The 213,551-nt window shown below is 38.9% G+C and overlaps 5 protein-coding genes and 5 long non-coding RNA genes across 22 annotated transcripts; 4 read left to right on the plus strand and 6 right to left on the minus strand.

Annotated features, from left to right (window-relative positions):
* Positions 1 to 1,365: 1,365 nt before the first annotated feature.
* Positions 1,366 to 34,783, minus strand: LOC103465767 (NT-3 growth factor receptor-like). 2 transcript variants are annotated; one of them, XM_008410902.3, is made up of 18 exons: positions 34,186 to 34,783; positions 28,863 to 28,937; positions 27,827 to 27,898; positions 27,298 to 27,369; positions 26,486 to 26,640; positions 23,767 to 23,909; positions 15,289 to 15,427; positions 14,408 to 14,520; positions 13,280 to 13,463; positions 11,689 to 11,700; positions 10,488 to 10,534; positions 9,317 to 9,419; positions 8,809 to 8,997; positions 5,872 to 6,002; positions 5,148 to 5,320; positions 3,365 to 3,608; positions 2,229 to 2,387; positions 1,366 to 2,123 (listed from the first exon to the last, which is right to left on the minus strand). In XM_008410902.3, the coding sequence occupies exons 1-18, from the start codon at positions 34,467 to 34,469 to the stop codon at positions 1,938 to 1,940; spliced, it is 2,481 nt and encodes an 826-aa protein (XP_008409124.1). In that variant the 5' UTR covers positions 34,470 to 34,783; the 3' UTR covers positions 1,366 to 1,937. The 2 variants fall into 2 exon arrangements, with proteins under 2 accessions (XP_008409124.1, XP_081463764.1); XM_081607638.1 differs by lacking the exon at positions 11,689 to 11,700.
* Positions 34,784 to 40,016: 5,233 nt separating this feature from the next.
* Positions 40,017 to 44,037, minus strand: LOC145551889 (uncharacterized). The gene is made up of 4 exons (XR_014087753.1): positions 43,805 to 44,037; positions 43,365 to 43,431; positions 43,045 to 43,182; positions 40,017 to 42,936 (listed from the first exon to the last, which is right to left on the minus strand). It is a non-coding gene; the product is annotated as an uncharacterized LOC145551889 (long non-coding RNA).
* Positions 44,038 to 57,541: 13,504 nt separating this feature from the next.
* Positions 57,542 to 58,878, plus strand: LOC145551858 (uncharacterized). The gene is made up of 4 exons (XR_014087717.1): positions 57,542 to 57,733; positions 58,244 to 58,381; positions 58,488 to 58,593; positions 58,682 to 58,878. It is a non-coding gene; the product is annotated as an uncharacterized LOC145551858 (long non-coding RNA).
* A 24,681-nt stretch (positions 58,879 to 83,559) lies between these two features.
* Positions 83,560 to 120,951, plus strand: pard6a (par-6 family cell polarity regulator alpha). Of its 4 annotated transcripts, none has more exons than XM_008410904.3 (7): positions 83,564 to 83,968; positions 84,037 to 84,193; positions 90,484 to 90,706; positions 101,725 to 102,014; positions 104,628 to 104,753; positions 119,324 to 119,523; positions 120,281 to 120,951. In XM_008410904.3, the coding sequence occupies exons 2-7, from the start codon at positions 84,071 to 84,073 to the stop codon at positions 120,579 to 120,581; spliced, it is 1,263 nt and encodes a 420-aa protein (XP_008409126.1). In that variant the 5' UTR covers positions 83,564 to 83,968; positions 84,037 to 84,070; the 3' UTR covers positions 120,582 to 120,951. The 4 variants fall into 4 exon arrangements, with proteins under 4 accessions (XP_017161010.1, XP_008409126.1, XP_008409127.1 ...); XM_008410905.3 differs by having other exon boundaries at positions 83,565 to 83,968; positions 84,087 to 84,193; XM_017305521.2 differs by having other exon boundaries at positions 83,560 to 84,193; positions 120,284 to 120,951.
* Positions 109,109 to 109,687, minus strand: LOC145551890 (uncharacterized). The gene is made up of 3 exons (XR_014087754.1): positions 109,638 to 109,687; positions 109,432 to 109,550; positions 109,109 to 109,295 (listed from the first exon to the last, which is right to left on the minus strand). It is a non-coding gene; the product is annotated as an uncharacterized LOC145551890 (long non-coding RNA).
* A 3,903-nt stretch (positions 120,952 to 124,854) lies between the features above and the next one.
* LOC108166342 (uncharacterized) lies at positions 124,855 to 131,204 on the minus strand. Its single transcript, XM_017305112.2, has 5 exons — positions 130,928 to 131,204; positions 128,672 to 128,746; positions 128,542 to 128,590; positions 127,605 to 127,682; positions 124,855 to 124,990 (listed from the first exon to the last, which is right to left on the minus strand). The coding sequence occupies exons 1-5, from the start codon at positions 131,150 to 131,152 to the stop codon at positions 124,899 to 124,901; spliced, it is 519 nt and encodes a 172-aa protein (XP_017160601.2). The 5' UTR covers positions 131,153 to 131,204; the 3' UTR covers positions 124,855 to 124,898.
* A 4,953-nt stretch (positions 131,205 to 136,157) lies between these two features.
* Positions 136,158 to 163,099, minus strand: tesmin (testis expressed metallothionein like protein). 6 transcript variants are annotated; one of them, XM_081607641.1, is made up of 14 exons: positions 162,954 to 163,081; positions 162,101 to 162,142; positions 161,733 to 161,992; positions 160,580 to 160,672; positions 160,269 to 160,350; positions 160,080 to 160,163; positions 159,327 to 159,450; positions 158,625 to 158,653; positions 156,521 to 156,606; positions 154,981 to 155,052; positions 148,964 to 149,066; positions 148,202 to 148,330; positions 137,370 to 137,473; positions 136,158 to 136,803 (listed from the first exon to the last, which is right to left on the minus strand). In XM_081607641.1, exons 2-14 carry the CDS (start codon positions 162,122 to 162,124, stop codon positions 136,620 to 136,622), a joined length of 1,374 nt encoding a protein of 457 aa, XP_081463767.1. In that variant the 5' UTR covers positions 162,125 to 162,142; positions 162,954 to 163,081; the 3' UTR covers positions 136,158 to 136,619. The 6 variants fall into 6 exon arrangements, with proteins under 6 accessions (XP_081463767.1, XP_081463771.1, XP_081463768.1 ...); XM_081607645.1 differs by having other exon boundaries at positions 162,106 to 162,142; positions 162,954 to 163,080; XM_081607642.1 differs by having other exon boundaries at positions 160,275 to 160,350; positions 162,954 to 163,080.
* Positions 162,426 to 213,123, plus strand: LOC145551893 (uncharacterized). 2 transcript variants are annotated; one of them, XR_014087757.1, is made up of 5 exons: positions 162,426 to 162,776; positions 168,401 to 168,452; positions 172,231 to 172,418; positions 211,924 to 212,099; positions 212,171 to 213,123. It is a non-coding gene; the product is annotated as an uncharacterized LOC145551893 (long non-coding RNA). The 2 variants fall into 2 exon arrangements; XR_014087758.1 differs by lacking the exon at positions 162,426 to 162,776 and adding an exon at positions 163,198 to 164,392.
* Positions 173,797 to 180,350, minus strand: gal (galanin/GMAP prepropeptide). Of its 2 annotated transcripts, XM_008410906.2 has the most exons (7): positions 180,203 to 180,350; positions 180,044 to 180,124; positions 178,760 to 178,814; positions 178,272 to 178,343; positions 174,478 to 174,564; positions 174,250 to 174,321; positions 173,797 to 174,023 (listed from the first exon to the last, which is right to left on the minus strand). In XM_008410906.2, the coding sequence occupies exons 2-7, from the start codon at positions 180,122 to 180,124 to the stop codon at positions 173,962 to 173,964; spliced, it is 429 nt and encodes a 142-aa protein (XP_008409128.2). In that variant the 5' UTR covers positions 180,203 to 180,350; the 3' UTR covers positions 173,797 to 173,961. The 2 variants fall into 2 exon arrangements, with proteins under 2 accessions (XP_008409128.2, XP_008409129.2); XM_008410907.2 differs by lacking the exon at positions 178,272 to 178,343.
* Positions 200,248 to 205,340, plus strand: LOC145551892 (uncharacterized). Of its 2 annotated transcripts, none has more exons than XR_014087755.1 (2): positions 200,248 to 201,134; positions 203,104 to 205,340. It is a non-coding gene; the product is annotated as an uncharacterized LOC145551892 (long non-coding RNA). The 2 variants fall into 2 exon arrangements; XR_014087756.1 differs by having other exon boundaries at positions 203,113 to 205,340.
* Positions 213,124 to 213,551: the final 428 nt, after the last annotated feature.

A 213,551-nucleotide genomic window follows, 5' to 3' on the forward strand; every position in this document is an offset into this window, starting at 1 on the left:
AGTAAAACAATATTGTTCTTGTGATCTGTTTTTGTGACAGAAGAATCTAAATGTTCAGTCTGCTTCATCAAAAGTACCTTATTTTCAAAAGATCCTTTCAGTCTGATAAATTAGCCTCCTTGGAATGTACCAGCTGTATTTATGTTCATATGTGCACTTGCTACATTGCTGGTCAGGACACACTAAGAAAAAAGCTGGCTGGGTCTGAATGATTGGGTCAGTACTCCGTCTGTGGTTCCAGGTAAGCTTGTTAATGGTAACAAGCTGCAGGAAGACGGTATGTGGTCAGTGCTACTAGTTGCACAAAATCCTGGTCTCTGGTTTGGGTATGAAGTTCTTCGAAGAGGCGTAAGGTATTCACTTGGTCAGAGCGTTCAGGTCGGTTTTGGGAATACAGTGCTCTGTACTTTTTAAAGTAAAATATAAAGTGTAACGTGCAATGACTTGTGGGATTTGGTGTCACACACAGTGCTTTGCACTGAGTCAGGCATGCCAAGCTGCACACATTCATAATGTGGTTATTTCCTGACACTAAACAGAACAACATGCAAGCAGTCTATCATATCAGTGATATGGCCAAAAGGTTTCTTACATTTGGACCATGTGTACGCATTACGTTTATTCATAATGTGTGCAACATTATATATATACAGATTATATGCATATTTTTACTTCATGTGTATAATGTAAAAAAGATTACTTCAAATTATAGTAATATCATGATAAAGGCCCTTTCCTGAACATCTCCGATGCCACGTTGCCAAAATGCTATGCAATTGTAGAGCCCTGAAAATATGTTAAGAATGTGATATTGTTTAATAGGTATATTGATCATATTGGGCAAACATTTATTTGATTTAGTATTTATTTAGAACAATTCAATTGGTTTATGGCTAAATATGTGCTCAAACTATTTTATTTTTTTATTTCATAAATTTTTGTCATAATACCCCTTTCAGAATGTCGCAATGCATGATGGGAGATGGAAGTTCATGACCTGTGATTATTACGGGAAGAGAGAGAAAACTACACCCGTTGTATGCTCAAACCGTGGATTTTGTTTAATAAAGTTGTACAAAATCTAAAATATATGAGTTTTTAAGTTCTTTTTAAGGGTCCAACACAATCAGCAAAGTTTATATTTACTAATGTTTTCTCAGTTTTAACATACACATTGAGACTTTTCTGTATGAAGGTAAAATATTGAGTTCACCACAGTCTCACTTTCATTTTTAAAATAAAATGTTTATACTGAACGTGTAAGTTTTTATTTTAAGATATTGCATTAGCCATATTTAAGAACTTCATGAAGGACATAGCTTCATGTCCTTCATGATGCTGTAGAATCACCAGACTGAAGACAAATGTTATTTTAGTTTAGTGCATGTAATCTTTTTATTATTAGGCATATAAAATGACAAAATACTGGAATATTGAGTACTGAACACAACAGTGAGTGGAAAAATTAATTCTGATTAACATGTATGCACACACAGTGACATCTATGACGGTATATCTCACATATCACCAAACTACAAAAATGACTAGGACTGTAGGTCAGGACTGAAAAAGCAATGCTGCAATAATCTATGCATGTGGGTGGAGCAATTTATTCAAAATTATTTTAAAAAATCAGACTAGGGCAATATTGTTGACAAACTTACCTTCAGTTTGATACAATGTGTAGTTCTAAATGAGTCGTATGCTTTGAGTTCATATAAAAGAAGATCTACAATATCTTTTGTATGAGTCTTAGGTTCTTTTTTGGTCTACCTAATTTCCAGGATTATTTAAGGTAGTTTGATTCATGGCTTCTATTAAGTAAAGCAGATGTAGAGCAGATGTGAGTCTTTATCCTACTGCACATGTTGATTTGATTGGGGTCTGGTATGAGAGTTTTGTTCCTTTGCCTCCAAGGTTACATATTAACCTTTTTCTCATCCCAATATGTCCAGATAAACTGGTGTGGATTTCATTAGGGCCAAAAGCTTCTTCTGAATGTCTTTAATGATGAGGCGCTGCTGTGGCTCCCTTTGCCAGCAACCCAGCATGATGTCATAAACTTCCTTTGGACAGACTCTTGGGCGCTCTAGTACCCTGCCCTGTGTAATGCATTCAATGACCTGAAAAGGACAGAAAGGTGTTTGAAAAACAAAGAAAAAATGCAAAAAAAACCCCCAAAAAACAAACTAAACCAAATGTATCTAATATAACTGTGTGTACTGTACCTCATTGTTGGCGAGTTGAAACCACGGCTGTTTGCCATATGTGAAGATCTCCCACAGAATAACTCCAAAGCTCCAGACATCGCTCTCTGTGGTGAATTTCCTGTACATAATGCTCTCTGGGGGCATCCAGCGAATGGGAAGCATGGTGTGACCTCCAACCTAAACAAGAAGTAGGATTGTGAACATGAAAAATATTTTTTAGATGAGTGTATTTTCAAATGCAACTCTAATGTAAGCATGAGCACAGATTAACACCAATGAGCAGTCCGCAGCGCATATTTAAAGTGCTCCATCAGTCTGACTTGGCTACACATTATGTCATACATTCATTGGCTATAAGATAAAAAGCATAAAAGAAATGCCTCTTTTTCCTATTTTAAAAGCTAAAGTAGGAGAAAGGTAAAGACTTGAACAGGTAAAGACTTGAACTGAAATTTGGAACAGCAGGTTGTTTTATTTCAAGAAGCTTCAGTTCACTTTATGGTTCAGTTTTAAGTTTCAATTTTCCTTTTCAGGAAACAAAATTGGCCACAGTGAAAAAAACAATGCTAATCATCTCTAGCAAAAGAAAAACATAAATCAATTTTTGTCCAATTCGTCAAACGGTCTTTCGGCAGTTGAATTTTCCTATGGGTTGCAGTGGAACAGCTTGGTACAACTTTGTCACAACCCCGGTTCAGTTATCTAAACAATAAACTGCTCCCACATCCAATTTTATGTTTCCTTAATCAACAGCCTGAATGTGGATCCCTGTCAGGTTTGGCAGGATGCCTGGTTCAGTCTAACAGGCATCTATTACAGGTTTGTGCTACACCATACATTAAAAAAAACATAATGCTATTCATTATTCAGCATCAGAAAGGGTCAGAAGTTACATTTTTGGACTCTGAATTTGGGCTTCCAACATAAGCAGAGTTGGGAGCAGTTTTCAACAAAATTTTCAAATGTCACATTTTGAATGTAAAGCAAAAATTACTTTTTGATTTGAATTAACTTACATGAGGTGTGTTAAAAAAGACCAGTTAAAAAAAACAAACAAAATAAAACACTATTTATAGGTTCTTTCATTTTAGGTTATTTAATTAATTATATCAAAGTGACTAAGAGTTGTGGAGCATATTCAGATGTGTTCTTACCCTGTAGTAATCTGTGCTGTAAATGTCTCTGGACATGCCAAAATCTCCTATTTTCACCAGAAGGCCATTCCCCACCAAACAGTTTCTTGTTGCAAGATCACGATGGACAAAGTGCTGGGATGCCAGGTAGATCATCCCCCCTGCAATCTGACTTGCTATGTGAAGCATCTGGGACAGACCCAGCTCCCCGTTGGTCTGAAGAGGCTGCCCATCTACTAGGATTGTGGCATCAGGTCCATGGGCTCTGAGAAGACAGTTTCACCATTATGAATCTTTTCATTGTTATTCAGGCTTAAAATAACTTTTTTCTTTTCTTCACTGAACAGTTAAAGCACTGATTCATTTTTTGGGGGGTTGACTTATAGTGCCTCTTATACAATTTGAAGTATTTTTAGAATGTAATGCAAATCTAAAAGCACCAGATACTATAAAAATGATTTATACCAGCAACAGAAACTTGTTTATACAATAATCAAATAACAATAATGATACTAATATTAATAACAGCAATAATAATGTTTTTAATTAATTTACATTATAATATTTAAAACATCATTACATTGTAATGTAGCTAAACAGCTTCAAATAGGAACATTTAGTTTTCCAAATGTTTCACTTTCTTTCAGAATCAGGAAAAATAAAATGTTTCTTCTTATAATTTATTTGTTTTAGTTAAAGCTGCAGTATATAGTTTTTATAAAAAAAATGGTAACACTTTATTTGAAGGGGCATGCATAAGACTGACATGACACTGTCAAAAACATGACATGACACTTTGCATTAAATTATCATAATTTACAAAATCATGCAAAGTTGCCACTTGTAATGGACTTTTAATGCAATTTTTAGAGCAACTTTGCATTAAAAGTGTCATTATTTACCAAATGAAACTTCATGACAACTGACATAAACATTCATAAAGACTTCTTTATGTTCATGACAGGTGTTATGTCATGTTTTTGACAGTAACATGTCAGTCTTATGTACACCCCTTCAAATAAAGTGTTGCCAAAAAAATGTTTTTTTTTACAGATATGTTAAAAGTGTCACTATGACCTGTCAATATAATATGCAACAGGTAATTTGTGAAAAAAAGACCTCTCCCTCTCTCAATGCTTGGCAGTAAAACACTGCATGGTCAGAAACAAACAATCAGAGCCAGGAGGAGGATCTTAGCGCTGTCAATAAAGCTTGTGTACACAAAGTCCGCCGTGCTCTCTGTTATGCTACAGCTAGTCCCCAACAACGTAGCATGCTTTGAAAACTCAAGCTAGTTAGCATGGCCACTGATAACAACAGATAAACAGTTTTCTTGTAAGCTGTTTCTCAGTCATTAAGCAGTGCATATGCAAGCATGATAGACAGCTTATTTAGCATTATTGGACCTAAAGCTGCTGACTGTTACCCTGTTTAGAGCTGTGGTGAGGGTAAATGATTTGCTATTGAATGTAACAAAGTAAAAAATAATAATATTGATATGGTCTTGTTTTTTTTAATAGTTAAACTATGATGTAATCTGGTATATTATGATTAAATTTAATTTTAGACTCTAGGTTCAGGAAAAGGCCTCACTTGCAATGCTAACACCTCAGTAAATAGCCTAAATGATCAATATATACAATATAGTACTGAAACCACGTGAAATTGCAATACATTGTAAGGACCATATAAAATCACCAAAATAATGTTTGGTATAGTAGCATAAACAACTTCTATAAACTACATAATTATGTTCACAAGAATTCTCATTATAGCTCAGAGTTTAGTGGACTGCATCACTGACCTGAGAAACTTGTTGAGATCTCCGTGCTTCATGTATTCAAAAACCATGATAAGAGGGTCTCCATCCACACACACTCCATAGAACTTGACTATGTGTTCGTGCTGGAGGTTGGTCAGCAGCTCTGCCTCATGCTGGAAATCCTTTCTAGCTGCAAGTGTGGGGTCCTTTAGAGTCTGAAAACAATGAGAGATGTAGCATTTCCAAAATATTTAGTGTGAGTTTTACCAGAGTGTTGACTAGGAGCAGACTTAGCATTGAAAAATAAATATATAGTCATTGATTACAGCAGAATGCTCTGGAGAGCAAGAAAATCAGAAATGAGACAAAAAGCTGTGGAAATAAAGCAATGGACAGAGTTCTTGTTGGCACATCAACAACCCACCACACAAAGAATAGACATATTAACCAGGTCAAAGAAAAAAAAAGTCTAATCACAATGCTTTATACATTTAATGTACAAGAACTTAAAAAACAACAGTAAATTTAAAGTTCACCTAGATAATTTTTTATCCAAAACATTCTCAATATATAATAACTGTCAGTTAAAAACAATTAGAGTTGTCTAATTGTGACCATGGAGCTCACATGTCAGTTGTAATCTTGACTAGGTTTGCTAATTGTTCAGAGAGCAAACATCTGTAGGTTTGTTTCTAAAACACTCCAGACTGTCCTGGTTTCAAGCGGCTAAACTCCCCTGATGTTTCAACACACACACCGGTCTTACCTTCACAGCTACCAGCATTTTATCCTTGGTTGGACTTAAGTTGTAACATTCAGCCAGGAAGACCTTTCCAAAGGCACCTTCACCGAGCTCCCTCTTCAAAATGATATCCCGACGTTTAATATGTTGAACATCTGAGAATGACAGAAGGTAACTGAGTATACACTCCCTATAAAATCTCAAAGCTTCTTTGGTTTTTGACACATTAAATGCATGTTTTTAGCTGTGTATTCTTATTTGAGCACTGGCAAAAAATCCATGCATCTCATTTTGAAATGTAAACACTCATCTCTCAAGATGAAATGCTAAATAATATAGAATAACTCAGTCCACATGTCTGTCTGTCTTTTGGTGATATTTGGTGTATACAGCACACTTGACATTTGAACCACTAAATGGTATTTTGAACTTAACTTAAGCGCACATTCATTTAAGAAAAAATTATGTTTGCATCAGTTTCCCCTTTACAGTCAGTAAAGATAATTTTGATTATTTGGGTGTCTGTGTAACATATGACTACAATTGCTTGTTTAACAAAAATTTCACTAAGGCATTGAATAAGGCTAGATTGGATATGGAGAAATGGTCAAAACTCCCTCTGTCTCTTGTAGGAAGAATAAACTCAATCAAGATGACTATCATGCCAAGGTTCTTATACCTGTTTCAAACCATACCAGTCTTTATTCCTAAGAAGTTCTTCAAAGAATTAAACAAACATATATCTGTGTTTATCTGGAATAAAAACATCCCACGAATTAGAAAGGAATATCTGGAGAGACAGAGGGAGGATGGTGGATTATCCCTACCTAATTTTCTTTACTATTACTGGGCAACCAATATCCATAAGTTTTTGTACTGGTTTAAGGATCAGTCAGATGCCGAATCTCCAGTTTGGGTCCACCTGGAACAACATTCCAGCAATCCAGTTTTGCTTGGCTCATTAATATGTAGCCCTTTACCATTGAGTAAATGCCATCGGACAAACAATCCTGTTGTTGGGGGCTCTCTAAAAATATGGTCCCAATTTAGGACTCATTTTCAAAGTAGAAATGCATTAACTGCATCTCCTGTGCGATGCAATGTTCAGTTCATCCCATCCTTGATAGACCCATCCTTTCAGAAGTGGCATGAAAGAGGCATAACTTGCATAAAGGACCTCTTTGAAAGAGACCAATTTATTTCTTTTGAACAGCTAAAAAGGGACTTTGGCATACCTCAGGCTGACTTCTTCAGGTATCTCCAAGTACGTAGTTATGTGAAAGCTAATTTCTCATTAACGTTGCCTCGAACAACATGGATTGATGAATGTTTGGATATGAATCTGACAGATAAGAGCTTAGTATCAGCTATATATGGCATAATTCTGAGTGCTGCATCCCCATCACTTAGACATCTGAAAGAATCATAGGAAGAAGAGTTAGGGGAATCATTTACTGATGCAGGCTGGCAGGCCGCAATTTCTAGAATCCACTCTTCTTCAATTTGCATTAGACATAACCTGCTACAGTTTAAGGTATTGCACAGACTATACTTGTCCCCTAATAAACTATCTAAAATGTATCTCGATGTAGAGTCATCTTGTGCTAGGTGTGGACACAGCCCTGCTGACCTCAGTCATATGTTCTGGCTTTGCCCCAGGCTCTTCCCCTTTTGGGAGTCAATCTTTAACACGTTTACATTTGTATGTAAGAGGAATATTGATCGAAGTGCTCTAACTGCTCTATTTGGGGTTGTCCCTCCGGCAACACCAGTAACAACGCAGCAGGCCAATGCCATAGCTTTCGCCACATTACTTGCCAGACGCTTAATACTATTTAACTGGAAGAGAACCGCTCCTCCGACTCATAGGCAATGGATGGAGGATGTAATGTTCCATCTGAAGCTTGAGCATCTGAAACATACAGTCAACGACTCCATTCAACAATACAACGTTACCTGGCAGCCATTTCTTTTGTATTTTGAGACGGTCTTCATGAGTACGTAGTCCTTTCACCCCCCCCTCCCCCTTCTTCCCTTCCTCTTCTCCTCCTCCCTTTTTACTAAATATGTGATGTTAGCACCTGTTATTTTATTTTTGTTTAACTGTTGTTATTACATGTCTAAAACAAATAAAAAGATTTAAATATGTTTGCATCAGTGGTTTAAGTGGAAAATATTTCGTGCTTAATAGCCAAAGGTCCAGATTCGTTGAACAAGGGGCTGGTTTTTCCAGACTACTATTTACTTCACTGCATATGTTTTGAAGAGTTTTCTTTTTACTCCAAGTAGGATTTTTTATGAGATTAAAACTGTCATTAATCCATATTTAAAATATTGGCTGCCAAGTCTAAACAGTAAGCATGTTTGCTATAAATGTACATTATGAGCCAGAAACAATGGTGTAAAATAATGTCAAACTTCTGAACAAAACAAGAATTGCAGCCAAAGGTGGATTCACAAAGTATTGACTCAGTGCAGGGGGACTGAATACTTTTACACTCAGCACTTTTCAGTGTTTTATTTGTAAAAAAAAAAAAAACGTTTTGAATTATTTATAAAAAAAAATCTGCTTCACAATTGCATACGACTTTGTGTTGGTCTTTAACATAAAATTCCAATGAAATATATTTGTTTTTGGTGGTAATATTACAAAATATGGAAAAGTCACTGTAAATTATGCTTATTTTGCCCTTAAGCTAAAGTTATCAGTAAAAGGTTGTTAGTGAAGTAGTAGCTTCCTTTCACTCCTGATAACATGAGATAAAGATTGGCAACAAGATACAAATCCCAGAACAAGTCCTAGTTAAGTCTCCAGTCTTTAAGGCACAAATCTGAATCAAGTGCGAAGATTATATGACAGTATGACCCCAAGTCCAAATTTTCAACTCTAATCTCAAGATCATTTTCTTGTTCAGGTTGCATGTGTTCTGTTTAAAGATGCTTTGAGCGGCCTTTACTCACATGTGGTTGGTTTGGTGCCGTTGTGTCCGTGTCTGAAGTACTGTGGATTCTCTATAATGGGGATCCTGGACATGCCAATCACCACGGAATCTAACCCAACATCCAGAGCGCAGGGGCTTATAACGCCATGATTTACATGATGGAGCGGACTGGCAGAGTTTTCTTCCCCACTCATCACTGCTCCTGGGCCTGGAGAGAGATAGAGAGGAAGGATTTCATTTGGTAAGTATGTTCATACAGTGCAGGTAAATATCAGATTTGAGCTGTTTCTTCATTGGATAGGCTCTTTACGATGACAGAAAACATTTCCAAAGAAACACTTAAATATTAAAACAACTAAATAAATACTAAATAAAATTTATATTTATGTAGTATTAATTTAATTCAGAATGTTTAATAGTGAAGTTACAATAAAAGCAATATTTTATTAACAGTTCAAAACCAGTTTTTTATTTTTTCTGTTAACACACATTATTGATGACTTCATCGTGAAATGGACAATATTCACCTTTAATGATAAATTTGGAACGTCGTCCATACTTGTTGATCAGAACAAAGAGAACCACAAGGATTACACAGGCAAACACCGCCAAACCTACGGCCATGGAAACCTGCAGGTCAGGAAACATGTTGGTGAACCAAATCTGGAATTAATGTAGATACAGTATGTTTAACATGTTGTCCATGTTCTGCACTGACATGTTCAAGCAGAGCCACTTGATGGTATCTTGAACCTAAGGGCACATTCATTTAGAAAAAAATAAAACTAACATTCATCAGTGTTTTTAGACACGTCCACAAGAACAAAATGGCCATCATTCTGCTAAACCAAAATGTTCGCATCAGTGCGTTAAGTGGCGAAGAATAAGTGACAGTAGTCCTCTTAATGTCAAAAAATATGGACAAAAATATAGGTGATATTTTTATATTGATCTGTCCATCAATCTATAACTCAGTAGTTTTATGTTACAGAAATTATGAATACCACAGGAACAATGCTAGCTCTAAATCCACGAGTCAAATTCATGTGGATTTGAGTCAGGCCCATGTAATGGATGAGCTTTGTGAGCATGAAAAATAATACTGAAAAGCAAAAACAAAATTTTAAATATAACAGCAATTACTTTTAATCAGTTGCATTTATTTGAGTAACTTTTTGGAAAAAGATACTTTTAGGAGTATTACTTCATCGCACTTTTTGAAAAATACTTCTATGAAGTATCACTGCTCTTTTTGAGCAGAATTTCTTCGTACTCTAGTCACTGAACTTCATTGAATGAAAAACAAACATTTTTCAAAATTGCATCAAATACACACACTAACATACAGTTTATGGTAAAGTGAGAATTCAGTTATGAACACAAACTTTGCTGTTCTGAAGTGAGTGTCCTGGGTCTAAAGTGTGGGTCTGCACTGCCTTTTAGTCATTTCTCCCAAATCCATTTGTTTGAGCAGCTATATTAATACAGCAACTTGGCCAAACTGAGTTATAACTTATGAGATGACAGGTAGCATTAAAGAAACTGATACCTAGCATCTAAATTTTATGTTTTGAAAAACTGCCTTGATCAATATATTTTACAATGTCAAAATTTTGAAGTCTTGACTCTTTCCCTAGTGGAGGTTATTTAAAACACATTCAAAGTTTGAGGTGATGACATTTTACTTCTGTAACTAACCCCAAAAGGATCTTCCAAAGGTTTGTGAGTCTCTGCAGTTGGAGTTCCTGGAAAGAAAGGCAAAGTATTTCTGCTCAGAACTTCTGCAAGAATACTAATAAACTATCTTTATCTTTATACATTCAAATGCAATGAAAACTACCTATTTTTACTATCTAATTTTACAGAAACCTCAGAGGTTGTTTCTGGAATCTGCTACAGCTGATTTGTCAGTGGAGAATTTATGCCAATTCTCCACTGACAAAACAGAGGTCTTGACTCTTCACAAATCCTCTAGCTGTTTGAGCAATTGGCATTTCTTGGGCTTCTTTTGTTCTTTATTCTTGATGGCGCTGTGTCTTTGGTGGTTATAACCTTGCCTCTCTTGGATAACATTCAACCACATTTTGATACCTTTTCTGTTTATCCTGGTTAGGTTGATGAGTGAGTCTAAATAGTACTTCTTCTGGATATCATACAGCCAGATGTCTATAGACCCAGCTAAATGTCATACAGCCACACATGGCTGATGGCTGCTTCATTTTCAAAATTAAGCAATGGTATGACCGAGGGGCTCAGGCCTATATACTGATATGTATAAAAGACAGAATTAAAACATCCTCCCTTAGCAACTTTGTTCAATAAACTAGGGACAATCTTGTAATGACCTGTATTTTCCAGTATGACATATCATTGTGCCACAAGGCAAAAGTGAGAACAGTGACTTAGTAATCAGAACATTAATATTTTGAACCTGTGGCTGGAAATCAATGAGATTTTAATCTGCTAAACTGTCAAAACTAAAAAGTCCTGCAGAGGTTCATCCTAAGTTGCATATTCAATAGGCCAGAAAGAATAGCAACAGCAAGAGGAAAAAGAGCCAAAAATAGACAAACCGACTGTTCACCAGTCAGTTTCACAGCCCTGGTACAATTAGATGTTTTTTTTTTCCATTTAATAAATATCTTAGTGTCTGACATAAAATGAGACAGGTATTCTTAATCAGAAATATCAGCAAACAATTTAAAAGAAGAGCCAGTTTTGAAAATAATTCATCTGTCATGTCAAGATGATGGCATGCAGAACAGTTGGGGAAATAAACTTACTACGTCCACCACTACACCACTGAAACTACCTGACATGCAGTCCCTTAGCTTTGACATGGCTTAGAAATTTGTGCCAAAAACATAATATAGTAAGATTGACATTAGAAGGTACTTACCATAATCATAATCTGAATCCATTGAAGAAGCAAATAGATAAGACAATGCAAACTATAAGGCAATGTACAGACTCTACAAATATTTATATCAAGACAACAAAATGAGCTCTAAGTCATACCACCGTGATCAGTGAACGTACATGCAATTATATGTTATATAGTCTTTAAGGAGGTGAATGATCCCAGATTGGTTATTAATTTTAATTTTCTTTTAAAGAGAGCGATAGCACTGCTTGTAATGGGAACTGTAAAGTTGACAGGTGACTAAAGTGAAGTAACCTGCAGAAGTAACAAAAACTTAAGTAGTCTTCTATAATAAAAGGATCAGATCCCGTCAGCTGGGTTGACTGGTCGGACATATTAGTGTTTCTGAAGGTGGGAGTAATACACCATATGCTTTTTCTTAGGTTCAATACATTTTATGAAGTACTACTTTTCTAACGGTTTAGTATTAGTTATATCAATTACAATGAAATCAGACATTTCCATTCATGCACACATTCACAAATTGATGATGGCAAGCTACTGGATTGTAGCTATGTCTGCCCTGGTACACTTTGACAATGGTGAGGTTGTAATTTCATACCATTCTGACCACCAGCAGGCAAGGTGGGTCAGGTGTCTTGCCCAAGGACACAACGACAGAGGCGGGAGGAGTGGTAATTGAACCAGCAACCCACCGACTGCAAGGCAAACTCCTGCTGCCGTTGCCCCCGTTGTCCACCATTTCGTATACGCACAAAATGTGTGTATTCCTTTAAAATTCAGTTGTGTTAGTAACTATGGTAACACTTTATTTGAAGGGGGTGAATAAGACTGTCATAACACTTTCATAAACATGACATAACACCTGTCATGAACATGAATAAGCCTTCATGAATATTTATGACTGTTGTCATAAAGTGTCATTCGGTAAATTATGACACTTTTAATACAAAGTTGACATTATTCAAAATGTCTTTGTTATGACAACTTGACATCAACCAAGAAAACTTTACCTTAATAACATAAAGATACCTAATTTTTAAAGTGCAATCAGTAATACTTTTATAACAAATTTATATCAGTAATCATTTCTTGGTTAATGTCAAGTTGTCATAAAGACATTTTGAATAATGTCAACTTTGTATTAAAAGTGTCATAATTTACCGAATGATGCCTTATGACAACAGTCATAAATATTCATGAAGGCTTATTCATGTTCATGACAGGTGTTATGTCATGTTTATGACAGTGTCATGTCAGTCTCATTCACCCCCCTTCAAATAAAGTGTTACAGTAACTATACATTTACATAACATTTACATAACAAATTGATGTTACATACATCCATCCATTTTTTATACACCCTTGTCCCTTAGCAGGGTCGGGAGGGTTGCTGGTGCCTATCTCCAGCTAAAGTTCTGGGCGAGAGGCGGAGTACACCCTGAACAGGTCGCCAGTCTGTCACATACAACTTGATTGTATGTTACATACAATCAAGTTGATTGATTGTATGTTTCTCAATGTTAAAGGAATACAAATATATAAACTGTATTAAGTTTCCTGCCATAAAAACAACAGGCATAAGCTCTGGATGTTACCAGCTTACCAGGAGGGGGCATTTCGAGGAAGTGTCCATACACTGTCCTGTTGACCTCACCCAGATAGTTGGTTGCTTTCAAAGTGTAGTTGCCATTATTGTAGTGCGTTGGGTTTTTAAAAAGAAGGCACCCCTCCAAGTCATCATTGTAAATATCCATATCTTGGCGGATGTACTCATTGTGGGAAATTTCCTGAAAGAATAGAATAGAATAGAATAGAATAGAATAGAATAGAATAGAATAGAATAGAATTACTTCAGAGAAGACCACATCCACCGTAAAGACACCGGTGGAGAGAAAACATCCCAGAAGCTCAAACTCCTCACAGGCAAAAGCCTCAAACTTTTTCCTGTGAGAACCACATAACTTTTCCCTTCTCTGGTGGGGGGCCGGAGTCAGTTTGTAACAGAAAAAGTGTTACACGTTTATCACCTGCGCTGCTAGAAATTGTTGACGGGGGTGGGGTTTTTAAGGTTAAAATTGTTTAGCGAGGGGGGGGGGGGGACTGTGCGCGATTCTCAATTGATTTTTACCCAGAAAGCACATGGGCAAAAACCGTTAGTGAAACGGTCACTGGGACTGACTAGTATATTCCATTGACTAGTATATTCATATGTTAACATAAAGGCTTGTTTTGAAGTATAAGTTGCTACTTACAGGCATTGCTTCGAAGAATTCGACCTGGAATGCGGCGTTCATAACAAACACGTGTGTTCATCTGCTCTACCGCTAGCAAACAACCGTACTGATTAAATAACATAAAAGTCAAGCAGTTCCCTAAAAGTCCAACAGATGGCAGCAATGCGCCATGCAAAACAAAACACCCACAGTTTACAGGACACACTTCCTGCTAAAGAGCCCCCTGGTGGTTGAAGAAAAATCCACATATAAACCGGAAAATACAATATATGAAAAAAAATCTGAATGCTCTCTGGTATTGTTCAGGGGGCCGGACCAAATGTGGCGGCGGGCCGGATCCGGCCCGCGGGCCGTAGTTTGGGGACCACTGCCTTAGAGCATTCCCATACTAGAAGGGAAACACCACACAGAGTCACCACACAGTGTACTTCCTTAGTAAGATCAGCCCAGTGGTCTAATAGATAGATGATAACTCTTGACAATAAAATCTGTCATACCTTATCTTCATGAAACCATCTTAAGCTTGGATGAGGTGAACCCCGAACAGTGAACTCTATACATGTGTCATGGCGGCGTTCTGGCTCCTTAAGCTTCTCAATGGACGGAGGAACTGAAGAGACAGGAAAAGAAGACCAGTGTTGAATTTAATTCACACAAATCTTTTGAAGTCATTTACACTCATAATAAAACATTCACTTGCCTTTATTTCTTAATTTATTTACGAATTTAAAGAATGATTTGAACAGGGATCATATGCTGGACACCACAGTTCTTGTTATTGATTTGAAAGGTTCCTGTTCTGGTCACTGTTTTGGACAGTGTGTCCTGAAAACCTTGTCAAGACAACAGTGAAAAACACATGCTTCCTGTCTACACAATGAGAGCTTGCTTAATGAGGATAACAAAACTTTGAACCACTGAAAATCTCAACTTTTTGACATTTAGCCACTCAAGAAAATTCAAAATAAATTATGGTACTTTCCAAATGTTTTTCACTGCAAACATTTCACTGATATAAATCCAAGCTGTTGAGGCAAATGTCTTCATTCATTTTCAGGAATAGGCTACAGAAATTATTTCTGGAATCTTTGAATTTGCTCAGAAAAATTTCTATAAAGTACTATGACTTGGAACATTTTCTGGTCAAAATGTGATATACTAATTCAAACATGAGTTTTGAATGCAAACTAATAAATAAATTATACTATAAACATATTTTTATCAGTCTATCCCATGTGGCAATTCAAACTTCTAATTCTACTTAGCAGTACAGTTTGTCCCCGTTCAACTCTGATACATATCAACTTAGTCACACAACTCTGAACACTGTTGGATCCTCAATGTGATCTCTGTGTCTGTCTTACATGTGTCAACTTACAGTGAACGATTAGGTGAACAGAAGCATTAGCAAAGCCTACGATGTTGTTGGCGGTGCAATTTAGCCAGAAACTGTTGTCCTCCCTTTTCACATTGGCCAGTGTTATGGTGATGGAGTGAATACTGTTGTATACTTTATCCTGAAGCAGAAAACAAGCACACCAGCAGGTTGATAAAAGCAACAAACCTCTGAAATATTCAGGATACACATCAAAGCTATACATTTAGCCCGATAACATTTATCTGGGTAAATGTTATCAAAGTGCAAATGTTCTGAGAGGTTTATGTCATGATCTGTGGTTGGTCGTGGTGAGGATAAATGCAACAATCCCAGGTTTACATAATAAAGATGATTTAATGAAGAATTCACAGACAAACTAAATCAAGCAACACGGGGAGAACAGACAGCAGACAGCAACAGACTTTAACAAACACACAACGTTTGACGAGGACCCGACAAGAGACAAAGACAACAGGTGGGTTTAAATACACAGGGAGGGTAATCAGGTAACTAGACACAACTGGGACTAAACACAGAAAACCTCAAAAATAACTACACAGAAAACACAAAACCTAACAGAAAACACAGAACCTAACAGTACCCACTCTCCCCATCTCAAGGGCGGCTATCAGATGCCCAAACAACAACAACGAAAAAAAATAAAAAATTCAAAAACAACAAGGGCGGGTGGAGGGGTGCTGAACGGGGGGGGCCAGAGTCCACTAGGGAACAAAACCAAAAACTCAGTCCAACAGAAAAAAAACCCACATGGCCAGGGCAGGACCTGCCGTGGAAAGTCTGGAGGCTGGCCACGGAGCAGCAGGCGGATTCCAGAAGGCGGGTCCAGGGGCCCCGGTGGGGCAGAAATCCACCTGCCGGGGCGGGCCATGCCACCAGTCGTGCTGCCTGACGACCCAGGGCCAGCCTGGCCACCTGAACTCCATTACCATGGGGACTGTGGCGGTCGGAGACGGACGGGCTGTGGCGGCCGGAGAGAATGATGTTGGAGGCGTGACTGGAGCTGAGGTGGTGGAGCGGAAGAACGGAGCTGGAACAGGAGTAATGAATCTTTGCCTCTGTAGAAACTCCTCATGGAGCTCTTGAACCATTTCCAGCATGATGGGGTCTTCTCTGAACAGATTGAAAAAAATAACAAAAATCCTCCTCAAACTCGATGTTATAAATGTCCTTAGACCTGAGGAATGGGTAGACCGGTGGAGCCGCAGGGGTGGTTACTGGGGGCTGGGGTATGGGGGTTGATGCCAGTCTCTTTGCCCGGTCATAGTCCGACTCGAGTTCCAGTTCCTCCAGCAGCAGCGAAGAAGGCAGGATCTCTACATCCCTGTAGAGAACATCCCTGTAGAGATCCCTTTGTGCCAACTCCAGCTGCTGCTGGAGCCACGCCTCGTGTGCCCTTGTTACGTCCTCACCTCTCTGGTCGGGTCCTGCTGTCATGATCTGTGGTTGGTGGTGGTGAGGATAAATGAAACGAGCCCAGGTTGACATAATAAAGATGATTTAATGAAGAATTCACGGACAAACGAAAGTCAAGCAGCACGGGGAGAACGGACAGCAGACGGACAGCAGACGGAAACAGACGCTGACAAACACACAATGTTTGACGAGGACCCGACAAGAGACAAAGACAAAAGAGTTTATATGAGTATTTTCTTAAAAGGGAAAAAAAACTGAACAGACAAGCATTCGGTTGCCGTCTGAAAGCATAAGTGGGGCCCGAAGAAAGATAGTCAGAAACAGTTTTTTAAACTGGTATATTATGTTATTAACCTGATCTTAGAGCATACAGGCGCTGTGCTTAGTTAGAATGTGTCTTTTTTTAACCAAGTTTCTCAGAATGCACCAGAAAACATGTCCAGCATCTTACTTATACAGTCATCTCATCATCTCTGTCTTTTGTCTTTGCATGTATGTATCACATGCAGGGAGTGGATTAATGATGGTCACAAGAAGTGACTCATCATTTTCAGAGAACAGCAAATTACCTAAGCCAATATTCTAAGTAAACCTGTAATGTTAAGAAAACTTAGAACCCAATAGAAATTATTTCAAGAGAGCTAAGTAAAGCGCCATGTTGCCTAGCAACAGCATTGAAAATTGAAAGTTCAGGAGATCTGAAAGGTAGAGTGGACCAAAATCTCTTCTGCATGTGTATGCAGGGGCACTGCCAGGAATCTTGGGCCCCATGACAAAAAATTAGAGTGGGCCCTCCCGCCCCCTGCGCAGCTGCTGTTACAATTTCTTGAGTCAATAATGTGACCCATAAAAAGTGTCACAATTGTAAAGGCTTGCAACTGCCTTGCTTTCTTTGGTTCCAATACTGATAAAATATTTACTGCTCATGAATTTTACATGCAACAGTCGACATACAGTATGCAAGTAGATTGTTTAATTTTTTTCTTAGTTTTAGATTACTGAAATATCTCTCCCCACGAGCAACAGTCAAAAACAATGTGCAAAATACACATAAAACATTCCATACTTCTCAAAAAAGGCTATGTAGTTGCATTTTATGCAAGCTGCAGTATGTAACTTTAATTAAAAAAAAAATGTTTTCTCCATATTTGTTAAAGCTGTCACCATGTCGTGACAGTTTGTTATGAGACAGATGAGAGCACTGGGAGAAAGCAGAGGAAATACAATTTTCACAGATTTCCTCACATACCATACTGTTACAACATAATGACAGTTTTAACAAATATGTGGAAAAAAAATATTTATCTAAAAGTTACATACTGCAGCTTTAATTTCACTCAGGAGAGGACGGGTCAGGAGGGACGTGAGTTATAACTGCTGCTGACTGACTCACCTGTTGTTGAGTGGTAAAAGGTACAGGGAACAAGTTAAATATACGAATATGTTGGTAATTTATTTCCTTAATTCATTAAATACTAGTGAAATGGAGGCAAACAGTAGTTTGTAGCTAAGCTAACTATGCTAAATGGTTGATAATCTCACACAGTCTACCCACCTCTCTTGGAGAAAAACTGGGTTATAAATTGACACTCTTGCCTTTTTCTCTCTCCCCCCCTCTCTAATTTGTTTTTGAAAACCTGATTTTATAACTTTTCTTAGCAGCATAGTAACTGGCACAGGTATTCGTGGCTGCAGCTTCTTACTGACTGCAGCTGCATACAGCTTCACTCTCAAGCCCAAGCAGCAATGAACCATTTTATGCAGACCGAGGGGGGAGTTCAGGGCAACAACGGACATGTGTTTTTTGGTCTGGGAGCAGTAACATTAAATTTTTACTACTAAAAACAATCTTTGATAATACAATATGATTAATTTTGTATTTGACAGGACCCCGACTTTTTAAATTCTATTTCTATGAACAAAATATAGATAATTAAATTGTGGAGGGCCCCCTGCTGGTCAGGGCACCTAGAATGGGGTATATGCCACGAGAGGTGGTGACGTATTTCCGTTTAAATTTATGCCACATAGATTGGTTCCGGGTCCTGCTTTCTCCTATTGTTTTTACCCAAAGCTGCAAGATCTGTACCATGAACAAGACACAAAACTTATAATATCTGCGAGCTACTGGTACAACAACTGAGTTTTGTGGTGTGCCGTTGTGTCCAGTAATTAGCCGGTACCATCCAGCGCTTAGTTTTTTTATTTTTCTGTCGATATCAAGGCGGCAGCGGACTGTAGCCAAAACTTAGCCACTACAGCTAACACACGGTTTGTAGCTGCCTGCTATTTCAAAGCTTGAGGATATTTAAGATCCAGCGTCAGAAACGGGAAGACGGAGGTTAAAAGGGAGCTGTACGAGCTTCGTTCACTGGAATAATTTGTTGGAGAAAAATAATGCGGAAGGAAATCTACAGCTACGGGAACAGGCTGAGAACAGAGGCAGCGATTCGGCACAAGGTAAGTCAATATGTGTGTGTTGATGTATGGGTTTGTGTTATACGGAGTCCATCCATCCATCCATCCATCCATCCATCCATCCATCCATCCATCCATTTTCTTCCGCTTATCCGGGGTCGGGTCGCGGGGGCAGCAGCTTCAGAAGGGAGGCCCAGACTTCCCTCTCCCCAGCCACTTCTTCCAGCTCCTCCAGGGGAATCCCAAGGCGTTCCCAGGCCAGCCGAGAGACATAGTCCCTCCAGCATGTCCTGGGTCTTCCCCGAGGCCTCCTCCCGGTTATACGGAGTATGAAATTATTTTTAGGCAACCCCCTAGCTTTTGTTTATATGACAATTATTTAAAGACTTTGTTGGCTACCCTGACACTGCAGTCATCCTGGACGGGGCTGAGCCGGTCTTCCTCTCCTCCAGAGTGACGAGTTTTCATCACCAGTAAAGGCAAAACAAGTCTGATGTCTGATTAGCTGCTAGGAAGTATATTACAGGTCCTTCTCAAAAAATTTGCATATTGTGATAAAGTTCATTATTTTCCATAATGTAATGATAAAAATTAAACTGTCATATATTTTAGATTCATTGCACACCAACTGAAATATTTCAGGTCTTTTATTGTTTTAATACTGATAATTTTGGCATACAGCTCATGAAAGCCCCAAATTTTCTGTCTCAAAAAATTAGCATATTTCATCCAACCAATAAAAGAAATGTATTTTAATACCAAAAAAGTCAACTAATTATGTTCAGTTATGCACTCAATACTTGGTCAGGAATCCTTTTGCAACCTTCAATGCAGCATGGCATGGAGGCAATCAGCCTGTGGCTCTGCTGAGGTGTTATGGAGGCCCAAGATGCTTCGATAGGGGCCTTAAGCTCATCCAGAGCGTTAGGTCTTGCGTCTTTCAACTTTCTCTTCATAATATCCAACAGATTCTCTATGGGGTTCAGGTCAGGAGAGTTGGCAGGCCAACTGAGCACAGTAATACCATGGTCAGTGGTTTTGGCACTATGAGCAGGTGCCAGGTTGTGCTGAAAAATGAAATATTCATCTCCATAAAGTTTTTCAGCAGATGGAAGCATGAAGTGCTCCAAAATCTCCTGACAGCTGCTGCATTGACCTGCCCTTGATAAAACACAGTGGACCAACACCAGTAGCTGACATGGCTCCCCAGACCATCACTGACTGTGGGTACTTGACACTGGACTTCTGGCCTTTTGGCATTTCCTTCTCCCCAGTCTTCCTCCAGACTCTGGTACCTTGATTTCCGAATGATATGCAAAATTTGCTTTCATCCGAAAAAAGTACTTTGGACCACTGAGCAACAGTCCAGTGCTGCTTCTCTATAGCCCAGGTCAGGCGCTTCTGCCGCTGTTTCTGGTTCAAAAGTGACTTGACCTGGGGAATGCAGCACCTGTAGCCCATTTCCTGCACACGCCTGTGCACAGTGGCTATGGATGTTTCTACTCCAGACTCAGTCCACTGCTTCCGCAGGTCCCCCAAAGTCTGGAATCGTTCCTTCTCCACAATCTTCCTCAGGGTCCGGTCACTTCTTCTCGTTGTGCAGCATTTTCTGCCACACTTTTACCTTCCCACAGAGTTGCCTTGATACATCACTCTGCGAACAGCCTATTCATTCAGAAATTTCTTTCTGTGTCTTACACTCTTCCTTGTCAATGATGACCATCTGGACAGCAGTCAGGTCGGCAGTCTTACCCATGATTGCGGTTTTGAGTAATGAATCAGGCTGGGAGTTTTTAAAAGCCTCAGGAATCTTTTGCAGGTGTTTAGAGTTACTTTGTTAATTCAGATGATGAGGTCAATTACTCGTTCAGAGAACCTTTTCATGATATGCTAATTTTTTGAGACAGGGATTTTGGGTTTTCATAAGCTGTATGCCGAAATCATCAGTATTAAAACAATAAAAGACCTGAAATATTTCAGTTGGTGTGCAATGAATCTAAAATATATGACATTTTAATTTTTATCATTACATTATGGAAAATAATGAACTTTATCATAATATGCTATTTTTTTTAGAAGGACCTGTATATATTCACTGTTCATTTTCCTATGCTGTTTGTGCCTACAATATAATTGAATCTCATTTGCAATACTCTACATTTCACAAACCTTTTTTTCCCCATTTCTCGGTGTTTACGTTATATCAAGTATTTGCATGTAGATCAGGAATTCAAGTGAGATGTTAAAATGCAACACTTTTAGGTAATACCAGCCAAGAAATGTGAATATTAAGTATTCACATTTCTTAGTCAGGGCTGCACAGTGGCGCAGTTGGTAGAACCTTGCAGCAAGAAGGTTCTGGGTTCGATTCCCGGTCCCGGTCTTTCTGCATGGAGTTTGCATGTTCTCCCTGTGCATGGTGGGTTTTCTCCGGGTACTCCGGTTTCCTCCCACAGTCCAAAAACATGACTGTCAGGTTAATTGGCCTCTCCAAATTGCCCCTAGGTGTGAGTGTGTGTGTGCATGGTTGTGTGTCCTGTGTGTCTCTGTGTTGCCCTGTGACAGACTGGCGACCTGTCCAGGGTGACCCCGCCTCTCGCCCGGCACGCTAGCTGGAGATGGGCACCAGCAACCCTCCCGACCCCACTGAGGGACAAGGGTGAAAGAAAATGGATGGATGGATGTAGTTAGTCATATAATTTAATATGCTGAATAAGGCTAGATGATATGACTTACAAGATTCTTTTCATACCAGATTTGATTTTAATCGATTCTTCCCGTCCTCAATTTCTATAATAAAATCACAGAAAATATTTTCAAAAAGTGCCTTTATTTCAATCATCTGTTCTGTGAGTTGTATAAGGGAGCATTACGGTCAGGATACAGGATTTTTCAAATGCAAGAATGCAGTCATTCCATTAGAATAAAGATGCAATTTTATAACAATGTCTTAAAATTACAAGATGTTTTAATGAGAAATAAAGATTCAGATCTGATGTAACCAGCTCAGTCCATGTGGTTCTGACATTTGTCAGTAATCAAGAGGATGTACATTTCCACCTCAACTGACCAGGTAAGCATTAAGGTAAAAATAAAAATAAAATACTGTATAGACAAATACAGTATACAAAATGGAAAAAGAGCAACTGATAGAAATACTTTCTATATAAAGAAAAGCAAAAAAGTTAATAGCAGGAGAAAAGTTGATGGCAATATTAGCTCAGCCAATCTCTCCCTCCAGGAAGCCATCAAACAGAACTCCTGTCCAACTCCAGCTATAATAAAGTTTTAAAAAAGAGAGAAAGAAAACAGAAAGTTAAAATAACAAATAATGCCAAATTAATAATTCAGATCTAATGCGTTCTGGAATCTATTATTGACATTTTACAAATTTCACAAATCAGTTGGAAGGTTTCACAAATGTTCTATTTATTCTGCTGTTGGTACAGAATAATCTAGTTAAGTTTGAAATGTCTAGGTGTTGTATTTAAAGTACAACACATTAAAAAAGCTCAAGATAGTGAAAAATTAAGTGTAATCGCCCTTTAGCTATTTTCCGAATTAGATGCTACATTCTGTTGCTAACTTCAGCTTCGACTGATAGCTTGGGCACAATATAGATAGATCTATATGTTTATATATCTATATGTTTATATGGATATATATTTATATATCTATCTATAAAGCATAGATATGTAGATTGCACACTGCACAGATAATCAAAACACTTAACGTTTACGTAGCATCTTTGTAAGCTTGTCCCTGTTAGCTACGTCAGACATGAGGTATTATGGTGAATACAAATGATTCATTAACTTACCTTCAAAGTTATTGTGAAGTTTGACACACCCAGCTTAAATCCTTTGTTGTTGTTGGAGTATTTCAGGACGTCTTAATAATTCTATAAGCATCATTAATAGTCCTGCAGCGACGGAGGAGCCACTGTTAACATACTGTTGCCTGTGCACCGGAAGCAGGTTATGTGGCAAAAAAATGCGGAAGTGCTAAAACGGAAGTCCGTGGCATATACCCTATTGTCATCACTTTTCACCCCTTTAGGGTCTACATGAAACCTGAGAAACAAAGATTTATGAACCAAATAAGTTTTATTTATTACCAAATTTATTAGTGCCCCTTATAAAACACATCACTGTCTGTTGTACTCTCAGGTTAATTGGCCTCCATTGGAGTCTCGTCTTAACATCCACTGGCTCTTGTTCACATGTAAAACCCTGCTGTTTCTTTCACCTCCTTATTTAGTCCAGTTACTAAAATCCTCAAGATACAATACTCACAATGTACCCGCGACCCGACCCCGGATAAGCGGAAGAAAATGGATGGATGGATGGATGAAAATCCCTAAAGTCAAATATTCTTCAGGTCTTATGTCTTTCTGTTTTGCTGCTGCAAATGAATTTTCATCAAAATAACATCTCAACACTCATTTCATTTCTTGCTTTTTTAAGAAGTCATGTAATTGCTTTTGCAGAATGAACACTTTGCTCAATGTATGTAAATGTTATCTTTCCATTTTTACGTGTTTTAAAACTTTCATTATGAAATTGCCCTTAATGTTTTACTTAGTAAAAAGAAATATTAACTCTCTGGTGGTTGCATACTGCTTACCTGTTGTGTGGTGATGGAGTGTAAGCCATTAACAGCCCAGTCCACCTCAGGTATTGGCAGTGCGGAGCCATTGCAGATCACTGTTACTTCATCACCTTCCACAACTGTCAGGTTGCTGTGACTGACACTGACCACTGGCAGGTCTGGAACAGAGAAGCAGAGGCTGAGTTCACAAATGATGAAACACCTGATCTGGATAAAACGGGGACTTCTTGCTCAAGTGCACAGAGCAAACTTACCTTCACATTTTTAAGTCTTTTCAAGACTACAATCATGGACATGGAAATTCATTATAATTGTGTTATTCAGTCATTTATATGAAACTCTCAATTTCTTAAGTGGAGTGATTAAACAGCGTACAAGTTTAGAAATAAAAAAGAGCAATCAAGAAACCAGATTAACTATGTGTAAATATGACTGGCTACAACAAAACCAGGTGTATTTTGAGTTATTTACAAAGTCAGAAAGTTGGATTCTAAGCTTTCTATGTTGTCAAAGATGCAGAAATCATAAAAAAGTTGTTTGTGTGCATTAATAACGCTTCAGGGCTATATGTAATTTCGAAGCTGTCGTGACACCTGGTTGGGACTGATTGAGATCTTTCCAGGACACAGAGGAAACAGGTCACAAAAACTCGGAGGCAATAAGTAATCTTAAATTATGATTTAATGATGATTGAAATTTATATAACCCTTATTGTAACAGAAATCTAGAAGCGACAAGTAATCTTGTATTATGAATTAATGTGATTAAAACTTATGTAATCCTTATTTTAAAATGTACTACTAATTAATGTTATAAATTAAGTGAACTTGATTGAAAAGTAAATGGAAAAAATCATAAAGGAATAAGAAGTAATGACTGCAAGTTAGATGAAAATGTCTCATACTGTGTCGCAAACTCGAGGCTGAGTGGGAGGACAAACTGTGAGCACGGAAGAAACAGGAAGTGGTGTTGTGAAATGCATAGAGGACCAGATGTTGAGTACAGATAAGAACTTCAGCAGGAGTAAAAGAGGAAGTTCAAGAGTCGAGTAGGAAAGAAGTCAACGGTTAACCAAGGCGCTTGACGTCAAGGAAAATGGTGCAAGGAGAATTGTGCAAGCAGCTGGTACATGCACAACTGAAATGCAGAAGTATAGAGAATTGTGTAAGCCGCAGATGCGCACACAACCGAAATACAGAGAGTATAAAAATACATGAGAGGAAAGAATCGGGGTTCTTTGTTCCGCAGTGTTCAAGTCAAGACCACACGAAGATGCAGGATCAGATAATGGCAACGCTTTGAAACCACGGGAAGGTGAAGACTTTGCACTGCTCGAGAAGGGAACAAGATCCGTCTACCCACAGTCCGGGTTCTGATTTGACAACCGCCCTACACTCCACCCAAGAATATCTCAACGATGCTGCAGTAGACATGGGGGATAGACAAAGATCGCCTATGGGTAAAGAACTGTGCTCATGGAGGATACTCACCAGTTTGACTTTGGATTTATTCTAAAAAGGACTCTGCCATGACAAGACAAGTCCCTGCATGGATATTAAAGTTTTCTGCTGCCAAGATCAACTCAGCATCTGGGGACGAGTGGAACTGCATCCCAAAGCCTCTCCTATAGTTCAGTGACACAGTATAGGGACTGGAGGGAAGTGTGATTTCCAAATTTCTTACATATAATAATCTCTTGATTTTTGATTGAAGAAGCTGTATGTCATTTTCCCCTGCTAAAGCTTGCTAATAAAGTATTAAAGTCTAATTGATGCTGTGGACAGTTAAATTAATTAAGTCATAGGAAAATTAATTCTTCTGGTTGATATAAAATCAATGTTCATGATCCTAGTAAATTAGGGGGCTTCAGACATTTCTTTGGTTATGATAAATAATGACCTTGGGACTCATGCCGGGTCTCTAAAGTTATCTAGACTGTAACAAGTGCACGTTATTAATAGAGAAAGAGCTACCGTTAACAGGAGGGGTTTTTGAAACCAGGCAACGGCAGGCTACTCCGGTGACTGGTTCATTAACTGTAAAAGGTCATAGCTTCTGGATCTGAAGGTAGTTAGAGTCTAGACGCATCTTTCTCGCTCCCAGCTTAAACAGAATGTCCTGTATATTCTCATCTGTAGTAATACTCAGAGGTTAGAGGCTTCTCTGACCCGTTAGGTGGAGAGCTGGTCAGTAGTCAGTCTGCTGGAGTCTGAGAGGAGGTATGGGCGTGGCTGACTATTGTGTAATAACAAAGCATAATGAAAGAAAAACAGACTTGAGTTGCTTTGGCAGAAACGGGCCGTAAATAAAAATAAAAATTATGGTCATAATTTTACTGACACACGTGTCTTCTGGTCAGTTTATCAATCTGCTATAACATAACATCGTTAATCATTTTTAGGCCATATTTTTGGTAAATCTTTTAAGCTAACATACCTGCACATCACAATATATATAAAATTAGAAGAAGAGGTTTATGATACTGGAAAGTTTTTGGTAATGTGAGTCATCAGAGTATCAAAAAGTGAGTTTTTCTTATTTATGCAACAAAAAGCTTCATCCACAAATTAAAATAGTTGTGTATTCTTTAAAGAAAAGGACATCTCGAAACATTTCTTAAACCATTACTTTTACCAACAAAGAACTACATTTATTTACAATCAATATGAATGGAAAACTTAGAATTTATTACATTATTTAAATTTTACTCTATTTGATTTGAGTCTTTTCTCACCACAGTTGGTGACATTCATGTCCAGCAGCAGAATCTGTGTGTGTTCGGTGGAGCAGGTCAGTTGCTGGCTGCTCAGGCCCGCCTCTCCTCTCTGCTGCCACAGCTGCAGCCAGCGGATCTCACACCCACAGGAAAACACCACTCCCTCCAGATACCTGCAGAAAAAACAGTCAGTTTTGTAATAAGGTGCTCACAGAAGAGGGCAAGAAGGTTAAAATAAAGAAAGACTTTATCAAGCTTTCTTAAAACGGAGAAACACATTGCACATTGAATTTAACCATTTATAGCTGAATGGTTTCAGCTATAAATGGAAGAACTGTCTCTGAAATATTTTTTCAAGGATAAGTCAGCAGTCTGTCTGAAATAAAATGGGAAAAGATTTTTTCTGGTTACATTTTTGTATGCCTGTGAGGGATTCATCCACCTACTAACAGGTTCTGTCTTTACTTTCTATGCATAACATTCATTTAATAAAATATATTTGTTTTTATTTGTGTTGATCTACTTGGGGAAGTTTAATGCTGGTATTCTTGATACCATATTCTTCAGGTACTGCTCAGTGTTATTTTTGTGTGAAACGCATATTCTGGAAATGTGAGCCCAAAATGCTAGCTTGGTTTCATCCTGATCCTGACTGAATAAATATCTTTTGTGTTTGGATTAGGACTTGACATCAGTCCATCTTAGATCTATGTTAACATATAAGGCAGGAGGATTGAATCAGAGTAAGAGAGGAACTATTATCATGCAGATTCACCTAGAGGTGTACTGACAGCAGGTCAGTGAAAAAAAACAATCCAGGGCTGACTTACAGTGCTGTGAGCTGCAGATGTTCAAAGACATGCCAGGACAGAGTCTTCAACATGGGGTTCATAGACAGGTTTCTAAGGGAGAAATCGATAAAAAGGCAGAGACTGAAAAGGTGCATATGGCAGAAATTTGAAAGTTAATATTTAGAGAACAAAAAGAGAAAAATATCATAAATAAAAACAGAATATTGCTTTTATCTCTGATAATTATTTCCACTGGATTGTTCAGTAATTTACTGTTTACTGATCAGGGGACGTCTGGAGGCAAATGGTTGGACTGAATGTTATATAAGGGTTTCACAGAAAGGGGGCAGAAATTTTAGATGTTGCTCATTCACTTTTTTTCCACTTTACAATTGCGCACTTGTTATGTTGGTCTGGCTCATAAGTTTGTGGAGGAAATTTTACAAATGCGGACAAGTTTGAGGAGATGAAATACATTTGCAAAGCTCAGAAATACTGACGCATCATTGAAACGAAGCATTATGTTGCTCCAAAGTTCAGAAGACACAGTAGGACTTTGTGGACTCACATGTAGCGCAAGTTAAGGTTCTTGGAGAAAACCCGAGGATGGAGTGTGTGCAGGCTGCTTCGGGTGATAGTTCTGTTAAACACACATTTGAAAAAAGAGAGAAGACAGATCACACACGTGTTAATACAATAAACACTCCAAAGGGTTTATGTTAGGCTTGATTGGCCTCAGTTATCATGTTAAATGTTAGAAAATATGAAGTAATGTTAAAAACCTAAACTATCATGGCTTCTTTAGGCTCCCAGGAGAACGACTCTTCTGTCTAAACAGAAACACCAGCACAGGTTCAGCTTTCGGAGGTTCATCTGAATGAACCTCAGGACGTCTGGAACACGAGCAGATAGCCAAGTTACTTCAATTCAATTCAAATTCATATTGAAAAATACTTTATTCATCCCAAAGAGAAATTAAATGTTGTTGTAACTCATTAATTTAGATTCTTCAGAGTTATCGAAGATGCTGATGGCTGTTGGCAGAAAAAAAATTCTTAACATCACGTTTGGTGAATTTGGCAGGCTGGATGGAATGTAACCATGAGATTACATCCAATCATGGAATATTGGATATCTGATATCTGAGATATCATCTGATATCTCTGGTGAATATCTTTCTTCAGAGATATAAGATTTATATTAATAATAAATACTTTTGACTTGGTCCTAAAAGGCTAATTTTAGTTTGCCCTGAAAGGTAAAGCCCTCCTACTGAAAAAGGACACCATGGCTGTAATTTACCATCACTGACATCTCAACAATTTTCAAACTTTATAATTTTTTAAAAGGAGTAATTTGTCACATAGTTTAACATTTAATGAAAATCTTCTAAAGACAATATTTGAGGTTTATTTTTCATGTGTTTATACTTTTTTGGGAGGCCTTTTCATCAAGCTCACTTTAAAAAAATGCACTGCAACTGCTGCTGGCAATGAACCAGATGAATGGAGGCAAAAATATTTTTATGGCCAGCTGGGGATTTATTTAAAACACAAACAATGTTATTCTGAATACGGAAACATGTGTACAAATACTTTACTCACAGTCTCTGTAGGCCAGGGTACAGCTCCATGTCCACATCTTTCAGTGCTTTCAGACCTGTCCAGTTATCAAGGTATCTGCAGGGAAAAAACACAAAATTTAACTAAGAGAAAGTAAAAACTTTCTGTCATTCACTTATTTAGGTTATTTAACCATCATATTGGTGCATAGTGCTATTATATTTCTTTTAAATGTTGCAGGAACCCCTGATTCATCTTTCTTTTTTTTTTTACTTTTTTGAAAAAAATAAAACTTCTTCAAATATGGGGACTGTGGATGCGGAATATCTGTGCTGCTGTTTAGAGTTGAGATGCTATTTTATACTAGAATAGCTTTGCTGATAGGCTAAGTCCTTTTTGATTAACTTTAACACAGACACTTGTGTGTCAGCTTTAGAGGTATGAATACAAAGGTTATGGCTCAGGATTTTGTATGTAAAAAAAAAGTTTTAAATTGTGTTAGGACACATTGAAATCATAATTAAATAATTGCAATGAACAAGTTAAAGTCCAGGCCCTGATACGTAAATAAATGCAACATAAATTCATACTACATACAAGATAAGATAGACAAAACATTAATAATATTAAAAACTGCTAAAACTGACACTAAGGAGAAGGAGAAACAAATAGGTATCATTCCCAAACATGGTGTGTAACAGATTACAGAATCCTAAGGACTAATATACTGTAGTTAATTATGCTAACCGTTCATCAGTTTTAAAATAAACTTGCTGATAATTGTTAAATGAAATAAGATTATTAAATGCTCCACCACCCAAATCAGAGAAATGATCATTTTTTGCCCTGATTCAAGTTTGTTTCTGTGATAAAGGAGGTACAACATTAAAAGCTAACAGTGCTGTGGGCCTCAAGCACTGATACATTAAACAGCCCAGATTTATCTGGAATCTATGAGTTCATATATGACTGAAGTTCTCTGACATAATTAATGCATTAAAGACAGGACATATTGATTTTTTCTTCATTTTTATAATAGATAGCATTTTAAATTTGACATTAGGAAAGGATTGATCCACATATATTGATTTCTTGTCATAATGTCTTTGGTTGAAAGCTGTTAGAAACGCATTAACAGGAGTTATACTGTATGTTCACACGCAGACAGACTTGCTTACAAAAAGCATGGTAATAAGGTTAGTCAAACTGGTTCCAAAAATACTAGCAAAATAAACATGAAGTAATTAAGTTTTTTTTGCAGCAACTAGCAGCACAGCCATGTTAAGGTCATAAGGTCAGAGGGCAGCATTGACTTTGGGTTGGACTAACCTGTTCAGCAGAATCACACATGACTTTAGACTGGGAGCAAAACCAAAATCACAGCTGAACTACTTCAGTTCCATCCAGTTTTCTTAATGCCAAAGATAAAGTATATGTAAAACTTAACTAGGGTTTCTCCGATAATCATTATGGCCATCAGGAATGTAGGATTTGTACATTATGTGTGGAATTAATAATGTGTTTCAGTTACACAGTAAAATTCAGTAAAGTGTCAAATAAACAGTGTCGGAGCATGTGGACCCTATAAGGGATAATTCAACAACAGTAAGAGTAAAATGCCTCCCTATGATTTGCAGTGTTGGTGTAAAAATCAACCTCAGAAATAGAGAAAGAGAGAGATGGAGCATGAGAGACAGATACTCAACTCTCCAGGAAACCTGCATTAATGTTCAATAAATTTATAACTGTAAACAGTCATTAAATTAACCATACATATAACTGAGCTCTACTGAAACTAATGTTCTTCATGTGAAATGACATAACAAGACTAATTACTAATAACATTATATGGTAAATGAAGCTTTGGCCCAAATTCAATCTGGAAGACTCTTTAGCCTCACCTGCCTCATCAATCAGCACCTCCCTCTCATCACCCTGGACCTATCAGAGCTGGATCAAGCCACGCCATGGCCAATCATTGATCAAGCTCCAGTTGATAAAGACCTTCATCCATGGCCTCCTCCACTTACCAGCTACGATCAACCCACCTCCGCCCCATCTCCATCGTCAGTTCCCGGCTCTTCAGCCCACATCCTTCTTCGACCTCCGCCACCACTATAGGCCCCGGGGGGTCTACATTCCTATGCAGCATCAGGAATGTTTATCGAGCTTATCGAAGCTCCAGCTTGACGTCCTCGGCCGGGGCCTGAACGCCAAAGGACTTTAATGTTTATCTGTCATTAAACTTTTTTAAATCGCTTTCTTTCTCTGTCTGAGTCTCTCCAGATTGAACTTCATTTAGAAGGTGGCAGAATTAGTCATGGTTATTGGTATTTATTCTTCACATTTGATCAACAATAGTTAAAGCTTTACTTGATAATTATCTTTAGCAGCTAATTTATTAATAAAAAAAATAATTATTTATTTCAAGGAGAGGTTCTGTGAAAATACAAAAGTGGACTGCTGACCCTACACTAAGATATGGAATCTCTTAAATATGATGTCTTAAATCTGCTGCCAACCTACTGATGTATTAGAGAAATCTATTATACCGACAAATAACATTACAGTTCCTACTTAACCTTCAACCAAAAGCAGCCAGCCTGATTATTAATTTATATACTTGCGAACTGGAGAAACATCTTTACCTCTTTGACTGCAGGACCATACACATCAGTAATGAATATGATGTCTAAAAGAAAGGCTGTTTATAAGTTATCTGTTCCCCACATCATGTGTCCATTATGAAAACTTTTTCTGATAAGTACATCCTCTAATATATTTTTTCCAAATTAACAATAACCTATAAATCACTGAAGTATGCATCCAGTACAGAAGCACCGTTCTCATACTGCAGGTGACAATGGTCCTTTAGCAGTATATGAACAGCAGTGGTGAGTTTGACATGTTTTAATCTATGATGTATTATTTCTGTATTAATTACAGTATGTGAGCATTAAAATAACATAACTGTTGGTGTGTGTCCGGCATTGTAATCAGCTCATTATGGGTCACAGCAATGACGGTATGTCGACGTATACTGCACACATTATCTGTGGTAGACCTGGACATTTTACAGCCACCATCCATCCAAAGGTTGTCAGCCCACAGACAACCTTTGGCATGAGTTTGTAAGAAAAGTGTAAATCCTAATAATCTGATAAAGGTGTGAGAAGTACTTTTATTTTGAAGGCTACTACTGCTTTCTTGATGTCATCAATGGATTTATGTGGCCCAGCAAATGTGCTGAATTGCTTTCAAGAAGTTAGCTTAACCCTGACATATGTCAGCTAAAAACTTTAGACATGGAATGCAGCGTTTTGTACAGAAGAGGATTTTTAAGTGGACCTGATCCATAGCAAGGCCTAGACCAGGGCTGGTGTCCTGCAACTCTTAGATGTCTCCCTGGTCCAACACACTTGAATCCAACAGCTGAATCACCTCCTAAGTGCAGTCAAGTTCTACAGAGTGACGGGGACAAATCCTGGACTTTAGATCGATTAATTTAAGTCAATTTAAATGTATCAAGAACATAACCTATTGCAATGAATAATTCATCAAGAGATGTTGTGCAGGTGAGTCTTTAAATGAACCATGCTGTTGATGCGTTAACTAAAATGTTATTTCATCAGGGTAAAAGATCTGAATCGCAGACAGTTTGTTTCACTGTTGGAGGAGACTGATGGAGAACAGAGGCTACCCGAAAATCCAAACCGGCTTATTGGCTCTGCGATTCAGAGACGGCTCTGGCTGACAAAGTTACTAAAACACTTTGGGGCTTGGATGCAGAGACTCAGGAGTTTTGTGAAAAGAAGTGCAAGAACGACAGCAGATCTGGCTTTTGCTGTCGATGTGAGTCATTAATGAATGAATGAAGGAAAGTGGTTCTCAATAAACAAACACACAATCCAGTCATTGCTTTTTTTGCATGAAATAAGTGTGATGTTGGATTTTGAACATCACAAATGCTTGAAACAAGCATTAATAAAGCTCGATTCACTTTATTAATGTCAATAATGTAAATAGAAATGAACATTTTACATTAAATGAATTTTTTAAAAAAAGAACATTTAAATTTCAAAATGCCTTTTGGGACTTTACATTAAGTACTATATACATATAAGAAAATAATTTCCTAGAATTTATAATTGCCTACCCCAGATCTGTTGCAATAGAATAAAATTCTCTACATTTTCAGCTGTCACCACAGTCTGATTCAACACTTCCTCTGTAGCGTCCTTTTGGTCTGCTTTATTATTGGTAGCATAACCTCTTTGAATTTTTTTACTGTTTTTAATTAATAAAAAAGTCAAAGTGAGTGTCCAATGCAATAGAAAACAGCAACCCAGAGGTCAGATTCAAGTAAGGTTGAGAGGTTGCATCTGAGCAGAACTCTTCATCGGCCCGACCCGGTTCTATGGTCTGTGGTTCCTGCAAAGCTAGAAAGAACATGCACGGATAGAGAAAACCAAAATATTTTGACAGTAAAATAATTCCTTCAATTATATATTTTAAATGTACCTTGTTTCTTTTTATATTACATGAAGGACATTTTAAAAATAAACTTTAAAAGTTTTTTAATATAAAAGCAAAATATAGTTTCCTGTGTAATAATCATTTAGTGATGACTCTTCAACAAAAAGTTAAAAAGTCTGATTGTTTGGTGCTATATTAGACTGGTAATGGTTTCCTTCGTGAGATTCTTTAATAGCAGCCTTAAGAAAAAACAGAATATATCTTTCCCAGTGAATAAGATGCAGTTATAGAAAGTAATATTCCGTATTAAAAAGGCCAAAGAAATATAGGTGGGCATACCAGTACAGTGAAACGGAGAGTTTTGTGGAAAACATGGAGGTCAAAACTGGGAAATAATCCTTTGACTATCTGCACAGCTGAAAGACTTGGTGTCCTTTTCTTTTAACTGTTGTGATAATAAATTGCAACATAGGAGTTACTTTAGTTTCTTTTTATGCTTTTCATGAAAAGAAATATAAGCCTAAAAATGTTTCTCCAAATGAAATGAGAGACTGGCAAACTAGCAGCAGCCATGTTAGGCTAATACTAAGATTCCTTTAAAAGCAGAGAAGACATTAGATAGCATCCTGGCTTTTGTTTCCTTTAGTTGGTGTTTTTCTCACCGTCAGCAGAGTAATTAAAAAATGTAGTGATAATTGAAAATAAAAGATTTCTCAACATTAACCTTTTATTTCACCCTAATGAGATCAAATTGATTTAATGTGAAAACATTTTATGTGATTTAGTAAACTCCTACAAACTCAACTTTTCTTTGTCCTATTTATGAAGATGTAAATAAACACAGAGTTACGATCTGTTGCTGGTGAATTGGGTCTAAAAGAACTCTTACATGCTGGAGATGTTCTGGAAAAGGTCCACAATGCTCTCGCTCATATTCTCCGCGCCTGCCATGTGGAAAGACAGCAGCTGAGAAATGCTGCTGTTGTCCGACTTGTTGCAGTAGATCTCGGTGGAAGAGCAGGTGCAGGTAGGCGGGCAGTCCAGCAGGGAGCTCAGGCTGCTGTGGAACAAACAGACCAGCAGAAGGAAAACCTTCCAGCAGCTGCTCCTCACAGTCTGGTCAAAGGAACATGTTCTCCGGACCCCCTTGTCGGGATCACTAACATCCTTCATCTTCCTGCACTGCTTCTTTCTGTGGAAACAATAAAAATAGCTTTTCCTCAGTTTATCTGGTAGAAGCGGTACTTTCCTCTCTCAACACAGTCCAAACGCCAGCAGAGAGAACCTCTCCTCGTCCATATGTCCTGTGTGGATCATGTCTGTAGGAGCGCAAAGACACTGAAGAAAAAACATGAACAGTCTTCCAGGTTGGCTACATGGCTGAAAGGGATCTCAGGGTTCAGGCCCCATCCGTCTGCTTTTCTCTTCTGTCATTCATCCTGGCATCTCCATTTCTCCCCTCCCTCTCTGCCTCAGTTGATATTCCCACTGTGGGTCCCTGTTGTCACCATATGGTGAACTTTAAGCTCCACCTACACACCGAGGACCATGGCTTTCCAACCAATGACGCACAGAGGACAGAAATGAACAGAAATAAAAATAAAAGCAGAACTATATAAATATCCTAATAAATAATTCAATACACTTAAAATACACAAATGAACTTACTTTACCTCATATTTTATCATTTAATTGACCCTCATATATACATATTTAATATGTATATTATATATATATGTGTTTTTTAATTATCATTATTTTTATGTTTTTCCTTTTACTTAGAGATGCATTTACAGTTGGCACCAGATATTTACATACACAAACACATTTTGTTCTGAAGTTAAATCAGACAAAGCTTTTGTTATTTTTGCTGAGTTAGAATTACTGAAATTATTTCTGCTTACTAAAAGCCAGAAAACGTGGCGAGAAAATTTTTTAGAAATATTTTTGTGCCATTGTATTTGTCATTGTTTCAGAAATAAGTTTCTCTTCTTTTTTTGTATTTCTACTTATCCATCGGAAACATAGAATTCAAAAATTTACATACATTTGATAAGTATCAAATGTATACTGATGTATACTAAAAGACTTTGATGGAAGTCTTTCAAAATGTAGGACTTGCATCAAACCTTTTGGGTTTCCATCCACAAGCTTGTCACAGTAGCTTCTTGGAATTCTGGCCCATTCCTCCTGACTGAACTGCTGGAACTATGCGTATATTTTGTAGGCAGGCCTTTTCAGGTCTTCCCACAAACTCTCCTTATGATTGAGATCAGGGCTTTGTGATGGCCTCAGACCACAAAGCCCTAAAAAGGAAAATCTTTGTCCTTGTGTCCAATTGCAAACTGCAGTCTGTTGTTTTATGTTTCTTTTGAAGTAAAGGCTTCTTCCTTGCTGAGTGGCCATTAGCTCATGATGGTACCTGTCATGTTTCACTCTTTTCCCAACTTTAGCTTAATTTTGTTGGGATCTGGGGTTTCAGTTTTTTGGGGGGATTCTTATTTTTGCCAATTTTGGTGTTCCTTCAGTCTCTCTATTTAGTTTGCCCTGTTTTCCACTTTTGTTCTTCCTTAGTGATTCTAGTTATGTTTTTCTTGTTTCTAGTTTTTTGTTCTTGTGCATCACTTTTCTTTAGTCCAAGTTAGTGTTTGAATTGTTTCCTGTTCCCCTGTGCCTCCTTCTCTCTCCCTTCTCCCCCTCAGTTAGATCCTACTCTCACAACTGTTCTCAATTTACTCATCAGTCAAGCCACTGCTTCCACCCCCTCCCTCCCAGTATTTAGACTCCTCTCTTTCTATTAGTAGTCACCAGTTCATTTTGTTACCCAGCCACAGCTCAGCACTCTCCTTGTGTCCTCCTGAAATTCCTTTATGTCTTTTGTTTTTGTATTTGCTTGGATTTTTTTCTTCCACTGGATGTCCCGTTTTGTAAATTGGTTTTGTCTTTGTTACAATAAATTCTCATGTTTTTTGCCTGCTGTTCTTTGGTCCTCTTCAACCACTACCATGACAAATTAATTTTATATTTCTTATATGATTTCATTGTATTACTGTGAAGCTCTTTCTTGAATGACCTTGTTTCTGAGTGTTACTGTACAAATAAAGTTGACTCATCTTTAGTAAAAACAAAGATCCTACGAAGAAGAAATTGTGGCACTCATCTAAACTGCGGTTCAAGTTCTCTTTAATGCATTACAATAAAAATAACAAAAGACAACGAAATCCTATTACATGACAGTGGGTATATTTTTCTCTTGTAGTAAATTATTGGAAATAACTACAGTGCTGGGGCCAGAGAGCTTATCATGCTCTCGATAAAGGGGTTTGGCCCTCTGTCATTCAGAGGATATTAATCAGATGGCATGACTTCATAATGTACCCATGACAGTAATGCATTATGGGAGAATTATTGATTCATAGTGACCAGTTAATGCACTGCTTGTCGACTAGGCTATGTTTTTGAGGCATAGATAAGAGTAACCTATTTCTATCCCTACACACATGCACACGCACACACATGCTATCCCTTTGTATTTAATCACTGATCAATAATTGTGACCAATTAACTTGCTTAGGTATTCATTGATGATTTTATATGCCTAGTTTTCTGTTATTTTGTATGCAGAGTATTATAGAAAATGCTCCATATGAATGCTGAGATGAATTATTATTTTTTGGGGAGATTGTATGAAATTCTGTAGGTCTGACCAGATCACAGGTCTGTTTCTGTCTTTAGGACTTGTATGTTCTCGATCAACTCCTAGTACAGTCTAGAGCCAGAATCTCCCTTTGTTTATCTCAGACGTTATAAATCAAAATAAATATTAACCATTTCTGATCCATCTTTTTCATGTTTGGTTCTTATCTTTGTTTAGAGGTTTGACCTGAATCCAAAAATAACAAGATCAAGGTTTTAAGATCCTAAAGTTTTGATATTCTAACAGAGATTTAGCTTTAACACAGTGTAATTTTCACATCACTGTATTTTGGTCATTTTTATTCAGTGAATGTCTACACTAAAATAAAAAGACTTAATTCTTTTTTTCAGAATACAAGCTCATGGCTTATTACATCTAGTGCTGCAAAACTAACACAGAGGTACAAAAACCACAGTTACACACCCTAATGGAGCCTTATTTCCTATTAAAGGTGGAGAAAGAGGTTTTCCTGCCTGTCTGGGGCCTTTCATTTGTCCCCAGGGCCTCCTGTGGGTCTGTGTAGATGAGTTGTGGCCTTCTAAACAGCTAAGCACATCAGGACACAGCCTGAAACCACATGCATCTAAAACCACCAAGAGCAACTCAGAAACATTACTGGATTTAATGTATGACTGGTTTAATACGCAGTACATCATGTAAGACACACAAGCACTCTGCTGGTTTGTTATTTTATAACCAGCAAAACAAAAGCATGGAAATGGTAGCTAAAAGAAAAACAGAGACTTTCTATTGTCATTGCAGTTCTTAAATAGTTTTTAAAAAATTGTCAGAGAATCCATCCATCCATCGTCTATATCTGCTCATCCACAGGGTTGTAGAGGGCCTGGTGCCTTTCTCCAGCGGTCACTGGGTAAGAGGTACTGTACTGGACAGGTTACTAGTCCATCTCAGAAGAAAAATTAGTGAAACTTTTTTTTTTTCTAACGGACGCATTTTACTATCTGCCTAATTGATAGTAAAATCAATTAGTCAGTACCAGTAAGTCATTACTGGTGCAAAATAATGATTGTAAAATGTTTGTATACCACTAAGATCAGTGGTATACCACTACGATCAATGGTATACAATCAGTGGTATACATCAGTCTGCAGAAATGTTTTTGCAGCTGTCAATAAAATGGAAGGGCAACACAATGTGCATGTGCTACTGTCTGTACAATTAAGATGTGTCTCACCTAATGTAAGCCAATCAGTTGAGGCATGTGCGCTGCTTTCCAGAAATCAGAACACGAGTGGTCCATTGTATATTTGTGTAAGTTGTATGAAAATGAATTTAGAGAATTGGGCATGTGTAAGAAATCTTTCAAATTTTTGGTTGTGGATATTTAAAGGTAAGCCTTCAGAATTAGAGCAGACTGTAAACAAAGTTTTCTTGTCCAGCAGAGTCTGACCTCACAACGGTGTTTCTAAAAGAATGACTTAAAATGTCAATAAACACACTCCTAAATCTTGTGGAAAGTCTTTCTAGAAGAGCTGAAACTTGTATAGCTGCAAATGGTGAACCCATGTCATACTAAACACTAAGAATGAAGTGTCACTCATATGTGTGTGAAGACATAAACAAGTAGAATAGAACAGAAACAGCCTTCATCGTTCCTCAAAGGGAAAAGTCATAGTTTTGACATGATAGCATATCACTGCTTTATTGAAGCTTTGCACCTTTATTTTTAGAACATGTGCAAACAAATTCAGAAAGCAGAAATGTATGCTGGTGTCTTGTGTAACCCTGTGATGATTGGTCTTTGGCATTTCCATGTCAACAATAAGGATGCATGGTGGAACACATCTTTTAGTCAAACTCACCTACAATCACTAACCATACAAAAATATATTCAGATTGCAGTCTGTAAAGATCTTCTCTCCAGTCATAGTCTAAAGGCAAGATTGGAGTTAGGCAAAGCATAGAATTTTCTCTGCTATCTGCTGATCTTTCTTCATACTTTTAGCTCAAACAAACTTATTTATATCTCAGTGATTGGATTAGCTCACTTGCTATCTGATGCCCCTGGGAGCTGGAAAGACAGATGAGTGCATTTAGGACATAATGTTTAAATGCTTATATAAAAAGAAAACACAACCATGTAGAACAATACACTCTCCCACATACACACATTTAACAGCATTACTGACTGTGTTATGCCTCTGGCGGTAAAAGCCATCAACTTGTAGCCATTAAAATGGTTTTAATGGACCAGACCAACAATCAACCATTTCTGAAAATCAAAACATACCCATGTTTCTGTTATTCCTGATATAACATTTCCTCATGTGCAATGCATAGATTGGTTCATTGACCACCAATGGTTCCTCGTTCAGCTGAAATCCAAAGATGATGTTCTATTCTCATTTCATTTAGTAACTTCACATTGGCTAGAAAATAGTCTTGAATGTTTTCTGCTTTTGTAGTTACTGTAATCATGATCTGATTCAAAGCAAACAAAAAGGAAATTATCCCCCGATTTCACATTACTTACTCAGCCACATCCTCTCCCAGCCTTTCCTCTTCCTCCTAAGAACTTGGTTATCATGACTTTTACTATCGAAATCTCTTAGTATGTTTCCTCTCCTCCTTAAACACCACACTGCCCACTGCTTTGGACCCATGTCTGTTTTTTATCCTTTCATGTACTTTATCTGCTGATGCTTAGCTTGATCAATTTATCTCCCTCTTTACTCTTTCCTGTTCCTTGTTTTGCTCTTCTGCTTCAGGCTTTCTCAAGCAATTACCACCAAAAAATTACATTCACACAATTACCTGACAGAGCACACACTACACCACACAATCACAATACACAAAATATGCATATTTTGTATATATATATATATATATATATATATATATAGTGTATTGTTGTGCAAACTGGCATACTGAGATCTTTCCAGGTTGATGTAGAATTTGCATTAATGAGAGTTGGTATTTGATAATTGAAAAGAAATAATAATTTGATTGATGATTAAAAATGGAGTATTTTGTGAAATAAACATGGTTTCCTTTTTTCCATAAGTGAAATGGGCCCAGTAAAATATGAGTGATTTAAAGGTAACAAATAATGGTAATAAAGACAGAGTCAATAACATTAATTTGATTGTCCACAACTTCTCTTAGAATTGTTAATGATGCTTTATTTAGCAAGCTTTTAGCAGGGTCAAGCAACAGTAATAATTTAACAATCAAATATTATACTTTTAGAAATCACATACTAATCAACTCCCTATTCCTAACTGGGAGTCTTTGGGAGACTTTAGGAAACGGTTCACTCATATACCAGATGATAGGCAGATCCCGGCAACAGGTGACCTTGCAGTCCTTGGTGGAAGGTTTGCTTTGTCGTTGTCTGAATAAGCCCCTTTTTCCTGTTTCCAAGGGTCTTTATACTCCCTCATCCCATGGTTGTGTACTGCAGATACTGTGTGACTCCTTACTCATGTGGTCACATGCTAAGTGACCTTTCACTCCTACTGCTCACCGTCCCTTGTTGACTTACTTTTTCTTTTCAACAGCTATCTGAAGCATTTCCCTCAGATTTGCTCTTGCTCAAGTTTTCAGTTCTTTTTTTACTGCTGTGCTGGGATTAAAATACAAAAGTTACAGGGCCTCCCAGTACATCTTATAATCACATCTAATACATTTACAATCACTTTTCATTTTATTACAACCAAAGCAATCAACATTCAATCATTATTTAATCAGTACACTAATCATAACATTGGCTATATCAATTTTGAGTTCTTTTAGTGATTAGTAAAATATGTAATACCCAGTGGTGGAGAAAGTACTCAAAAAATGTACTTAAGTAAAAGTACAAATACACAGACAAAAATGTACTCAAGTAAAAGTCAAAGTACCACATTAGCATTTTACTTAAGTAAAAGTAAAAAAGTACTGGTTTTTAAAAATACTTAAGTATTAAAAGTAAAAGTACTTGCTGAATGCATTACCTAATCACTAATATCATTAAGTGTACTGATATGCCACAGATAAAGCATGTTTTTATTGCGTTTATTCTGTAACATAGTTTAGACTTAGATATATGATTCCATGCATCATAATTTCAGGGATGGAAACATCTCGTCTCCTGTCCTAACATAACATGAACTTCACTTTTTTTGCCACACATTTATTTTGAAAGAAATCCAACTGGCAGAGGAGGACATGGAACCAAGGAGCCACGTAGCAGAGTTGTAGTCTAGACCACCGAACCCAAGACCAAATCAAAACCAGCACCCCGTGCTACATGACAATAAAATTAAGTGCACCTATCAAAACTGCTTCTCAAATTGATCTGAAAGATTCACTTTCCCATAAAAACACCTAGATATTAAATACTTAGAGCTGAAATAAATTTAACCAGTGACAATTCAAACTCTTCTTCATTCTGTTTTGCTTTCATCTCTGTGCCACAATACACAGAGGTCTCCTGCCATCCCTAAAAAAATAACGCCCTGTGCGGTTGCCCATATTGCCAATGTCAGAAATAATAATTGTCTGCACCATTAAACATAGCAATTAACAACACTCAACTATGAACACTATCCAAGGCCCAATAAGCAAGAAGTAGGAGCAGGAGGAAGTAGAACCAAGCAGGAGGAGCACCTTGACTGTTCTCATCCTCCCTCCTGCTGCAACGTCTGCCACCATGACAGGTGACGAAAACAAAGAGCAATGAGCATGCTCTGTGTTCCTACGTTCTTGTTTTATTTATTCACCAATTAAATATAAATATATTTTAATGAAATAAAATAGCTACTGCAGTGTACGCAGAGCATTACAAGAACAAAGAACGGCTCTCAGTGAGGCTTCAGTACTATAGGACTTAGTCAAGATCCGTCCAGAAGAATCGGATTGTCCATGAATGTCATATTACAATATTGCACTTTGGTCACAGCGTTGTCCCATATATGCGACATGTCAGTCATCGCAGATGCAACTTGTGTCTCAGTCAATACAGCTAACTTTGCTAGCATCACGTCCACAGATCTTACCTTTCTTAAAGCTTTCCTTCCAAGTGACGTTAAAAATTGGACAAAGTCCCCACCGTCTGTGAAAGCGAAGCGCTGCTGATTTTACATGTCGCCATATCTTATTATTTATGCAGCGCTTCTGTACTATTATATTACTGACGCTCAGAGGAAACCACTGCGCATGTCTTGGAGCTCCGCGTGCGAGTAAAGGTGGAGGCGATGGGTGACAACAGACACTAAGTCACGCTATTGCTGGGATTTTACGGCACCACCTTAAATCCCTGAACTTCACATTTTAACGGGAAAAAAAACACACAATGCGACTTGGATGTAACGAGTAACGCGACACTTTTGTAGAAATGTAGTGAAGTAGAAAGTACAGATACTTACTGTAAAATGTAGTGGAGTAAAAGTAGAAAGTACCCATTATTAAATCTACTTAAGTAAAGTACAGATACACGAAAATTGTACTTAAGTACAGTAACGACGTACTTGTACTTCGTTACTTCCCACCACTGGTAATACCACATGATTCTAGAGATTTGAAGGTATTTTAGCCGTTACCTTATAGATGATTAAAAATAACACCCTTGGAGCTTATGTCTAGCTACTAAAGTTAATCTAGCCCAACAACAAGTGCTCGTTGTTAAATAGAGAAAGAGCGTCCGTTAACAGGTGTGGTTTTTGGAGTTATGCAGCTGCAAGGCTATTCAGCTGATTGCTCCACTAACTGAAAAAGGTTGTAACATCTGGATTGTAGGTAGAGAACTGGCTAGATGAGTCTCTCTCGATACCTTTTTAAATAGATTGTTCCAGTAATTCTAGTCAGAGTAAGACTCGATAGGTTTAGGAACTTTCCGGACCTGTTACATGGAGACCATGCAATAGTCAGTTCTGATTCGTAAGTGATGATTGGGACCGGATGCCTGGGGGTAAAAACATTTCTGAATGTCTTCTTTGCCTGTTTATGTTAGAAGTAGAAAAAGATAGTCAGCTATGTCATAGAATCAGTTGATGTTGGCAATAACTGTGAAGATGTTTTAAGTGTGGACTTAAGGAGACAAACTACCTTAAAATCTTTCCATCCATGATCTGAACACACTGATCCTTGCAGGGTAGCGAGGGGGGCTGGTGGTGCCCATCTCTAGCAGTCATCAGATGAGAGGCATGGTTCCCCCTGGACAGGTCACCAGTCCATCACAGGGCCCTGAAAGCCAACAACAAATAAAATGTATGAAGGAGAAATGTTAGATTAACAAGGGGAAAAATTTTGTCCAGTTATCTTTAAATCAAATCATGTTTATTAAGCACTTGGTGTTGGTAACACACCAGTTTTTGTTGTTGAAATGTAGCTAGCTCCTCATAAAAAAAAACTCCCCAAAAACTTACATTATTAAGACGATGTGAAGGTTCATCCTCAAAGCTGGTTGGTGATCTGGTGAAGCCAGAGCTTCATCTAAGATAGGAAAGTATTTAGTTTCCCAAAACCTGATGTCTCTGGCTTCCTCTTTCATCTTCATTTGCTTAGACCGTAAACATATGTTGAAGATAAAAACATTGATGAACAAGTTATAACAACAACCTCACAATATCAAAGTCTCTTTGTCATATGGAGCTTAATTAAAACAAAGTTAAGTTTATGAATAAAAGTATAAGTCGCAAGAAACAGAGCCTTTATGCAGTCATAACATGAAGCTGAATGATTGTTATAGTAATAATCATAAGTCACAATAAAATTGATAAAATAATTATTTCTGAAACCAACGTAAGTTATACATCTTTACTGCACTGTTTATAATTAAACGAAAATAATTAATAAGCAAACTTACCACTAGGTAGCAACAATTAGCAGCCTTCGTCCCTCCGCACTCCTTTTGTGACCCACATTTCATTTCCATCGGTTGTTGTCCAGTTGTGTTGTCTAACTTGGACTAGGACGTCACCAGCTTGAATTTACCAAAATTACTAACTATTGTCAAGGCCCTCCCTACTTTTAAGGCAATATTATGCGAGTAAAAATGGCGAATTTGAACAGCGTCTGTTATCTTCCCTGCCTTCAAGTTTTTTCTTTTTATGGCGTTTTTTTTAAAAAAAATTTTAATGAAAGTGTGCAATACCGCCACCATCTGGTCTGGAGTGTGAACTGGCACTAATCCTGTTGATTATAATCAGAAAATGGATTGGGTTAGGTACTTTCTTAAACAACATTACATCATACCATTTTTTTTATTCTTTGCGATTTTAACAAAAATAGTAAAAGATTATTAAGGCACCTAAAAAGGCATACTTTTTAGGTGTTTAAAAAGTATGCCTAAAAATAACATGAAAAGCACTTTATAGGTGCCTAAAATACATACTTCTGCATATGTATTAATTACTTTTATTTTGTAATTAAGTTGCTGCGTGTTGCAGATTTCTGCCCAGGTCCCTCTTGAAAATGAGATCTGGATCTCAACGGGGTTCATCTGGTTAAATAAATAAAGTAAAGAAAAGGCATACTTTTTTACCCTAAAATTTACACTGAGATGTAATTTAAAACATAGTTAAATTAATAATTTAAAGTAGTGTTAAGTGAATTTAAAAAATGTCTCTTTTGAGCATATATTTTAAAATATACACAAAATATATTTTAAATGTACTTGAGCAAGTGTATATTTACACTTGGGCAACAATATATTTTGTTCACTTAAAGTATACTTTTATTTAGTATATTAAAAGTGTATTTTGGTACAATTATTTTAAAGTGTGTTTAAAGTTATAATTTTGAAATTGGTACAAGCATACTTTTAGTATACTTCAGATATATTCAGGGGTGAAAGTAAGGGGGTACGGTAGGGTACTGCGTACCCCTAAAAGATTTAGCGGTGGTACGCAGTACCTGCAAGAGAGGGGAGCGGTTGTCTGCTGTAAAAAAATCAACGGGTACACTAATCAGCCGTGACTGATTAGTTTTTCAAGAACAATCTAAAACACAACTTAATCAGTTAATAAATAACTTTTTTTCCCCATTTCATATTGTTTTTGTACTGTTCGTGCTTTAGCAGGGGCTCGAAAAAGAATGGTTCTCCACTGTCAGTGGGGTATCTGCACAGGCGATGTCAGGTATCCTGATCGTATTTGTGGAACTAAAATTCACAGATTTCCAAAATCTGAAACGGAATGCCTTGCTTGGATCAAAGCTTGTGCACGACCGCATAAGAACAAAGGAGTGTCTGCTGGTGTAAGTATTGCTTTGCTTTCTTTGTATTTAGTGAATGAAAAAAAGCAAGTCAATAATAAACACATCCATTATGAAAACCTTTTGGCAAACTACACCATAATGGCAGTACCAATACAACTTCTACACCTTGAAACCCGTCTGTTACAGTCTCATGTTAGCTGAACAGATCAATATGCAATGTGTACCGTATCTGACATACATTACAGATTTTATTTTACCTGAAGAGGCTTTTTACTAAACTGTAATCGTGTTAGCCACGCTAATTGTATTAGCCTCCGAGTACCGTTTATCAGGCCTAGGCACATACGAACATTTGCCAGCAGAAATCACCCTCAAAATCATGAATGTCTGACTTACCCAGCCTTGCAAGAACAATAGGCGTCAGTGATCTTGTCCACAGCTATATTTATGCTGAGGGTCTGAGGATCTGCTGTGTTCCTCATGGACTGGTAGCATTTAGCTGTGACGCGCACAATCTTGGAGGCATCGCGTGGCTCAAACACATTGATGTCGTCCAAAAAAGATGACATGAACTTGTTGGTTCCCCTGTCCATTGTTGTGGCTGATATTTTTTGAAAATCCAGCAGAAATGCTACACTAATCGACTCAGAAATACTCTGCACGGAGTCAGTCGAAATTAAATTACACATAGAAACTAAGCACAGCAAGGCTTTGTTTGTGAGACATGCAGTCACGTGACACCTTAGCCGACAGAAATCCTAGGTATAACAGTTCGATCGGGTTCGTCGTGCCGTGTGATGTCCATCCACATGGGCACAAAATAATGGCTACAAGTCCAGTTAACCAATTTTAAAATCAGGCATTAATCAGTGCTTCACTAGAATCTACCTGTGATGCATGTGGCTAGAGTCAGCATAAAGTCCTGACTGAATGAAAATCATTATAACCTTTTTATATCACGTTAACGAAGAACAGCTGAAAACTTACCGGGTTTATCAACTGAGGTAGCAATTTGGCTCCAACTCCTCCGCTTGTCATTTCTATATTCTTTGCACAAAATGTTGAATAGATATTAATGTTTCCATATATCATTTGCCATATCAGCTGTTTGGGATTCCCTTCTGTAATTTCCCCTCAGAAAGCACAGAGGAGAATCCGCGCTTTCTGATTGGCTACCGGTCACATTTAGAGCATTTAATGCTCGGGGAAAACCCCTGATTTAGATCGGAGCGTCCACGAAGATCTACGGTAACACACCACACACTACAGAATGATCGGTTACGAAATCACCAGCGAGAATCTTAGATCGGCCAACTTTCTAAGATTGTCATAAGGGGAAAATAGGGGCAAAAAATCGTTTCAATTTGTATATTGTATAGTTAATAATTTTTATGTCTTTCATGCTCCTGCTAATTGATATGCATTACTGGATTGGACAGCATCTATTAGTCGCTATGTGATTCATTGAGTTATGTCCAGAAAACCATTTTATCCCAATGCAGGACAAGCAGAAATCTGTCACAAAAATATTCATAGCGCCATCATTTGTTATCAGAGAAAACTGATGTTTGATAAATTCTCTGTGATACAAAAATCTATAAACAATTTTGTTTCTGGTTGGATGAAATATTATAATTTTTTGAGACAGGGATTTTGGATTTTCATGAGCTGTATGCCAAAATCATCAGTATTAAAACAATAAAAGACCTGAAATATTTCAGTTGGTGGGCAATGAATCTAAAATATATGACAGTTTAATTTTTGAGAAGGAACCTTATATATATATATATATATATATATATATATATATATATATATATATATATATATATATATATATATATATATATATATAATTTTTTTTTTTTTTTGTCATAGTACCCCCAAGAATTTAAAACTACTTTCACTCCTGGACATATTTATAGGAAGTACACTTAATACTTAGTATACTTAAAGTGTACTTTCACAAATGTAAGTATGTTTGAAATATACTTAAGTGTACTTTTTTCTCACCTGTGCTGTCAAAGATATTTTGCATATATTTTAAAATATATGCTCAAAAAAGAATTTTTAAAAATTCACTTAACGCTTTACATAATTAATTTCAGTATGTTTTAAATTACATCTCAGTGTATACTTTAGGCTAATAAAATATGCCTTTTTTAAAATTTACTTTATTTAAGCAGATGAACCCCGTTGAAATCCATATCTCATTTTCAAGAGGGACCTGGGCAGAAGTCTGTAACACGCAGCAACTTGGTTACAAAATAAAACTAATTAATACATGTGCACACGTATGCGTGGACCGGCAGGCCCAAACGTGTGGTGAGGGTCTGCTGGGAACATCTGGCGGAGTCCCCTGTGAGACTGAGCTTTAACTCCCATCTCCGGCAGAACTTCGAACATGTTCCGGGGGAGGTTGGGGACATTGAGTCTGAGTGGACCATGTTCTGTGCCTCCATTGCCGAGGCGGCCTATCGGAGCTGCGGCCGCAAGGTTGTTGGTGCCTGTCGCGGCGGCAACCCTCGAACCCGTTGGTGGATACCTTCGGTGAGGGATGCTGTCAAGCTGAAGGAGTCCTATTGGACCTTTTTGGCCTGTGGGACTCCAGACGCAGCTGATGGGTACCGGCAGGCGAAGCGGCATGCGACTCGGGTTGTCGCTGAGGCACAAACTCGGGCGTGGGAGGAGTTTGGAGAGGCCATGGAGAAAGACTTCCGTACGGCTTTGAGGCGATTCTGGTCCACCATCTGGCGTCTCAGGAGGGGGAAGCAGTGCAGCACCAACATGGTTTATAGTGGGGATGGTGTGCTGCTGACCTCAACTCGGGACGTTGTGGGCTGGTGGGCGGAATACATCGAAGCCCTCCTCAATCCCACCAACACGCCTTCTGTTGAGGAAGCTGAGCCTGGGTACTCTAGGTTGGGCTCTCCAATCTCTGGGGACGAGGTCACCGTCCCCAGGGTTGCAACATCCAGAGATGTTGCAACCCTGCAACATCTCTGGTTGTTGCAGGGTTGTGTTGGCTCATGCGACTCTGCAATATCGCATGGACATCGGGGGCAGTTCACCTGGATTGGCAGACTGGGGTGGTGGTCCCCCTGTTCAAAAAGGGGGACCGGAGGGTGTGCTCCAATTACATGGGGGTCACACTCTTAAGCCTCCCTGGTAAGGTCTATTCAGGGGTCCTGGAGAGAAGGGTCCATCGGATAGTCGATCCTCAGATTCAGGAAGAGCAGTGTGGTTTTCGTCCTGGTCGTGGAACACTGGACCAGCTCTACTCCCTCAGCAGGGTCCTGGACAATGGTGGGAAGTAACGAAGTACAAGTACGTCGTTACTGTACTTAAGTACATTTTTCGTGTATCTGTACTTTACTGAAGTAGATTTAATAATGGATACTTTATACTTTTACTCCACTACATTTTACAGTAAGTATCTGTACTTTCTACTTCACTACATTTCTACAAAAGTGTCGCGTTACTCGTTACATCCAAGTCGCATTGTGTTTTTTTTCCGTTAAAATGTGAAGTTCAGGGACTGAAGGTGGCGCCGTAAATTCCGAGCAATAACGTGACTTACATGTCTGTTGTCACCCATCGGCTCCCCCTTTACTCGCACGCGGAGCTCCAAGACATGCCCAGTGGTTTCCTCTGAGCGTCAGTAATATAATAGTATGGAAGCGCTGCATAAATCATAAGATATGGCGACATGTAAAATCAACAGCGCTTCACTTTCACAGACGGTGGGGACTTCGTCCAACTTTTAACGTCCCTTGGAAGGAAAGCTTAAAGAAAGGTAAGCTCCGTTGACGTGATGCTAGCAAAGCTAGCTGGATTGACTGGGACACATGTTGCATCTGCGATGACTGACATGTCACAGATATGGGACAATGCTGTGACCAAAGTGCAATAAAGTAATATGACATTCATGGACGATCCGATTCTTCTGGACGGATCTTGACTAAGTCCTATAGTACTGAAGCCTCAGTGAGAGCCGTTCTTTGTTCTTGTAATGCTCTGCGTACACTGCAGTAGCTATTTTATTTCATTAAAATATTTTTATATTTAATTGGTGAATAAATAAAACAAGAACGTAGGCACGCAGAGCATGCTCATTGCTCTTTGTTTTCGTCACCTGTTATGGTGGCAGACATTGCAGGAGGAGGGAGAGAGAACAGTCCCGGTGCTCCTCCTGCTTGGTTACTTCTTGCTTATTGGGCCTTGGACAGTGTTCATAGTTGAGCATTGTTAATTGCTATATTTAATGGTGCAGACAATTATCATTTCTGACATTGGCAATATGGGCAACTGCACAGGGCCTTATTTTTTTAGGGATGGCAGGAGACCTGTGTATTGTGGCACAGAGATGAAAGCAAAACAGAATGAAGAAAAGTTTGAATTGATACTGGTTAAAATTATTTCAGCTCTAATTATTTAATAACTAGGTGGGAAAGTGAATCTTTCAGATCAATTTGAGAAGCATTTTTGATAGGTGCACTTAATTTTATTGTCATGTAACATGGGGTGCTGGTTTTGATTTGGTCTTGGGTTCGGTGGTCTAGACTACAACTCTGCTACGTGGCTCCTTGGTTCCATATCCTCCTCTGCCAGTTGGATTTCTTTCAAAATAAATGTGTGGCAAAAAAAGTGAAGTTCATGTTATGTTAGGACAGGAGACAAGATGTTTCCATCCCTGAAATTATGATGCATAGAATCATATATCTAAGTCTAAACTATGTTACAGAATAAACGCAATAAAAACATGCTTTATATGTGGCATATGATCATACGATCGGTACACTTAATGATATTAGTGATTAGGCAATGCATTAGCAAGTACTTTTGCTTTTAATACTTAAGTATTTTTAAAAACCAGTACTTTTTTACTTTTATTTAAGTAAAATGTTAATGTGGTACTTTGACTTTTACTTGAGTACATTTTTGTCTGTGTATTTGTACTTTTACTTAAGTAAATTTTTTGAGTACTTTCTCCACCACTGGTCCTGGAGGGTGCATGGGAGTTCGTCCAACCAGTCTGCATGTGTTTTGTGGACTTGGAGAAGGCGTTCGACTGTGTCCCTCGGGGGGGCCTGTGGGGGGTACTCCGGGAGTATGAGGTACCGGGCCCTTTGATACGGGCTGTCAGGTCCCTGTATGACCGGTGTCAGAGTCTGGTCCGCATCGCCGGCAGTAAGTCGGGCTCGTTTCCAGTGAGAGTTGGACTCCGCCAAGGCTGCCCTTTGTCACCGATTCTGTTCATTACCTTCATGGACAGAATTTCTAGGTGCAGCCAAGGTGTTGAGGGGATTCGTTTTGGTGGCCTTAGGATCGCATCTCTGCTTTTTGCGGATGATGTGGTCCTGTTGGCTTCATCAAGTTGTGATCTGCAGCTCTCGCTGGAACGGCTTGCAGCAGAGTGTGAAGCGGCCGAGATGAGGCTCAGTGCCTCCAAATCCGAGGCCATGGTCTTGAGCCGGAAAAGGGTAGAGTGCCTTCTCCGGGTCAGGGGGGTCGTCCTGCCTCAAGTGGAGGAGTTTAAGTATCTGGGGATCTTGTTCACAAATGAGGGAAGAAGGGAGCGGGAGATCGACAGGCGGATTGGGGCAGCATCTGCCATGAAGCGGGCACTGTACCGGTTCGTCATGGTGAAGAGAGAGCTGAGTCAAAAAGCGAAGCTCTCGATTTACCGGTCGATCTACGTTCCCACCCTCATCTATGGTCATGAGCTTTGGGTCATGACCGAAAGAACGAGATCACGGATACAAGCGGCCGAAATGGGTTTCCTCCGCAGGGTCGCTGGGCTCTCCCTTAGAGATAGGGTGAGAAGCTCGGTCATCCGAGAGGAACTCGGAGTAGAGCCGCTGCTCCTCCACATCGAGAGGTGCCAGTTGAGGTGGCTCGGGCATCTGGTCAGGATGCCTCCTGGACGCCTCCCTGGTGAGGTGTTCCGGGCACGTCCCACCGGGAGGAGGCCTCGGGGAAGACCCAGGACATGCTGGAGGCATTATGTCTCTTGGCTGACCTGGGAACGCCTTGGGATTCTCCCCTAGAGGAGCTGGAAGAAGTGGCTGGGGAGAGGGAAGTCTGGGCCTCCCTTCTGAAGCTGCTGCCCCCGCGACCCGACCCCAAATAAGCGGCAGAAAATGGATGGATGGCACACGTATGCCTTTTAGGCACCTAGAAAGTTCTTTTTAGGTACTTTTTAGGCACCTAAAAAGTGTGCCTCTTACTATTTTTGTTAAAATTGCAAAGAATAAAAATTGATCATTCTGATTAACTGCACAAACGGAGCACTAACGAACTAGCCCACTTTGGTTTGTTTTGGAGCAATATGGGGTGATGGTGAACTCTGGATGACCTAAAAAATAATTTTTAATATCTCAGAAACCAAAACTGCACAAACGAAAATTTTAACTGCACAATCCTGCACAAACGGAGCACTAACCATTCAGACTATTTGCTGAATTTTTTGACGTGGGTGGGGTGCCAGCTTCACACAGCTCACAGTCGCCCCTAAAGTGTTCTTTTTTGTAGGTTTCTGTAAGGTGCAGTGATGCAATGAATGGGAATGTTCTGTTCTTGATCCTCACTGTTCTTAGGAAAGAGAAATGTCAGTTTGTCTAGAATACTGTGACATTGTATCAAAACAATACTCTGTCCTTGGTGAAACATTTTTCACATTTCCTCTAAAGTGTACCTATTGTTTTATTGTGCTAATTTTCATAAGCATGTTGGTTGTAAACTTTGAATGCATTTGTACAATTCTGATATAGTATATTGGCTCCTGAAAAAATGTGACTAACATTTTATTTGACGGGGTGTGCATAAGACTGATATACTGTCATAAACATGATATAACTCCTGTTAGGAATATACCAACAGTGTCATGAAGTGTCATTCAGTAAACAATGACAATTTTAATGAGAAGTTTATTCAAAAGTTTAATGAAAGGTTTTATGTTATGTTTATGACAGTGTCATGTCAGTCTTATGCACACCCCATCAAATAAAGTGTTACCAAAATGGTAATATATTGAAAGCACAATGTAATTAGTTTCACCTGTAAAGTGTGTTGTAATGGATCCTTCTGTGTTCTGGTAACCTGATGTGTTGGCACTACTGATGTGTGTATGAAGCATGTAATGTACAAAGTGGCAAAGAAGAATAATAAAAGACATTAAGTAACAAAAAAGTGTACTTCATTAGCAATTATAATCTCCTTCTTCTGTTCCCTGAGAAGAGTAATCAAATGTTAAAGCACTTATATAAAGACCAAAAACACAGACTTACTAATGTGGAAAAGTTAACACCCACAAAAAATTATTTAAATAAACAGGAACATTTACAGTCATACACTATAATAACTGAAACTATATATATACATTCTGCTTTTATCTTTAATTATGTCAGTTTTGGTTCCCCATAAAACATCTTTGAGCGTACAAACAAAGCATTATATGAATCTGACGTGATTGGCTTTAATTTCATTACACTAGTTCGCCCATATTCCTTTGTACACTGGGAGAATTCAGAATGCAATCACTCAAACTCACACATATTCTCTGTATGACCTTAACAAACTATATAAAGCACAAGCTCTGCCATCATTTCTGCTCTTGGTGCACCCTGCAGAGTCATCAGCTTTGATGACATCATTACGCATACCCATCCCTGTTCTGCCTGTGTAGAAATTACATGAAAGCAAGACCATTCCTTTTTGGTTCCATTGTCTTAAAATGTCTTCCCAACACTCATTGAGTGCTTTTTCTCCTCATCAGCTCTACCTTTACAGGCTTAATCTTAAATTTTAAACTTGTTTTATAGATTTTTTTATATTTCTTGGACAATTTCTACCACATTATTTCAGATAAATAAACTAGGAATTAATTTCTTTTTCTTTTTTGCATATTTCATATACTCTACTTGCTAGTCTCTCCTAAGAGTCATTGATCGTTTTGTTTAGCCTTCTTTTTCTTTTGCCTAAATAGATCAAAGTGCAGATAAAGGTGTAAACCAATCCTGGGTCCTGGTAATCTGTGGTCTGCGATTGATTTTATTTTTTAATACATCAATATGAGATATTTTGTGCCTATACATATTGTTCTGAGAAAAACAACAATTCATGTCATTAAACTGATGCTTGCAGACTTCCTTAAATGTACACAGACACATTTCATGTGATGTCATTTCATGTACAGCAACACCCTAAACACAATCCTCAAACCAGCTTACTAACTCATCTCTGTCCATTCTGCCATGTTAATGGAAGCAGACCGCATATCCAGCCTGCTTTAAATCCCCCTATTCAGTTCTAACTGTTCACTAATGCTTTCCATCAATTTACTAATGTTCCTTTGCCACAAAAGGCCACAAGTCAGCAGCCCCTAAAGGGCTCCTGACCTCACACATTTTCACAACCTCAATAACCCATTAGGTTGCATTAGAGCCTCTTCTGGTGGGATATCCTGACTTCATGGCATAAAAGTAGACTTCCTCAGTTACCTTTTAAGACTCTGCATATTACCACACATTTTACATTACAAACCATCTCTAATGCACCCATCACATTGTTACCACATCTTACTACAAGAAACTTTGCAACTCATTGAATGTATGGCAGGCTGCTTTGTATGGTTCTTGCCCCCTGGCACCAAGAGTGTTTGAAGGTTTTAGCTTTCAAGAAAATATTTGTTGAGATTTTCCATATGCTTCTAAGAGTTGGTCCTTGTTAATAATCTGAACTGTAAAACATTACAGTTCAGATTTACTAACAAGGACCAATTCTTGGAAGCATATGGAAAATTAAATCACATGAAATCACGTGGAGATTTTGTTTTGAGGTAGTCAAAATGAGTCAGCTCATTTTGACTCATTGTATTTGGGCATCAAATATACTTTGGACCAGGGGCGTGGTATAGAGGGGAAAAGTGATGACATTTCTAGGGGCCCTGACCAACAAGGGGCCCTCCACAATTTATTTATTGTTCATAGATATTAAAAAAAAATTGGGGCCTTGTCAATTACAAAATTAATCATATTGTATTTTTGAAGATTGTATTTAGCAGTAAAAATGTAATGTTCCCACTCCCAGACCAAAAAACACACATCCTTATTTGCCCTAACCCCCCTTGCATGGAATGGTTCGTTCCTACTTGGAGCGCTTGAGAGTGATGCTGTTCAGCAGCAGACAGTAGGAAACAAGAACGACTGTGACAGTCTATGCTGCTAAGAAAAGTTAGAAAATCAGGTTTTCAAAAGTAAATAGAGGGAGAGAGAAAAAGGCGAGTGTCAATTTACAACCCAGTTTTTGTCCAAGAGAGGTGAGTAGATTGTCTGAGATTATCAACCATTTAGCATAGTTAGCATAGCTACAGACTACTGTTTGCCTCCATTTCACTAGCATTTAACGAATTAAGGAAAAAGTTACCAACGTATTCATATATTTAACTTGTCCCTTGTACCTTTTACCTCACTTAACAGATGAGTCAGTTAGCAGCAGCTGACCACCGTCCCTCCTGATCTGTCCTCTCCTGAGTGAAATTAAAGCTGTAGTATGTAACTTTTATAAAAAAAATATTTTTTCCCACATATTTGTTAAAACTGTTATGTTGTGACAGTATGGTATGAGAGGAAATCTGTGAAAAATCTATTTCCTCTGCCTTCTCCCCAGGGGCGACGCCAGAAATCTTGGGCTCCCTGACAAAAAATTAAATTGGCCCCCCCCCTCGCAGCTGCTGTTAGAATTTTTTGAGTCTATTTGATCCATAAAAAGTGTCACAATTTTAAAGGCTTGCATCTGCCTCGCTTTCTTTGGTCCAATACTGATAATTAGCACAATATTTACTGCTCATGAATTTTACATGCAACAGTCGACATCCAGTATGCAAGTAGGTTGCTTAAATTTTTTTCTATTAGTTTTAGATTACTGAAATGTCTCCCCATGAGCAACAGTCAAAAGCAACGTGCAACTACATGTAAAGCAACCCAGACTTCTCAAAAATGCTATGTAGTTGCATTTTATTCAAGCTGCAGTACAAAACTAATAAAAAATATGTTTTCTCCATGTTTTTAAAGCTGTCATGATGTTGTAGCAGTTTGTTATGAGACAGATAATCTGTGAAAACAATCTCCTCCACCTCCTCCCTGAATTACTATTACTGGTTAAAGTAATAAACCATTCTGACCAAAACAACCAATCAGAACCAGTAGGACGCTCTTTGCGCTGTCAATTAGCCTCATTCACTCACTGCTAAATGTGCTAATGGTGGAGAAACAACTTATTACAAGAAACCGTCTATCTGCTGTCATTGGTAGCTATGCTAACTAAACGGAGCATTCAGTTTGAATCTGCACAGCTCTGTGCTATGCTAACTGCAGCACGGCACAAATCAAGGGGGAGGAAGGATGAGCAGCACCACATGAGATTGTGCACTGAAACTCTCCTGCCACTGACTGGTTGTTTTTAGAGAACCCTGGGAGAAAGCAGAGGACATATATTTTTCACAGATTACCTCTCATACCATACTGTCCCAACATAATGACAGTTTTAAAAATATGTGAAAAAAAATATTTATATAAAAGTTACATACTGCAGCTTTGATTTCACTCAGGAGAGAACGGGTCAGTAGGGACATGTTTTAGAGCAGGGGTGCTCAATACGTCGATCGCGATCGAAAGGTTTTGAGTCGATCTCGGCAGCAGGTGACAAACTGAACGCCGCCAGGACGCTGAGTCCAGCACTTCCTCTTCTGATAGGCTTATCAAAAATATTCACTAAGATCCTAAACGTTTCATTAAAAAAGAATAATTATAAAAAGTCAACGAAACATGTCAAAATTAATAATCTCAGTAATTATTGTTTCAACAAGGTGTTGCGCAATTCAGTGCGTTTCGGTTCCATTAACAAAAAAAAAGGGGAAAAAAAGCGACTCAAAGACCGACTGACGAGCAGAGCAGGAGTTAAATGAGCTATTTAACCACCGCTGTGTTCATGAGAGGCTTATTAATAATCGAGAAATAAATATCAAGCCTGGAAACCTGATATGTAACGGACTGAATGTTGTGTTTTTAAATATAATCTTTGCTCGGCTTAAGCGCAGGTGGTTGCCACGGCAACGGGTGTGCTTAAACGACAAAAAGAGAGGGGGGGGGATAAAGAGGGTAGGAGTGGTTTTGAGTTGATCGTCTTTTCGGATTGTTTTACCTTTTTTTACCTTTGCTGTGGCTCATCACACCGGCTGTAGTTTCTGAACGTTCAATAAACGACAAACTTGGACTAATTACCTCGTTCGTTTGTGAGCATACGTCACAACATCAAATAGGACAAATATATTTCATTAAGTTATAACAAATTCTACCGCGATAATTATGTGAAATTAAATTAATAATATCCCGACTTCAGAAGATTTGCCTTCACCTTTATTGGGCTCTTTGGTTCCTCCTGTCAGTCTGTAGTTTCTCATATTGAGAAAAATCAAATTTCAGATCCACCATGACTGACTGACACCTGCTGGCGTCAGGTTTGCAACCAGCTTCTGACTGAGAAACCAGTAAGGTGCTCCCAGTGTCAGAATCTCACTGAGGAAGAAACTGGATTAGGTTTTCTGTCACTTTATTATTTTTGCTGTAACTGATGTATATTCACATATAAAATAAGTCAATAGAGTTTAATTTGCTATTTTTATGTCTTTGTGTCATGAGGTAGATCTCAGGCAGCTGGTGAGAGAAAAAGTAGATCTTGCTCTCAAAAAGTTTGGGCACCCCTGTTTTAGAGCTGCTCACTCATCTGTTAAGTGGTAAAAGGCACAGGGAACAAGTTAAATATATGAATATGTTGGTAATTCTTTTTCCTTAATTCATTAAATGCTAGTGAAATGGAGGCAAACAGTAGTTTGTAGGTAAGCTAATTATACTAAATGATTGATCATCTCAGTCTACCCACCTCTCTTGGAGAAAAACTGGGTTGTAAATTAACACTCTTGCCTTTTTATCTCTCTCCCTCTTTCTATTTTACTTTTGAAAACCTGATTTTATAAGTTTTCTTAGCAGCATAGTAACTGCCACAGTCGCCGCTGTACCTCTACTGACCGTAGCTGCATACGTCACAGTCAAGCGATCCAAGCAGGAACAAACCATTTCATGCATATTCAGGGGGAGTTCAGGGCAAAAACGGATGTGTGTTTTTTAGTCTGGGAGAGGTAACATTAAATTTTTACTGTTAAAAGCAATCTTTGATAATACAATATTATTAATTTTGTATTTGAAAGGACCCCGATTTTTTATTTTATGTCTATGAACAAAATATAAATAATTCAATTGTGGAGGGTCCCTGCTGGTCAGTATTATGTCTATGGCCTTGACAATAGACCCTTTTCACATGACGTCAGACAACATCCGTTTTGACTCGATGCAGTATATCTTTAGTTCCGGTGTGTGTAGTTAACGCTGTTTCTGGACTCTAAAACAGCTGCCACAAATATGATTTGAAGATATATCACTATTTGCAAACACTTTTTCTTCATCAACATAATCTAAACTGGACAAATTCCTCGCTGATTGATACCAGTTTGACTACGAAGGTACGTTTTTTGTTTTTTTTCTAGCTGTTAGTTGATATGCTAGGATAGCAACAGTAATTAGTTAGCTGGCTAACATTACGTAGTCGTTCTGTTTTGGAAATAGAACGTATTTAGGCTCTAATCTTAATCAGATTTTTATAGTATAGACCGGAGTAAATGCATGATCGTATTAACCCCTCCTCACTAGTTTCACCTCCCGCTCAGTAGCGACATTACCTGTAGCCACAAGTCCAAAACTTGACAGTTATGCCAAACACCCGCTACTCCATCACGTCCTGAGAAGTTAAACTCTTACTACGATCGAGACATGAGGAAGAAGATAGATGGATAAACGTTTCATTGGAGAAAATGTGATGAGCTATCTACCTGTATCCATGTATATATATATATATATATATATATATATATGCTTAAAGATAACTGGGCAGAATTTATTCCCCTTGTTAATCTAACATTTCTCTTTCATCTAACATTTCTCTTTCATACATTTTATTTGTTGTTGGCTTTCAGGGCCCTGTGATGGACTGGTGACCTTTCCAGGGTGAACCCTGCCTCTCATCTGATGGCTGCTGGAGATGGGCACCACCAGCCCCCCTTGCTACCCTGCAAGGATCAGTGCGTTCAGATCATGGATGGAAAGATTTTAAGGTCGTTTGTCTCCTTAAGTCCACACTTAAAACAGCTCCTTATTAATGCCAACATCAACTGATTCTATGACATTGCTGACTATTTTTTCTACTTCTAACATAAACAGACAAAGAAGACACCCAAAAAAATTTTTCCACCCCAGGCACCCGGTCCCAATCATCATCAGTTCTTATGATGTCGCATACATGGCGAGTCCACAATGTCTTAAAATTGTAAGTATTATTTTTTTATTTGCCATTTTTCTTCTTCTTTAAAATACAAATGCTTTCTGTTTAATTCCTTTATTGTTCTTTTTTGTAGGTTTCTGTAAGATGCAGTGAACGGGAATGTTCTGTCGTTGATCCTCACTGTAATTTTTTTATTGTCCCACTTAAATTTTCATGTTCATTGTGTTCACTTTAGATGTGTAAACTGATAATTTATATAAAGTTCATAAAGTTGTGAGTAAAATTTGACCATTTTAAAATGTTGGTAATAAAACAAAATATTTGAATTACCTTGGGCATCTTGTGTAATTAATCTTTCCATGTAATTTTAGCCTAAAACAATGTAAGTGCTGTAGTGTAGTTATGCATGTCATGTACAAAGACTTATGAGTAATTAAAATTACTCAAATAGTACTTTATTAGCTTAAAAGTACTTTATTAGCAATAGCAGTAAAATAAAAAATAAAAATTAGGTGTAATTTAAATACCTTACTTATACACTGCTCAAAAAAAATAAAGGGAACACTTAAACAACACAATATAACTCCAAGTAAATCAAACTTCTGTGAAATCAAACTGTCCACTTAGGAAGCAACACTGATTGACAACGGGGACCCTCGTCGGGTCAATCAGTGTTGCTTCCTAAGTGGACAGTTTGATTTACTTGGAGTTACATTGTGTTGTTTAAGTGTTCCCTTTATTTTTTGAGCAGTATATATTAGTAGTATATTTAAAATATATTAAAAGTATATTTTTAATATAATTCTATGACAGAATTAGTACACTCAATATAAAAATGAAGCTGTTGAATATTACATTTAAAAGTATACTTTAAGTATACTAAGTACAACTTGAAGTTGTTCCAAAAAAGTATGGTGAAGTATACTAAGTATACTAAAAGTTGTAATTTTATACAACTTAAGTACTACTAAAGCATACTTTTTTTTTTTACTTGGGTCACTATCATAATATCAGGAAGATAACATGAATAGCACTGAGCTACTTTCACTCTGGAACATTTCGGCCCTTTGACCTTCATCATCTGTCAAGAAGTTCTTACTTTCAACTATCCTGTTTCAACAATCACTGACAAAAAGAATTGAATTCATCATGGTACTTTGTTTTTGACGTCCCCAAACCCTTAATCTTTTCTTGTTCAGAAAATATTCACTGAATTTTCCAGAGCGCTGTCGATAATGTGTCTTAAGGGCTCCTGTTATTAAATTTCAGCTTTTTAACAGTTGGCCCACAATGTGTTTAAGCACAACTTCAAGCTGCTGAAGCAAACCCACTCCTCGTCTCCAAACTTGTGCCACAGCATATGGATTGAACCTTTGCTTGGTCAAACCTTTACTTTGACCAAGCACAATAACCATCTGTTAATGATCTGCTTCTGGTATTTAATTTTGCTGAACCAATCAGCACTGATAGATAAATAACAGAAACAGACAAAAAAAATTACTTCATTTATGAGAGGATGACCATACAAATACAACACAGTAACATCAATACAGTTTTTTTATGTGTGTGTGTGGGTGCGTGTGTACACTTTTGAGAGTGCAATTTTTAGTCAAATCCATGTACACTTTTCCAAAGTGCAAATCTCAATTAATTTCACTTAATTCTCAAAAGTGTACACTAGAGTGCACTCTAAATTGGATAAACTGTGGTGTTCCATCATTTAACGCCATGATGAATGAAATGTTATTGCTAAAAAAATGTAATTTATTTAAATCATGCCCTAATAGAAAGGTTAACATATTTAACAGTTGAACCAACATAATTGAATTGCAGCAATTGGTAACAAGTAATTCAATTGAGTTCATCCAACTTAATTATCTCTATCCAATTCAATTGATCATCCATCTCAATTCATCAAGTCTATCCAACTCAAGTTATGTGTATCCAATTCAATTTATTATGTCTACTAAGTTTATCCAAATCAATATATTGAGTTTTTTTTAATTGAATTCATTAAGTGTGTTTAAAATGACTAATTTAAATCAGTGTTACTCAAATCATTTAATTTACTTCAAATAAAGAAGTAAACTCGTAAAGAATCTCTCTTTTATATGTCTGACTCAGACAGCCTTTATTTGAGAGTAGTTAGACAGGCAAGTGGGTAATGAAGGAGAGGGAAGACATGCAGCAAAGGTCATCTTGCCGGGATTCGAACCAACGATGGCCACATCAAGGACTAAGGCCTCGTCTCGTTTGTTGTGCTCTGCCCCTGCCCACCACAGCACTCTGGCTGATACAGGATCTGTTCCTAGTGAAGTTTGCGTCATGACGTCAGGCGTAGGATACGAACGCAGCATTGAACTTAAATGTTTCAAATAAAGTCAAAGTAAAAAGTTCCTTTAAGTTAACAAATGTGTAAAGATCCTGTTTACTGTAAAAGTTGCATACTCATACCAACTCAATAACAGACAAGAGGGGATTGTCATTTTATTACATGCAATGTAGATCATTATGAATACATGTAAGTCAAAATTTCAAATACATGAATTTCGCTGGTTGCTTTGCTGGAGGAGGGCAGGGGATTGTTACCTCCTTGTCGGACCACATTGCCTGCTGTGTGACAGGCTCATTATGGTACTTACACTCTGAGGCTCAGCTGTGCTAAATGAGCCATCCTCTTGTTTCCTGTCTTTCAGCATATCGTTGTCAGCCATCAGAGCAAAGGAGACTCATTCCACTCCATGACCACATTGCACATGAAACACGTAAACATGTAAAGCTGAGTTACGCTATCAATCGATGCTTGATAGTCTAACTCCCAACTCACCCAGGCAAGGCAGAGTCAGATGGTTTTATACCCGAACTCAGGGCTGTGATGAAAGACTGTATTGTTTGAACAGGAGCACTGAGCTTCTTACACATCGTTTGACAGAAGGAGGGTTGGGACAACATTAGGACAATTTAAGGAAAAATGGTGCAGAACTAAACCAATTTACACAAAAATGTAAAAATTTGCACAAAGAACACTGAACAGCAGGGCCGTGCAGAGACCACTAACGGGGCATGTGCTCAAAAAAAAAGGGCACATCTAACCGCCTTCTAGGACACAATATTAAGCCACACAGCTTTCAGAGTTTAATAAACAAAATTGAGAAATACAATCAAAGCTAAGGAAAATCTATATTTAGAGCATACAACTATGCATATGTAAGATATTTTATTAGTAATTTCTTTCTGCAGGTCTATTTTCCTATAGGAATGTATTGCAATGTTCAAACCCGCAATTTAGCAAGATATGTAAATCAGAGCTGGACCCCCAGACAAATTTTGTCACCCCTAGCCACCCTCCCCCCTCTGCACATTACTGCTAAACAACCTATATAGATTGTTTAGCAGCAAGAAAAGGAAATTGATTTTAGTTACACTTTAATTAGTTTAAACAAAATGATATTCTTGGTGTGTATTCCAAGCAACATTTCACAATGCAAAGACAAACATTATTTTTGGGAAGTAATGCCTTTGGGTTTTGGCTGAAACAGAAATCAATTATGTTTGAAAAACGTATTCTCAATTTACTTATTGATCTTGCACTAATAGATCAGTTAATAATTTTGGAAAAGGAAGACATGATGTGGAGATGAGACAAAGCTTTTGCAGAACATTGGGAAGAAGAGTTGCTGTTAGCCACTCAGCCAGCAGCTGCAGGAATGTCGACTCGGCTTTGAGTAAAAGGGCAATAGAGTCAGTTCAGTGATGGGATCAAAGTCTAATTATCTAGATTCTTCTCAAATTCAATTCAAAAATCAAATTGACAGAAAATATACATTTCAGAGGAGTTTAAATTCACTTGACTAATACAGGAGTCTGTAAATCCTCTGGAAGGCCAAGCACCTTCCAGCTTTATGTGTCCTACAGGGTACTTTCACTTCTCTTCCTGGACTGGTTTCTGGCACAGATTTTATCCTTTCAAACTCTTATATTTTCTCCGTCTTGCAGTTAAAACAAGAGCAGCATCAACCGTACCTGGAAAAGATTTCTGAAATTTTATCTACACCTCATGATTAGAACATTTTAACCTGCTCCTTTTAGTCTCTGTGACGTCAGAATCTGAATGATAAAGTAAAACTTGCATGGTGTGCTGCTGACCCCTAGTGATTGCCTTCAAACCACAGATGAAGATGGTTTTACAGCAATAAATCGGATGTAAATGAATAAACTAATACATGCTATCTGTTAGATTCAGGCTCTCACATTTCACCTGCCCTAGCCTGTGCCTATTTGGTCTGGGGGGAGGGGGGGGTTACATTCACCCACCCACCATCACAAATCAAATACAGACACACACCAACACAAATGGATGAAAGTCATACAACAATAGAAAAAAAAAATTATATATATATATATATATATATATATATATATATATATATATATATATATATATATATATAGGGGTGAAAGTAAGGGGGTACGGCAGGGTACCCCCTTACTTTCAATGCGTACCCCCTTAAAAGATTTAGTGGGGGTACGCAGTACCTGCAAGAGAGGAGAACGGCTGTCTGCTGTAAAACATGAATGGGTTCACTGTGCAGCCGTGAGTGCACCCACTAATCAGCCGTGACTGATTAGTTTTTCAAGAACAATCTAAAACACGACTTAATCAGTTAATGAATACCTTTTTTCTCATTTCATATTGTTTCTGAGCTGTTCGTGCTTTGCAGCGGTGCAACACGACGATCGCGGAAGGTTTTGAGTCGATCTCGGCATCAGATGACAAACTGAACGCCGCCACCCTGCCAGCATGCCTAGGTGGGCCCCATGTGGGGGAAAGGAGGGCTGACATATGGGTCCCATATGGGTTTGTCCGCGGGTTCCACGGTGGCCATGGACAAACCCATGTGGGGCCACCGTGGAACCCGTGGACAAACCCGTATGGGACCCATCTGGTCTGCCCTCTTTTTCCCCACATGGGGCCCCACCTAGGCATGCTGGCAGGGCAGGACCCTGAGACCAGCACGTCCTCCTCTGACTCACTTAAAACGTTCGTAACTTTATGAAAGAACAGCAACAAAAAAATCAACAAAACATGTTCAAGTTAATGACCCAACAACAATAATAATCTCAGTAATTATTGTTTCAACAAGGTGTCGCGCAATTCTGTGCGTTTCGGTTCCATTACCAAAATTACTAGCAGAGCAGGAGTTTAAAATTAACTAATCAACCACCGCTGTGTTCATGAGAGACTTACAAATAATCGGAAAATAAATATTAAGCCTGCAAACCTAATATCGTAACGGATTGAATGTTATGTTTTTAACATAACCTCTTGTCGGCTTGTGGAGCGCAGGTTGCCATGGCAACGGGTGTGCTTAAATGACAGAGAGAGGCGGAGAGTAAAAGGGTGTGAGTGATTTAGTGTTGATCACCTGTTCGGGTTGTTTTACCTTTGTCTTGGTGCATCACAGCCGCTGTAGTTTCTGAATGTTCAATAAACGACAAACTTGGACTAATTATCTCGTTCTTTGTGAGTATAAGTCATTTACAACAAACATCAAACACGGTATATATTTTTCATTAAGTATTTAACAAACAAATGGCTTCTACCACAATAATTATGTCAAATTAAATTAATTGTCTAATATAAAAAAATAGTTTGGTGCTGTCGGGCTCAGAGTCTGAGAGGCTTGTCCTTTATTAAACAAATTTGTTTTTGCCTCTTATTTAGTGGAAATATTGATGATTAGATTTTCTCCAAAATAATAACCTTTTTCAACTTTTATAGCTCCACTGTTGAAAATGAGAATCTAACATTCACAAATGACATTGAAATAAAATCCAGTCCAACATCTGGTTTGAGGTGATTCTCTGAAACCTGTTGGAGGAAAAATATCCCAACTTCAGAAGATGAGCTTTAACCTAACAGAGCTCTGTGGTTCCTCCTGTCAGTATGAGAGTCAGGGTGAGGAGGCGCCATGTTAGGAAGAGAAGTGGAAGCTGCAGGATCTTCAGAACAAACAGGTCATGATGCTAGGCTACTGATTATCCCTCTGTCTGGACACAGGTTCAATATAACCAGTTTAAAAGCTAAAATGAATGGTTATATGCCAGAGATGGAAAACTGGGATGACTCCATGCCATGATGTTCAGAGTTTAGGTATCATGGCATCTCAAGGTGTCAACATTGCAGCCAGTGGGTTGAGGGAAATAGTTTTATTTTGTAGCAATTCCAAGAGCTACCAGCTTTTATCGTTTCGCAAAAAAATTAATTAGCACAGAAACTATATATATATATATTTTTGTCATAGTACCCCCAAGAATTTAAAACTACTTTCACCCCTGTATATATATATATACACACTGCTAAAAAAGAAAAAGGGAACACTCAAATAACGCATCCTAGATCTGAATGAAAGAAATATTCTCATTGAATACTTTATTCTGTACAAAGTTGAATGTGCTGACAACAAAATCACACAAAAATCATCAATGGATATCAAATTTATTAACCAATGGAGGCCTGGATTTGGAGCCACACACAAAATTAAAGTGAAAAAACACACTACAGGCTGATCCAACTTTAATGTAATGTCCTTAAAACAAGTCAAAATGAGGCTCAGTATTGTGTGTGGCCTCCACTTGCCTGTATGACCTCCCTACAACGAATGGGCATGCTCCTGATGAGGTGGCGGATGGTCTCCTGAGGGATCTCCTCCCAGACCTGGACTAAAGCATCCGCCAACTCCTGGACAGTCTGTGGTGCAACGTGACGTTGGTGGATGGAGCGAGACATGATGTCCCAGATGTGCTCAATCGGATTCAGGTCTGGGGAACGGGCGGGCCAGTCCATAGCTTCAATGCCTTCATCTTGCAGGAACTACTGACACACACCAGCCACATGAGGTCTAGCATTGTCCTGCATTAGGAGGAACCCAGGGCCAACCGCACCAGCATATGGTCTCACAAGGGGTCTGAGGATCTCATCTCGGTACCTAATGGCAGTCAGGCTACCTCTGGTGAACACATGGAGAGCTGTGCGGCCCTCCAAAGAAATGCCACCCCACACCATTACTGACCCACTGCCAAACCGGTCATGCTGAAGGATGTTGCAGGCAGCAGACCGCTCTCCACGGCGTCTCCAGACTCTGTCACATCTGTCACATGTGCTCAGTGTGAACCCGCTTTCATCTGTGAAGAGCACAAGGCGCCAGTGGCGAATTTGCCAATCCTGGTGTTCTCTGGCTAATGCCAAGCGTCCTGCACGCTGTTGGGCTGTGAGCACAACCCCCATCTGTGGACGTCGGGCCCTCATACCATCCTCATGGAGTCGGTTTCTAACCGTTTGTGCAGACACATGCACATTTGTGGCCTGCTGGAGGTCATTTTGCAGGGCTCTGGCAGTGCTCCTCCTGTTCCTTCTTGCACAAAGGCGGAGGTAGCGGTCCTGCTGCTGGGTTGTTGCCCTCCTACGGCCTCCTTCGCGTCTCCTGGTGTACTGGCCTGCCTCCTGGTAGCGCCTCCAGCCTCTGGACACTACGCTGACAGACATAGCAAACCTTCTTGCCACAGCTCGCATTGATATGCCATCCTGGATGAGCTTCGCTACCTGAGCCACTTGTGTGGGTTGTAGAGTCCGTCTCATGCTACCACGAGTGTGAAAGCACCACCAATATTCAAAACTGACCAAAACATCAGCCAGACAGCAAAGGTACTGAGAAGTGGTCTGTGGTCCCCACCTGCAGAACCACTCCTTTATTGAGTGTCTTGCTAATTGCCAATAATTTTCATCTGTTGTCTATTCCATTTGCACAACAGCAGGGGAAATTGATTGTCAATCAGTGTTGCTTCCTAAGTGGACAGTTTGATTTCACAGAAGTTTGATTTACTTGGAGTTATATTGTGTTGTTTAAGTGTTCCCTTTATTTTTATAAATATATATATATACAGTATATATGTATGTTTTATGATCCATTATATTTTTCTGGCTCAGTATTTGGTGTTTTATGTGTTCTGAAGCCCCCAGACTGTCATGTCAGTGACACTCTACTCAAAGAGTTCTACCAATTTCTACTTGTTTCAGTGTACTTCAGCAAAGAGCATAAGATGGCCTTCCACTGCATGTGAGGGTTCACTCATTCTGTCTGGTTTCATTTTGAGGGGTGGTAGATAAAAGACAAGACTCCTCAACACAAATCAAATGAGGTACATGAGGCATACATTTTTGACATTGAGTGACACTCACCAGCGTTCACATTAAACGTATCCAAATCTGAGTATTTCCTCGTAGATTTGCGTTCCTTGTAGATTTGTGTATGTGTAATGTAAGCACAGAGGAGAGATGAGCAGAGAGATAATGAATAGCAGCTGTTTCCAGCAGCATGTTGGCCTTCAGTGTCAATAAGTGATGCCCCTGCTGGCTAGCACTTAGCCATTCTGGAGTCACTTAATACTGAGGTTACTGACCCTGCGATTGCATAATGTCTGCTTACATAATGTGCTTGAATTACAAACCGGGATGTTGGTGGATCTTCTTACTTTTCTTCCACATCTTTTTGAAAGACTATTGACCAAGACCTGCAGTGAAAGGAGAAACACTCAGAGCTTGGAGTTTATTACCTGATCTGGCCTGTGAGCTACGTTATTGATTATTGAAGGGTGGTCCTTCTGGACAGTGTCATCTCTCTCTCAAACACAGACTAATATACAATTATTGGTAAGCAGGTTTTCCAACAAAGTATCTTTTAACCTCCATTCATAAACTATTTGAATATTTGATGTACAAATTAACAGGATGCTTGTAATGAAAGTACTATGTGTGCATGTATGTGCCTGCGCGTGTGGGTGTGTTTGTGTCTGTGTATGCATGTGCGTGTGTTCTGGCAGATACATTTTCATAAAAAGTCACAAAGGAGACATATTTTGGAGCATGGTAAAAGACCAGTGATTGTTGAGGCACGGATGAACTGAGTCTCTGTTACATTGGTTTTTTGATAATAAGAGAGAGTAGTGAGCACTACAGATGATCTGCCTTAGTGGGACTACAACCAGAAAGTGTTTGTCATGGATTAGCTCATATTTCAATACATGAGAAAAAATTACAACAATAACACAGAGGTTTTTAAAAAAACAAGTTGTGTTTATAGTTGTCAGTTTAATGTGACATTCATGTAATGTTTCTTCTATTTTTATTACACCAATTAATTTCTTTTTTGTTTTTCTCAATCAGCTGAGCGTTTGAACTCTGTTAGCCCAGAGTTCAAACACTCTTTTATTTTAATTTTAACCTATCTTTAAATTATATTTGCATTTATTAAGGAGTTTTCTTTTGTAGAAAAAAATATAACTGAACTGTGAAATAAAGCAAAGTGTAGTTTATTTTGGCTTGCATGTAAAAACAAAAAGTTCACACTACAATGTTATATCCCGAAAGTAGGACATTCAAGTAGAATTACAGAGCTGTAATATCCTTATAAAAACAATCTACTGAAAGAAAAGCTAAAGGCAGTGAACATATCAGTGTCTCAATAACGTGCCATGTGCCGTAGCACTGATTACTAATTCTCACTTCCTAAGTGAGAATTAGGGGCTTCCCTCAGGTCAGTGGCAAAATTAAAGTCAGATTTTCAGGGACTGAGAAAATTGTAGATGAAAAGTATCCACCAGAAACCATCTTTTGTTTTGCCTTAAACCCGTTCACTTACTGTTTTTTCCAGCAGATGTCACAGGAACACAATACATCACATATTGAAGTGTCACAAAAAAGGTGGTTTTACAGTAAGGTCAGATTCATACCATTTTCCAACTCAAAAAGAACTGAAAATGTTTGGATTTTTACACCATTTATATCTTAAGATAAAAGTACAACTTTTCTTCTCTTGCTTGAACTTAAACAGACAAGAAAGTATATCTTTCTTGTTATACTTGGCAGATGTGACAGGAATAAAATATTGCATCTGAGGAGGAAAAAATTCTTGCCATTTCACAAGGACTTCTTTGAAAATAGTATGGAAATGGCAGGTCAGGACCACACCTATGAATGTATGTGCTTGGTTGGGTTCTAATGAAGCTTCAAACATCCAAACCATGTAGTACAAATGCTTTCTGTCATTCTTTTGTCTTCATAAAAACATTTTAAAAAGCCATCAATAGCATTTATAGCTGCTTCGCTCTAACACTGGGATGGCCTGAAGTTCATATGTAAATTCATCTTACATCTTACAGTCATTAAAGAAAACAGACACATTTCCCCTCACTTTTGTAAGGATGCAGGACAGAAGTCAAAACAGTTTGATAAAGCTAAGGTCAGAAGTATTCACAGCTTGTTGACATTCAACAAGCTACAGAGAAAGCTGCATGTTTCTCTTCAACCTTGTTTCAGACCTCCAGATATATGAGATTCAAAGTAAAAAGGGGGAGAAGATGCATGTGTGTGCGTGCGTGTGTGTGTGTGTGCATATCACATCTACTCCTACAAAATGTGTAATCAAACCAAAATTATTTAAACAGTTTTTTTCTTTTTTCATAAAATTGTTACTTTTAGCATTTGTGGCTTTACTGTTTCAATCACTGGAATTGCAGTCATTCCTAAAATCACATAATGTTCAAAGCAATAAGGCACAAAGATAAAGGTATAAAAAAATCATTTCCATTTAATTTTTTCCAAAAAATTATTTTAAGAAATCCATCCTAAAGCAAATATCTCAAATTGTACTAAAAGGGAACCAAAAGAAAATCTCAGCTAAGGCAAATCTAATTAATATAAACAAAAAACTGATCTCCAGCAATGAACACACCGGGGAACTTTACACAAAGGCTAGCTTACAAGGCAAATGTTACAAGGGGAGCAGATGAGGGCAAACACTAAATAGGGAACTAATTCAAGTCAGCAAATGAAAAGTACAACACAAATGTTAAAACACAACAGTTTAAAATTCACAGAATTTAGAAATCCCAATTACTCATAAAAAGTCCCGTCCTCCAGCCATTTCTTTCAGGCTCAGCAAAAAATCAAGAAAGTTAATGATCTAACAGTCGAGCTGATTATCAAATGTGTACAGCCATATTATCAAACATCAGAAAAAAATGAAATAAATGTGCTGTTGTGACAGAAAACATATTACAGTTATAGAATAAATCCTAGCTCTAAGAAACGGCTGGAGGAACCTCTACAGTTCTCATTCAGGTTCAGATTGTACATCTAGATTCTAGAAAGAATATTTTGACCTCTTGGAGGGGAACGATGTCTTTCTGCTTCCATTTTTATCTGACAATTAAAATATCTGGTTGGGTGTGTAACTTTTTGAATCTCTTAAGAAAATTAAGGTGTGGATGTGGATGTGCACATGTGTCAGTTATTTGTGACACTGTGTGGTCAGGTCTAAGGTCTTGGCAGTCTGATAATCAGACATGTTTGTCAGCATTCCAGAGTGCAGTGTTTTGACTGCATGGAATGTTGAAGCTGATGTTGTTCCGTTTTCATTGCAAACACAAAACCTGGCTAAGTTCCAATAACTTTTTAGTCACGACTTGATCCTCTACTCATTTTCTTTCAAATGATTAAGAAAAAAAAACCATGTGACACAGAAGACGCAGAAGGCTTTATGAAGTCAACAAGTGGAATATTAACAAAGTCCTCCCAACTTTCAAAAAAGTCTTAAAATTATATTTGATTTTAGAGTATCTTTTGAATAGACATAGACTTTATTGTCATTCAATTTAAATTTCACTCAGACTCCAATAATAATAAAGTAAAAAAGTAGTAATGTAATGAAGGTCTTCATTACTTGGCTGTACAACACTTAAAATGTGTGTTAAATGATAAAAGAAATGCATGTTAAATGATCAAAGAAACAGATACAAACAGATTGAAGTATTTTATTGATTGTGTGTTTTTATGCAGTGCCATCTCAGCTGGAACTTATGGTGTCCTGTTAAAATACAACAAACAAAGGGATAATATAAGTATTGTGATTGTTTGAAATACACTGAAATGTTTGAAGGCTTTGTGTGGGTGTGGCTTACCTCTGTCTCTTCCTCTGCAGGGTGTTCAGGCTAAAAGATTCCCTGGGGGCCTGAGCACCTTTTAAAGGTTCCAGAAGAGACCAAAGCAGATGGAAGAGGGGGAGCAATGGAGCTATGCACTTTATAAATTTAATGTTGGATTTATATTTTTATTGATAGAGATGTGTTTTTAGAGATGCTTAAAATGAATGGCATTTGGTAATGTATATTATTCTGAAGATTTGGTTATTTTGTCAAAGTTTGTTTGTGTATATGTATTTTGTTTTACCCTGTTTCTTGGTGGGTTTGTTAATTGGAACAGCCAGGGACTATAAAAGGCTACATATTGGCCACATTGATTGTTGTTGCTGCTGCTGAGACAGTAGGCTGTTGTAAGCAGGGTTGTTTGTCTGTTAAATGTTGGTGTTTACCCAGTGGTAGTGATGGGCAAATGAAGCCTCGTGGAGCAATGAAGCTTTCCAGCCTTTTGCTTTGCAAAAAGGTTCATTACTCAATGCTTCATTCATCACTCACTAGTGACATCTGCTGGTGAAACTAACAGCCTAGTCACTCAGTTGGATCATACTTCCAAAAATTAGTAAAAAAAATAGTAAATGCAATATTGTCACAAAGTTCTCATCAAACTCATATTTAGTAACAGGAGAATCAATGAAACCATATTTAATTGTCTTATGTTTTAACTATTAAAATGATTTGTAGCCAATCTAATCCTGGTTTATGTTGAACGTCAGTGGTTGTGTTGGGTTTTCTTTTATGTCAGATTTGACAATAAAGACATTTGATGTTTTAGTGTCTTGGGAGTGCAGTGCCTGTTGGGGCATTCACTTTTTCTTGAATTTATAATTGGCTCTGATCCCTTATATTTGATGTTGAATTTTAGTTCTGCAACACCATTAAATCTGTTTCTGCTATGCAATACTGATATATCTTTGCTAATCAAACTACAAATAATAGTGGAACTTTGCAGAAGGTGAGAAATTGGGAGATGGAGAGTTAATTATTATCTAAGAAGAATTTTATTGTGAGCATAATCTCAAAGTATTCCCAGATGTCCGAGATTTTCCTCTTACTGGCTCCATTTCTGACAATTAATCAAGTTTACTTCTGTAGCACATTTCAGCAACAATGCAGTTCATAAAATCACAAAAATATAAAGTCATAAAAAAAACATAATCTACAATTGAGAAAACCAGTAACAAACATTAAATTTTGATGAGTGCCATCATCAATACACACCAAATATGTTGGTCAATGTTCATTTTATTTTGGCCACTGAAGACAAATATTCTCCTCTGATGCGAGACCTAAAGGACAACAACCCATGATGCAGCACGGCTCATTGCGCTTTTATTTTGAAAACCAACACGCAAAATGAAGCAGTCACGTGACCCATGCAATGCGAGGCCTCGTTTGTTGCCAGTCACGTGGTTTTCAGCAAGATGACACAAGCCTCGAAGCAGGGCTTCATCAGACGCGCCCCCTTTTTACTCGGTACAAGCCTCGAAGCCTGGATTCAGATAGCCCATCACTATCTCCTACTTCCTCCAGCCGCTAAGGGCCATTCTAACAAGTGGTGTCAGAAGCTGGGGCCGAAGTCACAAGGTGGAGTTGAGGTTGACAAAAGACAGAGAAAAGAGGAAACAAGACCAACAGGTGGATCCTGATGATGGAGCAAAGTCATCTGCTGATCAGGTGGGCATGGCACCCAGCAGCCCTGACAAGACTGAGGAGCTTGCAGATTTGGTGAAAACCCTCATTCAGTCTCAATCAGTAAGAGACCAACAGGCTTGCAAAAGAAGCTTCCCGTCAAGAACATAGATGGAAGAGTATGCAGCACCAGTTTCACAAAATACAGCAGCAAGTGAATAATCTGACACAAGACTCTGGAGGTGACCAGCTACAGCCTGGAGCAGCACAGCCTCAAGATGACATGGACGATCCAGGAGAAGGGCCAAGTCAACCGTCTTGGTGTGTTGGGCGTGAGAGGGGTCATGCACAGAGAACCTAAGCTACATCCTCTACTGCCTAATGATGACATTGAACATTTTTTGACCACTTTCGAAAGAATGGCCCAAGTCTGTCGATGGCCAAAAGAGGAATGGGCTATCCAGCTAATTCCACTACTGATGGGCAAGGCACAAATGCTTATGTCTTGATAGATCTTGCAGACTCAGACGACTATGAAAGAGTGAAGGTGGCCATATTGCAAAAGTATGAAATTACAGCTGAAACCTATCGTCGACGTTTCCGTTTCTTGGACATTCTTCCTGGAGAGACTCCACAAGAGCTGTATGTGCGCCTGAAAGAAATGTTTTTCAAGTGGGTTAAACCGGACAAGGCAACAGTAAAAGAAATTCCAGAGACAATGATTCTGGAACAGTTCCTGAGAATGGTTAACCCTGAACTAGAGGTGTGGCTTTGTGAACATGACCCAAAGACAGCAGAGAAAGCAGCACAACTGGCTGAGGTCTACATGGCAGCTAGACGAGGGACAAAACGCAGTACTTTTGACCGAGACTCCAACTTTGCCCACAAAAGTAAGTCCAATGGGGATGAACGGGTGGTCAGTTGGAGAACAGGACATTTTCTAGTGGTAGGCAACTTTCCTCTAGTAAGTAGAAACCTGATTCTGTTAAGAATTCCCCTTTTCGTTCTGTCAAGCATGATATAAGATGCTATTTATGTAATGGACTGGGCCACACTCAGTACTTCTGCCCCTTTACTAATCAGTCTAAGCCATCCCTGTTTTGCACTGTACCCAGACCCTCTACATATGCTTTTCATGATGCTGCTCATAGTGCACCAGTCCTGATGGGCAGCATGAAACAGCCTTGCTAGATATAGGAGGATTTCAGACTGTGGTTGTGTCTTACTTAATACCTAGAGAGAAGTGGTCTGAGGAGAAATATCACATAAGCTGCATACATGGGGATAAAGCATGAATATCCAATGGCTGACATATATCTGACTGTGGGAGTGGATGGATTTTTTATGTCAGTAGCTCTTGCAGCAAAGCTGCCTTATGCTGTTATTCTGGGTAATGATGTCCCCTTTAGTGCAGATCATTCAGCAAGCAGAACTACAGGTCCTTCTAAAAAAATTAGCATATTGTGATAAAGTTCATTATTTTCCATAATGTAATGATTACAATTAAACTGTCATATATTTTAGATTCATTGCACACCAATTGAAATATTTCAGGTCTTTTATTGCTTTAATACTGATGATTTTGGCATATAGCTCATGAAAACCCAAAATCCCTGTCTCAAAAAATTAGCATATGTCATCTGACCAATAAAAGAAAAGTGTTTTAATACCAAAAATGTCAACCTTCAAATAATTATGTTCAGTTATGCACTCAATACTTGGTCAGGAATCCTTTTGCAGCCTTCAATGCGGCATGGAGGCAATCAGCCTGTGGCTCTGCTGAGGTGTTACGGAGGCCCAGGATGCTTTGATGGCCTTAAGCTCATCCAGAGTTTTGGGTCTTGCGTCTCTCAACTTTCTCTTCACAATATTCCACAGATTCTCTATGGGGTTCAGGTCAGGAGAGTTGGCAGGCCAACTGAGCACAGTAACACCATGGTCAGTAATACCAGTGGTTTTGGCCCTGTGAGCAGGTGCCAGGTCGTGCTGAAAAATGAAATTTTCATCTCCATAAAGCTTTTCAGCAGATGGAAGCATGAAGTGCTCCAAAATCTCCTTATAGCTGCTGCATTGACCTGCCCTTGATAAAACACAGTGGACGAACACCAACAGCTGACATGGCTCCCCAGACCATCACTGACTGTGGGTACTTGACACTGGACTTCTGGCCTTTTGGCATTTCCTTCTCCCCAGTCTTCCTCCAGACTCTGGCACTTTGATTTCCGAATGACATGCAAAATTTGCTTTCATCCGAAAAAAGTACTTTGGACCACTGAGCAACAGTCCAGTGCTGCTTCTCTAGCCCAGGTCAGGCGCTTCTGCCGTTGTTCCTGGTTCAAAAGTGGCTTGACCTGGGGAATGCAGCACCTGTAGCCCATATCCTGCACACACCTGTGCACGGTGGCTCTAGATGTTGTCGTGAAAACTGGTATGAGAATGTGAGATCTGTCCAGGTGCACGCAGAAAACGGAATAAAGGCCTGAGAAATAACAGTAAATCTTGTATATTGATTTAATGATGATTAAAGGAAACAAGTATAAAATATAATACACATGTGAAAGTAAGAATGTCTGTAATGTATAATCACAACACATGTTCGGTATGGTTGATTAGTTAAAATGATATAATGCATTATGGAAATTTGTGTTGTACCTTTTGAGTTAACAGTAACAACTTGATCGTTTTAAAAAGATAATTAATTATTAAAAGATTAGATAATGAGTGAGGAAGAATTATACTGAAGTAATAAGTTGATAAAGTAACACATTGATTATGTTTTGTGATGAATTACATTGATTATGTTTTGTGAGGAATTACAAAAATGAAATGAAGAAAGACTTAAGAATGGAGAAACAGAATAAACTGTGTTGCGTTGAGTACACTGAGCAGGACGAGGGTGCGGCATAAACAGATGGCCAGAAACAGATGACCAGTGGAAAAAGGGAAGTACCGGAGATTTGCTGTAATGAGGCATAAGTGAGTCATAAGGGAGTTGGGGAAGGTTGGGACTTTCCACACGCAGTGGGACGGTTCTAAAGTCACGTAGACAGCCCTGGGTTGAGAGGGCATAAAAACCAGAGGATAGGGGAGGAAAGAGGTTCTTTGTCCGCGGCGCAGAAGAGGAGCCATCAAGAGGACACAGGCTAAAGACCAGCAGAGGACTACACCCCGGGACCAAGGGAAGCTCAAAGACTTCACGCCGCCAAGAAGGGGCGAGTTCCACCAGCCCCGACCCTGGTTCCTGATCCGACCAACTCCTCTGCCTCAACCCAACTCTCTCCACTCTACTGCAGCCGATTTGGAGAAGAGACGGAGGTCATTTAATGACAAAGATTCTGCACGTTAGAAGGACAACGAACAGTTCTGCTCCGCTTCTCTTCCGAAAGAGGACTTTAGTCCGGCTGGTCAAAGACTTTGACCAAGGATATCTGAAGATTACAGCTGCCGAGACCAAGTGCCATCGGGTATGAGTTGACCTGCTTCCCCCAAAAGCCTCGCTCAGTAGACTTGGTGACACAGGTTAGGGATAGGAATGAAGACAGGATGTGATTGATTTTAAATTGATTTTATTATATTCTTACCAGTTTCATAATCTTTGGGAAACTAACCTGCTTCTCATATGCCCCTGCTAAAGCTTGCTTAATAAAATTATATTCTAAAATATTAATGAGAATTGTGGACAGTGAGTTTAATTGTGTCAGTCTTAATTATTATTGGTTCTCCCGATTGTAGTAAAGTTAACATACATGATTCTAGAGATGTGGTGGCTTTGTGTTTTCCTCTGGTGAGTGTTAGAATAATGACCCTGGGATTTAAGTCTAAGTCACTAAACCCAATCTAGCCGTTAACAAGTGCCGTTATTTTAGGAAAGGAGCTACCGTTAACAGGAGTGGTTGTAGGGGTTACGCAGCTGTGAGGGCTACTCAGCTGACTGCTCCTCAACTGAAAAGGGTCATAACTTCGGGATTGAAGGTAGTTAGGGGTTGACGAGTCCTTTCCGTCCCCAGTTTAACTAGATAATCCTCCATAAACTACCTCTAGGGTAAGACCCAAGTTTTGGGGATTTTCCGGACCTGTTAGACAGAGAACTGGGCAGCAGTGAGTCAGAGGGGTTGTGAGACGTAGGCGGGGCTTACTACTGCGAAGTAACAAACAATGTTTCTACTCCAGCTCAGTCCACTGCTTCCGCAGGTCCCCAAAGTCTGGAATCGGTCCTTCTCCACAATCTTCCTCAGGGTCCGGTCACCTCTTCTCATTGTGCAGTGTTTTCTGCCACACTTTTTCCTTCCCCCAGACTTCCCACTGAGGTGCCTTGATACAGTACTCTGGGAACAGCCTATTCATTCAGAAATTTCTTTCTGTGTCTTACCCTCTTGCTTGAGGGTGTCAAAAATGGCCTTCTGGACAGCAGTCAGGTCAGCAGTCTTACCCATGATTGAGGTTTTGAGTAATGAACCAGGCTGGGAGTTTTTAAAAGCCTTAGGAATCTTTTGCAGGTGTTTAGAGTTACTTTGTTGATTCAGATGATTAGGTTAACTGCTCGTTCAGAGAACCTTTTCATGATATGCTACTTTTTTGAGACAGGGATTTTGGGTTTTCATGAGCTGTATGCCAAAATCATCAGTATTAAAACAATAAAAGACCTGAAATATTTCAGTTGGTGTGCAATGAATCTAAAATATGACAGTTTAATTTTTATCATTACATTATGGAAAATAATGAACTTTATCACAATATGCTAATTTTTTGAGAGGGACCTGTATATCTTTCCAAAGTACTGATGCCCACACACCCAGAAAACTTTCCCCCCCAGAAAGTGACTGATACTCTTTTAGCCTAAATCATAGAGTTCCCATGTAAAGTAGCAGCTGGCGGGTACAACATGGTCACCACAAGAGCACAAAGTGCACAAAACACCTTGAGAGAGTTGCCATTTTTTGAGGAAGTATGGGAAATGGGGCCAGTTAAACCTTATAAAACCAAGGCTGAGAGAAGGAGGGTCAAGATAAGAGGTTCAGCCAGGCAAACAGCCAATACTTTTAAACCATTCCAGCTTCTAGATTAGCGGTTCTCAATGTGGGCGGTATCACCCACATTGAGAACATGGGTTTGTTGAGACCACATCTAGTACTGAGAATAAATATATCTTACAGACCATAACAGTAAAGAACTGATCACTTATTTATGTTTTTAATTAGATTTGATATATTTATTTCTTCAATATTATTTTTCATGTCAGTGTTAATGTCATGAGGCTGATGACTCCATGACACTTTCAATTTGACTCATTAGGATTTTATTAAGAACCAGATTTGTTCTTTGTAATTTCTGTCCAGTAAAACTGTTAATCTATAAACAGTTCTATCCATGTTTTAATGTTGCAGAGCTCAGTCGTTTTGCAAATAGTTCAAAGTTTAAACTGGCATTGCTGTACATCTTTAATCTGGTCATTTTGTGGAATATTTAACAACTAGAAAATGGCACAAAACAAGATTTCTTTTCCACTCTGATTGGCTGCTGTTAGGCCTACCGATTTTAACTTGAATGTTCATTGCATTTTCCGTAAACACCTGTGAAAATAATTTCTATTCCCATGACTTTTTTGTTCTCTGGGAAATTATTTTTGATGATAAATACAGAAACAAGCATAAAAATCAAAACATCTACAATAGTGATAGTAATATTAATAATACAATAATGGTCAGTGCAAAGTAGTCTACAAATTCTTTGGTGGGGGTCGGTGAGGGACCTGGATAAAGGCTAGGGGGGCGCTGGCCCAAAAAAGGTTGAGAAACACTGTTCTAGATGTTAATCTTACAGCTAATGTAGGTGAGCTTCAGAGACAGGATCCAACTTTAAAATGTTGGTTTGATAAAGTCATAGAGGTGGACGGAAACACACAGGGCACTGCAGGGTTTCTTGATGAAGCTACTTATGTAGTAAAAAGGGAAATTTTGTATCAGTGTAAATGGGATGTGGAGTCCTTAGCATTACCACAACAGTTCAGAGAGAGAGTAATGGATCTGGAACACAGTTCCATGGGCTGAACAAATGGGATTTCAGAAAACGCTGTGTAGGAGTGCCAGAAGATTTGTGTGGCCAGGAATGTATACTCATATATCACTCTTCTGTAAGTCCTGTGTTAAATGTCAACTCACTTCAGGAAAGACGATTCCTCAGGCCCATCTTCAGCCCATACCAATTATTGGTACTCCTTTTGAGAGAATAGGGATGGATGTAGTAGGTCCCTTAGAGAGAAGCTCAGCAGGCAACAAGTACATTCTAGTTACATGCGATTATGCAACTCGATATCCTGAATCTTTTTCCCTGAGGTGTGTGAAAGCCAGAAATGTTGTCAACTGTCTAATACAACTGTTCTCCAGAGTAGGAATACCGAAAGAGGTTTTGACTGACTGTGGGACAAACTTCATGTCTAAGCTGTTACAAGTCTACCAGTTGCTCGGAGTGAAGGGAATTAAGACCACCCCCTATCATCCTCAAACGGACGGGCTTGTTGAGAGATACAACCAGACTCTAAAGAACATGCTACGCAAGTTTGTTTCCACTACAGGAGCAGATTGGGAATAAGTGGTTGCCTTATTTGTTGTTTGCCTACAGAGAGGTCCCACAGGCTTCAACTGGATTTTCGCCATTTGAACTGCTCTATGGACACCAAGTGAGAGAACCATTGGACCTCCTGAAAGACTACTGGGAACATCCTGAATCAGCGGAGGAAAACATTGTGGCGTATGTGGTCAAGATGCGACAGAGGTTGGAGGAGATGACAGCTCTGGCACAGGAGAGCATGAAGACGGCACAACAGAACCAGAAAAGATGGTATGACCAGAAATCTAAAGAGATGGTCCTGAAACCAGGTCAGCAGGTCCTATTGCTGTTACCAACCTCGGATAACAAACTGCTTGCCAAGTGGCATGGTCCATATGAAGTGACTCGGCAAGTGGGTAAGGTCACATATGAACTGTTTAAGCCTGGCAGAGTGAAAAAACATCAAACATTTCATGTGAATTTGCTGAAAGAATTCCAGGTGTGTCAGAGACCAGTGCAGCAGCTCTTGATTTGTGATGTTCAAGATGAGGAGGTGAAGGAGAAGTTTCTGCCCTCCAATGAAACACAGATCGGTGTGGTTGATCTGTCTCATCTGTTAGTAGCCCAGCAGGAGGAGGTTGCAGCTCTACTGGATTCTGAACTCTTTTGCACCGTTTTCTGCCTCAAGTCTCCTACTTCCTCCAGCCGCTAAGGGCCATTCTAACAAATGACAAAGGAATCAATATAAATGTATACAATAAAGAGTTTAAAGGGAGTTTAGTAGTCTAATGACATGATTGATGAAGCTGTTGTGGAATCTAGTTGTTCTGCATTTGAAGCTGCTGAACCTTTTTCCAGATGACAGCACAGAGAACAAACCATAGTGAGTGTGGAAGGGTCTTTGATTGGCCGAGCCCTGGACTGGTAGCTGTGTCAAGGATGGAAGGAAACTCATTCCTGATTATCTCAGCTGTCCTCACCACTTTCTCCACATGTTGCCAGTCAGAGGTGTTACATACTCCAAACCAGACAGAGATGCTGCTGGTCAGTTTGTTCTCTATTGTCCCTTTGTAGAAAGTGGCGAGGATGGAAGGAGGGAGGTTTGCTCTTATCCAAAATAAAGAGTGTAAGATGTTGCTGAGCTTTCTTCACCAGACCAGAGGTTTGGAGGGACCAGGTCGAAGTGTCAGTGATCTGTATCCCCAGGAATTTAATGTTCCTGACCTGTTCCATTGCAGCATCATTGATGAGGAGGGGTGTGTGATTTGGCTGATTTTTCCTGAAGTCAACAACAATTTCTGTTGACATTCAGGATTAGATGGTTTGCATGTCCACCAGATGTTTCACCTCCTCTCTGTAGGCTAGAACGCTGTTGTCCCTGATGAGACCCACCACTGTCGTATCGTCCACATACTTAATGACGTGGTTTGTACTGAACCTGGCTTGGCAGTAAAGGGTCATCAGGGTGAAGAGCAGTGGGCTCAGTACACAGCCCTGGAGGGAGCCAGTGCTGAGGGAGATGACCCATAATGTATTTTCACCAACCCTTACAGATTGAGGTCTGTCTGTAAAAATTCAGCAGTTTGACAGACACAATTTAACCCCCCCCCCCCCCCCGCCCCTCAAAAAAAAAAACAGACATGCGATGAGTAGATGAGTATGGATGTAAGTGTAAAAACTCATTCTGAAGCATTTAGCATGATATACTCTGTTCAGAGAACTGTGGAGGCAGTCCTGTCAATCTTAGTATTTCCTAATCTTCAGTTTCAACAGGAGTAGCTTTAATGTATCTGGGTTTTTTATGCAGGCTGCATAAGGATTCATCCTGTTGGGATAATTTCTTCCTAGAATTTAAATAGTCTGTTTTTGACTGGCCAGATTAAACCTCTTAGCTAAGCTGTGTGGTTTAATGTGTTTATCTAATAGAGGCAGGATTGTAACTATTAACTACGTGTAAATAAATTCTCTTCATTAAAAATTCAAATAATTCCTTTAAGTTGGTTTTTACAGGCTTTTATTCCCTCTTGTTCTTCTAAATACAAATAGGTAAAGTGCAACAGAAAGCCAACCGGATTTGGGTAAAGTTGTGTCATACATAAAAACCAGTCCTTCCACAGATCCACACCCACTCAGATGGGTATGACCTGCCCAGTAGCTGGGACATTCCACACATAGTAGATCCACATCGGATGAACCTGATGTCACACACCTCACAGAAAAGGACATCTGGCTTAAAAACTGCATTCCTTTTTAACCTTTCAGTCATTTGGAAGCTTTTTGATTAATGTTCTTCAGCAATTTATGTCATGAAATTTAAAGGGGAAATGACAACGAGACAGAATTATTGGCTCAAAATCATAAGGTTTGTACTAAGCTGGTTTTGGCCATGATACCATTTCCTCTTTCAGTTAGTGGAGACTTATACAAATATCACACTAGCCCCACCCACACCTCCATCATTCAGATGATACTCCACTGTCCTGTTCCTGCTATGTGACCATTTTGAAAACAGCATTTAGATCACAAGAACCATTTTTAATTACTTATTTTTGAGAGACTTGGTTCCCTGTATGTGTTTTGTTTTAGAGGAAGTATGGTTGGCTTTTAAATTCCTGCTTTTGTAGGATTCCTACACAGTTGTTTTCAACTTTCAAATAGAATCCAGCAATTGGCAAATGTTGAATGGTCAAGTAAGTTAAACACTCTTCAATTGACTAGCATATTTAAAATGTATTTGCTATTCAGAATAGCGTCTTGCTGCAGAGGAATATTTGCTCTCTACATAAAACACTGGAAGTCAGTGAGAACTGGCAGAGGAGTGAGTAGATAAGTAATGGACTGGATTTACATTACACTTTTCTAGCTAAACTTGTGATTAAAAGTGCTTTACACGAGAGCCATATTTTTTACATCACTAACACAGGGCCACATTGACATTTGTGAGCAGCTGGAATCAAACCCACAACTTTTTGGACTGCATGACGACTGCTTTTTTTATTTTATTTTTTTACAGTGCAAGGAAAATACTCTCTAAACAAGTCAGAAATTAAAATCTAGACAGGACAGTTCTAATAGCCCATGTTAGTGGTGCTCCTTTTTTAAAGCCTAACAGATTTCAATTTCTACTTATTGTAAAAACCCAAAAAAAAAATAACCAAAAAGAAAAACACTTGGGAAGATGAGTGGACTGACCATTTATTAAATGGACTAAATAGCAGAATATGTTGTACATGATCTAACCTTCATCATTTGTTAAATAAAGCGCACTTCAGATAAAGTTCTGAATTTCAGTTTTTTTATTCAATTATAAGAACTGAAGATAAGATCAGAAAACAACACAGGATGGTTTACACAGATGGAAGTGAATTTATTGTGCAGGACATTACCAGCTGACTTGAAGATAAAAGTGTTAAAGTGGGCTACAACAAAGTAAATGGACTGGAAATGATTAATCGCCCAGAATAGTTTATGGCGAAAACTGAAAATATACATATACTGAAGCATTATCCTATTAAATTCTTCTGAGAAATGTTTTAGAAAATCTTCAGTAGCAAAATGAAAGTTAACAAAATGTCTTTTAAACATCTATTATTCAGTTCAATTCAGTTTTTTGACATTGAGCCAATTCACAACAAATGCCATCTTGAGGCATTTACAAAAAATATGTTCCTGTTGATCCTAGTTATCAAACAGTACAGTACAATTAGTTATTCAAAGTAGCTTTAAAAGTTTCTATCTAAGTAAACCCAGTAGATTGCATTGAGTCATTGACTTGCAGAACTCTGTAACATACTTTTTGGTAAAGCATTTATTAAATAAATGAAAGGTATTTAATGTATCACAAACTACAACTGAGCAGTTGTAATTTATGATACACCTTTCTGTTTTTCTGCTACGAATGAAGTAAAACCTGTGTCTTAAGCCTGTGGAGCTCCTTTCAAGGTACACACGAACCCGGGCCCTGGTACTGACTGGTACTGAGATGATTAGGACTAAGAGCCTGGAGGAGAAAGCAAACTGAGTAAAAAGAGAAAAAGAGGGGGGCAAACAGCTTACACACAAACACACTTCGTGATGTGGTATGCAACCATTTGAAAATGTCACTGTGAACCAGTTGTTACTCCTGTCTTCATGACAATTAAGTTAATATTTCTTAAGTAACAAAAACTAAAACGTGACATTTGTGAGCAGCTGGAATCAAACCCACAACTTTTTGGACTGCATGACAACTGCTTTTTTTTTTTTTTTTTTTTTTTTTTTTTTTTTTTTACAGTGCAAGGAAAATACTCTCTAAACAAGTCAGAAATTAAAATCTAGACAGGATAGTGGATAGTGTCACTGCATGTTTTCTGATTTTCCAACCATGCGCTGAAAAGCCAACAGATTATTGTAACATCACTCAAATTCTCTTTCCCCTTCTTCCTCCTTATGGCTCAATAAAATGAGTTCAGTTTAAAAAAAATGGTTGAACTTTTCTTCTAAGTATGTATTATTATGTCTTTCTTGTTGCTAGGATTGGCCCAAACAGTTCAAACTCTCAGACATGACCCTGGTGAAACAGGGTGGAAACTCAGGTTTTTCAGGTATGTTCAGCAACAGGCTCCAGCTGGTTTTAATTCTTGTCATACCTGAGGTGAATGACCAAACGTCACTGGATAACAAAGAGAATGACAACTGTGCAGCTGAACTATCAATCTGATATTTGTAACTTCACCTTGTATTCACTATGATAGTGGGGTAGAGGGGTTTGGGGGTTGTGGTGGGGGGGAGTGTTTTAGTAATCTGGAAGCCAAGAAATTTAGGCTAAAATTAGTTATGACGTGTGCAGAAATGCAGTCAGTACTGCAGCTGACAGTAGTGGATATCAGTGGGCCAGTAGGGCTGGCTGGTGTTGCGTTATTACCCTTATGCCATGTCCCGCCCCCTTTTGCTGCGTCCTTCTGTCTGGCCCTGGGTGGGGGTTGGGGGTGTGGGGCAACTGGCACCTCACGTCCCATACCGGATCTACTAGACTCCACCTGTCAGGATGGCTGCTCTCTTTCTTTTTTGCATGCGCACGCGCGTGCGTGTGTGTGTGTGTGTGTATGTTGTGGGGGAATAACGCTGTCGCGTGCTGACTCAGGACGAAATGCGACGCAGCAGCTAATCGCGGTTGATTTGTGCTTCTGATTTTAACCTAGACTAACAGGAACACGGAACACTTCCTCAGGTGAAAGAGGACTGCTTTTTTCACGGAGTCAACTTTATGCTTAGCATTCCGCTTTCTTCTATTCGCAGTCACACAGGAGGAAACATATCCCAGCTCTAGTGGATGTTTTTATCTGCAGTGCCTCAGCCGAACGGAGAACCGAGGAGCAGAATGTCAAGACAGTCACAGCAGCAGCACCGGACCCCCACAAGACACACTGATAACACGGTGGAGGTCAAGAGCAAAGTGAGTGTTTTGTTTCATCGTTTATATTTTACTGTAATGAAATAAGAGGATAGAAGGTGCCGTTCGTGTTGTGGCTCGGGCAGCAACAGAACCTTTTGCTGTAGCTCAGGTGAGATTCATGATGTCTCCCTGGAGTGTGGGGGTGAAACTGGCTGATTTTTGTTAAACGGGGCGGCAGAAATTTTCGGACACTGCAGTTTCCCGAGGTAAACATGTCAAATGTCACGACAGAGTAGTAGATAGATGGCGCATTCAGGCACCAGGCCGACCTGGTAGCCTGTCTTTTTAAAGCTGCATTTACCCCATTGTCGCCGCTTGATGCACACAATTGTTAATGTCACTCCAGTTTCCCGCTGATCCTCAAAGTATAAACCTGACCTAAAACAACACAATAGTTCTTTGCTCCTGTGAAACTGGCAAATAGCTGAAATGTACCGTAACCTTTACCTAAACTGTAATAGGGTGGGTTGAGATAGGAAATATTTCTGGTTTTTAGTTGAAGCTTTCGCTTCTTTTGACTCTAATTAAAGGTGTAGCAATTACTCAGATTATTACTTTGAACATACATTTTGTGTCTCACTGTGTGTTACAAAAGCAAACTAAACTATTCCTGTTTTAGGTCTCAAAATTAACCACATAACAGAACTATATTTATCCTGATAATTATAATTTCTTTAATTCTGGAGTTTATATAGGCCTACTCGTACGTTTTTCTTGTAGCTTAATTAACAACATATCAACAGGCACCACATTTGTCTGAATGAAAATGCGCCATATTTACCTGAAGCTGTGTGATTTCAGCCTGAACAGTATGAGATCCGAGTTAACTGTGAACTCTAGGTGTTAGATTTGGACATCTTTTGGAAAGTAGCATTGTCCTCCAGAAGATTTAGGATAAGGGCGACTCGTTAAATAATAACATTCAAACAACCCTAACAAATGTGCTTTCTTGTTTTCATAACAATTTAACAATGTTTATTAGAATCAAAAATAGTATTTGTGACATTTTAAGAGCCTTAACACTTCTGACAACAGAAGTGTTAAGGCTTTGATTTAACTAGTTTCATAAGGTACTCTGCTCTGGTCCAGACACTGACTGGTCTCTGCTTGTTCTACTTAACTACTTGGTTGAAAATATATGTTGAAAATATAGATTTTATGTTTTGTTATTTTGGCTGAAATCATATGCCATGGGGATGGCCCAGCATCCCTGGACAAGTTTTCATTCCAGAAAACAGAAAAACAGGTTAAAGTGACTATGGCCTGATATTAACCAAATACGGTAGTAGACTGAGTAACCCTCCTCCCATTTCATCCTGTGGAAGAAGCAGAGCAAGGCTCTTGCAGTCTGTTCTCAAATGCAACTAAATGGGATAAAATTGGTCCAATCTTTAGGCAAAACTCTTAACCTCAGGTCCTTACAGATACTGTTCTGTTTCTCAAGCAGAAATGTTAACACAATTTTTGTCTTTCTCAGTCTACGTATAGCTACTCTGATATCCAAGATTTTGTTTAGTTTTTTCTTGAGCAGGTATAATGTCCGCCAGGGAGTTTCAAACATTGAGACAATACATCACCATTACATTACATAAATACATTAAAGAGAGAATATAAAGAATATAAAGTTTTAACTTATAACTTTGGGAAACTTACCTTGTTATGATAAGCTCCAGACAAGATGCCATACTGCTGTTTCCCGGGCAAACACGTGACGTCACAGATAAGTTGCGATTCTGGGAGCAACTCTTTATCAAACACCATCTCTTTAGGGAAACTGACAAACCTATCTTTGAATTTGACTAAACAAGTGTTTAATTAACATTGTATTTTTAACATACAACACCAACACTGATAATATAACACTTTTGATTATCCTCTGTAGATTTTGATTCATTCCCTAAAAGATTTATTATGGAAAGTTTTTTTTTCTTTCCATTTAATATTGTCTTTAAATGCTGGTTCTCTAAGATGCAAATACAAGTAAAATGCCTTACCTAGGAAAAAAACTGTATTGTACAATTATTTTGCAGTAGTTTACTGCCAGTCGTCAGTCTTGATTGTGACAAGAGAAGACATCAAATTGACAATATCCTACCGTATTTTGGAATAACAGTATGTTACTGCTGGAATTCCGCTGTAAATTTACAGCCATTTCTAAGAGTGCAGGAGGAAGTGCGTTCAGACCCCAGCGGGTGAAGTGCTGGTAATTTAAGTGAGTAATTTAATTTATTATAAGTTATTGGGGCCACAGTCAGTGGTTTTTGTCACTACAGAGAAAAATGTAGATGCATTTATCTGCTTAATTTGTGATGGGATCTGGATTCACGGTGAATATTATCTAAACCGCATAAAATGCAGCTAAATAGCCGATGTTAATATGATTGTAATTTCACGGATAAAAATAGTACATGACCGATTTTTTTTATGTTGTCGGTCAAGATAACGGATAACAAAAAAAGTCTAGCGCGACCTGCTGCCCCTGACACCAACTCACACACATCTTCATTCACAGTCTTACTTGTAAATTGATTTTTCTTTTCTTGGACATTTTGATGTTAACTTGTCGATGTCTCAGTGCTGGTAAAATCAATAAGCAGTTTGACATGCAAGTGCAGGGGGGGGAGGAGCTGGGGGTGCTTGAGCACCTGCCCTTTTTGCTCCTTGCCCCCAAGTGCCCTTTTAGTCAATTTTTTTATTTATTTTTTGGTATTATTATTTCCTAAGCCCTGTTTTGACACATAAAAAAATTTGCTAAAATTCTTTGCTTTTTTGTTTCTTTTTTGTACAACATAATAAGCCGGTCACCTTGTTACCTTTGACCTTTTGCCCGTGACGCATGACGCAATTGCCTCTCGCGCAGTGAGATAAGGCGGCTAACTGGAGCTCAACGTAGCGAACGTTCCAGATTGCAGAACAGTTTTTGGTAAATTATAAAAAAAAAAACGTTTTTGGTGAATAAAGTGGAGTAGACCTTCTACTTGTCAGATGACGGAAAACGTTGAAGTATCGTTTCTGCTTCAGCACGGAGTCTCGGTTTAAGCAGAAAGGTAATGAAATACAACAGACACTGACAGGCCTCTGCATCTGCCTTTCTCTGATGAACTACTGAGCGGGAGGAGACAACCAGGTGAGGAAAAACTGTTCTTATCTATCGATTTAGTATTTTTATCATACAAACATTAGGCTGTTGTTGATGTGCTATTAGCTAGCTGCTAGCTAACGACTTTGCTAGCAACGCTAGATAACAAAAAAGCTTCTTCCCTGTATCTTTAATGATATCAGTCATTCTTTAGTATTGCTTATGCAATAGGGGAGCATCGCCCGTCCAAAACCGATCATCTCCATAATGGATATATGTCCGATCTTCTAATTTCCTTTGCTGCATAATGTACATTGCATTTATTCAGACGTTAGGTAAATGTATCTTGAAGGCTTAAATAATAGTACAACAAGGATATTCATTTAGAATTAAAAATAACTCGCCCTGAATTACCAAGATAGATATAATGTATGTAATAAACGTGTGTCATTAATGAAGGGGAAAAATCTCAACCCAGACTTTAAGTTTAGGGTCTGGTTTGCAGAGTATGAAGTTAAATTTGTTTCCCAATTATCCAATGGCAAATAAAAAAACTAACCTCAGTTAAGTAAAATAAAATTGTAATCAAAACTTTTGGAATTGTAATGATTCCTTTAAAAAAAAGTTTTGTTTAAAAGAATTTTTTTTAATTAACTAATTTTTACCAAACATAAACATTTATTTGCACACATCATAAATCTTTTGTTGTGATTTTAGGCCCTGCTCAAGACGTCATGTGAAAATCACAAGCAAAACTTTGAGTCACAAACAAAAACTTAGAATAGCAAGAAAATATTTCTGACAAGCGCAAATAAGTTTGTTTTGCAAAAAAGAAAATTCACTTCATGAGTCAAAAATGTGTGATTTAAATTTTTTTAAGTTTTTTTTAAGCAAAACTCAGTAGGCTTTTCTCATGGTGGCATGCATTAACAATTCAATTTTTTTTTTTTCTGCAGTTCCACGTTAAAGTTTGATGCAGCTCTGCTTTCCTGAATGGACCATCTTCATCTCCACTGCAAGTGTAGCAAACAGGCAGCTCTTTGTTTTATAGATTACAGTACACTAAAAGGTTGCATTGTGCCCTTGTTTATATTTTTAATAGTGTAAGTCTGTAAAGACAAATTATGTAAATTAGAGCTAGACCACCAGCTCTGATTTACATATCTTGCCAAATTGCGGGTTTGAATATTGCAATACTTTCCTATAACAAAATAAACCTGCAGAAAGAAACTAATAATAAAATATCTTACATAGGCATAGTGTTATGCTCTATATGGAGATGTTTGTTAGCTTTTTTTTATTGTATATCTCACAATTTTGTAATTTATCATTGTTTATTAAACTCTAAAAGCTGAGAGACTGTTAATATTCTGTCCTAGAATGCGGTTAGATGGGCCCTTTTTTGTTGTTGAGCATCTGCCCCTTTAGTGGTCTCTGCACGGCCCTGCAGCTTGAAGTGACTCTGCTGCTCTCTCGTGGCGAGAAACCGTAATGTTGGCTGGCAACAATCGGAATGCATTATGGGAGATGTAGTTTGAAGTCATTTCGTGCCGAAAATATATTTTAAGTCAGTCATGGGCCTATAAAATGACATGGCGGGCCACATGTGGCCCGCGGGCCTTGAGTTTGACACATGTGGTTTAGAGGATGAAAACACTAGACTCAGAGCAAAACTCAGATGACCCAGCTTTACCTAACATGTAAACGAACCATCTGCACGATTCTGGGAGCTCACCCGAAGCATCAAATGAGCCTCAAAAATACATGTGCACTCGTAACTGGATCTGTGTGTAAATGCAGTTTTGTGTGTGTGTACCAGGTGACTTGTGCGTACTTTTTCAACATTTATAGGCGTAGGAGAAGGTTTATTTTATTTTTAAGGATTACAAATCCAGTATTACATATGCGCAGATATTTTTACACACACACAAATCTTTTTACGCACGCACAAATCCTTTTACGCACGCACAAATCTTTTTACACACGCACAAATCTTTTTACACACAGAGAAATCTTTTTACACACGCACAGATATTTTTGTCAGACTGTTTTCACTCCATAGGAGGGTTTTGATTTGAAATGTGTAGATAAACTCCAAAACAAAGGCCAAAGATCTGGTCAAGATGCTGCTGAAGCTGGTAAGATGGAGTCATTATCCACATTGAAACGTGTCGGTACCAACTTGAGCTAAATGGCCATCAAGCGAGGAATAAGTCTTTAATTGAAAATACACAGACAGATTACAGTTTGCAAAGGCACACATGGACAAAGATCTTCATTTTTGGGCACACTTTTGGGTTTGAACTGAAGTAACTTAAAGACAGCAAAATCAATGTTGTAATGTGGCCATCACAAAACCCCGATATTAATCCTATGGAGAATTTCTGGGGAGATCTGAAAAGGTGTGTGTGATTGAGGCTGCGTTGACCTGCTAATCTGACTGAGTTACACTGGTTCTGTGAGGAGGAATGGACCAGAACTCCAGCAAACTATCACGAGAAGCTTGTGGAAATCCAAAATCTGCCATACATTTTAGAAGACAATTATCCCTTCCTGACCAAATGTTTGTAAACTTCTGAATGAAACAAAAGTTATAAAAAATGTTCTAACAAAAATATTCAGACATTTAGCAAATATAAATAATTTTGATAATTTTAGCTATCCTAAAAAGAAGAAGTTTGGTCTGATTTAATTTTAGATAGTGAGGAAAAAAAATTTGTATTTTCTTTGGTGTATGTAAATATTTAGTTTCAAATGTACTTAGGTTATTCATCCATGACAAAGGGGTCCAGGGTTTGACTCCCAAGCAGGTTTCCCCCCTTTTTCTTTCTGCCCCTCTTTTTAGTGTGAAAAAAATATCAGTAGTTCAACTAATTACAATGAGACTGTTTCAGTGAGTTGTATTAATTCAGTCTAACTAGTCATATTAACCTGCGACAGACTGGCGACCTGTCCAGGGTGTACCCTGCCTCTCGCCTGGAACGTTAGCTGGAGATGGACACCAGCAACCCTCCTGACCCCACTAGGGACAAGGGTGTATAGAAAATGGATGGATGGATAGTCATATTAACTGTAAGAAGTTAGGGTACATTGCTAAGATACTTATATCTTAGCAATGTAAGGGGTTTGAAGCTTAAACTAAAACAGAGGTGTATAGTTTGTGAACAGTTTGTAAGAATTATTTCTGATGGTTACTTTTTGACTTCTGCAGTTTGAGGCAGAGTACCGTCGCTTTGGTCTGAAGAGGAATGGATTTGGTGGCTTCCAAGAGTTCTACCACCTCCTCCAAAACATCCATCACATCCACGGTGTGGAGGTGCTGCTGGAATATGCTGATATCCATGGAGATCTCCTCCCAATCAACAATGATGAAAACTTCCACAAAGCTGTTTCTTCAGCCAATCCAGTGTTGCGGATTATTATAACAAAGAAAGGTAAGAGTCATAAAGGTGAGATGATTTAGGGCAGTGTTCCGCAACCTTCTTTGGGCCAGCGCCCCCCTAGCCTTTATCCAGGTCCCTCTCTGCCCCCCACCAAAGAATTTGCAGGCTACTTTGCACTGACCATTATTTTATCATTAATATTACTATCACTATTGTAGATGTTTTGATTTTTATGCTTGTTTCTGTATTTATCATGAAAAATAATTTCCCAGAGAACAAAAAAGTCATGGGAATAGAAATTATTTTCTATGAAAAATGCAATTGACCTTCAAGTTAAAATCGGTAGGCCTAACATCAGCCAATCATAGTGAAAAAATATTCTTATTTTGTGCCATTTTCTAGTTGTTAAATATTGCACACAATGACCAGATAAAAGATGAACAACATGCCAGTTTAAACTTTGAACTATTTGCAAAACGACTAAGCTCTGCAACATTAAAACATGGATAGAACTGTAACTACATTAATCATAACTCTTCTTCTCTTCAGTGTTTGTCAGTTTCTGGTGGTGCAGCTCTGTGCTGCCTTCAGGAGAATGGGACATCAGAGCATCATTCATAAAACTTCACCCACATGGCATTTATTGTGCAAACCAGAGCTTTCAGTGGAAAAACTAAAGTTTCAGGTCCTTTTAATGCCATACAAATATGAGACAGAAACATGGATTATATCTTTATATAGACCTGTCTATTGATTTATAGATTAATAGTTTTACTGGACAGAAATTACAAAGAACAAATCTGGTTCTTAATCAAATCCTAATGAGTCAAATTGAAAGTGTCATGGAGTCATCAGCCTCATGACATTAACACTGACATGAAAAATAATATTGAAGAAATATATAAATTCTAATTAAAAACAAATAAGTGATCAGTTCTTTACTGTTATGGTCTGTAAGATATATTTATTCTCAGTACTAGATGTGGTCTCAACAAACCCATGACATTTCAACATTATTTTACTTTTTATGTGGAAATAGTGTCTATTCTTGCCATACAGTCCTCTGTATTAAGTATTGCTAAAAAAGGTCTTGCCATACCAGTTTATTCCTCTGTATTTACTTTGGTTTCTTAGTTTATTCTTGCATTTTGTTCTTTATTCATTTCCATTTAGTTTCATTTGATTAGTATTATCCTCTCTTGGTTTATTGCTATGTCCACTTTAGTTTCTTTCCTGTTGCTACATTTATTTGATCGTTTATTGACCATCAGTAATCTTCACTCATCACCTACTGCGCCGCCTAATCGTCATGATGTGTTTCACATCATGTGTTGATTTTTTCACTGTTCAGCGTCGGATTCTCTGTTTTTATGCCATAATTCACATCTAGTTCGTCGCTCCGTTTTATGTCCCGCTTCTCCTGTTTCAGAGTTTTGCGCAATGTGCTCGTCTTTTTTTTAACCCCTAAGGTGCAGGGCGGTCGGGAAGCGTATCGATGGGAAAAGGCAGTCTGACATAAACCTTTTAAAACAACGGAAACAATTTCTGCATTCTGATTATTGAAATTTAAAAGTTCTGTGTTGTTCTATCACCCCCGTTTCATACCGGACCACTTACAGCACTGGTGTTAACGCTATAAAATGAACGCGCTCTATCGTGGTATCACCCATGGAGGGATTTCTTTATTTCTTTATTTAAATGGGTTCATTTTTCAGAGGGATACACAGTGAGGGTGTCGTGATTTTAGCTACCAGTAGCAGGAGAACGGAGCTGCGCCAAGAAGCTAACAGAAGCTAACAAACACCAAATAGAAGAAGAGCTGCCATCGATACAGTTGCAGTCAAACATGGTTTAATGTTACACAATACAGTTTTACCAAGTTTCTCAAAGTCTAAACCAGGCATTGTTGTGCATTTAAGGTGTAAAGTTTACCTTCGACCAAACGCCCCCCAAAGGCATCCCAGCGCCCCCCTTTTGTAAAAATGTCCGCCAACGCTCCTGGCTGTCCTCTGAACGCCTCCTGGGGGGCGGTACCGCCCACGTTGAGAACCGCTATTCTAGAGTGATCACTCTGAGACCTGACTCACTTCCTCATGTTTTACTGGGTAATCCTGAAGCAAAGTTTGCCAAGTGTGTATTCTGTTTTCACTTGTTCTTTTTGTCTTGACCCTCCATTTTACATTCCCTTTAATCCTTCCTCTACCAGACCTCAGAGTAAATCTGATTAAGCTGGCAGCTGAGTGTAATTTGAAACAATACCATCTGCTGAGCAGCAGATTAGCATCATTACATCATGAATTATGACAGAGGCAAGGGCACAGCAGCAAAATGAAGTTAAATGAAATACTGCAGTGCTTTTAAAAACTGAATCCAAATGCAGCTGATATAAATGAGAGTAAAATGTTAACCCTAAATTAGCGGTTCTCAACGTGGGCGGTACTGCCCCCCCAGGGGGCGTTCAGAGGATGGCAGGGGGCACTGGCGGACATTTTTACAAAAGGGGGGCGCTGGGATGCCTTTGGGGGGAGTTTGGTCGAAGGTTGAGAAATTGTTCGGCTGCACAGTGGTGCAGTTGGTAGAGCTGTTGCCTTGCTCTGGGTTTGATTCCTGACCCCGGTCTTTCTGCATGGAGTTTGCATGTTCTCCCTGTGCATGCGTGGGTTTTCTCCGGGTACTCCGGTTTCCTCCCACAGTCCAAAAACATGACTGTTAGGCTAATTGGTCTGTCTAAATTTTCCCTGTGAGTGTGTGTGTGCATGGTTGTTTGTCCTGTGTCTCTCTGTTGCCCTGCGATAGACTGGCGACCTGTCCAGGGTGACCCAGCCTCTCGCACGGAACATTAGCTTCAAGTAGGCACCAGCAACATCACATAAAGAAGGGGACAAGGGTGTAAAGAAAATGAATGGAGAAATTGTTCATACTTTTATTGCAACCCTTTTTTATTACAACTGTAGCTCTATTATATAAGGGTTTAGATAACAATAATTTTCACCGTCTTCAGATGCTTCTAAATGCAGCAGTGAGACTTCTAACCAGGGCTAAGAAACAAGAGCACATTTCACCAGTGTTGGCTTCTGAAAGAACATAACATACCGATGCTGAAAAGAGTTGTAGAAACAGCATTCTAAAGGCTCTGATAGTAGGTCATAACCCCACTGATCTGATTTATGACATGCTGTTGGGGAAACATTTCATATTTCAGGTTAATGCCTTTTACATATTAAGCTCCTTCACTCAATAAATACAATCCTGTAACAGCTGATTACACACTGACATCTGAACCTTGTACAAATGTATGTATGAAAGAGCTAAAAGTAAAACTGATGGTATTTGGCTACTGATTATATTACCACTGTCAGGCCTCTATTGGGCATGGAAATGTCATTATAGGTTATCTTTGTATTTTGGAAAAAGAAATGGTCTGTATTTGAAAAATAAAAATTCCTGTCTGAGGAATACAGCATGTCAAATGTTTTTCTCCAGTAGTGGAGCTGTCTAATATTTCACTGATAGTTTTCAGTGTTTTCATGGTTCCAGCAACCATGAAGAAAGATACTTTTAAAGAAAAACCTACAAGTTTAAGTGATGTGTTTGTGTTTTAAGCATATCTGAGTGACTTTTCTTATGGTGGCTACAGCTTTTGCTCCTGCCTCTGCATCCTTATCCATAGGAGCTAGACAGGTTATCTGTTAATAACATCTAAATCAGTGTTTCTCAACCCTGGTCCTCACCGCCCCTCTGTTCTGCATGTTTTAGGTATTTCCCTTCTGCCACACACCTGAATTGTATCTCTGGGTGATTAACAGGCTTCAGCAGCACTTGATGGTCATGCAATCATTTGAATCAGCTGTTCTGGAATAGAGGGACATCTAAAACATGCAGAGCAGGGGGGTGTTGAGGACCAGGGTTGAGAAACACTGACCTAAATCTATTTGAGCTGATTCAGGACAGTTCCAGGGGGCAATAATAAAGACCTGAAGTGGTGGTCTTCATGTATCATTTTGAGTGTGAATCTTATATAGTCTCTGTTATTTTTACTGGCATATGGTCATAGAGAAAACACACTGAATGATGATGTGGATTAATTTTTCTTTCTAAATTGCTCTTGATAGTTGTGTGATCTAGTGACAACAGATGTAGGGTTTACCCTCCCTATAAACTCCCCAGGACCCTGCCAGGATTAAGTGGATGAATGGGTTGATATATGGAAATGGGTAAACAATAATAACATTGTCAGAAATGCTGCAGAACAGTGTTTCTGAACCTTTTTCGGGCCAGCGCCCCCCTAGCCTTTATCCAGGTCCTTCACCGCCCCCCACCAAATAATTTGTAGGCTACTTTGCTCTGACTATTATTTTATTATTAATATTACTGTCACTATTGTAGATGTTTTGATTTGATGCTTGTTTTATGTATTTGTCATCAAAAATAATTTCCCAGAGAACAAAAAAGCCATGTGAATAGAAATTATCTTCACAGGCGTCTATGAAAAATGCAATGAACATTCAAGTTAAAATCAGTAGGCCTAACAATCATAGTGGAAAAAAAATTATTATTCTTTGCCATTTTCAAGTTGTTAAATATTCCACAAAATGAGCAGATAAAAGATGTACAACATGCCAGTTTAAACTTTTAACTATTTGCAAAACGACTGAGCTCTGCAACATTAAAACATGGATAGAACTGTAACTACATTAATCATAACTCTTCTTCTCTTCAGTGTTTCTGTCAGTTTCTGGTGGTGCAGCTCTGTGCTGCCTTCAGGAGAATGGGACATCAGAGCATCATTCATAAAACTTCACCCACATGGCATTGTTTTGCGCAAACCAGAGCTTTCAGTGGAAAAACTAAAGTTTCAGGTCCTTTTAATGCCATACAAATTTGAGACAGAAACATGGATTATATCTTTATATAGACTTGTCTATTGATCATAGATTAATAGTTTTACTGGACAGAAATGACAAAGAAAAAATCTGGTTCTTAAATCCTAATGAGTCATATTGAAAGTGTCATGGAGTCATCAGCCTCATGACATTAACACTGACATAAAAAATAATATTGAAGAAATAAATATATCAAATCTAATTAAAAACATAAATAAGTGATCAGTTCTTTACTGTTATGGTCTGTAAGATATATTTATTCTCAGTACTAGATGTGGTTTCCTTTGATTAGTTTTATCCTCTCTTGGTTTATTGCTATGTCCACTTTAGTTTCTTTCCTGTTGCTAGATATATTTGATCGTTTATTGACCATCAGTAATATTCACTCATCACCCGCTGCGCCGCCTAATTGTCATTTGTTTCACATCATGTGTTGATTTTTCACTGTTCAGCATCGGATTCTGTTTTTATGCCATAATTCACATATAGTTCGTCGCTCCGTTTTATGTCCCGCTTCTCCTGTTTCAGAGTTTTTGCGCAATGTGCGCGTCGTTTTTAAAAATTTTTTTAAATTATCTTTACCCCCTGTGGTGCGCAGCGGTTGGGAAGCGTATCGATGGGGAAAAGGCAAACTGACATTAAACCTTTTAAAACAACGGAAACAATTTCGGTATTCCTATTATTGAAATTTAAAAGTGTTGTGGTACCGTTGTTCTATCACACCCGTTTCATACCGGACCACTTACAGCTCCAGTGTTAACGCTATAAAATGAACACTCTCTATCGTGGTATCACCCATGGAGGGATTTCTTTATTTAAATGGGTTCATTTTTCAGAGGGATACAAAGTGAAGGTATCGTGATTTTAATAATTACATGTTTATAAGTGCGATTTTCTGTTGTCCTTCCATGGAAGAGGGAAGCTCTCAAACGGAAATAAAACACTTTTTAATATAAGTTGCTGCTTTGAGATGATCACAGAATTGCCAAAACATATGTACAGAAATACCAGACAAAGTGAATCACAGCACCGTCACTTCTGGAACTGATGCGGTGAGCTACCAGTAGCAGGAGAGGAGCTGCGCCAAGAAGCTAACAGAAGCTAACAAACACTGAATTAGAAGAAGAGCTGCCATCGATATAGTTGCAGCCAAGTATGATTTAATGTTACACAATACAGTTTTACCAAGTTGCTCAAAGTCTAAACTGGTATTGTTGTGGATTTAAGGTGTAAAGTTTACCGTCCACCAAACGCCCCCCAAAGGAATCTCACCGCCCCCCTTTTGTAAAAATGTCCGCCAGTGCCCCTTGCCGTCTTCTGAACGCGGTACCGCCCACGTTGAGAACCGCTACTGTAGAACATAGATCACATCTGGTATTAACTTTGGAGTTTTATTGCAGGGCAGCTGACGGTTATTTTCTCGAACCTCCATTAAAAGAACCACAGACAACGTATATGGATTTTATGACCAAGCTTTTGCAAAAGGAGAAGACTCAGCAAGCTGCTCCTCCAAGCCGTTCACTGAGCGTTCTAAAGACCTTTGGTTACAGCTTGTCTTTTATTATCAAGCAGAAATAGGGAGAATAGGTAAAGAAGACAGCAGAGATAAATTATTACTGCACAGGCAGTTTCTAAGATAGGGGGTATTCCGGTTGATAAGAAGGCACCTGTGGAAACGTAATTTAAGGTCTGGGAAGCACACGGTTAACTGTTTCACATGAAGACAAACAGGCAGATGGGGCCTCCAGGTCAGTTTATACACACAGAAGAAAGAACACTTTAAATTGAACATTACACTGAATATGAACTAAAGTAATAGCAAAATGATAATACCAAAAAATCTCTAACAGCAGCAATCATGTGCTTCTGACTGACCTACACAACCTCCTGCTCAGCAAGACTTTCACATTTTGTGTTGCAGGTCCAGTGTTCAGAGAAATATAAATATCTAAATTTAAATGTCAATATTATAATATAGATTATATTATATCTAATAATATAATTATTAGATATAATAATAAGTATTATTATATCTAATAATATAATAATTATATTATCTAATATAATAGATTATATTATAATCTATATAATATATATATATCTTATATCTATATAATATAGATATCTTATATCTATATTATATTATTGATAATATAATATAGATATTTTATATCTATATTATATTATTGAATGAGGGAAGAAGGGAGCGGGAGATCGACAGGCGGATTGGGGCAGCGTCTGCTGTGAAGCGGGCGTTGTACCGGTCCGTCGTGGTGAAGAGAGAGCTGAGCCAAAAAGCGAAGCTCTCGATTTACCGGTCGATCTACGTTCCCACCCTCATCTATGGTCATGAGCTTTGGGTCATGACCGAAAGAACGAGATCATGGTACAAGCGGCCGAAATGGGTTTCCTCCGCAGGGTGGCTGGGCTCTCCCTTAGAGATAGGGTGAGAAGCTTGGTCATCCGGGAGGGACTCAGAGTAGAGCCGCTGCTCCTCCACGTCGAGAGGAGCCAGTTGAGGCTCGGGCATCTGGTAAGGATGCCTCCTGGACGCCTCCCTGGTGAGGTGTTCCGGGCACGTCCCACCGGGAGGAGGCCTCGGGGAAGACCCAGGACACGCTGGAGGGACTGTGTCTCTCGGCTGGCCTGGGAACGCCTTGGGATTCCCCCGGAGGAGCTGGAAGAAGTGGCTGGGGAGAGGGAAGTCTGGACCACCCTTCTGAAGCTGCTGCCTCTGCGAGCCGACCCCGGATAAGCAGAAGAAAATGGATGGATGGATATCTATATATTAGTAATATAGATATTTCCCTGAACACTGGAATTGCAACACAGCACATTTGACAACTCTTGCTTTCTGAGGAAGTATTACTATACTGATTTTCTTGCCCTTCTGTGCTATATTTGTGACTAAGATATGTGAGAACAGGAAAGCTTCTGGTTTTGTTAAGTGCCAGAGGCCACAGTTGCCTGTCACAGATTATCATCTACGACTGTACATGCCATTCATCACTACCGCTAAATCTCAAGGCTAAAATTTAGTGTTAGCTTAGCCATAGTTCATCCTTGTTACCTTTCTAGAATAAAGATAGAAATGAACAGCTAGGTGCTATTTATCAAATGATCTTCACTAACTGACCGTCAACAACACTCTGAAAAGAAATTAGTTGAACTAACTTAATTGAATTGCTTCAATTTATAACAAGCAATTCAATGAAGTTTATCCAACTAAAGATTTTTAGATTAACCAATTCAATATATTATAATCATCCAACTCAATTTGTTAATTTTCTTTTTTTTTTTATTTATTAAGTATGTTTAAGATTACAAATATAAGTCAGTCTTACTCAAATCATTTAGTTTACTTCAAATAAAAAAGTAAATTAATAAAGGATATTTTTTTTCAAAGGGTTTTTGGCTGAGGCAGCCTTCATTTGAGCGTAGTTATTCAGGAAAGTGGTCAATGACAGAGAGGAAGACTTGCATCTAAGGTCATCAGGTTGGGCATCAAACCTGCGAAGACTGCGTCAAGGACTAAGTCCTCCTTATGTGGATTGTGCTCTACTCCTGCGCCACCACAGCACCCTGGTTGGCACATAATCTGTCCCTGGTAAGCTTGAGTCATGGTGTCAGACATAGGATACAAATATGGTATTGAACTTAATTATTTCAAGTAAAGTTAAAGTAAAAAGATCCTTTAAGGACAAGAGTTTTAACTTTTAAGTTAGAGTGTATTTAGAGGACACTGTAAAAAGAGTATTAGGCTGTAAACTAAGAAGTTATAAAATATTTAGTTTGGAACTACTTAAAAGTTTGAGTTGACTTTTTGTAGAATTAAGTCAAAGAGATTTTAAATGTTTATTAGAACAAAATAAATGATTTGAGTAAGAGTGACTTAAATTTATGTTAAACCCCCTTATGAATTAAGTTATAAAAACTTAGCAAATTGAGATGGAAGGACTTAATGAATTGAGTTGGATGATCATAATAAATTCAATTGGTCAGACATAGGATATGAAACTGGCATTGAATTCAATGTGAAAAGTTTCTTTAGGTTAAAGATTTGTAAGTTTTGAGTTAATTGAACACAAAAAAATAAGTTGTCATAGCAAAAGCAAAAGAATTAAGTGAAATTAATGTAAAGGAGTCCATAAGATGAACTGCAACCCAAATACACTTTTTAGAGTGAAGTATAACCACTTCTGAAGAACCTACTGGTCTCCTGAGCAGACAGGTGTCACAAAACAATTCTAAGTACAAAATACTTTAGCAAGGACGATAGAGAAACTCTTTAAAACAATGTGATGACCAATCAGAAAAAAATGTCAAATTATCTATTTTCACCAGATCTATTTCCATAGATCAGGGGAGACTGAAGTTCCAACTGTCAGGATAATTATAAAACAAACAAGATTCTCAGACTCTACAAGCCTCAATTATCATTTTAATTGTTACACTACTTCACTGTGTAATTGTTACAGTTTAGACAAAAAAACCTGATGAAAGTGTGTTTTGTAAGAAGAGTTGGTAAAGAATGGATCTTCTTAAAAAAAAATAGATATGGTTACATCTCAGATAACCAAGCGATTCAGCACAGATAAGAGCTGTGCCTTTTTTGAGAAATCTAAACACGGTATAGAAGAAATGTCTCAAAGTAGCTGCCAAACACAGAGGTGGAGGTGGAGGTGTAGTGATTTAGGGTTGGTTCTACAGCCCCTGGCCTGTGGTGCCTTGCAGTTCACTGTCATCTGGGGTGCATGCGCACATACTCTGTAGCAGAATGTGAGATCAACTGCATGACAGATGGTCTCACATGGAACTGGGTCATAAACAGGACAATGATTCCAAACAGCAGAAAATCTGCAACAGAATGTCTGAAAAACCTGATTGAAATGTTGTGTTGGGGCCTTAAGAAATCAATACAGAAACAAAGACCTGCTCAGCTCAACAGATTAAAACGGCATTGTTCAGAAAAGTGGGCCAAGATTCCTCTAATGTCAACACATTAGAGGAATATATACAGAATATATATTTTCGTGTATAGGACTGATAAACCTATACAGAAAAAAAACACACTTGGAGCTACTGACGTTTGTACAAGTTGTTTTATCATGGAGTGTATTTAGTTTTTTTTCTATGACTTCAGCGAATACATAGTTTTTTTTCTCCATTACTGTACATGAAGACTTAATTTGAGAATGACATAACTTGGGGTTAGCACTATTTTTCTCTGAAACTGATGATTCAGAACACCATTCTTTAACTGTGGTTAGTGAAGTCACTGACAGAATTTAAACTTCAACCATTACTTTCAAATCAGCTGATATTATATTGGAATACTAAAAAGATACGATACTCAAATTCTGCAGTTATTTTGTTTCAATTAAAGTGATTTCTTACAAAACCTCAGAACAGAAACTAACAACAAACAGATATGTCCATCCACACTAAAAAGGAGACAAAGAATAATCTGGTTCTACTGAACAAAAACAAACAGATTATAGACTGATTAAATCTGTCTGTGTTTAATCTGTGCCAAAGTTTTATTTTTCCATTCCATGGATTCAAATGTGTCCAGATCTAAAGCGTTATTATAATACCCCACAAGTCATTGTCTTCACACATTGTTTTTCATTGTTGGTTATGCAGTAATGGAAAATGTGTGTTAGCTTGACCTAATTGTGAGGAATTGAAAGAGCTTTTTTTTTTGGAACATCAAACTTCACACCTTTGGTGTGTGCTGGTTCTGAATAGGGCCTGTGTGTTGGGATCAGGGTTGTGAAATTTCAAAAGGTTCTGTTGCATCAGGACAGGGTAGGTTGTTTTTTTTGACATCACAGTTCAAGTTTATTAATTTGTTATATCTAAGTATCAACCTGAACTCAGCTTTTTTAAAATGTGGCTTCTCACAGTTTGTGATTCAACACGGTTTTCCAGTAGTAACAGGTTGAATATGATAGCTTCCTCTCTTTAATAAATTAAGCAATTATTAATTTTTTATTTGCCCAGATAATTTTGGTCCTAACACAAAGTTTGTTTGATGATCTTCTGCATTTCAGTTCGACAAAAGGCAAATCAGATGAACGCTGTAAAGGAGCAAATATATTTTCAAGGCCCTGTTAAAATAGCTCAACATGTAGTTGTCATCTAATCCTAGCTCTCCCCTTTCTTATTCATGTTTTCATACAGAGGGTGACTCCATTGTTTACACCACCAACTCTCTCCAGAGACGCCGGAAAGGACTGGGCTTAACAGGCCTGCGCCCAGCTGGCTCCGGCTCCATCCACTCAAAGAACAAATCGGGCCTCATGATTGGCCCACCACAGGACTTCAGACAGATCTCATCCATTATTGACGTGGACATTTTACCTGAGTCATATAGGCGAGTTCGACTGCACAAGTACGGCTCCAAAAAGCCTCTGGGATTCTACATCCGGGACGGGGTGAGCGTGCGGGTGACACCGCAGGGTGTAGAGAAGGTGAGGTTCTTATTTTCTTTTAGCATAATGACTGAGCATCCTGTTGAAATGAATCCAGTTTAGGAGTAATGGCTGTAATTTGTATTTGTTCTGGTTTTTATTGCCTAAATACTAACAGCAAGGATGGCATTAGTATTTTACCAATAGAATTTTTCCTAAACTGATGATTATTTTCTTTGTTTAAAAGTGGGAGTTCCTTATAATAATTGAATATGAGTGTGATGGACCGAGCAGTTAAGGAACAGCCAGGCATCAGTTTTAAGTCAAAAATAATTGTTTTTTATTTAACCCAAACAAAACTTGGGTAAATAATAGAAAAAAATGACAAAAATTGGGCCCATAAAAGAGGTCAAAGCAACAGACATCAACTCAATAACTCAAACAAACAGACCTCACTAACACAGACAAAAGGGGAAACTTAAATACTGGCTGATCAGGCCACATACAAAACACCAAGGGGAAAATACACAAAAACCTAATTGAAACTAACATAGAACCCCCCCCACCCCCCGGGTGATGAGTAGTGGTATGAACCAATTTGCAGTCTCAGCTGGCTTGCTCCACCCCATCTCCACCTCTCTGCTCTCCTAAAGGATTGGAGCAGCCAGCACTAAGGAAACTCAAAAACAAACAAAGGTTAAATCAAGCAAAACACAACAATGTAGACTAAAATGTGCGCACTTATTCTAGAATACAATGCAATGTGTTGCCTTCTAAACAAAACCAGTTATTCTGCAAATTAAATCCTAGACTTAAAGAAACCCAAATATAAGTGAGGTGAACCCATTTGTAGTGAGAGTGAATGTGAACCCGTTGCGTGTGGTGAAAGTGAATGTTACCACATTTGTGTGGCTGTAATTGCAGCCATCACAATGAGACTAAAGATTGTGCCAAAATGTTTGTAGCTTGTTTTTTATTTCCTCACAGACATTAACCCACAACGGACTGGAAACATTTGTAGGATTCATGCAGTGGGGTTCTGTCCATTAGTTTTGATTTATCAAACTGACATTCAGCAAAACGTTTTTTTTTTTTTAAATCTCCACTTTGAAAAGGAAAAGCATTTTTTTTTCTCATTAGAAACCAATGCGCAAGAAACAGTCTGTTGACTTACCAGCATAGGTGTAGGAAGCGGGGGGGGGGGACATGCCCCGCCCCCAATATTGGAGAGAGCCACATTCGTGCCCCCCCCCCAATGATTTCACCGCAGTTGCGAAGAATTTTAAAATCTTCCACTCACATGCTTTTCATGTAGAGAGTTGTTCAAGAAGAACAAAACTTGTTTTTTATATTTTATTTTTGTTAGTCAAATTGCTGTATTGAGTTTAAAACTGCTAAGTCCTATTTTATGAGCTGTTTTCTACTTTGGTTTTAGAAAGAGGTAGAACCAGTTCAATTACCAGTCAATTTACATCAATGCATTTTGACCAATAATCTAATGTCTTTTGACCAATAATCTGGTAGCCTGTTTGTGCTACCAGAGTATTTAGCTTGCTAGTTGTGAGGCTAAAGTGAGTGTTCATCCTGGAATGACGGTCATTGTACTATGCATAACTTTATCTGATTATTGGATTGTAAATAGTAACATGTTAGAATACTTGTTAATGAAACAAGGGTCAGATTAGAGTAAAGCATTACTGATGTGTTGATGGCATAATTGTTTGACATTTCTGCTCAAGCTATTTACTGATCTGTCAGGTTTCCGATATGCGTTCCCCCCAATGACAGACTCGTTCCTACGCCCTTGCTGACCAGAGTTACTACTTAACAAGGCACGCAAACAAATCTAACCAAATCTACTGATCATAGATGTTTGTATATATTAGTGAGACTGGGTAAATGTGACTCCAGTGAAAAGTGCCTTAAGAAGTCAAAATGAGAAGAAAAGATCCACATCCAAAAGTCCACATTCAGTGATTTAATGAGTTACAAACTGGCAGAAGTGCATTACCAGTTGTCACTATGTAAGGTTTTTATCAGGTTTGAGGCTTCAGAAAGAGAAATACTAGAGAAAACTCCTTAAACATTGATTCTGTATGTAAAGGCTCATCAGCATATGCACATTTATCACAAGGATATCAGGGATATTCTCATCTTTTCGAATTTGTGTCTTTTTTTTACTGGCTCTGGGCAGTTTTTGCTGAACACAAAACATATATGAAGGGCATTATGAGCTCAATGAAGAGAGCACTCACTACCGTACTCAGGCCATAAATAAAAACATCTCTTCTGTGATAGAAGAAAATGGTTTAAAAAAAAGACTTACTGCTCTTCACAGCATCTAACAACAAACAGATATGTCCATCCAAACTAAGAAGGAGACAAAGAATAATCTGGTTCTACTGAACAAATACAAACAGATTATAGACTGATTAAATCTGTCTATAATATGCATCTAGTATTGCATATCAAATTTTATGGTGTCACTGTTGGCTGCAATAACACTGCCCACCTGTGGAAGCAAAGATATGTTGAGCATAAGATTGTTTTTTACAATCAACCAATACTGGCAGTTTCATACAACAGATATTTTGTTGTTGATGATGTATTAAAAACTTAGAGCAAATAAGATATGTCCTATCTGTTTGTTTACTTTTTTCCGTATTCTTGCAGGTTCCAGGGGTCTTCATATCTCGCTTGGTGCGGGGTGGGCTCGCAGAGAGCACAGGCCTACTGGCTGTTAATGATGAAATCCTCGAAGTCAATGGCATCGATTTAGCGGGAAAATCTTTAGATCAGGTAAGCTCAGTGAAAATTAAAGTTTTAAAACTCATACTTAAAAAGAATTGCTAACATGTTCCCGAAAGGACTGAGTGTATGAGATGTGAATAAAAAGGTGTATGGTTTTAAATATTTTACACTCCATTTCTATTTTATTGTAGAAAAGTAGAAAATGTGCAAATATAATATTAACAGCATAGCTCAGTGTAAAGGTGCCCCACAGAGTTCAGGCAGAGCAACATAATAAGAACTACCTTCCTGTTTCTGGGTTTAGGAGAAAAAAGTCTGTAGTTTTTGTTCAGTTTTGGTTGAACAAAAACTACAGACTACAGGAAAATGCAACATGAGAATTTAAAACACAATGTAAAGGTCCTCTTTTTGTTTTGCGTAGTAAGATAAATCTCCTTCATGTTGATCCACCATAATTTTATGACCACTTTAAGTGAATTCTTACTTTGTTGGAAATGAAAAACTGTAGCGTAGAAAACCTGCATCCTGACATTAACACAGATGTTGCTTAGACAGTTGCCACCAATTAGTTTGCTGGACTGATGTGAGCCAAGCCAAATCCACAGAGACAATCAGACTGCTCAAATGTTTTCAGAAAATTCTTTTTCAAAAATTCAGTGCAGATGAAAACAAGTTAAACTTTACCTCAGTTCATCTACTCATAGAACATCGAGTGGCAAAGTGAGCTAAATAAAGTCCGTAATTGTTGTGTAAAATCTCTCTTCTTGAATAGCATCAAAAATAGTTTGTAGCATAATATGCATAAACTACTGACCTCTAAAATCCATTTTTGTATAGAGAACATAACAACATTTTTTCATTTTTTTTTAAAACTGCAGCTTTTAAGAACTATTGCTATAACTTAATGCTGTTTAGAAGCCCATGTCTGATCTGGTAAGAACCAGACCTTGTTCGACGCTATTTGCTTCATCCAGAGGATCTGGGCTCTCAGCTGCTGAGAAATGATTGATCATCCAATCACCCATCACCCAATCGCTAACATTTGCGATTGGGGTTAGTGATGGGGTTAACCCCAGGGGTGGAAGTAGGCGGGTACGGTAGGGTACCAAGTACCCCTAAAAGATTTAGCGGGGGTAAGCAGTACCTGCAAGAAAGGGGAGTGGCTGTCTGCTGTAAAAAATCAATGGGTTCACTGTGCAGCTGTGAGTGCACCACTAATCAGCCGTGACTGATTAGTTTTTCAAGAACAATCTAAAACACGACTTAATCAGTTAATAAATAGCTTTTTTCCTATTTCATATTGTTTCTGAACTGTTCATGCGTTGCTAGAGAAGCGGTGCAATATGTCGATCACAGAAGGTTTTTAGTCGATCTCGACATTAGGTGACAAACTGAACGCCGCCAGGGGGCTGAAACCAGCACGTCCTCCTCTGGCTCCTTATCAAAACATTCGTAACTTTATTAAAGAACAACAACAAAAATCAACAAAACAATTAATGATAAACAAAAATAATAATCTTAGTAATTATTGTTTCAACAAGGTGTTGCACAATTCTGTGCGTTTCGCTTCCATTACCAAAATTACTAGCAGAGCAGGAGTTTAAAATGAACTAATCAACCACCGCTGTGTTCAGGGAGCGCTTATTAATAATCGCTAAATAAATATCAAGCCTGAAAACCTAATATTGTAACAGACTGTTTTTAAAGTAATCTCTGCTCGGCTTGCGGAGCGCAGGTGGTTGCCATGGCAGCGGGTGCGCTTAAATGACAAAGAGAGACGGAGAATAAAAAGGTGCGAGTGGTTTTGAGTTGATCACCTGTTTGGGTTGTTTTACCTTTGTTTACCTTTGCTGTGGCTCATCACAGCTGCTGTAGTTTCTGAATGTTCAATAAACGACAAACTTTTACTAATTATCTCGTTCGTCTGTGAGTATTATGTTATTCACAACAAACATCAAACACGGTAAATATGTTTCATTAAGTATTTAACAAATAAATGCGTGATACTACCGCAATAATTATGTGAAATTAAATTAATTGTCTAATATTTAAAAAAATGTAGTTTGGGCATCTTGCTTTGAGCTCAGTCTGAGAGACTTTTCCTCTATCAAACTAATTTTTTACCTCTTATTTAGTGGAAATGTTGATGACACTTTCTCCAAAATAATAACCTTTTTCAACTTTGTAGCTAAACTGTTGAAAATGAGGTTCTAACATTCACAAATAACATTGAAATAAAATTCAGTCCAACATCTGGTTTGAGGTGATTCCTCTGGAACCTGTTGGAGGAAAAACATCCCAACTTCAGAAGATGTGCTTTTAATTTATCAGTGCTCTGTGGTTCTTCCCAGAGGTGTGACCAAGTCACTGTTGCAAGTCTCAAGTAAGTCTCAAGTCTCTGTCCCCAAGTCCAAGTCAAGTCTCAAGTAAAGACGGTCAAGTCAAGTCAAGTCTCAAGTCAAGACAGGCAAAAGTCGAGTCAAGTCTAAAGTCAGGAACCTTTAATTTCAAGTAATTTCGAGTCGTTTTTATTTTATTTTTTTATATAATTTGCAATTATACATAAAATTCAAATAATAGACCATTTGTTCTTTTTAAAATCTGTATTCATCTCAAATGATAGAACATGTCATTTGAGATAATGACATCTCAAATGACATGAGAACACAAAGTATGAAAAACATTTTTAAATTGGACCTCTTTATTGCGCAGTTCTGTTAAACTTGATATTCAATGAAAAAAGTTTTCAAAAAATTAAATAAGTATATATGAAGTTATCACACGTAAACTCAGGAAGGTCTGGTGCATTTATTTTTCTGCTTTTATTTCTAAGTATGTTAGTTTCAGTCCTCCGTAAATATGGGCCAGATATTCTAAACACAACATTTATTTGGGACAGTCACTGTATTTGGTCTGTTTTAACAAATAAACCACATGAAAAAATCAAAATCATTGCAAATAAAGTGGAGTGGTTTTGAATTTGGATGTGATGGTAAAATAAATATCTGTCAGGCCAAGTGGGTTAAATCTACAGCCAATTTCACATCTCAATATTGATAAAAACATGTTGTGTGAATCAAGCTGGTCAGAATCACTAAACACAAAATAATGAGCTCATTATTTTATGTCCTACTCAGTTAACTATCCCACTTAGTGTTATATTCAGGGTCAGTGAGATTGTATAATTTTTGTTTTTACAGAAATTTTTGAAAGATGGCCAAAAGAAAACGGGATTTTTTTTTTATTTGTTTTTCCAGCAAAGCTATAATACTTGGAAATGGGTTCTGTGCGACATGTGACAGTCATGCCGGTCAGTGCATCAAGTCAAAAACAGTTGACTTAATGCACTGACTGCAGTAAACAATATATTGTCAATATAATTTCCCAACGTAGATGTCTTCAAATACACCAACCATCCTTAGACGATACGTCGTCATAATGGGACAGAGAGACTCTGTTCCCTGAGTTCAGCTCCAGAATCTGCTTTCTGTTCCGGAGCCCCGCTCACTATCCACCGGCTTCCTGAGCTAACACGGTGCACATTATTTGTGGAGGCATTTGAAGGACCGGATTTATGGTAAATCATCACCAATTTCACCCGGAGTTAGCTAAAGTCAACTATCTTACAGCAAAAGAAAAGTGCCACCTACCGATCTTTGTGAAGCTTCAAATGCCGGACAAAGTTGGACGGCGTGGCATCTCCATCCGGTATTCTCTTCTTGCATGTTTTACAAGTTGCAGTTCATTCATGTCACTTTTTCTTTTGAATGGTCTTACCAGTCTTTTTGGATACCATCTTCCCATGACCGGCTTTTGTGCCCCTTTCTGGGTTAATCCCAACAAAGCGACTAAAAAACAAAATAAAAAATGGGAAAATTCCTGAGAATATAAATAGTGTGGCATTCTGAATACAGCTGGTACAATATATAAATAAAGCCGTTTTTAATAACCTAAAGAGAAAACATCACCACCTTTGTCAAATGTCAATCATAACTTGCTTTAAAACTTTTAAACCATGTCATTGTATTTTGCTCATTGTAAAAAAATCATAGGAGTGGTTTTACCGTTGAATGAACTCCAAAGTCTTGGCTGCCTCATGATGATATTGGAGATTGAAGATGTAGAAGATGGACAACGCTGTCCTGTCTGGAATGTCAGCTGGACCCTCTCAAAGACAATATGGCCTTCAATGCTGACCATGCAGAAAACTACTTGCCACAGGGACTGTGATAAATCAAGTCCTTAATTGGAAGAACATAAAACAAATCCTCTCATTGATACAGTATACATTTAAATGATCATCATAATAAAGAGTGTCCACGCTGCCAGGTAAAGTAAAAGCAAGGATCTTAAACTCCTCAATTGTTGTGCAAGTCACATCAATGTTGAAAACCGTAGGCTGTATTAATTTACAGAAGTTTGCACTGAAGATGAAGTGTGCTTTGAAAGTTCATTAAAAGCTACTTTGGATGATCTTGTGATCACTGATGATGAAGTGTCTTTGGTGCTGCTCTTGTTTTCACCAACATGCAGGAGGAAGGGCTGTCCTGGTTGCACGGCAATGAGGAAGGCTTCAACACTGGCTTGCATCTTTGACATAATGATAAGACGACGCATAATAAAAATTATTAAATATATTTAGCAGCACAGCTACATTCAGATAGCAAACAAAGCCAATGAGAAAGTGGTTCTACAAAGAAATATGATAATTAGAATAACCACATACCTGCACATATCTGAAAACATGGTCCACAGTTTGACATGAGCTGTTTTGGATTCTTCTTGTGGCCTTTGGATGTAGGACGAAGCACATGAACCAACAGAAGAATGCCTGGTTTTCCCAGCCTGGAGGGACAACAGGATAAATAGCAGACACATTAGGATAATAAATAAACATTTTGAAGAGAAGTGAGCAAAACTAACCAGACCCACCAAAATACTTTGTCCACCCGGTTTACCCTGTAGAGCATTTTTCACCACCTACAACAGGGGTGCCCAAACTTTTTGAGAGCAAGAACTACTTTTTCTCTCACCAGCCGCCTTAGATCTACCTCATTACACAAAGACATAAAAATTGCAAATTAAACTCTATTGACTTATTTTATATGCGAATATACATCAGTAATGGCAGAAATAATAAAGTGACAGAAAACCTAATCCAGTTTCTTCCTCAGTGAGATTCTGACACTGGTAGCAGCTTACTGGTTTTTCAGTCAGAAGCTGGTTGCAAACCTGACGAGAGCAGGTGTCAGTCAGTCATGGTAGATCTGAAATTTGGTTTGATGACCTCAATATGAGAAACTACAGAATGATAGGAGGAACCAAAGAGCCCAGTAAAGGTAAAGGCAAATCTTCTGAAGTTACTTAGGAAACAACACTGATTGACCCGACGAGGGTCCCCATTGTCAATCAGTGTTGCTTCCTAAGTGGACAGTTTGATTTCACAGAAGTTTGATTTACTTGGAGTTATATTGTGTTGTTTAAGTGTTCCCTTTATTTTTTTGAGCAGTGTATATTTGTCCTATTTGATGTTTGTTGTGACGTATGCTCACAAACGAATGAGGTAATTAGTCCAAGTTTGTCGTTTATTGAACGTTCAGAAACTACAGCCGGTGTAATGAGCCACAGCAAAGGTAAACAAAGGTAAAACAATCCGAAAAGACAATCAACTCAAAACCACTCCTACCTTTTTACTATCTCTCTCTCTTTGTTGTTTAAGCACATCCGTTGCCGTGGCAACTGCCTGCGCCCCGCAAGCCGAGCAAAGATTACATTAAAATCACATAATTCAGTCGTTACGATATCAGGTTTCCAGACTTGATATTTATTATTATTATTAATAAGCCTCTCATGAACACAGCGGTGGTTGAGTAGCTAATTTAAACTCCTGCTCTGCTCATCAGTCGGTCTTTGAGTTGCCTTTTTTTCCCCTCTTTCTTTTTGTTAATGGAACCGAAACGCACTGAATTGCGCAACACCTTGTTCAAACAATAATTACTGAGATTATTAATTTTAACATGTTTTGTTGACTTTTTATAATTATTCTTTTTTAATGAAGCTACAAACGTTTAGAATCTTAGTGAATATTTTTATAAGCCTATCAGAAGAGGAAGTGCTGGCCTCAGCGTCCTGGCGGCGTTCAGTTTGTCACCTGTCATGATCGACTCAAAACCTTTCCGCGATCGCTATCGACGTATTGGGCACCCCTGACCTACATCATAAAGCATAAAAATGTCAGAAATAATTACCATGAACACAACTCAGACATTAGGCATAATAAAAATTAATCAGCTTATAGAAACATTCTGGACAGCATTTCTTCTGCCAACCTGTCAGAAGAAATGTGCTGAAGTCATCATGACAGGCCTCAGTCACCAACATGACATACTAATGAAGAAAAAAAGAGTCAGCCAATATGTAATTATATATTATCATTATTATTTATAAAGATAAAAACATTTTTGGCTTAGCTTTAATCGCATATATCAAACCACCGGCCAAGCACAACCACTCTCCGCATTATGCCATCTATAGCCGAAAACTTCAAGGAAACGACTCCGCAGCTAAATAACTCAAATGGCCTTTCTGACAATTTTAATGTTCGTTTAACCACCCGACACCCCGTGCTACATCTGCTTGGCTAGCTTTAGCTGCTAACAAAAATAATAATCCATGGGTGCTCACTAGTGATGTGTCCAGCAACACCGATGCGTCGGCGCATGCATCAAGCCCATAGACCAACACCCGTGTCGGAGAATATAAATAGTGTTGGTTTCAGCAAGTCACGTGAGCAATACAGGAACTGTTTCGAAATGACACTGGATGCCAAACTGTGTTTATAAGGAAGCGAATCTGTCAAAAGCATTTGCCAAACAAATTCTTGATCTTTTACATTGTCATCTATGGAGCAGCTTCAAAGAAAATCTTTCCGCAGCATGTGACCATTTTGATCTTATATTGGAAAATAAATTTGTTTTCATTTTTGTCGTTTCATCCGGTTCTTGTCAGTTTCTACTTAATCTATCTGAACCCAAATTCAGCTGAAACTGACTTTTAGTTAATTTCATATCATGTTCTGCAGGTTAAGTGTCGCATATGTTTAACTAAACTGTCTTATTTAAATAAATCCACCTTTTCAATGCTGAGGATAAACTCAGATATGCAGCCATTCTACAAATTACTCGGTTGCTTTTTATAAATTATTTCATATACAGTGAACCCTTGATGTTCACTTTTCACGGTATCGCTGCTTCGCAGATTTTTTTGTGCAGTTTTTTCGTGCAGTTTTTTTCCTCCACAGTGTTCTTCATCCTAATTGACCATATGATTGGTAAAAACAGTCTCCCCGCTACCTGAGTGCCAATAACGTTACGGTGTTTAATACAGATTGGCCATTCAGGAGATGGAAACTGAAACTTTCAATCTCTGCTGGAAAAAAAAACTGTGGCCAGAGGCAGCAGAACCTGACCGGAGGCTCGTTTGATGAGATCCATCGCTCTGCCGTAGGTACAGCTGTGAATCTCGCAAAGCAGCTTGGAGGAGACGCTGTAATGCCATGACTGCGGATCACATTAAGGCCCGATTGATGCACACGCACAACCGCTGACCTGAAAACAGGTTTTGTTCTTTGGTTTCAATGTAGAGTATTTATTTATGCTGTGTAATAATTGTAAAAAATAAAGGTAACTACTTCACGGATTTCGCCTATCACGGGTTATTTTCGGAACGCAACCCTTAAGAAAAACAAGGGTTCGCTGTGTTTACTTAATTTTTTTCTATAGCAGAAGTTTTGTCAAAAAAGCTTAACACGCTTAATTTCAAAAGGTTGTAAAAACTTTTTTTTTTATAAAAATATGTGGGGAAAAAACAGTCCATGCATCCTCATTCCAAACACATTCACTTAAATTTTTACTTTAAGGTACATGTTCACATTCTTTATTGACTGTATATCAAATATATTTTAAATGTAACTGAAGATATGACATAATACAACATATAATATTCAATAAAATACAAAGACTTAAATTTTATTGTATAGACTTGGTCATCCAATCACTACGTTGCCTGTAGGAATTTTTAATGTCCAGCAGGTGTCAGTGTTGAGTGACACAGTATCGACACAGTATCAATACAGTGTTGCTATGAGTCAAAACGCCTCATGACGCCTCATTTACCCATCACTAGTGCTCACATCCAGTCCTCGAGAGCTACCGTCCTGCAACTTTTCGATGTATCTTTACTCCAACAGACCAGGATCAGCTCTGAACAGACCTGCTAACCAGCCTTTCATTTGATTCAGGTGTGCTAATTGGCGCAGGGAAGCATTTGAAAGTTGCAGGATAGCAGCTCTCAAGGACTGGACTTGAGCACCTCTGTACTGAACAGTCGTACCGCGACATCCAAAAAAATAAACTTACGTTAAGCATAAGTTGATACTCTTGCGCAAACAGAAAGTTAATGCATTCATAAAAAATAATCAAAATCAAAAACATGACGATCTTAACATGAAACTTACTTTTTTTAATAGATCTTTATTGAGATACAGAATACATAACAGTATGAACGCAGCATACATTGTGGTATAATGTTTGCCAGGGAGTTACAAACATTGAGACAATACATTACCATTACATTACATAAATACATTAAAAAGAGAACAAAAAGAGCATGTTTTAATAGATTTGGGGAACCTACCTTGTTATGATAAGCTCCAGACAAGATGCCATACTGCTGTTTCCTGGGCAAACACGTGACGTCACAGATACGTTGCGATTGTGGGGGCAACTCTTTATCAAACGCCATCTTTTTAAGAAAACTGACAAACCTATCTTTAAATTTGACTAAATAAGTGTTTAATTAACATTGTATTTTTAACATACAACACCAACACTGGTAATCTAACACTTTTGATTATGCTCTGTAGATTTTGATTCATTCCCTAAAAGATTGATTATGGAAAGTGTTATATTCGTGCTTGATAAAGACAGACGAAGTGTTAGGTACAGATGCTTTTATTAAAGCATCTTTCGTCAAGGTCTGCTCACCAATCTGCTCACAGGTGTATCGGCCTCGACTCACTAAGACTCTCTGCTTCTATTGTCGTGTTCCTTACATTTATACATTCTCATGAACTCATGCTCGCCACCTGGTGGACATAAACATAATTCATTCAATCATGACATCCTCCTTTCTTTAAAGTAAGAACGTTACAAAAAGAATCCTATCAAAGAACAACATACATTGCATGAGACAGTTACCACATCAATTACAAAACATAGACATAACTTCTTTTTTTCCTTTTTTTTTTTTTTTTTTTGTTATAAGTTCAGTCTGTCAGGTTTTTTCACCACTCTGGTAGATCTTCTCAACACAGGTAGATTATCCCCAAGACTGTCACAGGGTGTTCCAGTGATAGGTGATTCAGTCATAGGAATAATCTGGGACTCCTTAGAAACTTCACTCGACTCCACTAATGGAGTTAACAAACTGCGCCAATTTCGTCTCAAAACTTGTCCATCTTCAGTTTTCACTTCAAATGAACGTGGTGCTACTTCTTGCAGAATAGTTGCTTTAGTTTTCCATCCCTCATCATCCCAAATCCTAACTGGATCTTTGTATGACAGTGGAGGTAGAATCTTAGTTGATCTGTCATAATATGACTTTTGTTTTACTTTCTGCTTTCTTAACTTGTACTCCAACTTTGATGAGTTCTTTGCATTTTGTTCATTACTAACATAACTTGGCAAAGTTGTACGAATCTTCCGATTCATCAAGAGTTCAGCAGGTGAAAATCCACATTGTAACGGTGAAGATCTGTAGCTCAATAAAGCTAGATACGGGTCAGAGTTACTATGTGCAGCTTTCTTCAGAGGTTGCTTAAGAATATGAACTCCTTTCTCCGCTTTTCCATTCGACTGTGGATAATGTGGACTTGATGTTACATGTTTGAAGTCATACTGTTCTATAAACTCTTGCCATTCTCTGCCTCTAAAACATGGTCCATTATCACTCACCACAATATGTGGAATGCCATGTCTTGCAAAGATTGATTTAGCATGTATTATGACACAGTTTGATGACATATTAGCTAATAGAGCCATTTCCGGATAGTTTGAAAAGTAATCAATGATCACTAAGTAGTTTTTTCCTTTAAAATGAAACAAATCCAGTCCTACTTTCAGCCATGGTGATGTTGGAATGTCACTTATTATCATAGGTTCTTTACTCTGTTTATTTCTAAATGTCTGACATGCATCACATTTACTGATTAGCGTCTCAATGTCCTTATTCAGTCCAGGCCAGAAGACAGATTCTCTAGCTCTTCTTTTACATTTTTCAATGCCTAGGTGACCCTCATGTATCCGTTGCAGAATATCCTGTCTTAATACTTGTGGAATCACAATTCTGTTGTTTTTCAATAACAGTCCATTCACAACACTTAGATCAGCTTTAACTTTGAAAAACTGTGAACATGAGCCTATTGGCCATCCTTCATCCATATTCTGCATGACCAGCTGTAACTCTGTGTCTTTAGCTGTTACCTCAACTATTTCCTTTAACTTGCTGTCTGACACAGGCAACACAGTGGACACCATGTTCACATGATGCTGAATATCCTCTTCTGTTGAACTTACACCATTGTCTGTAGGAGCTCTGGATAGAGCATCAGCAAGAATCAGATGTTTCCCTGGAGTGTAAATCAGTGTAAAATCATACCTTTGCATCTTCATCATAAGCCTCTGAATCCTTGGTGACATCTCATTCAGGTGTTTTTTGATGATTGCAACCAAGGGTCGGTGATCTGTTTCAGCTACAAAAGATGGTAGACCATACACATAGTTATGAAACCGTTCTAGTCCATAAGCCAGCCCCACGCATTCTTTTTCTATTTGTGCTTATTTGCACTCAGCTTTGGTCATGGCTCTGGACGCATAAGCCACTGGCTTCCATTGTTCATCTTCAGCTTGAAGAAGAACTGCTCCAAGTCCATCTTTTGAGGCATCTGTAGACAGTTTAATCTTTTTAGTCGGATCGTAAAAGGTAAGTACTGGTTCTGTAGTCAAATAGTTTTTTAGTTCCCTCCACTCTTGTTCATGAAGTTCTGTCCACTGGAATTGACTATCATTGTTTAAGAGTCTGCGAATGTTTGTCATCTTTGCACTCAGATTGGGAATGAATTTTCCTATAAAATTGATCATACCCATGATGCGCAAAACACCTGTTTTGTCCACAGGCTGTGGCATCTTCAAGATGGCTTTTATTTTGTTGTCATCTGGTTGAACACCTTGGGCAGACAGTTTGTCACAGAGAAACATAATTTCTTTGACAACTCACATTTATTTTTATTGAGCTTCAGTCCATTTTCCCGTATGCGCTCCATGACGCGTCTCAATCTGTCATTGTGTTCTTGAGCTGTTGATCCCCAGATGATGATGTCATCAATGTAGACTCTCACTCCTTCCAGTCCTTCAATGATCCGCTCCATCGCTCTATGGAATGTTTCTGGTGCAGATTTTATTCCAAAAGGAAGTCTTAGAAAACAGTATCTTCCAAAAGGTGTGTTAAATGTACAATACTTGGTACTGCTTTCATCCAACTTCACTTGCCAAAACCCTTGTGCTGCATCTAACTTGGTGAAATAACTTGCTCCCGCAATTTCACTGATTATTTCCTCTCGAATGGGTATTTGATAATATTCTCTCCTGATGTTCTCATTCAGATCTTTTGGATCCATACACACTCTTAATTCTCCATTCTTTTTCTTGGTAACCACAATGGAATTAACCCAATCAGTGGGCTCTTCCACTTTCTGAATGACTCTCAACCTGGTCATTCTCTCCAACTCTTTTTTCAACCCCTCTCGTAAAGGTACTGGAATACGACGTGCAGCATGAACTACAGGCTGAGCATTCTCTCTCAGCTGAATCTTGTATGTGTAGGGTACAGCACCTAATCCTTGAAAAACATCCTCATATTCTTGAATCATGGCATCAACAGAGTTATTAGGTTCAGTCAATTCAGTGTTTATGTGATAAACTCTTTTCACTAGTCCAAGTTCTTCACAGGATTTATCACCTAAAAGTGACTCACGATCCTCCTTTACAACTGAGAAGAACACAAGATGTTTTGTTCCTTTAACTGTCACATTAAGCTCACATGTGCCAATGCACTCAATTAATTGTCCATTATAGTCTCTTAGGCCCGATTTTACTTCTTTTATGTGAGGTTTTACTTGCATTTCTTTTATATCAGACATGCTTATGAGATTAGCCTTAGCACCTGTGTCCAATCTGAACTTGATTGTAATTCCATTTATCAACAAAAGAATTGTCCATTTATCATCTCTGTCCACATACTGCACTTTTTGTGACTCATTTTCACAATTCACAACACCAATAAAGAATTTGTCACTTAAGTCAGTTTCATCTACTAAGTTTACACGATTCCTCTTTTCTTCTTTTCTCTTCATAAAGCATTGCTTTGCGAAATGATTCTTTCCACGGCAATTCAAACACTGCTTACCATAAGCAGGACATTGTCTCACTTTATGCCGTGACCCGCAGCGCTTACAGTTGATAATGGCTTCCTCTTGCAGCTGCCTCATCTGAGCATGGCGTTTCTTCTGGCAGGACACCGCTCCCACTGCCACTGCTCCGTCACTGTACTGTGAAGTAGTTCCTGAAGAAAGTTCAGAAAATGTCCTCACTTGCTGTAGAGACAGTTCGCTTGCCCGGCACATCTTTACAGCTGTTTCCAGGGTCAGATCCACTTCTCTCAGCAGTCTCTCTCTGAGCTTCCCATCACGCACTCCAAAGACGATCTGATCTCTGACCATCGAGTCCTTCAGCAGGCCAAAATTGCATGACTGAGCTTTTACTTTCAAATCTGTCAGAAAGTTATCGAAATGTTCATGCTGGGTCTGCATCCGGGAACGAAACACGTATCTCTCATAGCATTCATTCTTCTTGGGTGAACAGTGAGCGTCAAATTTACTCAGCACAACATCCAACTTTTCTTTGTCTTCCGCTTCATCAAACACAAATACAAAGCCTGCGCTCCCGCTATGGTCAGCAACATCGCTACCTTTCTTGGCTCCGGCTTTGTCTCCAATCCCATCGCGGCGACATACAGTTGAAAGCGTTGTTTGAAAGCACGCCAGTTCTCATCCACGTTTCCCGTCAGCTTCAAGCTCTCCGGTGGTTTCAGCTCCATAGTCGGCTTCTTAGTTTACTCCTGACACCATGTTATATTCGTGCTTGATAAAGACAGACGAAGTGTTAGGTACAGATGCTTTTATTAAAGCATCTTTCGTCAAGGTCTGCTCACCAATCTGCTCACAGGTGTATCGGCCTCGACTCACTAAGACTCTCTGCTTCTGTTGTCGTGTTCCTTACATTTATACATTCTCATGAACTCATGCTCGCCACCTGGTGGACATAAACATAATTCATTCAATCATGACAGAAAGTATTTTTTTTTCTTCCAGTTTAATATTGTCTTTAAATGCTGGTTCTCTAAGATGCAAATACAAATAAAATGTCTTGCCTAGGAAAAAACTGTATTGTACAATTATTTTGCGGTAGTTTACTGCCAGTCGTTAGTCTTGATTGTGACAAGAGAAGACATCAAATTGACAATATCCTACCGTATTTTGGAATAACAGTATGTTACTGCTGGAATTCCGCTGTAAATTTACAGCCATTTCTAAGAGTGCAGTTTAAAAGCTAAAATGAATGGTTATATGCCAGACATGGAAAACTGGGATGCATGGTGTTCAGAATTTAGGTCTCATTGCTTCTCAAGCACAGTGGTGCAGTTGGTAGAGCTGTTGCCTTGCAGCAAGAAGGTTCTGGGTTCGATTCCCGGCCCCGGTCTTTCTGCGTGGAGTTTGCATGTTCTCCCTGTGCATGCGTGGATTTTTTCCAGTTACTCCGGTTTCCTCCCACAGTCCAAAAACGTGACTGTCGGGTTAATTGGCCTCTCCAAATTGTCCCTAGGTGTGAGTGTGTGTGCATGGTTGTGTGTCTCTGTGTTGCCCTGCGACAGACTGGCGACCTGTCCAGGGTGTACCCTGCCTCTCGCCCGGAACGTTAGCTGGAGATAGGCACCAGCAAACCCTCCCGACCCCACTAAGGGACAAGGGTGTAAAGATAATGGATGGATGGATGGCTTCTCCGAGCTGTTAATATTAATTGGAAGCGTGACCAACATGGACTGAACGGCGTCCTTCACTTCCTCCTCTTCCATCACTACAATTCTAAAACAGCGCACAAAATCAGCATAATCGCTCACATCTTCTCCTTCTGTTCACTGATTGGCAAACAGAAGGAGAATTGGAGGGAATCCAACCAAAGGGGAGAAAGCCCAGACTTTTAGCATATTGTACAGGAAGGTTATAGCCAGGCTAGCTCATGCCTAGTATGAGATGGTTTGTATACAAGTGCTTGGGTAGAAGACAGGGGAACAGATTGACATCTAACTGATTCAGTTCAGTTAGCTTAGAAGAGCTTTTTTTGTTGGTGTTTGTCAGTAAAAACAAAGAGAATTCTTAGTCTTCACAGATCCTTTCACTGTTGTAGTGTATTTGTACTTTTTGAGCAGTCTTTCTGTCATTTCAGGTCACAGACATGATGGTGGCTAACAGTCACAACTTGATTGTGACTGTGAAACCAGCTAACCAGAGAAACAATGTTCCACCTCGTGGGAGTAAAAACTTGATGGGTCACTCTGGTTCTGTGGGCTCGGGTGGATCCGTAGGCTCTGCACTATCACATGACTCCCCAAGTCCTGCCTCTCAGAGCAACCCTATCACTGCAAGGTAGGACCTCACCACCATCTATACATCTGAGATTATATATTTAACTATACTGTTTGTTTACTGGAGCCATTAAGTAAGTCTTCCAGCAGCATCCACATTAAGGCCGCACAATATACAGTGGATATATTGTTACAAGTGTGTGCACAGTAGTTGGAGTGCAATAATTGTTGGCTAATATATTCTAGATGTCATGAACTTTTCATGTTTCATGCTAATTTAATATTTAAACAGTTCAATAGTCTTGGTCGATACTTACATGTGAAGCCAATGTTATCCACCACTCTTTTCTACTGTAGCAAAGGTCTAAAAATCAGTCACTGTCCTCTGTGGCTCTGCAGTGAGGTTTGACTGACACACTGGCCCACTAGGTTATGTCTGCATGTTTTTAGTTAGTAATAATCACCTCATTTTTGCCAACTCGGCTACGTTCTTGCTATATTTAGCAACATTTCAGACAAAAAAAAAATTGGTATCAACCAAACTCTGAATCAACAAGTCGGGCTTTTTAAAGATCAGTGATCAGCGATCGGCCAAAAATTGCAATTGTTGCAGAGGATGCTAGATTTTTCTTTATAGTAGAGTTTTTCCCAATATTTTTATATCATAACATCGAACACTCTTACCATGTAGAAAGAAATGTGTAAAATAATAAAGTGAAACATTTGAGGAAACGAAAGATGAGATTTACTTTTTTTTCTTTTTTTAAAATTACATACTGGTTCTCAGTATTTTCCCACGTTGTGTGTTCTTACCACAGCAGCAGCATCGCCGAGGGAGACAGTTACGAGGAAGATGATGACGGTGACGTCATTCTGGAGAATGACTGCCTGTCGCACAATAAATACTTCCCAATCACTAACAGCAGCACCCTGAACAGGGACTCTCCCCATAAAGGGCAACACAGCGCGATCCCACTGAGTGTGTCCATGCCAAACAGCCTCGGCGCCTCGCTGAGCCACAGCTCCACCATGATGTCCCATCACAACGGCGGCTCCGCACACTCAGTCAGCAGCAGCCAGGAGAGCATGAAAGAAGATGGCAACGTAATAACACTGTGACACATGTAACCATGGCAACAACTTCTGACTGTGGAACAATTAAGACATGATTTTGTAAACTTGACATCTGATAAGCAGATCAGTTGCACCTTTACTTTTAAAGGTTTTCCTTTTGACCACAGACATTGTTGAGAACAGCGCCAGCGTTCTGGACTCTCCATCGCTTTCCAGAGAGCAGAACCAGAATGACGGGTTACATGGAGCTGGGCTTCTATAGGTAGCTTCATTATCAGGTTCTGTAAGCAGAGAGTAATTATGTATTCTTTTATTATAGTGAAGTAATTATGGAAATTATTTGATTGATATTTTGAACTGCTGACTGTGAATGAGAACAGAAGAACTGCAAACAATAAACCAGTTTAGCACCTACTATGTGATCTCTAAGGGAGTCAGTGACCTTTGTAACACTCTGTTTTCACCATTTTTATGGTAATAACTTAATAACTTAGTTCTGGGCAAATCAGAGTCATTTTCATAGCTATATAACTCAATGCTTTCAATGTTGTCTTGACATTTTATGTTTTGTTTTCATTTGTGATGCCTACATTTTATGGATTCTACAGCACACATGACGGAAGTGGCCAGTTCTGCTGTATTAATCTTTGACCAGAAGCTTGTAATTCTCAATGCTCAATTACATCTATTACTGACCCAGTGACCAGAATGATCAGCTGAGATTTTTTTCAAAAGTGGGTTTCTTTGTAGAGGTTATGAGTAGTCAGTATCTAACTTGCATTTGTTAACTCGTTAAACAGCCTCTATCTAGACAACCAGAAGGTTCAGTGGTGAAAATGAAAGTGGTTTAAATTATGGCTGTCATTACTCAGTGAATATGTTTACAATGGTATTTATTCAAACAGTTCTGTCATTTTAATTATTATTTTACCTCGAAATGCCATGCTTAATATGCGTTAGGCAACACATCCAGTTTGACAAAAATAAATTAAATGAAGTCATTATTTATGAAAACTATAAAATAAAAAGTGGCCAGAAATAATGTCTAGTGGTTTGAATGTCAAATAAGAGGAGAAAGTTAGGCCTATATTCGGCATGAGTGCAACTCTAAAGGGAGTGCAACTCTAATGTTCACACATTCTAAATCAAATGTGTGAACATTAAATAGGGAAACGGACAGACTGGAACCAAGCGCGGCTGACATACACAGACTGAACACACACACACATACACGCACACACACTGCAGACTTGGTACACTAAGTTTGCAGTGTGCAATATGTAATATGAAAAAGAAAGTTGTGTTGCCTTCCCTCCTGACATCAAGATCACTGAAAACTCATCTGTTCAGACCAGCATTGATTGATCAACATGTCGCATCATTATGTAGTCAAGTTTTCCGGAGTCCTGCTAACGACCTCAGTATTTAGCACAGGTGTGTTGAAAAGGAGATGCATCTAAAGGTTGGAAGGACGCTGGCCATCGAGGATTAGATTTGACAACTGAAGAGAATTTATGATGTTTTAACCATGACTCTCACAAGCTCTGGTTTGGATGCTGTTCCCAATGAAGTTGCCTACTCGGCCACGGGGCCAGGGGCTTCTCTGTATGGAAACACAGAAACACTGGTGCTCAGGAAGATCTAGCTCTTCCTGAGCACCAGTGGTTTTGGCTGGTCCTCTGGAAGTGGTTTGATTGAAAATATTCTTGAGAGTTACCAACTGCAAGTAAGATATTGACAGCTCAACATAAGAAAAAAATATTCTGAACATCTAAATATTAACTATAAGTGATGGTTAGTAGAAGGAAGCAGATGTAACACAGCACATTAAGACACTGCTCTCACCATGTCATGTTCAATAGACAGGTTTTTTGTTTTGTGAAAACTGTCCCAAAATATTTGATTGTTTGACTTACAACTCAATATGCAGAGCGGAAGAGCCTTGAGTGATGCCAGTCTTGCCAAAACTACAACTAGTGTGTTTGCTGCTTTACTATTTTTCATACATCAGAAAATTCAAATTCAATTCAGAATTCAACACAGATACACAGGTGGTATATTTTAAGCTTTTGTTTTTGTTGGTTATTATGGGTTACAGTAAAATGGTATAGTTAAAGAAGCTGGTTGTTCAAAGGTTGCTCTGTCAAAAAGTTAGATGAAAGAGAAAAGTACATCCATTATGTGGCCTAAACCAAGCACCCAGGATGCTGCACCATACTGTGTGGTTTATGATGAGCTTTGCGTCGCTTCAATTGCATCTTGAAGAAATAAATTCTTTGAGAAATAAATAACGCACAAAACACCGAACTCGCTATAAATAGCACCATTGAGGCCAAACTTATTCTGGTTACGGTTCCTAGCCTTAACTACATTGTGTGTACAATTATTTAAAAAGTGAGTATGTTAAGCATATTCTAATTTCTAGTAGGTCAGCCATTACTTATATGTGAAAAACAACCTTATCCACTGTCCAGTTCTGCTCTGCTGTGATAAAGACCCACCAGGTCATATCTCTGTGTGTGTGGTTAGTAATAGTCACCCCACTGTTGCCAACATTTTATAATTTTTTTCTTCTTCTTTCTGTCTTTGTAGACTTTGGCAAGAGTATGAGCCACAAAATTAGCAGATTGGGATTTTTAGAGATGGGTGATCAGAAAACTGCAATTGTTGCATACCAAACCTTTAGGTATATTTTATGACTCCAATCTGGATAAACTTGAATCTTAATGGACTTAGGCAGAGCAGGTGATGTGTGTAATGAAAAAGAGTTTGATCTAGGTATGTCAGCTCCTGCTGTTAAAGTGAGCATAATTACTAGGCAGCTACCTGTATTGCATTTATTCAACATGGGATAAAAATTTGATTTAACTGACTGAAAAAAGTAAAATAAATAAATAAAAGCCTCAGAAGGATGCAACACTTAAGCTTTGTGAGATATAGAGATACTGTTTTGCTGCAGTCAACAGGGTCACAGGAAACGAGAAAAAAAAAGCAAAGTAACCTCTGGGATGTAAGAATCAAGTGTGAAGCTACCAGGAACCCGTTATCTTCTAGTTCTGTTATAGTTCATAACTGCAAACTACCAGGACTATCTAGAACAGTGGTTCTTAACCTGGGTTTGATCGAACCCCATGGCTTCAATGAGTCGGTCTCAGGGGTTCGGTGGAGCCTCTGCCGCGGAGGTAAAGACACACTTGTGTAAAGTCGTGATGACGCCCCGCTTTGCCATCACTTGCTGCAGAGGATCACGTTACATTGCTTAGCCAATCAGTGCTGCGGAGGAGCCCTGATTGAAGGAGCTCCACTCTCAGCATGGATTTGAACCCAACTAGATTCTAGTTGGGTCAGCCTTATGTCTTGAATTTGGGGGAAAAAAAATCATATTTTATTTATCACTACAGAAGGGTTCAGTGAATGCGCATATGAAACTGGTGGGTTCGGTACCTCAAAAAAGGTTAAGAACCACTGATCTAGAAGTACCTGATGTACTTCTAGATCAGTACATCGGTTAGGCCGAGGTTAGCATGGCCTAACCTCGGCCATGCTAAGAGGCATGGCCGAGGTTAGGAAGGATGAGACCAGGGACCCACTGGACTGAACCAAGAGACACCTGCTGACAGATCCTTCAGAGGTTTTCTGGACTGATGAACTGAGTGACTCTGGGTGGACCAGGTGGATGGTCCTGTGGTGGATCAGTAAGATGCACAGAGTTCCACCTTGAGTCTGATGCCAGCAAGGTGGAGGTGGGTACTAGTAGGGCTGGTGTTATGAACCATAAGCTGGTTGGACCTTTTAAGGTTGAAGATGGATTTATAATCTGCTGAACTCCTTCTGGACTTTAGAAGACAGGAAGATGTCTGCATCTTTCAAAAATAATTTTATGTTCCATCACTTGCATCCAAATACCCCTCTGTGTAGTAAAGGCATTAATTAAAGATGAATAACCCGTGGCATGACCCTTCTTACTTCTTGCATATAAAAATAAAAAAGTGAGAATGGAAAATGTGTGTTTCATATATTTGCAAACTAATTATGCAACTAATAATTCAATAATAATTTTAATTGTTATATATAATAATAATTATTCATTCATAGCCAAACCAAACAGATTGCTTCACCACAGCAGACAATAAAGCAGATGGAAAAAATATCAATACCATTCTCTAATTTTTATTAACAGTTTTTCATTTTACAACAAGATAAAATTAAATCTGATACATGAAAAACAACAGGAATCACACAACTGGTTACTGACAAACCCAAAGCTTTCATTTAAGAAGGCTAATGAAGAACCTCTTTATTATAAGGTTTAGTGCTGGGATGTAAAGTTGGTGATATTCACTCAGAAGTAGGCAGAGTGACTCATCTCTCCTCGAGATTCTGGATGAAAATTTTCTCCAAAATCAGAATTTTTGGGTTTTCTTTCAGTTCCAATGACTGGAGCATCTGGATACCTGCAAAATACAACACATATCTGATATGGACAATGTTCTAGTATAGCTGTGACTAGAAACATAGCTTGAAAGAACTTGACACTCAGGTTTACCTGAAACGTTTAATGTGTTGTCATCCTGGATAAGATTTTAAAAAGTTTGATGCCTTTCATACACTTTTACAAAACCAAAGAACAGAATAAAAACCAAACCAGCTAACCTATGGTTTAAATAACCCCAAAAAACCCTACAGGCACTCTTTAATGCTGCAACTATCAAATAATGGAAGCAGGGATCTAATGAGTGCATTTTTAAAAACAGTTCATAAAAGCAGTAAAATAGCCTGGATTTACATGAAAAATCCAGTTTCTTTCTCAAAATCTATCAAAAGTAAAAATCTGTCAGTGAGCATGTCTCAGAATGACAAGTCATTGTTTCATTGTCATCAAATTGATTAGTTATGTTGTCATATAACAGTGTGCTTTGGATGGATGTTCTGTTGTAAACCATGGCTAAAGTTTTGATGACAGGTACTGGAGATAGTGGGAGAGCAATAGTAAGAGAATGGACAAGATTTACATTAATGCTGTTACTGTGAATTGTTGACAGACCATGTCATTGTGATACAGAAAAGAAATAAAAGCACTGCAGAGCACAAAGAAAAAAAAGAGAAAAAAGGAAAACTCATTCTCAGTTACTACTTACTTATTAATCCCATTATTTTCCCAGTTTTTCACAGTTTACCACGTGTATTCCCCATGTCTCCTTTCTGGTTCTTTCTCTGTTGATTATGGTTTTTGTTCTCCTCTGGCTCTCTGTGGTTTTTGTAAGTTTGTATTTTCATAATTTTCATTAAAATCTTCAAATTCACTTGATGCCTCAGCCTCCCTGCATGTGGATCCACTACAATCCTCACACATCATGACAAAATGAAAACAGTAAATGTGGTGTTTAACTCCTACAGCACATCTGTTGTTTTTCTTACAGTGCAGTCTTAATTTACTTTCCATCTCCATGCTGAGAAAAATGTCTCAACAGGGTTCAGGAATGAGGTGAGAGGAACTTCATCTGCATCATGTTGTGGGTCACAAACTCTTGTCTGATGATGTAGGAGTGATGAAAACTGACATTATGTCTTCATCTTCACTCCTCTTCCTCTTCTTCTCTCTGGCTGTTGACCCCATCCTGATCCTTGTCCTTCACTCCTTGTCAGAAATGTAACATCTTGTTGTGCTCTGGCTATAAGCACTATGTACGTGCAAGTTGAGGGGAAGCACATTTGAGTTATTTCAGAAAACTGGATGATCATTGGTTGATCTAATGCTTCACACATTTACCTTCATTAGAGAAACTCAGGATTCATCTAGGAGAAAGTTACCACTTCAGAACAGATTCAGAAAAAAGGTCTAGAAATGCATAGAATCACAACTTATTCAGGCATTTTGCATGTTAACACTTAAAAATTAAATTTTTAAGTCTTAAAAAATTAAGACTTAAAATTTTTAAAGTCTTAATTAAAAAGACTTAAAATCTGGACCTCCACAATCCAGATATTGTGGAAGTCGAGACTATTTAACAAGGACCTGCATAATATTTTGATCAGCATGATAATGGCAATTGAAAAAGCAGGAAACAGCAGAGAAGACAGCTTCCTCCTGATGAAGAAGAAGCTTTTCTTCTTCATCATTACTTTGACAATTTGCAACTTGCTTAAAGGAACAGGGAAATGCTTTTTGATGTGCAGAAAGACACAATGATTTGAAACAGTAATATCATTTGGTCTGTTGGAATTAATAAACATATAACACACTCCTGTCCTTGAGTATTACTTCAGTTTATCTTCAAATAATGTTTCAATCTGAAGTGAATTGGATACTAAATATAGTAATCTACAACATCTATTAATAAACATATTCATGTGGTGTCTTTGTATACAGTTATACAATTCAAACTATTCCTTTTAGTATGTATTGATACTGATGGTTATTAATTAATTATCAGACATATATTACTTTAGGCTGGGCATAGTTATTGTCTGAATCAAATGGAACATTCCATAACCTGGAGCAAAGAAATATTTAAATTATAGCAGTTTGAACAACTTTAAAGAAGTTTCCTAGCTTACGAATAGTCAGAATGAAGACAAAGGAGAATCTCCCAATCTTTGGACTGCATGATCATATTTGCATTATTTGTTTACTGACTGTCTGGAGGGGAAGAGTAGTTTCTCTTGGTCTCTCCTGTTAGTTTTTGCCTTAGATTGTTGTTGGCTTGCCGTAGTTGTTTTAATATTTTATGTTCTTTATTACAATATGACTATATTTTTTTTAAAAATCTTCTCAGTGTAAAACTTGCTACAAGTAAGCTTAGATTAGATCTGCCCACAGCCTGGATCATTTTAAATTGCTTCTGAAAACTCATTTTTATTCTTTGGCATTTATTTGAAGTAGTGTTTTGATACTCTGTTTTTATCAATTTGTGTTATTGTATTCTTGTACAGCACTTTGGTGCAGTTTTATACATGTTTTTAAAGTGGTATATAAATACATTTGACATTGACATTGGCTAATAACTTTGAGCTGTCTATTCATAATACAAGAAGTTACCAAATGAGGCAGTGGAGGTGTTACTGTACCTTGGAGCAGTCCACTGAAACCCTGAAGACTCTGCTTCAACACACTGGTTCCGTCCTCCGAAACAAACCTTTTCCCATCTAAGAACGAAAATAATATATATTACATTAGATTTTGCAGACTTTCTCTTATAATAGATGTTAGACAAGAAATTGTCAAGCAAGTTCCTTTTTAATGCTGTTTCATGCTTACTCAGTCTGAGGAATTGCTGCTGAGACATTGACTAAATGCAATCAAATGGGCTTCCAATGACAACTTTAGAAACTGAGAATATGAACAGAATTTGCACTATACGTTAGCTATCAAAGAAGCATGTTTGTACTTCGGATGAATGGATTGAGTTAATTATATATGTCTGAAAAAACTAGATATTTGTTTTGTGAAGTGCCTTTTGGTGATAAGAAGTTGCCTTTAAATTTGTTACATTACTAAATGGACCTAAATTGACCTTCAGGAACTAATGCTCCAGTAAGTTCACACGGGAACACAGCAATGGTCCAAAGGGTGAAGTACCAAGTGAAAGATACCTTTCTCTAGTTAGAAAATGCCTAAGTAGTATGTAGTTCGCTATGCATAAAAAGCAGTAATGGTAATATGAATGAGGGTATTTAATTTGAAGTCCCTTTTACATGGATCTAGGACCAGAGAGTCTAAAAGTTGTGCAGCCAAAGCGGTGAGTGAAGATCAGCAGAGAAACAGGATGTTTTGAAGACACAGCAGCATGTCTGAGCAGAACTTGATGGTGGTCACATGGTTGGTATGTGTGATGCTTGTTGGTGGCATGGGTGATAGAGCCTGAAGATGTTATACTGTCCTAAACGTGGAACATTAAACATTCAAAACACATTTGTTCTGTGTTGTTAGGACAACCATATTTAATTTAAAATAATTATGCCTGTGGTATTAGTGTGTAAGGAATGTTAGTTTATCTGCACTCACACTTGCCCTTCAAGTACATCATGGACTGAGGACCCCAGTGAATACTGAGCTGAAACGATAATATTTTACTGGTAAGAGAGGATGGCATTACAGAAACCTGCCAGTAGGTGTCACAGCTGGAGAGTTTTACCTTCTGAGCATGGTAGGACTCTACAATCAGAGAGATCAGCAAGCTGCATGTCCAGATAACTGTGGCTTTTGTCTTCTGAAACAAGAGTAAACAAAAGCAAAAAAAGCTAGTTTGGATAGTAAATGTGCCAATTCAATCTTTTTAATTAAAGATTTAATTGTTTCAGATATAAAGTAAATGAGGAGGTCCTTGATTCCTCTTGCAAGACTCTTCACTCAACTTGTCTGCTGGTGGTGGTGCCATCCACTGGCCAGGTGGTGCCAGTGCATAGCAGGCTCTCTTCTGTCACTCTGCCCCAGGGCAGCAGTAGCTCAAAACATTGGCTTGTGAATGTGTGTTTGAATGGGTGAATGGAGTGTGAAGCACTTTGTGACCTGTTTAAGTCCTCCCATTTACCATTCTTCTCACACCATATCTCTGTCCTCACCATATCTGTAATCCTCCTTGGTCTTTGATTTGAACTGTACAAAAATTCCCAGGAAACGTCACCACAAACTGCCACCAAACTGGGTAGGGTTTAGTTTTGTGGTATTTTATATTGTACAATTCCATATCATAACAAAATGTCTCTGTTTGGCAGATCTGTTCAGAAACAATGTTATATTAAACATTATGACAAAAAACTTTTTTTTTGTTGCAAAATCAGTCTCATGAAGTTCTACTCAGTTGTGTCCAGCATGAGTTTGTCTGGTGAAATTAAAACTGGAACATGGCCACTCCACTTTTCTACTGTGTGGCAACAGTTTTGGTACCTAGCAGGAAATTAAAGGGTTTACATATAATAATAGACCTTATTTGAGAAATATTAATTTTACATGTAAAAACAATACAGTGATAACACTGTAGGCTATGTGGTTTTTATATATTTAAATAAAATATGTCGCAATTTTTGCGACATTTTTACGACAGATGTCGCAATGTTATTAAATTAGCACTGCAATATGGCTAAATTACGTATGGTTGGTCTGATTGCACTGGCTCCATCCAGTTTATGAGATAAGCCTTTTCAATTTGACGTCATTCATATCTGACGTCATCTACGATCAGTGCCATTGAGACTAGGTTATTTGCTAGATTATGGGTCTGGAACCTGGAAGTTCTTGAATGGGTTGTTTCATTCTTTTGTTACTTTATTTTATGTCATTTTATTTAAGTCTAAGTCTAAACTACACCTCCATTAAAAAAAACACTGACCCCACTCTGATCCCTCTGGTAAATTTGGTTTAAAAGCACTGTAAGAAATATATATTGTGAATTGCTCTGTAGAGGAACAAGAATTAATAACAAGAGTATAAAAACAGGGAATTAACAGATGATTCACCAAATTCACTTGGTTCTGAAAGGAAAGCACCATGAAGATCTTGCTAAATAAGTGACTCGGTACAAAAGACAACTACAAAACAAATATAAACTTTGCATGTAAAATATGTCCAGATGACTGATGGGTGGAATTCAAGGTAATTTCCCAAACATGTTATTGTTCTATTTAATTCGACCACATAACATCTTTCACTTTTTCTACTGAAAGATTTAAATTGGCATATTACCACAATCAAAGTGCAAAAATGTTTATATTAAAAACATGCTGAAACAAAATGAGAAAAAATGGTAATTGTAAAAACATGTAATGGATTCTTTGGTGAGAAAACATTTGATGGATTTTTGAAACTTTTATTCTGCTTTTGAATTCACAAATAAATGCCTTCTTCATGATGGTTTTATTAGCCAAAGAATCCGTATTGATTTGAGAATCTGTAAAATACAATTAGTTATCACCACCTAGTCAATAAACAGTTTCTAGTTGGTGGACTAATTATCATAGCCTTTCACCATTTCACACACTTGCATTGATGATATTAGAGTAGCACACGAACAATACAGTCCATAAATATTTTTTCTTATCATACTACTGATATGACTTTCATCCTTGTCAAAGCATAGCAAATTGTAGACATTTTTAGTTTTCATTTTTTTAAAGTGTCTTAAAAGTATGAGTTTGAATAAATTAATAAATAAAATTTCAACAAATCTATAGTCAAACTACAAAAAAATACTTTATTTTTTAATTAATATTGAAGAATGAAGATTAATTATTTATAAGAGTACAAAGTCAATTTTAACACGGTTTCTTTGATTACATTGTCAATTTTACATACTGTGAAATAAAGTCACTTGCAGACACTTAAAATATTCAGATTTACATATTTTTACTTTTCGAAAAAGCTTTGCAATAAAGAAACACTCAACTGCACTCACCATATCTGCTGTAGCGAGAAGAAGTGGCCAGGTCACAGCATGTGTTTGTGGATCACAGCAATGTTCCAGGCTACTTATATCCTCCATAAGGAGCGCTGGAAGCAGGAACGGATTCGATCTTGCTCCCCATGGGACCTGGCAGGACTCCTGTTTACTCAAAGGTAAAAAAGCAGCACAAAAACAAGTTGACGTCATGGCAATAATCTGCACGTCGATGGTCTTCATCTGTTTGAGTTCTGCAAGTGTAAGTGATATTGTCCTACGAAGATAATAGGTTTTTAGTTTGCACTCTTTTTATTACTGTTTGTGTTCATATTTACATAACTATTTGATCCCACAGACTTCAGTCACTTTTAAATTATATTTTACATTGGCTTATCAAGGTGAGTCAGAACCAGTAAGAACCAGTTCTCATTTTAGAGGACCAGGTCAGACATAAAGATTTTACTGTTGTCATAGCAACATTTACATGGGAAACTGAAATTGGCTTAGCTTTGAAAAGTTTCAAAGATACAAAAGGTTATACACAAAGAAATATTTTCCCTTGAATGGGGGTACCCCAAGGTTCTATCCTAGAACCCCTCCTATTTAATATCTATATGCTCCCACTGGTTCAGATCATAACAGGAAATAAGATCAGCTACCATAACTATGTAGATGATACACAGCTCTACATCACGATGTCACCAGGTGACTCTGAACCAATCCAATCACTGAACAGATGCTTAGAACAGATAAATGTGTGGATGTGCCAAAACTTTCTCCAGCTGAACAGAAACAAAACTGAAGTTATTATTTTTGGACCTAAAGATGAGCGAACTAGAATCAATGCACAGCCTCAGTTATAACTAAAACATAGCGATCAGCCCAAAACCTAGGAGTAGTGATGGACTCTTACCTGAACCAAGGTTCATTGGAATCTAGGTGGCTCTAAAGTTTAGAGCCACATTAAGACAGTCACAAAGTCGGCCTTCTACCACGTGAAGAACATCTCCAGGATTAGAGGACTTATGTCTCAACGAGATCTAGAGAAACTCATGCGTTTATCTTTACTTGCACTTATTACTGCAACAGTGTCTTCACAGGTCTGACTAACAAAATCAAACAGCTGCAGCTGATCCAGAACTGCTACATTCCCACTAAAACCAGGAAGATAGAGCACATAACACCAGTTTTAAAGTCCCTACACTGGCTCCCTGTAGCTCAGAGAATAGACTTTAAAATACTGTTGTTTATAAATCACTGAACGGTTTAGCACCACAATACATTAAAGATCTGCTGTTGTTCTACCAACCGTCTAGACCCCTCAGATCTTCTGGTTCTGGTTCTGCTCTGCATCCCCAGAACCAGAACCAAACGAGGAGAAGCAGCATTCAGCTTCTATGCACCACAAATTTGGAACAAACTTCCAGAAAACTGTAAAACAGCTGAAACACTGAGTGCCTTTAAATCTCGACTAAAAACTCATCTGTTTAGAGTTGAATTTAAAACGTTGTCATGTTCTGGTTTAGCTTTCTGACCCACATGCAAGAATTCTGCACAGAGAACAGATATCAGTAAAATATATTTATTACAATTACAAACAGACAATAATCAAAAGTTCAGGAGTCTTCAGGGGATCGGCAACCAGGGGAGTATGAGGAGACAAAGAGGATGTAAGTGGAGCTTGGGCAACTGGCGGGTAACTTCCACCGGCGTAACAAGGAGAGGGTTCACAGAGGGAAAACGCCAGGAGCTTGAGAGCTTCGTGTGGATGGATCCAAATATGTCACAAGGAAGCTCCTAAAAAGGTACAGAACAATTACTAAGGGTTCACAAGAAAACAGGTTGTCACCAGATTGTTAGCTAGTAATGGTACTGCAGGTTTACTGGTGGCCTGCAATCTGGCGTTGAAGTCTTCTTCTTCTTAAGGTTTTAACGGCAGCTTGCATCCATTAATGTTGCACTACTGCCATCTTTTGGATCCTAATATCTATATAAATATCTATATAAATGTCTTCCATTTATTTTATTATCCCACCTAATTTTCCATATCTTCTTGCTTTCTCTCCAAACTATACTTTTGCCTTCAGATTTAGATGACTTCATTAGCATATCATTATCTTCTTTTTAACAGCCTCCTTAGCCAACCTATCTGGTCTTTCATTGCCCCTAATACCTACATGAGCAGGAGTCCAGAATAATATAAAATTTTTATTTTGTTCACATATCCTATGGTGAACAACCATAATCTCATATATTTTGATGATTTGTATGTCCCTTTTCAATACTCAACTATGCAGATAACGAATCACTACAAACTATTATTTTATTTATATTAGTATCCTCCACCTATTCTAAAGCTAATAAAATAGTACACAATTTTACTGCAGACAGTGGGGCAAAAAAGTATTTATTCAGCCACCAATTGTGCAAGTTCTCCCACTTAAAAAGATGAGAGAGGCCTGTAGTTTTCATCATAGATGTACCTCAACTATGACAGACAAAAGGAGAAAAAAAAATCCAGAAAATCACATTTTCTGATTTTTAAAGAATTTATTGGCAATATATGGTGAAAAATAAGTATTTGGTCAGCTACAAACAAGCAAGATTTCAGGCTCTCACAGCCGTGTAACTTCTTCTGTAAGAGGCTCCTCTGTCCTCCACTTGTTACCTGTATTAATGGCACCTATTTGAACTCGTTATCAGTATAAAACACACCTGTCCACAACCTCAAACAATCACACTCTAAACTCCACCATGGCCAAAACTAGAGAGCTGTCAAAGGACACCCGAAACAAAATTATAAACCTGCACCTAGCTGGGAATACTGAATCTGCAATAGGTAAACAGCTTGGTGTAAAGAAATCAACTGTGAGATCAATTATTAGAAAATGGAACACTTACAAGACCACTGATAATCTCCCTCCATCTGGGGCTCCACGCAAGATCACACCCATGCAGATCTAGAGAAGATCTGCATGGAGGAATGGGCCAAAATACCACCAACAGTGTGTGAAAACCTTGTGAAGACTTACAGAAAACGTTTGATCTCTGTCATTGCCAACAAAGGATATATAGCAAAGTATTGAGATGAACTTTTGTTATTGACCAAATACTTATTTTTCACCATATTTTGCAAATAAATTCTTAAAAAATCAGAAAATGTGATTTTCTGGATTTTTTTCTCTCCTTTTGTCTGTCATAGTTGAGGTACATCTATGATGAAAATTACAGGCCTCTCTCATCTTTTTAAGTGGGAGAACTTTTGGTGGCTGAATAAATACTTTTTTGCCCCACTGTATATACTCAAATAATTAGATGTTCTTTTTGAAATATTAATCTTTAACTCTGGAATCACTACTGCTATACTGGTTGTTTCATTTTTGGGGTCTTTCAAACCATCAGTATACATTTGCAAATACTCATATTTATTCTGTACTTGATTATAAAATTCTATTGTATTTCTTTTCTTAATATTTGATAATGATCCGTCTACATTGATATATTTCTATGTCCATGTGTCTAAAAGGCCACAATACTGTTGGACTAAATTCTTCATAATATACATTAAATATTTTTGCTCTGTCATCCCCAACCCACCCAAAACTGTTAATTTGTTTCTTTCCTCTTTCCCAACACTTTTCTAATACTTTATTAACTGGGTGATCTTCATTATGTCCTTTTAAATTTATCCAATAATTAACCATTAGCTGTTGTCTTCTGATACATAATTTTTCCTCCTTCTACTTGTAAATCACTAGAGTTGATTTAACTGAAGCTAAACAAATTCGCAGTGCTCTGGCTTGAATAACTTCTAATTTTTTTTTAATCTAGTTTTAGCTGCTGAACCATACACCACACTCCCACTGGCGTTGAAGTATAGACTGCTCCCTCCTTTTAAAGCTCCTCTGATGAAGTAATGAGCTGCAGGTGAACAGGTATCCAGCGGCAGACAGTCCACGCCCTCCAAACACCAATCTACCAGCGGCCTCTGGTGGACAAAGGAAGGACAAACAGCAATCCCAACCACCCAGGATCCCAACAAACGTAATCAATTACGAATTTAATGATGGCACTTGACTTAATGTAATGTTTTAATTGTTGATTTTATGTTGCATGACTTTGTATTTTTATTTTTGTTATTTTTATGTAAAGCACTTTGAAATGCCTTGCTGCTGAAATATGCTATACAAATAAAATTTGATTTGATTGATTTGAATGTGTCAACCACAGTTTTGCCACCAATGGGTCTGCATATGGAAGGTATTTCAAGATCCCTGTATGTGTAGGTGGAACCCTGTACAACCCCACTTGGAAAAGAACTCTTTCTTACGGCACAGTCTAGGCTTTCTCCACTTCACTCCGATTCTTTTTAGATTTCCTACCAGGCTAATCAGTAGATAGAACGAGAAGTTGTGAACGATGACATCGACTTTCTTTGCTGTTATAGTCTGCCTGTAGTTTTAACAATGGCAGCAAAGTCTTTCAGCCTGTGTATTTGTCACACTTCCAAATATTCAATTAACATCAACAGCTGCCTCATTTAGAGCTGCACTTTTCAGTGGAGGTTGTTTGTTTACAGCGCAAGCAATTTTCAGTGTGATTCCTAGTGTTGAAATGGTGCATTACATACGTCACGAGCAAATGTTAGAAATTGGGTAAAATTTAAAACCTCAACACAGTCCACATCTTCATGAATCAATCATTTCTCAACAGCCAAGAACCCATATGCTCTGGATGAAACAAATAGCGTAGGACAAGGTCTGGTTTTGATAATGGCAGTTATATGAAATGGGTGCAAGTCAAAAGAAAACCTAGAGAAATGACCTCAGAGCTGTTTCACAAAAGTAGGATTATGAAATCCAGGATCAGAGATAAAGCCAGGCTGACATAGAGATAAAGCCATCAGTTCATCCTGGCTTTATCCTTTTCACCAAGACGAAACCAGGCTCAGGTGCAGCTATGTCAAGCCAGGCTAAAGTAATCCAGGTAAATAAGCATCCACTAATTTCTTCAGCAGACCATGAGATCTATTGAAGAGAGATCTCATGGTCCATCCTCATGTTGAAAGCCCTTAGGAGCAGCTTTGACTCTCACAGCACCACTGGCCTGGACCTTCGCATTTGTCTGGCAGGTGAAGGGTTAAGACTGTGACTATACGTCTCTATATAGAAATTGTGTTTTATATGAAGATATACAATTGTTTTAAAAATAGCAGTCCCAAAGACTTTAGAAAATACTCAATTGATTTCAAATGGTCGAAAAGCAATGTGTAGTATTTTATTTAATTTGCCTGATATTGTCAATTATTAAGACAAAACTAAAAATAGAATTTAAAAATTCAAAAAGTTGCAGTGTTTACATGACAAAAGTGAACTGAACAATTAAGATTAGTACAATGCTACATTGGTTAACTGTGTTATGCTAATAAATGCTAAGTGCTGCTCCATTAAATGGAACCATACATATTGTTTTTGTTATAAATACAACTACGACAAATTACAAATAAATGGGAAAGAAACTATATTGGGTTATGTAACAAACTAAAGAATTCATAAAAGTTTCACAAAATGCCAGGAAACATTTTAAAACAACAGAACAGTCTGTAGAACATTCAAACATGCTAATTGTGTAGCTAGTGCAGATGTTGTCCAGCTTTTCAGTTCACCACAGAGCTCCAGAGATTTTCTGGTCCTTCATGGGGAAAGTGTTACTGTGGGCAGTAGTTGAACATGGCTTTGACAGTTTCTGAGAGATGATGTCCGAACTCCACCAGGACCAAATGCTGAGCCATGGTGTGTGACTTGTTCTCCATCTCAGCCTCCCTTGCCTTAGTCAGCAAACATCCACATACAGTCTCCACCCGTTCAGAGGTCAACACCAACTGAGAACATCTGAGAACACAGAACACATACAGACGAGGGGCTATGCACATCAGTTAAAATAAAGATTTACTTTTACGTTTCATTTATTGGTAGTAGACATGGGTAACTATCACCAATATCATAAAGAAGTGGTACATTTTCCATTCATTTGTTTAAATGCAGTGTGTTCCTGATGGGCTGTCAAACAACAAATAAACACACCGTACATCATGCAGATTATTTGTTTGTGATAAACAAAATAAAATCAGTATGAAAGAATCATTTCTACTGGTTTATTTGACCAAAAAATAAGTCATTTATTTTGTAAACTTGAGTGTGATTGGCTAATAGAGGAAACATCCATGACATAATGTGCATGTTTCCATTGTTGCATTGCAGAAAGCTGTTTATCCAATCAGAATGACCAAACATTATTAAAGGTCTATTGTAAAGTGCTCCAAAAATAACTGTTAAATTTCAAACAGGAGTTAAATTAGGTGATTTCTGTCTTTAAAGAAGTAGCTTAAAACACAAAAAATACTTTGGAAATTTCAATCTTGCCACAAAATGTTCCAAGTTAAACTTGACAGACCCACCTGTTCTTCACTTTGCCCCCGTCCCCCTTGGCATCCACTTGAGAGTTGTTTGTATGGTTCAAACAGCCAATACATTTACAGCTGGAAGTACACTGGATGTTAGCCTGCAAATGAAATAAGAATGTGATACGTCAGTTTCACTCCACAATTAGCATGCTTAAATATATCATGCTTTTCAGTGTTATCAAGGTTTGTTAAAACTGTGGAAAATAAGCAAAACCACAGATCCAACAGAAATTGTTCATCAAGGTTAATTAGGAGTCGATGCCCGCTCTGGAGCGGGCAAGCACGTGACGCATTTATAAGGCTTCGTAATAACACGGACGGTATACCGAGTGTTCATTTCAACTCTGTTGGACAGCACGGACTTCAAACTTTATAAAAGTGGTGTTTTTATATTGGTTTTATTGTTATTTACTTCAAAATAATGCCAGAAATATGATCGATCATTTCCGCATTATTTTGTGGGGTCTAAATGCATAGACATTAATATGTAGACCCCTCATGGAGCGCTGAGTCGTACGTAAAAGCGTCCGCCATCTTCTATGTGGCAGCAGGGCGATCGGAGTTCCTTAATTCCTGTGCTATGTGGACTTATTTCAACCGTTTTACGAAACAAACTGGATTCATTAGGATTACCTTCCCCAGGTGAGGATGAAAGATCAGAACTAGAAAATCCCTGCAGAAATTTTACGGGGCATGCCAAAGTGTGCCCGTTGGCTTTGACCCAGCGTTATGATGCTAAAAATTTGCATTGATGCTAAAGAAAGCTGCAATGTAGTCAATAACCTGTGGAGAGGCAGAAGCATGTTGACTAAGCTGTACTTGTACCATTCATTATGTTAAAATTAATGCATAAGCTAAAATTAGCCAATATGCTAATGTTAGCCTAAATGATGGCAGTAGCATGTAGAGCAACAGGACCATGTTGTTTTAATTTTATTTGCTCCATTCAGTATACTAAACATGTATAATTAATGAGAAAATTAGCTAATAGCTAACTTTAGGTAAAAGCCTAGTGCTAACACTAGTCAAGGGCAGTAAAATGCTAATGTTTGTGCTAATGTTAATGTTGAGAAAAAAAGAACATAAAAAAGGCTGATATTATTGAGGGGAATATGCAGACTTTTATTTTGAAACCATCAGTAAGCTTCATTTTAACTACCTCACCAATTCAATGTGTTATAGTAGTTTGTTTAAACCAGTCACATAAAGTCCAAACATTTTTCACATTACCTGATGTGAAAAATGTCAAGGCTTTTATTTTGAAATTTTCAGTAAGCTTCATTATTGTTACACATTGGATTAATGGCCACATTAATCCAATGTGTAACAGTCCAGCTATATAATGCCCAAAACAGCAAGCTAAATGCCAGCTCAGCCCTAATGTGTGGTATCTGAGAGTTCCGCCATGTTGTAGTTCTGACCTTCAGTCATTGTAGTTCTAAAGAGCAGCTCAACTGTCATGTGAGTTAGACACATAGGGAGAGATTGAATTCTAACTGTTTGAAGCAGTTAGTTTTTCTGAACAAAGCAGTCCAAACAGCTACTTCCTGTTCAGGATCCGCAAGAGTGATCCGAAAACCGTTTGAAGCATATAAGAGGGCAATTTCTTGTCTCCGATAGTACTGCAATTTATATCTGTAGCTCTCTCTGCATTAACCTGAGAGAAAAACATAATAAAGACCTGAGAGAAGTATACAGGCTTTTATTTTAAAATTTTCAGTAAGCTTAATTTTAAATGGCCACAGTGGTAACACTGTTCTGAACAGTGTAACAGTGGTTGGATTAAACCAGTTATATAATGCCTAGAAAATTCTGCCCCGTCTGTAGTTATAACATTCTGTTCACCCTCCTTCTCAGGGGTGAAAGTAGTTTTAAATTCTTGAGGGTACTATGACCAAAAAAAATAAAAATAAAATATATATATATATATATATATATATATATATATATATATATTAGAGATGTGCCGATCAAGTTTTTTTCTGCCGATACCGATCACCCATGAGGGCCGATCAATGATACCGATCACATAATCATTATTTTTTTTTTTTTTTTTTAATCATAAACACTACCGGTTACATTATGTGGAAAAAGGAACCATGAATTCACCTTAATTTAGACAAAAACTTGTTTTTAATAACTTTTTCCAAGAAGAAAACTAAACAAAACAGGCATTCTGCAAATTGTACTGCTATCGGTAATACTATCTTTAACAGACTGATAACATATGAAGGCTCTGAAGAGGCTAAATAATGCAAAGAGCCAAAATAAAACCTCTCAACATTGCCAAAAAATTCAAGTATAAAACTTAACATTCAAAGGCAAATACAGGATCCATTACAATAAACAATCCAGAGTTACTGAATGAAAACTTCCTGATAGCATGGCGGCTAGCTGATTACTGCTAGTTCTGAGTGGCTGTTTCTGACTGAGCGGAGTAATTATGCAGAACAGGGAGGAGATCGATTATTTTTTTAGCTTTTATCTGTCTCATGTTAGGACAGCGAAAGTTTTAATACGTATGTAAAATGTATTTTTTTAGGTTAGATGCTGCAGCTTTAAACAGAGGGAATTTCCAGACATGGTAGTGAACTCTCCACCTGGTGTGAGAGTCACTACCAGGTGGAGCAGAAGCGGCGCTCCGTCTGTGAAATATTACTACCTGTAGCGTAGCAGCGGTTCAACAGCGAGAGCAGAACCAGCATCTTACATCGCAGCTCGAAGACTTAAATAATTTTGCGGATTATTTGTTTAGCTTTCTGACCGACATGCTAATCCGTGTGAGTGTTTGTAGCTGTGCGCTGCTTTACCTGCTATCTGATCCTCCGTATGTCTTTTTTACTGCAGTGAGCCTCGATGTAGCCAAACTCCATGAAGTATGGAATTGTTTTTATGCTGTACTAGCTTCGTGGTGTTGATGCCTTTTGACGTGCTTCAATTTCCCGCCGCAACACGCAAACGTCCCCAGTCACTCAGTGCGTTATAGTTCCACATCGCTTAGGATTTGTTGCTGTGCGTTTGCGCAGTGTGAAGGAAAGAGGAGACCAGCACAGGCAGGCTGCGAAATGAGATGCAGGTGATCGGTATCGGCAACAAGAGCCGATCATGTCTTCGAGCTGCGATGTAAGACGATCATGCACTTTTTCACGAAAATCGGCCAATTATGATCGGTGACCAGGCCCGTGCAGAGACCACTAAAGGGGCAGGTGCTCAAAAAAAAAAAAGGGCACATCTTACCGCATTCTAGGACAGAATATTAATAAAGCCACTCAGCGTTCAGAGTTTAATAAACAATGATAAATTACAAAATTGTGAGATGCATTAAAAGCTAAAGGAAATCTCGATACAGAGCATACAACTATACATATGTAAAATATTTTATTAGTAACTTCTTTCTGCAGGTCTATTTTGTTACAGGAAAGTATTGCAATATTCAAACCCACAATTTAGCAAGATATGTAAATCAGAGCTAGACCACCAGACATATTTTGTCTTTACAGAATTACACATTAAAAATATAAATAAGGGCACAATGCAACCTTTTAGTGGACTGTAATCTATAAAAAAGATCTGCCTGTTTGCTGCAGTGGAGATGAAGATGGTCCATTCAGGAAAGCAGAGCTGCATCAAACTTTAACGTGGAACTGCAGAAAAAAGAAAAAAACAAAAGCAAATATTGAATTATTAATGCATGTCACCATGAGAAAAGCCTACTGAGTTTTGCTTAAAAAAAAAACTTTTTTAAGCATTTAAATCACACATTTGTCTCATGAAGTGAATTTGTTTTGCAAAACAAACTTATTTGTGCATGTCAGAAATATGTTCATGCTATTCTAAGTTTTTGTTTGACTCAAAGTTTTACTTGTGATTCTCACATGACATCGTTTGCAGATTTCTGATGTGTGCAAATAAATGTTTGTTTGGCAAATAACCTTTTAAGTTCACAAGACAAAAATTTCATTTAAAAAAAGTTTTTTAAACAAAACGACTTGCTTTTAAAAAAGAAATCATTACAATGATTTACAATGAAATCAAAACAATTCTTGTCTTTTTTTTTTCCCCCATTGAATAATAGGGAAAAAAATTTAACTGCATACTCTGCGAACCAGACCCTAAACGTAAAGTCTAGATTGAGTTTTTTTCCCTTCATTAATTACACACTTTATATCTATCATGGTAATTCAGGGCAAGTTATTTTTAATTCTAAATAAATATCCTTGTTTAGGGTTAGGGTTAGAGAATAACACTTATTTAAGTGTTATTCTCCTTCAAGATACATTTACCTAATGCCAGAATAAATTAAATGTACATTATGCAGCAAAGGAAATTAGAAGATTGGACATATATCCATTATGGAGATGATCGGTTTTGGACGGGCGATGTGCCCTTATTGCATAATAAATACTAAAGAATGACTGATATTAAAGATACAGGGGAGAAGCTTTTTAGTCATCTTGCTTTGCTAGCAAAGTCGTTAGCTAGCAGCTAGCTAATAGCACACCAACAACAACCTAATGTTTGTATGATAAAAATACTGAATCGGTAGATAAGAACAGTTTTTCCTCACCTGGCTGTCTCCTCCCGCTCAGTAGTTCCTCAGAGAAAGGCAGATGCAGAGGCCTGTCAGTGTCTGTTGTATTTCATTACCTCTCTGCTTAAACCGCGACTCCGAGCTGAAGCAGAAATTATACTTCAACGTTTTCCGTCATCTGACAAGCAGTCTACTCCACATTATTCACCAAAAACATTTTTTTTTTTATTCATCAAAAACTGTTTTGTAATCTGGAACGTTCGCTATGTTTAGCTCCAGTTAGCCGCCTTATCTCACTGCGCGAAAGGCAACTGCGTCATGCGTCAAGGGCAAAAGGTCAAAGGTAACAAGGTGACCGGAGGGCTTATTATGTTGTACAAAAAATAATAAAAATAATTTTAGTACATGTTATGTGTCAGAAGAGGGCTTAGAAAATAATACAAAAAATAAAATAAAATAAAAATAAAAAAATTGACCAAAAGGGCACTTTGCGGCAAGGAGCAAAAAGGGCAGGTGCTCAAGCACCCCCAGCTCCCCCCTCTGCATGTGCCTGTCGGTGACCGATCTATCGGCACACCTCTAATATATATATATATATATATATATATATATATATATATATATATATATATATATATATATATGAGAGAGCCACTGTCCAGGATGAAACATCCAAGATCCATAAATACATCAAGGACAAAGCCTCAACGGACGATGTGCTCAGCGAATGTCTCAGGCAATGGGGAACAGAAGACAAGGTGCTGGAAGTGCCATCATGGGAGGACAAGCCCCTACATGGGATGTACCACCGACAAATAACTGAAGTGGCTAATGTCAGGAAAACCTACCAATGGCTGGAGAAAGCTGGACTCAAGGACAGCACAGAGGCTCTCATCCTGGCCGCCCAGGAACAGGCCCTAAACACCAGAGCAATAGAGGCTCAGATCTACCACACCAGACAAGACCCAAGGTGTAGGTTGTGCAAGGAGGCCCCTGAGACAGTCCAGCACATAATAGCAGGGTGCAAGATGCTGGCAGGGAAAGCGTACATGGAACGACATAACCAAGTGGTGGGCATAGTGTACAGGAACATCTGTGCAGAATATGGAGTGGAAGCCCCGAGATCAAAGTGGGGAACACCCCCAAAGGTGGTGGAGAATGACCGAGCTAAGATGCGGTGGGACTTCCAGATCCAGACAGACAAGATGGTAATGGCGAACCAACCGGACATTGTGGTGGTGGATAAAGAACAGAGGAAAGCCGTTGTGGTGGATGTAGCAATACCAAGTGACTACAACATCAGGAAAAAGGAGCATGAGAAATTGGAGAAATACCAGGGCCTCAGGGAGGAACTGGAAAAGACCTGGAAGGTGAAGACCACAGTGGTGCCTGTGGTCATCGGGGCCCTCGGGGCAGTCACCCCCAAACTGGAGCAGTGGCTCAAACAGATCCCAGGAACAACATCACACATCTCAGTCCAGAAATGTGCAGTTCTAGGCACAGCCAAGATACTGCGCAGAACCGTCAAGCTCCCAGGCCTCTGGTAGAGGACCCGAGCTCAGAGGATGAAACAGACCACCCGCGGAGGGTGAGAAGGGAATTTTTTTTTTTTTTATATATATATAACTCACGGCTGCAGAGTGAACCCATAGACCTTACCAAGCTCCGCCCAGAAACGCCCCTCGACAGTCCCATGTGACTGCATTGCTCACAAACAAAGCCTCGCGGGACTTAGTTTCTATGTCTAAACATGGCATATTTTGTTTTAACTGACTCTACAGAGTATTTATAAATTAGTGTTGGATTTCTGCCGGATTTTCAAAAAATATCAGCCATGACAATGGACAGAGGAACCAACAAGTTCATATCATCTTTTTTGGACGACATCAAGGTGTTTGAGCCACGGGATGCCTCCAACATTTTGCGTGTCACAGCTAAATGCTACCGATCGATGAGGAAAACAGCAGATCCTCACATCCTCAGCATAAATATAGCTGTGGACAAGATCACTGACACCTACTGTTCTTGTAAGGTAAGTCGGGCATTCATGGTTTAGAGTAGCGGTTCTCAACATGGGCGGTACCGCCCCCCGGGGGGCGTTCAGAGGACGGCAGGGGCCGCTGGCGGACATTTTTACAAAAGGGTGGCGGTGGGATTCCTTTGGGGGGCGTTTGGTCGAAGGTAAACTTTACACCTTAAATCCACAACAATACCAGTTTAGACTTTGAGCAACTTGGTAAAACTGTATTGTGTAACATTAAATCATGCTTGGCTGCAACTGTATCGATGGCAGCTCTTCTTCTATTCAGTGTTTGTTAGCTTCTGTTAGCTTCTTGGCGCAGCTCCTCTCCTGCTACTGGTAGCTCACCGCATCAGTTCCAGAAGTGAAGGTGCTGTGATTCACTTTGTCTGGTATTTCTGTACATATGTTTTGGCAATTCTGAAGCGGTACATAAAACGGAGCGACGAACTAGATGTGAATTATGGCATAAAAACAGAGAATCCGATGCTGAACAGTGACAAATCAACACATGATGTGAAACAAATGACAATTAGGCGGCGCAGCAGGTGATGAGTGAAGATCACTGATGGTCAATAAACGATCAAATAAATCTAGCAACAAGAAAGAAACTAAAGTGGACATAGCAATAAACCAAGAGAGGATAAAACTAATCAAATGAAACTAAACTGAAATGGATGAATAACAAAATGCAAGAATAAACTAAAAAACTAAAGTAAATACAGAGGAATAAACTGGTATGGCAAGACCTTCCGAGCAATAATTAATACAGAGGACTGTATGGCAAGAATAAACGGACACTATTTCCACATAAAAGGTAAAATAATATTGTTGAAGTGTCATGGGTTTGTTGAGACCATATCTAGTACTGAGAATAAATATATCTTACAGACCATAACAGTAAAGAACTGATCACTTATTAATGTTTTTAATTAGATTTGATATATTTATTTCTTCAATATTATTTTTCATGTCAGTGTTAATGTCATGAGGCTGATGACTCCATGACACTTTCAATTTGACTTAAGAAACAAATTTGTTCTTTGTCATTTCTGTCCAGTAAAACTATTAATCTATAAAACAATAGTCAGGTCTATATAAAGATATAATCCATGTTTCTGTCTCATATTTGTATGGCATTAAAAGGACCTGGAACTTTAGTTTTTCCACTGAAAGCTCTGGTTTGCACAATAAATGCCATGTGGGTGAAGTTTTATGGATGATGCTCTGATGTTCTATTCTCCTGAAGGCAGCACAGAGCTGCACCACCAGAAACTAACAGAAACACTGAAGAGAAGAAGAGTTATGATTAATGTAGTTACAGTTCTATCCATGTTTTAATGTTGCAGAGCTCAGTCTTTTTGCAAATAGTTAAAATGTTAAACTGGCATGTTGTTCATCTTTTATCTGCTCATTTTGTGGAATATTTAACAACTTGAAAATGGCAAAGAATAATAATTTTTTTTCCACTATGATTGTTAGGCCTACCCCACCCCCCCCCGGAGTCCTGACGCGAAAACTTTCTGTCAGTCTGGTAGTCCACAATGTATATTAGCATGAGTCTGTGAGACGGTAAGGCACGTGATAGCTGCGCTGTGACGTAAAATGGGCATTAGCCAATGAAACGCAGATCCTGTGGTAAGGTCCATTGATTTTTTACAGCAGACACCCGCTCCTCTCTCTTGCAGGTACTGCGTACCCCCGCTAAATCTTTTAGGGGTACGCAGTAACCTGCCATACCCCCTTACTTTCACCCCTGCTCCTTCTGTAGTTCCATCATTATGTAGTTCTTAAATGCCAACTCAGCCCTCCTCTGTATTAATTGAGTGTTCCACCATGTTGTAGTTCTGACCTTCTGGTCTACGTATTAATGTCTATGTCTAAATGTACCACATTTCGAAACAACCAATGAAAAGGTGTTGACGGTCTGTTGCTAGGTAGAACGGAGACACGTGGTGCGAGACGCTGTGGAGAATTTTGGAGACGGGAAGAGACTAGAGCGCAGTGATGATGTGGATTTTACTAGGAGTGTTTCAGATGGGTTTTTTAGACTATAAGTGTGTTAGAGTTTGTGGTGTGTGTAGTGTTTGTAGTAGTTTTGCTAGCTATCGCTACATTGCTGCAGAGCAAGCTCTGACGCAATAAGAAGAGAAAGACTGCGCGCCGGGGTGGCCATTTAGATCCCAGACTCCTAATTAAATGTTGAAAACCACAAACTAAAAGAACATGCTTTTCTTTCTGGCAACAACTTTTCCTACAGAAATACTTGAAATGAAACATTTTCATTGAAATCTCTTAACCAGATTCTCACGATTGCCTGCTTTTTCAACTGCCTTGATTTTTGTTGATTTGAAATGGCATAATTTAAATGTTGGCCAAAACATGGAAATCACACAGCTCACAAGTCATCAAGTAATTTAATAATTTCTGTAGATCACCCAGTACTCCAGGAAATCTGGAATGTGCAATAGATAATAATTATAATCAGAATATTACTTAAAGATAAAGTAGTAGTCCTTAAGTAATATTGTTCAATTTAGTCCGTTTTCAATCTCATATAATTATTAGAGCGAGTGAGCGTCGCTCCTTCACCCTCAAGCTCCTTCTCTTGGGGGGTTGGGGAGTTATGAATTTAACTATACACAATGTTTTTATCCTGAAAACTGGTAACCATTCCATGCCTACAAAAAATACTATTACACTACAAAAATATTCATCATACATGTTCATTAGTCCAGCATGGTGTAGCAATACCATGTTTATTGACCTGAACAATCACCTTACTGAGTGATATGCTGTTTGATTTCAGAACTTAAGAGTCAGAGTCTACTTTTAGGTTAATTTGACACAAAATTCTAACATTTTTGGATTATTTTGATGCAGCACTTTGAACAAAACCAACAAAGCAATGAACAGAGCCACAAACTAAAAGCTATTATCAAAAATTAGCGTTTATTTGAATATAAGAAAAAACATTTTTCTTCAGTTTGCCTTTGCTTATCATATTTTATTAAATTGTATTCTGTTGAATTGCACTTTGATTCCCCTCCCCCCCACTATCAAGTTGTGGAATTTCTGGCATCTTATGCTAGTTCAGTGGTTCCCAAACTTTTTCTCCTGCGCCCTCCCCAGTGATTTCCAAACATTTTCTGGGCCCCCCTATGGATTAGAAATGGCTGTCTGGTTGAACGACGCGGGTGGGGGGGCGGGGGAGTCGTCAACTTTTTTGGGGGCAAAATGAATGTACGTAGCTGAGCATAGACAACAACATCAGTAGCCTACAGGCTACTTGTTAAGCTTAAGGTGATGTATTGATATTAGCTAGTCATCTTTTAGCTAACGTTACCTGCATCCAAGAGCTTTACTCAACTCAGTCGGTTAGTTTGGCGGAAAAACTGCAAAGTTCTTTGCGTTTTGCTGGTTTGCTGCCATGACTAACACACACCTGCGTAGCTCTGCACAGCAGCAGGAGGTTTCCTTCACTGCGGCACAGGTGTAAATCCAGCGCGAGTGTCGTAGCGCTCATGTCGCGTTTAAAGGTGGCTCGGAAAAACAGGTTACCACGTTAACAACGGATTAAACAGTTTTAACTGCTGATAAAAGTGACAGAGGACACAGATATGGGAAGTGTGAAAGCCTCTACTGTATCAAATTGACATAGGAATAAGAGAGTTGGCCATTCTAAGGTAAAAACCCAGCGCATACAGCGCTGGATGTTTTTTTCATCCAGCTTCCCGCGCCCCCCCTGCAATGGCAGGGGGGGCCATTGCAGGGGGGGCGCAATGGCCCCCCCTGCCATTGCGCCCCCCCTGTGCTGTGGGAACCTAGCACAGAGGTTCCCACAGTTTGGGAACCTCTGTGCTAGTTGACTACTTGTGACAAAGCAGTTTGTCTCCAAGAAAAGAGGCGTTTGTGATATAATTGCTTAGTTAATCAAAGTAGACAAGACTTTGTGAGAAAATGTGAAATAGACAAATACAAATAGAAAAGCAACACAGGAATGTGGACAAAAAAAGTTGATTCCATTAATAACTTTTAATGGAGTTATTAAAAGTTATTAACTCCATTAAAAGTTATTAATGGAGTTAATAACTCCATTAATAAGTTAATGGAGTTAACTTATTAACTCCATTAACTAAAACATAGACTGGTTTGACCCTAAGATGTGTTGTGTGTGTGTGTGTGTGTGTGTGTGTGTGTGTGTGTGTGTGTGTGTGTGTGTGTGTGTGTGTGTGTGTGTGTGTGTGTGTGCGTGCCTGTGTGTGCTGGAGTTACCTCATAGCATTCACAGTAGTTCTTCAGGCACCCTGAGCGTTTACAGTTGCAGCCTTTGTTGTTCCAACTTTTGGCCTTTCCTGTCTTCCAGTCAACAAGCTTAGACTTGAAGGCATTGGGGTTACGTAACTGCAAAACCAGAAAACAAGACAAGATTCAAGAGAAAAATGTTTAAGTTTCAAACATTTCCAATCAGAATGACCGGTGGTTGCCTCCCAAGATCAATAGCAGCTCATCTCAGGCCAGTCTGCTGCTTTTTCTCTGACCTTTGACATAAACAAGATATTGTTGTCCAGACAGCTGCTGCTTACTGAAATTTTCTCTTTGTCTAACCATCTTGTGTAAATTTCAGAGATTGTTCTTCACAATTCAGGTAGTCTAGTCTTCCCATATCTTCACATCTGCTAGTCTGTTAGACCAGTAATTGTATTCAAAATTTAAATCAGTGCATCCAGCAATCATCTCAGAGTCAGAGTTATGTAAACCTTGTTTTTTCCCCAGCTTGATGCTCACTTTGAAATTCAGCAAGACATCTTTATGACAACTAGATGTTTAAATGCATTGAGCAGTTGCCATTGTATTGACTGATTAACTAATTGTGTTAACAAGCCATAAGCAAAAACTAGGATGATATTTTACATCACCAGCAATATGCAATTAGCACATAGGTGTTTAAATACTTTGACACTACTGATGTAGCATACTCTAGTTACTCTAGTCTTACAAATAAATTCATGATTCAGAGAACTTGGGTTGTTAAACCTTGATTGCTTCACGGCGCTTCAGTTCATGCTCTTCATTGTTGTGGCAGTTAGAGCAGTCACAGTTGCTGCACATCACTCCATTGGCGAAACACTCGCAATAGCTGAAAGATACAAAAACATCAAATAAATAACACTGAATCCCTTTATGCTCTACATATGTGTGTGTGGCCTTGTATTTGATACATTGTAAGGATAATTTTTCTGCTCCTTTCTGCAGGGGGGTAAAAAGACTCTTACAGACTCTAGGGGTGTAGTGATACAATAATTTCACGATATGAAACGATATACTATATTCTGGTCACGATACAATATGTATCACAATATTTGTTGAGCGATACAATTCGATACGATTCCGTGCATTTTTACAATTTTCTGAAAGATTTTAGAAGGACAGTGATTTTAGTGACATTTTGTGTTCCATAGACTTGAATTTAGTTAACTGAAAACTGATTAAAAGCACCAACTACACCAGGGGTCTCCAAAACTTTTTCCTGTGAGGGCCACATAACGTTTTCCTTCTCTGGTCGGGGGCCGGAGTCAGTTTGTAACAGAAAAAGTGAGACGATTGCTTGTATTGTATTGTAATGTATTGTTTTCCAGAAAGCACAATCAAATAACCCTCTCTGGGTTCTTCACAGAAAAAATCCAGGATGGATTATAGTCCGTATTTTCCTAACTATGAGCCGCACCGGACTATAAACCACAACCCCAAAGTTTTTTTTTAACCAGTAAACATACACATATAAACCGCAGATATCTCTGCCGCCCCAGGTTTTCCACAATGATGCAGCAGAAGCAGAGGGGGGCGGACAGTCAAAATTTGAGTCATAACAGGTCAATTGAATATCACATTTATTACTTTGAAAAAAGAAAAAGTTGCCAAGTTTAGATTTAACTGAACTGATTACGGTCGTTTCCGGACAGTAACTGTAACAGTAAAAGTGCTCATCCTTCGTGTCTGCTACTAGCATGTGCTAAAAGAAAATGGGCGCCTTCTTCTTTAGATTTCAACAGCAGCTTGTATCCATTATTGTTGCACTACTGCCATCTACTGGATCCTAATATCTACACCTCATATTCTCATAATGATCCCAGTATTATTTAAAAACTGTTAAATAGCATTTCCCCTCAATGCTATTTAACTGATCAACAACATTTTCAAATTTCAATTCCCTATTAAAACCTAATTCCGTTTTAATGGGCGCTTTCTTCTTTTATTTCCAATTTTGATTCACTTTGTAATGGTCTCGCTATGGTGTCTTGTACCAAAACTAACCATCAGCCAAACTCCTTTCACACGAGTCTGGATTAATTAGTTCTTCCTTTATTTCCATGTAGAATGGAGTGAAACTGTCAAAACACAAACAACTCAGGATGAGCTCAGAGCAGCTTACAGAAGTGTTTTACATTCAGTTACACACATTAGAAGTACAACTGATAAAACAGCTACCTCTGAATGCTATGAGCGGCAATGCTATGTAACGACCTGAGAAATCTTAGCAGCCTGCTAGTTAGCAATGACGTAGCACATAATCAAATCGCCCGCAGGTATTTCCAAAACTATTTCAATAAACAAGTTACTTATTTTATCATATGTTAACATAAAGGCTCATTTTGAAGTATAAACTGCTACTTGCAGGCATTGCTTGAAGAACCCGGCCGGAATGCCGTGTTCATAACAGATACTGTGTTCATCTGCTCTACCGCTACCAACCGTACTGATTACATAACATAAAAGTCCAGCAGTTCCCTAAAAGTCCAACAGATGGCAGCAATGCGCCATGCAAAACAAAACACCCACACAAAAATCCAGGAGCAGAGTGGGGAGATTATCAGCCTCTGTAGACTCTCAATATGCAAATGATTGCACTTATGCTTTGTCTTTTGGACACTGTGGCTGCATTTTGGAGTAAAAATGCAGCCACAAATGCAGTCTTTTGGACTATGGGGGAAAAGGCGTTTCCACCTTGGCTCCCGGAGTTAGCCGTGCCTGTAAGCTGCTTTCTTCTAACTGCTAAAGTAGTGGCTCCGTCTCACCCCGTAGTGATCGACTCCCTGCAGTTACGCAGCGCCGCTATTCCCCTGCTTGGATCTCTGAGTAGCTGCCTCTCAGACTGCCAGGATCTCATAGTTCTCTCAGTCTCTGATACTCTTTGTCTGTTGCCAATAAAAATGATCGATCAGCCATTGTTACCAGGGAAATCCTCACTGCGCCGCGGATTCCGGCAGGGGTTTTTTCCTCTTCGTCTTCCTGCTCAAAACACAGCGCCGCTGCGCGCCCGCTCCGGATGTTATCAACCCATGTTCATTCTTCAGGTAATCCTTTATATACAGAACAGAAACCGCTAAGCTAAAAACTAATTATGAAGTGAATGCTACCAGTCGAAATGTGCATTAATTTCGCGATCTCACTGCTTTTGCAGCTGCTCCGTTCGCGCCGCTACTACTTTCCGCTTCTCTTTCACGGTTACTTGCGCAACTTTACTTTGTTTCTCAGCAACAAAATACAGCCCGTCGTTATTTATTGAAGATTTCACATTTCCAAAAACACAGGAATCTAATGTTTCGTTTCGTTTTGTATGTTTGGAAGCTCATTCCCTCTCACATAATCGGAAAAGCCGGAGAATGGCGGCACTTTTGACATTTCTCTGACATTCGGAAAAATATGGTTTACTAATTTTAGCATAACTCCAGTTATACTTGGCCTATCAACACAATTAACACAATTTAAAAACTGGTGTGTAGTTTATAATGTGCACTTTAAGCTCAAGTTGAAAGTGAGACTGAGGGAGGCGGAGTCTTCCTGCTACGCCGTAACAAACTAGACGTTAAAAAGAACTATAAGGCTATGGACCCCTATGGTTTAACCGATCGATACTAGCGGATGAAAAATCGATACTTTGAGGGCGGAAAATATTGATATATATCGCCAAATCGATTTATTTATACAGCCCTAACAGACTCCCTGTTATACTCTTCCATCCACACCCCCAACCCCAGCACATACAGCGTTCATCGTTGCTTTTTTTAATTCATCCATCCCGCGCCCCCCCCCCTGCAATGGCATGCCCCCTACCCCCAGGAGAAGGCACTCTACCCTTTTCCGGCTCAAGACCATGGCCTCGGATTTGGAGGCACTGAGCCTCATCCCGGCCGCTTCACACTCGGCTGCGAACCGCTCCAGTGAGAGCTGCAGATCACGTTCCGATGAAGCCAACAGGACCACATCATCCGCAAAAAGCAGAGATGCGATCCTAAGGCCACCAAAACGGATCCCCTCAACACCTCGGCTGCGCCTAGAAATTCTGTCCATAAAAGTAATGAACAGAATCAGTGACAAAGGGCAGCCTTGGCGGAGTCCAACTCTCACCAGAAACGAGCCCGACTTACTGCCGGCAATGCGGACCAGACTGACACCGGTCATACAGGGACCTGACAGCCCGTATCAAAGGGCCCGGTACCCCATACTCCCGGAGTACCCCCCACAAGGCCTCCCAAGGGACACGGTCGAACGCCTTCTCTAAGTCCACAAAACACATGTAGACTGGTTGGGCGAACTCCCATGCACCCTCCAGGACCATGCTGAGGGTGTAGAGATGGTCCAGTGTTCCACGACCAGGACGAAAACCACACTGCTCTTCCTGAATCCGAGGTTCGACTATCCAACGGACCCTCCTCTCCAGGACCCCTGAATAGACCTTACCAGGGAGGCTTAAGAGTGTGACCCCCTTGTAATTGGAGCACACCCTCCGGTCCCCCTTTTTAAACAGGGGGACCACCACCCAAGTCTGCCAATCCAGGGGAACTGCCCCTGATGTCCATGCGATATTGCAGTCGCGTGAGCCAACACAACCCTTCAACATCCAGAGCCTTAAGGAACTCCGGGCGGATCTCATCCACCCCCGGGGCCCTGCCACCGAGGAGCTTTTTGACCACCTCGGCAACCTCGTCCCCAGAGATTGGAGAGCCCAACCCAGAGTCCCCATGCTCAGCTTCCTCAACAGAAGGCATGTTGGTGGGATTGAGGAGGTCTTCGAAGTATTCCGCCCACCGGCCCACAACGTCCCGAGTTGAGGGCAGCAGCGCACCATCCCCACTATAAACAGTGTTGGTGCTGCACTACTTCCCCCTCCTGAGACGACGGATGGTGGACCAGAATCGCCTCGAAGCCGTACAGAAGTCTGTCTCCATGGCCTCTCCAAACTCCTCCCACGCCCGAATTTTTGCCTCAGCAACAACCCGAGCCGCATGCCGTTTCGCCCGCCGGTACCCATCAGCTGCTTCTGGAGTCCCACAGGCCAAAAAGGCCCGGTAGGACTCCTTCTTCAGCTTGACAGCATCCCTCACCGAAGGTGTCCACCAACGGGCTCGAGGGTTGCCGTCGTGACAGGCACCAACAACCTTGCGGCCGCAGCTCCGATAGGCCGCCTCGGCAATGGAGGTACGGAACATGGTCCACTCAGACTCAATGTCCCCCATGTCCCCCGGAACGTGTTCGAAGTTCTGCCGGAGATGAGAGTTGAAGCTCCGTCTCACAGGGGACTCCGCCAGACGTTCACAGCAGACCCTCACTACACGTTTGGGCCTGCCAGGTCTGATCGGCTTCCTCCCCCACCACCGGAGCCAACTCGTCACCAGGTAGTGGTCAGTGGACAGCTCCGCACCTCTCTTCACCCGAGTGTCCAAGACATACGGCCGCAAATCCGATGAGACAATGACAAAGTCAATCATCGAACTGCGGCCTAGGGCGTCCTGGTGCCAAGTGCACATATGGACGCCCTTATGCCTGAACATGGTGTTCGTGATGGACAATCCGTGACGAGCACAGAAGTCCAACAACAGAACACCACTTGGGTTCAGATCGGGGGGGCCGTTCCTCTCAATCACGCCTCTCCAGGTCTCACCGTCATTGCCCAGATGAGCATTGAAGTCCCCCTGTAGAACAAGGGAGTCCCCAGGAGGGGCACTCTCCAGTACCCCCTCTAAGGACTCCAAGAAGGGTGGGTAATCTGAACTGCCGTTTGGCCCATAAGCACAAACAACAGTCAGAACCCGTCCCCCCACCCGTAGGCGGAGGGAGGCTACCCTCTCGTTCACCGGGGTGAACCCCAACGTACAGGCGCCCAAATGGGGGGCAACAAGTATGCCCACTCCAGCCCGGCGCCTCTCACCGTGGGCAACTCCAGAGTGGAAGTATGTCCAGCCCCTCTCAAGGAGACTGGTTCCAGAACCAGAGCCATGTGTCGAGGTGAGGCCAACTATTTCTAGCCGGAACCTCTCAGCCTCACACACTAGCTCCGGTTCCTTCCCCACCAGAGAGGTGACGTTCCACGCCCCAAGAGCCAGCTTCTGCAGCCGAGGATCAGACCGCCAGGGTCCCCTCCCTCAGCTGCCGCCGATAGCACAATGCACCCGACCCCTTTGGCCCCTCTGACAGGTGGTGAGCCCATCGGAAGGGGGACCCACGTCTCCTCTTTGGGCTGAGCCCGGCCGGACTCCGTGGGTAAAAGCCCGGCCACCAGGCGCTCGCCATCGTGCCCCACCTCCAGGCCTGGCTCCAGAGTGGGGCCCCGGTGACCCGCGTCCGGGCGAGGGAAAACGATGTCCAAAGTTTGTGTTCATCATAAGGGGTCTTCGGACTGCGCTTTGTCTGGTTCCTCACTTAGGACCTGTCTGCCTTGGGTGACCCTACCAGGGGCATAAAGCCCCAGACAGCATAGCTCCTAGGATCATTGGGACACTCAAACCCCTCCATCACGATAAGATGGCAGCCCAAGGAGAGGGGTTTAAATATAATACTAATGTAAATTTCCGATGTAGCCTGACACAACGAGAAGAAAATATTTGTCACACCTGAATAATAATTAAGAATAATTGTTTAAGACATGCATCACAAACAACATCTTCAGCTCAAACAAAGAGAGTGGGGGTAAGTGATTAGGTAAAAGCTAGCTTTCAGCTATTTTAGAGGTGAACACAATTAAAAGCAAGCTAGATGTAAGATGGTTGACTCACAGTTTGAGGCACCTTGATCTGGTACAGTGGCAGGGCTTCTTGGATCTCAACTCCATCAAAGCTCCAACAGGTCTACAAGGGTAAAGGATGAAAGTCAACTTAAGTCAGTTTTAAATCGGCATCAATGTAGATACAGGCCAGACTCAGTCCTCTGATAAAAATGAACATTTGTGTTTTTTAAAGCACAAAGTCTCTTTTCAATGTAGGTGAGATTCAAATCTATCTCACCTACATTTGTCAGCCAGCAAACTGGCTGACAAATATCAGCCAGTTTGCTGTTTGTGCAGGATTGTCTTAGGGATGTACAGGCATGGCTGAAAGCAAATTTATTTAAAACCTAAATAAGGAAAAAATTGAGATCCTGGTGTTCGGTCAATGCAATTCGATGGTTGGACATGACAGTGAAAAAGCTGGGTGTGATGGTTGACTGCATGTTTAAATTTGATAAGCATGTTAGCATTATTATCAAAGCCAGTGTCTTTCAGAAACTGGCTTTAATCCTCTGCCTGATTTTGAGAGGGCATTTATGCATTCCATGTATTTACTACATCATGGTTAGATTAATGTAACTCTTTGTATTTATTGTTGGACCAGAGCTCCTTGCAGCAACCGCAGAGCATACAAAATGCTGCAGCCCGTCTGTTGACGAAAACAAGGAGGCGTAAATCTATTACCTCATTTTGCAGACCCTTTCTTGTCTCCCTATTGCTCTTCAGGTCAAATTTTTTTTAGGTTTTGTTGGTTCTAATGGTCTTTATTTGAAAGTAGTTTGACAAGAAAGAGGGTAATGAGAGAGGGGGAAGACATGCGGCAAATGTCACCAGGCCGGGAATCGAACCTGTGACCACCACCACGAGGACCAAGGCCTTAATGCGTGGGTTGTGCTTTGCCCCTGCACCACCCCTATCAGGTATAACTTAAGGTTTTATTGATTGTTTTACGTGTCTAAACTCTATGGGCCTATCTGAAGTGAACTCTTGTAGTCCTACAGTCCACCCAGAACCCTGAGATCAACCGATCAGCTTTTATTGCCTGTCCCTATGGCCCAGTAAAGACTAGAGGGGACAGAGTCTTCTCTGTGGCGTCACCCAGCCTGTGGAACAGTCTCCCTTTGTCTGCTAACATCTCAGTCAGTTGATCAGTTTAAGTCCAGACTGAAAACGCAATTACTGTCCCTGGCCTTCAACACCAGTTAAACAAACAAACAAACAAAACAAAAAAATAGTACTTCACTGATTCAAGTTTTTCTTTTTGAGAAATTAAGTATGCATTGGCTTTTATTCATATTTGTATTTTTTACATTTTATAATTTTCTTTTCTAACCAAACTTAATACAATTGTTTTGTTTCATCACTTTGGTCAACTGAGGTTGTTGTAAATGTGCTGCATAAATAAACTTTCATTTTAGGCATGCATAAAAAATGCATACTTTTTTATAAGAATGTCTATATATAATATAGCAAAAATAGTTATAGAAAAACAGTAATTTTATTGTCATTTTCATGATTATTATTTTTAAAAAAAAGCTTTAACATCTTACCTCTGCAGAGAGGTCTGAGGCTGGATATTGGTTGTCTGAACTCTGCACTCATACAGAGAACAAGCTGTCTGATGGTTTTCAGGATGCTGAGGATAAATACATCACTAAATAAATGGATATGATAAATATCTAACCAAAGGTGTGACCAAGTCACTGTGTTGCAAGTCTCAAGTCTCTGTCCTCAAGTCAAGTCAAGTCTCAAGTCAAGACAGGCAAAAGTCGAGTCAAGTCTAAAGTCAGGAACCTTTAATTTCGAGTAATTTCGAGTCGTTTTTATTTTATTTTTTTATATAATTTGCAATTATACATAGAATTCAAATATTTGACCATTTGTTCTTTTTAAAATCTGTATTCATCTCAAATGATAGAACATGTGCAGCTGATCACAAAGTATAAAAAACATTTTTTAAATTGGACCTCTTTAGTGCGCAGTTCTGTCAAACTTAATATTCAATAAAAAGTTTTCAAAAAATGAAATTAGTATATATGAAGTTATCACACGTAAACTCAGGAAGGTCTGGTGCATTTATTTTTCTGCTTTTATTTCTAAGTATGTTAGTTTCAGTCCTCCGTAAATATGGGCCAGATCTTCTAAACACAAAATTTATTTGGGACAGTCACTGTATTTGGTCTGTTTTAAACGTATAAACCACATGAAAAAATCAAAATCATTGCAAATAAAGTGGAGTGGTTTTGAATTTGGATGTGATGGTAAAATATCTGTCAGGCCAAGTGGGTTAAATCTACAGCCAATTTCACATCTCAATATTGATAAAAACATGTTGTGTGAATCAAGCTGGTCAAAATCACTAAACACAAAATAATGAGCTCATTATTTTATGTCTTACTCAGTTAACTATCCCACTTAGTGTTATATTCAGGGTCAGTGAGATTGTATAATTTTTATTTTTACAGACATTTTTGAATGATGGCCAAAAAAAACGAGATGTTTTTAAATTTGTTTTTCCAGCAAAGCTATAATACTTGGAAATGGGTTCTGTGCGACATGTGACAGTCATGCCGGTCAGTGCATCAAGTCAAAAACAGTTGACTTAATGCACTGACTGCAGTAAACGATATATTGTCAATATAATTTCCCAACGTAGATGTCTTCAAATACACCAACCATCCTTAGACGATACATCGTCATAATGGGACAGAGAGACTCTGTTCCCTGAGTTCAGCTCCAGAATCTGCTTTCTGTTCCGGAGCCCCGCTCACTATCCACCGGCTTCCTGAGCTAATAACACGGTGCACATTATTTGTGGAGGCATTTGAAGGACCGGATTTATTGTAAATCATCACCAATTTCACCCGGAGTACACATGCTAACACGAAGATAGTCAACTATCTTACAGCAAAAGAAAAGCGCCACCTACCGATCTTTGTGAAGCTTCAAATGCCGGACAAAGTTGGACGTCGGTGCATCTCCATACGATATTCTCTTCTTGCATGTTTTACAAGTTGCAGTTCGTTTTTTATTCGAAAGTTCATAACCTACGTAGCCAAAAGAAATTACTCGCGGAAGCATATTCGAGCCGTTATTTCGTCTTTCGTTCCCTGAGCTCTGCAGCGTCGCCGCGTTTTTTTAAATGTCCAAATCCTGTTAATTTGATTGGTTGAGCTGCAGCTACGCACACATACATACATACATACATACATACATACATACATACATACATACATACATACATACATACATACATACATACATACATACATACATACATACATACATACATACATACATTAGGAGAGAGGAAAAACAGAGGGACGGTCTGCGCATATTGATACGGAATGAGTGAAATTAATTAATGACGCCACTTTATAAATAATGTGTTTTAAATTTTAAGACTTTGAGTAAAAAATATCAAGTCTTTTCAAGTAAACAGCTTCAAGTCGAGTCAAGTCCCAAGTCAATGGCATGAAAGTCGAAGTCAAGTCCGAGTCTTTGAGCATTTTTTCAAGTCAAGTCTCAAGTCGTGATTTTAACGACTCGAGTCCAAGTCATGTGACTCCAGTACCCACCTCTGTATCTAACTATTAAAGACTAACAAGTTTAAAATGGCACAGTTGGAGATGCAATACAGAAATCTTCTCTTACTTGTTTGGGAGTCTCCAACACACTGGCAACTGTTAAAAACAATGAAGAGTTATGAGACTATCTACTTCAAAATTCATGACATTGTTTTTAGTTAACACTTTTAATGAAATTAAGAATTTAAGAGATTAAAGGTCCCCCTTTAATATGTATATGTAGGTGCACCTGCCTAAGTTTCACCTTATGCACCTTTGAAATGACTGAGTCTGGCCCTTTTTCTCTGCCTCACCCAAACTACAATCCTGACTTGCAATCCAAATCCAAAGGAACAGAGTTCCTTCATCTCTGAAGAAAGAAGAGTTCCTTCATCTCTGATCCTCCATTCAGAACCAATACGGGCACTAATATGATTCTTTTCTTCTAAAAGTTGCTCTTTGCTATATTATAAACTATATTAATTATTGGTTGTATAATTGATACTATCTGACTTGGATCGTTCCAGCCTGTATGTTTTGCAGTAAAAACCTTATCACAAAGGAAAGATGAAGGAAGCTATGTGAAGGAAAGCAAATCAAGTACAGCTGCTAGAAATGATGTTTTATTATGTTTAACTGCATGATGATTGGTATGGCAGCATTAGTCCATAATGTCAGGCCAGTTCTAGCATGTTAAAAAAAGTCTGAGTGTTGTAGTACTGCTGGTGAGAGCTTGTGGGAAGAAGCCGGAAACAGTTTTATAATCTCTGTTGTTTCAGTTCATCCTAACCTTCACCTGGGGTCATTTTATTGTGTTGATGTGTTTCTGCAGAATCCAGGGACAGATATGTGGGTCCTGCATCGGGGGGAGTAACTAGCACTACTTGTCCACCTCCAACGACGTCATACATCACCTGACAATTAAAAAGAGGTTATCTTTACTACTTTAATCCTGACCCCTGGCTCTAACATGTGGGAATATTGTACAGTCTAAAAAGTCTATTTGGGCTGTGTAGTTCAAGTTACGGACTTATTTACATTAATCTCACTTAATCCTTTTGGTTTAGTAATGACAACTTACATTTTGTGTAGAATTAATTTAAAAGTTAAACATTTTTAACTTAAAGGAACTTTTACTTTGACTTTTACATTGAGATAAGACTGCAGGAGGGTTACGTTTATATATATTTTAAATGAATCTGAAAATAAAAGTATCATGACCTTAGTAAACCCATGGCTGAGCTCTACATGATACCATTCACAGCTGTGGAAACACTGGTACAGTTGTCTGTTATTACCTTTTCTGGCATTTTATATTAAATTTGATCTAATCTTTAGATGACAGCAGATGTCAATTTATTTGGTTGTTTATTTTGTTCTTTTTGTTTTAGTTTGACCTGGGGTCTGAAATAAAGTTTCTATCTGTCTGTTATAATTTTAAATTGTACATGCATACTCTTACACACAGAACTCTAAAGATCTGTGTGTGATGTTTGCAGATGCATTTTTACCTACCGAATTGAAAAAAACTAGCTGCACTTACAGTCTGAGTGATGTGAGATGCAACTTCAGTAGGTTGATGCTGAAACTGCAGATTTTCCATGGGTACAGGGTTGTACAAGTCCACCTGAATAAGCACAGGGAAACCTCACACTCTTGGAAACAAAAACAGATGTATGCAATCTGCTTTAATCTGTTAAACCATTACTTGATTCTGAATGTTTGAACTAACCCTTACATTGGAGAAAACTGGTTCCTTATTCGACCAAATGGCAGAGGCTGAGTCGAGGTGGCTGCTGTAGGAAGGACTAGGACTGGAGAAATCAGAGTAACTTAAGTCACCAACCACAGCACTACACAATCTTTTAACTATGATATATTAAGGTTGCGGAGCCCCACGTCACAATAGTGTATTGTTCCAATGCCCACAACCAGGTTTGTTAAATATACACTAAAAATAAACTGAAGTTCAAGTTGGACAGTTGTAGGACTGCATGTCTTTAGAGAAGCTGTGTTTGTAGTGAGGGGTGAATGAAGACATACTCAGCAGTGAGTTGGTTCTGGCTCATCTGGGTTTCCATGTGGTAGTTTTGGTAGGTCAGCTGACACGGCATGGCCTGATATGGGTACTCAAATCTGAGATGAATACAACTTGGGCAGTTTAGAAGTATATTCAGAGATTCTTATACAGTAGATCTTAAAACCAAACACACCCATGGTAAAAAGCAAAGTCCTTGTAAAGTAATTAGACCATAAGGAATAATCTCCCTTTTTTTTCCATCTGTAATGTGATGTTTATACTGTCACTAAAAAACAAAACAGTAAGCATCAGTTTTTACAAAATGTGGCCGCCCTTAATTAATACTTGGTTTGAGCAACTTTGATTGAACTTCAGCATTTAATTTCCTGTGGTCTATACTCAATAAATCTCATAGAAGTTCTCCAAATCTGCTACAATGCATGACATCTCTCATTAAAGTCTTGTCCAAGTGACTAACTTATTAGTGACCTAATTTATTTGCCTTTTGGTCTTTCCAAATCTTCAATTTTCTTCTGATGAAGCAATGTCTATTTATTTTTTATATATGATTAGACGCATTGCAAGACTTACTAGTTGAAACCTGAAAGTTTTATTTCCAAACTGATTTTGAAATGTTCATTATTTCATCTACCTTAAAAAAACAGTTTCAATTAAAAATAAACACACACAACCTTATCATGATGCTGCCACCAGTATCATTATGCTCATGTAAATAAGCAATAGACAGACATTTTTTCCTTGATGGTTGTTCTACCCCAAATGCCATGGTGGCCTGGGCAGAGTGCCATATTGCCCATGACAAGAACCACCACTGACCCTGACCATTATGGCTCTAAAAGCCAGAACTTAAGTTGGACTAATTTGCTTTTGACTTGTTTGTATGTCTGCATGACTTCATTTGCTGTCAAGAATTGGTATAACATTTATGTCAGTGACTCCATTGGAAATCAATACTTATTCTACTCACTGTATCACACTGGAAGGTCGAAAATGCTTTCAAATGATCTTGACAGTGGTCTAATTTGTTAACAGTGTAATACTGTGTTAAAAAAAAGTAGAAATAAATGGTGTGAATATTTTTTAAATCCACTGTACTGGTACAACAGTGCAGCAAAATTACTTTATCAGGAGATAAAACATAATAAATCACATTACCTAAAGCTGAATGGGTCCAGAATCTCTGGTGAGATGATTTGTTGATAAGTATGGGGAATGATCCATGATAAACTGCTATCACCCCAAGTTCCTGCTCCAACAGGAATCACAGTAGAACAGGTTTCATGGACATTCTCTTTTTCATAGCAGGGATCTTTCTGAGGAGGCTTTTCATCTTCAGTATAGACCTGTGTGGACTGTCCAGCATTCGGTTCAGTCAAAGCCTGGTTCATCATGCCCACACAGAAACCTGTTTTGTCCTGAAATCAGAAGAATGATTCTTTAGCTGATTCTGGTTTCTGTCTTTTGTAAAGTGTACATTTATCAGCTCATTTTAACAGAGTCTCTGTAGTGATATAAAAACTCACATAACCTTTGGTGACGTGACACATGACTTGTATTGAGAACCACTGCAATAAATCAATTATGAGGAATTTTATTAACTTATTTATTAACATTTGAATCTTAGTTTGACTTCTATGGGTCTCAGCAGGTTATTTATTGAGAAAAACACTTATGTTATTCATTGCCACTTGCTAGTCATTTTTGATGGTGTAGCTTGAACCAAAAAAAGTAAACCACATTTTACTGTAGTTTTGCCGACCCCCAAAAATTGCTCTTAAAACATTTCCCTTGTTTATGGTTCTCCCCCCCCCCCCCCCCAAATAATGAGATGGGATCTACGCCCTTGGGTACAACATAGAGCTTGAAAAGTATCTCAATAACGTAAAACCAGTTATTCAAAAGCGAGTCTGCTACATGCGGCTGACTTCGTCTGAAATGTAGTCATTTCCCACAGTAGCCACCTCTCTCCAGGTGGTGGCAGTATAATGTGCACACAAAATTATAACATTATGTCAAAGAAGAAAAGGCTGGATAACTGTTACAGAAGAACTATCAGGGGGGCGAAGTAAACTGAGTCAGGGTGTGTGGAAATCCGTGTTGATAACCGCTTCCAGCAGAGCCAGAGGGATATGACTGCAGCTGGTTAAAGAGCTGGCTAATAGCGACATAGCGACAGCCCGCAACCCTGCTGCTTCCACGGTAACGACCCGAGCTGCTCATTTAGTTTCACTGTCTTTTTTATGTTGTCACTGATAACACTAACTGAATTCATAGTCTGAACCCAACGGCTCAGTAAGCAATAAAGTCTGGCTGTTTCCTATCTATACTGTACACAAAGGTCCTGTAACAAGCTGTGGCTCGTTAAGTTATGCTTACCTTATTTATTTCTTGAGCCAATCTTAAACCAATGTCAGATAGTCTGATTTCAGAAGGATACGAGAGTAAAATGTAGTTCTGACTGTCACAAAGCTGATTCCTTTTTTTTTATTCGTGTTATCACCATGGCAACTGATACTGGTACCCTAACTGACGGATGGAATGTGATAGCAAGAACACATCCGGGAACTTTGGCCAGCACCACGTCCCACTTTGGTGGAATAATTGGGTTTAGTTGGTTTTAATTGCATGAATATGACGGCAGACAATTTGAATGATAGAATTATGTTGCATTTGTTGAGTGGCAATGTTTCTTTCAATAAAACATTGAAATAATTGGAAATAAAGTCTGTCACTTAAGTCTGCCTCCACTGGACAAACAACCCCAACAAGACGACCAAACCGTATGTGAAACCCTATTCTAAATAAATACTGTATTTGTTATTTTTTCTTCAGTATGACCATAACTTGTGAAAAGTGCAGTTTTCCAACATTGTTAGTTTGCGATGAAAAAGAAACCAGACTGGAACCAGCAGTTTTAAAGCTCTCAATATTTTTCTTTTAACTTCAGCTTCACACACTTCAGTTCAGTTTACAGCATATCGTGTCAGTCAAAACAAGAAGAGGGAGAATCTCCCTCTCATCTGAACCACCTGGCTTTTAAGGGTTTGGCTTCCACCAAGACTAATTAGAGGGGTGGAGACATTGACATTTCCAGAAAGAAAGAACAAACATTTGTACTAAACTATATTCTTAACATTTTTTTTACACAGTTACAATTAAAGCAGTTTCTAACAAAGCTAGAAACAAAAACAATCTGGATCCAAACAAAATCAAAAATACTGCTCATGGGTGCGCTTCCATGGCAACACATGACCCGATGACCTGTTAGGGAGAGGGTAAATTCCTCACAACAGGCACGTGCAGAGGGAGGGGCTAGGGGTGCTTGAGTACCTGCCCTTTTTGCTCCTTCCCCCAAAGTGCCCTTTTGGTAAATTTTTATTTTTATTTTTATTTTTTATTTTTTTTGTATTATTATTTTCTAAGCCCTCTTCTGACACATAACATGTACTAAAATTATTTTTATTATTTTTTGTACAACATAATAAGCCCTCCGGTCACCTTGTTACCTTTGACCTTTTGCCCGTGACGCTTGACGCAGTTGCCGCTCGCGCAGTGCTATAAGGCGGCTAACTGGAGCTAAACGTAGCGAACGTTCCAGATTACAGAACAGTTTTTGGTGAATAAAAAAAAACGTTTTCGGTGAATAAAGTGGAGTAGACTTGCTACTTGTCAGATGACGGAAAACGTTGAAGTATCGTTTCTGCTTCAGCACAGCAGAGAGGTTTAAGCAGAGAGGTAATGAAATACAACAGACACTGACAGGCCTCTGCATCTACCTTTCTCTGAAGAACTACTGAGTGGGAGGAGACAGCCAGGTGAGGAAAAACTGTTCTTATCTACCGATTCAGTATTTTTATCATACAGCAAACAGGCAGCTCTTTTTTTTATAGATTACAGTCCACTAAAAGGTTGCATTGTGCCCTTATTTATATTTTTAATAATGTAATTCTGTAAAGACAAAATATGTCTGGTGGTCCAGCTCTGATTTACATATCTTGCTAAATTGCTGGTTTGAATATTTCAATACTTTCCTATAACAAAATAGACCTGCAGAAAAAAATTACTAATAAAATATCTTACATAGGCATAGTGTTATGCTCTATATGGAGATGTTCGTTAGTTTTGATTGTACACTGCTCAAAAAAATAAAGGGAACACTTAAACAACACAATATAACTCCAAGTAAATCAAACTTCTGTGAAATCAAACTGTCCACTTAGGAAGCAACACTGATTGACAATCAATTTCCCCTGCTGTTGTGCAAATGGAATAGACAACAGATGGAAATTATTGGCAATTAGCAAGACACTCAATAAAGGAGTGGTTCTGCAGGTGGGGACCACAGACCACTTCTCAGTACCTTTGCTGTCTGGCTGATGTTTTGGTCAGTTTTGAATATTGGTGGTGCTTTCACACTCGTGGTAGCATGAGACGGACTCTACAACCCACACAAGTGGCTCAGGTAGTGCAGCTCATCCAGGATGGCATATCAATGCGAGCTGTGGCAAGAAGGTTTGCTGTGTCTGTCAGCGTAGTGTCCAGAGGCTGGAGGCGCTACCAGGAGGCAGGCCAGTACACCAGGAGACGTGGAGGAGGCCGTAGGAGGGCAACAACCCAGCAGCAGGACCGCTACCTCCGCCTTTGTGCAAGAAGGAACAGGAGTAGCACTGCCAGAGCCCTGCAAAATGACCTCCAGCAGGCCACAAATGTGCATGTGTCTGCACAAACGGTTAGAAACCGACTCCATGAGGATGGTATGAGGGCCTGAAGTCCACAGATGGGGGTTGTGCTCACAACCCAACACTGTGCAGGACGTTTGGCATTTGCCAGAGAACACCAGGATTGGCAAATTCGCCACTGGCGCCTTGTGCTCTTCACAGATGAAAGCGGGTTCACACTGAGCACATGTGACAGATGTGACAGAGTCTGGAGACGCCGTGGAGAGCGGTCTGCTGCCTGCAACATCGGTTTGGCAGTGGGTCAGTAATGGTGTGGGGTGGCATTTCTTTGGAGGGCCGCAAAGCCCTCCATGTGCTCACCAGAGGTAGCCTGACTGCCATTAGGTACCGAGATGAGATCCTCAGACCCCTTGTGAGACCATATGCTGGTGCGGTTGGCCCTGGGTTCCTCCTAATGCAGGACAATGCTAGACCTCATGTGGCTGGTGTGTGTCAGTAGTTCCTGCAAGATTGAAGCTATGGACTGGCCCGCCCGTTCCCCAGACCTGAATCCGATTGAGCACATCTGGGACATCATGTCTCGCTCCATCCACCAACGTCACGTTGCACCACAGACTGTCCAGGAGTTGGCGGATGCTTTAGTCCAGGTCTGGGAGGAGATCCCTCAGGAGACCATCCGCCACCTCATCAGGAGCATGCCCAGGCGTTGTAGGGAGGTCATACAGGCAAGTGGAGGCCACACACAATACTGAGCCTCATTTTGACTTGTTTTAAGGACATTACATTAAAGTTGGATCAGCCTGTAGTGTGTTTTTTCACTTTAATTTTGTGTGTGGCTCCAAATCCAAGCCTCCATTGGTTAATAAATTTGATTTCCATTGATGATTTTTGTGTGATTTTGTTGTCGGCACATTCAACTTTGTACAGAACAAAGTATTCAATGAGAATATTTCATTCATTCAGATCTAGGATGTGTTATTTGAGTGTTCCCTTTATTTTTTTTGAGCAGTGCATATGTCACATTTTTTAATTTATCATTGTTTTTTAAACTCTAAAAGCTGAGTGGCTTTGTTAATATTCTGTCCTAGAATGCAGTTAGATGTGCCCTTTTTTTTAGCACCTGCCCCTTTAGTGGTCTCTGCACAGGCCTGCCTCACAAACATATTTCCCATAGTATTGCTATGGATAAATGATTCTGTGATTTTTCTCAATTTTTTTTAGCTGCTGCACGCTCAGATGCACACACATACATACATAAGGTTAAAGAAGTGACTTCAAAGGGGAACGCTATTTAGGGCATAGCTTAGGTAGAAGCGTAGAAAAGGAACCAGAAACTTTTGTTCAGGGCCATTTCAGTGTTTCCCATAGGAAGCATGGCAATGGACCAGCGCTGAAACGATACATTTCTCTGTTGTTCCAATCAATGTTATCACTTATTTGGCCTTAATAAATTGGACTGATGATTCTGGTTCCCTCTGTGTTAAAGGGGGGAACGGTATCTGATGGCCATATTTCCCTGATTAGATACCGCTCCCCCTTTGTGAAAGGGGTGGGTGGTATCTGATGGCCATATTTCACTCATCAGATACCGTTTCCCCTGTGTTAAAGGCGGGAATGGTATCTGATGTTTATTAAATGACTCATCAGATACCATTCCCCTGACTTAGCACCAGTTGACCAGGGTAGAACATAAGACCCAGGAAGAGAGCAATACGGGATATTTACAGAAAAATGGTTTTACAAAATTACAAGAAAAGGGTGTTAAAAAACGTTAGAACATGGTGCGCCAAATAATAAAACATTAATTAACAAAGCTTCGAGGCAGATCAATTTTCCTCGAATAATTTTAATAATCAAGGTACTCGAATCATTCGAGGAATCGTTTCAGCCCTAATACTGACAAGAACTAAACTGCCAAAAAGAAGTTAATCTGTAGAAAGTCTTGCTGTACCCCTGAGACTCCTGAACTAGAGGCCTCACTGTCCTATATTGTGGCTTGAGGTTCAAAACACCACAGACAGAATTGGGGACAAAAGGGTTCTGGTGTTGTCTCATTTAGATGTGGAACAAGGCTGACTTTGTTCTGAGAATGCAAACACAGTGCTAGCTTGTTGCTGATATTGTCATCAGCATGAATGCACTGCTCCTGGTGAGAAGCATCCAATCAGAGCCAGGAGGAAGGTCTTAACACTGTCAATCATGCTCGTGTATTTGCTGCTCAATGGTGAAGAAACAACTTATCGTTACAGGAAAACTGTTTATTTGCTGTCACCCGTTTTTATCTGGTGCATAGCAACAGATAAAACAAGTGTAGTTTCTGTTTACTGGGTGTTAAGTTGATACATTAGAATTTGGTGAAGAGCAGCTCATTTCTTTTATATCCTGATTCACAAAACCCTACATTTAAAAAACAGTTTTTCTTTTTATCATGACCTTATGATAGCTATGTGAAAAGAGCTGGTTGTTAATGTGGTTATGGAGACACATTTTCTGTAGTTTACCCATGTGACTTACCAAGTCATGGGCCGTGCTACAGAAGTAAATAGTTTATCCAAAGCGATGCTAGCTCCTTGTCCCGTCCATATGACATAAGATTAGCTACACATAAAATACCAACCATTAGTCTGTATAAATAGGCTTGTTTACATTAACTTTCCTCACAGCTTTATTGGACATTTCCTCAGGTGGTAGCGAGATTTAAGTTAAAGATGTTAAACACTGTGTTTAGTGCCTTATCACTCTGATTACTTAGTCCAAATATAACTGCTCTATATGTCAAAGCTTGTTGATCATGGTTGTTGTGTTGAAGAGTTTGTACTGGCTTCAAGGGTTTTATTGCATTTTGTAGCAACAAGGAGGGTTGCTATGCAGGGCAGCCAGCTTTGTTACCTTCATAAAAAGTGGCAGATGATGCTGCAAATGTTAAAAAATTGAGAGATTTTTTTTCCTTCATATAAAAGCAGACTTTGTCCTTGCAGTTATAGCGTTCTACAAACAACGTACTCAGTGGTGTGAAAATGTTTTTACTTGTTCAGAAAACAATTTTATGCCATACAAAAATAACTGTTGTGAGTGTAAGTTACTACAATACATGCAGTATATACAATACACACTAAATGCTAAACTTGACTTTCCTTTCCCTAGGCTTTGCACGAGCTGTCAAAAACACACTCAGATCTTCACATTGTTACACTTGGTAAGTCTGTCTGTACTTTGTTCGTCCCTTATATTTCATCAACAACATTGAAATCCCTGTCTTGTTAGAACCCACCAGTTAGAATAACATAATTTTTTGTTTCATATTTGATGGCTTAATGTTATATCCTTCATGAAGTCCTCTGTGCAGTGCTTAGATAAATGTGAACAAATAAGTTTCAGTGTGAAAACACAAAGCAAATGAATAAATAAATAATGATTATAAAATAATGAGATAATTCCAGTGCCCAACCCCACTTGAATCCACATTTCATTTATGATTGTGGGTCAAAGTTGTTTGAATAGAACAGATTGAGGGGTCTGCTTTAAATACTGAGGCTAATTGGTATGTATAATGGGCACATTCTATAATAATATATAAGAACTGGTGAAAAGTTAGTTTAAAAAAATGAGAGAGCCAGAGAGTTCTCTGCAGTAAATGTGGAAATAAACATTGCTGCTGAAAGCTATTCCACAGTAAGAAGTCGTGTGTTGAGCCAGACCAGCATGGCGCTTTTTGTTAGGCAGTTGCACAAGGACATTGTGTACACACCTTGTCCTCCTTAAGGTTCTTCAAACCTGTTTGGACCTGTGCTGATCTGACTCCGTTTTCTTTTTTAGTGAGAATGAAAGTGCCCTCAAATAACATGCATTTTGATGCTCGTTGGTGCCCAAACTGATGGACATTTACATCTACATTGGACAAACACTGAGAAAATATTCTGTTTACTTTGTAATCATTTATTGAGGGTTCTCATAAATGTGAGAACCCTCATAAATGGGGTCAGTTTCGTAATTTAGTTTAAAATAATAAAATATTAAAATGGTGAAAAAATATTGGTTCCAATGCCCCTTGAATAAATAACACTGAATGCAGTCACATTTCAGTGTATTATAGGCAGGGGTGAAAGTAGTTTTAAATTCTTGGGGGTACTATGACAAAAAGTTTCTGTGCTGATAAATTTTTTTGCGAAGCGATAAAAGCTGGTAGCTCTTGAATTGCTACAAAATAAAGCTGCATTTCCTTCAGCCCACTGGCTGCAATGTTGACACCTTGAGATGCCATGAGACCTAAATCGTGAACATCATGGCATGGAGTGCATCACAGTTTTCCATGTCTGGCATATAACCTTTCATTTTATCTTTTAAACTGGTTCTATTGATCCTCTGTCCAGAGGGCAGAGGGATCAGCCAAGCTGATCAGTAGCCAATCAGCTTGGCCACTGATTATAATCAGTAGCCCAGCATCATGACCTGTTTGTTCAGAAGATCCTGCAGCTTCCACTTCTCTTCCTAACATGATGCCTCCTCACCCTGACTCTCATACTGACAGGAGGAACCACAGAGCTCTGTTAGGTTAAAGCTCATCTTCTGAAGTTGGGATATTTTTCCTCCAACAGGTTCCAGAGGAATCACCTCAAACCAGATGTTGGACTGGATTTTATTTCACTGTCATTTGTTAGCTTCTCATTTTCAACAGTGGAGCTATAAAGGTTGAAAAAGGTTAGCATTTTGGATAAAGTCTCATCAACATAAATATTTCCACTAAATAAGAAGCAAAAAAAATTGATAGAGGAAAAACCTCTCAGACTCTGAGCTCAAAGCAAGATGTCAGAGAGCAAGGAAACTATTATTTTTGAATTAGACAATTTAATTTCACATAATTATCGCGGTAGAAGCCATTTGTTTGTTAAATAAAATGAAACATATTTACCGTGTTTGATGTTTGTTGTGTCGTATAGTCACAAAGAACAAGGTAATTAGTCCAAGTTTGTTGTTTATTGAACGTTCAGAAATTACAGCGGCTGTGATGAGCCACAGCAAAGCTAAATTAACCCGAACAGGTGATCAACTCAAAACCACTCGCACCTTTTTACTCTCCGTATCTCTTTGTCATTTAAGCACACCCGTTGCGGCGGCAACCACCTGCGCTCCTGGAGCCGAGAACATATTACGTTAAAAACATCAAGTCCGTTACGATATCAGGTTTTCAGGCTTGATATTTATTTTGCGTTCAATAATATGCCTCCCTGAACACAGTGGTGGTTGATTAGTTAATTTTAAACTCCTGCTCTGCTCGTTATTTTGGTAATGGAACCGAAACGCACAGAATTGCACACCTTGTCGAAATTATAATGATTGTTGCTGTTGTTGTTGTTGTTGGGTCATTAATTTGAACACGTTTTGTTGATTTTGTTGTTGTTCTTTAATAAAGTTATGAACGCTTTAAGCCAATCAGAGGACGTGCTGGTCTCAGCCTCCTGGCAGCGTTCAGTTTGTCACCTGATGCCGAGATCAACTCAAAACCTCTCGCAATCGACGTGTTGCAGCCCTGCTCTAGCAAAGCACAAACTAGCAAAGCAGAAACCATATGAAATGAGAAACAAGCTATTTTTTAACGGATTAATTGTGTTTTAGATTGTTCTTGAAAAATTAATCAGTCACGGCTGATTAGTGGGCGCACTCACAGCTGCACAGTGAACCCATTTTTTTTTTTTTTACTGCTGCAGCCGCTCTCCTCTCTCTTGCAGGTACTGCGTACCCCCGCTAAATCTCTTAGGGGTACGCAGTACCCTACCGTACCCCCCTACTTTCACCCCTGATTATAGGTTAAGGCAGAGGTTCCCAAACTGTGGGGCGCGCCCCCATTGCAGGGGGGGCGCGGGAAGCCATCTGGATGAAAAAACAAAAAAAAAATAAAAAAAGAACACATACCTGCTGCTGTTGTGCAGAGCTATATAGGTGTGTTAGAATCATGGCAGCAAACCAGCAAAATGCAAAGAACTTTTAACAGTTTTCCCCCCAAACTAAACCGACTGAGTTGAGTAAAGCTGTTGGATGAAGGTAATGTTAGCTAAAAGATCACTAGCTAATATCAATACAGCACCTTAAGCTTGTTAACAAGCAGCTTGAACATAGACAACAACAGTCTGAACATAGACTGTTGTTGTCTATGTTCAGCTATGATTCATTTTGCCCCCCAAAAAGTTGATTCCCCCCCTTGTTCGTCTGGAGCCGGGGCTGTGCACACACATCATTCATCCAGACAGTTATTTGTAATCCATAGGGGGGGGCCCAGAAATAGTTTGGAAACACCTGGGGGGGTCCAGGAGAAAGAGTTTGGGAACCACTGGGATAAGGTAAGTTTTGGGTTTTGTAGTTTGTAATTGACAATACGTTTGTTTGACTGCCACACATTTTCAGGTAAAAAGTTTATGGATTTACACAAACTTTCATGTAACATTAATTTTTTTGCATACTTTTTACATAGCCACAGTCGCCCCACTGTGTTTGTGCATCAAACACTGTGCCGCAACAGTTTTTGAGTTATGCACGCTGTATACCCGAGGCCCCAGGTCATACAGGGTGAACCCAACACATAGGACTCAATACCAACAGCAGTGACGACAAGTTGACATTTTTCAGCTTTCTTGTCTCGCAGAGCTTGCACATCTGTGTGTACAAGCTCAAAATTTCACAAGCACAAATTTTGTAGGAGGAGGGCAAGTGATTGTTGCCTCATCACTCACATTTCACAGGAAATTAATGGACAAGGAGCGATGTTGCCTGCTGTGTGTCAAACAGTCAGTCATGGATGTATATTTAAACACTTTAGAGACTGAATGTATTGATGCTGGGTGGCCACCCATGTGTAAACACTATAGTCTTGACATGGTTGTCCTTCTTCAGGCTCCTCTCTCTCTAACCTTCTTTCCTGTCAGTTCAATACAGGCTACTAGTGATTGTAAATTGCACATTCATGTTTCTGTTCATTCCAGATGTGAGCAGTGAGCAGAACACAAGTTCAGCCTCTGAACAGGTTCAGTCTATTGTGGGAAATTCAGGACTCAACTGCTTGATTAATAATGCTGCCATTGGATTCTCCACTAACATCAGCACTGTGACCCCAGAGGCAATGATGACGATGTTCCAGGTCAACACTGTTGCACCACTCTTTGTAACAAAGGTATGGAAGATCCAAATGCTATTTCCCCCATGCCAACATAGGATTAGTGTTATAGTATGTATGTTATGTATTTGAATGCAATAAAATGCATGGATTTTATTTTTAAAAAGCATCCTTTCTTATATGCAGTCCTTTTTATATCATATTTAACTTTTAGGGAAATATTTTGTGGCACTGCAGTTTGTCCTCTTATTTTAGATGTTGAGACCCATTTATACATGCTATAACATCTTCAGGTCTAAAGTTGACAAATTATCCTAAATGTGCAGATGTTGCACTGTGTATGAAACCAACAAATACATAAACTCTACATTATATTTTCCCTCTGACTTATACAATTCATTTTATAAGGAGAACTGGAGAATTTGGTGGGTCAGCTCAACATTAAAATGTATGCTTAACAAGACTACATTGTCTGACAGAGAAAAGTGTCACAAAAAGGCATAATGACCTGAGAAAAGCCATGTGTGAGGACAACATTAACAGTCTGAAAGCTGATTTACTCCTCTGCCAGACCATAATGTTCCTGTATGCCTTAAAAGCAATCTAGCTCTGTTATCCACTGTTGCTCCCCATTTATTTTGTGTGATAGTGTGGACTAAAATACAGTACTTGTTTTGTAAATGAGTCAACCTTTTACCCACCAAGTCAGTGTGTTTTAACGGGACAGAAAACATTTCATGGATGGAATATGAGGTGCCTTGGTGACATTTTCTTGTTTCACTGTAAGTGAGACGAGCAAAATACGAGCTGTGTTTATATTCTGTTGTTAAACTCAACATAGATTGTACATGAACATCATATACAGGTTCAGTGGCAAGGAGTCCAGCTCTCACTAGGATGAAGCTTGAGTTTAACAACAGGCTTAATGTGAGGCATCATGAACACGTCGTCGTGCCCCTGACATATACTCTCACAAAATGTGTCAAGTACTTTCAGTTTTCTTTTCCTTTTTTATTCTTTTTTTTCTGGATTCACTGTTTATGAGTTGAATAAATAAAAAAAAACTTGAGGGAAGATGACTGTGTGGTTTAATAAATGTTAACAGATTAACAAAACTTTTCACTTTGCATTAAATTATTTCATTTTCATCAAATAAAGTTCCAGTATGTAAAATATGGTTGTATTTGCTCACCAGGTGTGCGCTGCCTTTCCTGGGGAAAAAGAAGGCAAAACTCAACCACTCACTACTTTTTGCTTTTTAAAATAAGAGCTGTGTAGTTTTTAGGATTAATTGTTGTTTCAAATTGTAAAGAAGGATATAAAATAAGGCATATCATGAATCTATTTTAATTTGCTCATTTCACTGTATTCTTGCAGTCCTGTGACAGAACGAACATAATTAATAATTGCACCCATCTACAGCCGACAAACAGAGTGAGCTTCAGTAGATAAAAGATTTATTTACACAGGAACAGAAATAGCCAAGATGTATAGTTGGGGAATATAAGTTTGCCCATGGAGTTAAGATAATTGGACATTTAAAGAACTAGGAGGTCAAATATCTGAAACACTGCTGGAGGACACAGGTGGAAGAGAGATGTTAGGGATTGGCCAGTTCATCTGATGACACAGGAGAAGACATGCTGTCCAGGGCTCCCATCTCTGAAATCACACACAAGACAAACATAAACAGCATTCAGAAAAACTTGTCCTGCTTCTTCTAGAGCCACATGTTAATCAGCACCTTTGAGGTATTTGGACAGGATGTGTAACTGTAACCTTCTTGCATAGATTTGATATGTGGGGAAAATATTTACATGCTTAAACACTTTCATATTCCTTCATATTTCAAAATTAGGTCATCAGTTTCACTTTAACTCAAAAATACCTTTAAGTTTGAGGTACGACAGGAAATCGATGACAGTGTGGATGACATCTTCATCTCCTATTCGCAAGGAACCTACAGAGGCACAGAAGCAAAATGTATAAACCTTAGAGTTGACTTTTTTTTCTTCTTGGAAAAAAAAACGTTTTTCTGGAAGGCAGTTTTTCTGACTTCCAGGTTTTTCTTCAAGCAACTTTCAGCAGAATATGGTATAAAATCTGAGTGACAGACCTGTTCTGAAGTCTTCGTCCTGGCCCATGTCTCTCTTGCCAGCCAGACCCGCCTTGTCTCCTAGTGTCCTGTGTCCATCTATTCCGTCTGGACAGTGAGGAGTGACCACAGTCAAATGTAATCATACAAGCAGTGAAGCGGTCAAATTAGTTTTTTAACCAGTGCAGCGTTAACTCTGATAATTCATTTGTTTTCTACAACTTAATGGAAGAATGATTTCCAAGCTAGCTTAGCTAAAAATGTCATTTGACAGTTAAAAGCTTAACTATTTTGAGGATAAGCACCCCACTGTTTCAGAGGCATCATGCAGACACACATACATACATACATGCTCTCTAAAGAGTTCAAGGACAGTATTAACAGTTGGATAACTCAGCACTGCATTTGGTTTGTTAATGTTTTCTTCAGTTTTAGAACTTGTACAGACCAGCTGCAGGGCTTGGCTCATGGAATTGCAATGAAGCTGAAAACAGGACATTCAAAATATGACTTTTAATGCAAACACACAAAATGTCCTATATAAATTTAAAAATAACAGAAAAGCAAAGTGGTTTTCTAGGTGGTAGCAGTTGTCATTAACACTGACTAACAGAGCTTTAGATTGTACTGAAAAGGCAACATATTCTCACGCCTTATCCAAGAAGCTGTTTTGATTTATTTTTGTTTTTTTCTTTTATTAATTCAGTAACTGGGGCTGTTTGTCTTAAGTTATTTATATTTATGTACAGGGTTCAGGGTTTCCCCCAGAAAACCTGCTACGCCTGGTGGTCAGTCTACCATGTTTTTATATTAAAACATGTTAAGTTGACAGGAAATGTAAAATATTACTGGGTAATATTTTACCCAGTAAAATATTACCCAGACAACATTACACTGGCAATGTTGTCTTCCAGTAACATTGCCAGTGTATTGGCAATGTTACTGGAAGACATTGCCAATACACAGCTATATAGGTGTAAAACGACAAACCAAAAACAAAATACAATCAAAACGAATAGAAACAATTTTCACTTCTGTTAAATCTAAATTAAAGTTATCAGTTAGTGGAAAATACTTTTAATGCATTTAGAGCTGGCCCATGGCCTAAATGAACTAAGCATCTCAATGGCCCCATAAATGCAAACATTTTAACACAGACCACCAATACAGAAATGTAACATTTGTTTACTGAGAATCAGTTCTGTTAAATCAAATGCTTTCAAACAAAATAAAAGATTTTAAATTGTTTAACATTGACTTTGTAAAAGTTCAAAGAGCAATCTTCACAGTTAAGAATGAGAATACTTCAGCTACAATCTGAAGTATTCTCCAAAGAAACACGACTACTCAGGGAGTTGATATAATTGCAGGTGAAGCTTCTCCAAAAGAACACCTGGCAAATCGTCTAGTTTGGTGAGAGGTGGAGAGCCAGCTGCACTGGGGTAAACTTGAGAAATGCGGCTGCGGTGATGCACTTGGCGATAACATGTAGAGATGCCAGCTGATTGCTATGCTCCCAGCTTCATGCTATGTTCAATACATTAAATATAAACCCCTTTTCTCAGTAATAAGTCTGCTCTGCCGGCTCAATACTCAGCGCAGCAAAGACGCTTGCAGTTCCAGGTTACTGGTGAAACCCTGTACATCTAACAGTGAGTAGAAATTTATAAATGGTTATGCTTTTAAAAAAAAAATGAAAACATTTTTTTAAAAATATTATTGGAACCAATTGAAACAATCCCAGTGAACCTGTTTGCCTGAGGCAGATCACACTTAGAGACAGTTGATGTATTGTGCTGTGGTCATTATAGAAGCCAGTGATACCAGTGTCTGCCATCCAGACATAGGTAACTCTTAGTTCATGTGGAACCAGTGTCTGCACACCCACATAACAATGTGGAATGACTACAGTAACGTAGACATGAACTGCTGATGGACATAATCTACAGAGACCACAAACCTCCTGCAGAGAATGACTGAACTCCAAACATGTTCCCTTCACATCATCTCAAGAGCAGGGCAGACAGATCTTCATGGAAAGGGTTGCTATGTCTGAGCTGCTGCGTTTGGACGCTTTAAGGCTTGGGCCTTAAATCACCAAAAGCCGAGTAAAGCGAAGCGATGTAAGGTGATGCAGTGGTGTAAGGCTAGCCAACGATGGACACTAAAGAAGTGGAGCTACGTTCTCAACTGTGACAAAACACACTTCTGTCTAGCTAGCCAATGGACAAGTCTGGGTTTGGCAGTTACCAGGACAACAGAACTTACACTGACTGCGTTGAGTCTAGTATAAAGTTTGATCCAAAGAGATGGTGATATGAAACAGTTTTTCAGCAGATGGTCTCAGCCCCTTAGTTTCAGTGAGGAGAGCATCCAATGCTTCTGCATGCCAAACATTTTGGACAACTAGATACAACTAACTGTGTGATGTAACATTACTGAGCACCAGTGAGGTCCATAAAAACATGAGTGATTAAGTTTGGTGTGAAAGAACTTTAGTCCGGTTCCAAATCCTGACTTCAACCACCAGAACACATTTTGGATAAATCTTGGTGGAGACTGTGAGCCAAAAACAGACAGCAGAAATACCCTTTTTATAGAGTGGTGCCATAAAGTCATAAAGCTTCTGGAAGTGGAAAGATATCCCATAATAGTTTAAGTTGTTATACCTACAAAAGGTGGGTAGAAATCATATAAAACCAGATGGATTAAGAATAAGATTTAACTTGAGTTAATTTGAGTGTACAGTTAGATGAGTGAATACTTTTGGCAGGACAGTGTTTCCTGGTCTACGTGTGGGTCAAGTTACATCCAAAACAGGTCATTCTTTATAGATACTTAAATTCATGTTTAAATTAGTTTTGTCTGTGGATGAATTTACTTAGTTTAACTAAAAAAAACATTTATGTGTGTCAATAAAAATATGCAAGAAGTTACAATGAGAAAAGTTTTGCTTTAGGAGACAGACTGCTGTTTGGTATCTTATTTTTTGTTACTACAAAAAATACTGATAGACATAAATGTAAAAAAGAAAAACACAATAACAAAAAAACAAACATAATGTAAGGTATGTATTTATGGTTATAGAGATTTTATGTCTGGGTATAGAATATTTTGCAGAATTTTGCAAGAAAATATAAGGACAATCAGAAGACGGTGTCATGATTTTTGTGTGTTGGGTTTTGCTGGGAGTCAGATGATGATTTATTGCTATTATTATTTCCATGGGAATGGTGATGTTGCACTTCCATTCTTCCTGTTTATAAATGATGTATTTTTATTTAATCCAGGTCTCTTTTTTTGAAAAGATTTTTCAATTCTCATTTTCTGCAGTATTTTTCAGGATGTTTCCAACATCACTGGTCTGGGTTTTACTCAGTTTTGCTGTAAGCAACATGAGCCCCAATCTGAAGTGACATCAATGGAAAATAATCACTGCCATTCAAATTTACCTGCTTCGTCCTCTCCAAAATGATGTTATTACTTAATTATTGCTTTTTTCAAATCTGAAACCACTTGTTAAAACAGTCTAGAAGAACATATAATCAGACTTATAATCAGACTATGAGATTTACAGGAGGTTTTATAGATTTTTTTTTGTGATTCAAACTTATTCATGTTGCACTCAATTCCTTCTGTTTAACGCAACTGCAAAAATGCACCATTGGAATGGAGAAGAATGGCGGCATGAGAGAACAGCATGAGGATGTGTCCTCTGATGGACAACAGAAGCAGCTTAAAAGAAAAGATGTTAACAAAGAGCAATTCCTGCCCTGGTGCCAAGGCCCTGCAGCGGCTGTATGTTTCTATCTTACATTGAGTGACCAGCTCGTCTCTGCCTCTGGCACTGGGGGAATCCTTTATCTGAATTAGGTGATCAATACGACCTGAAACACAGGATGAGGCAGGAGCAACCTTTACCTGGGCTCCACACACACACGCACGCATGCACACACACTGCTCAGGGTCCAGGCTTTGTGTTCTCAACTAACTGGACCTTCTTAGGAACACACACGTACGCACGCACTGATCTGGACACCCATTATTAACTTAATGTGTCCTCTGAAGCTAATGAAGTCATCTTCAAATTACACTGCATTAGCACTATGAAGACGGACACAGACAAAGAAACACATCATCACAAAGATGAGCTCCATCAGCTCTTTTGTGCACTTTGTTAAATGAGCAACATTTTCAGGGAGAACAAAGAATAGCGGATGGGTGTGAGCTGGTGCGTGCGTGCGTGCGTGCATGTGTGTGTGTGTGTCTGTCTGTCTCATGGGGTGTGTGCAGTCTTACTTACGAGGACCTAACAGGTAGCCAGCACTGTTCAGAGTCCAGCCACGCTTCTCTTTCGCCTGCAGGTTCCAAAGACACAGCAGGACAAACTCATTCAGACGTATTAAATATTGGTATTACTATCAGACTAATGGGGTGACCTTTTCTGTTAGATCCACAGTTTTCACTCTTCGCCAGTGTTTATTTAAAAGTAGTTCAGCACGGGGGTGAAGCCTTCAACTGCTGCTGCGCAACTTACAGGTTTCAACCACTTTGTGGTTGAAACTTGCTAAGCATATTCAACATATGCTTAGCTATATGTTGAATATTGAATATTGTATCAGACATATTATTTATTTATTGTCCAGCCAAATATTATTATGCTAAATGTCACCTTTGCTAAGTGAGTTCTAAATTTTCACAGCTGTCTTTTAGCATTGCTGCGTTTCACAGTTTTATCTTTATTTGTAAGTTTTGGAAATTAGTTTCTTTTAAGGAATCTAAAAAACATTTTACAATGTATTAAATATTACATTGAAAAACAACTGTTTTTCTTTTCTGTGTTAAGACACAGATCAGAAGAAAATTAGATCTGGTTTGATTTTCTTTTAATGTTTAAAATAATGTATAAAAAAAATAATAACACCCTCCAAATATCAATTTATGCAAAGTTGAATATTTACTTCATAATTCACATGATTTCAATCATTTAAACATAAAACTATGAGGTTACAGAGCTACAGCTTTAATTCAATTCAGGTTTTTACTAATGGAAGCCTTAACCGTCTTGTAATGTTTGTTAAAAGCTGAGTTGGGATTGGCTGTCTTGGATGTTATACATGAACAAATAAATTTGAGAAATGGGTGGAAAAAATAAGACGTTATTATGCAGCCATTTGTAAGTTTATAATAGGTAAATGATTAAAACTATATAATTCGTCAACTTCACCTTCTGCTAATACAATGAAATTAACAAATATTTTGCAAAAATTATTAGTGGTTTAGTCGTGTATTTAAGTACTCACATCTACTTCTAAATTCATTTATGTCTGTATGAAAAGAAAAAGGTTACAATTAAATATATTTGTTGTGAGAATACCAAAGGACAAATAAAGAAGAAGAAAAAACAGAGAGCATCCATGAGTGGTTTTAACAAACAGGTGAGCTGTGATATGTCTATGTTCAAATAATTAATCCAGATTTGATTAGTTTAAAATGTCTAGACTTTGAACTAAAGCATAGCATAAACTGGTAACGTGAAACTATTGTGTCAAATGGACAAAGTTGCGGTAGCGGCGCAGAAACTTACCGCAATAACCAGGCCGATGGTCTCAGAGAGGGTTGCGCAAAAGATGAGCGTCACGCAAAAAAAGCCGAAGCACCTCTGCATCTGAGTCAGAAACAGAATAAAGGCTGAATAAAAGCCCCACTTCATCAGAAACGGTGCTGGCAAAAAAAGCGCGCCTACCTTTCTTTGATCGGTCTGTCCTCCAGGTGGCGCTGTCTGAGCTGAAGTTGCCGCTGAGTCTTCGATCTGTTTGGGATGAAGTGAGGACTCCAGCCTCCTTTTATTGGCCTCAGCAGCCCGATCCTGGGGCCGCCTGCTGCCGTCAGCAGCCCCTCCTGCTCCTGCACACAGGATGGGGAGGTTAGGCAGAATTCAATAGCAGGCCTGGCTCATAACGCCATCATCAGATTTTTCCTTGTCGCCCTCGGAGACCTGAGATTGAATTTTACGGAGAAAACACGCCTGTCTTATATTTTTCCCTTCTAATCTGATCAAGAGTTCATTTCTTGAGTTCCCTCCATCACCGAGACTCCTATTGGTCGATAAAGCATCTTCTTGTCAGTGATCATAACCACTTAGGCGTTTTATAGCGTATATGAATATAGATACTTTTATTTCTAGCCTGGAAATGTTCTTATTTATTTTAGTTGTTGTGAAGCTGCTTGTGTGGTGCATTTAGTTCTGAAACAACGGACTGCCGTTTTATCCAGCTGACTAAACAGGTAGTGGTCTTTAGAAACCCCACCTGAGATTCATTCATAACAATGCTAACCTATATGATTCAAACATACTTTTTACATTGAATAAGCCTGGAGACATCAAGGCTTGGAGTGTTAAATAATATTACAAATGTATTTGTCATTATTGTCAATGGACAAAAATCTTTGTAATATTTAATGATGAAGATTTATGATTTATTAGAATGCGCCCGTCTCTGATGAAGACAAGAGGACAGATAAAAGTGAAAAAATGATCAAATGATTTATGTACCAGCATAAATTCTTAATGCTGGTACTGAAAAATGTCATAATATGAAATCTACAAGAAAAGAGCTTAAAAAACAAAAGGAATATTTTTGTAGGATATAACTTCTTCCCACCACAAACTTGCCAGTTTTGACTTCCATAAAGACAGGGAGAATAAAATAAAGACATGGGAGAATAAAACATGGAACAATAAAAGATACGAGAAAGTTTTATTCTCTGTTGAGAATGCAGTTCGTCACCCAGTATGAGTTCTTATAGGAGGCCCTTCCTGCATCTAAATCCTCCAACTGAACTCCACTGAAATTGTTTGGAATAAATTTCAGGAGAGATTTACATTAATGGAGCTGGAACAGATTTTCTTTGTGATGCCATTTTCACCACATGGAGCAACTTTTCAATCAGCCAGATGGAAATATTTTTAACTCACTTTTAATTCTGTGTTATAGTCTTAAAGTTTTGATCAGTCTGTAAAAGTTTATCCTGTTTCTTCTTATTGCATTTTAAGCTCAATATACAATGCAGTAGGACTTTGTTTCACCAAAAACCTCCTGTTATCTTCCTGAAATCTGCGACTTCAAAGGCCCTTGGAAGGGCGTCTATGAATCTATGAAGTGAAAGCTTGGTCCTTTGGGGAAAAAAAGACTATTTTGTGTACATGATGTTGCAACTCTGACCTTATGTATTAAAAAAATGCAAAAAGTATTTTACTTTTCATTGTATTAATTAAAAAATATGACATTAGTCAAGAGATATCCATTGACCTTTATCTATAACTTGTCACTCACAACAAGATCATTTCCACATCAAATTTTTGGCATCAAATTGCCAAAGTCACTCCAATGTTTAAAGCTGGGGACTTTGCAAATTCTGAAATCCTGAAAAACTGTTGGGAAAGACTCTGTAATAAACAACAATAAACAACATATTATCAGACTATCGGTATGGCTTTAGACATTACTGTTCCACATCACACAGCACAGCACATGATAAGATTGTAAACAACATGGGCAACAAAAGCTTTGTCACTGATTTTGTTTTATATTTAATTATGTTGTTTTTATGGAGAAAATGCATAGACAGCTGAACATCTGTGGCATAAATGTTGGACTGTACACTATCTCTGCAAACATGTTCTTTTAGTATTTGGCTGGAAATGCAGAGGAGTACATTATCATTAGTAAATATTTCTAGTAAGAATTAGTGTTATAGGTAACCACAATTAGTTTCATGAATTAATCTTTAAAAGTCACTAATCCCAACCTACCAGTTTTTTTTACCACCACAGTCAGTGTGCAGCACTGTTCTGAACAACCCAACCCAACCCATCCTGAGGTTCAGTGAGAGATAATAGAAGACAAATTGAAAATTCGATTGGGCTACATGAAACTGCTCTCATTTTCATAATGATTATGCCTGTGTTTGTATGTGCGAACAAACAATAAATTAATAAACACTGAAGTGGTTATTAGAAATGTTATTAGGTTTACCTTGATTACATTCAATCATTCAGATAACATTCTCCAGTTTGTCCCTGACCTCCTGAGCATTTGCTATTCTCCATTTGATCATCTCATTCATCTGCAAGGGTTGCTTCAGGGCTGCATAGTTCCCTAATTAACATTTACACAAATCATTTTGCCTTTGCAAAAGCAATAGCGTTGTTATTGCTAAACCTGATTATGGAATCTCTTTGAAGGTTTATTTGAAGAGGAAGTTGTTTGGTTGGCTTCCAATGGGAGATCAATGGTTCGATCCTCAGCCCCGCTTTGTGAAAAAGTGTTTGAAGGTGTTCAACACTGAGCTACCACGTGTCTCCTCATAAGCCTATTGCTTCTATGTCTTGATGGATGTATCTATGAAGGATACATCCATCCATTCCAAGGGCTCCACAGATTAAGTGAAAGTATTCATATCATTTGAACTTTTTCACATTTTATCACATTACAACCACAGTTTTCAGTTTGACTTGAATTTTGTGTGACAGACTAACAAAAAAAACAGAACATAACTCTGAAGGGAAAGAAAAATATAAATGATTTTCCTTTTTACGTTTCATAAAAACCTTTAAAGTCTGCTATTGATTTGAATTTAGCCCTTTTACTCTGATACCCCAAAAACAAAGTAAGTGCATCCAAGATCCTTCAGAAGTCCTTTATCTACCTAGTAATTTTTCACCAAATCACCTCCCCAACACTTCCTTCACTTATCCTCTGATCCTCACCATGTTCAATTGCCCAGATGTTGTCCTGATCCAAGTTCTTCAGGTCTTCTCATTCATCTGCTGCACCTGGATCCTAATCCATTGTAACAAACAATAACAACCAAAGCTAAACCACAGTGTCTTAGATTAATGGTTCACAACCCTGGTCCTCAAATCCCTCTGTCCCACATGTTTTCAATGTGTCTCTGTTCCAGCATACCTGATTCAAATGACTGCATGACCTCCTCTACATGCCATCTAGTTCTGCTAAAGCCTGTTAATCACCAGTTATTTATGTCAGGAGTGTGACAGAAAGGAGGCATCTGAAACATGCAGGGCAGGGGCCTTGAGGACCAGGGCTGGGAAATACTGACTTAGATCATAGCATATTCATGTGTTAGAATGGCAAAGTCAAAGTCCAGATTTTAATCCCACTAAGGATGAGAAATTTGCTGTTTACTAACATTCTCCATTCAGTTTGGTGGAGCTTGAGCTATTTTTTAGTAGAGTGTCTGTAGAGAAATACCTCCAAATACTGTCAGCTCTCACTGAGGTTCTACAAATATTGACTGCAACATACTGAATATGACCACATGCCACACTTTTTAGGTTTTACTGTGAAATATATTGAAAACTGTGTCATTTTCTTTTCACTTTAGAATCATAATTTACTTTGTGTTGGCTTAAATAAAACACTAATAAAATATGTTAATGTTTGTGGTGATGGTGGTTAGGGAAAATGTCTGGGTTGGTTATAAATGCTGTTAATGAAATTAATGTTAACTAATATAAAGCAAAGTTCAAGGATGTGCGTGCATGAGTGCGTGCGTGCATTTGTTTGTAATACCTTGTGGGGACGATTTTCCTGACACATACTACGTTGTGAGGACCAATTGCTCCTTGTGGGCCCGAAGCCTGGTCTCCACAAGGGGGTCAGGGGTTAGAGTTAGGACTAAGGTTTGAGAATTTTCACTCTTGAGGTACGATGTGAATTGAGTTTTGGTTAGGGTTAGGGTTAGGTATGTGATGGTTAGGCTTAGGAAAAGGGTAAAGGTAAGGTTTAGGCTGTAAAAACGAATGGAAGTCAATGGAAAGTCCCCACAAAGATAGCCATGCAAACGTGTGTGTGTGTGTGTGTGTGTGTGTGTGCGTGTGTGTGTGTGTATGCGTGTGTGCGTGTGTATGCGTGTGTGTGTGTGTGTATGCGTGTGTGTGTGTGTGTGTGTGTGCGTGTGTATGTGTGTATGCGTGTGTGTGTGTGTGTGTGTATGCGTGTGTGTGTTGATCTGAATACTACAAGGATCCCATCTTCTCTAAATGCTAATAAGGTTTAAAAAAGTAAGTTAGCTCTGTGCTTTTGCTCCAGACCAGCAGGGGTGCACATGTAATATGATTGACCCACAGCTTCAGAAGATTTTTCTTTCACTCTAAGCTTGATGCAGTTATAGAAGTCTAGGATATTAGAAGTAAGCATGACGCATGAAGTAAGTATGACGCTAAATAGGCATGGAAAAGAGAATATTACTGCTCGGGGTGAAATAAGGCTGAAGCTTTTTTCAGGCAGTTGAAGATCATGAGGCAGGACAGACTCATGACAGTTTACCTGGCCAGGTCTAACACAGAGACACAAACTGACCAGTTTGTTTTTAAAATTTGAAGACCATCAGTCACTTTATAGATAGCAATTCTCACCACTTGGTGCAGACAGGCAGATATTTACAACTTTACACAGAGTACATCACAGGATAACTAAATCAATTAAAAAATATAAATATCACCAGAGCATCATCTTTGACCCAGGCACCATACTCAAATGCTTCTCAGTATCCAGGAGCTGACAGCATGTTAAAGAGTCACAGACGAGTGCTGCTGAATTTTCTTTCTGATGAAGAAAGGCTTTAGGGATCAAGAAACCTCTTATTCAGAGTGTTTCCGATTTTTGATCACTTCACTTAAAGAAAGATTCCCTGATTTTAAAACTTTGGCTGAAGAGGCAGAGTGCTGATTCAGCCTCCAGAACAACTTCATGACCCAGATGGCCCAGATACTCCAAGGGCCAGGAGAGATTCAATGATTCGACTGTGTTGTCAGCTGAAAGGGAACTGTATGAGAAAACCAGTTTCCATGCAGAAACATAATATGAGCTTTTCTTCTATACTATGTTTCTAAATGACACTTTCACTTGCATCAAGGTGTATGATGTCTTTCTTGGATCTTTTACAAAAGATGGCAAGTGTTTTATGAGACCATGGCATTATCCCCTTCACTCTTTGGATGATATTGTTTGTTGTTTTGTGGTGCCTCCATCATCTTCTGAAGATGTTGGAGCTCATCAGAATGTCTCTGAGTTGTTACCGTTGACTGTATGATATATTTTTAACACCTCTCTTGTAGGAACATCATCCTTAAAAGATTTGTTCTCATCTTCTTCAATATTCATTAGCGACTCCAAAAAAAGCACCTAAAGTTAACTTGTTTTTAAGAATTTCTCAATTTTTCTGTCATAAATCCCTCACCGGCCTTCTTTGGAGTTCATTTTTATCATGGCAAACATTCCCTCCAGTAAATTGAGGGTAATACCCCTCAAAAGTAAAATAAGGTGCCTTCATCTTCAATTAAACACTTAACTGTGTGCCTAACACCAACTCTCAAGCCTCAACACACAAGTCAGTAAGGAAGGACTCACCTCACCTGCTAACTGTTTGGCAGGAGGCTGTGCTGTAAGAAAGCTGTGCAGAGTACTTTAACCCCATGTTGCCAGTTTCAACACTGACGGACTCTGTGGTGCATGTCTTTGTGACCTGCTGTGGCTTTCTTTTTGTGGCTGTAACTCCATCTACCTTTTCCTGGACCTGTTAATGCTACCATAATAGCTCAGTAGTCATATCCTCTTTCCTTTCTTTGTGTTCTCAGAAAATAGGGGTCTGTCCTGCCCTGTCCTCCTCTTGTCTGCTTTGAGCTTGACAGCAACACGTACAGTGCTGTCCCATTCCCAGCTCTTAAAGCATCATAACTGGAAATTCTTGGAGAATAAAAAGAAAAAAGCCCATTACAATTCACATTCCAGTTTCTTCGTTTCATTTGTTTACCAATGACATTTTAATGTTTTTATCTTGTACGTGGTGCTCTTACTTGGTCCACACTGACTTAGGACAGTTTGTTTGTTAATCCCCCATTAGCATGATACATGGTACTTTGTCAGGTATCACTGCACAATGATACCTGTGCTAAGGACCAACCTCGCAATCTTGAAACAAGAAAACGACGCTGTGAGCCACAGCCAATCATCAGCTCGTTTCCACTGTAAATCTTCATGAATTAATTCTTAGTTGCAAGAGGACACATGCAGCCAGAAACACCATTATCCAGCCTTCTATGGCATCAATTTTGATTTTTTTAGGGGAGAAATATTATTTCCGTTCTTTGGGAGCTTGGTGGTCTCTGACTATCTATCAATCATAAGGTTATGAAAATAATGTCACAGGGGAAAGCCATCTTTAGGGTGTAGTTTAGGTAGAGTAAGAGGAGTGGAATTTTACTGTCTGGGCCACTCTGTGATTTTTCCCTTAAGCTCTCATGACAGCGGTCCAGCACTGAAATGATAAACTATTTTCTGTTGTTTCTATACATTATTTTTGCTTTAATAAATTGGATTGATGACTTTAACTCCGTTTTCTTGGTCAGTTAAACGATCCTTCCCACCAATTCCCTCTTAAGATAGTGTCAGAGTTACTCAAATTGTTACTATAAAACTCTGATGAAGATGATCATTTTAAGTCACTACTACAAAGTCAGCTTTATTTAGATCTGTGCAACTAGACAAGTCAACAGTTTACATTGAAGAGATCTTTTCATAACTGCCACTATAACTCAATTGACAGCTTCACATGGGTCATTACTGACAGTGGTGAGAAAAACCAGAACAGGAGAACAACCAGATCTAACAAAATCAGCATAAATCCATATTGATCTCCCTAAAGACATGGCTTTTAAATCTCCTCAACTCAATATGTTTGTGCCAGCCTAATAACTCTAAGCTAAGGTCCAAATCAAGGATGGAAAAGGATTAAAGAAAAATGCATGATTATTATGACTAACGACTCAGGGGAGCGGTAAAGGGGTGAAAAGTGATGACAATTCTAGGGGCCCGGACCAGCAGGGGGCCCTCCACAATGTAATTATTTATATTTTATTAATAGAAATACAATTTAAAAAAATCGGGGTCCTGTCAAATACAAAATTAATCATATTGTATTTTTCAAAGATTGTTTTTAGCAGTAAAAATTTAATGTTACCCTCCCAGACCAAAAAAACAAGCATCCGTTTTTGCCCTGAACACCCCCCTATCTGCGTTACATGGTTCGTTCCTGCTTGGAGCGCTTCAGAGTGACGCTGTTAGCAGCCATAGACATAATATAAGAATAGATGCCTCATGGACCGCTCTCGCCGATCGTCGCTGACGAGATTTAGGGTGGCCATCTTGGAAGGGTCGACCGCTCCACTAAGCGTTATATGTCTAGCAGGCACAATGACATATCAGCGCATTTAATCGATCATAACACGCTTTTCTGTTACTGGAAACCATATTCAAACATCTGTCAAAGCTACATTTATAAACAATTGTATTTTAAAGTATTTTTAATTGCATTGATACATAGTTCAGCATATTTAAATACGCTTAGTGGGGAAAACCATATGTGGTGGGATGGTGTTCCACCCTCCCCCACTTTGTGCACCAGGTGCAGCTAGAAGCACACCGTTGATTGGTGGGCAGGCCGCTGCAAGGCGCATGTGTCTTTGTTTCTCCCACTGTTGCTACAATCAGCGGCTACATGTTGTAGTGATGGGCAAATGAAGCCTCATAAAGCAATGAAGCTTTCCAACCCTTTGCTTTGCAAAAAGGTTCATTATTCGAATATTTCATTCATGACACACTAGTGACATCTGCTGGTGAAACTATAACAGCTTTGTCACTCAGTTGGATCTACTTCTAAAAATCACTAAATGCAATATTGTCACAAAGTTTTCATCAAACTCATGTTTAGTAACAGGAGAATCAATGAAACCATATTTAATTGTCATATGTTTTAATTATTAAAATGATTTGTAGCCAATCTAATCCTGGTTTATGTTGAACGTCAGTGGTTGTGTTGGGTTTCCTTTTATGTCAGACGGATTTGACAATAAAGACATTTGATGTTTTAGTGTCTTGGGAGTGCAGTGCCTGTTGGGGCATTCACTTTTTCTTGAATTTATAATTGGCTCTGATCCCTTATATTTGGCTACATGTTGAATTTTAGTTCGAACAGCATCTATTTCTGCTGTGCAAGACTGATATATCTTTGCTAATCAGACTACAAATAATAGTCTGAGTGGAACTTTTCAGAAGGTGAGAAATTGGGAGTTGGAGGGGTTTATTATTATTATCTAAGAAGAATTTTATTGTGAGTGATCATCTCAAAGTATTCCCAGATGTCAGAGATTTTCCTCTTGCTGGCTCCATTTCAGACAATCAATCAAGTTTATTTGTGTAGCACGTTTCAGCAACAATGCAGTTCAAAGAGATTTACATCATAAAATCACAAAAATATAGTTATAGTTATAAAAAACCAACATAATCTACAATTGAGAAAACCAGTAACAAACATTACATTTTGATGAGTGCCATCATCAATACACATCAAATATGTTGCTCAATGTTTCTTTTATTTTGACCACTGAAAACAAATATTCTCCTCTAATGCGAGACCAAAAGGACAAACCATGAAGCAGCACGGCTCATCGCGCTTTTATTTTGAAAACCGACACGCAAAATGAAGCAGCCACGTGACCCATGCAATGCGAGGCCTCGTTTGTTGCCAGTGACGTGGTTTTCAGCAAGATGACACAAGCCTCGAAGCAGGGCTTCATCAGACGCGCCCCCTTTTTACTCGGTACAAGCCTCGAAGCCTGGATTCAGATTAGGGGTGTAGTGATACAATAATTTCACGATACTATACGATATACAATATTCTGGTCACAATATGATATGTATCACAATATTTGTTGATCGATACAATTTGCTACGATTCAGTGCATTTTTACAATTTTCTGAAAGATTTTAGAAGGACAGTGATTTTAGTGACATTTTGTTCCATAGACTTGAATTTAGTTAACTGAAAACTGATTAAAAGCACCAACTACACAATACCTGACTCTGATTGGACAGTCTAACAGTCTGCAGCTGGACAAAATGAATCAAAGATGCAGTGAGAGAATTAGTTTCTGTCATTTAATTAATGTGGATTTGACATAAAACTCAAAAGTTTAAACGGTAATCCAGGAGCAGAGTGGGGAGATTATCAGCCTCTGTAGACTCTCAATATGCAAGTAATTGCTTGTTTTTTCTTTTGGACACTGTGGCTGCATCCGTGGCTGTAAGCTGCTTTCTTAGTAGAAAGTAGTAGAAAGCAGAAAGTAGTGGGTCCGTCTCACCCCGTAGTGATCGACTCCCTGCAGCTACGCAGCGCCGCTATTCCCCTGCTTGGATCTCTGAGTAGCTGCCTCTCAGACTGCCAGGATCTCATCATACTCTCAGTCTATGATACTCTTTGTCTGTTGCTAATAAGAATGATCGATCAGCCATTGTTATCATGGAAATCCTCACTGTGCCGCGGATTCCGGCTGGGGTTTTTTCCTCTTCGTCTTCTTGCTCAAAACACAGCGCCGCTGCGCGCCCGCTTAGGATATTAACAACCCATGTTCATTCTTCAGGTAATCCTTTATATACAGAACAGAAACCGCTAAGCTAAAAACTAATTACGAAGTGAATGCTACCAGTCGAAATTTGCCTTAATTTCGCGATCTCACTGCTTTTGCAGCTGCTCCGTTCGCGCCGCTACTACTTTCCGCTTCTCTTTCACGGTTACTTGCGCAACTTTACTTCGTTTCACAGCAACAAAATACAGCCCGTCGTTATTTATTGAAGATTTTACATTTCCAAAAACACAGGAATCTAATGTTTCGTTTCGTTTTGTACGTTTGGAAGCTCATTCCCTCTCACATAATCGGAAAAGCCGGAGAATGGCGGCGCTTTTGACATTTCTCTGACGATTTACTAATTTTAGCATAACTCTGGTTATACTTGGCCTATTAACATAATTTAAAAACTGGTGTGTAGTTTATAATATGCACTTTAAGCTCATGTTGAAAGTGAGACTGAGGGAGGCGGAGTCTTGCTGCTACGCTGTAACAAACTAGAAGTTAAAAAGAGCTACAAGGTTATGGACCCCTATGGTTTAACGGATCGATACTCAGGGATGAAAAAGCGATACTTTCTGAGGGGGGAAAATATCGATATATATCGCCGAATCGATTTATTTATACAGCCCTGCTTCCGATGGCCCATCACTAACTAGTTGGCTTGTGTGTTTGATCGACTCGTCTGAGATCGTAGGTGCTAGTTTTGCTATCCGTGGCTGGGATCGTGGTTGGTTTTTGGGTGCTACACCTATCGTGCGTTTTTGCAGTGTTGCTCTGCTGGAGTTACCGGCTACAGCTAGAGGTTGTTGTGGCGTGCGGCTTCCATCTGGTTCTCGCCTGCTGACCCGCTCCCTCCCGGGTTGGGCTGTGTTTCCACCCCTGAGTAAGCTACCTGCTATTTAGCTTTTGATTTATTTTATCTGGATCCACCGTTAGTGGGTTTTCTGTTTCAGGCACTCGATTGTGTTTTGGAGCTGCAGAGCTTTGGACGCTCTGCTGTCTTGTCTTGCCATTGTTTGTTTGGGCCACTCTCAACTAAACCTGTTGCTAGTTGGGCAGGCTGTGTGGGCGGGGCATTACTCATCTGGCCCCAAGGACCTTACCAAGCTCCGCCCAGAAACGCCCTCGAAAATCCCACTGCATGTCTCACAAACAAAGCCTTGCAGAGCTTAGTTTCTATGTAAACATGGCGTCTTTGATTTCGACTGACTCTGAAGAATATTTCTGAGTCGATTAGTGTAGCATTTCTGTCGGATTTTCACAAAACAATAGCCATGACAATGGACAGGGGAACCAACAAGTTCATGTCATGTTTTTTGGATGACATCAAGGGTTTTGAGCCACGCGATGCCTCCAACATTGTGTGTGTCACAGCTAAATGCTACCGGTCGATGAGGAAAACAGTAGATCCTCATACCCTCAGCATAAATATAGCTGCGGACAAGATCACTGATGCCTATTGTTCTTGCAAGGCTGGGTAAGTCGGGCATTCATGGTTTTGAGGGTTACTTTTGAAATCACTGATTTCTGTTGTTGGCAAATGTTTGAGTGTGCCTAGGCCTGATACACTGTACTCGGTGCTAGCGTGGCTAACACGACAGTTTAGTAAAAAGCCTTTTCAAGTAAAATAAAATCTTTAATGTAGGTCGTATACGGTACACATTGCATTTTGATTTGTTCAGCTAACGTAAGACTGTAACAGACAGGCTTCAAGGTGTAGAAGTTGTATCGGTACTGCCATTATGGTGTAGTTAGCTAAAAGGTTTTCATAATGGATGTGTTTATTATTGACTTTATTTTTATCATTCACTAAACACAAAGAAAGCAAAGCAATACTTACACCAGCACACACTCCTTTGTTCTTATTGATCCTACGACGGTTGAGCTGCAAATGCGGTCGTGCACAAGCTTTGATCCAAGGAAGGCATTCCGTTTCAGATTTTGTAAATCTGTGAATTATAGTTCCACAAATACAATCAGGATACCTGACATCACTTGTACAGATACCCCACTGACGGAGAACCATTCTTTTTCAAGTCCTGACGCAAAAACTTTCTGCCAGTCTGCTAGTCCACAATGTACCATTAGCATGTGTTTACTACTGTAGCTTGTGTTTGTGAGACGGTCACACACGTGGTAGCTGTGCTGTGACGTGAAATGGGCATTAGTCAATGAAACGTGGCCCCTGTGGTAAGGTCCATTGAAGGGCATTTGGAACTGGATGACGACAACAATTTGTTCCATTGTTTGAAGTGTTTTCTTTTACAGTTTGTATTTGTTGTGCTGCACTATATTGGGACTGAATGCTAATTAGCCTACTCTACTTCTGATGGCCTATAAAAAGGCAACAGAGCCTCTGAAGGCTACTGAGGGAATGATGTGTTCTTTACAGATTCAGTTGGATGTGTTTATTTACTGATGTTTGTAATGCTGGGTAGAATGGAACACGCTACACATAACAAGTGGGATGTTAGAACCAGGAACAAAACAGAACATGTCGGGATGTGCAAGGAGACTAGCTGAGTTCGAAAGGTCAGCATTTAAATGATTTCATTACATTTTTTCCAGTTTTATTGTTGGTTTGAAATATCAAACAGTGATACATCGAACATGCCCTGTGACGGACTGGCGACCTGTCCAGGGTGACCCGGCCTCTCGCCCGTAACGTTAGCTGGAGATGGACGCCAGCAGCCCACCCGACACCACCAAAGGACAAGGGTGTACAGAAAATGGATGGATAGATACATCAAACAGATTTCTGTTTCAGTTAATCCATCCATCCATTTTCTATACACTTTTGTCCCTTAGTGGGGTCGGGAGGGTTGCCGGTGCCCATCTCCAGCTAACGTTCCGGCGGGGTACACCCTGGACAGGTCGCCAGTCTGTCACAGAGCAACACAGAGACACACAGGACAAACAACCATGCACACACACACTCACACCTAGGGGCAATTTGGAGAGGCCAATTAACCTGACAGTCATGTTTTTGGACTGTGGGAGGAAACCAGAGTACCTGAAGAAAACCCATGCATGCACAGGGAGAACATGCAAACTCCATGCAGAAAGACCCCAGGCTGGGAATCGAACCCAGAGCCTTCTTGCTGCAAGGCAACAGCTCTACCAGCTGCGCCACTGTGCAGCCCGCGGGCCTGAAGACTCATTTTTAAAAAGAGAAATGTTTTAAGGAAATTGCTTAATAAAATATTGTGCACTGCTCAATCTGTGTTCGGGTGCATCTTGTAACTTTTAATAAGATCTCCACCTGCTGGTCACACACACAGTCGTTCATAATTTATTTAATAATCTTAATACATATTTATATAAATATACAAAAACAAATAATGATTAATAATGGCAGATTAATAATTATTAATACTGAATAATGTATATTAGAAACTGGATATATATTATCGTACAGGCTAATATATATTATCTGTCGGCTGTTTTCCAGCCGAGGATTTCTAGCTTCAGAGTGATTCAGCAGCTGAGATGGAGTCCAAAATCCGATGCGAGATTCATACGTGCTGCAGTGAATCCGTTTCTCTTTAAAGAGAAGAAGTTCTCCACTTCTTCCTCACATCGTGTCTTTATAAAACTTTCTAAACAAAAACGGAAGATTTGGGAGCTATCTTACTTTTGACAGAGTGAAAGAATTACACATACGTAAATATACAAACACAAATATGATTAATAATGACACAGATTAATAATTATTAATCTGTCATTAATAATGACAGATTAATGCGCTGATACGATTAAATGCGTATCAGCGCATTTAATCGATCATAACACGCTTTTTTGTTACTGGAAACCATATTCAAATAATCTTTGTAAACTTTGTTGATGAATATTATAACAAGTAATATAAGTTTTACAATATACTTAACGTTACACTGTCACATTTTTAATGTAGGCTCTTGTGTCAGATAATCTAAGCCAGTGGTTCTTAACCTGGGTTCGATTGAACCCCAGGGGTTCGGTGAGTCGGTCTCGGGTTCGGCGGAGCCTCTGCCGCGGAGATAAACATACACTTGTGTAAAGTTGTGATGACGCCCCGCTTTGCCGTCACTTGCTCCAGAGGATCACGTTACATTGCTTAGCCAATCAGAGCTGCGGAGGAGCACTGATTGAAGGAGCTGCACTCTCAGCATGGATTTGAGCTTGTGTCTTTCAGCAAAACTCACCGTTTTTACCAAATTTTTTTTTACTAAATCTGCTCCTTAGTCGCATCTTTTCGGGGTTGCTACTGCCTCTAGTGACGTGGGGGTGATAACACAGCTAATATAATTACATTACTAAATCAGAATACCGTGTTGGGGGGTGGACTAAGAAGGGTTCGGTGAATGCGCATATGAAACTGGGAGGTTCGGTACCCCAAAAAAGGTTAAGAACCACTGATCTAAGCCAATGTTAGAGCATAATTAATTTTTTAGATTTACGGAATCTCAGTTAGCCTTCATAGCGGGGCTGAACCCTGTATTATACCAAGTACTGTAGCTAATATTAGCTGGTATCTCACCAGTGGACATAAATACAGTAAAGTAATATTCTAATCACAATATATACACAATATGTCCATCTTACTTTTGAAATGTTGTCTGTCGAACCCTCACATCAATAGTCCATCGATCCGAACATGAATATCTCTCAGTGCTGACACATCTTCTGCTGTTTTGGTTGAGCAAAGTAGGAGGGACGACCCTTCCAAGATGTCCGCCGTATTTCCTGCTCCGGAGCAGCCAATGCGTGGTCTACTATTATGTCTATGTTAGCAGCAGTCAGTGGAAGACACAAACGATTGTGGCAGTTACTATGCTGCTAAGAAAAGTTATAAAATCAGGTTTTCCAAAAAAAGAAGAGGGAGAGAGAGAAAAAGGCAAGAGTGTTAATTTATAACCCAGTTTTTCTCCAAGAGAGGTGGGTAGACTGTGTGAGATTAGCAACCATTTAGCATAGTTAGCTTAGCTCCAAACTACTGTTGCCTCAATTTCACTAGCATTAATGAATTAAGGCAAAAAAAAATTACCAACATATTCATATATTTACTTGTCCCTTGTACTTTAACAACAGATGAGTCAGTCAACAGCAGCTCTAACCCACATCCCTTCTAACCCGTCCTCTCCTGAGTGAAATTAAAGATGCAGTATGTCACTTTTATATAAATTTTTGTTTTCCACATATTTGTTGAAACTGTCATTATGTTGTGACAGTATGGTATGAGGCATGCCAACTTTGTTGCCAGATCAATGTTATTTTTCCTTTGGGTCTGTTATTACCAGAGACAGATGACTCATGCAATATGACACCATAAGTGATATCTTTCAGTGCACGAAATTTCAATCCTCAATGAAATCATTACTAGATTTTTTCCCCAATAAACACTTCAAAACATGTCAAAATTGGCTTGAACAATGCTGGGTAAATTAATTTTTTGTTACTTTAAAAACATTGCATTGACTTGTGTTTTCCTGATAGAATCATATCATGGACCATTGTTTGGACTCCGCACTCAATATGGTGGCTGCAGAATTTGAAGTGTGTAATTTCCTTTCTCAGAAAATGGCCATGTTGGAAGAAACAGCAGAAGTATTTTTGTAGCTGCTTCTTGTCAATAATTCTCTATATTGGAGGCCTGAGGTCAGTTTGAGTCAAAGGGAGACGAAGCATCTATATTACGGCTTGCTTCTTAGGACTTCCTCAGCACTGAATTCAGTTACATCAAGTTATACTTTACTTTCAATACCCATTTTAAGCCTAAATGCTTTCTTTGTGAAAGCAAAATGCTTTCTTTGTGAAAGCATTTAATCAGGTCCAACAATTTATTTTATTTTCACAGGAAATTGCTGATTCCTATCCAAGAAATAATAAAGAGCTAAGAATGAGGGCATGCAGGGAATTCATAAAATATTTGAAAGGACTTACAGTATGATGTCATTTGACTTGGACAACGTAATTTGAGTAAATCCTTGACTATGTTATGGATGTAATGTTTATAATGTGTACATCATATAAGAAAATCTTATAAAAAATATATCCTATTATCAGTCTGCTTGATGGAGACAGAAGGTATGTTTATGAAATGTTGATTTAAATTGTGTTAGGATACGGGTTGTGTTCTTTCCTATAGAGAATCTTTGGGGGAGCGTCTATTGTCACTGACGAGATTTAGGGCGGCCATCTTAGAGCTGTCCACCACTCCACTCAGCTTATGTGTTTAGCAGCACAATGACGTATCAGCGCATTTAATCAATCATAACACGCTTTTTTGTTACTGGAAACCATATTAAAACATCTATCAAAGCTACATTTATAAACAATTGTATTCTTTAAGTATGTTTTAAATACATAGTTCAGCATATTTAAATATGCTTAGTGGCTATAACAATAGAATAGGAATGGAATATTCTTTCTGATATCGATGTATGAAGAGCATATTACAAAGCACACAGCCGTTCATAATTTATTTAATAAATTATTTAGTAATATCAGTACATATTTATATAACTATAAAAACACAAATAAATAAAGATTAATAATGGCACAAATAAATAATGATTAATACTGAATAATATATATTGGATACATGTTATATATATACCATACCAACTTTATTTATAAAGCACTTTAAAACAACCACAGCTGATACAAAGCGCTGTACATTAAAACACAACGTAACAATAAAAAAATAAAAACTCTTACAGTTTAAAAATAAACAACATACAATTTAAAACTAGGTCCTGCTGGAGTTGAAAGTCAAGTAATGGGTTTTAAGACAAGCTTTAAAAGTGGACAGTGAAGGGGTCTCTCTAACCTGCAAAGGCAAGTCATTCCATAACTTAGGGCCAATGACAGAGAAAGCCCTGTCCCCTCTGAGCTTCCTTCTGGATCTTGGTACCTCCAAGAGCAGCTGATCTGCTGACCTGAGAGACCGATAGGGTATGTCGGGGTGAAGAAGCTCAGAGAGGTAAGGCGGGGCAAGATTATGCAGTGATTTAAAAACGAACATAAGAATTTTAAAATGAATCCTAAAATATACAGGCAGCCAGTGAAGTGAGGCCAGGACAGGGGTCACATGTTCCCTCTTTCGAGTTCCTGTCACAGTCAGGACAGTCAGATTAGGACAGTCACATTAGTTGCAGTTATCCAATCGAGTTTAAATAAAAGTGGATCACTGTTTCAAAATGCTGCATGAAAAGAAAAGATTTCACTGACGCCAATCGCCTTACATGATAAAAAACTGGACTTAACCATGGCTATGTTTTGGCTGTTCAATTTGAAATCACTGTCCACCTTAAAACCAAGATCTGTAATAACAGGTCTAAAATGTACCTCCAAGGGTCCCAGGTCAACAGAGGAGGACTCACAGGAGCCACTGGGTCCAAACACCATCACACCCTCTGTTTTCTTTTCATTAAAATTTTAAAAGTTCAAGGCCAACCAATCTTTAATATCACCTAGACATGCCAGGAGATGTTTGATGGAATGGACATCCTTCTGCTTCAGGGGCAAATAAATCTGACAACCATCAGCATAACAATGAAATTAAATCCCATGTTTCCTGAGGATAGAACCCAGAGGCAGCAAATAAAGAGAGAAAAGCAGTGGGCCCAGAATTGAGCCCTGCCGGACACCATAAGGCATTGAAGCAGCAGATGATTCAGAGTCACTAATATTCACTGAAAATGTTCTGTCCTCCAGGTAAGACCTGAACCATTTAAGAAAAATGCCATCAATTCCTACAACGTGGTGTAATCATGATATTAAAATGTCGTGGTCTACTGTATCAAAGGCAGCAGTTAGGTCAAGTAAAATCAGAACAACATGGTTACCAGAATCACATGCAAGAAGGATGTCATTTAAAACTCTTATTAAAGCAGATTCTGTGCTATGAAGAGTTTTAAAACCTGACTGAAAAACCTCCAGAATGCCATTGTCATCTAAAAACTGTGTGAGCTGGCAGTACACATTTTTTTCTAAAACCTTAGAAAGAAAAGGCAGCTTCAAAATAGGCTGATAATTAGCCAGAGCAGTAGGATCAAGGCCAGGTTTTTTAAGCAGTGGCTGCACTACTGCATGTTTAAAACTAGTAGGGACCACATCCGAGGACAGACTGCTATTTATAATTGAAAGAACAGGCTGCCCTATGCTCAATAAAATATCTTTAAAAAATCATGGAGGGACAGGATCACGGGGGGGAACCTGATGGCTTAATGTGGCCAACCACGTCCTCTAAAAGTTAGACAGTCACAAGCTCAAACTGAGTCAAAGTAGCAGAGCAAGGGACTGAAACAGAGGGGTCAGAGTCAGGAGCTCTAATAAGTGCCCTGGTACTACCAACCTTTTCAATAAAGAAGCGCAGAAAATTATCACACGTCATGTGAAGCTTCCAAACAGGCATTCTGTAGAATATTAAGCACAGAGTCAATGGTGTTAAATAAAACACGTGGGTTATGGCTGTTTGAAAAAATGATATTTGCCAAATATTTCCTTTTTGCCTCCTTAACCGTGCTAAAAGACGCCAACAGTCTTTTAAAATTTGAAAAGTGACCTGCAATTTATCTTTTTTCCATCTGCGTTCAACACGGCGACATTCCTTCCTTGCAGCACGAGTTCTGTCATTAAACCATGGCTCAGGTTTAATCCTTGGCTGCCTGGTTTTTAGTGGAGCAACCGAGTCCAGGATGGTTTGACAGGAAGAACAGAACTTTTCTGTATCAGAGTGGAGCAGGTCAGATGATCCACAGAGATGAAGAAAAGCAGTAGAGAACTGAGTGGCAGTGTAAGGGTTAATAATCCGACAGCACCGAACAGCAGCACGAGTTTTAACTTTGTAGGTGTCAAAGTGACACTGAATAAAACAGACAGGTGATCCGAGAACAGAGTCACTGGTTTCCAGGTTAGTCACAGGCAGACCGCAGGAAATAACCAGGTCCAGTGTGTGTTCGTGCTCATGTGTAGGACCGGATACGGCCTGTACCAGGTTAAAGGAGTCCAGAAGGCTTAAAAAGTCCTTTACCAGAGGCTTATCAGGACAACACAAGTGAATCTCCGACAATAAGAACATGTTCTTAGTTAGCTATAATCCCAGCTAAAAAGTCAGAGAAGTTGCTTAAAAAATCCTTATTATATTTGGGGGGCTGGTAAACGACAGGACAGAAAACTGGTTTTACGTGTCTCGTCTCAAATGCCGTATACTCAAAACTGGGGAATGACGTCTGTAGAAAACACTGCTTACATTTGTAGACCTGTTTGTAAACAGTCGCTGTGCCTCCCCCTCTCCCTGAAGCCCGTGGTGAATTAAAATAAGAACAATCCGCTGGTAAAAGCTCAGATAGAGAACTGGACTCACCAACACTCAGCCACGTCTCAGTCACACACAGAAAATCCAGGTTTTGGTAACTAAAAAAAGTCCAGAAGAATAAAAGTTTTATCCGCAAGTGACCTGGCGTTTATCAGGTTAATCCTGACAGGAACTCAGGCACGTGCAGAGGGGGGGCCTGGGGGTGCTTGAGCACCTGCCCTTTTTGCTCCTTGCCCCAAAGTGCCCTTTTGGTCAATTTTTATTTTTATTTAATTTAATTTTTTTTTTATTATTTTCTAAGCCCTCTTCTGATACATAACATGTACTAAAATTATTTTTATTATTTTTTGTACAACATAATAAGCCCTCCGGTCACCTTGTTACCTTTGACCTTTTGCCCATGACGCATGACGCAGTTGCCTCTCGCGCAGTGCGATAAGGCGGCTAACTGGAGCTAAACGTAGCGAACGTTCCAGATTACAGAACAGTTTTTAGTGATTTATAAAAAAACGTTTTTGGTGAATAAAGTGGAGTAGACTTGCTACTTGTCAGATGACGGAAAACGTTGAAGTATCGTTTCTGCTTCAGCTCGGAGTCGCGGTTTAAGCAGAAAGGTAATGAAATACAACAGACACTGACAGGCCTCTGCGTCTGCCTTTCTCTGAAGAACTACTGAGTGGTAGGAGACAGCCAGGTGAGGAAAACTGTTCTTATCTATCGATTCAGTATTTTTATCATACAGACATTAGGGCTGTTGATGGTGCGCTATTAGCTAGCTGCTAGCTAACGACTTAGCTAGCAAAGCAAGGTAACTAAAAAGCTTCTCCCCTGTATCTTTAATATCAGTCATTCTTTAGTATTTATTATGCAATAAGGGCACATCGTCCGTCCAAAACCGATCATCTCCATAATGGAGCTTTAGCGGAAGTTCAAGCTGGAAGACTCCACCCCCTTCGTTCGCCCATCGACGTCATGCTCATCTCCGACCTCAGCGCTGGACCTCACCGGCGCTTTCAATCAGCAATCAGGCTCTGCATGAAAGGATCCACACCCAAGCCGTCAGCTGGTTCCCAGCTGCGTTCAATCCGTTCATCTTCACGTCTCAGCTTCTCCACAGCTTCGTGATTTCCCGTCCTTCGACCTCGCACCCTGCGTTGGTCCTTTCTTTTTTCCCCTCAAACGCTCCTCGGATGCAAGAGAAATCTCCTGGCCCAGCCTCGATCATTTCAAGCAGCTTCTCCCGTCTATTTCTCACCTGCCTGGGGTTTCGCTTACTCCACGATTCACCTCTGAAAACATAACAAGCCCTCCGGTTACCTTGTTACCTTTGGCCCGTGACGCACGACGCATTACTTCCCGCACAGTCAGTGAGACAAGGTAGCTAACTGCGGAGCTCTATGTGGAGGTGGCAGCCTGTTTAAAGATGCCATGTAAAGAAAGACGACAGAATCAAAAGAGATTATCTGATGGAAGCAGCAAAAGGCCGTCTTCCTCCGTCTGCCAAGCTTCTCTCACTTCCGCATGCCGTCATAGTCAGCACCTCTCCGGATTTCCCCCTCTACGCCCGTCTCGGGTTGCCAGGAGGCTCCTCAGATGCAAGAGACTCCTCTGTGTTTTCAAGCAGCGTCTCCCCCTTTCTCTCGCCTGACTGGGATTTCTCCATCTCCCACTCCCTCACCACCTACTCCACGATCCACCTCTGGCAAGCGGACATGTGACCGCACTGTTTCAACCCGCACCGTCTTTCTTCACCTCAGCTCCTTCACCAGTGCCACGCTATGGATCAGCAATGCCTACGGTTTCCCTCTTCTGCATGGCCGCTGTCAGCCCGCTCAGCAACACCTTTCTGGTTTTCCCCCACTAAGCCTGTTTCAAGCTACCAGGGTAAGACGTAGCATTCTCATGTCTCATTCGAGTCTCGCAATACTTCGTAACACAGACACCTGTCATTAGTTTATCCCCTCCCGAACACGTTGGCCGTATATTCATGCGCCATTCGAGTTCTAATGTCCAAGGATTTTATCCGAACATTGACTTGGTTAAAACATCGTCACTTGTTTCTCCGAGGCGCCTCTAAACATAACATTAGTTCAGCAGGTGACCAGCTGTTGCGTAAGAGCTGCAAGGCGTATGTTAGAATCCAGACAGACATGAAGGGATATCTTCCGTATAAATAGCAGACGCATGTGCACTCAACTGCGAGCAGTGCAGCCCATCTTTAACGGGTCGTTTGATCACCGCAGTTATCTATCTGCTTCACATTTGTCGCTCGTCAGCACACTATTCTCTGTCATCTGAGCTATATTATAACTTATGCTACCCAGGCCCGGCAGCATGAGCGGATATCTGGGTGCATTGCCGGCTTCAGTTTGTAGTGTCCCGGCAGTTCTGCAAGCCCTGTGTTTTATCTACATGGCCAATTATTAGATATTCCTGCATCGATTTGGTACTGGAATTTCCTCCACTTCCTGCTGTTTCACGGCTTTTCACAGATCAGTGTGAAAGCTGGAACTTTTGATGGTTTCCCACACAAAGGGCAGTTCAAAAGATCTTGGCAAACAAAATGCTTTATCTACAGGTAACAAAGTTTAATAGGGCAGAATAAGTTATTAATCTGAAAACTATAATTAGGCTTTCCAATCAAGACATGGCAAGTTTTAAAACTAGCATATTTTAAATGAATTTTTATGACCTAAACAGCCGATTCAATCAGTTAATCTCGTCTGGAGCAGGGGTTCGCGTCTCGGTTGCCCTTCACATATCAGCGACTTGAGGCATGAATTATCATTTACCTAATTGTGGACTTTTGCCTTGTTGCGACAGCGATACGTGCAGTAGAGTGGCTTGTCAACGTAACATGAAGTCGGCTAATAATTCCTCTTTGCTTCAGTTGAGTCTGTCCAGTGCTTCTAATTATTAATCAGCCTTAAATTCTTAATGATGAGGGCCTTTGTCCAATCATTGTTCCAAAAAATAAAAAGTAAAAATTGCTCAATGTCCATTCACTACTTATCAAAACCAATCTTAAATAGAAACTGGTTTAGTCTCAATGTAAAACATGTTTTTAGCACCCGATTCATAGGGAACTTTTTTCAGACACACAATGTATAGTGGTGTTTCATATTTCATTCAGGTAGCACAGTACAGAACAATCCAGAGGATTTAAATGGTCTGGCAGTCGCTATTTCAGCAGGTGATCAACAAGTGATTCTTTTCGTAGCTTAAGTTTTAGACTTTTCTTAGTTGTTTCAACTTCAGGATATTCTTGGTCTACTTGCTTCGCCGCTATCAACCGATCTGTCCCATATTCTGATGTGTCCTGTTCAAGTCCCACGTCCCAACGTCACTCAAGCCCCTGCAGCTGGCTCATGTCCCAGCATCGTTCAGCCCCTGCAGCTGGCCCATGTCTCCCCAACTCCTGCCTGGCTCCGCGCCTTCAACTATCCTTCACTCTCTTGCCCGGTATTATTTCGGCTCTTTCCTTAGCAGGCCTTCATTCTCCGGATGAGCATCATATCATGAAAACCCCTTTATCAATCAAATTTGATTCCTCCTATCAGCTTCTCACCTTCTAGTTTTCTGCACTTCTTCGGCCTACAACCCGTACTTTTCTTTTCTCCACGCATCCTCAAGTCGGCATACAAGTTTTAGGTCTCACCTTTCCTCGCGCCTCAGCCCCGGCCTCAGCCCTTTTTTTGGGGGGGGAGGGAGAGCATCCCTAATCAGTTATCGGAATGTTCATCGAGTTCACATCAAATCTCAGCTCAAATTATCTGCCGGGGTCTGAACGCCAAAGAACTGTTATTCCTTCCTGTCATTAAATCTTTGAATTGTTCCCCTTTGTCCGTCTGAGTCTCTCCAGATTGAAATGGAGCTTTAGCGGAAGTTCAGGCTGGAAGACTCCATCCCCTTCGTTCGCCCATCGAAGTCATGCTCATCTCCGACCTCAGCGCTGGACCTCACCGGCACGTTCAATCAGCAATCAGGCTCTGCATAAAAGGATCCACACCCAAGCCGTCAGCTGCTTCCCAGCTGCGTTCAACCCACCACCTCCCCTTCTCCACCCACATCCTTCGGCTCTAGGATGGCACCCTTTCCCGACCACCACCACCACCACCAGTGTCGGGCCCTGGGGGAGAGCATCCCTAATAAGTTATCGTGATGTTCATCGAGTTCACATCAAATCTCAGCTCAAATTAGCTGCCGGGGTCTGAACGCCAAAGAACTGTTATTCATTCCTGTCATTAAATGATTAAACAATTAAAAGATTGTTCCCCTTTGTCCATCTGAGTCTCTCCAGATTGAAATGGATATATGCCCAATCTTCTAATTTCCTTTGCTGCATAATGTACATTTCATTTATTCTGGCGTTAGGTAAATGTATCTTGAAGGAGAATAACACTTAAATAAAAGTCCAACAAGGATATTCATTTAGAATTTAAAATAACTCACCCTGAATTACCATGATAGATATAATGAATGTAATAAAAGTGACATTAATGAAGGGGGAAAAATCCAATCCAGACTTTTAAGTTTAGTGTCTGGTTCGCAGAGTATGAAGTTAAATTTGTTTCCCAATTATTCAATGGAGATAAAAAACTAACCTCAGTTAAGTAAAATAAAATTGTAATCAAAACTTTTGGAATTGTAGTGATTTCTTTTTTTAAAAACAAATCGTTTTGTTTAAAAAACTTTTTTAAATAACTAATTTTTGTGTTGTGAACTTAGTTATTTGCCAAACATAAACTTTTATTTGCACACATCAGAAATCTTTTGTTGCGATTTTAGGCCCTGCTCAAGACTCATGTGAGAATCACAAGCAAAACTTTGACTCCAACAAAAACTTAGAATAGCAAGAAAAGGTTTCTGACATGCAAAATAAGTTTTTTTTGCAAAAAAAAAAAAAATGCACTTCATGAGACGAATGTGATTTAAATGTTTAAAAAAGTTTTTTTTAAGCAAAACTCAGTAGGCTTTTCTCATTAACAATTCAATTTTTGCTTTTGTTTTTTTATTTTTTCTGCAGTTCCACATTAAAGTTTGATGCAGCTCTGCTTTCCTGAATGGACCATCTTCATCTCCACTGCAGCAAACAGGCAGCTCTTTTTTATAGATTACAGTCCACTAAAAAGTTGCATTGTTCCCTTATTTATATTTTTAATAGTGTAACTCTGTGAAGACAAAATATGTCTGGTGGTCCAGCTCTGATTTACATATCTTGCTAAATTGCGGGTTTGAATATTTCAAAACTTTCCTATAACAAAATAGACCTGCAGAAAGAAATTACTAATAAAATATCTTACATAGGCATAGTGTTATTCTCTATATGGAGATGTTTGTTAGCTTTGATTGCATACGTCACATTTTTGTAATTTATCATTGTTTATTAAACTCTGAAAGCTGAGAGGCTTTGTTAATATTCTGTCATAGAATGCAGTTAGATGTGCCCTTTTTTTTTTGAGCACCTGCCCCTTTAGTGGTCTCTGCACGGGCCTGGTTAGAGTTGTAGTAAAAATGTATTTCTTTGCTCCATTCCTCATTGTTATATTTTTGTTTGTTATGATCCAGAGACCGACACTGACTGTCCTACTCAGAGACTGAAGACTATCCAATGCAGTAGAGGAGCATGTTGGTGTCTCTGACCAAACTTCACGAACAGCCCAACAACCTGAAGACAATCTGTTAGTGAGTGGACATCTCTCTGGTGGAGTCAGAGAGGAACTGTCTCTTATCAACAGAAACAGAAACTGGATAAGAAATGATGGATCTGAATATCAGGTTAGTCTGTTATGTACTGTACATATCTGGCAGTCTACCTGTTAAAAGAAAATGTACTCTATAATATTACATGAACTGCATTGCATTGATACAGGCTTTACTTTCTCCACCTTGTACTTTGAAAAATTTCATGTATATTGTACTGAAGAAAAATGTATTAAGCATGCTGCATTTTGTATTGCACAGCTGATATGTTAGACCTTTTAAAAAGCAATATGTGAATGAAAGTGACATGTGAAACATGCACATTATTCCACGTTGTAATGTTTTGTAATTATAGTGCACATTTTGAAATAAATGCATTTGAGAAAATTATTGCCTCTTTAATAAATTTTTATTTTCCAAATAATTTTTAAAAGTTCAAAACAATAAAGTACCTATTTAATATTAATTACAAATGACTCTTAAGAAGTTAAAGAAGTACTCTGTGAGAGTTGATATTAAGATCTAACACTGAATTAGTGTTGGTAAGTGTTAAATTATTAACTCCAGCAGATTTGATATTTGACACTTTATAAGAGTTAAGGTACCAACTCTCCAAAAAGAGTTAAATTAACACTTTCTGGTGTGGACCCATATAGACACTTTAAAAGTGTTGAAATCAAATCTGACAGTGTAAATCTGGGCCTCCTGGATTTGCTGTGTAGTGTTATGCTCTATATAGAGATGTTCGTTAGCTTTAATTGTATATCTCACAATTTTATAATTTATCATTGTTTATTAAACTCTGAAAGCTGAGTGGCTTTGTTAATATTCTGTCCTAGAATGCGGTTAGATGGGCCCTTTTTTTGTTGTTGAGCACTTTCCCCTTTAGTGGTCTCTGCACGGCCCTGTGCAACACCTTATTGAAACAATAATTACTGAGATTATTATTGTTGTTCGGCCATTAATTTGAACACGTTTTGTTGAGTTTTTTGTTGTTGTTCTTTAATAAAGTTACGAACGTTTTAAGCGAGTCAGAGGAGGACGTGCTGGTCTCAGCGTCCTGGCGGCGTTCAGTTTGTCACCTAATGCCGATATTGACTCAAAACCTTCCGCGATCGACGTATTCCACCGCTGCTCTAGTAAAGCACGAACAGTTCAGAAACAATATGAAATGGGAAAAAAGTTATTAACTGATTAAGTCGTGTTTTAGATTGTTCTTGAAAAACTAATCAGTCACGGCTGATTAGTGGGTGCACTCACGGCTGCACAGTGAACCCACTGATTCTTTACAGCAGACAGGCGCTCCTCTCTTGCAGGTACTGTGTACCCCGCTAAATCTTTTAGGGGTAGTGAATCCGTCTCTCTTTATAGATATCTCCCTCTTCTTCCTCACATCGTGTCCTTATGAAACTTTCAAAACAAAAACGGAAGATTTGGGATGTATCTTAATAGTGAAAGAATTACATATAAATAATAGTCTTTACCACCTGTGTAAACGTTGCTGGTGAATGTTATAACACATAATATAAGTTTTATAATATGTGTTACATTGTTTCATTTCTAATATAGGCTCTTGTGTCAGATAATTTAAGTCAATGTTAGAGAATAATACATTTTTTTAGATTTACAGAATCTCAGTTAGCCTTCATAGCGGGACTGAACCCCGTATTACACCAAGTACTGTAGCTAATATTAGCTGATATCTCGCCAGTAAAGTAATATTCCAATCACTATATATACACAATAATAGTTCCATCTTACTTGTGAAATGTTGTCTGTGGAGCCCTCACATCAATAATCCATAGATCCGAACAACAATATCCCTCAGTGCTGAGGCATCTTCTGCTGTTTTGATTGAGCAAAGTAGGAGGGAGTACGGCTCCAAAACGGCCGCCGTATTTCCTGCACCGGAGCAGCCAATGGCGGGGTCTACTCTTATATTATGTTTGTGGGTGCACCCGTCTATATCTCGCTGCAGCAAACAGAGAGGGGAGGGGGCGGACCAATGGACCTTACCACAGGGCCCGCCTTTCATTGGCTAATGCCCATTTTATGTCACAGCGCAGCTATCACCGGCTCACAAACTCACGCTAATGTACATTGTGGACTACCAGACCGACAGACAGTTTTTGCATCAGGACTCGGGGGGGGGGGGAAAAATGGTTCTCCATCAGTGGGGTATCTGTACAGGCAATGTCGGGTATCCTGATCGTGTTTGTGGAACTAAAATTCACAGATTTCCAAAATCTGAAACGGAAAGCCTTGCTTGGATCAAAGCTTGTGCACGACCGCATTTGCAGCTCAACCGTCGTAGGATCAATAAGAACAAAGTGTCTGCTGGTGTAAGTATTATTGCTTTGCTTACTTTGTGTTTAGTGAATGAAAAAAAATAGTCAATAATAAACACATCCATTATGAAAACCTTTTAGCCAAGTACAGCATAATGGGAGTACCGATACAACTTCTACATTCTGAAGCCTGTCTGTTACAGCCTTACGTTAGCAGAACAAATCAATATGCAATGTGTACCGTATCTGACATACATTAAAGATTTTATTTCACCTGAAAAGGTTTTTTACTAAACTGTAATCGTGTTAGCCACGCTAACTTTTACTAAACTGTAATCGTGTTAGCCACGCTAGCACCGAGTACCGTGTATAAGTCCTAGGCACATTCGAACCCTCAAAACCATGACTTACCCAGCCTTGCAAGAACAATAGGCATCAGCGATCTTGTCCACAGCTATATTTATGCTGAGGGTCTGAGGATTTGCTGTTTTCCTCAGCGACTGGTAGCATTTAGCTGCAACTCGCACAATGTTAGAGGCTTTGCGTGGCTAAAACATCTTGATGTCGCCCAAAAAAGATGACATGAACTTGTTGGTTCCCTTGTCCATTGTCATGGCTGATATTTTGTGAAAATCCGGCAGAAATGCTAAACTAATCGACTCAGAAATACTCTGCAAAGAGTCAGTCGAAACGAAAAATCCCATAGAAGCTAAGCTCTGCAAGGAGGTTAATGTGAGACATGAAGTCACGTGGGACTTTCGAGGGGCATTTCTGGGCGGAGCTTGGTAAGGTCCATGTCAGCCTCTTACCTCATTTGGAAATGGGACCATTGCAATCCGGAAGTGAAGGGGGCGCTATTTCCTATACTTCCGTTTTTATTTTCTTTTGAAATCTATGATACATTTTCACCTTTAGGAAAGAGTTTCAATCTCCGAATGTATTTGAACTTCTCTCCTTTATTTACTTCACGGCAGCTCACAGTTTTTAGCAAATTCTGTAGTTTTCACTGTACTTCTAAATCTGCTCCTTAGTTGCATCTTTTCGGGCCTGCTACTGCCTCTAGTGATGTGGGGTGGTAACACAACCAATATAATTACTAAATCAGAATACCACAAAGTCTTTATTATTTACTATTAATTCTGGCATTACTGGCATTATAAAACAACATAATTTTTTTATTTTCTTAAGGATGTAGAGCTAATTAAATGACAAACAATACCTTTATACATTATAAATCATTTCTATATATCTATCAATTATAGGAGGAACAAAAGAAATAAGGAGACAATGAAAACAACATGATCAACTATAATAAAAATACCATTTGCAATGTATACGTAATAAATTTAATTCAGCAAAAGTCAATAACAAACAAATTATAGGTACAGAAGAATAACAACCCAGGTTGTTACAACCAAGGTTGTTAAACAGATATAATAAAAAATTCATTTTTTGTTTTTACGGTGCCATGAATATTATTGAGACTTTTTATTGTAGTCTTATTTATATATATATATATATATATATATATATATATAAGATGAAACTATTTAATCTGTCAACGAGGAAATTTTCCTTTGACTCTAAGACAATAAATCACATTCATGAATCACATTATTACACGGCCCATCTGTGGCGACTATACAAAAAGTAGCCTGCAGAAACTTTATGTGGCATACAATGATGGCATGAGGCTACTACTCAAAGTGCCTAGATGGAGTAGTGCTAGCCATATGTTTGTACATAATGCTGTTCCCACATGTGCAGCTGTGCTCAGGAATCTTATGTATAAAAGCATGTGTAGATTATCTATGTCATGCAATAATATAATTGCAATTTTAGTAAATCCTGCTTTTAGTACTGTGAGATTCTCTTCAAGATTATGGAATCATTGGCGTCGTCATTTATTTGTGACTCGGTGAATAATATCATGTCATGTTTATTTTTATTTTTCTCTTATTTTGCTTGTTTTTACCTTTTTTCTATGGACCTTTTTAGTGTCTGGAATAAAGATTTGATTGATTGATTGATTGATTGATTGATTGATTGATTGATTGATTGATTGTCAACAATTTGTGAATAGAGCAAAATACTTAGCACGCTATAGGTAAATATTATTTAATTTGGTTAATAATAATTATTGCACTGTCAATAAATGACGTTTAATAGATGTTCTTAGTTGCCAGAGGAACACAGTAACACCTTCATTAGCTCAGAGGTCCAAACGGATGAATAATGAGGATGGATGCTGCCTGCTAAAGTATTCCTGCCATCTTCCATGTTCTTTCAGCAAACAGTTGAGACAGAGTTGTTTTTGGTTTCACCACTATTTACCTGCTGTTATACCCGCCTTTCAAACTATTCTTAAAAGATTCTGTTAGTCTGCAGCTCATGTGACCAAACTAACTGAGGAAGTTAAAATGTAAACGCAAGTTAAAATGTTAAGTTTTAACATTTTAACTCAACAACCTCTACCTAACTAGAGATTGTACACAACCTCAAGTTGGGTAACCCCAAGGGGTTCTTAAAAGGTAGAGTCTCTGAGAACAGTTTTTAAAGATATAGTCAATGTTTTCAGCAAAGTTGAGCTGACTGTCCAAGAATGATTTGAGGTATTTAAAATTTGCAACAGTTTCAACAGGTTGGCCACAATGTTGTAGTACTCGAGATCGGTCTTGTTCTCGAGACCATTTTTTGATGGTCTCGTCTCGGACTCGACCGCATTTGGTCTCGGTCTTGTCTCGGCCTCGGGCGCTGAGGACTCAGCATTTTATTTCAAGACCGGTCAAGACCGCAAATGTGAAAATATCACTAAACGTACAGCATACTGTCCAGTTTATTTGTTAACATCTTTGTTTTCAGTGGATGCAAAATGCACCAATTAAAAACCAAGCAATTACGTGTTTCTGTTGCTCCACCTCTCCACCTTTCACTCGCATGTGGCGCTCCAAGACATGCGCACTGGTTTCCTCTGAGCAGCAGAAGATGTCTGTCTAATCGTCAGTAATAGAAGAAATCCTAAATCGTAAGAAATCCTATGGCCACAGCTAACTCAGCAACCCTTCGCTTTCATAGACGGTGGGGACTACGTCTAACTTTTTTCGTCACTTAGAAAAGTAGCTCAAGAGAGGTAAGCTCCGTTGACGTGATGTTAGCAAAGCTAGCTGTACAGAGACACATAAGCATTTGTGATGAAAAAAAGCCACTCACTGCGCTGAATTATTGTGCGGAGGTGTTGACTGACTTGTCGCAAATATGGGTCAACGCTGTGTCCAAAAGTCTGCAATATAGTGATGTGACATTCAAGAACAGACCGATTTGTCTGCATGGCTTTTTACTTATTAGATAGGACTGGAGTGCCACTGAGAGCTGTTGTTCTATCAGATTACCATACGCTGTCAGAATAGCATACATGCAGTGAGTATCATGTCTGTGCATGTACATTAATAAGTCCGACTGTCAGAGGATTTGTCAGTTCACCATGCGCAACACGTTATGATGAAAATAAGTCATTAAATTGTTTTCAATGATAACTGTATAGATATACATGCGTTGTCGTGGTTTCAAAGTGTATTTAAAGCAAGGTCTGGCTGCAGCTGCAGTGAACTACAACACACGCCTGTGTAAAACTCATTAACCTACTTAACTGCTAAGTCAGGATGCCATACAAACGTTGATAACAAAGTGTATGATGATCTACGTCACGATTCTATATGTTGCTGATTAAATAAAAGTATATGGTAATGACGGGTCTGACAGATATAGCCGTGAGTTCGTGCTAAGCGTATGGCGATCTGACAGCGTATGCTGACCTGACAGAACATCGTTATTTGTTCTTGTAATGTTCTGCGTACACTGCAGTAGCTATGATGATTTTATTTAATTATGTACATTAATATTTTTTTAATTAACAAATAAACAAAACACAAGAACAAAAGAGTATGCAGAGCATGCACATTACTCTTTCATTGTTTTCATTCAAAGTGACAGCTGTAATGTGTGCCATGGTGTCAGACTGCCTCTCTTCATATAGTGGGAGAGAGGGTGAGAACAGTCATGGTGTGCGCCTTGTGGTTGGTTACTTCTTGCTTGTTGCTCCTTGGTCAGTGTTCATAGTTGATTTACCGTCAGGGCATTGCCTCAATTGCTATGTTTAATGGTGCAGAGAGAGAATGGTGCTATGTTTAATGGTTTTGTTATATTTTCAGGGATGGCACAAGACCACTGCGAATTGTAGCACAGAGATGGAACCAAAGCAGAACAAAGAGTTTGTTCTGCTTTTAATATTGGTAGAATTTATTAAGTATTTAATATCTAAGTGTTTTTATGGGAATATGGATCTTTTAGATCAATTTGAGAAGTACTTTTGATCATATTTCACATTTTATCGTATCATGTAGCACTGGTCTTGGTCTCGACTCGGTCTCGACTTCCCTCGGTCTTAGTCTTGTCTTGGTCCGGATTGCAATGGTCCCATTTCCAAATAAGGTATGAGACTGACAGTAGTCCGTCCCTGCCCCTTTCTGTTTGCTGCAGCAAGGTCCTTCTCGATTCCAGTAATTGGCAGTTGGACTTTTAAGAAGCAGTGGAGCAGTCACGGTCCCACTTGTTGGTCAGAATCTAACCTAAATTTATGTTGCTGATGTTTGTGAGACTTCAAGTAATAATTTGTCTTCCCTCAGACCCTGAACAACTGTTGGAGAATCAAGCCAGGAATCAAGTCCTGAAAGAACCTTTGTGATTGCTCCTTGTCAAAATGGACATCACCGCCTGCCACTCTCCTCCCAATTCCATCTCTGAAGCTCAGAACGCCCCGGATCCTAACCTCCTCTCAGCGCCTAACTCCATTCAAGAGATAGTAAGACAGACAGTAATTCTGTCAAGATCTCTCAACCCCGGTCCCTTCTAACCTGTTCCTTCTCCTAACAGAACCCGAGGTGACCTGCCCTTCCCGATTTCCGAAATACATTCTGATAAATATCATTGAAAGAACTTCTAATAAACTCATCAATGAACAAATCATCCAGTTTTGTGTATGAACTTGCATGTGGGTCAAGAAATTACAATCCAGCATGACAAATTGTATATTTGTTTAATGCCAGAACTAAAGTTAATTTACGTTGTACTTTATGTTAATTCACTTTAATAATGAATTACATTTCATCATTAAAGTATGTAAAGAATGCTAAAAATAGTTTTTTGACTAGATTTTTTGACAATACATTTGTTTCTTTATCAGTCATTTCTCTAATGTCTACAGCACTGCTACAGTCTATTAAAGGCCTTTCTGTCAAACTTAGAACAACAGTCTTCACAAACATGATCTGTATGTGTCATTTTAAAATTTATAATTGTATTTTATAACATTAGACTGTTAAAATAATATTACTTGACTGAATTTCAAAATTAATAAGTGGTATTTCAATGCAAGGTGATTAAAAAAGACCAAAACAGACATAAGAAAACAAAATCACAGACAAAACACATTGGTTTCTGATCAGTGGGATTGCTGACTGAATAAATAAAACTCCAGGCTTATCCAAGCCTGGCTGTTAGCCTGGTCTGGAGCAGGCTAACTGCACAGGATAAATCGTCATGTTAACCTATATGCTTCAGCTTTTGTGACACCAAATCAAGGCTTAATCCACTCTCCTGTTTTTGTGAAACAGCCCTCTATAGTCCATTCTAGCCGCTCTTCTCTTTGTTGAGAAACACCCAGAAACAGTGACAACCTGATGCTGTTATATGATCTGCTGACCAGAACCTGCAGAAAGGAGTCAGGATCAGCGGCTGGAGCAGACTTTACGGACTCCTTTGACTCTGTATTGCTGTTCTCACCTTGCAAGGTTTTAATAAATGTCTTACTTCTTCTCATCCAAACTCTTGTTAAAGTAATTTTTTCTGTTCATGTTACCTGGTTTGTATATTTGATCATGCATCGATTTGACTGTCCACTCCACTACGTGGCCATTCTGTCACCTCCTGCTATTAATATGTGCAAATTACACTTAATCACTCTTCATTTAGGTCATCTTCAAATGGAGCTGAGTCTGCCATCTAAACACATTAGATTTGGAGAAGACAATTATGTGTTATTTGTGAGGAGAAGGTGTAATGGCTGCTTCCCTTTGTTGGAGCATCTCTTTGCTTCCTATGATCTTTACTGTTTAATACCTTGTGTTCCTCCTTTAAATCAGAACATGTGATTCAGAAAGCTATTATTTGAACGATATTTTAAAAGTTATTTATCTACTTAGTAACCTACTTTAGCAGAACATAGCACTAAAATCTCATTCTGTTAAACTAGCCT

This window comes from Poecilia reticulata, chromosome 6, assembly GCF_904066995.2.
Source record: "Poecilia reticulata chromosome 6, P_reticulata-male-v2, whole genome shotgun sequence".
Taxonomy (NCBI): domain Eukaryota; kingdom Metazoa; phylum Chordata; class Actinopteri; order Cyprinodontiformes; family Poeciliidae; genus Poecilia; species Poecilia reticulata.

What these genes read in the sequence shown, in the direction of transcription:
- LOC103465767 (XM_008410902.3), bottom strand. Translation starts at nt 34,469, where the DNA reads ATGAAGGATGTTAGTGATCCCGACAAGGGGGTCCGGAGAACATGTTCC. An exon ending in TTCCAGAACATCTCCAGCAT is followed by an intron (nt 28,938 to 34,185) that starts GTAAGAGTTCTT and finishes TTTTCCCTGCAG; the next exon opens with ATACCTTGATAACTGGACAG. An exon ending in GATGGTTTCATGAAGATAAG is followed by an intron (nt 13,464 to 14,407) that starts GTATGACAGATT and finishes CTATTCTTTCAG; the next exon opens with GAAATTTCCCACAATGAGTA.
- pard6a (XM_008410904.3), top strand. Translation starts at nt 84,071, where the DNA reads ATGTTTTTATCTGCAGTGCCTCAGCCGAACGGAGAACCGAGGAGCAGA. An exon ending in CACCGCAGGGTGTAGAGAAG is followed by an intron (nt 102,015 to 104,627) that starts GTGAGGTTCTTA and finishes GTATTCTTGCAG; the next exon opens with GTTCCAGGGGTCTTCATATC. An exon ending in AGCAACCCTATCACTGCAAG is followed by an intron (nt 119,524 to 120,280) that starts GTAGGACCTCAC and finishes TTCTTACCACAG; the next exon opens with CAGCAGCATCGCCGAGGGAG.
- LOC108166342 (XM_017305112.2), bottom strand. Translation starts at nt 131,152, where the DNA reads ATGAAGACCATCGACGTGCAGATTATTGCCATGACGTCAACTTGTTTT. An exon ending in GATGTACTTGAAGGGCAAGT is followed by an intron (nt 127,683 to 128,541) that starts GTGAGTGCAGAT and finishes TTTCGTTCTTAG; the next exon opens with ATGGGAAAAGGTTTGTTTCG. An exon ending in TTTCAGTGGACTGCTCCAAG is followed by an intron (nt 124,991 to 127,604) that starts GTACAGTAACAC and finishes TGTATTTTGCAG; the next exon opens with GTATCCAGATGCTCCAGTCA.
- tesmin (XM_081607641.1), bottom strand. Translation starts at nt 162,124, where the DNA reads ATGTGTCACGTCACCAAAGGTTAT. An exon ending in GTCACGTCACCAAAGGTTAT is followed by an intron (nt 161,993 to 162,100) that starts GTGAGTTTTTAT and finishes TTCTGATTTCAG; the next exon opens with GACAAAACAGGTTTCTGTGT. An exon ending in TAAAATGACCCCAGGTGAAG is followed by an intron (nt 158,654 to 159,326) that starts GTTAGGATGAAC and finishes TGTTTTTAACAG; the next exon opens with TTGCCAGTGTGTTGGAGACT.
- gal (XM_008410906.2), bottom strand. Translation starts at nt 180,124, where the DNA reads ATGCAGAGGTGCTTCGGCTTTTTTTGCGTGACGCTCATCTTTTGCGCA. An exon ending in GGACGAAGACTTCAGAACAG is followed by an intron (nt 174,322 to 174,477) that starts GTCTGTCACTCA and finishes GTGCCTCTGTAG; the next exon opens with GTTCCTTGCGAATAGGAGAT. An exon ending in GTCGTACCTCAAACTTAAAG is followed by an intron (nt 174,024 to 174,249) that starts GTATTTTTGAGT and finishes GTGTGATTTCAG; the next exon opens with AGATGGGAGCCCTGGACAGC.